Below are 288,358 nucleotides of genomic sequence, written 5' to 3'. Positions count from 1 at the left end.
ATAATCAAACCGCAATTATAGCGTAGTGAAGACGCGGGTCACATTCCAGCCCGCAAAGCTGGTGTATGTGGCCCGTTGTTCGCTTAAAGGAAAAGGTCAGAAGGTAGAATTAGTTCCAGTGTCATAAAGTTGGAGACGAATATTCAGACATTGGATTCTGAAGAACATGCATTTAATATAAGATAGGCATTTAGTAGTTGATAACAATAATTTATTATAACTTTCTTTCTTTTTCCATATTTTTCCATGTTATTCAAAAAAGAAGAAAATAATTTGAAATTTTATCTTTGTCATGCGAGAATGATTTTAATGTGAAATGCACGGACAATGACAGAGAAAGTAAGTAGAAAAATAATATTTAAATTATAATTAAAAATAGACAAAAACTCAACTTAATCTGACACCCAAATTAATGTTTTGTTAGTCAAAAAAAAAAAAAAAAAGTTCACAATTAGCCACAAATAGTGCTGAATACGGGCTCAATGCGCGCGGCCCACTACTGCGACTGACATATCCTCTCCTAGATCTTAACACATTGAAAATTATTCAAACACTTTACAAAACAAAAAAAATAATAATTCCTAAAAACCAGCAAACTTATCAAAAAGAAAATATTACTTATTGACTCATCTGGATACTGTTAAAGAGGAAATTTCACGCTGTCGGCTATTTTTCGAGCGTATTTTTTCCGATTTAGACACGGCAATAATCTTTCCTTTTAGCAAAATATCACCGGGAAGAGCCATTAATTCTACACTTCTATTGCAACATGACTAGCAAGACAATGAGGATTTATTGTATGTTTCTGTGAAAAAGTTGTGCATGTTAATTTTTTTTTCCTGAGTTATTGTTTTACAAAAGGCAATGCGTAAACGCAGAAGGGAAAAAAAAACAAGTATTTTAAGTGTAGCTTTTAATTTAATAAGTTCTATAAAATATTCTTCTATTAGACAATGTAGTAGTGTTTCGCATTATTTACACATTGACGTTTGAACGATATCCACAAAAAACTTACGGTTGCAATATTGTGTTGTTCTTCTGCAGAGACAGCGAATAAATTTATGCATTTAAAAAATTCATAGACGTAACTCTAATGTAGAAAAACCACGTTATAATTGGTTTTCTTATTTTGTTGAACAATTTTTTTTTATGTTTTTACGAAGAAACGAACTTTCATAATTTCTGTTTTAAAAAAGTATACGCTCCCCTAAAGTGGGAAAAAATGAATTTTTAAGCATAGCGCAAAACTACTGAATATTTTGTTCTCAAATTTTGGATTCCTACATAAAAGCTCTTCTAGATTGTTTTTCTGTTAAAATTTAATATGGTTTCAGATCACATTTTCTTCAAAACATATTAAAATAATTCATAAAAAAACTAAAATTACATTTTAGGTGATGTAAATTATGTTTTTATTATTGGGTCAATTCCCATTTTGATATAAAAAACAATCTTTGCCGTGCCTAATCTAGTTTTTGTGTTATGAGTAAAAATATCAAAATACGTTTTAACATTACGAGAGGAATTTTTCAAAACTCGATTCTAAAGTAACGGCTGAATCGAATTAAACAAAACTTTGTATACAAAGTTAAAAAAGGATTTTGATCACAAATATGTAATAAAAAAGGGGGGTTCTCATTGAAAAATTTGAAGTTGATGCTCGTTTTAATATGAAGACGACCCCTTAACAACAATTTTTTAACATAATTATTTAGAACCTTTTATTCCTAAAACAATAACACCTTACACGTGTCTCTAGTGTCAATAGTCTTTGAATACGATCGAGTGTTTCGTTTTTTTTTTTTCTATGACTGTACCCAATTTCTAGCAGTAACATATCTTGCAAAAAACCGGAATGTCCCGTGCTAAAAGTTAGTAACCTTTATGAAATTAGTTTAGAATATTTCGGAAAAATTCAGAAACCTTCCAGTGAAAGTCAAGTATGTTTCTGGACTAACTCGGTAACTCCTGTAACATCTTATTTATGTATACGGTAATAGCTTGTCACCTTCCTGCTTTAACAGGAAAGCTTCTACATGGTAAAAAAAAATCCAAAATGTTACTAAGTATTTCCGTGTAACGTTCCGGGATTTCAGTGGTTTTTATCCACTTCTTGGAAAAATCAAGTATCATTGTCAAAATGTTTCCTGAATTGCTATAAGTCGTACAAATTCAGTATTCTCATTGCTGTAAAAAATATTTTTAGCTCCCAGTTTAAATATTAACTAAGCGTATTTATAAAGTGTATCGGCTTAGGTTCAATTACGGTCGGTACAGAGTGGTAAAACGCCCGAAGGGCGCAAATCAGACCGTGGACTACGCGCCGTTGCAAGAATCGCGAGCGAGTAAAATTTAAAGTACTTGTTTGCAGTTTTATCTTAGCCGTTGACCATGTGCACGATAGAGCTTTCCTGAAAACGCAGGAAAGTACCAGTCTATTATATTATATGTACTTAAATTTACTTATAAGTTCCAGAGACACAACTGGCTTTAAACAGAAAGATTTCTGAATATTTCAGGAGGTTTTCAGTATAGTTTCGGGAAGGTTACTGAATTTTATCGGAAATTTTCCCTGGGTTTTGCAAGGTACGTAACTGGAAGAAATTGTGCACACCAGTTGCCCATTATTTATTTTCCAGGAACGTTTCTGAATCTTCTTTACAGCGTAAAGCAAATATGGTCGAAGCTAATACGGAATTGCTAGCAATCCATTCAAAGCTACAATATCCGGAGACAACGTTTCGCCCTTGAGTGGGACTTAGTCAACATAGAGAGCACAAGGGAAACACCTAATAAAGAAATCTAATATATTTTTACACTGGCAGTTAATTTTTTTCACCACAGTATAGGATCGACATTCATGGAACATGCTGCGATTTAGGAATCTGTTTCGCTACAAAACTTGTCTTGCACACGAAACTGGTGTAAACCTTTGAAATCCCGAAACATCGCCGGAAAACAATCAAATTCCGGTTTCGGATTTTTTTTTTTTTTTTTACAGTTTTTGATTCAGTGTTAAAGAAAAATTTGGAAATGATACCCCACTTTTTTAAACAACAAAGATAAAACTTCCTTCCTTCTTCCCCCTAAAAAAAAGGGCAACAAAACCTCGGAGACATTTGAGATGTTGTTAAGGAAGGAATAACAAAGCTTCTTCTGAAGAGAAATCTTGAGTTCTAATTTTTGCTAAGTGAAATGCTAATTTTAATGAACTATATATAAAATGCAAAGATCTTCATGCGCTCTCTAAAAACATGGAAGCCTTTTCTGGTAATATTACTTGCTGTACACGGAAAAAAATTTAAAAGAAGTTCTTTTTGTCGTTAATTACTTCTAATTCCAAGTTGTTGTGTTTGTCGTGTGCTAGCCAGTCTGGCAATTTGGGGTGCGCTACTTTACTTTTCCAACAGTACCGTAATTTGGTGTTAAGTCCGACTTCCACAATAGACACATGCCACAAGGACCCGTTTATAAGTTGGACCACAACTCACAACACCACATTCACACAATGAAATTACAAGAACAGGAGAGAGAAAGCACATCCATGCACGAGCCGGGATTCGAACCTAGGACCTCCTCATCGGAGTCAGACTGCTCTGACCACTAGACAAGGCGGCCGGCTCAATTTCCAAGAAGAATAGCAAATTGAAAAATCATGAAACAAAATAAGAAATTTAATTAATTTCTTTAAAAACATAATTTTCAATTAACCTGTTGTGTTAATTACCTCATCTTTCATTTTCATTCTACTAAGAAACGCTTCAGCGGTAAAATCCCATTTAAACATAGTACAATCCAGATTTCCCAATTAAATATCCCTCATGCCCCATTTTTCTATACATTTCTTCTTAAAATACATCTAGAAATGACAAAATTAAAATTCAGCAAGTGTGCTTAAAATTTTACAGCAAACAAAGTGACTCTAACATCTATCTCTAAAAACGCCAAAGTGATCAAATTTTGATACACTATTTCAAAAAAAAAAAAAAAAAGAAATAAAATAACTAAATCATGTCTGTTAAAACGAAAGGGTAAAATGAATTTAAATGTATGAACACAGACTCGGGAATCTACTGCCTTTGTTTGACTTTTGAGTGGATTTTGGGAACACGAGTTGATGAAAAACGTCCACTCTATTACACTCATCCTTAACGCTCTAAAATGCTGTAAAAGACAAGAAAAGACGAATCTTACAACGGCGTGCAAAAGAGGAGATTTGCAATCAAGTGAGGAAAAGTAAACTTTCTATAAAGAAAGAGAAAAATGGGAAGTTACTGTTAAGGACATATTCAAATATTTATCCTCACAAAAATGGGAAATACTTCAGAAATGTGCAGCTTTTCTTTTACACACCTTTTACCTGCATTTTTGAAGCTTCGCAACTTACATAAGCAAGATCAACAGACAAGTTTGTGAAGCATAAATCGAATGAAACATCGGATATTCATGTAACTATAGTTACCAGATGAAAAGCGGAAAACAGAGTTGTCAACATCAAGAGCTAGACTTAAAGAAAGTACGTTGATTCGTTTAAAGAATGTTGAATGTCGCACAAGGTAAAGTAAGGAAGGTATATTTAAGTAAGTAAATCTATTAAGCAAACATTGTAATAATATTTATTATGTAAAAGGTGTTGTTTTGTATAAACACCAAACATTACATCGTATGTAAAATAAAGTATTTTTACTTTACTTAATCAAAAATATGTACAATAATGATTTTAGTTGATTTTTAAGAAAAAAATCTTCAAATTAATCTTCACTAAATTTTGCTCCTTTATGACATAAATCTTTGTTCTGAAATAATGTGATTTATGGATTAAAAAACGGTTGCACAATTTAAATACTGTGGTAAACATGATGAATAAGCGTATGTTCATAATACAGTGAAAACTGTATATAAAAATACTGTCTATAACAATGAACCTGTCTGTAACGATACGTTGCTTGGTCTCAGCAAAATGTCAGCATAAATAATCAAACTATCTATAACGATAAACTATCTAGCCAACCGTGTCGTTTTAGACAGGTTTAACTGTACTGCAAAAAATGGAATACTGTTATATTTCCGTTTCGCATTGATAGTTTTACATTTATATACGAGTACATTTATGATGTGCTTATGATATTCTCTTGTCAAATCTGCATAGAAACTCGGGTAGAAATTTTTACATATGTATAGATTTTTCATTTTTTAAAAATGTTCATATATTTCATTTTTCATTAATTTATTATTTGAGAAAATTAGATTTTGCCTTCTTTAGTGTCTTCATTCGTTACATTTTACTCTACTGAGGAAGTACGCAATATACAGTTATGGACAATCGCTAAGCACGGATGTCAATGGAAGGCAAGGAAATATGGAAATTAACATCAGTTCGGAACACAGTAAGACGTGTTGTGAGTATGCAAATTTTAGGCTCACAACGTTGCTGGGCACGTGAAAGCGCTGATAAGCGATATGAAGGGTTGGGCGCGTGATAACCATTGTTGTTCAGAAGAAAAGTTTAACGGACAATAATCAAGTGACGAATTAGCATTTTTCGGTATGTCTTCCCGACATCCCTTAGAAGATTTTATGAGTGGCCATGTGGTTGGCAACATCAAAAAAGAGGAAAAAATTTAGATGTTTCCAGGGAGTTCGATCTCAGCCGAAGGGTTGGTTCTATAGTTTGAAAATAGTTTCTAACAAATGGAATATGTAGCAAATATCATGAAGGAGGTCGTGTACGCAATACGACGTCAGCAGAAGATTGGTACTAAGTGCTAGCAATGAAAAGGAACCATCGTAACACAGCTCACTGAGTTAGCAAAGCAGTTTCCTGCTACTACTAGCAAGCAAATATTCCGAAAAACTGTATCCAAAGGTTTGAATGCTGTAAGACTATACGCCCGTCAGCTTGTTTTGTACATCCCATTTTCTACAAGTCAGTGTTTTGCTCGTTTGTTATGATGTCTTCAGCATCGCATTTGGAGAGAAGTCAAGTGGGCTTGTGTACTATTTTCAGATGAAAGCAGGTTAAGTCTGTCGTCTTATTGTTGACGATAACTAACCTGGCATGAGATTGGTACAGCACACAAGCCGGCAAACATAAAAGAAAACGACTAGTATCTTACAAATATTTCATGGTACGCCTAGTTATTCCTAGGCGTACCATGAAATATTGAATCATTATTACAGTTAGATCAATGGCAGTACGTCGCTTGTGTGCTTCCAAACAAGACTATGAAGACTAATAATACATTAACGTTTTTCTACTGCCTCATGTTCACGTGTTCTGTAGTGCTGTGAGTGATAAATTGGTTTTCATGGATGGCAACATAACATGTCATTAACAATCGCCATCCAGGAATCTCTACCTCACTCAAAATATTCAACCCATCGGATGGCCAGTACGTTCTATAGATCTGAAACATATTGAAAATGTTTGGGATGCTTTGGGAAGCAGTCTTGCTGGTCGACAACGCCCTCCAATAAGCAAGGACACCCTTATCCGTGACTGAGAGAAGAATAGGATAAATTACCCTAACAGATATTGGATAATGTTGCGTGAAGCATCACATGACATGCTGAAGCTTGCATAACTCTCCATGGTAACTATATCCCATATTGACATCTTATGCCTAAACGCCTTGGGGTGGTAATTACATTTATTCACTTGAACGTATTCAGCCCAAATTGATCGTTTCGTCCTACGGACACTTTTCAACGCCTTCTGGATTTCAGGGCACAATAAATTATCGTCATTGCAATCTTCTAGAGTTCTGGCATTAGTTTATTTCACTTGGCATCGATTTACACTTCCTTTTTTAAGCGCTACATAGCCAATTGGTATTCGTCCTTAGCAATTGTCCGCCATTGTATTAGAATGGCAATCACGAACTCGATTTTTTTTACCTTGATCAGTAAGAAATAGTTACTTAGATTTAAAAATGTGTTTAATGCTGTATGAAATATTGCTTTAAAGTTAAATAAGAAATTCGGTCAAGCACATGCAGTTTAATCTCAACATTTAAATGTTGATGTAAAATAAAGGTAATCATATTTGTTTAAAGAGTCGGCTATATAATATCACTATTCTGTTCAAAAAATGGTGGTAAAATATTTTATGCCTGTACTCAACCTTTGCAGATATATTCTGGCATTTCTTTCCAACTATTCAATCATAAAAAATAACAGAAAGCTCTTACTTGAGTCATTTCTTGAGATCAGCAATATTAATGTTTTTTCGTGACATTAATTTTCCGCTAATCTCGAAAACCAGGAAACATGCAAGCGATAAATATCGAGATTATTTCTTGAAAGTAACTCGTTTATCTTTTAAGTTAGCAATTTATGCCATAGATTAATTCTTCTTTGAATTTCAATTTCAGTTTCATCAAGTAAAAGATTATCTGTATAACGCATAACGTACCATCAATTCCAACAGATTTAAATTATTTTACACGATTTGAAATTCTTATCAATTTAACTTATGCAAATATAGAGCTAATTTATTTATTTATTTATTTTTATTATTTTTTTTTTTTTGCCACTGGCATTATAATGCAATCAATCAAACAGAAAAAGTAAAGAAGTGTCACAAACAGTTGTTCTGAAAGCCAGTTAATACCTCATATAAATTAAATGACTATTAAATGTTTATATATATTTTTTTTCACATCAAGAGTTGATATTAATAAATGTATTTGGCTACAAATATGCTATTGATTATTAATTAAATGTATATAGTATATTCTGGTAGTTACCTAAATGGAGTTTTCACTGTTTTAAAGGCTATATTTTTTATTTAAAAAAAGACATATATCATAGTTGCTACACACAACCGCAAATCAATACATGTTATGCCGAAAGAATTGGGCGTAATGGTGCGTATATTTCCTTTGCTCAACTGAAACAAAAAAGAAGAAAAGTAACATGCAAATCGTTCTGCCCATTTGGAAAAACAACCCCACCTAAGTGCGGTTTTCGGTACAGTGAAAACAAATCAAATCTAGAATCAGAGGAAAAGAAATCAGTTGGAGGGAGTAATGAATATAAGAAAACACGTAATCGGCGGGAAATTTTATTTCGTTTTTTAGCCTTGCTTCTTATGCCGGAGACCATTAATCAGAATATGAGAGGGGACTTTGTCATCAATCAAGATTTAGAAAAAATGAGCCTATTATTATATTCTGGATTTTACGAAAACCTGCTTCCGAAATGTTGAATCATTTTTAAAATGTGAGATTTAACTGACGGTGGAGAAAATAAAATGGATTAAAATAAAAAAAAATAGGGATAGCGTCGTTTTTGATTGCATTGGTTTACTGTTTTGCCATGTTTTATGCTTAACTTCTTTACTAATAATAAAGCTGAAAGTCTCTCTGTCCGGAGGATGTCTGGATGTCTGGATGTCTGTAGGATGTCTGTAGGATGTCTGTGACGCGCATAGCGCGTAGACCGTTTGGCCGATTTTCATGAAATTTGGCACAAAGTTAGTATGTAGCATGGGGGTGTGCACCTCGAAGCGATTTTTCGAAAATTCGATGTGGTTCCTTTTCTATTCCAATTTTAAGAAAAAAATATCATAAGATGGACGAATAAATTACGAAATTATCATAACGTGGAACCGTAACATGGGTACAAGCCAATTGGCGAGATACGAAATTATCATAACGTGGAACCGTAACGTGGGCACAAGCCAATTGGCGAGAAAATTCACTACACATCATTTGTAAATATACAGGCAAACCAAAAGACCTTTTAATTTGCTATTACGGGCGAAGCCGTGCGGGTACCACTAGTAAAGACATAAAACTAAAATAAGACCGACTTATTCTACATTGTTTGAAAATATAGTTTGGTTTTCTAGTATTTTATTTTTAACTAGTGGTACCCGCACGGCTTCGCCCGTAATAGAAAAATTAAAAGGTCTTTTGGTTCGCCTGTATTTACAAATAATGTATTGTGAATTTTCTCGTCAATTGGCTTGTACTCATGTTACGGTTACACGTTATGATAATTTCGTATCTCGCCAATTGGCTTGTGCCCATGTTACGGTTACACGTTATGATAATTTCGTAATTTATGATAGTTTTTTTTCTTAAAATTGGAATAAAAAAAGAACCACATCGAATTTTCGAAAAATCGCTTCGAGGTGCACACCCCCATGCTACATACTAACTTCGTGCCAAATTTCATGAAAATCGGCCGAACGGTTTAGGCGCTATGCGCGTCACAGACATCCTACAGACATCCTACAGATATCCTACAGACATCCAGACATCCTCCGGACAGAGAGACATTCAGCTTTATTATTAGTAAAGATTCTCGCAGTAATACTTGATTGAATTTTCTTTTCAATGTGATATTTGATGTAAAACGTGATATTTCGGCTTCACATGTAATATTTGATATAAAACAAATTATCTAAATTCTGTGTTTTTTTTATTTAATCAAGTATATGTGTTTTGTTTTGCCATTTTTTTAAAAATTAAAATTTAATTCTTATGGTATTTGATTTTTTATTTTTTCAAATTGGTTTCATGTGGTAATTTACTAAATATTTGTTTCATGTTTTCAGTTGGTAGTTAAACTGGTTTTATCATTTCACATCAAAACTTTTTTCGACGTTTTTAAAATTGTTATACCGTATTGATAAAATTTGATTATTTCTGTGTTGATTTTTTGATTCTTCTGTTCTTAATTTTATTTTTCTTCATGTTTCGTTAACTTTGTATTGAAATTGCTGTTGACATGCGTCACAGTTCTTAAACCGACAGTCAATGATCCAATGTTTCTTGTGTGTGTATTCAGATAAATCTTTCTCTTTCAATGGTAAACATACTTTAACGCATAGCCTTAAGCTGTCGCAAAATTTTAACAGATGGTCATTCAGCACCAAAATAAGCATTAACATTTATTTGTGTAAAAAAAGAACTGTTGACTGAAAGATGACTTCACATTCCTGCATGGTTTCTAAATTTTAGATAGCCAAAGGTCTATCTCGTCTTTCTTGGAGGTGGACACAATGTTTTTGTCCTGTCTCTAAAGCTCCAGATCCCGCCACTCCATATCGTTTATTCTGCACGCGGACATCCCGTTCTTGTACTGCCTCTAAAGATCTATGTCGCAGAACTCCAGTACGTTGTCGCAAGACGTCTATTGTTTTCTCCTCGGGACATTCATCCTTTAAATTTAGGGTCATTTTTTAGCCTTTGGATGAACTTAACTGCTTTCCGTTTCTCTTGAGGCATTTTTACAACTAAAAAAGGTAGTGAAAAAATTAGGAGAACTAACTAAGCAGTTGCAGTACTTTTACTAAGCAGTAAAATCTATCATAGGTTGAAAATTTATGAACACTCCTAAAACTTTGCTCATCTATAACATATTTTAGATTTACAGCTCGCGTACCAAAAATGCCTCCAGACCTACGCCAAGGTAATGTAAAATTAACTTTTAATCATATTCATTTCTGCAATGACGGTTAAAATGCTTAGTAAGAGCTATAAACTACGAACATTTTCTGATTGTTTGCTATTAAAGTCGTCAAATTGATCCTGTTAATCGGGAATGAACGCGTATATATATATATACTTCAACTTGTATATATATATACTTCAACTCGTTTCACAAAAAAGACTAGAAAGAAAAAATTTCCGTGGTTGACACAATATTTCATCATGCCCATTTTAGAAGTAGTCCGCGTGTGGCGAAATATTGCGTCAAGCTCATTTTAATAGCATGGGCGCCCATAGGTCGGGGGGGGGGCAGGAAGTGGGGGCTCATGCCTCCCCCCTTATAAATTATTTATTCCTTGACTTTAATACTTTTTTTCTTTGCAGAAATGTGAAAACATTTCTTCTCCAGCCATTAATGAGTAAGTTATTTAAAATGTCAAATTTTATCTCTTCTATACTGAAATCGGGTTCCATGGGGAAAATATCTGAGCTCCGCCCCCCCCCCCTCATCTCGAACGTTTGTATATGGGTGACCATGTTTAGTAGCATTCCACTTTTGACGAAATACTGCTTCATATATGGTTAACAGAATAACATTTATCGCCAGACAGTAAATGAATTCGTCAGGTGTAGCGTTGTTTGGGCTTTACGATGGCATTAAATTTGAAACAGTTTGTTTTTGCTCTACGAGAGTTTTGCTCCGGTAAGAAATATTACAATTTTATGCAGTTTCAAGGAATTTAAATTTAAGTTAGTGTTTCTTTGCATTTTTTCAAACTTTTGATTATTAGTCTCTAACACTATATGGATACCGTCGTACTGAATTCACGTGGGGTTTTAAGGCTCAAATGTCCTTCAGACTTTTATTTCATCACGTATTGGCAATTCTAGTATGGTAGTTTATATACATGTAATAAGAGTCATAAGATAATAAATAATTGACTTTAATTTTATATCGAAGCTGATGAAAAGATGACTAAAACCTACTTTCAGCAACTATAACAAGGTAACTAATTTTCTTAAATAAATACTAGCTCTTCTAAAAATATTTCCCATTGAGGCCATCGTATTTACCCAACTGCTTTTATATGTCCTAAAACGAAATACTCTCCTTTTATTAACTGAAACAGTCAAACATCGCAACTTTTCAATATGTATAATTTGATTTATCGCAAAATTAAAATTCACATTATATATGTAAACACTAGATTCCTTCAACGCGGTTTTCATGCACATACTAACACCATACAGCGCAATCGGGCTGGCAATCACAGATGTTCATTTGGCAGAATGCTAAGCTTAGAGCCGGTCCCACATGTTTCAGGCATTTTTAGAGCAAAATTTTATAATTTAAAGAAGAAAAAATATTACAGGGAACGAGAAACTAAACAATACTACAAGTTCGTTTTTTCACTTTAGCATTAAAACTACCAGTATGATGTATAAGTTGAAAAATATAAATAATTGACTCAAACTTAGTGAAGGCGAGCGGGCAAAATGCATGGTTCGGAATCTAGAGCTGTGCTACAAAATAGCGTTTGCGTAGCTACGCCGCGCTGCCAGTGGTAGTTATTAAACTACATTTGTAACTGAATAATGTTCAAAACTGGATCATACTTAAAACCAGCAACGCCCGTTATAGCTTCGTTCGTGCAAAAACGAATAAAAAAGCTACTTGCAAGATTGATTTCGCCACTGTCAGTTCCAAGGGTAGAAAATGATTTCATTGTTTTACAAACAAAAACAAGTGCGTCAATCAAGACACTTAATAGAATTGAAACTTCTGTATTACAAGAAAGTTCTTAAATGAGCAAGGGCCTGTGAATTTGACTTAATGAATCAGGGAGTCTCTTTCAAGAATCCACCTAGAAGACTGGCTGACCTTACTTCCATTTTGGTTTCAAGAGCGCTTTGGATCTAGACGTGTTTCAGTAACTTGAAAATGCCCTGTAGTCGTTGGTTACTATGCCGTAAAACTAACTAATGAATAGTTGAATAAAGCGCACTTCAAACAAAAATAGCAAGGTAATTAGTTTCTTAAAAGAAATAATTGTTCTTTTTGAAATATTTACCCCTATGAACACTATTTTAATACACAATTTGCTTTAATGTGAACAAATAGAATCTTTTGTTTTTATTAACTGAAATAATTAAGTATCAGTCACACTACAGGTCTGAAGTTTAGATACCAGTTTTCTTCAACGCGGTTTCCGTACAGATGCAAATATTGCCGTTCAACGCGGACGCACTGACCGTCACTTTGGCTCATTTGACAGAAAACTAAGCTTTGAACTCATCCTGGATCGAACCCCAACTAAGGCGTTTGCTTCATATTCGCCAAAAAAATGTGCATTCGAATGAATAAAATCAGTCGTAAACAACGAGGACAGTAAACAATATTTGAATTGTGTTACTGGTTATACAGACGTGTTTTAATGGATGTTCTGTTGATAACCAACAGCTTTGCTTAATAGGGTGGAGTGGATATGGTCGAAATATTGTTCTTTTTTTTAAATTTCAAATAGCTTTATACGTCAAAATGTGCTATTTAATCACTAAAACAGAGTGAAATTTTCATGACTATCGCAAAATATTTTGATATTCCATCGCAACCTTTTATTTTACAATATTTAGTGACGTTACATAAAAAAAATGACTATACATCGGGCAAACTGTTTTTCAGTTTAGCCACCTTTAACCACAACAAAAAAAGATCACAAATATAAAACTAAATGCAGTAAACTATCACAAATGCTAAATATAATAAAATATCACAAATGCAAAATACAGAAAAATATCAAATATTTACAAAGTGAAATGCGAATATTCACGTTTTCTCTCTAACTTGGACATGAGCTCTCGCGAAGCGATGAGTGCATGGACGAAGCTATATCGTGCTTTCTGACAAACAGCTTTTGCCGCCTCTAGGTCATCATCTTTACATGTCTTTCCAGTGTGTCGTTTGGAAATTTTCCGAAGATGATGTTTGGAGTCACTTCCGTTGTGACGAGATAACCGAGTTCAGCGTCTGTCATATCTTTGATTGGAGGTGATGAGATATGGCATACATCCCAAACAATCATACCAAAATATTTGAGAACGTCAAAGTTAAGCTATTATAATAATCTTTAAACTCCGTATTGGTCAACTGGGGTTGGTAGATGCTTTAGCTTTCATAACCCGTCGCAGGCTAAGTTCACATACGTGTGATCGATGATCTATCATCATCGTTTTGAGAATATTCTCAGGGTGAGCAAAGAAGACACCGCAATAAATGAGAGATTCAACGATTTTTTTTTTTTTTTTTTTTTTTTTTTTTTTTTTTTTTTTTTTTTTTTTTTTTTTTTTTTTTTTTGGATAAGGTATCGGGACCTGACAAGCATCTGGTGAAGGTGAGTAGCTCCATATTTGCACGACCTGTGGGCTTTTACGGCAAACCGTTTTGGGGCATACACACGAATGATGAATTTAACAAGCGTCTTTAAAATTTCCGACGGTTCCTGGTTACAAACATGTACTATAAGAATTCGATTTGCTGTAGTAAGTCATTGCGAGGATTTAAGCAACCAGGCTTCGATTTGCTATAGTAAGGCTACATTCACATTTGTTGATGCTATTCCACATTTTCAGAAGATTGCGTTGATCCGTACTTAACTTCCTCGGGTCCACATTAAACAGTTCCTCAGTTAACTGTATGGGTTCAAAAAAAAAAAAAAAAAACAGGCTGGTTGGAACACGTAGCTACCTGCTTGCCGATATCTCCAGAAATCCTCCGTGGTCCTGTAGTTCTGACCATCTAGTGCATGGAATAGATGGCGCAAGGACACCTCATTAGCGTGGAGCTGACATACTAGCCACTGCAGAGGTAACTTTTTTGTTTCTTCCAGTCGTCGTATAACGCCTGCTCTGTGACCTATGTTCACATTTGCACCCCCCCCCCTTTCACACCCTATAACTTTAATGTTCTCCGTCTGAACATTCTGCTCTGTGGAACTAGAAACTACAGCCTCTGCTTTGTTGGAATTTGATATTAGAGTACTGTGGCAGAAGTAAGAAGAACCTGGTTCTGCGATGATGCTTATATGTTCTTTGGTAAGGGATTTTCTGTGGTACTTGCTGTCGTTTCCGACTACTTGCCTGAAAGTTTCATCATTTTGACTATCATAATATTTTGCCTCTATGTTACAATCAGCATGATCAATCTGAGCATCATTTTGCTGGAGTTCCTGACAAGTTTTGCTTCGTTTTCTGCGGATATTGTTTCAATTGATTACTTTACATCTGTCGATTGGCGACAAGAGACAAACATCATGCAGAACTGATGTTGCAAATTTAGAAGCATATCTATCTGAGACTGTGATCCGATCGCAAGCTTTAGCAAGTGAAAATAGAGAGATTGTCATTTTCTTACTTTTCATATTTTTCTTTTTGACTTAGTATCAGTCGGTTTTTCATGAGGTATGTACGCATCAACTACCACACTGTCCAACGAGTGAGAGTCATCTTCAACACTGTCGGTATCTGCAAAATTGTGTTGATTTTTCTTTGTTTGATACTTAGTTATTTACTCGACTGAGAATGGCTTCCTCTGTTTTAACTTTTCTCCACAATTTCGCCGTCTCCTTCTTTTCCATATTACCGATTCTCATCTCTCTTGATCCTCGTTGATCTTGTAGAAAAATGCGTTCCTTTGCTTGAACTTTGAATTCTTTTGAGCATTTGCAATTTGAAATCATGTCGAAGCACTTACATTTGTTGATATCAAATAGGCTGTGTTACGAAAGTCAGTTAGCCTCCGTTTGTAGTTGAGATTATATTTTTTCCTTTGTAAACCTTCAGGATTGTACTGTATTTGTGGTGGAATGATTTGGGTTTTTCACTCGCATGGGCGTGACTTATCATTAGAAGGGACGCCTTTGTCCAGATATCTTCTACTTTATAACAAAGTTTGTGCGATCTGTCCAAAAATGATGGGTATGTTCCATTTCCCGTCTTAAGCTCTTGCCGTGTTAGCATATACGTGGTTGCTTCCCAACATCGGTGTAAGTTGGGAGAGTGTTGGCCGAAAGGTTTCGTGGAGTGCCAAATATCACGCATGATACATTTTGTCTCCTTGTAACTACCATCAATTTGATTTATATAATAAATATACTGTAATATATAGATTTAATATCCTTACATATTATTTCTGTAGCCTGTTTTTGTTCCTACGCGAGATCTTCCTCAATTCTTGATCGATTTCTTTAAATTACATCTCATTTTAAAGCTTATCTTGCAGACTAATGACGAAAAATAGACCCACGTTCTAAAGATTGTTTTTTTTTTCTGTCAAAAAAATATGTGTTAAAGCACCAGGCTGAAGTTTTCGGTTAAATTTATAAGTTTAACTCCCGCTGTGACCGAGAGAGCTGAATAGCTCGATCGGCAGAGCGTTCGAATAGTAATTAAAAGAAGGAGTGTTCGGGCCCGGCCCGGCCGATCAGCATCAACAATCAGACAAATATCACGCTTAACATGAACACGAAAAAATCAGTAAAAAATATAAGTGAGGAAATAAAACATGAGATTGATACGCTCCTTGCTTTTACGAAAACTTCATGCAACATGTATCTATATTGATTCTATGTAGTAGATTTTTTTTTGCTTTTAAAGCTTTGGCTTCTGTCAGAAAGCTGAAGCATAATGTAAGCAAAAATATAAGTATCAGGTTTAAGATTTCAGTTTACAATGGAATAGGTTTTTGCTCAAATAAAAAAAATGTAGATGATTCTAATGACAGTTTTTGACACTTCTTAAAAAATAAAAATATTCTACCACAAATTTAAATTACACTTTTCATTTAATTAAACTATGAATATTTATAAGAATTCGAAGTAAAACATTGAAATGATTATCAACTTGATGGGTAATGTTGCGTCATTACGCTACAGACAAGCCTTGATTGTTTAACGGACTCTAGAAATCGTTTGCGAGCCTCCGAAGAACAACTCAACGCAGCATGCGCGCCTAGCTCTGTTTTTGGGTTTAGCTTGTTCGCCGACTTGCTCGAATATGGTTGTGCTTTTGTAGAGCTCCCGCAACGGAGCATAGCTTTCTTTTACAACAGGGTATTCGTCCCTAAAACTTGAACAGCTATATTGGTTAGCTGGAAGTGATTATTGAAATCATGTTGTAAATATGTGTAAATAGTTTATAAAGTCTTTTTATAAAAGCAATTAGTCATCACTGAAAACAAAACTTACAGTCCACTTAGAATATCGCCGAATCAGGTAAAATATAATTTTTTCTTCTTTCGGCAAAAAACAAATAGGTAGTCACATTTTTACTATTTGAAAAGCTACACTGAAAAAACGAACTTAGTTCAACTGATTTTGTATTTTAACCGTTCGGTTAAATGACAAACACGTGTTGCCTTCTGAGCCATAACGGTTCAAGCAGCCTGCGATAACAAATTGTATAAATTTTCAAAATAAAAACACTTTTCTTCAATATCTTATCTTATATATATTATTTCTGTGGATTATTTTTCTCTCGGTATGCAAGATCTTTCTTATTTCTTGAAGACTCCCCCCCCCCTATCATTTTAAAGGTTATCGCGCCGGCTAATGATGAAAAATAGACTTACGCTCTAAAAATCAATTTTTCTAAAACGCCCCTTGCAGCTGCAAAACCTTCATGCAGCCTGTAGTTCTAATGAATTTTTTTAAAGCTAAATTTGAATACAATTTTCCAATTTTTTGCGTCGCTTTCGGCGAAAAAAATTACAATTAAACTGTTCTCTTTCTTTTTTTTTTATTAAAGCTTAAAAGCACTTGACTTAGTTGTTCGGTAAAATTGATAAGTTTTTTTCGGTAGAGCGTTCAACTATAAACTAGCTGAACTTCGGCCCGTTTGGGCTGTCCGACATTATTTAGAATTATATTACGCATTACATGTACTCATAACATACAACAGATAACACACGTAAGGAAATAAAATAAATACGACGGGAATGCTACTTGGTGTTTCGACTCCTTTATGCAGGATACAAGTTATTATTCAGATAAGTTGATTATTAATCGAAGGGTTTTCTTTCTTTATTTTTTTAAGCTTTGACTCAGTGGCGTAGCTACAGTGTTTGCCGCCTGGGGCGGTCCCTCAATTTGCCGCCCTTTCGTTGTGAAATAGCTTATACACAAAACTCTCAAACGTGTTTAAATTAAAACTAGCAATTTAATTGAAGAAAAAATAAGACCTTATTATTCTCTATATACTTTCAAAAGAAAAAAGCGGGGAGGGGGAGATAAAGGCCCACATTTGGAGAAAATTGCTAAATTTAAGTCAAAAACCGCAATTTTAGTAAAGTTTTTAGAAAGGTGCGTTGTGTGTGTGTGGATTTGCTAAAGATTTTTTTTTTTTTTTTTTTTTTTCAAAATTAGTCTCTTTTAGTGTTTCTTTGTTGACGTTAGAGAATCGGTAGGCAACGAAAGGAAATTTTAAGAAATTTTAAAATGCAGCTTAGCCTACTTGGAAAAAGTCAAGGAAATCGGGAAGGGTCGGATACTCAATGTGAAAATTTTAAGCTCCTAAACATGCAATTTTAGGCGATCTTTGGCAACGCAATTGCGTGCGTATTCTAACGCAGTTGTAGGAGTTAGGAGATAGGGGCGCGGAGGTTTCTTACTGAATGTTTTTTGAATTGAAATCAATTTTAAGGGCACCTTTGGTGGTTTGGTTGAAAGGGGAAGATTCGGGTTCTTTCTTTGGAAATTTTTCGGCAGCAAAGTCTACAAAAAAAAAATAAATCGATATATTTTTTCTCGTTATTATGCAGTATTATTACACAGAAAAACTAAGTTTTATGTTCCGTACGGTCGCAATTGAAAAATTTGATTTCTAGCCACATATTTTAGCTGAATCACAACCTGATTTCGGAGACTTATTTGCTCTCAATCATGAGAGTTAAATGGATCTGGACGGACCACAACTAATCTGAAGCCAATACAATAAATAAATACTCCCAGATAATCTTTAAACTAGTAGCTAAAAATATTTTTCAAAACAGTGATTCGTAGAACATTTTCTCAGGAAATTGATAAAAACCAATGAATTCCCAAAACATTCCACGGAAAGCAATTTTTTTTTTTTACATTGTGAGGTTAGTGTTCAGTATTTAATGTATGTCTATTTTTCTTGCTTTGATGATCATGTCCTGTAAACCCGACAAAGACATTCATTTAAACTATATGATTAGTTGTTCTCTGAGACTGATCATTTTCCTTTTAAATTTCGTGACGGCTGCGTCACAAATTATGACATCTACATTAAAAAAAAAACTCTTCCAGTTCAAATTAAAATTTAGAACCTGCTATCAATTACGTACTTCGCTTATAGATATAGATTTTGTCATTATTCATTTTTTGTAACAAAAAGTGAATTATAGAAAATTACGAAACTTCCAATAGAAATCTTTTAAAATTGCAATGACTAATAAAATGCTTGCAATTTAAAAAAAGTATTTCTTGATTCTTAAGTTTTATCTTTTTTTTCTAAGACTTTGATTACCATTCATAATTTTTCGGCTTAGCTGAACGGGTTAAAAAATTCAAAATATTCTTAATATTTCGAAAATTTTCTCGCGATATAAGTGAGCGAATTACAGAATATTTGTGCATTAATATATGGACTTTTCCCAATGAAAGTGCATATTTACTAACACTTTTCCCGTTAAATACTTCCTTAGAACATCATTACACGGATTCGCTCCTTTCTAACTGCACTAGCCCAACCCTTATCCTCTTCCTTGGTTCCTTACCCCCTTTTATCTCTTCCGTCAATTTCAAACTACATTAAAGGTAGAAAGTGTCGATTAAAACCTCGCGATTTCAACGTTTTCGTTACTCTTTTATGTTTAACACGTGAAGCGACTATATTATTTGTTTAGTTCAAAACTTTGGCAGGAATTATCTTTTATGATAATACAATAAAGAGAGCGTCGTGGAAAAAATAATTTGCAGCTGCGTTTTACCTGCTACAATTCAAACCCGAGTCTTTCCAATCGATTCTACTTTTTCCTTTAATCGTGTTATCAGCACAGCTTTCGGTCTTAAACCGCTTACGATCCGTTCTTTTGTCGTAAAAATTTTAAGGCAGATTTTGGATAAAATTCTAGATGGCTCTTTTTTTCGCATAATGTTCCAGACTATGGCTCTTTTCTAGAGCAGTATTCTTTCGATTCAAATTCGCGTTCAATATTTTAATTCATAGTAGCTTTCTATGTTTAAATGAAGAGATATTACTTTTTAAAGCATCTTAACTAAAGAATAATGAAATCTTAAGCCCTGTCTTAAGAAAGAATTTTTTGTTATAATGCATAGTAGAAATACCTCGTTTGAGATTTTTAAATATTATCAGTGATGAAGGGAAGATTTATAGTGAGAACAAAAGATCTGAATTTTCGTTTCCATTTTCTTGTCATGGTTTATCATGAAAAATCCCGCCAGCTCTTTGAAAGAGTCATCAGCTTTTGACGATTGCATCGCCGCTTATTTTATTTTACTTTATGGAAATAGTTTCATTTCAATTTCAGATTACGTTTTCAAGGAACTTAAATAATAGCTTTTCATTTTGCCAGAAAGAAAGAGAAAATCTTCTGGGAAAATTAACTTTTGTGGGAACTTTTGAAATATATCAGGGGACGGATTTTTAAATAAGATGACTAAGTGGAAATTCGCAGAAAAAAATGGTTTTGCTCTGCAGTTTAAAAAGAAAAGATCTATAGTACAATGGGATAAGGATGTCAAAATAAAAATCAGTACAATATTGTTGCATTAAATCTTGCACTTTCCAAAAATATTCACGTATAGTTGAACAACGTTTTATATGATGCATTGCTTTACGTTTTAGTAGTCTATAAAAATGATGAGACTAAACTTATCCCACTCTTGTCAGTCTTCTTTTTTGGAAAAAAATGAAATTTTTGCAATTCCTTCAGTAATTATCGCAAACTTTATTCAATATTTTTTTTCATGATTAGAATTTGGTAATTACTACAGCATTTTGACATCGTTGATTAAAGATAACGTGAAGTGATCCCTGTTACGTAAGTACACCTACTATCTCATTGCTCAATTAGGAGGGATGGCAGTACAATGCTATATGGTCAATCCCACCGGTACACTAAAAAAATTCCGAAACGTTACTGGTTATTTCGGTGAAACGTTTCGGGATTTCAGAGGTTTTCACTTTTTTCCCCGCAAAATCAAATATCTTCTTAAAAAAGTTTCCTGAATTTCTAAAAGATACACGAATGCAGACTTTTCACTGCTGTGAAAAATATTTTTCGCTACCAGTTTAAAAATTGATTGACCGTGTTTATTAAGTGTATTGGCTTTCTTTTGATCATGGTCCGTTCGGATTGACTAAGCTCCCAATGGGAGAGCTAATAAGCCATTGGACTGCTGCAGCCTTGCGAGGTGGGAAATGATCTTTCATGGTTCATGCCTGCTATGGTTGCTCTAATGTTCCCGGAGATTTCTTGATAAATCTGGAAAGTTCTAATTAATTGCATTAAACCTGCTAAATATTTATAGACGCTTCCCGAGATATGACTGGCTTTCTGAACATTTGAAGGATAATTTCAGGAAGATTGCTGACTTTTATCAGAAAACGTTCCTGGTTTTTGCAAGATATGTTACTGGCTGAAATTGGGCACATCAGCTGCGGATTATTTTCCAGCAACATTTCTGAATCGTTTTTACAGTATAACTGACTGACATTTTTGAAGCAAAACAATACATTGATGTCCAACGCAAAATATGCATTGTAAAAACAATCTTTTCTTGTAGAGTATTGTATTTTTGAGGCTGAAATCACAGTGGTGTGATTAAGTTTATAACATACATTTTGGGCGATTTAGAAAAAAATATTAAAAGCATGGTAACTGACTGGGATCCTTGTTTTAAAAATATCACAGTTATTTACCACTTTTTACTAAATATTCAAAAATCAGTCAAAATGTATTTCGGGAATTCGATCATATCAATAAATTCAGCTTAAAAATACAATATTCCAGGGCAAAAGATCGTTTACACATCATATATATTTGCGTTGAATGTTACAAAACACGTATTGTTTTACTTCAAAAATGTCAGTCAATTACCCGTGGAATTGCCCATACTTACATTACTTTCCAAAGATGGGAAGCGAAACACCAAATATACAAATTGTAAAAAAAATAATGTCAAAAAACAGCGAAGAACTTGTTTTTTTTCAAGGTCCAAAACGGTCGGGAAGTAAAAACTACCACGAAATTAACCATGCGTGAAGAGGGGTTGGTGAGTAAACATCCCCGTCTATTACGTCAGGTCACCAGTGGCACACAGAAGGGGAGGGCCCAGGGGGTCTGGATATCGCCCATGAGTTTCTTTGATGGATTATAATCCAATAAATGTAGTATGAAAAATAATTCCCAAGCAAAGGTAACAATGATTTCAGATTGAATAAATGAAAAAAAAAATTTCTTTCTTTCTTCCCACGCAAAATTGAACTGTATATGAACAAAATTTGCTCTAAAATGATGATTTCATATCGCTGTTTTTATTTTCAATTATGAGAAAAGTAAATATATTCATCCTTGTGCTGTCTATTTCATTAATTTCCTGTGAAAATCAAGTATATTTGTCAAAAAGTTTCCTGAATCGCAACAAGTTGCAAGAATGTTATGCAATGTTACGTATATAAAATAGTATAGCTACTAGTTTAAAGATTAACTGAGCGCATTTAGTAAGTGTATCTATCGACTTCAAGTCGTTTATGGCCTGTCTAGATTGACTATGCTCACAATGAAAGGAAATAAATTTCAGTTGTCCGCTGCGTTGCAAGATTTTGAGGCATGTGAGTTTCTTGGTGTTTAGAGTTGTGATTCCGTCTTTGCTTAGAGCGTGGTTGCAACGATGCTGTTTGGAGCTTTATTATTAAATGAGATACATGCCAAGCTACTATTTTAATCGGACTTAAGTTTACTCTGAATGTTCTGGAGACATGACTGGCTTTAGCATATTTAGTTGTTGTATACTAACTGCACTTTGGTCCGACATGACAAAGCTCATATGCTGAAAAGTCTCACCAGCCACACTGTAAACACAATTCAAAAACGTTCCTGGATAATGATGGGCAGTTTATGTGCCCACTTTCTGCAGTAACATATCTTGCAAAAACCAGGAACGTGTTCCGCTAAACGCTATTAACTTCTGAAATTATCTTTGAAACTTTCTAAAGAATATGGAAATCCTTCGGTTAAAGTCTGACACGTACTGGGAATCTTCAAGAAAATTTGGTACGTTTTAATGAAAATTATTAGAACCTTCTTGATTTACCAAGAAAGCACCAGAAGTATTAATGTATCCATGACTTAAAACTAAAAGAGAACGACACGTTAGAATCCAGCATATTCTTCGCTTGCAAAGAACTCTCATTGGGAATTTAGTCAATCTGAACGAGCCGTAATCGGACTAAAGCCCACAAACTTGATAAATACGCTCAGTCAAACTTAAAACCGGTAACTAAAATTATTTTTCCTGTCAGTGAAAAAGCCTGCATTTGAGCAGCTTGTAGCAATTCAGGAAAATGTTTTGCAAAGGTACTTGATTTTACGGGGAAATAGATCAAAACCTCTGAAATCACCAAACGTTCCACGGAAATAATCTGCAACGTTTCGTTATTGTTTTAGTGCAGGCAAGATCGTTTACTTTAGAACCAGTTTAAGAGAAAAGACGAATAGAAAAAAAAAAACTATTTCATTACTAACTGCAACTCTAATTTCTTTCAGAATTGTAGAATGTAAAAATTAAGTTTCCGCTAAAGGAAAATTAAAAGTGCAAAGGAATTTGAAATACCGATACAGTCTATTGAGAAAATCGATATTAATGTTAAAAATTTACAATAATTGAATAACAGAAGTAAAACAGCTTCATTGAACTAACAGAAAATTTCGCGATAGTTTCGTTTCAATGAAAAAAAAATTATGTCGAAAATCTCCTTTTAAAACAAATGAATTTGTTTTTAAAAAGAAGTCTTTTCTGCAGTTTTGATTTAAATGCAAAAGTTTCTTTTTATTTGATTAAACTTTCAAATGTTTTTTTTTTACTTTTAATCAAATATTAATTGAGTTAATCTTTTTTAATCGCATTTACATTGAAATATAAAGTTTGATAAAAATAATTGATGAACGATAACGTCCCACATATTTTTACTCGCCGTGTAATGTTTATTGATTTATGGCACGTGCTTAGATTCTTACTAAATGATAAATAGTTTTTACAATTTATTCTATATTTCTCTCAGTAAAGGGTCTCGAAAAATAAAAATAGAAATGAATTGTTATCCCAGGTGGTTTTGCGATAGTTCATAACAAAAAGTATAACTATTCAAAAAGAGTTTAATTTAACGGAATAACAGTCTTTTCTACTCTTTATCATACGTTTAAATCCGGTCGAAGTAAGTTGTTTTGATGTCAGTTAGGATAAAAAGAAACAGTATTTTAGACATTTAACATTAAAATACTTTTCTTTTTCTGGATAAAATGATTAATAAAGTTATGTGCGTTGTGTCCACGACCACACTGTAAGAACAATTCAGAAACGTTCCTGGAAAATAAAGGGCATCTAATATGTCCAATTTCTGCCAGTAACATATAGTGTAAAAAAAAGGTATATTTTTCGCTGAAATTTTGTTACCTTCCTGAAATTATCCTGGAAGCCACATGAAAAATTAGGAAATCTTCCCGTTTAACGCCAGTCGTTTCTCAGGAACTTTTAAAGGAAACTTAGGGAGGTATAATAGCTTGGTACAGTCATAGAAAAAAAACGAAACACTCGATCGTATTCAAAGACTATTGACACTAGAGACACGTGTGAGGTGTCATTGTTTCAGGAATAAAAAGTTCTACATAATTATGTTAAAAAATTGTCGTTAAGGGGTCGTCTTCATATTAAAACGAGCATCAACTTCAAATTTTTCAATGAGAACCCCCTTTTTTTATCACATATTTGTGATCAGCACCCTTTTTTTACTTTGTACGCAAAGTTTTGTTTAATTCGATTCAGCCGTTACTTCAGAATCAAGTTTTGAAAAATTCCTCTCGTAATGTTAAAACGTATTTTGATATTTTTACTCATAACACAAAAACTAGATTGGGCACGGCAAAGATTGTTTTTTTATATCAAAATATGAATCGACCCAATAATAAAAACGCCCTTTACAACACCTAGAATGTAATTTTAGTTTTTTTATGAATTATTTTAATATTTTTTGAAAAAAATATGATCTGAAACCATATTAAATTTTAACAGAAAAACAATCTAGACGAGCTTTTATGCGGGAATCCAAAATTTGAGCTCAAAATATTCAAAAGTTTTTGCACTATGCTTAAAACTTCATTTTTTCTCACTTTAGGGGACCGTATACTATTTTAAAACAGAAATTATAAAAGTTGGTTTCCTCGTAAAAAATGAAAAAAAAAAAATGTTCAACAAAATAAGCAAACCAATTATAACGTGGATTTTCTACATAAGAGTTACGTCTATGAATTTTTTAAATGCATAAATTTATTCGTTGTCTCTGCAGAAGAACAACACAATATTGCAATCGTCAGTTTTTTGTGGATATCATTCAAACGTCAATGTGTAAATAATGCGAAACACTACTTCATTGTTGATTAAAGAATATTTTATAGAACTTTTTTATTTAAAAGCTACACTAAAATACTTCTGTTTTTTTTTTTTTTTATTATTATTTATTTATTTATTTATTTTTTTTTTTTTTTTTTGAGCAATCACGATTGCTTATTGCTTTCGTTTGACTGTATTTTTCGTTCCTTTGATTTTTCCATCAGCAACCTCCACAGCATCACAGTCGACCGGGTCCTCACGATACTGCACCTCTAGCGAAAACCGTCTCCAGTTTTCGTCAATATCCTACACTTACACGCATACATACACGCACCTACACATATATACATATATACACCTACACACATACACAAACACATACACACAACTACCCACACACTAATGACTGCACACAGACACAAACACATATGCCTATACACGCATGCACATACCTCCCCTCCCCCACACACACAACTACCCACACACTCATGCCTGCACACAGACACAAACACACGTGCTAATACACACACACATACCCCCCACACACAAACACACACGCCTACATACACACTCTCGTGATTGCAAAAAACATAATTTGAATTCAAGATGACAAAATTCAAATTATTATTATTTTTTTTTTTTTGCAATAGACAGTGTAGAATTAATGGCTCTTCCCGGTAATAATTTGCTAAAAGGAAAAATTATTGCCTTGTCTAAATCGGGAAAAAGCACTCGAAAAATAGCCGACAGTGTTAAGTTTCGCCTTTAACAGTATCCAGATGAGTCAATAGGTAATATTTGCTCTTAGATAAGTTTACTGGTTTTTAGGAATTATTATTATTACTAGTCGACCCGTGCGGAACTCCGCACTGTGCTTCGAATAGTTTCATAAGGTATTTCGCTCTTTAAGAATTTCAAAGGAAGAACATTATGAAGAAGAACCGAAAAAAAAAGTAAGCGCAGAAGAGAAGGCATGTAATTTAAAGACATCAGTAACAAAACCTCGCTAAATACAACGTTGTGATAATTTGATCATAGCTCCCCTTTTAATCGTACATATTTTCAATGCAAACATAAATGTCATTAAAAGTGTGGCTGAGTGGTGACTCGTGAAAAAGCAATAATTGTGCATGTGAAAAAACAGGTTGTGGCAAATACAGTCCTGCACATGTCAGCATCTGACGGGAAAAAAAGAAACATTAAAGAGATATTTATTGGCACGTATTCGAATTGGCGCCATTCTGACTAACAGCCCGACACCCCAACAAACCTAGCAATTGCGCCTTCCTTTTCGAAAGCTATTCATTGAAGGAATGCGTAGTAAAAAACAGCAAAAAAGCTTTTTGCCAAAAAAAAAATAATAATAATAATAAGATCATGCATCTGTGTTTTGTCATTAACCAGCATGATACGATTTAAAATTATTCGCAAAGCATGGAATTTGATTAAAGAATGACGAAGATCTCACGTAGCGATTAAAACAAACATTCTAGAGAAGTAATAAATTTGATTGAAAATAAGTGTTTTTGTCTTTGAATATTGAACTATTTCACATAGAAGGTTGCTTTAACCGTTACGGCTTAAATGCCCTCACATGTTTTTTTTTTAATCGAACACTTAAAATTCAAAACCAAAACCAGTTGAACTGAGTCCGTTCTTAAGTGTAATTTTTCAAACGTAGACAAAATGTATTTTTTTTCAGCAGAAAGCAGAGGAGTAGAAAATAATTTCTTGCTAATGAAGTTGATAATACTTTTAATGTTTTACATCGTATTCGAATAAATAATTAAAGGTTTACTGGGTGAAACTCGTAGTTTTAATCGGGCGTAGTATTTTTTCATTTGTACAAAAGGTCGAACACTGCTATTAGAAACATCTACATTTTAGCATATAATAAAAATGTTTTTCTGCACAAAAAGGATTTCTTTAGGTAAATCTAATACTTTTTTATGCTTACATTATGTTGAGTGGTCTGGATGTAGTCAAAGAACACAGTTCGATTAACAATCAACTTATCCGAATGATAACTGTAGCCTGCATAAAGGAGTCGAAACACCAAGTAGCATTCCCACTGCATTTATTTTATTAGGTGTGTATGTTACGAGCACATGTAATGCGTAATACTAATATAAATTTGATATTATGTCGGACAGCCCAAGCTTGCCCGAAGTTCAGATAGTTTATAGCCGAACGCTCTACCGAAAAAAACTTATCAATTAAACCGAACAACTAAGTCCAGTGCTGTTAAGCTTTATAAAATATAAACACACACACAGGCTATTTTTTTTTTTTTTTTTTGCCGAAAGCGACGTAAAAAATGGAAAACTGCATTAGAACTTTGCTTTAAAAAATGCATAAGAACTACAGGCAGCATCAAGGTTTTGAAACAGCAAGAGGCGATTTCGAAAACTGGAATTTTCGACCGAAGTCTTTTTTTCGTCATTGGCCAGCCTGATAAGTTTTAAAATGAGAGGGGATTAATATATAAGATAAGATATTGAAGAAAAATGTTTTTATTTTTGAAAATTTTTACAATTTGTTATCGCAGGCTGCTTAAACCGTTATAACTTAGATGGCAGCACGTGTTCATCATTTAACAGCACGGTTAAAATACAAAATAAATTGACCTATGCTTTCGGATGTAGTAAAAATGTGATAAGCTATTTGTTTTTTAGCAAAAAGAAGAAAAAAATATATATTTTACCCTTCAAATTGAGGTAGTATTTTATTTATTTGTACAAAGAGTCAAAAACTCATTAGAAGAATATATATTTCAATATACGATTTATTATTTTTTTTCTGAACAAAAAACAATTCTATTGTAGTCTGAAATCTTAAACCTGTTACTTATATTTTCGCTCACATTATGCTTTAATTTTCTTTCCAGAGCCAAAGCTTCAAAAAAAAAAAAAAACACGTGCAATTTCGAAGTAATTTAGCACAAAAACACGGAATGTTTTCAAATCAGCAAGGAGCATTTCCTTCTCACTTATTCTATTCCCTCATCGTTGATATTCATTTAATTCAGTGTTCATGTAATGCGCGATATTTCGCTAATTGTTTGTTGCAGATTGTCCGGACGTGGGCCCGAACACGTAATCTCCTGGTTACGAAGAGAACGCTCTGCCGATCAAGCTACTCAGCTCTGCCGGTCATAGCGCAAATTAAAGTTATAAGTTTGACCGAAAACCTTATTCTGGTTCTTTAAAACAGGTTTTTCGGCTAAAAGAAACAATTTTCAGACCTTGGGTCTATTTTTCGTCAGTAGCCAGCACCATAAGCTATAAAATAAGCCGTAAATCAAAGAAATCGATCAAGAATTGAGGGAAATTTGGTGTAGAAACCAAAAACAGGCTACAGAAATAATATATAAGGATTATTTGTAAAGTGTTTGAATAATTTTCAGTGTGGTAGGAGAGGAAATTTTAGTAGCAGTAGAGGGTCGCGTGCTTTGAGCCTCATTCTGCACGAAAGTAGTAGTTGTAGCTAATTGTGAACTTTTTTTTTGACTTCGTCAAAAATTTAACAAAACATTAATTTGCGTGTTAGATTAAGTTGAGTTTTTGTCTATTCTTAATTATAATTTAAATACTTTTTTTTCTATTTATTTTCTCGATCATTGTCTGTGCATTTCACATTAAAACTATTCTTGCAAGACAAAGATAAAATTTCATTTTTTTTTAATAACGTGGAAAAATATCGACAAAAAATAGATTTGTAAAAAATTATTGCTATCCACTACTATATGTCTATCTTATTAAATGCATGTTTTTCAGAATTTAATATCTGAATATTCGTCTCCAACTTTATGACACTGGCACTCGAATTCAACTTTCTGGTCTTACTCTTTAAGCAAACAACGGGCCACACGGACCAGCTGCGAGGGCTAAATGTGGCCCGCGTCTCCACTAAGGATTGGTTATCCCATTCGATGGCTGCAGTGGGTCCTAATAATGAGCACAACAGCCCTTCACCGAACACCTGGTTTAACCGAGCAATGAAGCAGGTGTCATGCAGGTGTCATTGAAGCCGAGAGTGCCTAAAAACTGGTGGATGAATAAAATTTATCTCACCAGTGAGATGCCGTAAACATACAACAAATAAATTTACTTTACATACCAGTTTATTCGCACTGTCAGCTTCAATGAGGTGACTTCTGCATCCCGCCCGATTAGTTTCGATTCCAGTCTGCGAAATCCGTAGCAAGGATGAAATTGTAGTCTCTGGATAGATTAAACTCACATGTCGGGTATGCTTCGGGTAAAATTGCTATAGGTGCGATAGCCTCAGGCTATAGGAAATGTTCATTTGCAAGTATATAGTACGCGAAACAATACCAAATAATAATAAGCTTTACATGAAATACACCACCATGTATTTTTGCTTTAGCCCTAGCTAATGGGCGGTAATTTAATGAAAATACTAAGCTTTGTTTTCATGTGTTAAGTTACAAAATCGGAGAAATGACAAGAAGTCTGATTTCGGTTCATCTTTGTTTAAGCTAAAATAACTTTTGTCTTTTTAAATTACGGGTTGGACCATCTCGAATCCCGTTACTAGAAACAGCATTGGGACATTACTTTCCTTAATTGCTTTTAACATCCATTACATGTTTAACTAAAACCGTCAATTGTGTTATGCTTTTTTAATATTACCACGCATTATGATCTTTCGCATCAAATTTGGATTTGAAACAAATTCTCTTTTTTTTATTACAAAAAAGCCGCTAGAACAATTACCGTGTTTGTTCACAGTGTTAATTCATATAACCAAATTTTTACCAAATAAAGTTCGAGTATGAACAGTTTGCTCATTAACGGGTATTTATATTCTCCTGTTTCTGTTTTATTTTTCAGATTGATACTTCGTTCATTTTATGTATATAGAGCAAATTTTCACGGAATAAATAAACCTTGCTTCGCTCGTGTCTCCAATCTATTTAATACTGCGTCTTCCCACGTTGTGCGGTATATTTTTTATATTTTTGTGTGCGATGGCCCAAACTTCTGTCGATGTTCTGCGAAATTAAAAACGCGCAATTCCATTTGACATCAAAAGACTTTCTATTCATTCCAAAATAAACCTGTAACATAGGTGTAATACATTTATCAAACATATTCACATGATGATTCTAGGTATAAGGTTTGATATTTACATTTCTTTGAGGCTAATTTGCTGAAAGATTATATAAGCAATCCAATAGGTTCATATTAGAAAAGGCAAAAAGTTCCATTAATTTTAATTTGTCCTTATTCGATTTACTAAACAACGATCTATACGATGGACCAGTCAAACCCGGTCCGACATTCTTAGGTTAATCCTGATAGACAAAAATCTGTAAATATTTTAACCCTTTTTTTCAAAAAAAAAAAATTTTTTTGACCGTAAATCGCTTTTTGGCGCAACATTATCGTCCCAAAAAGTATCGAATTACGGAAAAAAGAGAGAATTTCAAAAAATCATGAATTGAGCTGGATAATCTCGTTCTTTTCTTTGTTTACATTCCGTTACTTGATAAGCCGTGACCTTGAAAGAAGCGTTTTCAATGTGGTGACGGTCCCTAAAACGTTTTTCGTTAATAACTCCTGTTCTACTACACGGAATGCAGTGAAATTTCGTACCCTGGCTGTTTTTTGCGGTCTAAACATAATTATGTAGCAAAAAATAGGGGTTCTGATTTAAAAATCAAGAGTTGGTGCTCGTTTTGCTTTGTATATGGTCCCTTATCAAAATTTTACCTACATAGTTTTAAAGAAGACTTTAAACCAAGTCGGATGACACCTTTGTTTCCTTTCTAGCATGTATAATGGCCGAATAATTAAAAGTGTTTCGTTTTTTTTTTCTATGACTGTACCTTCCAGATCTATCAAGAAAGTTCCAGAAGGACTAAAACCAAAGCAAAGACAGAATTGCAAGCAAGTATCAAGAAAGTAGCTCGTTTGCAATTCTTGCAAGTTACGAAATCTAGAAAGATATACACTTATTCGCTAACTTTGGAAGCTTCATCGGTTTTGACAGCCAGCAAGGCACACGCGACGTGCTGAATTATCCAAATGTAACCTGATATCATTTTGAATGAAAACTCATACAAAAAATGTAACTATGTGCAGAACTCAGGGAAATTACACGTAAAGTCGTAGTTTGTATCAAAATTTAATCTTTCAAAGCATTGGAAGAATTAAAAACTTATTTGCCATCTTCAAACTATGATGACGCATTAACCGATTGTTTGGAGACACGCCAAACTTTTTCAATGTCTTCTATAAGTTATCTAGTCTTTACTCAACATCAGTTTAGTTTCATAAATTACCACAAGAGTGGTATTATGATTTGTTTCCATCTACTCTATTATTTTCTTTTCCATGAACATGAAATAATGTTTTCTGTTACCCCAATGACTGTGGGGTAAATGGAAACAACTGATTTATTTCTTCACAAACTTTATGTAGGTAGATAATCGCAACATACACCAACCAACAGGTGTCCCTTCTCCCCCGTGTTCACGCACCTGCAGTCAGTAGGGTCTGGTGGGGGAAAGTGGTCAATGGGGTAAAGTGGTCATAATTCAAATAAATGGCTATACCTTAAAAATAAATGTTCGAATGAATGTGAAAATTTTATTTTAGAGTAGTGCAGTTAGAAACTACATTTTGAATACAAAATTTTACAACTGGCAAAATTTTATTTGGTAAAAAAAAATATTTTGAGTGATTATGAATTTTTTAAAAATATAAACACCTTTTTTAACTTCCTTTGGAAATTTTGTTTGTTAGAATTATGAACAGATTGACTGCACAGGAAGCTTCCTACATGTCTCAAAAATTCATACTCATTAGCAGTTAGCTGAATCTATTTTGAATAATTTTTTAGAACAATTTTAGTAATATGGGGTAAAGTGGTCATAATATTAGGCTTAACGAATATTGTTCTTTTAAAATCACTTAATCTTTAAGTATAAGGCAGGTATAAATTAAATATTAATTTCACTTAATATGTATTGTTTTTACAGTAAACAAGGTTAAATATATGAGTATATGCGCATGCATACGCATATACTCGTGTAGGCACGTATATATACGTATTCACATAAATGCACCAATAAACAGGTATTTGGGTATCTCGTAGTATTTTTTATCTATACAGATATACATTCGACTATACACGTATGTACCCGCTTATACTCGTACATATACGAACACTTATATACTCAGGTAGACACGACGTATATACACGTACATACTCGAGCTGACACTTACATACTAGCATATGATATACATGCATGCAGGGTGAGTTTAAACTCTTGGGCAAATTTTTAAAAGGTGTTAGAGAGAATCATAAGAAACATATGGCCACAAACTCAACGCTGACGCGCTACATGCACGCAAAGCCAGAAACTAATGAATGCAAAACAGGTCACAAATTTATTACAAAAAAGACAATTTTACACAACGACTTAAGAAAGTTTTAAAGTCATTGATGAAACTTGCGGCCGGCATCTGTAATACATGCGTCGTAATCACTCTGTTGCAATTACGAGACTCTTGAAAAACTTTCATCAGTCGCTGCGCCTTTGTTGCGATGCGTGTATTAGAGCTACTACAGGCCTTACTTTTTAACAACTGTCTAAATATTTCTTAAGAACTAAAATGTCGGGTAAAATCATCTTTATGTAACACATTTGACACCTGTTTTCATTCCATCGATTTCTAGCTTTGTGTGCATGTAGCGCGTCAACGACCGTAAGTTCCTTGTGATTCTTTACTTCTTATCCTCCCCTTTCACACCACTTAGATTTTGCCCAAGATCTTGGATTCACTATGTAAGCATCCTTATATATTATTTCTGTAGCCTGTTTTTGGTTTCTACGCCAAATTTCCCTCAATTCTTGATCGATTTCTTTGATTTACGGCTAATTTTATAGCTTATGGTGCTGGCTACTGACGAAAAATAGACCCAAGGTCTAAAAATTGTTTCTTTTAACCGAAAAACCTGTTTTAAAGAACCAGAATAAGGTTTTCGGTCAGACTTATAACTTTAATTTGCGCCATGACCGACAGAGCTGAGTAGCTTGATCGGCAGAGCGTTCTCTTCATAACCAGGAGATTACGTGTTCGGACCCACGTCCGTACAATCTGCACCAAAAAAATTAGAGAAATATCGCGCATTACACTGAATTAAATGAATAACTACTATGAGGGAATAGAATAAATGAGAAGAAAATGCTCCTCGCTGATATGAAAACATTCAGTGATTTTGTGCTAAATTACTTCGAAATTGCACGTGTTTTTTTTTTTTTTTTTTTGAAGCTTTGGCTCTGGAAAGAAAATTAAAGCATAATGTAAGCGAAAATATAAGTAACAGGTTTAAGATTTCAGACTACAATAGAATTGTTTTTTGTTCAGAAAAAAAATAATAAATCGTATATTGAAATATATATTCTTCTAATGAGTTTTTGACTCTTTGTACAAATAAATAAAATACTACCTCAATTTGAAGGGTAAAATATATATTTTTTCTTCTTTTTGCTAAGAAACAAATAGCTTATCACATTTTTACTACATTCGAAAAGCTACGCTTAAAAAAGAGCATAGTTCAATTTATTTTGTATTTTAACCGTGCTGTTAAATGATGAACACGTGTTTAAGGCCGTATCCAGAAATTTTTTTCGGGAGGGGCCCGGATTAGCACATTGCCCGACACACACACCATATAGTATATATAGACACACCAAACGCATAAAAATGTTAACATAGAAGACTTTTTGTCTCGATTTTTTATGATTCCACTGTTTGGACTGTTGTTATTTTATTTTAATTTCTTATTATTTTTCTTATTCACCTTGTAGTGGTAAGGATAACACGAGGGGTGTCCTTTTAAGTCGGATGTAGAACATCCATAATTTCAGGGGGTCCGGGGGTTTCTCCCCCCGAGAAATTTTTGAAAAAAAAAAAAAATCTGTATTTTGAGGCCTTATATTAGGTAATTGAAACAACGAAAATATGAAAAAAAATAGGCAAACAAAGTTTTTTAAAAGTTATACATTCTTTCTCCAATCAAGATCAAACAAAATAAAAATTGCTTGCTCGACAAATCATGGAAATTAATGGACAGAGAGGAGAAAAGAGAAGCACCCCGTCATCTGCTCATATCGACTTTTAGTGAAGTTTGTTTTTGATCACTCCCCCTACCCCCACTTTTTTTCATTAACTGCAATACAGTATGAAAATTGTACAAAATAGTTTAAAAGAAGTAGTGCAGACATGCAGAAAATAAGAACGGAAGGGTAATATTCTGGTCATTTGGACAATTCATACTTTATTTTCTTGATGAGATACAAAATTGAAGAACTTTTCTAGGAATTTCAAAAACTTAAATAATTTTCAGACTCTCGAACAGTTGAAATTATTTGAAGCTCTTATAACTTTGTAAGACACACCCGTTTTAAGTTAATAAATGCAACGAAATATTTCTCGAAACAAACTTTTTTTTTCAATCACAAGTAGTGCAGAAAATGAAAAAGAGTAGAGTAAGTGTTATTTTTTTTTCTCATACTTAAGGTATTAACAGTATGCCGTAGAAGTAAGAAAAAAAATAATAAACAAGCAATAACAAAAGAACTTCCATGATACTGAATTCGGCATTAAATAAATGCAAGACATGAAACATATCAGTAACAAAAATGATCTTGAAAATTATGCTACAAAAACGCGATAATCGTGATTTTTGCATTTTTTACGCAGGATGTATCAAGGAGCTGAATTTGGCACATCTTGGTAACAAGATACTCGCCTAAATGGAAACTAAGGGCCCAGACTTTGGGGAGTCGCCGACTCGATATCAGTACAGTGTAAGTTTTATAAGAGTTTTAGGGGGAGGAGGGCAGGGTCGTGTATAGAGGGGAGAAGGGACACCTGTTAGTCCGGGCCCGAGCTTAAATGGGGGCCAATATCTTTAAACCTAGGGTTCAAAATATAGGTGAACAATATGGAGGGGGCCCAAAAAAGGTATTTGTAACAGCCCCAAAATTTCTGTGCACGCCCCTGGAGGAGGAAGTGCACGAAGCAGACTTTACCAAAACTGACAAAGGGCCTGCCTTGACCCTGGACTGCCCTGAATTGAATTAAGAAAGAGAGCAGGAAGTCCTAATTAAAGGTCTAAATTTCAAGTGTGCCTTGCGGCTAATGAGAAATAGAATTGCTTTTTCTGTATTTCTTCAAAATATTATAAATCTTGAATAGTAGCAAAATTAAGAATAAAAAAAACTTCGTTATTCTCCTTTTCTGACATTAGGAATTAAAAAAAAAGCCTTCTTCTGTTTTACGGTACAAAACATTTCGGGTTTCGGGGGGGGGGGGCGCGGGCCCGTCAGGCCCCCCCCTCTGGATACGGCCCTGCGTGCTGCCATCTAAGTTATAACGGCTTAAGCAGTCTGCGATAACAAATTGTAAAAATTTTCAAAAATAAAAACATTTTTCATCAATATCTTATCTTATATATTAATCCCCTCTCATTTTAAAACTTATCAGGCTGGCCAATGACGAAAAAAAGACTTCGGTCGAAAATTCAAGTTTTCGAAATCGCCTCTTGCTGTTTCAAAACCTTGATGCTGCCTGTAGTTCTTATGCATTTTTTAAAGCAAAGTTCTAATGCAGTTTTCCATTTTTTTACGTCGCTTTCGGCAAAAAAAATAAAAATAAAAAATAGCCTGAGTGTGTGTTCATATTTTAATAAAGCTTAACAGCACTGGACTTAGTTGTTCGGTTTAATTGATAAGTTTTTTTCGGTAGAGCGTTCGGCTATAAACTATCTGAACTTCGGGCAAGCTTGGGCTGTCCGACATAATATCAAATTTATATTAGTATTACTCATTACATGTGCTCATAACATACACACCTAATAAAATAAATGCAGTGGGAATGCTACTTGGTGTTTCGACTCCTTTATGCAGGCTACAGTTATCATTCGGATAAGTTGATTGTTAATCGAACTGTGTTCTTTGACTACATCCAGACCACTCAACATAATGTAGGCATAAAAAAGTATTAGATTTACCTAAAGAAATCCTTTTTGTTCAGAAAAACATTTTTATTGTATGCTAAAATGTAGATGTTTCTAATAGCAGTGTTCGACCTTTTGTACAAATGAAAAAATACTACGCCTGATTATAACTACGAGTTTCACTCAGTAAACCTTTAATTTTTTATTCGCGCGAATACGATATAAAGCATTAAAAGTATTATCAACTTCATTAGCAAGAAATTATTTTCTACTCCTCTGCGTTCTGCTGAAAAAAAAATACATTTTGTCTACGTTCGAAAAATTACACTTAAGAACGGACTCAGTTCAACTGGTTTTGGTTTTGAATTTTAAGTGTTCGATTAAAAGAGAAACATGTGAGGGCATTTAAACCGTAACGGTTAAAGCAACCTTCTGTGTGAAATAGTTCAATATTCAAAGATAAAAACACTTATTTTCAATCAAATTTATTACTTCTCTAGAATGTTTGTTTCAATCGCTACGTGAGATCTTCGTCATTCTTTAATCAAATTCCATGCTTTGTGAATAATTTTAAATCGTATCATGCTGGTTAATGACAAAACACAGATGCATGATCTTATTATTATTATTATTTTTTTTTTTTTGGAAAAAAGCTTTTTTGCTGTTTTTTACTACGCATTCCTTCAATGAATAGCTTTCGAAAAGGAAGGCGCAATTGCTAAGTTTGTTGGGGTGTCGGGCTGTTAGTTAGAATGGCGCCAATTCGAATACGTGCCAATAAATATCTCTTTAATGTTTCTTTTTTTCCCGTCAGATGCTGACATGTGCAGGACTGTATTTAAACAAATGTTTTTTCACATGCACAATTATTGCTTTTTCACGAGTCACCACTCAGCCACACTTTTAATGACATTTATGTTTGCATTGAAAATATGTACGATTAAAAGGGGAGCTATGATCAAATTATCACAACGTTGTATTTAACGAGGTTTTGTTACTGGTGTCTTCAAATTACATGCCTTCTCTTGTGCGCTTACTTTTTTCCGTTCTTCTGCACAATGTTCTTTGAAATTTTTTAAGAGCAAAATGCCTGATGAAACGATTCGAAGCACAGTGCGGAGTTCCGCACGGGTCGACTAGTTCATGTATATTAGCGGATATACTCGTAGATATACGTGTATACATGTACTGGTGTTTACACGTAAATGTACGTATATACGTCTAACAAGTATAGAATCGTGTTTACACGTAAGCATACGTATATACTCTTGCTTCCACATATATATATACGTGAGTAGACACGTACCAAACACGTACTGGATATATCCACGAATTAACTCGTGTATACCCGTATATGTATGTAAGTACACTACTGGCCGTTGAAATTGCTACACCAAGAAGGAATAATCTGAATGAAACAAAATTTTGCACACGTGATGGCAACATTGACACTAGAAAACGATTACAAAATGAAAGCAAAATGATCATTTATTGCTGGAAAAATCTCACATGAATGGAGGTTTAAGTACCCTGTTGCGCCACCTCTAGTTGGAATTTAAGAACCGATACGGTCGAGCATTGAGGTACCGCAGTTTCGTACGATGTCTTACGTCTTCTCGTACCACAGTTGCTGTAAACGCACCACTAATTTGATCAAACTTACAGGCTGTCCAATTTACCGTCTCAAGTGATCCCAGATATGCTCAATTTGTGACAAGTCACAAATCGCAGACCAGAGCATCACGCAGACTTGAGAAAGTGATAATGCGGAAGAGGAAATCCCTTTACACCCTTGCTGTGTTTGACCGAGCATTGTCATCTTAAAAAATGGTTCCTGGGCGCCCCGTCGTGAGTGCTAACACGTATGAGTTTGATCGAATTAGTGGCACGTTTACAGCAACTGTGGTACGAGATGATGCAGGATATCGTAGGATACTGTTATGTCTCAACGTCCGATTGTTTCGCTTCAAGTACATCGTACATTCACGCTAGAGGTGACTTAACAGGGTACTTAAACCTCCATTTATTCGAGATTTTTCCAACCATAAATGATCAATTTGCTTTAATTTTGTAATCACTTTCTAATGTCAATTTTATTATCACGTGTGTAAAATTTAGCCTCATTCTGGCAATTTCTGCTTGGTGTAGTAATTTTAATGGCCAGTAGTGTATCTATGTACACTTATATATGCGTATATACGTCGACCATACACGTATATACCCAGAAACTCAGGTATGCACATATATACTCGAGATACATGTGCAAACATGCAAATGATGTTCGTTTTGCACGTATATACTCGCATATACTCGTGTAGACACGTATACACTCCTGTAGGCAATCACGTATACATGCTTATACGCTCGTGTATACGCGAATCTACTTGAGTAGGCACATGCATGCATGTATCTGATGTATACATGTATTTATTCATATATGAACTTGTTTCCTCTTGTTTACACGACACGTATATACTCGTGCATACCCGCATATACTCGTACATATACTTGTAACTATAAAAATAACCGAAATATACAAATAATAGGGTTATTTGTAACAGTTTTGCTGCTGTTTTTAACTATGACCACTTTACCCCATGCTATGACCACTTTCCCCCACCCCATGGGGTAAAGTGGTCATAAATACAAAGGGAAATGAAAATGTTATAAAACTACTTAAATCAATATTTTTTTCCTGAAATTCAATGTACGTGTTCTTTAATAATGCAATGTAAAATAATCACAAAAAAAGTTGAAGTATTTAAAGAATTTATTGTATGTATTATCCACCTAAGTTGAAAACCTACGAATTTATGACCACTTTACCCCACCAGACCCTATTAAAGCTTAAAAAGTTCTACACTAGCAATAATCAAAGTGTGGGTTGCAAGGCACACGCGACTTGCTGAATCATCCAAATGTAACCTGACATCATTTTGCAAGAAAATTCATACATATTGAGTTTCTGATATTTTAAAAAATATCCCCCCCCCCATTATTAATTACTTTTTTTTTAGCTATATTTTGTTCAACTCATGTTTCATGTCAAAAAATAAGTGTTAAAACTCAACGCATAAAAAAGCATTTTTACTAGAAAAATGTTTTAATGTAAATTGGAGTACAACTATACAATTAGAAACTTGAACAAAAAAAAAAAAAAAACATACAAAAATAACTTTAAAAAAAAACAAACCTCTTTCTACAATTATTGATCGAACGGTTAAAAATATTTTGGAACTTACTAGTGTAAAATAACCTACTCGAGTACAGATTTTAAACATTATATGGTATAAGTATAAAAACTTCCTTTAATCAAAGAAATCAACTGTCATTATTATATTTCATGGCAAATCAGCAAATCCGTTCAAAATGACACTATAAAAATAGTTATATTAATAACTTAATATCCTACAACATGATATTGAAGAACCTTTCGAAACAATTTAAACAAGTAGTTCGTAAATATGTTGTAACATATCTCTAGCACTAAATAAGACAACATAAATTTTTAGTATTTAAATTCTTTAAAAAAACCGTAAAAATATTTTTATTTATTTATTTATTTTTATTTTGGAAAATATGAACGAGAACTCGATCAAATTTATTCACATAAAAACAAATGATTTTAAAATGATCTTAAGGTGAACTGAAAGTAATTAGAAAAAAAAAGAAGTACATTTTAGAAATAAAAAAAATTTAGAAAAAAGGAAACTCATTGAAAAAGCAATCATCAGAAAAAAAAAGTCCCGCTGAAAAAATTGTAATGCATCTTTCCGAAGAATAAGGGAAAAATGATGCACTCTTAATGGGACATGCATTTTTATGCTTGGATGAAAACATATGGATAAAAGTTAAGCTCAAAAAAAAAATAAAAGATAAAAATTGAATTTCTTAAAAAAGGTCTTAAACAAGAATGTTTTGCAAAAAGTGACATTAGTAATTATATGCAAAATAAGCTACACAAGAAATAGATGACTTTTAACGTAGAAGTTAATCAACAGTCTGTAAATTTCTGCATTATCTTTAGCAAAGTAAGGGTTGTTTATATAGAACTAGAATCAAACGTAATTCCAATAATCAGAGTATAATGTGGGGTAATGCACAAAAAAACTCCTTAAATACTTTAAACGTTTATTATATTTTTAAAGGGTACGTTTAAAACAAATAGAACTGTTTCCAATGCATTGAAAAAAAAATAATCGCATCGTTTCTTAAAAAAGAACTAGTTCAATGCCATTGGTTTCAAGCACATGTGGAATTTGAAATAAGTAGGGTTACCAAAACACTTTGTCATTTAGTATGAAAATTAAAAGCGCATGTTTGACGAACTTAAAATTCAATTCTTGCTATCATAACAAAATTATAATGTTCGTTGACATATTATTTTTAGCTTCAAATTTCATCCAAACTATCCAGAGATATGGATCAAAAAAGGTCCATAAAAGTATCCATTAAATCCAATTACAGAAATAAACGACACTTTTCTGTAATTGGATTTAATGGATACTTCTCGGTGTGTAGTGGAAATGACTAGCTCCTGTGCTTCAAGTTATCTTTGTAACTTACCAAAAAAAAGCAATTAAAAACTGCAATTTGAGGAAACCAACGTCGTTTAAACGAGGCTTCAGGTTCTAAACTTTTAGTTAATCGAGGCTCTTCTGCACACGTTTTTAACAGTATATCTCATTTACTATTATAACATCACTGATTTCATAATGATCACTTGTTTTTTGATAACTGGTTAATGTTTTATGGTATGACATTTAAAATATTTCGATTTCTTTTCTTTTGTATGATATTTAGCATGGGAAAAAATTCTGAAAAGATAGACTGAAATCTACGCAAAGTTATGACTTCGGGAAAACGAAGTAATCCTCCAGCGGCAGTACTTGATTGTGAAAGCTTTTATCAGCCATAAACTATTTCTTAGAGCAGTTCCAATTGTATTAACCTTCCTACACACAAAACAAGCTAGTTAGCACTACCACCGAACCTCCTTACAATGCTGATCAGATCGTATTTTAAACTGCATCGCTCGCTCGAACAGCTGAGCGTGCGTACAAGAACGTATAACATGATTGATGTTTTCGCAGTTGAGATGCAGTTTAGGTACTTTATTTAACTTGAACTACAAATCCTATTGGTGGTTATGTGTAATTGGTTTGTTTATGATTTGTTTTAATGTTTTAAATTAAGTTTCAAATTTTTGAATTTTCCATCGTTGTACTTTTACTAATTTCAATTAGGCAAAAAAAAGGGGGGGGGGCGCACCATTTAATTTGTTGTTCATTAAGTTATACTCCATTTAGCCGATGAAGGTGAAATCTATACTAATATTCTAAACAGAGGGCGGATTTTGTATGTTTATATGTTCCGGGAAATCTCCAAATCTGCTGCAACTATTAAAAATAAATATTTCCTTGTATAAAAGGCACATTCTTGCAGAGTGACATAAGCCATATATTATGCATATCAGTCAGTTTTTTTAATTCAGAATTTGTCTAGTCTAGCAGATTAAGTTTTGTATTTTTATGTTCCTATACACATAAAATAATAAGCTAAACTAAATCGGATCGAAATCCATTATGAAAATCTCCAACTTCGTAAACGTACTTCGACGAAACTAATACAAGTGGATGAATGTCAAGAAGATAGCAAAGTCGTTTAACACAAATGTCGACAATTCTTCATCAAGAACATCCGACGAGTTAACTTGACTGCGTTCAAAGGGACTTGCAAATATGAGTGAACGCATGAGTGTATCCAGATTAAGAGAATTTGTGTCTGAGCGGTCGTAGAGACTCGTTAAACAAAGAGATGTTATCCGTGAAGTAAAATCGACGACACGATATCAAAATGTTCCAAATGAACAAGAAATCAAACTGTTTTCCACTATAATCCAGGTAATGACTATATTGGTCACATCCAAATAAGAAGCATTGACAAAGTATGTGATAAATGCAAAGCCAAGAAATGAAAGGACGAAGTTCAAGGGCTTTTTTGTGCAACTGGAAAAGTGTATTTAAAAGACAGACGTGAGTCGCTGTAACTAATTCAAGACCTGATAATGAGAAATCATCTACTTTCGACAGATTTTTTTTACCAAATGCAACACGCTACAATACGAGTTTTCAAATGATATTCTTCGGGACGAATGAGGTTTGAGAAGGTATCCTTATGCCACCCTTGAAAGTTTATGGACAAATGTACCACTTAATTGGACGTCTACTTCCCTTGAAGGAAATCATACGTAACTGTAAAAAAATATATTTATTGTCGGAACAACATCAAGTGCACGCGCGAACACGCTTTGTCCCTAACTTAAACGTAGAGCTTATAGCACAATTTCGGCAAACCTTGCACGAACATAATAGTTAGATTCCATCTATTAAGTACAAATTGGAAAATAGATTTAGAAGAACACAGACATCCACACAGATCGTCGTTCAGCTAGTACACATAAAGGAAGGTTTTTATAGTATCCCTATCACCGATGAAATAGTTGTTCTTTTATTAAACGAAGACAAAAGACCAAGAGATATCGTATTACAGGGTCGGGGTGGACAGTTGTTTCAGAGTTGCATAGATCATAGGACCCTTTGCAACACCACTTTCCTTTCCCAATAGGTGAAGATGGTTATTGTCTAAATACACCACAATAAAATTCTACTCGAAATAGGACTGTCGCTATCATGCGAAAGACTTGATTTAATCCAGTTTCCAATAAAAATGTATTTTCCATCACCATCAACCAATCCCAAAGTCAAACATACAAATATATTGAACTGCATTTACGGAAGGATTGCTTTACTCATGGGCAGTGTTATATGTTGGTCAGTATGTGCAGAAAATCAATTTATTTTAAAATCTCATAAAAATGAAACAAAAAATGTGGTATAACATGAACTTTTAAAATAGATAATACCTACATAATTTACACTAAAATCTTAACAGAGAGAGGGCAAATCGTGTATGTTTATATGTTTCGCGTAATCTCCGGAACTACTGCACTTCCTTGAAAAAATTATTCCTCTATCAGGAAAAGTACATTTTTGTAGAGTAACATAGTCAATTAATTATGCACAGATGTATGTATACTATTTTTTTTATGTTACAAAATAAATTCAAATAAATTATACTAAATATTCGTTTCGATTAAAATAAAATGTCATAAAAAGTCGAAAATGATGTCCGCTAAGTGCGCGGAATTCGTGTACTACACGAAGCTAATTTTGCCTCTCTAGTTTTTTTTTTTTTTTTTTTTCTTTTTTGCTTTTCCACAAAAAAAAGTTGCTTAGTCAACTGATCTACTCACGTGGAAATTTTCAGTTGCACCGATATTTTTTGTTCTTAAAAAAATATTATTATACGCAGAGAAAAAAAAAAAAACTTGCATATATATAGAGACAGACGAACCAAATATTATTTAAATTTTCCTTCTCGGGCAACACTGTGTGGTTCCGTTGGTAAATAAACTGATTTATTTTTTTTTTGTCTGCGATCCTTTTTTAGTATTTATTAGGATTGTTTTCGAAATTTAGGAGCCATTTTTTTAAGAATCAGGTTGGCTAAATAGGTTGATTTTTGTTTTTGTTAAAATTTTCTGGATATTTTCTAAAGTACAATTATTATACTTATTTATTTTGTAATTTTTTTTCTTGAAAGTTTTGGGAGGTCAAAAGTTAAACTTTGTTTTTAGTTTCAGAAAAACATTGAAATTTACAATCGCCAATACTTATTGCCCAAAGAGTGAACCACTGTTACGTCAAAACAATCTATGGTTCACTCGTAATCCGAAGGTCAAAGATCACTCAAAGCCGCCGAAGAAAAGCGTTTTAATCCATTGTGGACCGTCGAAATCTACTTGCTAAAACTATAAACCACTAAAGTACTTAATTTTCCCCAATTTTTGTCACATCACATGCAGTCCTACATGAAGAAATCGGATCCTAAAGTTTTGGATAGGACTGCTAAAGTCCTGTATTTAAATTTGTTGGCACTAAATGGCATAAAACCTGCTACCAAGAAAAAATATTCGGGAAAGTATTATAAGCCATGAAATAAATCAGGAGGTCACTCAGAAGTTGACATCCCCATTGCCATAAATGACCATACACATTGGACAGCTCTTCCTGCAGCTCGTGGATGATTAAATAAATATTGAAGTGATTATCGTGATTACGCACACTTCTGAATATATGTATTTTGGCTTCAGTTATCTGGAATTCTTATTGACTACAGCATTGCCGGGACTTTATTGCTTTATTTCACGTTCTCCTAATTATTGCATTTTTCACCTTTTTTTTCTCTCTCTTTTTTTTTTTTTTTTGTAGAAACTGACAGTAGTTAGTAACTTAATCCCAACAAAATAGGATTGATATTAAGTCTACAACAGTATTTTATCGAAGACATATAACAAGCATGCATAAACCATACACATTAAAAACACTTTTTTGCACACTTTAGCACTTTTTCTTTTAAAATAAGTTCTTTTTGGAGAAACCTAGAGCAACAATTTTCGATTTTGAAATCCCCTACCAAAAAAACATTTCTGGCTGCGCCACTGCTCGGAAATGATGCTGTTTCTTCTGTGGCTGGAGGGGGGATGGGGAAAAAAATTTCCGTGCTGGGAATTAGCACCTCATATTCCATTATGACATTATCCCGCAGACCAGTGACCGGTTAACCATGTCACAAATGTCGCGATTGCGAGGGGCCCACACATATAAGGAATTCAAAGAGATCGAAAATGCATAAATCGGTAAAAATATTTGCATTAGAAAAGATAGCCTCCAAAAATGCATAATACCGGTCCCCAAATGTATGATTCAACCACTGCTGCGAATGTTGTTCATAGCGGCCTTTGGGTACTTTGTCCACCTCCTTTTTAGACAAGCCCGCCATTTTAAAATTTTCCTGGTAAGGGGGTGGGGTTTCAAAGGGTATCCAATGTAAATTACACCAAAAAAAAAAAAAAAAAGCAAACCACGCCAACTTACTAATACCATTTCTCAAAGTTAGGAAAGCAACTGATCCCCTTTGGCACCCCTGCATGACAGGGCTACTTTTAAATGGGGTCCCAGTCCGTCTCTGCTTATATTTTCTCAACTAAAGCTTTCCACCTTTTTCGATTAACGGCATCTTTCAGTTTCTCCTTGACCTTCAAAACATAGCATCATAACAAGTGCACACAATCGACACTTGACCTCGCTTTGACCTGGATGAGAGCTAGCGTCTTTCTCCAATTGAACTTCCGTGTCAATAAAAAAGCAAAACAAACGAATACACACGTTTTTATTTTATTTATTTATTTTCAGTCACCACTGTAAGAATTTCGGTATGACAGAAAATTGTTACAAATGGGAAACAAAAGGTTGCAGTGAATCGCATTTGGCGACTTTTCGCCTGGTTGCTCTTTTTTATTAGCGACAAAAAAAAATTTATAAGTAAAGTGATATTGAAGAATTCGATCACTTTTATTCAAACAATTTCTATAAAGTCGTCTCAGTTCTGAAAACAGAAATAATTACTCTTTTGCATGTATTTTTGTGTTATTTTTAAAAAGAAATATAGAAAAAAACCCGAATAAATCATTTAGTCTTTGTAATCCATTTAGAATAGGGCATGTAATACAAATCTAATTAAAACAGGTAAGCAATTTCCCTTTCGCACTGAACGGGTTGAGGGAAACAATTACAGCAAGACATTTGTGTGATGCAATATATACAGTGTTGGTAAAAAAAAATTACCCTCGCACTTTTACAACAATGGGATTATGTGAGAAGTATTGGTCGACCGATTAACGATGAATGTATGTGAAATTCTGCAAAACTTATGAAATAAACATTTAATAACAGAAATCCGAAAATTGTTTACGTAGATCGGCGCTGTTTCCGGGCCAAGCAAACTGCTGAACCCATGCTCATTTTTTTTCCATTTCTGAACCTGTGTGTGAGTTTAGAGAAAAGAAATTACTTAACTCCATGTCAATTTGAGTCTAATAGTAGGATAAAGGTTTTTAAATTGTAACTTACCAGTTCTTCCCTATGGCACGGAGCAGAATCATCCTAGAAAATAACGTTTGGAACTGAAGTAAAGTGGTAACGGACAGTAGGAATCAATTTCTCCTCCAAAATGCCAATAAACACCTGAGCGTTTACTGTTCCTTGCACAAAGTGAAGCTCACCAACTCCTTGATCAGAAATGACTCCCCAAATCATCTGGTATACGGGATGCTTGACTGTGTGTTGAATGCAGTTGAGATGATATTTATCTCCTTTGCGGTGCGGGTGATGCAATTTTTTTTTTTTACCACCACTAAACAATTCAAAGTATATAGGAAAAGGCAATGATTTTTAAATTAAATTTTTCAACAGAATCAGAGTAATGTAATATTTTGAGAAAATTTTTGACCAAGATGATTCTCATCAAGATCAACCCGGTCTGAAAATAACTGGGTATTAGGTTTTAAAATAGAAATATAATATTGTTGTCTGCCTTTTTCTTCCTTATTTCCGTGGTTCCAACTCTTCTTTTTCTGGAAGCACTGCTTTTGTGTCTAATGAACGATGTTCAAGTGGGAAGCAGAGAATTTTCGGAATAGTTTGATCGTGATAAGGATAGATCAGGTTGTTATGAAATATATTTTGGAGCGTATAGGTCATCTTTTTACATTCATTCGGAAAACGATCGTATCTATTCTTTTTGGGAAAAAGAAACTGCTAGCAAACTAGAACATTCCAGTCAGGAAACTGTCATGGTTTGGTTCATTTCCATTAATAAGAATTATCAAATTGATGCATTGTTTTCTGAAGATGCCTTTAAAAATAAACTAATGGGATATTTATTTTTAAACCTTATCTTGGAGGGAAACGTTTAATTTCTGATATACGTATGGTAAAACTTTAAAAAGGTGGTCTTGCTGATTAATTGACGGGCTAAAGAAGCAAAAATAACGAAGATATAGATTTTTAAAAATATGTAAGGCTAACCAACACAGCTATGGCTGCTTTACTATCAGTGTTAAACCGTGGTTAGCTGTTAAAAATCAGGGAGGTTTTTTCTTGTTTTTTGACCTGAAACGTGCACCCCCACACCCCAGCTAGTTTTAGGTTCACTACGTATTTTGTTTTTTATTTTGAGCACACTTAACCTGTTGAAAATATTAAATATCGCAACTTAGTTCGACATCATGTAACATCCGTAATACCAATTAACAAGATGGATCTATCATACCTAAGGATTGAAAATCATCGTTCAGTGTGTCATAGCTAGTTGTTTCGTATTCTGAAGACTGAACTAGCATGGCCTAGCGAAAATATAATTTATATGATATTGATTTCATTCATTTTAATGGTTGAGCTGGCAATAATTTTGTAGAAATACTAACTAAATAAATGCTGTAAATAAATAGAAATTTATAGAAAGCGAATTCCTATTTAACTCACAATGCGAATATAACTAAAGAAAGGTATTTAAGAGTTCATGAATTTGTCCCTTTTACAGTTCTCTTAGTATCTTTTTCCTTCAAATTATAGTTAAGAATTTGCATTAAACTTAAGTTAGTTCTTTTCAGTTTACTAACTTTCGAAAACAAAAAAAAATATTTTCCTGTCTTTGTTTCAAACACAATTTTTTAACATATTTACTCTTTTAAAAAAAGTGAACTAAAGAACGAAAGTAAGCAAAAAATACAGGTGTAGTGATTTTTTTTTTTTTTTTTTGGTAATCAAAAACGCCTTGCCTCTGAAATTAATTTCATCTTTCTCTAATTTTATGTTTGCAACTTGAGGTTTAATATAATTTATACCATGGGGGAATAATGCCTTGTCATACTGCTGATTGATCTAAAATCCCGTTTAAGAGCTTTCCAAATCTGAAAAAAAGTACGAACGCTGATATATTTTACTTGTTTACTGAAATTATTTCTTCCAGCAACCATGGTTTCAGTTTTAGAACATTCAGTTTATTTTAAAACAAAACAGAAATAATTATTACCCTAGTTATTAGATTCTTATAGCTTTTAAAGGTTTCTTATTGCTTTATCATTTTTTACAGTTTACGGCAAAAACTGATCCATAGAAAAAGATTAATAAAATATCCTCTCAATTTTACGGAAAAATTCCTTATCTTTTAAAATGGCTTTGTCTGTCTGCTATTTTACTTTTTGTCTTGCGTTTCAGTCAAATTAATTTCAGTGATAAGACCTTATTTCAGCGAAAATAAACACATTGTTTATGAACTTGGTTTTTTTTTTTTTTTTCTTGGAGCTTATCAACGAAGGCGCACAATTTCTTCCAATCAGCCATTGAGAGAAGTTATTTTCTGAAAGTATACTATATTTTCGTAGTTAATGAAAAACATATCTTTGCAAAAAGCTAAGAGTGTTATTATAGCGTTAGTTACCGAAACTTTGCTTCTTTGACATTTTAAAATGTTAGACATTTTATTCATTTTAATGCCAAAAAGACTTTAAATGATCTACTTAATCTGAAGGATTTTTCTTTTACTTAGCTCACATTCAGCTTGCTTTTTTCTTTTTTTGGACTGATGCCTACCATGGGACTCAAAAAGTTTAGTATTAATTTTCATTATTGGTCTTTGGATTTGTTCATGTGCTGAAGTGTATAGAACAATAACAAGCTGTTTGACTAAATATTAATTTTATTGAATAAATGTTCAATTTATTGCAGCAGTGTGAAAAAAGAACATTTATAAAGTTTTTGCACTCACTGATTCATATGTAACCTAACACTCCAACATGAAAGAATCAGAACTGCTTCATTCGTAAATATACGATGTACTTAAAATATTCATTAGCTTAAACACACCACTTTCCAAATTCTGTTTTCTAACCACTAAGTGACATTTGGAAGCCTCACCTGCCAAATCGACTAACTCCATAAAACAAAATGTTGAGAAAAGTTATGAAGAAGATGGTGTTATCCATAGGAATAAATAGGCCCTCGTGTTACATGTTTTGCCATCAAGTGGTCAGAAATTTACTGAACCAAAACTTTAATATAAGTTCACTTGTTAGGCATTGATAAAGCAGTACTAAAGGAGAAATGAGGATTTTTTCAAAAAGTTGGGTTAATCGGTTTGGCGATTGAGGCATCCATTTATTTCTGGTAGTGATACGTAAAAGCAGGGGTGCCCTAACCTAAGTACAAGGCCGCAACCCCCTCTCAAATAACACGAAGAACCTCCAAGAGAGAGCCCCCCCCCCAAAAAAAATGTCTTCTGGTAATGTAAGTAAGAGCAGAGGTGCCCTCACCTAAGAGCAAGGGCACACTCCCCCTCCCCCTTAAATAACACGAAGAACCCCGCCAAGAGAGAGAACCCTCCCCCCCCCAAAACAGAGAAAAATACCTCTCAACCTCCCCCCCACCTAAAACTTTCAATGGCGCAGCCTGTGCCCTGACCCCCTTCTCTCGAGGTGGGCACCCCTGGTAAACGGATGGGAGAAAATATTTCGAACGAATTGAAGAGCAAGCACTCAAATTATATCTTTCCACAAGGCCACTGCAGTAACTCAGTTGTTTCATAGGTCATAAAAAACCTGAAGGCTAAGCGGAAGAAGTAAAAAAAAGAACTGTCCTTCATTTCATTCTTTGGCGAAAATTGCGGTGAATTTACCGTTGGACGGACAAACCTGTTCGTCTTCTCATTTTGGAGGTATTTGAACAGAGGAGATCAAGTGCAGCCGGCAGCCAACACGTTTATTTCAAAACGTGGTTGTTTTATGAGTAAACTTTCGTTGGGAAAAGTTATAGTGCTCGGAAGAACAAGTATATTTTTTTTAAGTTTGTGAAATTTGTGTCAAAATACGTTACTTTCGTTGCAGTTTGTTCTGTGTGGAGAATTTAAATAAAAGAGTCATCTGCTGGTATTGGATAACTTAGCAAGGTATGTTGAAGTATTGAGGGGAGCCGGTACCCGGTTACGCGTAATGTTAAATTGCTGAACTTTATGCACCATTTTCTCAAAATGTCTTAAAGGTAGAAACTTATAATTTTCAGTGTTTACAAGACATATCTAAGAGTCTACTGAAATGAGATATTAAGGAAATTATGTTTACTTCGTAACTTATAAAATTTTCATCAGTAGTCACTTTTTGAATGAAAAAAAAAAGACCGTTTTTAACCATAAATACAGCTGCTTAGGAAAAAGCGTGAGTCTTAAAGAAAATTTTTTACCTTATTATAATTATGAACGTATAAATAAAATGTGGTGAAAATTTTAATGTAACATACAAAATATTTTTCTAGAAAAAAAGAACATGTGTGTTTTTAAAATTGATGTTTTGAGAAAATTGCTAATTTTTTTATTGCATTCCTGCCATATTTAAGTTGAGATACTTTTAATCTATACATGATAAATATCTATACATGATTTTTTTAAAGGTTTTAGGCTACCAACTCCCCTAAATTCCATATTTATGTATCTGGAAGTTAAAGGCCACTGTAATTCACTGAAACAGAACATTACATTTTTTTCTTTTGTGATTATACTATTGCCATTCATGGACTTCTATGATAAAAGAACAAATTTTTATCATGCTCTAAATGGTTTTTGGGAATTTTTGTTCTACGTCTGAATAGAGTATAAGAAGGTGCATAAGATGGTGTTTAAATTTTGATTTTGAAAGGAAATAGTATATTTTTCCTCTTAGGTACAGTCATAGAAAAAAAAAACGAAACACTCGATCGTATTCAAAGACTATTAACACTAGAGTCACGTGTAAGGTGTCATTGTTTCAGAAATAAAAAGTTCTACATAATTATATTAAAAAATTGTTGTTAAGGGGTCGTCTTCATATTAAAACGAGCATCAACTTCAAATTTTTTAATGAGAACCCCATTTTTTTATCACATATTTGTGATCAGCATCCTTTTTTAACTTTGTATGCAAAGTTTTGTTTGATTCGATCCAGCCGTTACTTCAGAATCGAATTTTGAAAAATTCCTCTCGTAATGTTAAAACGTATTTTGATATTTTTACTCATAACACAAAAACTAGATTAGGCACGGCAAAGATTGTTTTTTTATATCAAAATATGAATCGACCCAATAATAAATACATAATTTACAACACCTAAAATGTAATTTTAGTTTTTTTATGAATTATTTTAATATTTTTTGAAAAAAATATGATCTGAAACCATATTAAATTTTAACAGAAAAACAATCTGGAAGAGCTTTTATGCGGAAATCCAAAATTGGAGCTCAAAATATTCAGTAGTTTTTGCGCTATGCTTAAAAATTCATTTTTTCCTACTTTAGGGGACCGTATACTTTTTTAAAACAGAAATTATGAAAGTTGGTTTCTTCGTGAAAAAAGAAAAAAATTGTTCAACAAAATAAGCAAACCAATTATAACGCGGTTTTTCTATATTAGAGGTTGCCGTCTATGAATTTTTTAAATGCATAAATTTTTTCGCTGTCTCTGCAGAAGAACAACACAATATTGCAACCGTCAGTTTTTTGTGGATATCGTTCAGACATCAATGTTTAAATAATGAGAAACACTACTTCATTGTCTAATAAAAGAATATTTTATAGAACTTTTTAAATTAAAACCGACACTTAAAATACTTTTTTTTTTCTTTTTTTTCGAGCAATCACGATTGCATATTGTTCTCATTTGACTGTTTTTGATGTTCCGTGCCTTTTTTAGCTTGAACCAGAAGCCTCTGCAGCACCACCGCCCACCGTCCTCTGCAGGTGGCGCGGCGCGGCTGCTCCGATCCTGAGCTATCTGCTTCTCCTGGCCGGTGGGCGGTGGTGCTGGTCAAGCTGAAAAAAGAACCACAACATCAAGGACGGTGAAATGAAAGCAATAAGCAATCGTGATTGATCAAAAAAATTAACATGCACAACTTTTTCACAGAAACATACAACAAAACCTCATTGTCTTGCTAGTCATGTTGCAATAGACAGTGTAGAATTAATGGCTCTTTCCGGTGATAATTTACTAAAAGGAAAAATTATTGCCTTGCCAAAATCGGGAAAAAGCACTCGAAAAATAGCCAACGGTGTGAAGTTTCGACTTTAACAGTATTCAGATGGGTGAAAAATATTTGCTCTTAGATAAGTTTACTGTTTTTTAGAAATTATTATTATTATTATTATTTTTTGTATAGTGTTTGAATAATTTTCAATGTGTTAAGATGTAAGAAGGGAAATGTCAGTCGCATTAGTAGGCAACGTGCTTTGAGCTGTATTCTGCACAAAAGTAGTAGTTGTAGCTAATTGTGAACTTCTTTTTTTGACTTCGTCAAAGATTTAACAAAACATTAATTTGCGTGTTAGATTAAGTTGAGTTTTTGTCTATTCTTAACTGTAATTAAAATACTTATTTTTCTTTTTACTTTCTCGGTCATTTTGTCCGTGTATTTCCATTAAAATCATCCTCGCAAGAAAAAGATAAAATTTCAAATTATTTTCATTTTTGAATAACATGGAAAAATATCGACGAAAAAAGAGTTATAATAAATTATTGTTATTAACTACTAGATGCCTATCTTATTAAATGCATGTTTTTCAGAATCCAATATCTGAATATTTGGCTCCAACTTTATGACACTGGAATTAATCCTACTTTCTGATCTTAATCATAAAGCAAACAACTGGCCACACGCACCAGCTTCAAAGGCTGAATGCGGCCCGCGTCTTCACTACGACATAATTGCGGTTTAGTTATCCCCTTCGATGGCCTGCTGTGGGTCTTAATAATGAGCACAACTGCCCTGAACTAGATTTAACCAAACATTGAAGCAGGTGTCATGTCATTGAAGCTGAGAGTGCCTACAAACTGGTGGATGAAGAAAATTTATCTCACCAGTGAGATGCCTTAAACATACAGCAGATAAATTTACTTTACCTACCAGTTTATTCGAACTCTCAGCTTCAATAAGGTGACTTCTGCTTCTCGCACGATTAGTTTCGATTCCAGTCTGAGAAATCTACAGCAAGGACGAAATTGTAGTCTCGACTGGATAGATCAATCCACCTGTCGGGTATGCTGCGTATAGTATTGCTATAGGTGCGCCAGCCTGATATTACAAAAAAATGTTAGTATGCAGGTATATAGTGCGCGAAACAAAATCAAATAATGCTAAGTTTTGTTTGTAATGTTGCAAAATCGAAGAAATGACAAGAATTTAGATTTCGGTTCACCTTGGTTTAAGCTAAAATAACTTTGGTCTTTTTAAATTACGGATTGGACCATCTCGAATCTCGTTGCTAGAAACAGCATTGGGAAATTACTTTCCTAAATTGCTTTTAAGAGACATTACATGTTTAACTAAAACCGCCGATTGTGTTATGCTTTTTAAATAATACCACGCATTATGATCTTTATCATCAAATTTGGATTTGAAACAAAGTCTCTTTTTTTAATTACAAAAAAGCCGCTAGAACTATTACTGTGTTTGTCCACTGTGTTAATTCAAATAACCAAATTTTTCCCAAATAAAGTTCGAGTATGAACGGTTTGCTTATTAACGGGTAATTATATTCTGTTTCTGTTTTATTTTTTAGATTGATACTTCGTTCATTTTATGTATTTAGAGCAAATTTTCACGGAATAAATTGACCTTGCTTCTCTCGAATCTCCAATCTATTTAATGCTGCGTCTTACCACGTAGTGCGGTACATTTTTTATATTTTTGTGTTCGATGACCCAAACTTCTGCCGATGTTCTGCGAAATTCCATTTTACATCAAAAGACTTTCTGTTCATTCCAAAATAAACCTGTAACATAGGTGCAATACATTTATCAAACATATTCACATCATATTTCTAGTTATAAGGTTGCATATTTACATTTCTATGAGGCTAATTTGCTGAATGATTATATAAGCAATCCAATAGGTTCATATTACAAAAGGCAAAAAGTTCCATTACTTTTAATTTGTCATTATTCGATTTACTAAACAACGGTCTATACGATGGACCCGCCAAACCCCATAAATCTTTCTTAGGTTAATCCAGATAGACAAAAATCAATAAATATTTAAATATTTTAACTTTTTTTTTCAAAAAAAAAAAAAAGTTTTCGACTGTAAATCGCTTTTTGCCGCTACATAATCGGCTGAAAAGTATCGAATTACGGAAAAAAAAGAGAACTTCAAAAAATCATGAATTGAGCTGGATAATCTCGATTTTTTAAGTGCTTACATTCCGTTGAAGCCGTGACCTTGAAAGAAGCGTTTTCAATGTGGTGACGGTCCCTAAAACGTTTTTCGTTAATAACTCCTGTTCTACTGCACGGAATGCAGTGAAATTTCGTACCCTGGCTGTATTTTGCGGTCTAAACATAATTATGTAGCAAAAATTAGGGGTTCCTATTCGAAAATCAAGAGTTGGTGCTCATTTTGCTTTGTATATGGTCCCTTATCAAAATTTTACCAACGTAAATTTAAAGAAGACTTTAAACCAAGTCGGATGACACCTTTCTTTCCTTCCTAGCATGTATAATGGCTGAATAATTAAAAGTGTTTCGTTTTTTTTTTCTATGACTGTACAGGCATATATGCAGAGCTACATAAGAATATCATTACAGATCTTTACAGGTACAGCTATTAATATTATTATCGTTTCATACGTACTTTAAAATGTTTTTAAGAAACGTTTGAAAGCTTAAATTCATAAATTAATTTTTTTATATTGTGTCATATAAGTACACGAAGTTCATGGCTATAAGTTAAAAAGTAGAATAAATAATACGTCACATAGTACCATGATGTATCACTTTTATCGTCCGAATAAGAACTATATCCGGATAATCAGACGTTTTGATTTATTTATTTATTTTGCCTTTAATTTTAAGTGCAATGTATTTTAATTGAATTTTGAACTGTTTACCAAGCATATCGTCTCCTCAGAGCAACAGTAAGATATCTAATCCTATAAATAACACTACGATATCTTACTGTTGCTCTGAGGCGACAATACCTACCTATCCGCAGTTTGGGAGATACCTTGGTGTTAATATTACAAAAAGGGGCCGACAACTGCTTAAATGTGTTTCAGTCACTAAAAACATTTTTTTTTTCTTTCAATATTTAAAAAGACTATTCCTTGCATAGAGATTACAATAAAATTTATCCGTCAATTTTTAACTTTCGAAAATGCAGATAAAATGAATCGGGTTTTCGTAATATTTTTTGCTGTTTTCACAATGTAGGTAATGTTTTACCTTTTCTTATATATTTTTTAATTTTTTTTAATTTTTTTCAAACATGTGTTGAACGTAAGCAGATGTCTAAAAGACGCTAATGATAACATGATTCAGAACAAAAACTTTACCGTAACTGATGCAGTTTTTCCTTTGTTTCTCTTATGCTTCAATTATTAGTTCAGATTAATGAACTTAGCTTGTATATGTTAGGTCTATATCATATCTGACTGTTATGACATGACACACGATGTTTTTGTCAAACATTTAATGAACTATTGTCTTATTTGAAAAATAGGTTAGTGTGTAAATCAAATACTTCAGATTCAAAATCGAATAGTTTCCGGGTTATTAAAAGCTCAGTAAGCCGGTCTACACTAACCCAAAGCGCCGTCTCACATCGGATGGAGGTACTTTCAAACCACGGGTAAGGAAATGCTCTCGGTCGGTCTAGAGGGCAAAATAGCAGATAAGGTTAAATTTTCGACCTGAGGAAGAAAGCGGGTTAGTTGAAAGATTTATTGATGATTTATAATTTGCTATATATGCGAGTGTTATCACAAATAACTAAATAGGCTTCAAGCTGATTCATTGCACTTCCTTTGTAAAAGCTCCAAGAACTTCAAACTAAATGCGTTAGCTTCGCCGTTTATCGAACATTAATGCAAAATTCTACTGCTGCAATAAGAGTATTGCGTGTGGCCACAAATAGGGGGTAAAGTAAGTCCCTACTTTGATGAGATTCCTTAGCTTAACTTTCCGGCCAAAACATTTGCGTTAGCTTAAAGAAAGTTTTAGAAAATATCCTTTAATCGTACTCCATAGCTGTCTTCATTTAATATTCAATTGTCATAAAGGAATGATAAAGCACTCAATTAGCTATTTTAGGGTAGAGTTCCTTGAAAAGTACAGGCTGACTTATCCGACATTTTGGTTCCCAGACAGAATTGGATCCAACCTCGTTTCTAGTATTTATAAATACGTTATAATATTCGCTGGTTGCTAAGTCGTAAAATAATTGATGATAAGTTGAGTAAAATGTCACTTAAGGTGAATCTAAAAAGATAACTTTGTTCACAAATTCAACAAAAATGTATCGGGAAATGTTTACAGTAATAAACCTCATTTTCACACCTTATTTGTTTTTAATTTGTATTTAAAAAAAATCGTCTTCATCCACAGAGTAAAATAATCAAACATCGATCAGGCAACACAGCTAAATTTTGGACACCAGTTTACTGCACAATGAGGTTTTTGTGCAAATAATATTTTTTTCGCCAGACAATCTTGGAACCAAAATGTCGGATAAGTCAGCTCCCCTTATATAGGAGCATTATTTTGGGGTTAATAGGCAACACAGATTTTTTAAAAATCCTCTTTTTATTGTATTTGGGCTCCACAGATAGTTTTAGGTATAATACGATGATTATATATCATTTTTTAAATGATATTTACAAAATTTACTGCTTTAATATTTTACAATATTTTTAATACTTAACAATGTTTTTTTAACTTTTAAACTACAATGCTGAGAAAAAATGGTGCACAAGTCGCAAAAATCGAAAGGTTTGCAGCAAAAAGGAGGTAGCTCCAAATATCAGTTCTCAAAAGCTCTGCAATAAAGCTTAAAATAAAAATGTTCCCCTTTTGTATATTTGTGTGCTTCAAAAATTCCCCTTGTATACTTCTCAGTTACAATGCATTATACAAAGGGAGCTATAAAAGGTTAAATTTTTAGAAAATGTGGTATAGTGTTTTAATTTTTATGCGGACCTTTCGAAAGTTTAAATTTTGAGATACCTCCGTTTTGCTGCAAGCGCGTCAACTGTTATTCTCTCCCGGGAACCATACAAACTTTGCAATAATGCAAAATGTTCAAAAAGGTAGATTCCTAAAAAGTATATTGAGTCAGTTTTGACGCAATATTTATTTGCTCTCGTGCCCCCATTATTGAAAAATGCTCTTAAAGTATGCTGAAAATTTAAAAGAAGCGCAACATTTAAAGGCTTGGTGAGAAGTTCAAGCTACCGCACGATATCACCGCCTGCATGCACAGTAAAAAACATCCGAAACGTGTCTATAAGCCTTGAGTATTTGTTTGACTGTGAATACTCTTGACAAAATCCAATTCCTAGAGGAATGTCGCATCTAAAAGGCCCAAGTGCCCCATTTGTTTGAAATCGGCATTCCGAAACGCCACCGATTATTTCCGGTGAACATTTCGGGATTTCAAAAGTTTTTTTTATGAATTTTCTGAGATAATCAAGTATATTTTCAAACAATTATCCTGAATCACTTCAAGTTGCACGAATGCAGACTTCTTACTGCAGTAAGAAATATTTTTAGCTACCAGTTTCAATTTTGATCCGTCCTTTTTGACTAAGCTTCTAAAGAAAGCTATTAAATGTCTGGATTCCTTTGCTTTGTTGGACAGTCGGGCAAGTGAGGTGTTTTTCCCCTCTTAGCACCTCTGCATTGGCTATGATAGCCGTAATGCTTTTTTGGTAAATCAGAATGGTGCTAAGATAATGTTTTAAATCCTAGCTTTCTCTAAAGGGTCCAGAGACACACGACTAGCTTTACTCAGACATATTTCTGAATTCTACAGCAATATTGCAGGATGGAATAAGAAAGGTTACTGATTATATGTTTAATACGTTCCTGTTTTTGCAAGATATGTTTTTTTGCACAAATTGGGCACATCAGCGGCCCATCATTTTACAAGAACGTTTCTGAATTATTTTTACAATGTATGGCAGAACATTTATAAAACTCGTTAAATTTGGCAACTTTTCTTGGAATTTCGGCAGACATTTAGATTTTACACTGCAAAAACAATTCAGAAACGTTCTTGAAAAATAATAAGCAGCTGATGTGCCCAATTTCTGCCAGGAACTTATCTTGCAAAATCCAGGAACTTTTTTCGCTAAAATTCAGTAACCTTCCTGACGTTATCCTGGAAGCCTCCTGAAAATTCAGAAATCGTGCCGTTAAAAGGCAGTCGTCTCTATAGAAAATTAGTGTAAACTTAGGAAGGTATTATATAATAGCTTGGAACATTCCTGTTATCAAGGAAGTTCCAAGAGCATTATTGCAAAGAAGACCAAAGCTAAGCCAGAATTGCTGGTAAGTAACGAGAACTTTACTCGCCTGCAATTCTTGCAAAGCAACGTAGTCCACACTTACTCGCTCCCTTTGGGAGCTAAATTAGCATGGATAGGTCTTGCTTGATTTGAAGCCGATACGCTTTATAAATACACTCAATAATTTTTTAAACTGGGAGCTAACTTAATTTTTCATAACAGTGAATGGTCTGCATTCGTGCAACTTCTAGCAATTCAGGAAATGTTTTGACAATGATACTTGATTTTTCCAGGAAGTAAGTAAAAACCATTAAAATCCCGAAACGTAACACGAAAATACCCAGTAACGTTTCGGAATTATTTTACAGTGTATATTTCGAAAGAGAGGAAATGAGAATAAATAATTTTCGAGCCCTGAAAACATGTTTTGCCTCTCTTTTTCGAATATTTTTCATTAATGCACTTTAGTATGGTTTCCTTGTCAGAAGACATTATATATCTGTTGTATTGATTCCATCTTTTAAGTTACAGTACACAAGTCTCAGTGCAGTTGAAAATTTACTAATATACTCAAAGTGCTGACTTATCTCATATTCAGCTTCGAGAACGGATGGCTCATCGTTTTGACTTAAACTAAACGCAAAAAATCTGCGTCAAGTGTGTAAAATACTCGTAGCTAAAGGGAAAAAATGTTTTTAATTTTAGATGTACAGTACTGAGAAAAAGCGAAACGCTCCTAATTTCTTGAATACAAGCGACGAGTGCCAAATAATTTTAGATAAAATACACTATAAAGTCACCATTTGGGTATTTGGGCTGTTCTAACTCTTCTTTTTCCCAAGACAAAAACTACAGCACATGGTACAGGCTAGAAAAGTATTTCCAGTCGTTTTACTTTTGACCTAGTAGCTAAATGTCAGGTCATCCCCAGAAAATAAATCGTTTTCAACTTTATCAAGTCATTAGTGCGTGTCATTCCAATTTCCATTTCCCGTTCAGTTTCTTCCGAAGTGCCCCCCTTTTTCTGCCAGATTAAGGACATCTTACCTTAAAAGATGACCATATCTTTCATTAAAAATGCGATCACATCACCTTTTTTAGCAACAGCAGGATTCTTAATATTTTTATATGCTACTTTTCTAATATTGCTCCTTTCTACTGAAGTAGATGCAATAGCGGTCTGCTAGTTCGCACCCAGTAACTTTTTTATACGTTATCATTACATTTAGTGGGTGATTTAAATATTCGTGCATGTTCCTTCGATTATCCTATGTTCATTTAATCACTAGGCTATTCAGGATGCCCACAAAAGTGCGAAAGGTTTGAAAAATCATATCGAATTAAAGGCATGAGTTACGTCAGTTCAGTACTGTAAACTACACCCAAAACTTCACTGATTGTTTCCAAGTAACGTTTTGAGATTTCAAGGGTTTACACCATTTTCCAGTGAAAAAAAGTTTTTTTGCGTAAAAGTTTAATGAATGCCAATTTTATTATGTGAAAAATGTTTTGGATACCGGTGTAAAATTATATCACGATTCTTTATTAAGTGTTTCCCTTTCCACTTAGCTACGGCTTCTCCGGATTGGTTGAGTCCCTTACTAATGGCTAGATGCATTCTCCGGATGATGTAGCTTCATAGGAAATGGTTGCAATTTCGTGGTCGCTTCGTCAATAGGTGCGTTAAGAACTTTCCTAGCTAATTAAGAAGGTGCTATTACTGTGTACGTAGATAAGTTTTCACAGAAAGATTATGAGTTATTAGAGAAAAATGATTGAATTTGATTGTAAAGGTTTCTAAATTTTTCAGAAATTATTCACGTTAATTTCAGGAGGGTTAATGACTTTTAGCGAGAATCTCTTTGTTTTTTGCTAGATACGTAATGGTCCGAAATTAAGCTTATAAGCAACCTATTATTTTCCAGGAACTCTCAGCGCTTTTTTTTTTTTATTTTTTTTTACAATGATTAAATCAACAGCTCATCAAACTTGATGCATACCAGTTCCAATTTGTTTTTTTCAACACTGGGTTTTGAGGAATCATTGATTGAACCCTTGATTCGGCATCAAGTGGATTGGACGACCAGGATTTGTTTCTTAATCTCCATATAAGCCCTTATATGCCAATATGAAACTTTTTTGGGGGGGGCACACTTTAGGAGTAATGTTTAAAACGGAAAATTTCAGGACATAATATATCTCAGGCAAAATGATTAATCACTTGTGCAGCAAACACTCCAAACATGATAACCATAGCGTGAGAAAGTGTGCATTCTCATTTTGATGAATACACAATGCCACAAATGAACACACATTGAAATGTTCTAAATATTTATAAAACTTGATAAAATTTCACCTTAAAGTATATGTATATAACATGAACTTAATTTTATGACTGTGTTCAAATTCTGCTTCAAAACCTTTATAGCTCTTCTATAGAAATTCTGAATTTTCAATTTGAACCAGTATGCGTACAAATATGACCTATCACTCGGTCATACATATTTTCAGAATATCAATGGCCTTACCCTAACATAAACTTTCGAGTTTTTACATAGTGTGCAGTCATATCTGTTAAAATTTTAATTCAATGAGCTTTTATATAACAACTTTATGACACAATGAATATTAAAGGGTTATTGATATTCATGATTTTATTGCTACACTTTAAGTTGTACATTCACTATTTTAAGCCACAACGGATTCATTTTGTTTCGATTGGTGCTCGGTTGTTTCGCTGATATTTTACTCATCTCTTTAAAAGTATAAGAAAAAGGTTTTCTAATGATTACGTCAAAACGGAGATGCAGAAACCATAACAATAATCGAGGGTGTATCAAACTGTTACCTTTCTTTACGCGGGCAAAAGAAACTTCTTAAAAGTTGAAAGCAGAATGTTAAGTATTTTGAATCGTAGCTAAGTAAGAAAATCAGAATCTACCAAATCGCATTTCAGTGTGTAGAAGATTTAACAACTTTATAAAATTTTAATTATCCAAAGATGGAGTCATTTCATTTCGTAAAAACTGTTAATAGAGTATGTCCGGCGATCTCGCCCCACCAAAGCAGAAACTTTATTTTTAAAAAAATATAATGACGTAAAGTAAAAAATAGTACATCCGGACTCTTTTAATATAGGTCCAGATGCTGTGTAAAATCTATCATAACCAAACACGACGAATCAATTCTTTTCTTGCAAAACAAAACAAGATTCAAATTTTGGGGCAGATTACCTTGACAATCAGAAAATTCTCCCAGCTTACATCAGGTTAAATGCCCCACTTGAGGTAGCATTACCAAACTTCGTATAGTAAGCAAAAAGTATTAACAGTTAACTTAATTGATGCAAATCAATACGAATCATAATAACGACCAACGCAAAAATTGCTTATTTACGCAAATAAAAAATTCTTATAGCATTTTATGTATGCTTACTTAAGTTTGTAACACATAATAAATTTAGAAATTTGAAAAAGATAGCTACTGTGATTTTTAACATATAGTTCGAGACTCTCAAAATTATTTTACCTAGATTTTTTTTTTTCAATATACTATCTATTTGTTGTAAACGCGAGCCATACAAAATCAAATTTCATTAAGTAGCAAAAAGTAACGTAATACAATTAGCTGTTGATAAAATAAAAGCTTAGTAACAACTTCTAAGAAATAAATTTAAATAATACACTTTTAGAAATAAAATCAACTGCGGGTAGCATCGCTGCGAAGGAAAATGAAAATGATGCTAAATTTTTTACTTCTTTAAAATTTTTTAATCTGTGTGTACAGAAATCCACCGACGGAAAACGATCCCGAATCACACCAACTCGGAGTTACGAGGTCTCTTAATTTTTATCACATGGCAAAGTAGCAAAGCATTACAGTGCTTTCAGTACTTCAAAATGAAAATTAAAAACTTAAAATTTTTAATCATCGGACAAGAGAAAGCAAAACAATTCACGCAATTTTTTCTTATGCCACAGAATTTAACGTATAGAGGTATTTTTACATATAACGCTTTCAAAACCATTTCTTCATCGATCTGTATTTTCGCTGAAGTTTCAAAAGTTATACCAGTTTTCTCAACATTAGTTTAATTATCACCCATCCACTTAAATTACGCTCATTTTAATGACGGCATCAAAATAAAGTAACACTTACAAAGCACATTTAAATATCCGTTGAAATTCTCATTCAAATCAACATGAATTTACCTCTTATTATGCAAGAAACGCTAGAAATCAGCGAGTAACGTGTTAACTCTTATAAAGGCAAAGAGGATATTTATGTCAAATGACAGATGAAAACGTTGAAATGGTAATGTTTAGAGACTGCAACAGCGAAGTTTAACGGAGGGTAACAAATACCTGACATAAAAGGGAGAAAATCTTTGCTTCTGCAGAGTGGAAACGGTTTCACTTAAGTGCGAAAGACATTTAAAAAAAGCAATACTGCAGTTTTTAGAAAGTTATAAAAGTAGAGTAGTATTTTGCAGACTGTAAGAAAAATATTTTGAGAAAGCTCTTGGATTTGGGAGCTTTCTTATTTAATTGAGCTTTGAATGAAAAAGGAATGGCTCGCATGCTACTCCGTTGGTAAAAAAAATGTAAAATAAAATAATACCTTTGTGCAAAAAACAAATGGACCTGAACAACGTTAATGAAAAAAATTAAAAAAATATATTTGTGCAGAGAAGTAAATAGCATTCAACAACGTTTTAAGACGTGTATGCAGTAAGCTGCTAATTTTGTGCTTTAAAAGGTTTTAGATAACTATCAACGCTGATGAAGTTTAACTGTTACCAATTCACGTGTTTCAGATTTACAAGAAATCTCTTTTTAACTGTAGAAGATGCCGGATTATGTACCAGTTAATAAACGAATTTAAAGAGCATCCGACTTCAGACTTGTTTGACTTTGAATTTTCAGGTTTTGTCGGATCTTTCATCCAACCTCATTTCTTCTCCACTGAAAAAAGGATCCCTATAAATCCAAAATAAGTGAAATTTTTAATTTTCGTTAATGTTACCTGTATCGATTTTGTGTATATTCCTAAATATGGTTAGATAGGTTTGTTGTATTTATTGTATTTTGTTGTTTGTTGTATTCATAAACGACTTGAAAAGCATCCGACTTCAGACTTAATGGACTTTGAATTTTCAGGTTTTGTCAGATCTTTTATCCATCATCATTTCTTCTCCACTGAAAAGGGGGACCCTATAAACCCAAAACAAGCGATTTTTTTTTTTAATTTTCTTTAATGTTGCTTGTATCAGTTTTGTCTATATTCATAAATATGGTTAGTGTTGTCCGTTCGATAGCTGAGAAATCATTTCACATAAAGGATGAAGACTGTATTCACAAACACAATAACTTTAATAACAATTAACAAACACACATTGCATATCAGTCGGTGGTTGTTGCACCGAGCTCTTACACAAGCTGCTCTGCCAACACAAACGTTCGATTTAGATACAAGAGTTAGGTATGTTGTATTTATTACGTTATCGTGTTTATTCTAATTTATGTATATGAGTAAAATTTGTAACAAATTTTTTGAAAAATGCATGGTAAATCAAAACTTGGTGCGGAATACATAATGAGCAAAGAAAGTATGTTGTTATAAAGAGGGGTTCTTAAGAGGAGGTGATGACAAAGTTTTTTCCCGTTTTCATTCAAATATTTTGATTTTTCAAAATTCTAATTACCCGAAAATGGTTCATATTTCCTTGTTAGTTTAGGTATGATTTTTGCGACTTTTATAAATATTATTTAAGGAGTCTCTTTGCATTTCGTGACTTAGATTTGTGGTTATAGTTGGATGAAATGAATCCATGTCCGTGAGCAAAGCGGGTAAGTCTTTATTTGTGCAAATTAGCTTAAGGCTTATCAGCTCAGCTTTATTTGTAAGTGGTCAGTAACTGCAAAAAAAAAAAAAAAAATCTGGAAATGTAAGAGTCCAATTTCATTTCGCCAAGTCTAGCTGTCACAAATACAAAGGCACTTTGGGATGATGGTAACTGAGCTTGAAGCAACTGCACGAAAACTGAGCTTCCTGCAATTGAGCATGGGTTCACTGATTTGCATAGCATTGTCTGTCAAAGTTGTGTGTTACATTAACGTTTACGATGGTTTAATTTAACTAATTAATTTAACTGATTTGATTATCCGCGTTGCCAAGATCCCCTACCTGCTTTGGGCCTACCCCACAAGCAAAAAAGTGGGTTTTAAATAGGTTAAGTTCTTTGACGAGTTTTATATTGAAAACAAGTACTTCCCTGAATTTGCATAATAATAACTTAGTAAAACTTAAATACAAAAATTGATAACTACAGAAAATTATGAAGGCCAAAAAAGTACCTGCTGTAAACATGAATTATTTATTTTTACTAGCAAAGTTACCCGCTTTGGGCGTACTTCCCCTACCTATTCAGTTATAGAAATTATTAGAGGAAATTAAAATGTACGATTCGGTAAATGCCTTTACCCAAATTAAAGATCGTTGAACGTACTAATTGTAAAACTTATGAAAAATTACGGGGTGGTCGAAAAATGTTTTAGCACGTGCAATGAAATATCGAGCATCCGCATTGATGCGAATAAAGTACTTTCTGGGAAATTTTTAAACGATTTTTTTAAAACAGATTTATTTCGTTAAAAATCCATTACAGATACAAGCTTAAAATTTAGATGGTTTCCGGTTGTATTTCATCAAATGGGAGCCAAACATGGGTGTACACTGTAAACAAAAGTTAGCGCAATGTTCCCACTAATTACTTTCTGAGAATTTTTTAAATGTTATGTATGATTTATAAAAACGTCACAATCAAGTTCATTAAGATACTGTTTCTACAGGGTGAGCAGCGAATAAGCCCTGATTTAAAAATTAAATATGTCAACAACAAAGATCAATAGAAATATGCGGTAAACTGTAACTTTATTAGCAAAACAGTAAAAATCGTTCACAAAAGTTTAGAAATTTTAGTTGTGAAAATCATCAACAGATAGCGCTGTAACCGCAATGACCTTAAATTAGCCTTTAAAATGGACTTCGAAGTATAAAAAGATCAGAGCAACTGTAGGACAGCAAAAATAAGCTGGCGTAGAAAGTGAAATAATGTGTTCCACTGAAGAGCGAATATTTTTGGTACTACAAATTCCACCGATTACAACTTAGTCCTACGGCAACGCGTCGCAGTTTTCAAAACCGATTCAATGTTCTACTGAACGTTACGTTAAACCTTTGGAATAATTTTCCAGCAATCAACTAGCGCTGGAGGAATGACCAGGTATCGACTGGTTTTACTGACACAGGAATAGTAAGCCTCCATATTCCCCCGATCTGACTCCTTGTGACTTCTTTCTATGGGGCGTAATGAAACACAGTGTCTATGGAAACAATCGCGCTACACTAGATGATCTTAAATCGTTAATTGGCGTTGCATGTGATTCCATTCCCGTTGAGACGTTGCAAGACGTCATGTCAAACTTCATTGTTCGTTTACGACACGTAATTGCTTCGAACGGTGAACACTTTGTAAACATTGTATTCTGATTGCAAAGACTGCTTTTCTTGACTGTTTTTTTTTTCAGACTCCTTTCAAAGAAAGAGTTTTTGGTGCAGAGCGCCATCTGTTGATGACTTTCGTAATTAAACTTTCTAAACTTTTGCACACCATTTTTACTGTTTTAAAATTTTTACTCTTTGCTGTATCTTCTCCAATATTTGTGCTTTATTTACGTTGTTTTTCACTTTAATCATATTGTAGCACGAAACTTATATGACAATTTTTCATATAACTTGATATTATATTTTTAAATAACATACTGTAATTTTATTAACCGTTATATAAAAATTTGCTTATAGAAATTCATTGAAATTTCAAAATATTATTTTGGAAAAAAAAACGGCACTAGAGAAATTTTAGTACTTAAAATTATCATGATAATAAATGAGCCCTGTTGATTGATCGGTAATCCGTAATCGGCAAAACTGATTTTCGGCGCATCCCTGATGAGTGCTGTAAAAGGTGTCACGAAATTGTGCTACTAAGTGTTTTGGATGAAGAGACATGCGATGGTGTCCTTAAATTCTCATTCAAAAGAGTTACAAAAGTGTACAGAACGAAATAAAAGTTTTGAAAAGTGTTCATAGAAGTGATCTGAAAACTGTTCAAAAAAATCGTTACGAAGTTTTATAATGAAGCGTACAAGTGCCCATGTTCAGGAAGTGTCGAAAGATTTGTAGCACAGTGTCATTCTGAGCAGATTGGGACAGAAACTGCATTATCGTAGCCTTTGTGCGTCGTGAACAAGTGCTGGATATTAAAGGGAAGTTAGTACCCGATAAATCACTTTTCAATTTTCATATACTCAAAATGTACAAATCAAGAGCTTTCACACAGCGACAAATTCATGTTTCTATAAAGATTAAAGGTAACTCAATATTAACAGTAATGGGAAAGGAGTGTATTAAAACGTTGTACAGTTTAACTTTAAAAGCGCTGTGAAAGTTGTAAATTTTGTATCAGAATCGTTTTGAGGCAAAGGTATATAAAATTTAACAATTTACTATTACGTGTATGCGGGGTACCCACTCCCCTTAAAAGAACTTGAATTAGTTCTGTATTCTCTCTTTTTCTCTTTTGCTTTAGAGAGAACGATACATTTGTCTTGAAATCAATTGCGTAAAAATCCAAACCGAATTCTTCAATTTCTCACTTAATTTCATGCCTTAGAAACGTGTAAGAATTACAAACTGTTGCGGTTATTTCGAGATGAATTTTAAATTGGTTATTGTTTAGTATAATACGATACGAACTGATTGCAATAAAACAATACTTTCGTCATTTTTATGTTTCAAGATTTATCAGACATAGGATGAAATTTACTAAATAAATTCAATGGTCTGCTTAACTTAGACTATACTTTGATCGAGGCATCCTGTCTACGTATGTAAGCAACAGCGAAAATAGAATAAATATGTTTTATTAGTTTTCTCCTTCACATTATAGGGCTCAGCCATTGAAAGAGAAAAACGTTTTATATGATTAATGAATTGTCTTTTCTTTGTTTTCAAAACTGTGAAGAATGAATTGTTTTTGATTATAAATTGGGTATTACATAAAAGCATATTTATGTTACCAATTTCAGTAGCGTCTAGTACACGCAGTGGATAGTGATGATTCAAGGTCAAAAAGATATAAAAGCTCAGTTTCCGATGGCGACATTTAGCGTAAAGCGTGTTTTCTTCCCTGTAGTTTTTTCCCCTAGTTCAACGTGCGTTTCGTTTAAACTTGAATGGTCATCCTTTATGAAGGAAAAGCATCCTACCATTGTAAATGATCGGATGTTGTGCAAAGGGGAAAATAAGGGGCGGTTAGCATTCACTGTTACCTTTCCTATTTTAAGTGATGCAAAACGTACTGAATGAGTTGTATTAAACTGAAATGAGCATCCACATTCATGAGATATGACGAAACGTTGAATCGCAGTTACGTGATGGCCGTTTCTCGTACTCCTTTAACAAAATATTTTATACATTTTTTATCTTTATAATGCAACTTGCAGCAAGGCTCAGATAGCGACACGTACATTTTTGAATGAAAGTCTGGTCCGTTTTCGGTGTGTTGAACGGAAAATTTTGAGTGTTTCAAGCGAGAGTCGTTGGGTAGCGAGGTTTAAACATTTTCATCACAGTAAATTCAATTTTAATTAGCATATTTATTGAACGTTTTATGTTTTCCGGTCTTAATGCATCAGCAAAATGGGTATTTTTGCTTAGAAATAATTTGTGAAAAAAGCACAATTGTAAATCGTGGTTCTTACAGCAATGCGGATTGTGCAAGTAAATTGGGTGAAATAATGCCAAGAATGTTATTCTTAATTAAAATCGGCACCAAAGGTCCTCACACTTCTGCTTTAAAAATATAACGCTGCATCAAAAATGGATTGGAAATTGCTAGGAAATTTTCGATTTCTAGCAACAGTTTGATCTCAAAAAACACCCGAACTCTGAACAAAGAGTATATTTCTACCCACCCTTTCATGTTTCTATTGACTCCACACTGCGAAACCAATTCCGAAAAGTTTCTGGAAAATAAAGAGCAGCTAACGTGCCTCATTCCGGCGCGCAACATATCTAACAAAAAACATAAACTGTTTCGGCATAAGTCAGCAACATCCTCGGTTAAAACGTCTCTTTCACCGGGAGCTTCAACATTCCGGACGGACCGTAAAAAAGCTGAAGTCGATACCCATAATAAATACGCTTAGTTATATCGTTATACTGGCAGCTAAAAACAATTTCACAACAGTGAGAAGTTCATTCGTGAAACTGGTAGCAATTCTTGAAACGTTTTGACAAAGATACTTGATTTTCAAAAAGTATTGATGAAAAACTGAAAAGCCCGTAACCGTCACAAACGGACTGATCAGTCATTGTATAAAAGAAATCCAATACAGTATTGCGGAATAATGAACAGCTTATGTGCCTAATTTCTTCAAATAACATACATGGCAAAACAACAGGAAAGTTTCTTGCTAAAAGTTAGTGACTTCCCTGAAATTAACCTAAAATCTTTCTGAAGACCTAAAAAAAACTTCCCAATTAAAGCCAGCCCCTCCCCCCCCCCTTCCGTGACTTTAAAATAATTTAGGATCCCTCAGTGAAATCTTATATACGTACATAGTAATACCTTGGCAACATCCCAAGAAAGCTCCTAAAGCAAATATGACCCCAAACTACGACGGCAATATGACGCAACCCCTTCAAAGCATTAGTATTCATAGACTTTACTTTGGCCACGAGAGGCACTCACAGTGAATTTAAACGAAGCCGTACTCATACTGAAGGAGACACATCTAATTAACTATCTGAATACATTTTCACACTGGTAGCTAAAAGTGTTTTTTCACCACAATATGAAATTGACGTTTACGGAACTTGTTGACATTTAGGAAACTTTTTCCCAATAAAATCTTGTTTTTCACAGGAAACTGGTGTGAACAATTGAAATCCTGGAACGTTAGCCAAAAAAGTCAGTGATCATTTAGATTTTTTTACAGTGTTCTATTGTTGCGAAACACTACACTAAGTATTTTGGCAGCTTAACAACCGAAATATCAGATTCATAAAACTTAAATACTTCTTCCTCCATATGGAGATTTTTTTTTTGTGAACGTTTTTCTAGTTATAAAGAGAAAAAAAAAAGCTCTTTTTGTCGATAAAAGTTACAACGTTCCTCATACAAAACGCTGCAAAGCATAATGTTTCACTTTGAATTTGTTAGAGATGTAAGTTCCCTGCAAATAAATAAAGCATAAAACGAGCAACAGTTACTAAACATTGCAGGTTATGTGTTTTGCTATTCCCCCCTCGCCCTTGCTTATTTCCTTATCACAGGAATTGTGTCTACTATACGTGCGACGGAAGTAGGGAAAAATGAAGAATCAACAGTACATTTGCAGGAACGAAGAAAGCTTTGAATTATCGCAGCCTTCCGGATGAAAAAAGCAACATTGAAAACAAAAACATCAACTTTTCTGAGATTTTGTTTGGGTTCTGGTTTTTCTCGTTCCTTTTTCATAAATACACCCTTGCCTCTTTCTGCGCTGAATGTAAAGATGCTTAAAACTAACATTCCGGAAATTATAAAATTAAGATTGATAAATGAATGAAGTAGCAATTGTATAACTGAACTACATTAACCTTTCGTCACATTGTGCTATTCATTTGTTTCCCGAAGAGATATATATATTTTTTTTTAATGTTGCTTTACGTTCGACATCACAGGAAATATGTATATTTCTCAGGAAAAGAATTTCTTTCTTTTCCAATCCATAAGCAAGCTGGTACATTTTCATTCATCTACGTTTGTACCAGTTAAAGCAGAAACATTCGATTTGTATTCCATGCACCGTAAGAAAAAATTAAAAACATTTTAATTAATATTTTTATTTTTAACGAACAACTAGATAGCTGACTTTATTTTGCTTATTTTAAGAAAATAACCACAATATGATGTAACCCAATATTTTTATTAGTTCTCATATCATTATTTTGAAGGATAATTAAACCGGTGCTTTTATGACTTTTGATGATCAATCGCATGATTAGATCTTTGTTGTTTTCTGATAAGAGCAATATAACTAGGGATTACTGTAATTGCAGATAGTTAAAGTTATTTTATTTTTTTTCACTTATGTGAGTCATAACTAAACATAGACCTTGAATTGTTATGACTAAATCGCCCTGCAGCATCATCAGTCGAGGAAAATAAATAATTGAGTTAAGCATTTACTAAAGTTCTTCTTTAGTTACTACATGAGTTGTACCAATTGTGCATATTAATACTAGAATATATTCTACACTAACCGAAACTGCTATTCAGGTAAGAAACAAGTTATAAAACATTTTTCATAAAAATTGATGCATCACGAATCAAATATATCAATGCTTCGATAAAAATCCTTTTTTAAAATAAAAATTCACGCAGTTCTGATTTGTGCAGGTATTTTTGCAAAACTTTCAATTATTTGAATCTGTATTGAGATGACCTACGCCAACTTTATTCCGGCTACGACATTTGAGGCAGTGAAAAGTAAAGGGAGATAAGTGACAAAATTAAAAATTTGGAGATAACCAGTACAAATGATAGGTGAAACTTTCAGCTGTCTTGGGGAAAGATATAGTAATCGTAGCTCTAGTAGGTGCTGCTATACATCATGATTTTAAAAAAAAATTAATGAAAGCCTACCTAGGACGTTAACTTTAAACGCGTTTTACTAAACTTGAAAGTGTCCACTTACATCTCTTTGCTTCTCACTGTCTCATTTGTCATTGAAAAAGTCATAGGAGGTGCATTAAAGAACATACACTTTTTTGAGAAACTTTTTTAATAATAATTAGAAAAAAATATATATATATTAAAACAAAAAGTCGTTTTTCACAAAAGCCAACAGTAAATACATTTGTGAAACATAAAATTGGGTGGTTAATATTCGTAGGTAACGTGTTTGCATTTTTCTTCGCACCGTATAGTTCCTGTATCAAACTTTATCAAGAACATCAAAAACGTACGTACTGCGCAATTTATTTTAGACTAGGGAAAGATATCTAAGGATTTAAACTTGAACATTTACTTTTATCTAAAGTAGTTTCAATGGATCACTTGCATTTAAAAATGTATTTCTGAAGTAAAGCAATGTTACGACGTGCACGTCACACCCTGAAACGTCACTGTTTATTTCCGTTCAAGATAGATTTGTACCAGTTTTTTTTTTTTTTTTTTTAATGAGAGAAATTCAATAACACGCGACAAACTATACATGAAGTATCAATTGTGAAATGGTTCCTGAATCACTGCAATTTACATCACTGGAGACTTCTCAATCACATAAAAATTTTTATTACCTACCAGTATATAGATGTCCTCAACTTCTTTATCAGTTGTTTGATCTTCAGCTCAGTTAGCGGTTTATGAGATCGACGAAGCCTCAAACAAAAGCGAAATATTATCGTTGACGATGGCTAGATAGGCTGAAAAATTGGGGTGCGCTGCTTCATTTTTCCAACTGTCCCATATTTTAGGGTGAAGCCTAACTTCAAAAGCACGCATAAGGACCCGTTAACCGTAAGGCTCCTATATAAGGTAGAGCCCCTTGAAAAGGACAGGCTGATTTTTCCGACATTTTGGTTCCAAGACTAAATTAAATTCAACCTCGTTTCTACAGTGGTGGACAAAATTATAGACGCATTTTTTTTTTCTTTTGTTTCAATTACAACATGACTCAGTTTAAATTATTTTCATTAAAGTAAAGATGAATCGTTGAAGAAATAGTTCTAAAATTAGTACATCTTATCAATTAAATTAAAAAAATCATAAAATTAGAAAATTTGCAAATTTAATATTTTATCATTACGTGAAACCTGGACAAAAGTATAAACTCAAAGGTAAAAAATCAAGGATTACGAGAAAGTTTCGTTCGAAAATGTTAATTTAACGCCATAGAATGAATAAATGTTGCCATCAGTGGTTGCTAAAAGTTTTGTTTTTGGAAATTAATGAGAAACATATAATTGCACCGCTGGACAAAATTATAAACTCATTTTTTTTTTTCATTTTTTCAATCATAATTTAACTCAGTAAAAAAACTTTTTGTTCCAGTAAAGATAAATAACTGACTAAATAGTCCAAAATTCAGTATAACTCATAAACTTCATAAAATAAATAACTTAATTTAAAAAAAATCTCAACTTTAATATCTTTATAATGCATGAAACCTGGACAAAAGTATCAACTCAAAAGTAAGAAACTCTGAAGTTTGGTAGAATTTTATTCAAATACTTAATCATTTAATATCCAAAAATGAACCAATGCTGAATTACAAAATTACAAGCTTACAATACTGCATAAACACAATTATAAGCTGACAAAATTTTATTTTATTTATTTATTTATTTTTATTTATTTATTTATTCATTTATTTTTTTGAGTTTAAGTTACATTTGCAATAACTTCAGTAAAACAAAAGCATAGATTTAGGAAAATGTAATTTTGCTATTAACATGGATAAATTGGAAAAAAAAATCAATATTTGAAGTGTTTTAAAAATTAACACTGCATTAAATCTAGCCATTAGTGTAAACTGCAAACTTTTAAAAACGAAATGGGCCCCCAGTTTTCTGAATTAACTCGAATATGCGGCTGGGCATGTAGATTTCACAAGAGTTTCTTACAGCTGCAGTGGCATATGGTTCCATGCTGAAAGTATTGCCCTTTTTAATTCCTCTGTGGTTTGGTACTGGTGCCGATCATGATCAACTTTGCGAACCGTGATCCCCCAAAGATTTTCAATCGGATAAGGATCCGGACTACGAGCTGGCCATTTGATAACTTTGATACCCCACCGCTTGAACCATTCTTTTGTACTTTTCGCTGTGTGTACACTCGCGTTATCTTGCTCAAATAACCAGTTACCTCTAGGAATCAGATGAGCAAAAGGTAAGAGATGATCTTCCAGTATTAATTGGTAATCTTCAGCGTTCTATCTTCCTTTAAGAAATGCCAATCCTGCTTTACCATGCTGAGAGAGTTATTTATCTTTACTGGAACAAAATTTTTTTTAACTGAAATAAATTATGATGAAATATTTAAAAAAAAAAGAGATTGGAACCTAAATGTCCGATAAGTCAGCGCCCCTTAATTTAAGACTCCTATATAAGAGGAGCTAACTTATCTGACATTTTGGTTCCAAAATTGTCGGCTGAAAAAAGAAGTATTTGTACAAAAGCCTCATTGCAAAATCTGGTGTCCAAGCTTTAGATGTGTTTTCAGATTGATGTTTGATTATTTTATTCTGCAGATAAAGACGATTTAATTAATACAAATGAAAAACAAATCAGGTGTGAAAATGAGGTTCATTCCAGTAAACATTTCCCGATACATTTTTGCTGAATTTGTGAACTAAGTTTTCTTTCTAGATTCACCTTAAGTGACATTTTACTCAACTTATCAGTAATTGCTTTATGACATATTAACCAGCGAATATTATAACGTATTTATAAATACTAGAAACGAGGTTGGATCCAATTCTGTTCTGGAACCAAAATGTCGGATAAGTTAGCCTGTCCTTTTTAAGGGACTCTAGTTAATAGGGAAGGCAACCATTTACAACACCTCAACACAAAGAAATGACAGGAAAGAGAAACTACATCCATTCCCGAACCGGGATTCGAACCCGGGACCACTCCATCGCAGTCAGACTCCTCTTACCAGGAGACAGGGCGGCAGGCATATATTGTCTATGGATATTGATGTTCTGCAGGAGGTACAGGCAAATAAGTTGCCCGGTAGTTACTTTGCAGTTGCTGCCATTGTTTAGACAAAATCAGAAGCATAGAAGGCATTTCGTGGGAAAGTTTCAATAAGGCCACCTAACATCGGAATTGAGTCATCCGGCGTATTGGTTCCAAATTTGTACGCCTGAAAACATTAGTATGTGTACAGAAACCCCGTTTCAGAAAATTAGTTGATAAGCAATAGATTTATCAGTTAAAATTTTTTTTATTTTTTTTACTGTCTTAATGGAGAAGATATACAGGGTGATTATAATTAAAGTTCCACTTTCAAAACGCTGTAAAAATAAAACCACTGGTCAGAATGTGACGTCAAACTTCAACGGAATATTATCGAAGAAGGGGGGAATTTGATGAAAGAAGAAAAGTAAATAGTTGGAATTTTTAGCAATAGATGGCGCTGTAAGCATCATAATTTAACAGTGGTCGACTACAAATGACAAATAAATCATAAAATATTACCTAAGGTGTAAATTATACGTTAAAACACCGTACTACTCAGCGTGCAAAAGGCTATTGGTGCGATACTGTTAGTTAAGTAAGCCCATCCAACACGGACAGGTCATATCACATTGGATGGGAAAAATAGGTTTTTAATTGTCCTGAGGCCAAAAACCACATAAAAAGCATCAGTTAAAATGAAATCGGTCTTTAATTTCCGTGAAACTGGTGCAAAAGATATTCAATATAATGTACCCCGTTTTCTGTAACAAGTTGAAATCGAGAAACAGCATGTTCCATAACTGATTGAAGTTTTTCCGGGGTCACGTTTAGAATGTGTTGCGCAATGCATGCCTTCAACTCAGCAAAGTTTGCAATCGGAGCACTGAGCACAACAGCTTTCAGGTAGCCCCATATCCAGAAGTCACACGGGTTAAGCTCGGGTGATTGGGACGGCCAGGTCTTTCATTGAGACTGTCATGGTGAACGTCTCAGAAGCGGAATGGGGGAAAAACGTGTATTTGGCGTTTTTATAACAACTTCAATGAGTCGGGAGCATGACAAGTGTTTTGATTTACATATTTTGACACTTGCAGCGCCATCTATTGCTAAAAATTCCAACTATTCATTTTTCTTTTGTCATACGTTTTCCCCCTTCTTCGATAATATTCCGTTGAAATTTGGTTTTATTTTTACAGCGTTTTGAAAGTGGAACTTTAATTATAATCACCCTGTACTTATTTCATATTTGGAACTAAGTTGGGTATAAAAACGGGGTCCATTTCAGAAACAAAATGCTGATAAACTGTTATTTCATTTAAGAAAAAACGTTCCTTCTAAATTTAAATAAAATAGTCTTAAAATTGGAATGTCGGACAGGTCGGTCTATCCTTTAAAGATGTTCTAGGTTTCAGAATTTTTCAGAAAGATATCAGGTTAATTTTGAGGAAGATCAATAACTTTTAGCAAGGAACCTTCCCGCGTTTGCCAGATAAGCTGTAGGACAAAAATAGTAACCATAACTGCCTATTATTCTCTAACGTTCCTGATGTTTTTTAAGATAAAAAATAGATTTTTCAAAACAATAGTTGCAAAACATGGTGATAATTAAAATCGAAAGAATACTTTTTATTATCGACAAATTTCTATAAAACTGGACGTAAAGAAAACACATTTTAAGCAATCTCTTCCATGAAAAGAATTGGGAAATTAATGAAGAATGACTTGAACATTCGTAATTTGTCACTTAGATTGGAATTTGATTTCACTTGGAATGCATGAAATGCTTTAAGTGTGTAAAAAACGTATTTTATTCTTTTACTTATCAGTTTTCTCAAATAAATGCATTCTCTTGGAATTAAAATTGAATAAAACAGTCGATGAATTGAAAAAGGAGCTCGCTTTTTGTTTATACATTTCAACACCAATTTACATCAGTTATATAATTACACATCTCAAATGACTTCTGATAAAATTTCTAAAATCACAATTGCTTCAATTTATATAGCATAGTATGATCATTAAAATGCTATAACATAATTTAATTGATTTAATTTAGTTGTATAAACGAAGCTACTGATCTGATTTTTATAATCTGCATTATTTTGATATTAACTATTTAACTGGTAAGTCATATGTTAGGAGAAATAAGTAGGACTTTTTTTACTAATAATAAAACTGTCTGTCAGGATCTCTCTCTGTCTGGATGTCTGGAACTTTCTCTGTCTGGATGTCTGGATCTTTCTCTGTCTGGATGTCTGGATCTTTCTCTGTCTGGATGTCTGGATCTCTCTCTGTCAGGATCTCTGTGACGTGCATAGCGCCGAGACCGTTCGACTGATTTTCATGATATTTGGTACAAAATTAGTTTGTAGCTCGGGGGTGTGCACATCGAAACGATTTTTTGAAAATTCGATTTTGTACTTTTTCTATTCCAATTTTAAGAAAAATTTACAGAGCAAATTATCACAACGTGGACGAATAAATTACGAAATTATCATAACGTGGAACCGTAACATGGGCAAACAGATGAATATATAGCAAATTGCCGAGAAATTCATCATCCATTATTTGTAAATATACAGACGAACCAAATGACCTTTTAATTTTCTACTACGGGCAAAGCCGTGCGGGTACCACTAGTGCATAATAAATCATTAGTGATTTTGGAACGCTTACAATTTTCATTATTACTGTTTTAAACACTTATTGTTACGTATAAAAGTGAATATCCATTATTCCAACTACCAATATTAGATTTTTTTTCCTTGATGTCAGTTTCTAAGATAATCATGGCAAGTACTCGCCATCATAAAGTAATTTAAGGATGAGACATAATTGGTAATCCTTTTGAATGAAACTATAAAGTTCAAGAAATGCACTACTTTTTTTGTTTTTGTTTTTACTGTACCGACTGGAATGAAGGACACTATTTTATGTTCAAAAATTGTTGAATTTGAGAAGTTAAAAATCAGTTACAGTTGCCTACATTGGATTTCGTACAAACTGATCTTTATATACAAGATTGGAAAACAAGTTTCACAACAAATTAATTACAATGCATTGCTAACTTGAAAAACCTATTATTCTAAGTGAATGCTATGTCTGCTGGATAGAGTGCTGTAGTGGTGTTCAACCTTCATGTTCTACAGTCTTAGGCCATCTTTCAGCCAGTTCTTTGTTACAGTCATAGAGAAAAAAAACGAAACTCTTAATTATTCGTCAGTTATACGTGTTAGGAAAGAAAGAAAATTGTCAACCAACATTGAATAAAGTCCTTTTTAAGAATACATGAATTTAATATATATATATATATATATATATATATATATATATATATATATATATATATATATATATATATATATATATATATATGCGTGCGTGTGTAAAAATTTCAGTTTATGAGATCGAAAGATGTGTGCTTGATCAAGTTAGAAACCATTTTCAAAAACATATTGTAAAATATACAAAATGTGTGCCAAAACAAGTTTTGAAATACTTCTCTAAAACGTGAGGTTTTCAAATTGTACTAAGAATAACATATCCTCCCCGACAGCGTCTTTTAGCAACAAAGCGTCTGATGAATAAACTTGCCTACATGATGCTTTTCCTTTACAAAACGAAAAGTTGAGGAGAAAAATCTGTAAATAAATAAAAATGCAACTCGAAGTGAATTTCTAACAGCTCCTCTTGTGACAAAAATTTATTTTTTGAGACTTCTGTGCTAAAGAATGGATTTCAACCATAGCTGTAAGGTTTCTATAAATATTGCGTAAAACTCGAAAAATAAATATCTACATTTCAGCGTGTTTTCATAAGCATCAGTATATTTCTTTTTCCTTTTGTATTAAATGCTTTTCCTTTAGTTACAAAACTGCAAGCTGTTGGCACTGAGATGTATCAGATGTGTAAAAAAAAAGTTTTCAAGATAGAATTTAGTTGAATTTGTTAAATTGGTCCTGCTGAGAAGGTTCGCCATGATTTTGAATAATTTTCTAGAAGAAGCATAAATATGTTTTTGCCGTTTGAAGTCCAACAAATAGCAGAATTTAAAATGCAGATGTAATGTTCTACATAATTCATGGATAGACTCGCAAACTTTTTTTCCCTATTAGTATAATAAGTAAAGTGTAATTACGTTTGTAAATTCTTGATTCGAAAATGTAGGCATTCGTAACGCAACTTTTCACAAATTACTATTAAAATTTGGAACGTGTAATGCTTTTTTTTTTCAAGAGCATTGTTCGTTTAAAGATGATTAAACCTTGCTTTATAGTAATTGAGTTATTAAACGCTTTTTTTTTTTTTTTGGCTTGGTCAAGAAAAGGAAACACGTTTCTCATTTAGTGGAAATACTTTACCTTAAGTGACATTTTACTCAACTTGTTTTACGACATAGCAACCAGCAGATACCATAACGTATTTACAAATGCTAGAAAATACGCTGGATCTAAAGCAGTATGGGACCCAAAATTTCGGTTAGGTCGGCTTTTCCTTTGCAAGGGGTTCTGCGTAAAATTTGTTGCGCTACAGAAAACTTTTTCGCGAAGCAACTTGTTTTTCACAAGAAATTGGCGTAAACCCTTGAAATCGCGAAACATTATTCGGAAGCAATCATTGACTTATTTGATTTTTTACAGCGCATATAGAACGGCTATAATGGTAACACAGAATTGACTTGCAAATTTTGAGTGTTGAAATCCCCTATTCCATATTAAAATAATTTGAAATCAATTGGTGTAAAAGGGAACAAAATTTCAGTGGTTTAACTTTAGATTCTTTTCTTTCTTTTGGATAAATTGAGACATAAAAATGTGCGAATTGTACCCAAGACTACACTTTCTGAGAGCAACTGGGTATGAAACCTTTTTCATTCTTCTAGTAGCTGATTAGCTGTATGATAAAGCAGGTTGAAAACCTGCTTCTTAAGATACAAAAGTGTAAACAAGTTAAGACGTCCTGTAAAATGTTTGACACTTTTTAACTACTTCAAATTTTATAAATTGCTTTGAATATTATTCAAAGTACAATTTCATTTCATAAAAATATGATCGAACTATAAAATATAGAAAAAAATTAGCTAGGCAGATAACAATGGCTTGGAATTGATGAGAGCGCATTTTATATGTTTATATGTTCTAGGTAATCTCGGCAACCAGTGCAACTCTATGAGAAATTCTTTCTCTATATGAAAGATGCATTCTTACAGTGACATAGGCTTTAAATTATGCATACAGATGGAAGACAAAATAATATGAACACCTGTAAAATATGGTAGAAGTTTAAATACTAGGAGATTAGACTATCCTTTGTCTTAATTAAGGATTGTAGTTGACGTGGGATGAATTCATAGAAGCCATGAACAGCGTTTAAAATGATATGTAGCAATTCCTCCGGGAGAGCAGTCTGCAATTCGAAATAGTAGATGATGGACGAATTCGAGCAAAGTTTTAACTCCAAATATCCCCACAAATATCTAATAATGATCAGGTCAGGAAACTGAGAGGGTCACGTGAGGAACCTACTTTCTCCGCAAGCTCTTTAAATAATTTTATACGATTTTAGCAGTGTGGATCACCGTTAGCAGCGTGGATTGATTCGACAAGCAATCCCTTACCTTCAGGGGGTGCTCAATGCAATGTTTCAGCAGGATAGCACCTGACCACTGAGTGCTCGCACTTACAACTGCTCTTCAAAGTGTATATATGCTTCCGTGGCTACTGTACTCTCTTGATATGTCACCAATCGAACTCGTGTGGAATGTGATTTGACGCTATTTGCAAGTTCCCCCTGTCACGTTCAGAGGACGAATTTTAGCAAATGATTGGCAGGGAATAGACAGCCATCCCACACTGTAAAAAAATTCCGAAACGTTACTGGGTATTTCCGTGTCGCGTTTCGGGATTTTAATGGTTTTTATCCACTTCCTGGAAAAATTAAGTATTCTTGACTAAAAGTTTCCTGAATTGCCACAAGTTGCAAGAATGCACACTTTTCACTGTTGTGAAAAATATTTTTAGCTCCCAGTTTAAAGATTAATTGAGCGTATTTATAAAGTGTGTCGGCTGTACTTCACGTGCGGCTCGTCCATGCTAGGTAAACTCCCAAAGGGAGCGAAAAAGTGTGAACTGCATTGCTTTGCAAGATTTGCAGGCAAGTAAAATTCTCGTTACTTGCAATTCTGGCATAGCTTTGGCCATGTTTGCAATAATACTCATTTAACTTCCTTGATAAATCAGAATGATGCCAAGATATTATTCCTACGGACACGACTGGTTTTAAACGGGAAGATTTCTGAATTTTTCAGGAGGCTTCCAGGATAATATTAGGAAGGTTACTGAATTTTAGCGGAGAAAGTTCCTGGAATTTGCAAGATATATTACTAGCAGATATTGAGCACATCAGCTGCCCATTATTTTCCAGGAACGTTTTTGAATCGTTTTTACAGTGCACAGGACACCATCCGTGCTCTTGTTGACTTTGTACCTAGACAGCATCAATCGTGCATCGCCGTTCGCGGTGGTTCTACATTAGGGCTTCCAGTCCCGCGTCGAATTCAGTCATGCGTGATTTCGGGATTGTAAAGTGCCAATCCCGCGGGATTGACTCTATTCTTCAAAAAATTACATTTTTATGACAAAGAGAAAAAGTTGTGCTTTTTAGGATGGACTGGTTTTATTACTTGAATTAGTAGTCTTCTTGAATTCCGTACAACAGTTGTAAATCACTCCAAAGTCAGATCCTAATTAGCGATAATCTTTTAGTAAGCAATAGTGTGCCGGTCGTATGGGGTGATGAAGGGTTTTTGCTCTAAAATAATACGTTTAATGAAAACACGTGCTATGGTTCCGCTGCAATTGGTTTTACTAAAATTAAGGAATTGTGGACAGCGAGAAGAAGATCCGCATTAACTTCACTTTTTGAAATAGATTTCTCTTTCCTTATGCTGGGTTTTTGCTGAAGAACTGCGTTTTTCGGACAAAAATGATGTCTATTGGATAACTTCGGTAATTTTACCTATTACTTTTAAGAGGAATTCAAAAACATGAGCAGCTTCAGCTGCTTGCACAGGGAGGAGGGAGCGGGGAAGGGACACCTGTTGACCCGGGCTCGAGGTTGAAGAAGGCCTAAAATGTTTTAAATGATCGGTGAAATATAGGGTTTACCAATATGAAGGAGGGGGCGTAAAAGTTATTTGTGACGGGCCTCAAAATTTCTGTGCACGCCCCTGAACAGCTTAACTTACTGCACTGTCATGAGAGTCAACCTGTGTTTCATACAAGTTTCTGTCACCACTTTTAAAGTCGTGCCGAATTTATAAAGTCAGATTTTTTATTACTTTCTTCTTTGGAGTGCACTTTTAGGTTTTGAGTGCGTTACTAAAGCTTACAGAAGTGCTCCAACATTGATTCAGGCTACTCAGCGGGTTTCAGAATATGTAATGCACTTTCTCTATTTTTTTAAGGGTAATTTACAGGGTTTTAAATTTTAGTGAGGATTTTAAAATGCTTATAAGTTTTACTCATTTTCTCAATTGCTGAACGTATGAAAATTGAAACTTCCGAATGAGAATACGAATTCATTCTCAGAAAATGCTCTATTTTTGTTGTGTTCTGAAATGGTAAAGCCATTGTTAGTCATATGAGACACACTGTTTTACTTGCTCGTCCTGCAGATTTACGAGGAAGAAGATTCAAACTTCACTGCTTGTGAAAATAATCGTTTTATGAGCGGCAAAAGCTGGAAAACACTTGAATGGAAAAAAAATAGCGGATTTGAAAATCTCGCGGGATTGCGAACAAAATCCCACGGAACCACTCCCGCTAAAAATCCTGCGGGATCCCGCGGGATTCGGGATCGGGATTTCTTGGTTGGAAACCCTATCCTATAACCTACTGAGTCGACAACGTTCCCATTCAATAATCTGAATAACGGTTCGAAATAAACATCACTTATTGTTACATGCTGTCTCTGTCTTTTGCCGAATTTCATACCTTCCTGACCATTCTTGATTTCGCATTTTCAATGTCGAGCAGTGTACCTATACGCGAAACTCTCCTTCTGTGCTCCAGATAAAGGTGGTAAAGTTCAAACTTTTATCAAGAATCACAACAAAGAAACTTTTAAAGTACAAATTACGCACTACTGGAAAACGTGCAAGGCCCTTATTAATAGTTTAAGATACATCACTCACTCTGCCCTTTTAGAGGGAGCGCACCTAACTAGACTACTAATTGAATCATTTACTACTTCTTGCACATAACTTTTAGTTATTTAGTTAATACAGGTTGTATAAATTGTGCACTCTGGTATTTTTAATGCTTGTTTAGAATTAAGAAGTAGAGTGTTTTGAAAAAAGATACCCGAAATTCAAATTGATTGGGGTCTATTTATTAAAATACTAGCCTCAGAGAATCTTTGGGCTCTAACACAGCCTTAAAAAAAGAACAAAAATGTAAAAAATTGCAATATTTTAATTTTTTAAATAGAAAGTAAATATTTCAATACCTTTGTGTCGGTGTAAATATGAAGTCTAAGTAAAATTACTTGCTAATATTTTTTTCAGTAAAAAAGTGTCATTTTTTAAGGAAGCGAAAAAGTCCTTTTTTTTCAAATTATTAAAATACACCTTGAAAGTTTCAAATTAATCATTTTACTTAATGTTGTGTTATAAACGAGACAGAAAATGAGGTATATTATAATGTTTTAGAAATAAACCAACATAATATCCATTTAAGATAGATACCTGTTAAACCTGGGCGAGATTTGGGGGGGGGAGGAGAAGCTAGTAAAGTATGGAGCTGTCATTTTCATTGCCAAACAACAGTGTAATCTAATTACTGAATCACTACAAAATGTTTTCGAAACTGCAAAGCAAGCACCTATAACATGCATAACTGCATCTCAGAGTACTTTTTTTGCAAGCAACAGGAGGCATCAACTCTTGGATAACTAGCTCCAACATTCTCCACAAATGTTGTAAGTATTTAAAAAAGATACAGGTATTGCATTATCAGAGACACCTTAATGGTACTTAACTGGACTAATTAACTGGTGCGTACTAGTAAATAAAATATTATGTTAAATTGTAGTACTCCTCAAAAAAAAAAAAGTTTGCCAACAAAATAAATCATTAAACAAGTATGAGAAACTTAGCAGTTAGTGTAGCAGTTCATCAAAAAGTGTTTCACTGTTGGCGATATCAATCTGGTGATTGGTCTTAAAATTGCATACATATTAATCAGATACGGCAGCTAATGAGACTTTTCCAAAAAAGTGTTGGTAGCTCAAGTTTCTGTGACTCCAATGACAGAATTGTATTAGTTCAGTTTTCGTTAGGAGGTTGTCTAGCTTATATTTACAGGCGAAAAAGTTTGCGCTGTAATTTCTTGGTATATGCTCAGCGGAAATAAAAATGGGAGATGTTGGTGCCATGTTTGGGACAACAATAGTTCTTTTCAGCCGTATGTTAGCTGTTACTAGCCCACACATGTACTACTTTTAATAGAAATACATTTGAAATATAGTTAACAAGAAACCTGTATTCACCGGTTTTTTCACCTGTTTTGGAGAAAAATATTAAGTTGAGGGAATTTTGTGTGAATTTTTTATCCATTGCTAATCAGAAAACAGGACAAGAATATTAAAATGTCTCGTATTAAGCACTTGACTTTTGTAAAAGCGTTTTTTTCAGTCGGTGCAGGGGAGAAGTGAACCGTTTAGAAATATCAAGATCAAGACATCGCATGTTGTCTGAAGCTCCACAAGGCACTCGCAGTTAGCAAAAGACCTGCTAAATTGTAATTTAAAATTATTGTCTGGACCCCGCACGTTTTCCTTTTGAGCTTATTAAAAAATCGATACTTTTCACTAATTTAGATGAAGGGGTGCAACTTACCATGTACGCAATACTTTTCATATGCGTAAAATTTTAGGCGCTTTACTTCACCTAAAAAAGACGTAGATGTACAGAATGATACTTTCAAAAGTAAAGAAATGTGACGTTTTTATAAGCATCTGATATCTGAAATTGCTCACATATTGCGATACGTTACTGAGTATTTCCGTGTAACGTTTCGGAATTTCAATGGTTTTTATCCACTTCCTGGAGAAATCAAGTATCATTGTCAAAATGTTTCCTGAATTGCTACAAGTTGCATGAATGCAGACTTCTCTCTGTTGTGAAAAATATCTTTAGCTACCAGTTTAAAGATTAATTGCGCGTATTTATAAAGTGTATCGGTTTCATGGGAATTGCGACCCGTAGCCTAATTAAGCTCACTAAGAGAGAGGATTAGTCCACAGACTACGCATCTTTGCAAGAATTGCCGGCTTGTAAAGTCTTGAATTTTACTTGCAATTCTGTCTTAACTTTGGCCATACTCGCAATGCTGGTTACGGAACGTCCTTGACAAATTAGGAAGGTGTCAAGCTATTATATTATACCTATTTAAGTTCACTCTAAAGTTACAGAGACACGACAGGCTTTATGCGGAACATTTTCTGAATTTTTCATTGGGTTTCAAGGATAATTTCAAGAAGGTTCTTGAATTTTAGCGGAAAATACGTTCCTGTTTTTTGCAAGATATGTTACAGGCAGATATTGGGCACATCAGCTGCCCACTGTTTTCCTGGGACGTTTCTGAATCGTTTTTACAGTGTAAATGAAATGTTTAAGAGTAACAAGCATACAATATAAAAATAGTGCCTTGCAGCAGGTGTTCTTACCTTTTTTCAAACCGCGTGGCTTCAGTTGTGGAATCACGTTTCAATGCAAAATACCCTTAAAACCCTACACTGTAAAAACGATTCAGAAACGTTCCTGGAAAATAATGGGCAGCTGATGTGCCTAATTTTTGCCAGTAACAGAACTTGCATAAACCAGGAACGTTTTCTGCTAAAGTTCAGTAACCTTCCTGAAAAATTCAGAAATCTTCTCGTTAGAAGCCAGTCGTGTCTTTGAAACTTTAGATTAAACTTAGGAATGTATAATATAATAGCCCGGCATCTTCCGGATTTACCAAGGTAGTTCCAAGAGCATTATGGGAAACATGGCCAAAGCTAAACCAGAATTGCAAGTAAATGACGAGAATTTTACCCGCCAGCAATTCTTGCAAAGCAAAGCAAAGTAGTCCACACTTATACGCTCCCTTTGGAAGTTTAATTAGCATGGACGGCCCGTACTTAAACGGAAGCCGATGCACTTTATAAATACGTTCAGTTAATCTTTAAACTGGGAGTTAAAAATATTTTTGACAACAGTGAAAAGTCTGCATTCGTGCGACGTGTAGCATTTCAGGAAACTTTTTGACACGGATACTTGATTTTTCCAGGAAGTGGGTAAAAACCACTTAAATCCCGAAACGTAACTCGGAAATACTCAGTAACGTTTCGGAATTTTTTTACAGTGTAGCTTAATGGCGGGAACTTACTGCTTATATTTTCAAAGACTTAACTTTAGACCGTCCTTTCTTTCCTTTTAAATGAAATGTGAGATAAAAATTTTGCGCTTTGTGCCCAAGGCTACATTTTTTGGAGATTTACTGATTATGAAAAATTTGACCTTATGACTGTTTCTAACAATAAAAACCATGTTTCCTCCTACCCCAGGGACTAGGGAGTAAATGAAAAACCGTTATGTTTTCCCCATTAGGTAGGTGTAGGTAGGTAATCCCACTATACGCAAAGCAGTTTAGAATTTTAAGGAGTTCAATACCAACAATACTCAAATTATGGCCTGTAGGTTACGTGCGATTCACTGAACTTTATTACTCTGAAATCATTTAAACCGATAAATCATACAAAAATATAAATGTAATTTCTGTAAATTGCACACAAAAGTGTAATTTATATCTTGATTTAATCTTACAAAAAAATAGGAGGAATAAAAAGATTCTTTATTTCCGTTTATCCCACAGTACAGTTTTTATGGGAAAAATTAAAAGACTTAAATTGTTTGTCGAAAGCAGTGCGGGAGGAGTAATCTTCCACCATGACTTAAAAACTATCCCAAATCAGTTAGTTCGAAATTGTAAAAAGTATTGGTAAACAAAAGTCCCCAAAATGCAGTTTTGGGGTATATTTGTAGAATTAAGAGCGGGCCATAGGGCAGTCATGACCAGCATGACTGCCCTATGGATCAACGGAGCTATCAACTTATGTTGCTTTGAAATAACTATTATTTGCATTGAAATCGGTTGATTGTTTTTTGTGTTGATTGATTATGGGTAACATTTGAAATAAAACCCATTGAAATTGGTTGATTTTAAAAGGGAAAAATTCCTTATGGAAAGGAATAGTAATTTCTTTTATTCTGTGAAGAATGATTAACGTCCACTGTTGGTTCATCAAGCAAGAACATTCTGAACGAAAATATAAATAAAAAAGGTAACGAATTTGCTTGCGTAATTAACTTAAAATGTGATGATCTGTGTAAAATGTATATTACAAATAAACTGCGTGTATACTAACATTTTAATGCGTAATCATTATAGCTGATTTTGTAATTGTATATTAACACATATTCTCCATTCGAAAAAAGTAAGATTCAAGTAAAATGTTTAACATTACAGGGTGACAAGAAACAACTTGGACACACAAAATAACTTTAATGAAAATGAAAATAATACAATTAAACTTAGAAATTAATATAAAAACATTTTTTAGTCTAACATATTTAAAAATTTTCAAAGTGGCTACCTTCAGCCTTAACACAGAGCTCTAAACGTGTAACAATATTTGCGGCTATGGGCCGCAACTAACTTACTGATATTTTATCCCACGCCTTGAATAAGAACTCCTTTAGGGATGCCAAAAATTTATCAGGTTTAGCACACGCTCTTGTCTCCAAAATAGACCAAACAGAATAATCCATTGGACTCAAATCTAGGGAATACGGTGGTCATTCTTGAGCTCCAACGAATTCCGGAAAATGTGTCTTACACCAGTGTTGAGTGCGTTTAGCTCTGTGTGCAGGTGCGGAATCCTGTTGGAAAGTCCATCTTTTGTTTCCACACTGTAAAAACGATTCAGAAACGTTCCCGGAAAATAATGGGCAGCTGATGTGCCCAATTTCTGCAGGTAAAATACCTTACAAAAACCAGGAATGTTTTCCGCTAAAATTTACTACACTCCCTGAAAAGTTCAGAAATGATCCTGTTTTAAGACAGTCGTGTCTCTGAAACTTTAAAGTAAACGTATGTAGGTATAGTATAATACCTTGGCACCTTTCTGACTTCTTAACCCTTTCAGGGGCGCGTCATTAATTTTTGAGAAGTCTTAAGAAAAAACACCACAAATGGGTTTAATTGATCATCTAGACATAGATTTTTCAGTTAAAAAAAATTTTTTCAGAATTTTTTTCATTGGGGGTGGTGTTCCCATTTATTCACACACCCCACCTGGGGAAGGACAAAAACAAGTTTATGAATGTAAAAATCAATTTGAATATTTTCGAACAATATGATTGACTACCTCAGGAAAAAAGAAGAAAAATTATTCACTCTTTCAGCGCTAATTAAAAATTTTAAAATCTGAAAAAAATTCCAATTTTAGGAGTAAATGAAAAATAAAAAATTTGATGATTTAAACAAGAAATTGAGTCTACAAAAAAAATTTTTTTTTGCTATTCTGCCATCTAATGTTGTTCATTGAACTTAAAAGAAGAGGACTCAAGCAATTTTGATTCAAAAAATTCGGAAAAAAGAGAGGAAGAAATTCATAAATTAGTGGTTTCACAGCGCAACCACCGCCCCTGAAGGTTTAAGAAAGTTTCATAAGCAGTATTGCACACATGGCCAAAGCTAAGCCAAAATAGCAAGCAAGTATCGAGCATTTTACTCGCCTGCAATTCTGGCAAAGCAACGTAGTCCATGATTTTTCTCTCCCTATAGGAACTTAACCAGTATGGACTTGCCGTAATCCAAACGAAGCCGATACACTTTATGAATGCGCTCAGTTAATCTTTAAACTTGGAGCTAAAAATATTTTTCACAACAGTGAGAAGTCTGCATTCGTGCAAGTTGTAACAATTCAGGAAACTTTTTGACAATGATACTGGATTTTTTCCAGGAAGTGGGTAAAAACCATTGAAGTCCCGAAACGTTACACAGGAATACTCAGTAACGTTTCGGAATTTTTTTACAGTGCAAAGAACTTTTGCAACAAAGGTAATACAACATCTCTCAAAATGCGTTTGAGATATGTTTCTTAATTAATCTGAATCCCTTGATCAACAAAAACAAGAGATATTTTCTTAATAGCACATACCCCACCCTAAACCATTAGATTGGGGTCGTTGACGCCGTTTAACAATGCAAGAAGGTCTTGGAGACAAAGATACGCGCTAAACTCCATAAAACTTTGGCATCCCATAAAGAAATCCTTATGCAAGGAATAGGATAAAATATCAGTAAGTGAGTTGCGGCCCTTAACTGAAAATTTTGCGACACATTTAAAGCTATGTATTAAGGTTAAAAGTAGCTACTTTGAAAATTTGTAACTATAGTAGACAAAATAATGTATTCACATTAATTTTGAAGTGTGGTCTTATTATTTTCATTAGCATTAAAATTACAATGTAGTAAGTGTGTCCAAGTTATTTCTTGTCACAATGTACTTCTATGTACTCTATTGTATGCACTGTAAAAAAAAATATCAAAACTTTTCTCGAAAAAAATGGGCAACCTATTTTTTGCCAAAAACATGTATGACAAAAACCATGAAAGTTTACCGCTAAAGGATAGTAACTTTCTAGATATATACCTTAAAAAAAAACCTTCTCAATAAATTCCAGTTATGTTTCGGAATTAAATCAATAACATTCAAGCGAAACTTATATGCATTTGTAATCAACTGAACACCTTCCTGAGTTCCGAGGAAGGCGTAATGCAAATACGGCCGAAGTTGAGATGGAATTGCAAGCAGTTTTTTTACAGCTACATTATTTGGAAACTGCAATTTCCCCTTGAATACTGCACAGCCTCGCCGTAGGAGCCTTAACTAACTTTAAGGAGAAACACCAAGTATATAAGGCAAGTATATTTTTAGTGATAGTTAAAATGATTTTCACTTTAGTGTAAAATCAGCATTTTTAGAACTTTCTGTGATTCGAGAAACATTTTCCCAAAACTACCTATTTTTCACTGAAATCTGGGGTAAACTTTTGAAATACCGAAAAGTTATCCGGAAGTAATCAGAGACGTTTCGGATTTTTTTTACAGTGTGTGAGTGTTATTAACTAAAATATTAATTGATCTTTAAAAAAAATAAAAGTCAATTTTTGTTTATCATTTTATTTTAGTCATTTAGTAAAAATTTAAAATCAACAAAGCTGCTCTTTTTCACATTTTTTTTTCTGTCTGAGGCAGAAAAAACAAAACCATTGGCATGCATTAAAACGTCTTGCACCATTTATGAACTCAACTCCGCGTTTCTTTACACACACCGTTAAGATCTTTTAGGTTATTTTTCTCAGCGTTTTCGTACAATAATACGAAAGTTATGACTTCGTGACTGTAGCTTCACGTGTTCCAATCTTAATACGTTGATTTTTATAGTCCCGCATTTTTAGTGCAATCCTTATACCTACGAATATAAAACAAAAATACATTTAGACGCTGCAACTCTTTTGAGTTGTCACTTTTATGTTTTGTGCTTTATAGCACATTCATGATGACGACCATGTCAATTCCTTTTACGCGTGTTACTGTAACTTCACACATAGTTCGTTATGTAATGTTATGTTATAAAGTTAAATGTTGAAGCAGATGTCTTAACATGCAATAAATGCAGGTTAAAACGCTGTTTAGTTTCAGTTCGAAGTGATAGAACTGCAATTATGTGTAGAAAGTGGACTGACACTGAACAAACAACCATGGCTTTTTTTAGCTTATTGTTTTCACTTGACTGTTAAATGGTGTCCTATCCTTTTTGAGGTCTACTGTCCTCCACGGCCATGGTTGCTGCAATCAGCTTTATTTATACTTTCTTGACTTTACAGAATCCTCTTTAGGCAAAACAACATCCAGCATCCAGTACACGACATTTAGAAGCCAGTCCCTTGCATTCACTTGAGTTTCTACGCCTCGAATTCAAATTAGGAATCTTGCAATTATGATTGCGATGGGTAAAAGTAAGAAACCCCACGACCAGAGTATTATCAAATTTCGAGATTTTCAAAAACACAATTTGAATTTTAGACTCAAAATCTAAATTAATGCCCGGGGCTGGATGCTAGATTGGGTACTGGATGTTTTTTTTTTTTTTGAAGATATTTTTCTAAAATGAATTGGCAGTAGTAATTTCCTTGTACACATTTCCACGAAGAAAACGATTAGCTTGTAGTTCCTTGGATTCGTGCACTGTAAAAACGATTCAGAAACATTCTTGGGAAATAATAGGCAGCTGGATATGCCCAATATCTGCCGGTATTATATCTTGGAAAAACCAGGAATGTTTTCCGCTAAAAGTGAGTAACCTTTCTGAAATTATCCCTGGAACTTACTGAAGGATCGGGAAATCTCCCCTGTTAAAGCCAGTTATGTCTAGGGAACCTACTAAAATACTTAATTAGGTTTAATGTAATTTAGTAGAACTTTCCTCATTTACCAAGAGAGCTCCAGAAGATTTAGAGCAGCCACGGCCAAAGCGAGGCGACAATGGCAAATAAGAATCAAACGTAACCTTTGGCTGCAATTCCAAAGCTGCAGGTTTCCAGTGACTTATCTGTTCCCACTGGAAGCTTAGTCAATCGTCTTGATTTTACGGGAAAATAGGTGAAAATCTGTGAAATCCCGAAATGTTTCACGAAAATAACCAGGAACGTTTCGTAATTTTTTTTATAGTGTGGGTTAATTATCTGGGTTGGTGCACATTCTCTCATTTCAACCCTAAATAAATCCGACGCAGAACCGTAAAAGTTCTCAATTATATTTGAAAAATAATAACAATTTCATGCATAAATTAAACTGCTTATACCCTCATTTACCAAATAGTATAATTTTGAATGTTGTTTCTAATTTTTGAAAATGGAACTACGCTTAAATGCTTCCTAATCTATCGGTCTACCTTACATTAGCAATATTGAAGTAAAGATGCTGTTAAAATCACCAAAAGAATATAGCCTTATTGAACTGGTCGTAAGATAATGAAAAACATTTCTTATATGGATGCCTTAGTTGCCAAATCAATTACTTCCACTTTTTACATAAATCATCATTTCTGTTTTAATAATGCTTAATCAATACTTAGCATGTGAATTTATGTTAAAGTTTTGGTTCAATACATTTCTGACCATGTGATGGCAGAAAATGTAACACGAGGGCCTATTCACTCCTATGGATAACACCATCATCTTCATTATTTTCTCGACTTTTTGTTTTATGGAGGCAAGGCATCCATGTATCAAAATAAAAATAAGAATAAAATTTTTGTGTTTAAATATATTGATCACATAATTATTATTGCATGTAAGGTTCGTATGTTTATGCATGTATTTATGAAAGTGAAATTTCTTAATATTTTTAAAGTAAGACCTGTAATTTTACACAATATGTAGAACAATATTTAGTATTTAAGGTAGGGTCACTTTCTCGCTAAAAAGAGATGAAAGCATTAAATGAGCTGGAAAATTGAGTTGTAAATAGCAAAAACGCAATGAAACCAAAAATTGCACTAGCTGACCCGTGCGAAACATTCGCTGTTTATAGCGGTAATTTAAAAATCCGATTTTTTAACGGCAATGTTTCAAAAAACAGCAACAATGTGAATTTGTTGTTTCACTGATTATTTATTTTTCGCTGATGGCGTTGTTGTCGTGTGCCAGCGATGCTGGCAATTTGGGGTGCGCTGCTTCACTTTTCCAACTGTACCGTAATTTGGTGTGAAGTCCGACTTCTACAGTACACACATGACGTAAGGACCCGTTTATAGGGCAGGCAACCATTCACAGCATAACAATACATTCACACAAAGAAAGGACAAGGACCAGGAGAGAGAAAGTACGTCCATGCCCGAGCCGGGATTCGAACCCGGACCTTCCTGTCACAAGCAGACTTCTCTGACCACTAGACAAGGCAGGTGGCTTCGCTGACGGCGTAGGAAAAGAAAATGAAATGATTCATTATGCTTTTGTATATCTCTGAAGTATTAAGACCCCCCACCCCCCCCCCCCACTGAAAAAAACCCTTAAAAGTCTTCATGATACCGCGATGTATCATGCTAAAATCAATTGTATTTTGTCTTATTTTAATGCAACAGTACAACCGCGGTTCAGAATTCTGCAATAACTTTAACTTGTATATTCTTGAAAATTTGGATCAAAATTATACCGATGAGAAAAAGTCATTCCAAAAAAAACATCCACATGCGCGGATCGAACACATAACCTTCGCGTTTTAACACGACGCTCCAACCGAGTGAGCTATTGTGCGTCACACGAACGGGAGTTAACATTGAAGAAACGCGTATTAAAAATAAAAAAAAAAGAGAAAAGAAAAGAAAAAATAATTTTTTTTCGAAAAAACAATGGAATTTTTTGTTTATATTTGGCCGGAAGCGGGAAATTTTTTTTTTCAAACTGATGTTATACTTTGGAAATGTAATGAGCTATTCATGAACTAATGGCGTTGTCATAGAAAAACGTTTTGAGAAATAATAAATTTCATCACCTCAGAGCAAAAAGATGGGGAGCAGATGACTTACAGTTGCTCTGAGACGACTATATATAGCTGAGCTGAGTGCACCATTCGCATTTGATAACGATAATTTAAAAAATACGATTTTTACTGCCAACTTTTCGAGAATCAGTAACAATATGAATTGTTTGCTTATTTTTTGCCGATGGGGAAGCAAAAGAAAGTAAAATAATTTCTTATACTTTTGTATTTCTATGAAGTATTAAGAGTAACCCCTCCCCCACCCCAAGAAACATATTTTTTTTTAAGTTACACTGCGATTTACCGTGCAAAAACCAAAGTTTTGTATCCTGATTTTAACAACACCAGAACTGTAGTTCAAAATCCTGCAATGAGTTAGTATTACATACCAATAGTAACTTTGATTAGAATTCTGCTAAAGAAACAAAACGTTAAGACGATATTTTTCGGCCCAGATTCAAACTAAGGCCCATCTCATTATCAGCATGATGCGCCATCCAAAAGCGCAAATGTGTCTTCGTTTTCGAATATTATTCATTAAATAAATGTGTAATTAAAAAAACAGAAAAAATGCTTTGTTGATTAATAAAACAACAACCAATTTTTAGACTTTCGGTCTGTATTTAGCCAGCGCCATAATTATTAAAATTCGGGGTAAATCATGGAGTTAGACTAAAGAATAAAAAACATCTCGCGCAGAGATAGAAAAATAGAAAAGATAAATGATCTATCATCATTTAACCGAACAATTAAATTACGAAATCAGTTGAACTGAGTCTATTTTTAAAACGAACTTTATCGATTGTAGGCAAAATGTGACAGGCTGTTTATTTTCTGCCGAAAACAGAAGAAAAATATAAAAAAAAATATCTTACTTATGAAGCTGGTAGTAATTTTTATTATTTCTTGCGTATTCTAAAAAATATTCATAGGTTAACTAAGTGAAAAGCGTAATTTTAATTTGTTGTAATAATGTTGTTTTACAAAAGGTCAAAAACCAGATGCTTCTTTCTATGCTTACATTATGCTTATTTTCTGAGCGAAAGTTAAAAAAAAAAAAAAAAAAAAACTTTCGATGGATAGTCAACTTCACTGCATAAAATCTACAGGGTGCATCAAGGTTTGAAACAGCAAGGAGCGTTTCCGCCTCATTAATTTTATTGCCTTACGTGTGTTATTTATTGTACGGTAAGTGTAATGAATGATATTGGTTTTACTTTTCCGATACTGGCAGATTATCAGGGAAGGGCCCGAACTCTGGGCTAAACAATTAAGCTATATACTTAACTCTTCCAGTCTCAACGCAAGGCAAACTTCATAATTTAACCGAGCAACTGAGTCCGGTGCTTTTAAACCTTTTTTTTTTTTTTTGACTGAAAAAGCAGTTTTGAGACCATGAATCTAATTTTCGACATTAGCCGACAAGATAAGCTTTAAAATTGGGTAAAACATGGAATTTGAACAAGAAATAAGGAAGTTGTCACGTAGCGACAGAAAAACAGGCTACAAAAATAATATATAAGATATGTTTCACTGACACACTTATTAAAAATCATGAAAAAATTCAAAGTATATAGACAAGGGAACAAGAGAACGTAGTGTTGTACGACTAGGCAGCCCTACGCTCATAGTCAATATAAAAAAGTTTAACCATTTTTTATTAATCATATTTTTAACCAAGTTTTGGTCTTAAACCTTTGAACTATAAAAATATCATTAGCATGCTCGTCTGGTTCTTTATTTCTTTTTGATTGTTTAGTTTCAACTTTATATGGTTGCAGATTACAACATTAAAACGTCAGGCATTATTATGATGCTGCTTAAAAGATACCAGTTTTTAAAAAATTATACCGCGCATAAACGTTATTTTGCGTAGCATGAATGACTGCGCATCCCTATGGTACATTCGTAGGAATCCGTGATCGAGGATAATACTTAAATATTAATAACTTTTTTTTTTTAAATTGCTGACGTACTGAGAGGGCGAGTAGGGAAGAGCGGGGGGATATGATCCCTCAGGAGACTAGTTCCCTTCCCGAGTCAAAGCGTTACCGTTAGATTGAACTAGAGCCCCTTGAATAGGCCAGGCTGACTTATCCGACATTTTGGTTCCAAGACAAAATTGGATCCAACCTCGTTTCTAGTGTTTATAAATACGTTATAATATTCGCTGGTTGATATGTCGTAAAACAATTGATATTGAGTTGAGTAAAACGTCACTTAAGGTGAATCTAGAAATATAACTTAGTTCAAAAATTCAGCAAAAAAGGATCGGAAAATGTTTACTGTAATAAACTTCATTTTCACACCTTATTTGTTTTTAATTTGTATTAATTAAATAGCCTTCATCTACAGAATAAAATAATCAAGCATACATCAGGGAACACATCGAAAGCTTGGACACCAGTTTTCTGCAATGAGGCTTTTGTACAAATACTATTTTTTTCGCCCAACAATTTTGGAACCAAAATGTCGGATAAGTCAGCTTTTCTTATATAGGAGCCTTAGATTGAACTATGTAGTAATGACAGACTTATGTACCCAATTGTCAAGCGACTCACTTTGAGTTTGCACTTGCGGTTTTGTGTCATTATTAGTAAAGAGATTATTTTGTTGGATTGTATACAAGAGGTGGTAAGCCTTTTTGAAGATGCTAAGCAGTACTACATCAGTACAGAAATGCATTGTTTTATGACATGGCAGAAGATTCAAAAACATGCTAAAAGTGTTCGAAATACAATTTTTTGCTTTTTTTTTTTTTGTAACTTTGAAATATGTCTGAAAAGTACATAACTGGATACTTGATATTTCAGAATCAAGAGGACTTCTTTCGGGATCAAGTGTCCTTTAATAGGAGTAAAACATAAATATATGCTGAGTAAACATATGACAACGTGTAAATATGTACAGATAAAAGCATTTAAAAAGAGTTTAAAAACTTGGAAAATAGCTGTTTCGGGGTTATAAAATCAAACCCCTTCTTCAGCGCATAAAAAGAGCGATAAAACAACGACAGCGGACAAGTGAACCGGTGGTTCATTTGGTGTTGATGAACCGGTTGAGCTGGAAGTCAATAGAAATTTAACGAGTCACAAAAATATTATATATATCGTTAAAAGCGAGTAACTCTCCCATAGAGTTAACGTTGTACAGTCATAGGGGGAAAAAAAACGAAACAAGTTTAATTATTCGACAATAATACATGATAGAAAGAAAAAAAAAAAGGTGTCATCCGACATGGTTTAATGTCTTCTTTTAAACAACGTAGGTAGAATTTTGATAAAGGACCATATACAAAGTAAAACTAGCACTAAATCTTGATTTTTAAATAGGAACTCCTATTTTTTGCTACATAATTAAGTTTAGACCGTAAAATACAGCCTGGATAAGAAATTTCATTGCATTTGAAACGCCACTTTCAAGGTCACGGTTTATAAAGTAACGGAATGTAAACAAAGAAAAGATCGAGATTATCCACCTCAATTCATGATTTTTTTAAGTTCTATCTCTCTCTCTTTTTCTTTTTTCTTTTTTTTTTTTTTTTTTTTTGTAATTCGATCTTTTTTTGGCCGATAATAATGCGCCACAAAGCAGTTAGTGAAATTATTTATTAAGCAAAAATATTTACTGATTTTTGTCCATCTGGATTAACCTTCGAAAGACGGATGTGTTCTGGCTGGTCCCTAGCATAGATCGTAGTTAAATTAATCGAATAATGACTAATTGAAAGTAATGGAAATTTTTGACTTTTCATAATATGAACCTATTGGATTGCTTATTTAATCATTCAGTCATTAGCTTCATAGAAATGTAAATATTGAACCTTAACACCTAGAAAAATGATGTAAATATGTTTGATAAGAAAATTTGCACTTATGTTACTAGTTTATTTTGGAAGGAATAGAAGGTCTTTTCACTGTAAAAACGATTCAGAAACGTTCCTGGAAAATAATGGGCAGCTGATGTGCCCAAGTTCTGCCAGTAACATACCTTGCAAAATCCAAGAACTTTTTTCACTAATGTTCTGTAACTTTCCTGAAACTATTCCGGAAGCTTCCTGAAAAATTCAGAATTCTTTCCGTTTGAACCCAGTCGTGTCTCTGGAACTTTAGAGTAAACGTAGGTAGGTAAAATATAATAGCTTAGCACCTTCCTGAATTATAAGGAAAGTTCTATAAGCAGTATTGCAAACACGGCCAAAGCTAAGCAAGAATTGCTAGTAAAAGACGAGTATTTTACTCGCCCTGCATTTCTTGCAAAGCAACGAAGTCCATACTTATTCGCTCCCTTTGTGAGCTTAACCAGCATGGACAGACCGCAAGAGAGCTGATGCCGATACACTTTATAAATACGCTCAGTTAATCTTTAAACTGGGAGCTAAAAATATTTTTCACAACAGTGAGAAGTCTGCTTTCGGGAAACTTGTAGCAATTCGGGAACGTTTTTGACAATGATACTTGATTTTTTCCAGGAAGTGGGTAAAAACCATTGAAATCCCGAAACGTTACACGGAAATACTCAGTAACGTTTCGGAATTTTTTTAGTGTTGAAGTAAAATGGAATTCGCTTTTGTAATTAGGCAGAACATTGGAAGAAGTTTGGGACATCGCATAAAAAAATATAAAAAATATACTCCACAACGTGGTAAGACTCAGCATTAAATAGATTGGTGACTCGAACGAAGCAAGGTTCTTTTATTCCATGAAAATTTGCTTCAAAAACATAAAATAAACAAAGTATCAATCTAAAAAATAAAACACAAACAGGAGAATTTAATACCTGGTAATGAGTAAATCTTTCACACTCGAACTTTATTTGGTAACATTTGGTTATTTAAATTAACACAGTGGACAAACATAGTAGTTGTTCTAGCGGCTTTTTTGTAATCAAAAAACGAGAATTTGTTTCAAATCCAAATTTGATGCGAAGGATCACAATGCGTGGTGTTATTAAAAAAACATAACACAATCGGCGACCTTAGTTAAACATAAAATTAATTAAAATGGCTCTCAAAAGCAATTTACGTAAGTAATTTCCCAATCTTCTCAACGAAATTCGAGATGGATCCAACCTGTAATTTGAAAAGACAAAATTTATTTTTGCTTAAACCAAGGTATACCAAAATCAGACTTCTTGTCATTTCTGGGATTTCTTAACTTTGTTCTTTCAAACAAAGCTTAGCATTACTTGATTTTTATTTGCGCACCATATACTTGCAAACGAACATTTTCTATAGTATCAGGCAATAGGCTGTCGCATCTTACACTGTAAAAAAAATCCGAAAGGTTACTGGATATTTCCATGTTACGTTACGGGATTTTAATGGTTTTTATCCACTTCCATGAAAAATCAAGTATCATTGTCAAAAAGCTTCCTGAATTGCTACAAGATGCACGAATGCAGACTTTTCACTGTTGGGTCACTACCTGAGTCCGTTTTTTAAGTGTAATTTTTCGAACGTAGAAAAAATGTTTTTTTTTTTTTTTTTTTTTTTCAGCCGAAAGCAGAGGAATAGAAAATAATTTCCTACTAATGAAGTTGACAATAATTTCAATGTTTTGTATGGTATTCGAATAAATAATTAAAGGTTTACTGGGTGAAACTCGTAGATTCAATTTGGCGTAGTATTTTTTCATTTGTACAAAAGGTCGAACATTGCCATTAGAAAAATCTACATTTCAGCGTACAATGAAAATGTTTTTCTGCACAAAAAGGATTCCCTTGAGGTAAATCTAGTACTTTTTCTATGTTTATATTATGCTTAGTGGTCTGGACGTAGTCATAGCTTTAAAAAAAAGGAAGAACACCCTTCGATTAACAGTCAACTTATCTGAATTATAACCGTAGCCTGCATAAAGGAGTCGAAACACCAAGTAGCGTTCTCGCGACATTGATTTTATTACGTGCGTTATCTGTTGTATGTTATGAGTACATGTAATGCGTAATATTAATGTAAATTTAATATTACTTTGGACAGCCCGAGATTTCCCGAAGTTCTGATAGTTTATAGCCGAAAGCTCTAACAAAAAAAACCTTATCAATTTAACCGAACAACTAAGTCCAGTGCTTTTAAGCTGTTAAAAAAAATAAAAAAAAAACACGCAGGTTAATTTTATTTATTTTTTTGTATTCCATTGCGGTCTGAAATCTTAAACCTGAGACTTATATTTTCGTTAACATTATGCTTTGATTTTCTGACCGGAGCCAAATCTTTAAAAATAAACATAAAAAAAGCCTTATAATTAAGAAACACCATGTTGCAAATTAACACCATGTTGCATCAAGCTTTCATATCAGCAAGGAGCTTTATTCAATTATCGCACATTTGTTGTTTATTGTTTTTACGTAATCATGTAATGTGGGATATTTCTCAAAGTTTTTGATGCCGATTTTCCGGAATTGGGCTTGAACAGTCGTTTTTCTGGTTAAAAGTCGAACGCTCTGCCAATTGAGGTATTCAGCTCTGTCGGTAACAGTGCAAGTTAAAGTTATAAATTTAACCGAAAACCTCATTCTAGTGCTTTAAAACAGGTTTTTTTTTTTTTTGCTGAAACAAACAACTTTTATACCGTGGGTGTATTTTTCATCATTAGCCAGCACGATAAGCTTTAAACTTAGGTGTAAATCAAAGAAATCGATCAAGAGTTGAGGAAGATCTCGCGTAGGAACATAAAACATACTACCGAAATATTATATAAGGATGTAAAATTTTCATTAATTTTCAACTACCACTGTGATTTCAAACCTGAATTAAATAAACAAGAGAGACGGTTGGTAGCATATGGTCAGTGTGTTATCGTCTGCATCGTTCCGGTGCGCCCACTCTGAACAGTCAGAGTGAGCGAAGTAGTTGAAATTATAGTCAGGTAGGTGCGTTTTTATGGTAGCGCGTTAACTATAAGAAGTGCGTAACATACAGTACTACTCGTGTGTATGTGTAAATATAAAATACTAGCGGCACGTCCCGACCTTGATCGGGTTGAAAAAACATCTAGTGCAAATAAAAATTAGTGCAAGATAGCTTTTATTTTAAAATATCATGGTATACAATATGTTTTGTTTCATGTTAATGAGGTTTTGACGCAAATCTACTCACCCCATTGCCTAATCAATAGAAATAGTCGACCCGTGCGGAACTCCGCACTGTGCTTCGAATCGTTTCATAAGGCATTTCGCTATTTAGAAATTTCAAAGAAAGATCATAATGAAGAAGAACCGAAAAAAGTAAGCGCAAAAGAGAAGGCATGTAATTTGAAGACATCAGTAACAAAACCTCGTTAAAAACAACGTTGTGATAATTTGATCAACGCTCACCTTTTGATTGTACGTACTTTTAATGCAAACATAAATATCATTAAAAGTGTGGCGGAGTGACTCGAGAAAAAGCAGTAATTTTGTATGTGAAAAACCGGGTTATGACAAATACAGTCCTGCCCATGTGAGCATCTGACGAAAAAAAAAGAAACATTAAAGAGATATTTATTGGCACGGTTTCGAACTGGCACCATTCTGATTAACAGCACTACACTCCAACGAACTTAGTAATTGCGAATTCGTTTTGGAATGCTAGTCATTTAAGAAATGTATGATTTAAAAAAAAAAGGTTTTGCACAAAAAAAAAAAAAAAAAAAGAAGATCGTGCGTCTATGTTTTGTCATCAGCCAACATGATACGCTTTAAAATTATTCCTAAAACATGGAATTTGATCAGAGAATGAGGAAGATCTCGCGTAGCAATTGAGACAAACATTCTTGAGAAATAATAAATTAGATTGAAAATAAGAGTTTTTATTTTTTTAAATTGATACGATATCCCATAGCAGGCTGTTTTAACGTTACGGGTTGAATGTCAGCACATGTTTTTTTCATTTAATAGAGCACTTAAAATTCAAAACCAAAACCAGTTGAACTGAGTTCGTTTTTTAAATTTTTCGAACGTAGACAAAATGTATTTTTTTTCAGCCGAAAGCAGAGGAGTAGAAAATGAGTTCTTACTAATGAAGTTGATAATAATTTGAATGTTTTATATCATATTCGAATAAATGATTAAAGATTTACCGGGTGAATCTCGCAATTTCAATTTGGCTTAGTATTTTGTTCATTTATACAAAAGGTAGAACACTGCTATTTGAAAAATCTACATTTCAGCATACAATTAAAAAGTTTTTCTGCACAACAAGGATTCCCTTGAAGTCTGAATTTTTAAAACTAATACCTTTTTAAGCTTACATTATGCTTAGTGGTCTGAACGGAGTCAAAGCTTTGCAAAAAAGGGAAGAACACCCTTCGATTAACAGTAAAATTTTATGAATGATAACTGTAGCCTGCATAAAGGAGTCGAAACATCAAATAGCATTCCCATCGCATACATTTTTTTGGCTTACGTGTGTTATATGTTGTATGTAATGAATATATGTAATGCGTAATAATTATCTAAATTTGCTATTATGTCGTTTTTTTGCCGAAAGCGACTCAAAAAATTGGAAAATTGTATTAGAATTTTGCTTTAAAAAAAATCAGCATAAGAACTACAGGGTGCATCAAGGTTTTGCAACAGCGAAGGTCGTTTTTGAAAACTTGATTTTTAGACCGTAAATCTATTTTTCTTCATTAACCGGCCTAATAAGTTTTAAAATGAGGGAGGAATTTCTTCAAGATATAAGAAAGATCTCGCATACTGAGAGAAAAATTATCCACAGAAATAATATAATATATTGAAGAGAAGTGTTTTTATTTTTGAAAATGTATACAATTTGTTATCGCAGGCTGCTTGAACCTTTATGACTTAGATGGCAGCACGTTTTCACCATATAACCGCACGGTTAAAATACAAAATAATTTGAACTTAGTTGTTTTTTAAAGCGTAGCTTTTCGAATGTAGTAAGAATGTGACAGGCTATTTGTTTTTTGCAGAAAGAAGAAAAAAAAATATATAGTTTTAAATGAAAAGCGTTATTTCAATTTGGGGTAGTAGTTTTTTTATTTGTACAAAGGGTCAAAAACTCATAAGAAGAATCTGTATTTCAATATACGATTTATTTTTTTCTTTCTGAACAAAAAAATATTCCATTCTGGTCTGAAATCTTAAACCTTATACTTATATTTTCAATAACATTATGCTTTAATTTTCTGACCGGAGCCAAATCTTTAAAAACAAACGTAAAAAAAAAAAGATCACAATTAAGAATCAAATTAGCATCATGTTGCATCAAGCTTTCATATCCGCAAGGAGCTTTATTCTATTACCGCACATTTTTTGTTTATTGTTTTTAAGTGATCATGTAATGTGATATTTCTCTAAGTTTTTGACGCAGATTGTCCATACATACGCCCAAACACTCATTTTCCTGGTTACCAGTCGAACGCTCTGCCGATCGAGCTATTCAGCTCTGTCGAACACAATTCAAATTAAAGTTATAAATTTAACCGAAAACCTCATTCTGGTTCTTTAAAACAGGTTTTTTTGACAGAAAAAATTTTTTAGACCGTGGATCTATTTTTCGTCAGTAGCCTGCACGATAAGCTTTAAAATTAGGTGTAAATCAAAGAAATCGATCAAGAATTGAGGAAGATCTCGCGTAGAAAAAAAAAACAGGCTATAGAAATAATATATAAGGATAAAAATTTTAGCAAACTGATCTAAGCGCAAATAGTACCTTTTGATCGATCTGGATACTGTTAAAGGAGAAATTTCACATTGTTGGCTAGTTTTCGAGTGCTTTTTCCCAATTTAGATAGAGCAATAATTTTCCTTTTTAGCAAATTATCACTGAGACCAGCCATTCATTTCTACACTACTCCGCTACAACGCGATCCGACTTACGCGAAATGGCTATAACGCGAATTTTTTCTCCAGTAAAGAATTTTAGACATAACACGAATTTCTCGTCCGCAACACGAAAATTTTCGGAAGAGAATCGCTGTCTGTAAATATCCGCTTTGTTATTGACTATTTTTTTTTTTCGTGAATGGACCTTTATCCCATTTTAGCATGAATATATAATGATACGTAAGATTTTGACACCTAAGTGTTATAGAATGGACCTTCCTCCCCTTGGCGTCACTGAGAGTGAAAGTTCCCACACCATACTAGTCTGAACATTGCTTATACAAATAACTATTCCTCATTTTCCATTTATTTTTTTCATTCTAAATGTAAAAGTTGTTGAAATATAATGACACCTAAGAGCGATGTTTCATCTTGTGAAGATCGAAAGGAAAAGAGGAAGTTTCTGACAATTAAAGAAAAGCTAAAGATTATGTGCTTGAACAACTAGAAAATTCGTCGAAGTTAGCACGACAATTAGGTATGAGTGAATCGTCCATATGTACAATTGTAAGTCAAGAAAAAGGAAATCCGTAAAATTTCACCAAAAATTATGAAAATGGAAGCTGCTCTTGTATTGTGAATCTTATGAAACCAGGAAGAGGGGTGTTGCCATGTAGAAACGTAATAAAAGAACTAGTGAAGCAACTGCATTGTGTATTTAAAAATAAATACTAACAGTTTGGATCACGCAGCATAAATCATCATCATCTTCATTTTTTTAAGTTAAAAATATCATTACTGGATCTTCTGTCCAGTAAAACCAGCGAGCTTTTGTTTTTCTTACTACAAACTGTATGTACCGTACTGGTTTATTTTATGTTTTTCTTTCCCATTGATTATTTTGTTTGTGCATCGTAGCAGTATTTTATGTTGAATAAAACAGGTTTTTTTTAAATTTAAAATATGAATAAAAGTTCAGTTTTTTATGTAAGAAACTGTAATGTATAGTTAAGAAATAGTTTTTATTAGTTTGAGTTGGCATTTACAAGTGTATTAAATAATTGAGTGTGTTTATAAAAAATTTTACCTATACCCTTTTCCACAACGCGAAATTTCGACTTACGCAAGGTGTCTTTGAACGCATCCCTCGCGTAAGTCGAGACTCGACTGTACGTTTTAACACTACAAGAGGCATTTTTCAAAACTCAATTATGAAGTAACGGCTGGCTCACATTAAACAAAATTTTGTATACAAAGCTAAAAAAGGAAGTTGATCACAAATATGTGATAAAAAAGGAGGGTTCTCATTGAAAATTTTGAAGTTGATGCTCGTTTTAATAGTAAGACGACCTCTTAACAACAATTTTTTAACATAATTCTGTAGAACTTTTTATTCCTGAAAAAATAACACCTTACACGTGTCTCTAGTGTCAAAAGTCTTTGAATACAAACGGGTGTTTTTTTTTTTTTTTTCTATGACTGTACGTAACAAGTATTTCTGATTTCCTTGCTAAATTCGGGTTATCGTTATATCAGGGCTTGCTATATGCGAGTTCGACTGTATATAAGACCTTTTCGGGGGGAATGGGGATAGCTCTCAAGCTCATGATAAACGCTTCAATAATCATTCAAATACATGTCATGTTTAAGTATCAAGACCTTTAAATCAATGTCAATCGAAGCAGAAGTCTTTGAAATTATTTTAATCCAAACCTAAATAGTTAACATAAAGAGAAGCTAACTTGTCGTCTCGAAGATTTCAAGCATCAAGTTTAATTAAAAGTATATTATTAAGAAAACATTTTTTTTTAACTTTCTCTTCCGCTCTTCGACTTTTTGGTACCCCGAAATTTTAAGTCACTTCTTTGTTAGACAAAGCTGATGTCTTATTAACCAACACAAAATTCCAGGATTAATCTGCTTTAATTAAAGTGCTTATAATGAAGGTTCTAATTGGAACTACATACAAGAAACGACTTAATGAATTTGGAGGATTTTTAGGTCAGCCATGATTGAAATTTAATGGCCATTGAGGTCTACCAATTAAAAGTGCATTGTCATTAAAAAATATTTCTATTCAAGAGTCAAACTGTAGTTGTGCCGTAAATAAAAAACTTTGCTGAATAATGCAATTTTCCCTTAGGTTTAATTTAATGCTGACACTTGCTGGTCTTCAATCTTTCACAGAAAATGATAAATTCAACAAATAAATTATCACTTGTTTAGGCAAGGGACACATAAGAGAGCTTAAAAGAGACCGACATATTTCCTTTACTTTATGCAAATTAAGTTGCTCTAAAGAGAAACTTTGCTCATGTTAGTTTTAATGAAATCTACCGTGTTCATGCGTTTTAAACTACTTTTTTCAAAAAGAATATTTTAAACTAATGAAATATTTTAAAACTAAACCGGAAAATTACAAACATTCTTCTTTGAATATTTTGTTGTGTGTTTTTTATTTGTTAAGTGTTTTTATATACTGCTACCTTTGAAAATAGAAATGATTTTTAATTATTATAGAAAAAATATTTAAGGAAAAACTGAGCTCATTAAAAAGTGAATGATTGAGTGTTTTGGTTCTAATAATATTTCATTATTTATTTTGATCAATGGAATGACCTTGTAACTATTAAAATCAGCGTTTGTTCTTAAGTCTTAAGTTTTGTAATGACAACTTGAAATTTTACTTGGAATGCCAAAAGGACTAAACTGTATTTTTAAAACAATTTCACATTCTTTGTTACACTGTATAAACGATTCAGAAACGTTCCTGGAAAATAATGGGCAGCTGATGTGCTCAATTTCTGCTGGTAAAAATACCTTATAAAAATCAGGAATGTTTTCCGCTAAAACTCAGTAAACTACCAGTCGTGTTTCTGTAACTTCAGAATAAACGTAGCTATGTATAGTATAATACCTTCGCACTCTTATGATTTATTAAGAAAGTTCTTTACGCAGTATTGCTAACGCGGCCAAAGCTAAGCCAGAATTACAAGCACGTATCGAGAATTTTACTCGCCTGCAATTCTTGCGAAGCAACGTAGTCCATACGTCTTTGCTCCCTTTCGGAGCTTAAATAGCAAGGACAGGCCGCAAGTGAACTGATGCCGATACACTTTATAAATACGCTCAGTTAATCTTTAAACTGGGAGCCAAAAATACTTTTGACTACAGTGAAAAGTCTGCAATCGTGCAACTCGTACCAATTCAGGAAACGTTTTGACAATGATATCGATCTTTGTAGTAGAGATATTTAATTTTGAAATTAGGGCTACTTTGCTGATCAACCTGTACATTGTGAAGTGCCTAGAAAATAAGCGGTGAAGGAGCTGTAGTTCGTAGACAACTGTTACATACACTGTAAAAACGATTCAGAAACGTTCCTGGAAAACAATGGGCAGCTGATGTGCCCAAAATCTGCCAGTAACATATCTTGCAAATTCCAGGAACTTTTTCCGCAAAAATTCAGTTACCTTCCTGATATTATCCTGGAAGCTGCCTGAAAAATTCAGAAATCTTCCCGTTCAAAACCAGCCGTATCTGTGGAAGTAATATCTTGTCATCATAAGCAAGTAAGTAACGAGAATTTTACTTGCCTGCAAATCTTGCAAAGCGATGCAGTCCACACTTTTTCGCTCCCTTTGGGAGCTTAATTAGCACAGACGGGCCGAACATAAACAAAGCCGATACACTTTATAAACACGCTCAGTTAATCTTTAAACTGGGAGATAAAATTATTTTTCACAACAGTGAAAAGTATGCATTCTTGCGACTTGTAGCAATTCAGGAAACTTTTTGTCAAGAATACTTAATTTTTCCAGAAGTGGATAAAACCATTAAAATCCCGAAACGTGACACGGAAATACCCAGTAACGTTTCGGAATTTTTTTACAGTGAACGTTGACGATCAAATCATTTAGACAGAATTTCGTAAAGCATATATTTTAATAAGGTATATTTCTCCAGGCATTTTCCCATTACTTACTTGTAATGAAAGACTCTAGTAAGGTTAACCACCATCTACTAAACGAACTCTTTTAGTTGTTCTTCAGGCCAGAGATTGTGAAGGACTCCTAAAAGGAACCGACTTTAATCAGAATTGAAGTATATCTGCACGCGTTCCTCTATGGCACCACATTATGAGTTTGATGAAGTCACTGTCAAATACGAAGGTGACGCCTCTCATATATTGTTTTCTGAACCTTTTATACTTTTAAGGTTCTAACTACGCCATCTAGAGCCAAACGGGGGCTCATCGAAAATTCGTCATTATGAGACATCCTCTTGAAGAAGTTCTTCCAATTACCAGTTTTTCTCGGGAACATACGGAGTCTTTCTGGAGGAGATATTCAAAGTAGTGCAAATGTGGAATAGTCATTTTTTGAACCACCAAGTAAAGTCCTGGCAGTTCCGTATAAACCTATTGCAAAAGCCAGTCTGCCTGTTGATCGAATTTTGGCTAATGTTGATTTTATTCAGCTTTCCAGTTCCCCGGGGTATACCAAAAAACATTAATTTGCATTCCTGGTTTTCGTGGACTAATCTTGTTTTTATATAATTGTTTTCGTTGATTATCTATGGCAGTGGCAAACTCAAGTCGCCTATTAAGTTTCCTCTTAATTGACAATTTTTTATTTGTTTTTTAAAATCATAGACTTTGGTTTATATCGTTTGATATTTAACGACAATCTTAGTATTTTTGCTGACGCTCTCCTTGCAATATGTTGTCACAGAGATCCTTTATTCTTAAGTAAATTAATTCTTAAGTAACAAAATTCCGAATGGCTAGTAGGATCAATATTGTATATTCTACTAAGAGGCTTGTCTTTATCAAACCCCCGAGATGAAGTTCAACCTCTTTTACTCGTTTTCTTTGGAAAACTTGCTTTTTTCACATGCCTTTACTTTTTTTTCATGAAAATTCCTTTTTCATATTTTCTGATAATATACTTGTGATCAAAATAATTTAACCATACCGTTTTAAGTGCTTAAATACGATCATCATAAAGAATATTTCTCCAAATAATTTTTTTTTTCATCTTTGTCAATTTCTTTCATATCAAATGTTCTTTGTTCGTCATTGTTTTATCTCTAAACTTTGAAAATACGGTACTTATGTGTAATTACTCTTTGAGTTGAAAATTTACTCAACTAAATGTACTTAAGTGAATTCCTTTGCAATTTTTTTTTTTGATTTTAGGATGAATAAAACACCTTACTGGACAGCCCAAAATACATGCAAAATTACGACAATTAAAAACACGGAAAAATATCGCTTATCTGCACTACTTCAATTCAAAAATTAAATTTTATGAAGATAATTTCAGTTTTAATTCGTTTAAACAAAAATCAACAAATTCGCAGAAACATTCGGTGACTCCAAATGATTTGCAATGTCCAAGGTTTATAAAACTCAATACATCGTATTCTCTGCAGTCTCAAGCTTTAAAGTTGCCAAGATAGATATTCATAACAAACAAAACGCAATGTGTAACATTAAAGAAAAAAAAACGTGGTATGACTGTAGTGTTGCAAGAGAGTGAAATTATAATTTGGGATAAGTGTACTATGGCTCATGAGTAAAAGCATTCATTCGAAGCACATCCTAGGATTGTGCAAGATTTGAACGGCAACGATAAAATTTTAGGCGAAATCATCTGAATACTGTCTGGGGACTTCCGGCAGACATTACCAATTATTCCGATGAAATCAACGCATGTTTAAAACAATCGTATTTATAGCGTAATGTCAAGATAATGCGATTGGCCATGAACATGCGAGTATAAACACAAAATAATCTAATCGCACAAGTATTTTCTAAGCAATTGCTGAGTATTGGAAACGGTGTAATTGAACTGTATCAACATATACAGTACAACAAATAGCGAGACAATTTCTACACTGCCGTTGAGTCGAAAAGTGAACTAATTGAGAGTCTATTCCCAGATAACTTTATTTTTTTTTAAATCATAATTGCCTCTGTAATCGCGCTGGTTTTGTAGCAGTTTTGTTTTCGGTAAACATTCCCGAACAGACAGGAATATTTGTGGATCGTCAATTCTCGAATGTCAAATACATATCCTGATGCATGTCGCAAATTGTATTTATTGATCGCACAAAGTCATTGGGAGTTGACACTTTCTAATGCAGGTTTGACATAAGGAGAAACTGTATTCGTCAACTGTTTAAAACAATTTTGACGACATACTATCCAACACAATCATTATTTTTTAAGGAGAAACTATAAAACTTTCACGTTTGAATTATTTCATCAAGTTTAACAAACACACAAATGTCCAAATCCAGATTTTACACCAGAGATGAATATGAAGCTTAAGTTTTAACTGAAGGTTTTTGCGTTTCAATTTCAAATTTGCCACTTAGTTATTATGATATGCCCTCACTTGATAGTTGGGCCACTGACTTAGTTTACACTGATTTGCAACGTATAACAACAGAGCAATGACGCTGTCTTAGCTACAATTATTGCGAATAATGAGCCATTACTGACAGCTGGAAAAAAAAGGTCCCCATTGATGCTGAACAAGCCCATACAGTTGTCGATGAAAACAAAGCAGTAAACATTTCAACTGAATTTTTAAATTCCCTGGATACACCAGGAATGCGACTACACGATTTCCGGTTGAAAATTGGCTCAACAATTTATTCTTTTTTGCGATTTAAACTCACCTAAATTACGCAACGGTACAAATTTCTTCATCAAAAGTCAACAATTTTGTCGGGAAAGTTTAAAGGAGAAATGTTTGTGTTGCCACGTAATCCATTAATAGCGTCATAATTTTCAAACACATTTGAAAGACTTCAATTTCTGATTCGTTTAGCTTTTGCAAAGACCATAAATAGATTTCAAGAACAAACAGTGTCTTCCTTCAGTTTGGACATGAAACATAAATATTTCTTTTATGGGCAACCATATATCGCCTACTCACACGTGGAAAGTTATCATACTTTTCGTATTACAAAAAGACTGGTTAAGCAAGAACATTATGCACAACTGAGTGCTTAGACAGTTTTCAGTTTTCAAATAATAGAAACAATAGTTCGAAGTCAATGTTATCTACTTCATTGAAAAAATTTAATTTTTATATGTTTTTAATTTAGTTTGTGTATTTTGTAAAGAAGTTTTTGATTACAAACTATAGAGAAAGCTGAGGTGAATAAAATGAAGTGTAGAATCTAAAAGTGTATGATGGTTTACGCTTAGTTTCTACATTTGGTTATTTTACAATCAGTTTCGATATCTACTATCACTTTCAAGTTATTTTCTTTTTTTTTTTTTTTTTGCGGAAGTCATACTTACAAAATTTACTAAGCGTAAGTATAGTGCTTTTTCCATAAAAAATTTAGTTAGTACTTACTGAATTCAATTAGTACTTTCTTCAGCCTGCACTGTAAAAAAAAAAAAAAAAAAAAAAAAAAATCCGAAACGTTACTCAGTAAAAATTTTCGTAACTTGCTTGCAGTTCTGGCTTAGCTTTGGCTATGTTTGCATTACTGCTTATAGAAGTTCCTTAGTAAATCAGAAAGGAGCTAAGCTTTTTTTTTTTTGTATCCCTTTCTAAGTTTACACTAATGTTCCAGAAACACGACTAACTTCAAACGGGAAGATCTTCGAATTTTTCAAGAGGCTTCCGAGATGATTTCAGGGAGGTTATCAACTTTTATCGGAAAACTTTCCCGGTTTTGGCATGACCCGGTTTTGCCACATCAGCTGCCCATAATTTTCTAGGAACATTTAGGAATCCTTTTTACATTGAATCACGCCCATTATCAATCTCATATGTTTTAAAATCGGCTATACTATTTTAAGCTCTATTAAAAATATTTATTTGATTCTATCAAAATAATGAGTAAAAGTTTATTTTAATCCAACTTCTTTGCCACAGCAACACTGTCTGGGTCAGCTAGTCTATATATATAAAAATCTCGTGTCACGATGTTTGTTCAGGGTAAACTCCGAAACTACTCAACCGATTTATCTCAAATTTCATATCTATGTGTCATTTGGTCCAACTTAAAAGATAGGATAGTTTTTATAATTTTTTATTGCAAATTTCATATTAATTATGCATTAATAGTGTGAATTAATTGTTTAGTTCTAAAAATTCTTAATAGATGGCGGTGTAAGTTAATTAATCGCTATAACTCTAACATCGTATGACTTACTGCTAAAAACACCATGACAAAAAATTTAGAAATAATGCTTAGAATTTCCATATAACGTTTCGGGATATAACAGGTTATTATTCACTTCCTGAGAAAATCAACTATATTTTTCAAAACGTTTCCTTGAATTGCTACAAATTTCAGATTTCACACCGTTGTGAAAAATATTTTTCTCCACCAGTATCAAGATTAACTAAACGTATTTAATAGGTGTATCGGTTTCAGAGCGATTGTGGTTCGCCCAGATTGACTCAACACCCAATGAGTGCGAAAAGATATCTGGATCACGAAGTTTTGCAGGAATTGCAGAGGAGTTACATTCCAGATATCTGCTTGAGAGTCTGTCTTCGCGTTGGCCATGCGTGCATTAATGCTTTGAGAGCTTTCTCAGAAAAACAGGAAGGTTCCAGGCTATTATACTAAACCTGCGTTAGGCTTCTCTGAAGGTGCTAGAATCATAACTGCCTTTAACGAAGAAGACTACTGAATTCTTCAAAAATATTCAAGGTTATTTTCAGGAAGGTTAATGAATTTAAGCGGAAAACAATTATTTTCTTTATTTTGTTCCATAAGAGATTTTTAATATCATTCATTCTTGCAAAGATACGTTCGCAAAAGAAAATTGCAGTGACAATTGCATCGTCAGGCATTGCTGCTACTTTTTTTAGATGGTAGACGAACAGCACATTCAGTTTTAAAGATGTCTATTAGATTTTCATAACAAACAAAACGCAATGTGTAACCGTAAAGGAAAAAAAAACGTGGAATGGCTATATTGTTGCAAGAGAGTGAAATTAAATTTTGGGATAAGTGTACTATGGCTCATGAGTAAAAGCATTCATTCGAAGCACATCATAGGATTGTGCAAGATTTGAACAGCAACGATAAACTTTTTGGCGAAATTGTCTGAATACTGTCTGGGGGCTTCCGGCAGACATTACCAGTTATTCCGATGTAATCAACGGATGTTTAAAACAATCGTTTTTATAGAGTAATGTCTAGATAATGCGATTGACCATGAACATGCGAGTATAAACGCAAAATAATCAAATCGCACAAGTATTTTCTAAGCAACTGCTGAGTATTGGAAACGGTGAAATTGAACTGTATCAAAATATACCGTACAACAAATAGCAAGACAATTTCTACACTGCCGTTGAGACGAAAAGTGAACGTATTGAGAGTCTATTTCCAGATAAATTTAATCCTTATATATTATTTCTGTAGCCTGTTTTTGGTTTCTACGCCAAATTTCCCTCAATTCTTGATCGATTTCTTTGATTTACGGCTTATTTTATAGCTTATGGTGCTGGCTACTGACGAAAAATAGACCCAAGGTCTGAAAATTGTTTCTTTTAGCCGAAAAACCTGTTTTAAAGAACCAGAATGAGGTTTTCGGTCAAACTTATAACTTTAATTTGCGCTGTGACCGACAGAGCTGAGTAGCTTGATCGGCAGAGCGTTCTCTTCGTAACCAGGAGATTACGTGTTCGGGCCCACGTCCGAACAATCTGCAACAAAAAAATTAGAGAAATATCGCGCATTACATGAACACTGAATTAAATGAATAACAACTATGAGGGAATAGAATAAATGAGAAGGAAATGCTCCTTGCTGATATGAAAATATTCAGTGATTTTGTGCTAAATTACTTCGAAATTGCACGTGTTTTTTTTTTTTTTTTTTTGAAGCTTTGGCTCTGGAAAGAAAATTAAAGCATAATGTAAGCGAAAATATAAGTAACAGGTTTAAGATTTCAGACTACAATAGAATTGTTTTTTGTTCAGAAAAAAAATAATAAATCGTATATTGAAATATATATTCTTCTAATGAGTTTTTGACTCTTTGTACAAATAAATAAAATACTACCTCAATTTGAAGGGTAAAATATATATTTTTTCTTCTTTTTGCTAAAAAACAAATAGCTTATCACATTTTTACTACATTCGAAAGCATAGTTCAATTTATTTTGTATTTTAACCGTGCTGTTAAATGATGAACACGTGCTGCCATCTAAGTTATAACGGTTTAAGCAGCCTGCGATAACAAATTGTAAAAATTTTCAGAAATAAAAACATTTTTCTTCAATATATTATCTTATATATTAATCCCCTCTCATTTTAAAACTTATCAGGCTGGCCAATGACGAAAAAAAGACTTACGGTCGAAAATTCAAGTTTTCGAAATCGCCTCTTGCTGTTTCAAAACCTTGATGCTGCCTGTAGTTCTTATGCATTTTTTAAAGCAAGGTTCTAATGCAGTTTCAAAATTTTTACGTCGCTTTCGGCAAAAAAAAAAAAAAAGCCTGTGTGTGTGTTTATATTTTAATAAAGCTTAACAGCACTGGACTTAGTTGTTCGTTTTAATTGATAAGTTTTTTTCGGTAGAGCGCTCGGCTATAAACTATCTGAACTTCGGGCAAGCTTGGGCTGTCCGACATAATATCAAATTTATATTAGTATTACGCATTACATGTGCTCATAACATACACACCTAATAAAATAAATGCAGTGGGAATGCTACTTGGTGTTTCGACTCCTTTATGCAGGCTACAGTTATCATTCGGATAAGTTGATTGTTAATCGAACTGTGTTCTTTGACTACACCCAGACCACTCAACATAATGTAAGCATAAAAAAGTATTAGATTTACCTAAAGAAATCCTTTTTGTGCAGAAAAACATTTTTATTGTATGCTGAAATGTAGATGTTTCTATTAGCAGTATTCGACCTTTTGTACAAATGAAAAAATACTACGCCCGATTATAACTACGAGTTTCACTCAGTAAACCTTTAATTTTTTATTCGCGCGAATACGATATAAAGCATTAAAAGTATTATCAACTTCATTAGCAAGAAATTATTTTCTACTCCTCTGCTTTCTGCTGAAAAAAAAATACATTTTGTCTACGTTCGAAAAATTACACTTAAGAACGGACTCAGTTCAACTGGTTTTGGTTTTGAATTTTAAGTGTTCGATTAAAAGAGAAACATGTGAGGGCATTTAAGCCGTAACGGTTAAAGCAACCTTCTATGTGAAATAGTTCAATATTGAAAGATAAAAACACTTATTTTCAATCAAATTTATTACTTCTCTAGAATGTTTGTTTCAATCGCTACGTGAGATCTTCGTCTTTCTTTAATCAAATTCCATGCTTTGCGAATAATTTTAAATCGTATCATGCTGGTTAATGACAAAACACAGATGCATGATCTCATTATTATTATTATTATTTTTTTTTTTTTTTGGCAAAAAGCTTTTTTGCTGTTTTTTATTATGTATTCCTTCAATGAATAGCTTTCGAAAAGGAAGGCGCAATTGCTAGGTTCGTTGGGGTGTCGGGCTAATAGTTAGAATGGCGCCAATTCGAATCGGTGCCAATAAATATCTCTTTAATGTTTCTTTTTTTCTCGTCAGATGCTCACATTGGCAGGATTGTATTTGCCACAACCTGTTTTTTCACATGCACAATTATTGCTTTTTCACGAGTCACCACTCAGCCACACTTTTAATGACATTTATGTTTGCAATGAAACGATTAAAAGGGGAGCTATGATCAAATTATCACAACGTTGTATTTAACGAGGTTTTGTTACTGATGTATTTAAATTACATGCCTTCTCTTCTGCGCTTACTTTTTTTTCGGTTCTTCTTCATAATGTTCTTCCTTTGAAATTCTTAAAGAGCGAAATGCCTTATGAAACGATTTGAAACACAGTGCGGAGTTCCGCACGGGTCGACTAGTTTTTTTTAAATCATAATTGCCTCTGTAATCGCACTGGTTTTGTAGCAGTGTTGTTTTCGGTAAACATTCCCGAACAGACAGGAATATTTGTGGATCGTCTATTGTCGACTGTCAAATACATATACTGATGCATGTCGCAAATTGTATTTATTGGTCGCACAAAGTCATTGGGAGTTGACACTTTCTAATGCAGGTTTGACATAAGGAGAAACAGTATTCGTCAACTGTTAAAAACAATTTTGACGACATACTATCCAACACAATCATTAGTTTTTAAGGAGAAACTATATAACTTTCACGTTTGAAGACGTATTTCATAAAGTTTAACAAACACACAAATGTCCAAATCCAGATTTTACACCAGAGATGAATATGAAGCTTTAGTTTTAACTGAAGGTTTTTGCGTTTCAATTTCAAATTTGCTACTTAGTTATTATGATATGCCGTCACTTGATAGTTGGGCCACCGACTTAGTTAACACTGATTTGCAACGTATAACAACAGAGCAGTGACGCTGTCTTAGCTACAATTATTGCGAATAATGAGCCATTACTGACGGCTGGGAAAAAAAAGCTCCCCATTGATGCTGAACAAGCCTATACAGTTGTCGAGGAAAACAAAGCAGTAAACATTCCAACTGGATTTTTAAATTCCCTGAATACACCAGAAATACGACTACACGATTTCCGGTTAAAAATTGGCTCATTAATTTATTCCTTTTCGCGATTTAAACCCACCTAAATTACGCAACGGTACACGTTTCTTCATCAAAAGTCAACAATTTTGACGGGAAAGTTTAAAGGAGAAATGTTTTTGTTGCCACGTAATCAATTAATAGCGTCATAATTTTCAAACACATTTAAAAGGCTTCAATTTTTGATTTGTTTAGCTTTTGCAAAGACCATAAATAGATCTCAAGAAGAAACAATGTCTTCTTTCGGTTTGGACTTTAAGCATAAATATTTCTCTCATGTGCAACCATATATCGCCTACTCACAAGTGGAAAGTTATCATACTTTTCGTATCAGCAAAAGACTGGTTAAGCAAGAACATTGTGCACAACTTAGTGCTTAGACAGTTTTCAGTTTTCAAATAATAGAAACAATAATTCGAAGTCAATGTTATCTACTTCATTGAAAAAATTTAATTTTTATATGTTTTTAATTTAGTTAGTGTATTTTATAAAGAAGTTATTGATTACAAACTATAGAGAAAGCTGAGGTAAATAAAATGTAGTGTAGAATCTAAAAGTGTATGGTGGTTTACGCTTAGTTTCTACATTCGGTTATTTTACAATCAGTTTCGATATTTACAATCACTTTCAAGTTATTTTTGCTTTTTTTTTGGCAGAAGTCATACTTACAAAATATACTAAGCGTAAGTACAGTGTTTTTTCCATAGAAAATTTAGTTAATACTTACTGAATTCAATAAGTACTTTCTTCAGCCTGCACTGTAAAAAAAAAAATCCGAAACTTTACTAAGTAAAAACTAGTCGACCCGTGCGGAGCTCCGCACTGTGCATCGAATCGTTTCATAAGGCATTTCGCTCTTTAAAAATGTCAAAGGAAGAACATTATGAAGAAGAACCGAAAAAAAGTAAGCGCAGAAGAGAAGGCATGTAATTTAAAGACATCAGTAACAAAACCTCGTTAAATACAACGTTGTGATAATTTGATCATCGCTCACCTTTTGGTCGTACATATTTTCAATTCAAACATAAATATCATTAAAATTGTGGCTGAGTAGTGACTCGTGACAAAGCAATAGTTGTGCATGTGAAAAAACAGGTTGTGGCAAATACAGTCCTGCCCATGTGAGCATCTGACGGGAAAAAAAGAAACATTAAATAGATATTTATTGACACGGATTCGAACTGGCGCCATTCTAATTAACAGCCCGACACCCCAACTAACCTAGCAATTGCGCCTTCTTTTTCGAAAGCTATTCATTGAAGGAATGCGTAGTAAAAAACAGCAAAAAAGCTTTTTGCCAAAAAAATAATAATAAGACCATGCTTCTATGTTTTGTCATTAACCAGCATGATACGATTTAAAATTATTCGTAAAGCATGCAATTTGATTAAAGTATAACGAAGATCTCACGTAGCGATTGAAACAAACATTCTAGAGAAGTAATAAATTAGATTGAAAATAAGTGTTTTTATCTTTGAATATTGAACTATTTCACATAGAAGGTTGCTTTAACCGTTACGGCTTAAATGCCCGCACATGTTTCGCTTTTAATCGAACACTTAAAATTCAAAGCCAAAACCAGCTCAAAACCAGTCCGTTTTATAAGTGTAATTTTTCGAACGTAGACAAAATGTGTTTTTTTTTTTTTTCAGCAGAAAGCAGAGGAGTAGAAAATGATTTCTTGCTAATGAAGTTGATAATAATTTTAATGAAGTTGATAATTATATCGTATTCGCTTGAATAAAAAATTAAAGGTTTACTGGGTGAAACTCGTAGTTTTAATCGGCGTAGTATTTTTTCATTTGTACAAAAGGTCGAACACTGCTATTAGAAACATCTAAATTTCAGCATAAAATGAAAATGTTTTTCTTCCCAAAAAAGATTTCCTCTAGGTAAATCTAATACTTTTTTATGCTCACATTATGCTGAGTGGTCAGGATGTAGTCAAATCTTTAAAAAAAGGAAGAACACCTTTCGATTAACAATCAACTTATCCGAATGATAACTCTAGCCTGCATAAAGGAGTCGAAACACTAAGTAGCATTCCCACTGCATTTATTTTATAACTTGTGTATGTTATGAGTACATGTAATGCGTAATACTAATATAAATTTTATATTATGTCGGACAGCCCAAGCTTGCCCGAAGTTCAGATAGTTTATAGCCGAACGCTCTACCGAAAAAAACTTATCAATTTAACCGAACAACTAAGTCCAGTGCTTTTAAGCTTTATTAAAATATGAACACACACACACAGGCTATTTTTTTTTTTTTTTTTTTTTGCCGTAAGCGACGTAAAAAATTGTAAAACTGCATTAGAACTTTGCTTTAAAAAAATGCATAAGACCTACAGGCTGTATCAAGGTTTTAAAACAGCAAGGGGCGCTTTCGAAAACTTGATTTTTCGACCGTAAGTCTATTTTTCATCATTAGCCAGCCTGATAAGTTTTAAAATGAGAGGGGAATAATATATAAGATATTGAAGAAAAATGTTTTTATTCTTGAAAATTTTTACAATTTGTTACCGCAGGCTGCTTGAACCGTTATAACTTAGATGGCAGCACGTGTTCATCATTTAACAGCACAGTTAAAATACAAAATAAATTGAAGTATGCTCTTTTTTAAGCGTAGTTTTTCGAATGTAGTAAAAATGTGATAAGCTATTTGTTTTTTTGCAAAAAGAAGAAAAAATATATTTTTTCTCCTTCAAATTGAGGTAGTAATTTTTTTATTTGTTCAAAGAGTCAAAAACTCATTAGAAGAATATATATTTCAATGTACGATTTATTATTTTTTTCTGAACAAAAAACAATTCTATTGTAGTCTGAAGTCTTAAACCTGCTACTTATATTTTCGCTTACATTATGCTTTAATTTTCTTACCAGAGTCAAAGCTTAAACAAAAAAAAACGTACAATTCAGAAGTAATTTAGCACAAAAGTCACATCAAGTTTTCATATCAGCAAGGGGAGCGTGTCCTTCTCGTTTATTCTATTCCCTCATATTTGTAATTCACTTAATTAAGTGATCATGTAATGCGCGATATTGCTCTATTTTTATGATGCAGATTGTCCGGACGTGGATCCGAAAACTCATTCTCCTGGCTACGAGGAGAACGCTCTGCCGATCAAGCTATTCAGCCCTGTCGGTCATAGTGCAAATTAAAGTTATAAGTTTAACCGAAAACCTTATTCTGGGTCTTTAAAACTGGTTTTTTGGCTGAAAAAAAAAATTTTCAGACCGTGGGTCTATTTTTCGTCAGTAGCCAGCACCATAAGCTTTAAAGTAAGGTGTAAATCAAAGAAATCGATCAAGAATTGAGGAAAATCTGGCGTAGAAACCAAAAACAGGCTACAGAAATAATATATAAGGATTTTCGATACTTGCTTGCAGTTCTGGCTAAGCTTTGGTTATGTTTGCATTACTGCTTATAGAAGTTACTTAATAAATCAGAAAGGTGCTAAGCTTTTTTTTTTTTTTAATCCCTTCCTAAGTTTACACGAAAGTTCCAGAAATACGAATAGCTTCAAACGGGAAGATCTTCGAATTTTTTAAGAGGCTTCCAAGATAACTTCAGGAAGGTTTTTAACTTTTATCGGAAAACTTTCCGGGTTTTGGCATGACATCTTACTAGCAGAAATTGGCCACATCAGCTGCCAATAATTTTCCAGGAACATTTATGAATCGTTTTTACTTTGAATCACGCCCATTATCAATCTCATATGTTTTAAAATCGGCTATACTATTTTAAGCTCTATTAAAAATATTTATTTGATTCTATCAAAATAATGAGTAAAAGTTTATTTTAATCCAACTTCTTTGCCACAGCAACGCGTGGCTGGGTCAGCTAGTATTAGTATAGATTTTGCATTAAACTGAAAGAAAAAAATCATCTTTGTAATCTTGTTCTGTGTAGGGCCTGATTAATTTTTTAGGCCTCCGAGACCAAATAATTTGCGCCCCCTGTTTTAAACCGTCTTTAACACTTTTATAGTTGACGGCTCCCGAATAGTGGGGGCCATTGGCCATGACCTAGTCTGCCTATTCTGTAATCAGTCCCTAGTTTTGGATTTTGTAAAAAGTTTCAGTATTTTTTCAATCATGTTTCTCTTTTTTAATTACACTACATTACTGTGATTTGCACACACTAAATGAAAAGTTTTTTTTTTTCAAAACTTTACAATGTTTTTCTCTAAATTGAAGTTTGTAAAAACGTTGTGAATAATGCGATCCGCTAACACTTCCATAGAAAAATATTACCCTGTATTAAAATATGGCTGAAGATCACTCATTTAAATAATGTTTCTGAAAGTCTTCAAAATTTAATCATGTTGTAAGAGCATAGGGTCTATGTACATTTTTGGAATATTTGTAGGATGGTTTTGTGCAACGAGTCATGTATCTATTAAAATGGAACAAACCAAAATTATACTTACATCTCTTTTCTTCTTATTGTCTCGCTCGTTTTCATTGAACTAAAATGCATTGAATAACATCTCTAAAAATAGTTTTCTTTGGATCGTGGACAGAGACAAGTAAACTGTTTCTCTGTCACGCCTTTTGTCGCCAACTCTAAGACACCAGTCAGCCTACTCTTCTTTTCACCTTATTTTCTTCTTTTCACTATCGAATAACTAAAAAAGCTGATTTTTTTTTTCATTAAGGGTTCTTGAAACTAAGGTAGAAGGAAACTAAGAAATTTCCAGAAATTTATTCTGAACTTCTATAGAGAAGTGAAAATGACATTGCACTTCTAGACATAAACAATTTTTGTTCTTCAGAGAGGGAAATCCAAAGCTAACCAGTGAAAAGCAACAATCGTTTTTAATAACGAATAAATACCTTTGTGCTTGAAAATTAAATGAATGAATTATCCAACCTTTTGAAGCACAAGAATTGCAAATTACTGCTGACACGTGTTTCGATGTTACAAGGAACACCTTTTTCAAAGTAAATAAGTGTGAGCATCTAGATGAAAAGTCATCCGAGGAAAGATAAAAATATAATTCATTCATTTAATTAACAATCTTGTTTAGTCGTTCATTAGAAATACAACTGACATTCCAATTCCGTTGAAATTTTTATATTCAGTAGTGGTAAAAACTATTGATGTACTATGTTTCATAACACAGATTAAGAATTTCTGAAAATTACATATATAGCGCAATGAAAGTAAAACGATTAAAAAAAAAAACAGCATTGGAGAAGGTGGAGGTATTACGGTGATATGATTACATCGGTTTTACGCCATCCGCGCTTTTCTGCTGTCTCCCAAACACACCAGTGTATTTACGCACATCATACTTTGTACAGCCTATATGTATAATTCGTGATTTTTTTTTTTTTTAACCTAGTTAATATCGTTAAAGAAATACCTCTTTTACTTTTAACTTGTCACTACGTGGTCTATCTCATCCTGCTTACTCCGGTTGAGATGAACCAAATGATTGCGAACGACAGGCCACAATGAGTCCTGCAAATGATAACACATTCGTAAAATTTTCAACCTCCCAGGCAGATGTCTAATGCACTAGTTTTTCATATGAAAGAACTTTGATCTTAGAAAAACAATCATAATTTTCTGCAGAAATCATTGTTCAGATTAAAAAAAAAAAAACTCAGGCAATTACTTTTTTTAATATAAAAGTCATCATTAAAAAACTGAACACTCTTGCGAAAACTCGCTTCACACGTGGGGTAGGCTAAAAGCGAGTAAAGGATCTGGGCAGAGTTGGCCAGATTAGTCAAATTAATTAAAGTAATTAGTGAATTTAAACCAACTTGGAGTGTAACGAAGCTCGCAGCTTTGGTAGACAATGATATCCAAATCGGTAAACTCAGGTTCAATAGTATGAAGCTCAGTTGCTCCTTGCTCGATTACCATCACAACTGTATTGGTTAAACCACAGTTAGAATCAGGTTTGTAAATTAGACTCGGACACATGTAAACATAGTTTGATGTAGTCTGAAGTGTTTTTCTTTTTTTATTTACTAATCTCTAACCAAATATGCTGAACTGGTTAGTCTTTAGCTAATCTCCACAAATAAAGGCCTACCCTCTTCGTCTATACCTGCTTTGGCCAAGCATATGAGTTTATTTTATCCACTAAGAACCTTAAATCGCAAATTGTATTAAATATTATGTAATAAAAACTTCAATCTAACAAGGACATATAATGAACCATTTCAGAGTACTCAGAATTAAAGGAAGTCGAAAAATTTAAATTAAACCAGCAAAAAAATTTGTTAGCGTCTTAACTCTTACAAACGGATACGCTAGAGAGTTGTGGTTGTTTCCTGTAGGAAGTCGACAAGTAACTCGTATTCTTACTAGGGTTCAACTAGAGCCCCTTGAAAAAGACAGGCTGACTTATCCGACATTTTGGTTCCAAGACAGAATTGGATCCAACCTCGTTTCTAGTATTTATAAATACGTCATAATATTCGCTGGTTGCTAAGTCGTAAAATAATTGATGATAAGTTGAGTAAAATGTCACTTTAGGTAAATTTTGAAAGATAACTTCGTTTACAAATTCAGCTAAAATGTATCGGGAAATGTTTACGGTAATAAACCTCATTTTCATACCTTATTTGTTTTTAATTTGTATTAATTAAATTGTATTCATCCACAGAATAAAATAATCAAACATCAATCGGGCAACACACCTAAAGTTTGGACACCAGTTTTCTGCAATGAGGCTTTTGTACAAATGTTTATTTTTTTCGCCCGATAATTTTGGAACCAAAATGTCGGATAAGTCAGCTCCCCTTATATAGGAGCCTTAGGTTCAACAAGTGAAAACTCAAAGACCTACCAGTTTGGACTTTTCGTACTCTTAGTACAACAGCAATATCGATCACAAACTTTCAATTTCATTCCTCAATCGAGGAATCACCAGAGTTTTTGAAGCAATCCGCCGGGAAGGTACACACGATTAAACCGTTTTTTGAAATTTATGCTCAGTGCGATTTTGTACGAACTGGTATCTTTCATAACAATGCTTTGCGTTTATAATGTTCAAATCTGCCTCTATATGAAGTTTAAACTACAATTTCTGAATTCTGAAAATTAATTTGAATTTCTAAAAAAAAAAAGTCTCTACGAAGAAACATCAGTAAGGCAGCAAATATGTCTTTTTTCGATCATGCTCATGCAGGATGGTACACCATCTATCATTGGACTTAAGGTACAGTCATAGAAAAAAAACGAAACACTCGTTCTTATTCGAAGACTATTGACACTAGAGACACGTGTAAGGTGTTATTTTTTTCAGGAATAATGTGTTCTACATAATTATGTTAATAAATTGTTGTTAAACGGGTCGTCTTCATATCAAAACGAGCATCAACTTTGAATTTTTCAATGAGAACCCCCCTTTTTTATCACATATTTGTAATTAACATCCTTTTTTAGCTTTGTATACAAAATTTGGTTTAATTCGATCCAGCCGTTACTTCAGAATTGAGTTTTAAAAATCCCTCTCGTAATGTTAAAACGTATTTTGATATTTCTACACATAACACAAAAACTAGATTAGGTATGGAAAAGATCGCTTTTTTATATTAAAATATGAATCGGCCCAATACTAAAAACATCATTTACAAACAGCTAAAATGTAAATTTCAATTTTTTTTTGAATTATGATAATATTTTTTGAAAAAAATATGATCTGAAACCATATTAAATTTTAATAGAAAAACAATTTAGAAGAGCTTTTTTGTGGGAATCCAAAATTTGAGCTCAAAATATTCAGTAGTTTTCGCGCTATGCTTAAAAATTCATTTTTTTCCACTTTAGGGGGCCGTATACCTTTTTAAAACTAAAATTATAAAAGTTGGTTTCTTCGTAAAAAAAAAAAAAGAACAAAATTGTTCAAAAAAATAAGCAAGCCAATTATAACATGGTTTTTCTATATTAGAATTACGTCTATGAATGTTTTTATTGTATAAATTTATTCGCCGTCTCTACAGAAGAATAACACAGTATTGCAATCGTCAGTTTTTTGTGGATAACGTTTAAACGTCAATATGTAAACAATGCGAAACACTACTTCATTGCCTAATAGAGAATTATTTTACAGAATATTTTAAATTAAAAGCTACACTTAAAATACTTCTTTTTTTTTTTTTTTTCGTTGACCAACGCTTTTTGTAAAAAAAAATAATTTTGAAAAAAAATTAACACACAAAACTCTTTCACAGAAACCTACAATAAAACCTCATTGTCTTGCTTGTCATGTTGCAATAGGCAGTGTAGAATGGCTCGTCTCAATGATAATTTGCTAAAAGGAAAAATTATTGCCTTGTCTAAATCGGGGAAAAATAGACGACAGAATGAAATTTCACCCTTAAACCTATCCATATGGGTCAGTAAATAATATTTGCTCTTAGATATGTTTGCTGATTTGTACGGATTATTATTATTATTTTTTTTTTGTAAAGTGTTTGAATTCTTTTCAATGTGTTAAGATCTAGGAGAGGACATGTTAATCGCTAGAATGGCAGTGGTGAGCCGCATGTTTTGAGCCCGAATTCTGCACACAAAGTAGTTGTTGTGGCTAATTGTGAACTTTTTATTTATTTTTTTACTTCGTCAAAGATTTAACAATACATTACTTTGTATGTAAGGTTAAGTAGAGTTTTTGTCCATTTTTAATTGTAATTTAAAAACTATTTTTATCTATTTTCTTCCTGTGTCGTTGTCGGTGCATTTCACATTAATATAATTCTCGCAAGCCAAAGATAAATTTTTAAAATATTTTCTTCTTTTTTAAATAACATGGAAAAATATGGAAAAAGGAAGTTAGAATAAAAAAAAATGTTATCAACTACTAGACACGTATTTTTATTAAATGCATGTTTTTCAGAAACCAATTTCTGAATATTGGGCTCTCTCATCTTTTACTTTAAGCAAATAACGGTCCACATGGACCAGCTGAACGCGGTACTATTCCTTCACTGCCATATACTACAGCTTCGGTTAACCCATCCGAAGCTTCTCTGACACATCCTATCAATAAGCAGGTCACTCCTGATCTGAATCAACCGAGCAAGGAAGCAGATGTCATCTCATTGAGGTTGAGAGTTCCAACAAACTGGTAAATAAAGAAAATTTATCTCAACATTTAAACGCCGTAAATAATACAGCAGATAAATGACTTTATCTACCAGTATATTCGCACTCTCAGCTTCAATGACATTACTTCTGCCTCGAACTTGGTTAGTTCTGAACCCAGACTCACAAGTCCACAACAAGGACGAAATAGCGGCCTCTGGTTCGACAAACCCGATTGTAGGTACGCTGCGCGTAGTTTTACGATACCTACGCTTGCCTGATGCTATGGGAAACGCTTGCATGCGAGTATATGGTGTGGAAAACAGATTCAAATAATGCTAAGCATTGTTTGCAAGTGCAAAGTTACAAAATCCGAGAAAAGACAAGAAGTCTAATTTCGGTTCATCTTGATTTAAGCTAAAGTAACTTTTGTCTTTTTAAAATACGGGTTGTATCCATCTCGAATCTCGTTGCTACAAACAGCATTGAGAAATTACTTATCTAAACTGCTTTTAAAAGACATTACATGTTTAACCAAAACCGCCGATTGTGTTATGCTTTTTTAATAACACCACGCAATGTGATCTTTCGCATCAAATTTGTATTTAAAACAAATTGTCGTTTTTTGATTAAAATAAAACCGCTAGAACAACTACTGTGTTTGTCACTGTGTTAATTCAAATAGCCAAAAGTTCCCAAATAAAGTTCGAGTATGAAAGGTTTGCTCATTAACGGGCATTTATATTCTCCTGTTTCTGTTTTATTTTTTAGATTGACAATTGGATCATTTTATGTATTGAAAGCAAATTTTGACGGAATAAATGGGCCCTGCTTCTTTCGAGTCACCAATCTATTTAATGCTGCGTTTTCCCACGTTGTGCGGAATATATTTTTTATATTACTGTATGCGATGTAATAAACTTCTTCCGATGTTCTGCGAAATTAAAAACGCGAATTCCATTTTACATCAAAAGACCTTCTATTCATTCCGAAATAAACCAATAACATAGTGAACCTCTCCTCCGTCTTGGGGCAAGAAATAGTACTAGTAGCCCTGGTAGGTGCTGTTATACAGCAGTAAAACTTTTCAATGAAAGCCTACCTAGAACCTAATCTTGAAATGCGTTTTACTCAACATCTTCAACTCAAAAGTTGAAGATGTCCACTTACATCCATTTGCTTTGCACTGCCTCATATGTCTTTGTTGTTTTTAAATATTAATTTTGTGACATTTATGAATATTATTTAAGAATTGTTTTTCTATTTTGCGACTGAGATTTAGCGCTATTGTTGGATAAAATGAATTCATGTGCTTGGGCAAAGCGGGTATGGACAAAGCGGGTTGGCCTTTAATTGTGAACATTATCAGCTCGATTTATTTTGTAAGTGGTCCGTAACTGTAAAAGAAAACGCCTCTGACATCTTTACATTCCAACTACATGTCGCCCATGTGTAACTGACATGTATGCAAAGGCATAACCTGTTTCAGCTGATGGCAACTGCAGGAAAACTGAGCTTCCAATTGATAAATGGATCAATTGATAAATGGTTGCAATTGATAAATGGTTCACTGATTTGGATAGCATTATCTATGAAAGCTGCGAGCTGCGTTACCGTCCAACATGGTTTAATTTGACTAATTCATTTTATTCATTTGACAACCCGCTTTGCCCAGCTCTTCTACCGGCTTAAAAAAAAAATAGTTATCATTTTGAACTGTAAACAAGAAAGATCTGGAATTCGTAATGTATGCTTGTTAATTATAAAATGCTGTGTGATAAGTCGATTGTAAACATCAACTATGTTTGGCCACAAGAATTGATAATCCGCTGTTAAAAATGTAAAAGAGCATGGAATAATTAAATGTTAGTTAATTATGAGTGTAATACACACATTTTTGGTCATCTTTGTTACTACCTTAATGAAAAGCTCTGTACTCTTACCTCTGTTGAAGACAATGCTTCTCCAGAAATAAAAAGGAAAATCTTCCAGAATAAAAAGGAAAAAAGGATGATTTAAAAACAGAAGGATATAATAAAACGCCAGAACGGAATCCTAGTAGATCCAGAAGCAGTTTCAAAAAAAGTCTACATGACTTAAAATCAAATAACCCTAACAACATAGGTTATTTAAAAATTTGAGCATACCTTTAGACTTTTTTTTTCCTAAGTGACGGAAAGGGGACGAATCTGTGTAAGTGTGCTCATCAAACGGGGGCTAAGGGGTCAATACCCTAATTGCGTCTTTGAAATTTTTAGAAAACAAAGTTTAGGGGAGTTTTTTCCTCCTCTTTTGGAGGGAGAGGTTCTCGCTCTTTTAGTAACTGTAGCTTCTTGTGGGAGGGATCTTCTCTGAGTAAGAGTCATAAATATTATAGCAAAGCATAGATTGACAGTAATGGAGGACTTAACTAAATTAAATACAAGGCAAAGAATAGAAAATATACCTGTTGCTGCTAGTGAGGTATTTTAGATGTAAATATCCGTATTTGCATTTTCGTTGTCCTAAAATATAATCTGCGCTGTAATTCGTTTCTGAAATTCTGTTTATTCAATGTGTATTATGGCTTCATAGACATGAATAAATTGAAATTGAATGAACTGCCGAAAAATAGAATTTTCACTAAAGTAAGATAATTTCACATTTTTCCGAGAAATTTCAATTTCTTCATCTCTGGCAGGGACCTTTAAAATATAGTATATAAAAAAGGTAGGAAATTACCAGTAAGTATTTATTTTGTACTAGATGGGATCCATGGACTTAAGGACCAAAAAGAGCCCCCCATTGAAAATTTACAAAAATTCTTTAAAATCTTCACATAAGGAGTATCCTAGTATATATATACAGGGTTTCGCAGTTAAACGCGTCAATGGGGCAACCCGTGATTTTGATCTAGTCTATAAAAAAAGAATTACTGCAATTGTTTGAGATTTTTACGATAAATTTTAAAGGTCTCTACCACATCTGGTAATTTTTGTATTTCAGGGAAAAAAAAGAATTTATCTGACCTCAATGAAAATTACCTTCATTATGACTTTCGTAAATTGATCTATAATGCCATAAAACACATTAAATTTACATAATTTGAAAATGAGTAAGATAATTACTTTTTAGGAAAATTAAACGCAGTAACGGATAGTTAGTACTTATAATTTGCTTCCCAAGCAGCAGCAAGTATTATTTTGTTCCTCGTCTTTTGTAAGAAGTTTACTGCACTCTTCTGTCTCTGCCAATTCATGCTTTGATATATTAATTGCATCCTCTAATTAGAGATGCCCACCCCTCCCCCCAAGAGTTAAAGCGCATCTTTCCTCAAACATGCTGAAAAATTCCCCGAGATTGAGACCCCTGCCCCCTAAAAAATGAAAAAAAATCCCGTGAATACAGTTCTCCCTAAATTTTCACTGTCACAGTTTGACTCATGACCTCCCCCTCCCCCTCACCCCTCTCCTTCGTTGGTGAGCATACCAGTCTTAATGAACTAGCACTAGCATTAATTTTGATGTAAGATTCCTCGCCTTTCCATTTTATTTATTTATTTATTTCATTTATTTATTTATTTGAAACTCTAGCTTTATGCTCAAGATTTTAAATAACCTCACTATGTTATTTGATTTAAAATCGTGCAGCAAATCTAAACTTTTATCAAGCTCTAATAGGGTTTCCTTCAAGGAGGGGGGGGGGGGGTATTTTCTCCTTTTGTTTTTAAAGCGTCCAAGGTTTTTCTTTTCGTTTTTGAGAAATATTGTCACTAAAAAAAATCGTGATGGCAAAGAGTTCCCCTGAAAAACAGTATTATTAATGTTCACCAAACTCGTTTGCTACACACTTGTAAACCTCATGATCAATTACTTCATACCGCATGATCAATCACACTTTTCAAAAGTTGATTTTCATTTCATGATGCATAACAAGCAGTTGATGCCTGAAACCAACTCATCAGATAATTCTTTTCAATAAATAAAAATACACTACGAAGTTCAAATCTCTTGTTTGGCCGTTCAAAATGATTTTTAAATTTATGTTTTTTGAGAGAGTAAATTTCCTTTCCCTTCCATCGAGCTCGATGTAATCCCCTGAGAGCTCTGAAGCGTATTTTACGATTAGAAATTCCTTTTAGAAATATGATGGTGATATTAAAAAAAAAAAAAAAAACTTTTCATAGTCGTCTCGACCCTATATCTCTTCGTGTTGATTTTTGTTGAAATCAACAATATCTGAAGCACTTGTCATCACTTTCTCATAAACTGAAATATCATATATGGCAGTATGAAAATTACTGTGATTGATGGAGATTTACAAGTACCTAAAATTGCTTAGCATCGGAACTTCACTGTAAAAACGATTCAGAAACATTTCTGGAAAATAATGAGCAGCTAATGTTCCCAATCTCAGCCAGTAACATATCTTGCAAAAACCAAGGAACGTTTTCCTTTAAAAGACAGTAACTTTCCGGGAACTACCCTTGAATCTTTCTGAAGAATTTTGAATTTTCCCGGCTAAAGCCATTCTGAAATCTTCAGGGGAAATTAGGAACGTTTAAGGTAATTTAATAACACATTCCTGATATACCAAGGAAGCTCTGGAAGCATGAGTATACAACCACGGCCAAAGGTAAGGCAGTATTGCAATTAAGAACTAGGCATCTCCCTTGAAAAGCTGTTGCTAGAGACTTATTCGTTCCCATTGGGAGCTTAGTCAATCCTGACGATCCGTATTCGTATTAAAACAGATATACTTATTAAACACGCTCTGTTTGTCTTTAAACCGGTACTAAAAAATATTTTTCACAGCAGTGAAAAATCTGCATTTGTGCAACTTGTAGCAAATTCAGGAAACCTTTTCGCAGAAATGCTTGATTTTACTGAAAAATAGATGAAAACCCGTGAAATGACGAAACGTTACAAGGAAGTAATAAGTGACGTTTCGGAATTTTTTTTATAGTGTTGGTTATGAACATTTCCTACTGATAACAAAGTTTATTCAAATACCATTTACTTGGCCATTAGTTTACGATCTGGTTCTTATAAGACTCCCGATCTTCTGAGGCTTAAATGATTCTACTTGGTAAATAAGGGTGTGAAAAGCCAGTTTGAATTGCGGAAACCAATATCGCCTTTGTTCCAATTTAAGAATTTCTTCTCTTTCCACCTAAACTTAAATGAGCTGTTCCAAGGTTAAGCATCAAATTTTCAGAGCCACACAAGGATTGCAATTATTTCGTAAACTATTGAGGAGATTTCATTTCATGTTCCCGGTTGAAGTTTTTGTAAATTACTTTTAAGGTTTGTTTAAAAGCAATTATTCACTATACTTTCCGGCTACAATGATTGGATACCGGTAATAGTTTCATCACCTATCCCAGAATGTCTTCCAAAAATTTGCAATCCCAATTAAGTTAGAGGAACATCCACTGCTAACTCGTGATTTCAATATTGAGCAGTAATTTTACTGCTTTTCAATCGTAGACACTACATAGAGGATTTGCTTGCATTGGACTCGGATCACAAGCTATGTTTCACGTGCTGTCAACTGATTGCGCTCTAAGTTTATCATCATAAAAATTCCCGTTTCAATATTTAAGCTGACTATGAGAATACCATCCGAAAGGGGAAATGTAAGCTTCTTGTATTCAGTAGTTACTTTTTCTTTCATTATGCATTAATCAAGTTGATGTAAAAAATATTTAAGTTATAGAAAAATTGTTGAATAATGAAAACTATACAAATTTACCTATTAAAGATATAGTTTACCTGTTAAATATATAAATTTAACGATATAGCAATTATTTGTTAATCCACCAGTAATATTTAAAATAAAGTGTAGATATATATATTAATGGAGGATGAATCTTCATTTGATAATCAGGAATGGATGGTTCATGTCATGGAAGTCTCTCTCACAGGAACTATACCAGTAGTCATTTTCATTGATTTTGTATGAACTGTGCATTGGAATGAAAAATGCGGATTTTTGATGCTTCGAATAAGATGTAATTTGCTGATCTGTACCAATATTATAAAGAGCGATGTCGGATTTTTGTGTGTTTATAGCTTCCGGGTAAAGTCCGGTACCATTGGCACTATTTGAAACATTCTTGCACTATATGAAAAATACATTCACACAGAGTGACATAGGCTATAAATTTTGCATAAATATGTACTTCGATTTCGATTCCGAGTCACAACTGACTACAACTGTATTTATGTCGAGGACTGCATACTAAGTGCCTTGCCTCCATTATTTTTTATACCGATAGATGGCAGCACCATCACCGGCTCGAACAGTTAATAAGAATTTAGAACTAGACCAGGAGCTAATAGCTACCTGGTGCTGTAACCCCCAGAGGTATCGTTTCACTTGGAGGACATTGAGACCACGAGCATATTTAACGTCGCCCAGTCCCCTTTAATGACGACGATGGATCGACCATCCAGGTTCGAACTCAGGACCCTCCGGCCCCGAATCCGACACTCTACCGATCGGACTACCACGGCCCCAAATATGTACTTATACTATTTTTTTGAAACAATGGTTTGTCTTCGCTACACGCTTTCAGTTTTATTCTTATACAAGTAAAAACTAACACCGATTGTCCCGCAATTGCAACGATGGTTGAAGGTTCTCTTCGAACCGAATCCTGAGGGATGGAAATGCGTGAATGAACACAAGAACGCTGTCAGTATAAGAATTGCCAAGAGCGTTACATGTAAATGATATCATTCTACTATATCATGCCTTAGACATTGGAAACCAGTTTGAATCACAGAATCTTTATTCTTTAAAATTTATTTATATGAATTACAACTGACATTTTCTTCGGGCAAATTAGTTTTTGAGTTCAAGCAATGCAAATTATATTAATCCGTGTTTTTAAAAGTTGTAATTTTGCGTCCATTTCGGGCTATTCTTTAAAGTTTTTTATTCATACCAAAATCGAAATGAAAGACATCTGCTAATGAATTAACTTAAGTACATTTAAGTTAGAATATTATCAACGCTAAGAGCAATTGCAAATAGTTACCGTACATTCAAAGTTAAGATGTAAAAATGTAAATAACAAAGAACATTCGATAGGAAAGAATCAGAGAAATAAAAGGAAACCATAAATAAAAATTATTTCAAAAAATAAATACGTGGAAAAATTCCTGAATGACAAACTAAATTTCAAAATGCTATACTGTTCTTTACATTATTTTACACATACGTCAAATCATGTCCACAAAGTCAAACCATGTAGTTCAAAATTAATTTCGAAAATGCTGATGATTGAAAACTCTGCCTTTTTTATGCGTAAATAATATTTCTCGAGTAAATTATCATTTTTAAGTTTTGGTTAAAAAAAAACAATAAAATACTCAAGAGCAAATTATATTTGTAAAGAACTTTTTTTTCTCTTATTTCTGAAAGAAATGGTTGCCAATATTTATGTACAGATATACAGAAGAGTCCAGCAAACTCGGCAGAATGGAGACCGATTTTCAAATTTCCTTTTAGCGAGATTATTTAGTAGTATTAAATTTAATAGTTGAATTGAATTCCCAACATATGTTTTTTATAAATCTTTTAAGAAATTGTTGAACGCTTGATAGCTAATATGTTATATTAACATTACATTACTGACAGTCAATTACCCTGCTTTTATTTATTAGTTTTTAAATTATCCTAAATGCATATGGGGACATTACTTATACCATTAAATTCAGCGACAAAATAAAATAATATCTGCGAAAAATTCGCCTACATGATGTATATTCTGCGAAATATATTACAAAATACTTACTGGTTAATTTTAAAATGGCAATAAGTTACCCCGTTAAATTACCCACATAAGGTGAATCTTGGGCCGTGGTAGGCCTGATCGGTAGGGCATTGGACTCGGGGCCGGAGGGGCTCGGGTTCGATCCCCGCTGGTCGAAGACCCACTGTCGTCATTAAAGGGGACTGGGCGACGTTAAATATGCTCGTGGTCTCAATGTCCTCCAAGTGAAACGATACCTCTGGGGGTGCTAGTACCAGGTAGCTATTAGCTCTTGGACTAGTTCTAAATTCTCATTAACTGTTCGATCCGGTGATGGTGCTGCCATCTATCGGTATATAAAATAATGGAGGCAAGGCACTAGTATGCAGACCTCGACATAAATACAGTTGTAGTCAGTTGTGACTCTTGAATAGAAATAGAAAAGGTGAATCTTTTTTTTTTATTGCTAAACAACCATACTTCGTATACTTGCAACGAAATATTGAACAAAATCAAGACTAAAACTAAGGATTCGACAAAAAAAAAAGTAACCCTACATACCACTAAGCGAAGGAATTTGGAATAGGAGATCGTGATCGTACTCTGTAAAAACAATTTAGAAACATACCAGGAAAATTACAGGCAGCTGAAGTGCACAATTTCCGCCGTTAACATACCTTGCAGTAAACAGGAACATTCTCAGCTGAAAATCAGTAACCTTCCTGAAATCGTTCTGCAACCATTATGAAGAATGAGGAAGTATATCCGGCTAAAGTCAGTCATGTTTCTGGAACATTTCACCAAAAAGAAATTAGGTTGGGTTAATGTACTTGTTAAGAACTAAGGCTCCTATATAAGGGGAGCTGACTTATCCGACATTTTGGTTCCAAAATTGTTGGGCGAAAAAAATAGTATTTGTACAAAAGCCTCATTGCAGAAAACTGGTGTCCAAGCTTTCGATGTGTTCCCTGATGTATGCTTGATTATTTGATTCTGTAGATGAAGGCTATTTAATTAATACAAATTAAAAACAAATAAGGTGTGAAAATGAAGTTTATTACAGTAAACATTTTCCGATCCTTTTTTGCTGAATTTTTGAACTAAGTTATATTTCTAGATTCACCTTAAGTGACGTTTTACTCAACTCAATATCAATTGTTTTACGACATATCAACCAGCGAATATTATAACGTATTTATAAACACTAGAAACGAGGTTGGATCCAATTTTGTCTTGGAACCAAAATGTCGGATAAGTCAGCCTGGCCTATTCAAGGGGCTCTGTTAAGAACCATCTTGATTTTCCAGGAAAGCTCCAGAAGCATTATTGAAACCATAGCGAAGACAGACTTACAAGTAAACACCAAGGACCATACTCGTCTGCTGCTTGCGCAACGCCATGGAATCCAGACATTTACGCACTCATGTTGATGAGTTGGTTAATCTGGTCGTACAGCAGTCGTTCGGAAGCATATAAACTTAATAACTACGCTCACTTAATCATTAAACTGGTAGCTAAAAATATTTTTCACAACCACGAGAAATCTGCATTCATACAACTTGTAGCAATTCAGGACATTTTTTGTCTATGATACTTGATTTTCAGTGGAAATTGATGAAAGAGTGCGAAATCCCGAAACGTTCCACGGAAGTAATCTTTGACGCTAAAGAATGTTTTTACAGTGTATACTAAGAAAATTTGAAAACGTCAGGGGTTATTACCGAGCAATGTTTTGGGATTCCAAGGGTTACCACAAGTATGTTTTGTGAGTAAGTTTTATGAATGCAGATTCCTCAGTGTTGAGAAAAGCGTTTTTAGCTACATGTCTGAAAGCATATTTAGCTTCTTTATTAATTGTTTCACATTTACGCAGTAAGAGCCTTCAAGATTGACTGAACGTAAAGCAAGGGCAAAGGAAGTCTCTGGATAGGAAGCTTTGCCGTTCAGTTAACTCTTCGGTGTTTTTTTTTTTTTTTTTTTGAGCAATCATGATTGCTTATTTTTCTCACTTGACTTTTTTGATGTGCTATCATTTTATTTTCCCGCCAGCACCCTCTGCAGCGTCACCGTCGACCGGCTTCTCACGATGCTGCTCCTAAAGCGAAAACCGTCTCCAGGTTGCGTTCATATTCTATGCACACGCGCATAGATACACAACTACACACACGCGCGCACACACAAATGCATACACCTACACACACATATATAAACACATACACAATCACAAACACACACTCAAACTCATACATACACACGCGCATACATACAGACACCTACACATACACACACAACTACCCACACACTCATGCCTACACACAACTACCCACACACTCATCACACTCATGCCTGCACACAGACACAAACACATATGCCTACACACATACACATTCCCCACCACACACAAACACTCATACACACAACTACCCACACACTCATACCTGCACACAGACACAAACACACATGCCTACACACACATACAATACCCCCCTACACACAAACACATACACCCCACACACACATAAACACACATGCCTACATAGACACACACTCACACACTCGTGATTGCGAAAAACATAATTTGAATTCAAGAGGTCAAAATTCAAATTATTTTTTTTTCTTTTTTTCTTTTCTTTTTACATTTCTGCTTCAATTTCTGCCAAGGAGATTTTCCGGTAAATCAGGACGATCCCAAGCTATATTTATAAAAGTATCTAATTTTTTTCAGAACGTTTTCTTCTAGAAACCTTTCGAAGGTTTGTGCATTCCTCAGAAAGATTCTCATGTTAATTTCTGGAATGTTACTGACTTTACTGTTTGGGGGCATTTTTTTTTTGGCACATTTGCTGTCGATTGTTTTTCCAGGAATTTATTTATATCATGTACTTTATTCAATGCTGAGTAAGGTTTTGAAATAAAAAGAGCACCTATTTTCACGGATCCTGTTTTTTATAAAGTACAGTTTTAACTGGGTTTTAAAAATAAATTAAACGAATAAGTTTGAGAAAAAATGATGATTTGATGCAATATTGAACCTTTTTTTATTGGTCCTTGATGTACTTCAGATGCAAGATTATCCATTAATATAATATGTGCTCAAAGATACAGGTCTGAGATGCATGTGTTTAACAGGTGTCAATAGTTATTTGGTTATCAATAATTTAGAATTGGTACTTATATTTTAAAATAAAACTGTCGGTTAATTTAAAGTAAAATTGCAATCGAAATTTCAAGGAAAAAACCTCATAGTGGGTAAAGATGGACAGGAGTTCGATTTCCTTTTATGACGGCTTTCTCGTAACTATGTAATACAGAGTGTCCTGAAAAAGACTGAATGTTTTTAAAAAATTATAGCAGGGAAGCGGTAAATGATAAAAAAAAATAATTCGTGCAGAAAATTCATGTGGTGGGCAGTAAATATTTTCCCCCTGAGTTTCAAATTTTAGTTGAAACTTTTTGCAATAGATGGCGCTGTAGGTGGTAAGCCCGTAAATCAAAAATAAGATGCAAAATTACACCATAATTTTTAGAAGAAAAAAAAGAACAAAAGAACAAAACAATATTTTCAAACAATCGTCTGCTTTGTTCCCATGTCGCAATCGGAGGAAAAATCGGTGAATTTAAATTCCTCTTTTTTGACTTACCGGCCTGCTATGTGCAGCGTCATCTATTGAAACATTTTTGAACTAAAATTTGGAACTCTGAGGGAAGAAATTTAGCGCCCACCACATAAATTTTCTGCAAGAATTTCTTTTTTATCATTAACCGTTCTCCTGTTATCAATTTTTGAGAACAGTCAGTCTTTTTCAGAACACCCTATACCTCACTTTATATTTATTTATTCATAACGTACGATTTATTTTATTTCATACACTTGAATAATTGTTCATGTTTATTTTTTAAAAAGTTATTCGGTTAAAAACTTAATATTATAATGTATGTAATCAGTTAAATGTAGGGAATTTACGGACAAGTGAAATAGTTAAGGTGTCTAACATTTTTCGAAATAAGCAAACTGGAAATTTGTTTAGAAAATAGCAGTATAGAAAAAAAAATTCATTTCATTTGATAATACAACTTGCAATGAAATAATACTTTTCAGTTGTGGAAGAAAATTTTTACTTTCCATTAAAAGTGGAAAATTATCACTTTTCCCAACTACCAAAAATATTGACTGATAAATTGTTCATGTTGAAAATATTGTGCATATCTAATTCAAAATGTATTTTCTGTTAGTTAACTTTTATATTAGTTTGATTCTGCGTTTGCTGTACCACTTTCTGGAACTATTATTATATTACTGTGACGTAATAGTAAATGCACAATGCACACTATTAAAAGTATCGAATTATTTGTATTATAACATTTTGTCAGATACATGGCAAATGAGTCATAATTAAAATTATTAAATGATTAAATCGGTATCAGTAAGAATATCTTGCAGTTTTCTGTGATTGTTATTTCTAAATGTTTATTTAGTTTTGAATTATCTTTGTTAGGGAGAATGAAGATATCCTTTTGGCTCTAAACCCTTCCCCTTGAATCAAAGTTCAAAGATAAAATGATTAGAATTAATGAACTTCCGATGGATTTGGAAGAAAATCGATTTACTTAATCGATAATGTGAAGGGACGGATGTAAAAACACTTGTAAGTATTGATTTTTATCTCTTTAGCTACAAAAGAATGATATTTTTTATTAAGTGCTTTAAGCGCACGATTAGTTTTGATGTTTTTTTTATATACTTAGTAAAATTATTCTAGTTAATAACAAGAATTCATACTACTGTAGTAGTTGAACAATAATCTATATTTTAGTAATAAAATTAAAACTGTGATAAACAAGTAAAAATATCTATCGGTGTTGAGAACATTATATACTTAAAAAAAACTGGTTTCATTCAAAACTTTAAGCCTGAATAAAAGAATGAAAACCATCCAGAATCGAAGATTAAATAGGAATGTGTGTATGTATTTTTTTTTTTTTGGAATTGTGTCTCAGATTTTAATTTACAAATCAACTGCCTTTTGACAACTTTGTTGCTTATATGCTATTATTGTTTAAATTTTTAATAAAAGTAGAAACTTTTTATTATCCAAACCCTAAACATGCAACGCTGAAAGTATTAAAATAGTCAAATATTGCTGAATGATTTGTATAATGGCGTTTGAAGTAAACAATAGGTACCCTTTTTTAGTTGAAAATTTGAAAATCATACGTAATCTTACAAACATCAAAGCATGTCTAATAGTTTATGGAAAGTCAGCGAATTTTTAAAAATTTGTTTTTCTCTTGAACTTGAGCCAGTTTTACTGTGTGTAACTTCAATATTAAATCAGAAAATAAAATAGTTTTTTACACAATACTTTTTTTATGTCTTCGTTCTGCATACGTGTTATTCCATGTCAAATTATCCAAAGTTTTTTCCCTCACCTTTTTGTATTTCTTTGAAATTTGGCTCATCAATTGTACCCTTTGAGTTAATCAAAAGTCCAAATTTTTAGATTTTTATCTCTATTATTTTTTAATTTATTAGACTTTGATTTTTCGAAAAACCCTCTATTTTTTCATGTATGCTTGAACATAAAATGAACGATAACTCAGCACCAAACATAGATAGAAAGGTTTGGTAAAAAGCATTTTAAAGTACATTAGTTACTGTTTAATAGATTATGCAACATGACTAATTTCAGAAAAAATTTCATTTTAAAAAATGAAAATTAAAGTTTAAATTTAAATTTCTCAGAAAACGTATAATGAATTTCTTTTTTAAAAAAATTTCAAAAATTTGTGTGTATTTTATCTTTATTTGTGCAAAGTTTCAAGTTGGGATTTGAATAAGATCATATTTTTGTGAATTTTTAAATAAATTTTGACTTATGAAATAATGACATTTTTCGGATTCTAACTAGACAAATGTATGGTTCTCTTACTGGGGATGGTCTAGTAAGTAGTAATTGATCATGACTATGCTTGGAATGAGCTGACATGAATTCGTAGATTGGTACCCCCCCCCCCCCTTCCACCACACAACCACTTTTTATCTTTTTTTTTTTCAAAACTGTATTCAGAAAAAAAAGAAAGGAAAAATCTGGCACGTAATCATAATAAACTGGGACGCACGCTGCTAAACATCAGTAGTGACTAATGCTCATAAATGGGGGGGGTCATAAAAACTAAAAGTCAGAAAAACTTTAACAGACGGGGAGCGGGGGGGGGGGCAATCTGGAATGAAGCTTAACAACATGGAAGGTCATGCTTGAACTAGCAAAATTTGTTTGATCTATAACTGCTTTTAATATATGTAAAAATAGATCTCGTTGCATTACTCTCATTTACAACTGATATTAAAAAGAAAACTAACATAAAAGATAAGAAAAAAACAGCTGCACTCCAAATGTTGTAGAAAGACAGTTTTTTTGCGGACAGACATATGATCTGATACTTAGATTAATTTTTGTTTAATGTGAAAAGAATGGAAAAACACTGAAACAACATGGGGGGAAACACTACTACTTTGCAGTGATCTTGAGGTAAACTATTTCTTTCCTCCCTCCAAAATTGAAGGTTGGTGCAGGAGTAGGGGATGAATGAATCATACCTTTCCTTATAAGATAGTGAATTAATCAAGTACACTTTGTGAAGTTCGGATCGAAAAAGAAACACATTTTCTGAAAAAAAAAAAAGCATCAGGTGAGGCGTGATGCTAGTAGAGTGTTAATCGTATGTTTGGGTGGGGCGGGAGGGGGGAGTGAATGTACTTCGTCTTGCTTTAAAGAAGAACATTTATCAACTTTTAATACGCTTTCTATTCATTTTGTTTTACTTTATTTGTCTATTTATTTTTTTACATTTTGAAAACAGTTTTGAAAAAATAAATAAATAAAAAAAAAGAATTGGTGGTGCGGTGGGGGGGGGGATGTATCTTGCTTTAAAGAAGAAAATTTACCAACTTTTAATAAGTTTACTATTCATTTTTTTAATTTGTTTTTTTATTATTATTTTTATTTATTTTTTAACTTTTTTATTTTTTTTTTCATTTTAAAAACAGTTTTGAAAAAAAATTAAAGTGGTAGTGCGAGGGGAGCTTACCAATCTACAAATTCATGTCAACTCATTTAAAGCATAGTCATGATCAATTACTACTTACTAGACCATCCCCAGTAAGAAAACCCCATATTTAACTAGTTAGGATTCGAAAAATGTCATTATTTCATAAGTCAAAGTTTATTTAAAAACTCATAAAAATATGATTCCTATGAGATCCCAACTTGACATTTTGCACAAATAAAGACAAAATGCACACAAATTTTTGAGAATTTTTTAAAAAAAAATTCATTACACGTTTTCTGAGAAATTTAAACTCAAAATTTAAATTTCATTTTTTAAAAATGAATTTTTTTTGAAGTTAGTCATGTTGTTTATCCTATTAAACAGCAACTAATGTATTTTAAAATGTTTTTTACCAAATCTTTCTACCTATATTTGGTGCTGAGTTATCTTCCATTTTATGTTCAAACATCTATGAAAAAAAGAGGATTTTTGGAAAAATCAAAGTCTCATAAATAAAAATATAAAAAAGAGAAAAATCTAAAAATTTCGGATTTTCATGACCTCAAAGAGTGCAACCGATGAGCCGAATTTCAAAGAAATACAAAAAGGTGAGAAAATTTTTTTTCCAAATTTTGATCACACTTGACATGGAATGACCCATATACAAGTAGCATTTATAGGAAGCAGTAAAGAAATACATTTCCTGGCTTATTTGCTTCAGATTACATTACATACGCAAAGCAAGTGTATTGCTCCCAAATTATGTTTTCTTCTTGAAACTATTGACCAATTGACAACCAATTGATTTTGTGTAAGTAGTTAAGTATCTTTGACTTTTTCAACTACGAACTTTGTAAATTGCCAAAACATATTAAAAAAAAAAATATTGGCATGTTTTCACTCCCTTTTCAAACTATCTGATGCAATTATTTATTTATTTTTTTAAGTATGTACAGTTGAAATATCAACGAATGTTGACGCTGATTTATCAAAATTTGTTATGCACCTGGCGTGTATGCTACTCTGCAAAATATAATGTGTTTCACGATGTCCCTGTTTAAAGAAAAATATTCAGATTATTATTTACTTAAATTTTACTTCTGCAATATTGGTTGGGTAGCGGTACTTGAATTAACAATTGAATAACTTACTCAAATATTTAGGACATGTGAACAAAAATTAGAACAATAAATATAAAGTTAATATATTTTTTAGGTTTACTTGAGCGTACAATTTAATTAAGCTTTACGTTTTATTTTCTGTACGACAGTTTTTATCAAAAAGACAATCTATTAGAGTATTGGAGATAAATGACGAAAAAACATGAAGCTGGAAAATATAAAGATAAATGTTTTTTTTTCAGACTTATTAGATTTCAAGATATAAGCTTAACTTTATGTTTTTACAATTATGCGTTTTGTAATAGTTCTGTTGCACATTTCAATTACTTATAGCACTTGAAGATAATAAACAAAAATTTAAAGCTGTAAACTATGAAGAGGAATTTTGTATCAAATTAATCACGTAAAGACAAATGAATCAAACTACATCAGATTTGGCTCTTTTAACTCATCAAAATTTCATACCTGCAATCTTTTCGAGTGCTATATTTTCAGTCGATCGATACATTTCTTATATTTTTAGTTTGCTACGCTACTAAAAGAACTAAAACTGGAAACACTCAATATATAAGGGAGAGGAGCAATAATAAGGATATGAGGTTAAATGATAATCTAGACGTTTGTCTAAATGCCCCTCTTTTTTTTGGGGGGGGGGTGAATAAATAAACTCAATTATCTGAATATATTAACGTTTTTTATTTTCAGTTTAGTCATTTTCTCAATCTTGCAAACAATTTGCGTGAAAATTTTTTTTCAATTTTCTCTTCAAGACATAGTTATTGTTCTCTCCTAGCCTAGCACTCTCATTGGTTAACGAACACCTGATATTTCTAAAAATCGCTTTTAGTAATATCGTGATCTTTTTTATTGTTACACACACCCACATTTTTTACTTTTTTTACTTTTTTTCTTTTGCTAAGTAACCTTTAATCAGTTGCTTGTAGTAATTCATTTATTAGAGTGAACTCTGACTGGTGTAAACTATTTATATTCTGGCACAAAAGGATTATTTTTTAAAGTATTAAATACATTTGGCTCTCTGTTTAACGACTTTCATGGGACCACAAAAAATCTTCCTTAAGTAGAAAGCGTCCTTAAAAAGAATGCTTTTAACACTACAGTGGACCATTTGGGACCGTGAAAAGCCGTCGTTAAATAGAGAAAGTCGTTAAATAGAGCGTCGTTAAACAGAGAGCCAACTGTATTTTGAATGTTTTGGGACAGATTGTGGCATTAACATATACATCTTATCTATGTATGTTATGAACCAAGCTCGTATTGTAGCATCTTTTGTTCGATCTTATCAATGTAGTTTATTGACTCTCAACCTGTGAGACTTGGCATCTACGGTTTGGAGATAGCGATATATTCAAAAAGAATGCGCGGCATCAGCGAAATCAAAATTACACCGAACTAAAATATTAGTGACACCGGAAATTAATGTTATTTTTTTCAAGAAAATATTTTTTTTCTTTTAATCTGTGATGTAACCACACTAAAAAAACGAAACTTCACCGATTATTTCCGTGGAACGTTTCAGGATTGCACGTTTTCATATATGTCTCCACAAAATCAAGTATATCTGCAAAAAAGTTTAATGAATTGCACGAATGCAGACTTTTCAAAGTTGTGAAAAATGCTTTTAGCTACCGGTTTAAAGATTGACTGAGCGTGTTCAATGTGCATGTCAGATACGAAGACATTACAGTTTCTCCAGATTGACTATGCTCACAATGAGAGAGAAAGAGTGTCCGGAATAGCTGCAGCTTTGCGAGGTTAGAGTCAAGCTTGGTACTTACTAGCAATGGCTGCATTTAAGCCTTCCAAGGAAAGCACGAGTGCTCTCGTCGGTAACAATGAACTTACGTTTGCATTGAAGGTTCCAGAGGTATGACTGGGATCGGACCGAGAAGATTTCCAAATTCTTCAGAAATATTCAAAGTTAATTTCAGGAAGGTAACTGACTTCTAGTGGAAAACATTCCTGTGTTTTGAAAGATATCTTACAGGCAGAAACTGAATTCATTAGCAGCCCATTGTTTTTCAGGAACGCTTCTGAATTATTTTTACAGTGTACACTCGATATCAAGAGCCATTTGCCTCCTAGTATGAAAGTTTTAAATCCCCGATACATAAACATCAATTGATTTTTGGAGCAAAATATCTGAAAATGCATCTTGGATATGAATCAAACATTCAAGTTTTCGTCTCAGCGAAAGTGTTTTACGATCGGAAGAAAGGGAAATCAGATGTTGCAATTTGTGGCGAGAATATTGCCAGTATTAATAGCAAAAAAGGAATAATCCTGAAGTAATAAATAAAAACACTGCTTAGGACGAAACCCTTAAGAAATTAATGAGATTTGGTTAGCTGCTTCTCCCACCATACTCACCTGACATTGCACCATCTTATTTCCATTTATTCCAATATACATGTGACAAAAAATTAGAAAATTTGTGCACTGCATCTCCTGATTTTTTTTGCTCAAAAGCCGAATACTTTCTATCTATCTGGGATTGGAAATCTGTGCACTGTGCCACAAAAAGTTGTTGGTAACGAAGATAATTACAAAATTGATTAAAAATAAAACCTTTAAAATTTTTTTTTTTTTTTTTTTTTTGAAGAAACGACATTACTTTCCGGTCCTCCTAATAATACATATTAATAAAAATTGAAAATTCATTTTTTAAGCAAAAATAAAATTCTTAGTTTTAATGCAAGGTTTTAGTTAAACGCCAAAATACTTACAATACATTATTAGTTATTTCGTGTTTTTATAAGAAAGGGTCGAGGAAATTTAAGATCATAAAATGGTTTACAAGTTCTAAAAGGTTGAGGGAAGCCAAACTAAGCATTGATCGCAGCTATGGTTTTAATATCATTCATATGCGTACTTTGATCTTGGTTATGCTTGCTGCGTCATATTTTTTAAGGTTCAGTTAGAAATCCCGATAATTTGAACTTGACAACTGACTAAAACATGATGGAAGAGCTATTTATTAAAATTGATAAAATAATAATTTTGGAAATGTGTGTGTGTGTGTGTCTAAGCATTGACACAATAAATAATACCTGCTGAAAACACCCACTGACGACAATCCATTTTATCGGAAGAAAGTTCCTGAATTTAACAGTAGAAAACGAATAAGTAAACAAACAGATACGGTAAACTAAAAATAAAAATGCTTCCGAAACACAGAGATAAACTCTATGCAAATATCTTTGTTATGATCTCGTATCGTTTTACGAGTGTTGTGTCAAACTACTGATAGAAGCACTTACGTTTGTTTGACACAAATAAACAAAGAGCTTTATGCCTCACATAATAATATCAGAAAAGCCGATGTATACCTAAAATGTTGTAAAAAAGATTTACAAATGATAAGCAAATTTTCATTTGCTTAACATCTTTTTGACATTCAAAAACTCAAACAGCTGTTTAAGCTTACGAGTGGAGTACTGATAGTAGATAACTAAATATTATTATCTATATATTTTGAGAAAATTGTTTTTATACATTTCTCCCTCATACACGAGCGCAAATTTATTATCATATCTACGTATCTTGTGAGAAAATGTTGTGTAAAAGAAACACATTAAAAAATTCCGAAGCATCGCTGATTATTTCCGTGGAGGGTTTCGGGATGTCACAGGTTTTCAGCAAATTGGAATGAAATAATGCATTTTTGTCAAACAATTTCTTGATTTGCTACAAGTTGCACCAATGCAGACTTCTCACGATCGTGGAAAAATTTTTAGCTACCAGTTTAAATATTGACTGAGCGTATTCATTATGATTCAATACTATCTATTAAGAATGAAGAAGATGATATGCAATGAAACGCATGTATGTACCTTCATGAAATTAAATGAATGACAAACGATGTTAATGCTATTCAAAAGTGATTGCTGTGATATTAACATGTGTCTATGTGTATATAAGTTTTACGTCTATCGTGAGTCTTTACGACGAAAAAATGTATATATTTTTTATTACTAATTTATTACTATTTTTATTATTTTTTATTACTTTTTATTCTATTACTATTTATTATTACACTTCAAATCACGTTGCTTACAATAAATTCGAAAAATGTACCTATTTGAGTAATGAACTCGAAGAATCAATTTTAATTTCCAAATAAAATTCAAATTAAAAACAAAAGCGAGTAGTTCATATAGAATACTTTCCTGTGAGCCAAAACTAAAATATGTCTCTCGATTATAAAAAAAAAGACTATTTTAGTTTAATATCAAAATCGCACCGAATTCAGTTTTTCAAACAGCTAGGCGTTATTTAGAATAAATTCTAATTAGAAAAGAATTTTCGACCTGGAACGTTTTTAATTCACTCACTTACTTTAAATATAGTAAAACCTGTCTACAACGATACTGTTGGGACCTAAAAAAATATTGTTATAGACAGGTTATCGTTATAGACAGTTTGATTATTCATGCAGACATTTTCCTGGGACCAAGGAAAATATCGTTATAGACAGGTTTATTGTTATAGTCAGTATTATTATACACAGGTTTCACTGTACGTCATCACACAAACGTATAAGAAGCAAATTACGAAAGAAAATCACAGCACAAGTTTCTCACATGAAAGATCTGAATCGAAAAATTTAGGAACTCTAAAAACAAATTACCGCATAAAGTAAAATTGATCAAAATAAATCATAAATATAGACCAGAAAACTTATTTGGTATCATCAATTTTTGCTGCTCCCTAAAATGCAGGGGAATTTAATGCTTACTGCAAAATATCAACTGAAGCATACGTTTTAAATTACAAAAGTTACAGAACAATAAGTCTCTTATTTCTCGAAACAATTGTTAAAATGTGATTTTTTTACAAGTGATGCATTTTTATTGTCCACTACTATATGTATATAAATACACATGCACTGCGATATCAGTTGCACAACGAGCTTTCGTTCTGTTTATGAGGGTTCCAATAAATACTTGGAATAGCAACGCTCATTCTTCCGAAAACGCGGCTTTTAGCTCATGAAGGGTATTAGAAGTGGGGTTACGCTCCGTAATAGCTCTTCCTAGACGGTCCCAAACATATTCAATAGATATGAGATTCGGTCCATTAGTGGAATATTCTCTTTCTCAACATCTTTGTGACCTTAACTTTGGATGTTGGGTGTAATTGGAAATTCCACCTCTATTTTGAAGCCAGGGCGTCAACCTCGAAATTTAAAAAACTTCAAATCAAAGTAATTTATAAGTGAAACTACTCGCTATTGGAGAATTGTGCATGAACTAGAACCACTTAAAAAGCCAGGACGACTTATTCGACATTTTGGTTCTATGACAAATTCTCACCCCTTACATAGTGCCCTTACTGTTTTCTAGATCAGGAAGGCAAAGCTCGAAATTTTAAAGATTCAAAATAGAGTGATATTTTAAAGTATAATTATGCCGTACTGGGAGCTGCGCAGGCTCCAAATTGATACTTTTGATTACATTCCTCACCCTTAACTTTTAGAGCGAGTGCGATGGAGTTGTTCTAAGTCACATCACATTCATTCCTGCCTCAGAGCAGTTTTAGTTATTTACTTAATTCAGGTTATAAATCATACTGGTATTTTTAATGATTGTTCAGAAATGAGTAGTAGGTAAAGCGAAAAAAATGAATTTCCAACTGCATTGAATCTCAATAGTAGTTGCCTTTTAGTTTGAAGGGATTGCCATTAATATTTCACCCTCCGAGGATCTTTGGGTTCCCAAAGGGCCTCAAAAAAGAACAAAAATGTAAAAAAAAAATCAACATCTTTAAAAACTTTTCCTTTTATAAAATGTAAATACTGCAAAATAGTGCAAGTAATGAAATTATTGCAAATTATAAGAGCAAAAAATTAATATTTTATTTTTTCTTATATGAAATGGAAAGGAAATAATTTTGAGTGCGCGTATGGACTTAAATATTAATTCTTGGAAACAGTACTCTCTCCTAAAGTTTTCAATAAAATAGTATTATTTTTTAAGGATCCCAAGAAGTCTTAGTTTCTTTCAATGCATGAAAATACTCCTTGACGTTTTATGTAATTATACTAAGGCAATTCTTGAGCTGGTAAAAAATGTTCAAAAATATTATCAAGTCATTACCAAATGATTTCCAATCTGAGATGTCACTTGAGCTTCGTTGTTTTCGTTTGTTTGTTATAATTTTACTTTCGTCGCATCTCATTTAAAACCAAAAATGGGGGAAGGGATACATCGTCATAATAAAAATTACAAAAGATTTATTCTGGCACTAAACTGGTTGTGGAGAGATTTACGAAATTTTAAAGCAAAAGCCGTTCTAAAACTTCCACTAAAATGTGAATTTGAATTGAAACTAGAACTGAAGAAAACCTTTCCCCCTTGAATTAAAACGATTATTACTCTTAGTCTATTTGAGATTAAAACTTCCCTTTAAATGATTGAATTCCATCTCGAGGAAAAATAAGGTTTCGTTTATAGAATTTTGAAAAATTCCCTTCTTACTTAGAAAAATCTGTTCTTTTGCACGATAATATTAATATGTAAATTAAAATTACAACATTTAACTAATTTTTCACCCCCACATGTTGGAAAAGTGTGTCCTAAACAAATGAGAATAAAAAGAAGCTAATTATTTAAACTTTTTCAAAGTTGTCTTTAAACCTTCCCAAACGCTTACAAATTGGGAATAATGTAAGAGTGAAGGCTTTCATGGCCGGTATCAATAATATTAAAAGATTCCGGGCTGTTGTGCCGTGGTTTCCAAAGAGTAGGAACACCAATCGTTTCGACTGCATCTTCGGCTATCTTCAGTAACAGCGCGGACGAAACTTCTTGGGAAGCGACTTCTTAGCAACTGATGCAAGTATCGAAATGTTGTCTGTATGTATGACGAAATCTAGTTCCCTCTTGATTCTGGTCCGAGATTGACTGATGAACGTTCGTCCTCGTTTCAGGTTGGATGGAGCGGGAGCTCTCTTCGTTGTGGTCGCGGATTGGCTGCTGGACATTTACCATTGTTTCTGTTTGGCTGAAGATTTCTGTCGAGATATTCCGTCTAAATAAAGAATGGGAAAGCTTGTTGATGAATATTCCTTCGTTATTCTTATTAAAATTAAAATACTTTCAAGGACTTCCCTCTATTACGCTAGATTAAACAGAGGAACAATCGAGATTTTCAAACATCCCAACAATTTTAACAAGAAGAAAGAAGGAATAAAAATCAACAACCTCCGGCAGTCTGTACTTGGATTATCCCGAGAGGAACCTTCTGGAAACAACGGCGAATGTCCAGCAGCCAATCTCCAACCAGAACGAAGTGGGCTCTTGGTCCAGTCAACCTGGAACGAGGACGGACATTCGTCAGCCAATCTCGAACCAGAACCAAGAGGGCACTGGCTCCTTCATCACAAAAACATACAACACTTCGATACTTGCCTCAGTTGCTAAGAAGTCGCTTCCCTGGAAGCTTTGTCCTCACTGCCACTGAAGATGACCACCGCAGATACGGTCGAAACGTTTACAATTACTACTCAAACCACGGCACAACAGCTCGAAATCATTTGATATTGATTTGCGAATATTTCAGAGAAATTGTTCCTGTAGTTCGTGAGCTTACCCCGGACACACATAATATAGATTTTCAAGATGTATTGAAGCATAAACATCCTGTAACCAGGCCCGACAAGAGCCCATGTCAGCCTAGTCGGAAGCTAGGTGCCCGGGCATGGGAGGGGAGGGAGGCAGCGACATTGACGCAATAGAAAAAAGAAAGAAAGAAGAGAAGGAAGGGAAAAAAACAAAAAGGGGGGGGAAGACTCCGAATAAGAAAAGACGTCAAGATTAAGTAAACTTTACTCTTCTAGTATTTACTGTTATGGCACTAAAAAAAAGAGTTAGTTGTTTTCTAGTCCGCAGTTTCTTTTTTTCTTTTCCTTTTTTTCTTCTCCCCCCCTTTTTTTTCTTCCTTTCCCTATTTTTTTCTTCCCCTTTTTTTCTTCTTTCCCCCTTTTCTTTTCTTTTTTTGGGGGGCGAGAGGGACCCGGCGACATAACTGACAAGGGGCCTGCCTTGGCTCTCTGAGACCCTGCCTGTAACTCTAAATGGTTTACTACGTATAAAGCTACTTTTCGATAACCAGGTCTATCCTAATATGGAGAAAACAAACATACATATTATAGCCTATATCACTCTGATGAAAATTTTCAAATATGCAGTGGTGGTAAAAAAAAATTGCATCACCCGCGCCGCAAAGGAGAGGAATATCATCCCGACTGCATTCAACATACAGTCAAGCATCTCGTATCCCAGATGATTTGGGGATGTATTTCTGATCAAGGAGTTGGTGGGCTTCACTTTGTGTTAGGAACAATAAACACTCAGGTGTGTATTGGCCTTTTGGAGGAGAAATTCCTTCCTACTATCCGGGATCACTTTACTTCATTTCCAAACGTCATTTTCCAGGATGATTCTGTTCCTTGCCATAGAGCAAAACTGGTAAGTACCAATTTTAAAACCTTTATCATGTCATTAGACTTAAATTGACATGGGGTAACGAATTTTTTTTTTCTCTAAACTCACACGCAGGTTCAGAAATGGAAAGATGAGCATGTGGTCAGCAGTTTGCCTTGGCCCGGAAACAGCCTCGATCTACGTAAACAACTATCGGATTTCTGCTGTTAAATGTTTATTTCATAAGTTTTGCAGAATTTCACATGCATTCATCGTTAATCGGTTGACCAAAACTTCTCACATATTCCCATTGTTGTGAAAATGCGAGGGAGATGCAATTTTTTTACCAGCACTGTATCCCGTGAGTTTGGAGATTGCTCTCCACATATAACCAAGCTCCTTCAAAATCCGATCTCTCTCTACAATATTTATAGATAAAGTAGGTTATCACTTTCAATGATACACATATCTATAAAAATATGCAAATAAGAGTTCAAACAGTATAACAATTTAACAGCTCGAGCAAAACTCATAATAAGCAAGTGCAACTTTTAACCACAGCGCTCACTCTACGAAGCGAGTGCGCGTGCGAGAGCGGAATCAAAAGACTTTTCAGTTCAGCAGTTGAAGTTCACTTTCAGTAATTTATTTGGCGTAAATTACAAATTCTACTGGTGGTTACGTGCGTGTTAAAAATTCCTTTGGAAGTTATACCTCGAAAAAAATGTAAAACCGATATTTAAATACTATCATACCGTGGGGGGGGGGGATGTGTTCACCATTTTGTTTGAAATTAGTCATTAGTTTTAGGTATGTACTGCAAAATCTTAAAAACAAAGTGGGTCAAAATGTTAGTAATATTTGTAAAAACTCTTGGTAAAAATGTTTTGAGGAAACATTTCAGAACACTTTATTTTTCAGCAGTGCTTTATGTAGCGGCTTTGTCGCTAGAACTTTAGCTAGCTTTTTAGGCCTAATGTCGGCAAGCCCGAATAGATTCGGGTTGGTCTATGCAGTGCAACACTGAGAGGGTATGGTTCAACTATTAAGAACAAAATCAATCACGAACATGTCTCGGTAGCTGTAAGTGACACCAAAACTGGAAATGGGTGCATTGATTCAATTATTGTTTTCAAAAAAGTAACTGAACTCAAGTGTTTGAAAGGGGTGTGAAATCTGCATTGGAAATGCCATAGTCTATCAATTTATGACGCTTAGTGCGAAGAAGACCATCAATTACAACAAATGCAGAGTTATGGATCACTTATCTATATTGAAAAGCTGGTCGTGCACTTAAGGGAACCGGGACGTTTTATACGTTCAAAAAATTGATTTTTCAATTTTAGCTGCATAAAATAAGGCACACTTCCCCAATTCCAAAAATGTATGTATTGTGTGAATATCAAATTCCGAAAGCTAATTAATTTACTATTTAAAATGTAAACAAAAAAGCCACGCCCCTTTTTAAGGGATGGTATCTGAATTGAATGTTGACACAAACTAATGTTTTCTTTCATCAAATATTTCATGGTTCAGTTACTTTTACTCTTTTTTTCTATTTACATAACGTAAACTTAGAAAATGCCTCGGCGCAAGCAGTTTGGGAAGCGTATCGCATGCTTGCCAGCATTGTAAAGGTCAACACGTTTTCCCTTTTTTTAGAAAACACATTTTTTTTAACTTTAGGTACGCTTACATAAACTTCATATCAATGTATGATTATGAAACTTTGTATTATAACATATACAAGCAATTTGCATGTGTTAAACGTATTTTTACTTTTGTTTAGGTACTATTGTATTTTTAGGAGGCTTTTTTAGCAAAATATATCGTACTTTTTCGGGATTTTATGAAATACTATATTTTAACATTTTTTCTGGTTTTTTAATTTGAAAGTAACTGAAAACTAATAGGCTCACTGTAATTTGTGACCTTTTGCCTGTATAGTATTGAAGTTTAGAGTGATTTAATTCAGAATTTTATTTGCTAAGCGTACCTATTTGAAGTCATAAATTTTCAAATTATCGTGCAACTATATATTTTCTATTTACTATTCAAAAATATATTCTTAAAGGAAAAAACTATTTTTACTGGTTTATGATGAGAAGATTACATTCTTTCTACACAAAATAGTTTTTAAGTCACACTTGATTTTAAAACGAATAAACACCTTGTGATCTGCAACTAAAAATTTGACTCCTTTTGTTGCCGAGAACGTCCCGGTTCCCTTAATGACTGCTATGCTTTCGGTTCAACGAATATTTAGTTTTCAAAGTCAGAATATATATCACCCCACTTACATGAGGGGCTTACATGCTTACTTATATGCCACTTACATGAGGCATATCTTGACTATAACCTTGGATATAACCTAATAGTGCCTCCTTGGGAGATCTTTGTTAACAGCTTGATAAAATATTAAGTAAAAGAGGTGATTTCGTCAAATTATATTATATATAATTAATTTCCTTTGATAAATTAAATTATGATTACATTATATCGTGCATAAGAACTTAGGTCAATTTATTCAAAAAATGTTTCTGCTTTGCGTTGGTTCGAAAAATCATAAACAATTAATTAAATGTTTCTTGACTTTAATCTTTGGTCTAAGGTAAAGGCTAAAATTTCAAAAATTACTAATTCAAAACCTACTACTATTTCAAAGTACCTGAGGTTGAAATTCTGGAGTTAGACTGATTCAGACAAGATTACTTTTCTTAAGCATATTTTGACAAAGTCCTTAACACTGAGAACGATATAATTTTTAACTGTCTTTATTTTCTTTAAAAGTGAAGCTAACTTTTTGATTTGCTCTTATTTTAATCTTGTACGGCAATCATTTTATTATTTTCTTATCATTCATTATTTTTACAACAAAGCCAGATATAAAACCAGGAAATTGAAGATATATATTTTTACTGAACCTATGAACTCTATTTTTACAAAAGTTTTTTTACAGAAAATGTCATTTCGTTTCCATTGTTCCCATAGGTGTGAATTTTTTATTAGAAAGTTATCAGATAAAATGCTTTGAGGAAGGAAGAGAGGACAGTTTGATAAGCGGTTTAATTTGACATTTTATCTTGCAGGCTTCAGATTTAAAGAGAGGGTAGCTTTCCGGAGCATTGGTATGAACGAGCCACATGGTGTAGCAAGGAGTCGACTTTGAATCGAATGATAGCTTGGGAAAGAAAGCAGTTGCTTTAGTTTTCTAAGTAATGATGCCAAGTTTATGGATAATTTGTCATGCAGCTTTGCTAGTTACTAAGGTAATAAATATTCATATTATTTCATATTGAAAAACAATCTTTTCAACATTTTGACTAATTTTACTCTATATATGCAATTCGAACATGTTTTTAACAAACATTTTTAGCTTGTGGTCGTTTGTCTTTCTTTTTTGAGTGATTAATGTTTTTATGCTTGTGCAGAACATAATAGTTGGAGTTAACAAATTTACATTGTATTTTTTTTTAATCTCATGTGTCCCCAGTTTTATTTAGTCCAATGCTTCATGGTACTTAAATTTATATTTTCGCGCTTTAGAACTTTTATGGAAAAAATCGGGAATAGTTTGTCAATATTTTAATCTCTCGTCGTATAAGAAAGATAATAATGGAATAGCTCGTGATCTCTTTTAAAAAAAACTAAAAAAAAAAGTGCAAGTATTCAAAAAGAAAAAAAAACAAAACAGAGTGTGCCATAAACACACATGATGAAAGGGAAACTTCTGTAATAAAGGGGAACATTTTAATTATTCATCAATCACTTTTGAATTTCATAGATTGTATTTATCATTCATTTATTTACATCAAACTATATTCGTACGTGCTACTGTGCGTCATCTTTGTTCAGAAGAAGAGATATTATCGGTTTATGATAACTAAATAAAGTACTGAAAACTCTGGATTCTAAATTTTCAAAGAACCGTGAGAAACTGGATTAGTTGTTGTTGAATGACGTGCGATTTTTCACATCCTGAACTGTCCTGAGCACATTTTTTCTCACGTCAAGATCTTGTTCTTTCTGCGTCTGAGTAAGGTATATTCAATACAAAGTTGTATATTTTAACGAAGAAAATATGTAATAAACTACGAGAGCACTAAACAATATTTTAAATGCGTTGGTTAAACACACGAGTCCCAGCGGATGCTCTGCTGATGAACTCAGTTTATTAAAAACTAAAATAAGAAGCCTACATTGTAAGAGAGTGTTTCCTATAGTCAGCAATATGTATGAAGATATGCATCCATATAATCTGTAGTACCAGAAAAAAGACTAAAAATATTTTGTTGAACAAGCATTTGTAAACCAAAAACACTTGTAAATGTTTAAATTAATTAATTACGTATGTATATATACAGTGAAATTCTGTTACAACGAAAACCAATACAAAGGAATTTCTGTTTTAACGAAATAAAGTTTCAGTCCCGTTTACTTTCCAATACATTGCTTGGTATCCATTACAACGAACAAAATTTGAGGCACCTTGAAGTTCGTTGTAACGGGATTTCACTGTTTCAAAAAAAATGAACTTAGTGGAAAGGACGGTAAGCAGCCTATCTCAAGCTACTAAAAAGAATCCGAAAGTTAGTGTCTACAATAAACCTATCATTTAGGGTTTCCAAGCCCAAGCCGAATTCAGTCCCGCGGGATTTCTGGATTGTAAGGAGCCAATCCCGCGGGATTGACTTCATTCTTCTAAAAATTTGATTTTAATGTCAAATAGAAAAAGTTTTGGTTCTTATAAGAATGACTGCTTTTTTTACTTGCATCAGTAGTCTTATCGAATTCCGCAACATTAATTCTAGAGCACTACAAAGTCAGATCCCAATTTGAAATTATCATTTGTTGCGCAAAAGTGTGCCCTAAAAAAGTTGCTTCAAGCAATGATAAAGGATTTTTGCTCAAAAAATACTACGCTTGATGAAAATACATGCTGTGGCTCCAGTGCAGTTGGTTTTACTGAGATTAAATAAGTGTCGACATTTAGCAAAGGATCCTCATTAACTTCTAAAAAGTGCACAATATTTTTCTTATCAAATGTACAGATACAATGACAAATCTTAACGAAATCACAAGGGTACTTTCAATGAAGTTAAATTGGATACAGCAAAACACATACCCAATAGGCATCGTTTATATCCGAAATTTGCAGTTCTTGAACAAAAACCATCCATAAGAAAAGCAAAATCTCAGAAGGTGATGAAGTTAAAGGTTTTAAGTGGATTCCTTAAAGCTGAAACAGGAAGTGTTCCAACGTTTGCATTCTAGTTACTCCAGCGGGTTTCGCAATCACTAATACACTTTTTCTATTTTGTCGAAAGCGTTATGTTCTGGATTTTAAATTTTAGTGATGGTTTTCAAAAATGCTTTCAAACTGAACGCATTTTCTCAATTGCTGACAGAATGAAAATGAAACTTCGAATAAGAATATCAATTTATTCTGAGAAAAATATGTTCTATTTTTATTGTGTTCTTAAATTGTAAATAACAGTTCATCATATGAGACTCTCAATCCCGCTATTTCTCTATTTATCTATTTCTCTCAATCCCGCGGGATTGAGAACAAATATCATGCGGGATTCCGGATCGGGATTTCGGGATTGGAAATCCTACTCTTATTAGTACACTGTAAAAACGATTCAGAAACGTTCCAGGAAAATAATGGGCAGCTGATGTGCCTAATATCTGCCAGTAACAGAACGTGCAAAAACCAGGAACGTTTTCTGCTAAAATTCAGTAACCTTCCTGAAAAATTCAGAAACCTTCCCGTTAGAAGCCAGTCGTGTCTCTGAAACTTTGGATTAAACTTAGGAATGTATAATATAATAGCTCGGCATCTTCCTGATTTACCAAGGTAGTTCCAAGAGCATTATAGGAAACATGGCCAAAGCTAAGCCAGAATTGCAAGTAAATGACGAGAATTTTACCCGCCTGCAATTCTTGCAAAGCAGTCCCCACTTACTCGCTCCTAGAGCCCCTTGAAAAAGACAGGCTGACTTATCCGACATTTTGGTTCCAAGACAGAATTGGATCCAACCTCGTTTCTAGTATTTATAAATACGTGATAATATTCGCTGGTTGCTAAGTCGTAAAATAATTGATGATAAGTTGAGTAAAATGTCAATTTAGGTAAATTTTGAAAGATAACTTCGTTTACAAATTCAGCCAAAATGTATCGGGAAATGTTTACGGTAATAAACCTCATTTTCATACCTTATTTGTTTTTAATTTGTATTAATTAAATTGTATTCATCCACAGAATAAAATAATCAAACATCAATCGGGCAACACACCTAAAGTTTGGACACCAGTTTTCTGCAATGAGGCTTTTGTACAAATGTTTATTTTTTTTCGCCCGATAATTTTGGAACCAAAATGTCGGATAAGTCAGCTCCCCTTATATAGGAGCCTTACTCGCTCCCTTTGGAAGCGTAATTAGCATGGATTAGCCGTAGATGAACTGAAGCTGATGCACTTTATAAATACGTTCAGTTAATCTTTAAACTGGGAGCTAAAAATATTTTTGACAACAGTTATAAGTCTGCATTCGTGCGACTTGCAGCAATTCAGGAAACTTTTTGACACGAATACTTGATTTTTCCAAGAAGTGGGTAAAAACCATTAAAATCCCGAAACGTAACTCGGAAATACTCAGTAACGTTTTGGAATTTTTTTACAGTGTACGACTTGACTTATTCGCCATTTAATGACACCTGTTTCTTGAATTATTTGTTGGTTGCTTTTTTTTTTTCATGTTCCGCCAAAATTCGCACTGTAAAGCGCGAGACTCGGACCTGAATATTTTTGTTCTTACAAATGAAGAGACGATAGCTGGCAATAAAGTCAGCTGCAAGTGGTTTACTGTAAAACAATTTCGAAACGTAATTAGTTATTTCTGTGGAACATTTCCGGATTTCATAGGGTTTTACCTATTTCCCAGTAAAATCAAGTATCTTCGCAAAAAATTTTCCTGAATTGCTACAAGTCAAGTTAAAATTCGATATTTGTAGCTTGGTAAAAATTTCTGTTGAAAAATGTTTGAAGACGTTTGGCAAAATTCCAAAAATTGTTGCACTGTTTTCGCGAAGAAAAGAAAAGAAAAGTCTCGAAATAAAAGTTTTTTTTTCCGAGTTTAAATGCTTTTAATCTTTTCTTCTAGTTCATTTTAAAAGCGAAATGATTGAGTTAAATTCAAACTTTAGAAACCCCGTTTTTTCCCCACACTCACTTCGCTGTTGCATAGTGACAAATTTTAGTTCTCACAATTTAATACACTCCAGATTTCTCAGCCCAGGTTTCTATTAAACAAAAGTACAAATTACTTAATGGAAAGTATACAGAAAGCGTGTTTTTATGGACGTTGAAAGAATTCAAATGAACTTTATTAGTGAAAAAAATTCTTTTGATTTGGGTATCAAGGTAGATGGAAATAAAGCGGATTTGTAAATTAGAGGAAAAAGTGAAAGTAACCTTTCATTTGAAAACTATGCAAAAACAGAATTAACTTTCTGTCATTTCAGTAAAACACAGAAGAAAGACTGTTTTCAATCGTATGTTGTGTGACTCATTATTAAAATTAGATTCAAAATCAAACTTTAGCCTACAAAATGCATACACACTTCGTCTTCTTCGCTTGGGTCTAACATTTTGTGCCCAACTAGTTGCTACATTTGAATATGTTTGTACTAAGTAGTAAATCTGATGGTTTTATAAATTTATTTAACCTTCCTGCGGGTGCGGCATCTATACTAACATGAAAGGTCACGCGTGCTCTCAGATAAACTAGTCCATACACATAAATTTTTGGCAAATCTCACAGCTGAACCTCTTAAGTTTTGTGAGTTCGTCCTTTTTACTCTGATATGAGATATGTCTTATTTTAATTTAAGTTGAGTGTTAGAATAAAAGTGGTGTATTTGAGAGATAACGTGAGGTCGTTTAAGTAAGCTTTTGCTGCATTCCATTTCTTTTGTTTTCACACGAACTTTTTACTGTAGCACACCATCGGTTAAAAGCAATTCTAAGAGTTATTCCTATAAAACTGCATAATTTTTAAGTTAAAATAATGAAATAAATAGAAAATTGAGTGTAACAGAACTTACACGAACAGGCGCGCGTATCTTTTAGATAAAACAGCAGATGTGTGGAGGCTAGGGGGGAGGCTATAGTCATATGTTCATAGCGCCATGTCAGCTAAACACTATGACATAAAATCGAAATCTCGCAATGGTAAGAGGCGTTTTCTTCTGTATGTATTGACCATTAAACAAAATTAGCTGAACTGATAAACCTTTGACTTATTTCCACAAATAAAGGCCTACCCACTTTGCCAATTCCCACTTTCCTATAAGGACATGAATTAATTTCATCCAACTACACCGTCAAATCTTGGTCGCGAAATGCAAAAAGATTTCCTAAACAATATCCATGAATATAAATACTTAAAATTAACAAGGACGTATTATGAACCATTTTTGAGTAATCAGAATTTAAAAAAGTCAAACCGGGGAAATAAGGGAAAACCTGTGAAATTCCGAAACGCTTCACGGAAATAACCAGTAACGTTTCTGATTTTTTTTAATGACAATAAGTTAGTCAGGTAGTATCAAGAAACAAAAACTTCTAACTGTAGAGATAAACTAAGCTTTTTTTTTTTCTTTTTTTTTTTAATTTATTTTTTAAAGCATTTTGCCTCAATGGATTTTGCAGTTTTGGTAAGACAAATAATAGAGTATAATAATGGCAAAAAATAATTTCAATTTGTCGTTGGCGCAAGATATTTCTATTTTTGAATAACAGTAAAATTTGACAATGTCCCTATTTTGGCCTAAAAAGCGGACTGAACTTGCCACAGTAATTTATACATTTTTTAAGTCCTTATATTTGCCTTTCAAACAAAACTACTTTTACCGTGGCAACTGAAAGATGCAATTTCTCAAAAGCTGTTATTTCTCAAAAATGCTAAAAGAGTCAAAAATGCCTCTTTTTTGTAACCTTCAATGAACTTGGAGAAACGAGTTGCCCCAAATTTATCAATCATCATTTTAAGTTCGAACCTTCTATGCTTCATACATAAAAAGAATTTCCCGGCAAACTGTTTGCGGAAAGATTTGAGACTCATAGAAGTTTCCATGTATTAAAAAGTCGATCAGTTTTTGATGCCTCACATTAACCTTTAGGGGTCCATAGAAACGAAACAACTGAACTTAAAAACAAAAAATCTAGATTTGATTTTTTAATAAATTAATAACAGTTGGTAATTTTTTGGTGGAAATCTGAGATAGCTCGAATGCACAGAATGCGAAGCAGGAGAGTCTCTCGGGTTGTTGCTGTTATCGTTGTTGCGACAAAAAAAAAAAAAGCATGCTTTTAACAGTATCAAGCCCAGTGGCTCAGTGATAGATCTTTGCGTTTTCACGCCGAAGGCGCGGGTGCGATTTGCGTGTAGGACATGGTCAACTCAGCCGTTCATCCCTTCCGTCGGTCGATAACAGGAGTACCAAGCGAGCTTGGGAACTAAATCCTGGGGGTTCCATGTCCTATTGGCCTCTTAGTCGGATCATCTACCATGCATCCCAGTGCCCTTGGTCAGGATAACTGAGATGGGCGCAGTTAGCCTTGGCCAGCATGGGCTGCCGTGTCACTGTTTTCTTTTTCTGGCAATAGTTTTGCTAATTATCAGAAATTCCTTGGCATATACTCAAAATATAGCATTATTTCTATTAAAAAATATATGTACACAACCTTTGAAAGGTAAGGGATAAAACAACTATAGTGGATTCAGGGAGAATTGATAGCGGAAGTAAACAAAGAGGGTTACTGTTAGTCGCTAACATTTGCCACTTTCAGGAGTTACTTATTGGATTGGCGAGGCTTCTCAGGAGCATTTCACTGATCTGATTGTCGCTGTTTTTACCATCCTTCCCCAATTAGATAACGGTATCGCCAAGTGTCATACAGGGTTTGTATAAAAAGTAACCGGACTGAGTTTGTGACGCCCAGGTAAAACGTTTGTAAACCGGTTGTTGGGGTTGAGGGAAGGGGAGCGGATCCGAGTCAGTTGCCTCCAAACGCTTGGAGGGTTAGCATCGTGCGAGAGAGCAGTACGTGTTCAGTGATCTCGTCGGAGTGAAAATGGAGCGTGCCATCGAGCAATGTGTTAACATCAAATTTTGTGCCAACCTCAAGAAAACGCCTACAGAAACTTTTCAAATGATCAATGAGGTTTACGGTGAGGAAGCTAGATCCAGAACACAAGTCTTTCAGTGACATAAGAATTTCCGAGAGGGCCGCGATATCGTCCTTGACGAACAGCGTGCTGGACGTCCATCAATCAGTCACACGGACCCAAATGTACAAAAAGTGCGTGGAAAGGTCTGGATCGATAAGATGAACGTTCACGACATTGCTAAGAACGAACTGGGCATTAGGAAGATCTATGAAAAGTTGGTACCGAAACACCTGACGGACGAGCAAAAGGAGCGTCGTGTGCTGGATACGGCACCAGCGGACTCTTTTCTATTCCCCAAGGTCAAGAGTACTAAAGGGGACGTGGTTCAGGACTCTGGAAGCTGTTCAACTCGCTATGACGAGGGCTCTAGAAGCTTTGCGGGTTGCCGACTATCAGGGGGCGTTCAGGGACTGGAGAATCCGGTACCAAAGGGTTATCGACTTCCATGGGGACTACTTCGAAGGTTTCTAGAGAAAAAAAGTAGAAATTTTGACAATAAATATGTTTTCTAAGCTCAGTCCGGTTACTTTTTATACAAACCCTGCATTGCTTTGTTTGTGTCACTATAAGCCAATATTACTTTTCTATGTGTATATCGCTGATTTACACATAGAAAAGTAATATTGGCTTGGAATAACCGACTTCCGGAACAAATAGAGAGCTTTATCTCAGACTCGAACTCATATAAAGATTCATAATAATGTTATATTTAAAACCGAATAAAAAAATTGGGAGAACCGGATTGCGATTTTTAACCACATCGCTCGCTCTGACAGTTTCCAGCGAGTGTACAAGAACATCAATTTACTTTACCGATAAAGAAGCAATGCGGGGAGCGGTTTTAGTTGTTTATTCAATTTAGGTTATAAATCATACCGGTAGTTTTAATGCTTTTATGCAATAAGCAGTAGGGGTAAGTGAAGAAATGAATTTCCGAATTTTAAATTTTCTAGGGTCTCAGTAGTAGTTGTCATTTAGTATCAATAGATTGCCATAAAGCTAGCCTCCAATACTCCAACAATCTTTAGGTTACCAAAGAGCCTCCAAAAATGCAAAAATTTGATCTTTTAAAAACATTTGCAAAATCGAAAATTACAGTACGAAAAGAAAGAACATTTTATTTTATTATAAAACTTGCGTTGAAACAGTATTTTTTATTCTTGGCAGTAAATTTGCGTCTTCAAACATAGTGGACATTTGTCACTTTTTTTTCATGGAGGCAAAGTGAAAAATGAAATATTTTTCTAATGAAATATTTTCTATTAGAGTAAAAAACATATTTTTGATAAAAAGAATAAGTAAATAAAAGGTTGAATGAATAAATGAAAAAATAATGAAGCAACAAACGAATAATTAAATGAATAAATCAATTATTAGTTGAAAAAAATAAATGAGCGAGTAAAAGAATGAATGAGTAAGAAAATAAGAGAATGAATAAGTGAATTACTAAATGAAGGAATGTAAATGAATTTATTAATAAATGAAAACATAAGTGATTTATATTAAATGTTTGAGTGAGTTAATGAAACAAACTATTTTGCTTTGCTCCATCCACTAATGCCCCTAATGTACTTGACTAAATGTACAATTTATTAAAAATACAAATACTCTTAATATTAATTAAATTAATACTTCTTTGAATATTAGGAGGTCTCAATTAATACTTAAAGTGTTAAAAACAAGAACTTTATAATTTTATAGTATTAAAAATAATTTTTGACTTACCTACTACACAATATTAAAATATGAGCATCAATTTTTTAAAATCGCCTGTATTACCAAATGCTTTAACCTGCGGCGGTATTTTTTCCCTGACTGGAATAGACTACCTATGGTACTACATAGTCAAAATAATACCTTATAGGTGGAGCTAAAAGCAGAGTAAATATTTCACCGTTTCACTTTGCCCCATGTTCCCCTATATAATTTTTAACACGCTTGGGGGTGTAAGTAATAACTATATATAACTTTAGTCTTTCCAAAAATTAAAAAAAAAAGAGTCCTTTTTTTGGGATCGCAAGATTCCTCCGTTTTTTCAAAGCATGAAAATACTGCTTGACATATTTCGTGCGCATAAATTTACTAATGATCTAATGAAAAGGAGACAAAAAATGTATTACAACATAAAGTTCTCGAGTTAAACCTGTATAATATCTACTTAAGACAAATAGTTGTTCAATCCGGACAAGGGGGAATTTGACTCTAATAACTTATAAAGTGGTATTTTTCAACGTGCAATCTGATTACGGCATCCCTGCAAATCGTTTTCCGAACTGCGAAACAACTCCACCCATAAACTCCAGATCTGAAGCTCATTTTCCGGTAACAACATAAAGCATAAGCTCTTAGGCAACAACCCCGATATTCTCCACAGACGATGGATGCATGCTTAAAAAATACACAGGTATCAAATATTAGGATACTAGTGTAAAGGTAATCTTTATCCTCTAACATGACATAGCCCCTCCTACATCCTATACTGTAAAAAAATCCGGAAACGTTACTGATTATTTCAGTGGAACGTTTCGGGATTTCACAGGTTTTCATCTATTTCGCCGTAAAATCAAGTATCATTGCAAGAAAAGTTTCTTGAGTTGATACAAGTACACTTTTCATTGTTTTGTAAAATATTTTTATCTACCAGTTTAAATATTGACTGAGCGTGTTTGTTAAAGGCACCGGGTTTAGTTTGGTTGCTGTCCGTCTAGATTAATTAAGCTTCCAGTGAGAGTGAATGAAGTCTCTGAATGACTGCAGGATTACAAGGCGAGGGGACTGGCAATTTTGTGTTGGCTGTGGTTGCGTTAATACTTACGGAGCTTTCTTGGTAAATCAGGAAGGGTGTAATCAATTACATTAAACCTGATTTGCGTGTAATACATTGCAGAGCCAGCCCAATGCAAAAACGAACGCAATGTCTCACACGTGACCATTGAGCTCTAATACTAAGAAAAGAGCAAACTGGGAGGTCCGTTTTTTGCCCAAGTACATACGCAAAATAATTACTCTTTTCGTGTTTAAACTCAAGTTTTATTCTATAAAATGTTTTGCAATGCATTTTACGAGTCCTTGACCTGCTCAGGTAGGGATGTCTAAAGAAGTATTTTCCTACTAAACAAGATATTTCATTATGCGAAACGTTTTGCCACACTCGCTGTAAATTCAAACCCCGAGCTTCAATGCAGAAGAATGGGAAGTTCTTTCTACTCTTAGTAGTAGCTCAATATACGTGACAGATAGTATATTTCAATGAATATAATAACTTAGAAAGGTCATAGCATAACACAGAAAGCAATATTTTGCAGCTAAAGAAATCATGAACGTATGCGTGATTTCTTAGGCGAAAACTTTTCTACATTACCTTGCAAAAGTATTATTTCTAAAATAAAAAGCTGGCTCTTAAATTCCTAATAAGTAAACGTTTTGAAAAGAACTATGTACATCAAAAAAGTACATTAATCTCAATTTAAAATTTAGGAAAATATGCTCTACGCGACATATTTCATTGGTAAAAACTATCAAACGAATATGATATGGTTTAAAGAACGATTTATTTCGGAATTAGAAATAATATCTTAGGATACATTTTCAACTTCAAAGTGGAGTAACTTAGTCAAAAACATCAGTTGATCATTTTTAAAACCAATCATATAGATTATACTACAGTCGAACTCGCTATCAAAGAGCATGAAGGGACAGCGATATTTACTCGTTATAACGGAGTTCTCGTAAAAAACAAGTTCGAGCAAAAAAAAATCACAAATGCATACATACAGTATTTGCTTCTTTTTTTTTCCAGTTCTCTTGAAGTTGATTAATTTGCTTTTAGCTGTCTTCTTTGTCTCTTTCTTGTCTTGCGAGTATTCCAGGATTAATCAGGGCCTAAACCAAACAGCAAAAACTATTGAGCATGTTGCGGGTTATTCAGCTTTAAATTCTTCACATTTGTCGTTATCGTTCGTCGCTTTCCTTACTTTTTTCATCTTCATTGGCTTGAATTTGAACTACAATGTCCTCGATAGTATATCTCGGAAGTTGGTGTCACTAAATTTATATTTTTCAAATACAGTCGGACCCCGATTTAACGAACCTCTATTTAACAAATTTCGCGATTTAGAGAATTTTTCTTTTTCTTCGACTAAAATGAAGGCAAAAACAGCTATGTACCGAATAATAAACCCCGAATTAACAAATATTTTACCAGCCGATAGTTTTTTTTTTTTTTTTTTTTTTGTTAATTTAAGTTAGGAAACCTCGGATTGTTTTCCAAATGATACACCCTTCTTGTCCGAAGCAAAAAAAGACGTTTCTTGGAATCAGCAATTTTTGACGGGCGAGAATTCAACCAATGAATAATAACTTTGATACAGAAAAGCAATAATGAAACTCCCATTAAAACTGATCCCTTTTTTTTTTTTTTTTTGCTTTTACACGGAATGGAAACTGTAAAAACATATCTTATACAGCAGTCTGTAAATGACACAGTATTTTCTTCTCTCCATAAAGTCGATAGAACTATTTCGAGTCAAGTATCAATTAAATTGTCAAACATCTATTACTCAGTACTTTAAAATTTCAAACTAACTAGTGTGTAATAATTCGCGGAATGCTGAATAAAAAGTGTACACTTTCTAATTATGGATATTTTTGTGTAGTTACTTATTAGGATTTTTAGATATGGATAGTTTCTTTTTTTTTATTCTCACCCCGATATTACGAATTACCCCGATATAGCGTATAAAAGTTTCAGTTCCGATGAATTCGTTAAATCTGGGTCCGACTGTATTTCTTTTCTTTACAAAATTAAAAAAAATCCATTATCACTTGTTCTCAGGATTTATAATCCGTCACTAACTTCCACATGACTTCAGAATGCTAAAGAAATAGTTTGAAGGTTGAATAAGTTGAGCTGGAAATCAATATAAAGTCTATGTATCACAAATATTGCTAACTTTAAACCTGGTTTACTCTTTAAAAGCGAGGTATGCTTCCATATAGATTTAACATTATACCTACCAAATTCTTCTGATTTCCTGGCTAAATTTGGGTTTTCGTTAAATCACGGCTTGCTATAAGCGAGTTCGACTGTACGTAAAACAAATGCAATAACATCTTTGACATATGTGGTCAAAGCAGTTTTTTGGTCAGTCCTATTTTTTAGACTCGAAATGGTCTTTCGCATGACACTGAATTCTTATGCAATAAATATGACCTTTTAGAACTTGGAATAGAAAATAGAATACGTGATCAAAATATGATCCTGAATACTTTATAGCTCTTCTAAAATCCTTTCTTTCACCCTGGAACAGAAGAACTTCTTAAAGATTTTGTTTGCTTCCCAAGACCAAGAGAAAAGCCTGCTCTTTTTCCCATGCATTTTTATCCTTTTAAACTCTATGATTTATTAATATTTTGGTTTGAAGCTGGCTCTCTTTTGCTTTGAAAAGAAAGTAACTACTTGGCAGTCAGTGAAATTTTAGGAATGAAACATAAAAAGATTTTGGGGCAAAAAGGATTCGAACATTTTTGCATTTTCATATCCATCACGCAAGGGATGGGAGAGTAATGAGATCGAACAAAGTTAAATTTCAGAAAAAATGCAAACCAGCAAAAATTTCATTTAAATTTCTTGGGAATTTCGGTGGTCTTTCTACTCGATGATTTACACATACATATCCTGTCCTTAAAAAAAATGTTAATTGTGCCAGATATATGCCAAAGAGTTATTGTTCATTTTTAATTATATAAATTCATTAATACGCTATGCTGTAGTTAATAAGAAGTTGGAAGAGCGCACCTTTTATACACTGTAAGAAAACTCCGAAACGTTACAGGTCGGCAGCGTTACGAGATTTCACAGGTTTTCATCAATTTCCTGAACTAACCTGCTAAAAGTTGCATGAATGCAGAATTATTACTCCTGTAAAAAATACTTTTAGCTACCAGTTTAAAGATTAACTCAGCTTATTTATTAATTGTTTCGATCCCCGTTTAGCGTTAATAACTAAACTGCTAATTGAAGCGAATTGCATGTTCTTGCGGTCTGCACATTGGCAAGAATTGAAACTAAGTCACTTGCTGTAAAAAATATATTCTTTTTCACTTTTATGGTTTTATAATTATTCCTTATAATTTACTTTCTAAGGATGATGTTGTGGGAAAGCATCTGTAACACACACATCTGCATATTTAATTAAATATTAATATAACTTCAATAAAACCAGAATTTTCTTCCCGTGACTATCAGTAAATTAGCTGAGATAAATGTGGGTTAATTTTTTCCGGAGAAAAAGGAAAGAGTAAAATAAAGGTTGCATGTACACACGGGCTGTGTACTGTACGAAACATCGCTTTGACTTCCAATTCAACGAGATATCTCCAAATTGTCCTAAGTAGAGCCCCTTGAAAAGAACAGTCTGACTTATCCGACATTTTAATTCCAAGATAAATTGAATCCAAACTCGTTTCTAGTATTTATAAATACGTTATAATACTCATTGGTTGCAATGTCGTAATACAATTGATGATAAATTGAGTAAAATGTCACTTAAGGTGAATATAAAAAGATAACTTAGTTCACAAATTCACCAAAAATGTATCGAGAAATGTTTACTGTAATAAACTTCATTTTCACACCTTATTTATTTTTAATTTATATTAATAAAATTACCTTCATCAACAGAAAAAAAATCAAACATCAATAAGGCAATACATCTAAAGCTTGGACACCAGTTTTCTGCAATGAAACTTTTGTACAAATACTATTTTTTTCGCCCGAGAATTATGGAAGCAAAATGTCGGATAAGTCAGCTCTCCTTTTACAGTAGCCTTAGGCCTAAGATGCTGAAAATGTGTGACGTCCCTTCCTGCTGCTTCCATTCTCAGTTGGAATCTAGCCTAAATCGGGTTTGATGGAGTATAACTGCGAGAATGATAGATAGAATAGGCAGCTTGTTTTATTATTTTATTTCAAGTATTAATAGTACGATCCAAACAATTGATGTATTGAAATTCAATTTAAATCATTAATTATATACTAATAATATGAATAAGGCGGTGGGGATTTTATCTCTGCTTGAATGTGGAGGTTAACCTATAAAACTACTGCATCTATTCGAAATTTTATTTCACTATTTCAAAGGTATACTATTCCAAAGTGGCCTAGAGTATACATTATATATAACGTTGCAATCAAGAGTTATGTAGGTTATTTAGAGTCGCCTTCAGCAGAAATCCATTAAGCCTGAAAGAAAATCCCAGCATAGTAAAGATACTTTTAAGGCTGGGTCTGGAAAGAAAGGCGGGAAAACTAGTGTTAGGAAGAGAGGTAAATTCATATATCACAAAGGTCAATAAATTCTACAGCAAGAATAGCTAACGAATCGGCATCCTGACGTTTGCAGAGACTTGCACATATGAATGAACGTATGAGAATATCCTAAATCCGAGAATCTATCTCTGAACTATCACAGAGAATCATCAGCTAGAATGTACATGCGAATCGAGAGCGAATAGGGAAAGCGGATCTGGACATAAATATAAAACGATGATACAAACAACTCGTATACCTGAAATAAGGTCAACGGCAAAACATCCAAATGCTCAAAGTGTCACAACAGCATGATATTCATCAAATGGTTTACCGTCATGGCAGAGAATCAACGAAAACGGTAAGGAGAACATTGGGACTACCTAATTGCAACTAAATGATAAGCACGCTTCTAATCATCTCGATGAAACTGAAAAAACATAGTTGATAAATTTGATACTGGTCAAATTCGAACAACTTACAGGCTGGCTTTCGAATAGTTTTTTCTGGAGCTACTGCGAATTTACTTAGGAGTGTAAAATCTGTATGTTGAAAATTTAAACTGCCTATGAACGTCTTTCTTCGCAGAGAATTCGTAAGGTCCAAACGAAAACGCACCGATAGGCAAACTTCTTCAATAGGTCCATCTCATGTCACAATGAGCCACCGCCCGCTACTCCCACATAAAAACCATTGACAGAACTCAAAAAGATTTACAAAATTCAAAATAATAATAATAATAGTAATAATAATAATAATAATTATGGGAGGAGTTTTGTTTTCGGCGGTGTCCTTCGTCAAACTCTTCCTCTGGTACAGTCATAGGAAGGAAAAAAAAAACTAAATACTCTTAATTATTCAGCTATTACAGGAAAAAAAGGAATGAAATAAAGGTGTCATCCGACATGGACTCAAGTCTTCTAAAAGACTACATAAATTAAATTTTGATAAGGGATCATATACAAAGTAAAATAAACACAGACTCAAAATTTTCAAATAGGGACCCTCCCCCCCCCTTTTTTTTTTGTTACATAAAATGTTTTTTTAATTTTAAATGTCAATTTTATTGGGACGCTTTCAAGAACTCACATTTTGTTGGATTTCTCGAGAAATAAGAGACCAATTGTTCCGTAACTATTGTCACATAAAAGGTGCGCTCCAGCTGTCATTTTCCAATAAAAATGAAATCAGTCATGCATTAAGGGAACCAGCAACTAATTAAGAAAATGAAAAAAGTTTTTTGATCATCCTTCATTGTAAATAGCTGGAAATAAGCTATAAATTTCAGAAGTAAAGATACTTACTATGTAGAATTTATATTTATATTTTCGTGAAAGTGTCACTTATATTCACGAAGACATATGCATTTCTATTCAAAAATACATTTTTTAAAGGTTTTTGGCCCATAATAAGCAGAGTTTTCAATCAAACCTTTAAAAAATTTCTGAATAATTGGCAGCATACAAAAGAAACGTAATACTAAAATTTTAAATAGAAATAGTGAAAATTGATTTAAAAAAAATATTTAAAACAAGTCAATTTTCAATGTTCATGTGCGAAAGATGGCAATTTTTAACCTTCAAAATTTAAAACCCAAAAAGATTTCCCAGATCATAATTAAATTCCAGTTCAATGTCTTGCAAATTTAAAAATATATCTGCGATCCTGTGAGCCGAATTTCAATAATTCTTTGATAGGAGACAAATCGTGAGGGATCATCTCAAATAACCTGTTTTTGTCATGAATCAACTCAACGATTGCAGGCAAATGTTGTAAATTTGCGAAAAACCTCTTACGATTCGTTGCCTATCCAAGAATTATTGAAGTTCGGCTTATTAAATCGCTGATATATTTCTAATTTGTTAAGATCAGAATCTCACGGTAATCGGAATCTCACGACGTCACAGGCATATTCTTTTATATTTGCTGACAACTTGCAAAATTAGTTGAACGTATAAATCCTGTAGCTGATTTGCAAAAATAAAGGCCTCCCCACTTCGCCTATACCCGTTTTCCCCAAGAACATGAGTTCATTTCATCCATCTATAACCTCAAATCAAGGTCACGAAATGCAATGACATTTTTTATGTAACCCTCATAAATGTCACAAAATTAATGCTTAAAATTAACGAGGACTTATTGTGAACCATTTTAGAGTAATCAGAATTTTAAAAGTCGAAAATATTTAATGAAATCAGCAAAAAAAAAAAAAACACTATTTACGTCTTGAATTCTGTGTTCGCAAGACAGCTGTGGTTACCACCCGTTTAATCGATAAGATTCTCACAATTTCCTCCGATTCTTAATAGTGTTCAAGGGACGCCAATGCAAAGGCCTATCTGCTTTGAGCTTATTAACCCTACTTCCTATTAAAAAAAAAAAAAACACTACACACTAAGCGTTTTCATAATGTCCTTTAAATGTTCATTAATTAAAAATCACCTCTTATTAAGTTTATCTTATTGTGAGTAAGCTAAAATTCTGGAGCCTTGTTTTAAATAATGCTGGTTATAAAACCGAGAAAGAATGCAGAAGGAAGAAAAAAAAAATCTGAACGCAAATTTTAACTATCTATCATTTATTTTTTATATTACATACAGTTTCATAAAAACCTAAGATGAAAACAGAAAATGTACTGAGATAGATGAAATACTGCACTCACTTGAACAAAAACCAACGTTTGAGAAAATCCATTATTTCCTTGCTCTTACACGGCGAGTCTATTTATATCCTGTTGTGTGATAACAGTCCTCGCATGCAAACTTCCTGGAGAACGCATACGAAGAAGAAACCTCTTTATAAAAGGTATAAAAAAAAAGTCTTAAATAAATGGAACTGTGCGGTAAAAGTCAAAAATCATTTATTATATGCCTCTTGAGAGTTGGGATTTTTTTCGAACTCTTAGAAACTTCGTGCACTTTCCCCATCGATCTCTTTTTTCCACGAGGGTTTTCCTGTGGAGAAGACCACAGAGGATGAAGACAATATCAAAAGGTAGGGGGGTAGAGGAATTCCCCCTGAGGGTTTGCATAATCTTTCAGATGATACGTGAAGGGAAATACTCAAAAGTAGCTATGGACTTACCAAATGTATGTTACGCAGCGAGAATGCGAAAATGCTCAGAAATTGAAAATATTGCGTTCGATGGAGGTCTGATTTTTGATGTATCGCTTTTGGGGCTCAGTTAAAGAATTGTCTTTGGTTGAGGAAGGGTTTTTGTGTAGTACCAATGTTAAATTTAGCTCTATGGTAAGTCATTTATTAAAAATTCCGTATTGGTAAATCTACCCTTAAAAAACATACTTGTTAATATCGATATTGCTTATTTATAGTGTTATTTTGAATTGTGCTAAGCTACGGACTTACCAAATATATGTAACACTGCGAGAATGTGAAAATTCTCAGATTTAATAAAGCGATAGCAGATTTAATAGCAAGATAAAAATATTGCGTTTAATGGAAGTTTGAATTTTGATGTATCGCTTTTGGAGCTCAGTTAAAGAATTTGCTTTTGTTGAGGAAGATTTTTTGTGTAGTACCAATGTTGAATTTAACTCTCTGGTAAGTCATTTATTACAATTTCCGTATTGGTAAATCTACCCTTAAGTAACATACATATTAATATCGACATTGCTTATTTATACTGTTATTTTGAATCGTGCTGAGCTACGGACTTACCAAATATATGTAACGCCGCGAGAATGTGAAAATTTTCAGAAGATGAAAATATTGCGTGTAATGAAAGTTTGATTTAAATGAATCTTTTTTGGAGTTCTGTTAAAGAATTTTCTTTGGTTGAGGAAAAGTGTTAGTGTAGCATTATCGTTAAATTTTATTGCTTGCTGTTATATTATTACTACTATTAGTGTTATTATTTCCGTACCTTGAAGTAAGAACAACCAACGTAAGATTTTGATAAAATTTAGTTTATGATACCAAGCTGTACTAAAAGAACTTTTGTATTAAACCATGCTGATCCTTAAGTTTTGTAAGTAAGGGTAGTAAAAACCAAAGCTCGTTGAAGTACTAGCTAACCCGTGGCAAATCAACAAAATAAAGGAAATGAGGAATTAGTGATTCATTCAGTTAGCGCCGTAAATTACAAGGCCGCTAGCATCAATATCCAAATTTTATTACCGCTTGTGAAACTTTCGGTCAAGAATTATGTTAGGTTAATTAGTTGATTATTCGGATGATCAACTGTGTTGCAATTACTAACTATTGTTTTTGCTGTTACTGCTTACCGTTACATTATCATTAATACTGGTATTATTATTTCTGTACTTTGGCGCAAGAACAACCAATGTAAGACTTGGGCCAAATTTAGTTTACAATAGAAATCTTTCCACGAAATAGTAAACATTTCGGTGCAACAACAACAGATGCAAGGCAACACCCTAGTTTTGATTTGATATTTCCATTAATCTTAGTCCTATAATCTTGATTTTTCAACTATCTGATAAGTAATTTATAAAAATTTATGCAGTTATAAGTCTACCCTTCACAAAATTTGCTGGTATTACATTGCTTGTTTTTAGTATTGCTTTCGATCATGCAAACACATATTACCTCGACTAATGAGGTGACTTTTTTGAAACATAAGTGGTGAGTGATGCAGGGGAAATGCATGTTGTATACATCTAGAAAATAAATTGAATTGAAAAGTATTTTAACTAATTTGCACGAATGAGGACAAAACGGGGACCACCCGCTTTGCCCAGACACATGAATTTATTTCATCTACCTTATACCTCAAAGCAGGAGTCAGAAAGCAACTCCGCTACACAAATAATATTAATAAATATCGCAAAAAAAAAGATATAATATGAAACATTTTAAAGTAATTGGAATTTAAAAAAGTGGAAACATTTCAGCAAAAATAGCAAAAAACTTCGTTAGTGTCTTACCTTGGAAACACCCACACTAATGAACTGAAGTTGTGGCCTGTAGTTGTTCGATGTGTGAAGATTCTTACAAATCCTTCGAATTATTCCTGCTGTTAAAAAGGTACAAATTCAAAAGCCTACACGCTTAAGACTTGCTTCAATGCTTTCGTAGTTTGAAAGATTATCTTGTTATTCTACTAGCCCGCATAAGTCTTCATTTTTACGCGCATTTCTGCTTTGTTTTAAGTTTTGTCCACCAGTGTAGTAAAAACCGAAAGTATTTGAAACATTCAACTTACATTTATTTATTCTGTAAACTCTTACTTTCATCTTCAAACTAGTAAACTAGTGTTAAACAATGCAGGGCAGCTAGCGAAACGCGCAAGTTGAATTGCCGGTGGAAGAATTTTTGGTATGCTGAAGCCATATTAGATTTTAAAGGAAAAACAATATAGAGGAGATTTCATACGAGTATCCAAAATGTAATGCTCATGTAATATTGCACTATTGCCAGAGATGAATTTTTTAATCATACGTTTCTGGTCGGGGGGGGGGGAGGGGTAGGGGTGTGACCTGGTCGTCGAGAATAATGACATGAAATTCAAAGGTCCAGTAACGCATCAGACTTAGATCGTTTGTAAAATGTATTGGTATTATCAAAGACGCCAACAACTCTCCTCCCCCCCCCCCGGTAGTTCCCAGGAAGTCCTGACGAAGATAAACTTAATGTAGCTGCTTCTGTTTTTTGGAAAAAAACTAAACGAATGATCCAGTTGCAACACTAAAGGGCCCTCGACATTTCATGCTGAGGAAGTTGCAAAAAGTTACACTCCGTGGTGGCAGTGGCACAAATTTGGGAGCCAAAACCTCTTCCAAAGGCCTTGGTTTTAACATCATTGCCGATCTTCATACAGTAGTTTATATACATGCAAGGACTTTTGAACCCCTTCCAGATATTCTGGCTGCACTAGAATGTGGAAGTAAATATACTTCGAACTAAGTTTTAAGCAAAATGCTAGAATATTGATTGTTTTTCCAATTTTAACTGTTATATTTTGTTTTCCCAAACTGGTTGAAGATAGATATCTCCAACAAAATCCGAAAATTGTTAGTTAATTGATTAAAATTAATGCATTATAGTAAGTAGCTTTAGTTATTTCCTCTAAAAAAAATTGTAATTCAGTAAACTCGATTGCATTGATCATTAGACTTTGACCTTGAAAGTTCAATTTTAACGGCACTGGAGATTCCTGATTTTTTTTTCTCACTAATATGTCTTGTTCTACTTGTCAGAATCCAATAAAATTTTGTACCTTGGTTGCTTTTAGTTTCATAAAATCATTGATGTAGTGAGAAATAGGGGTTCTTATTTAAAAACTGAAATTTCTTGTTCATTTTACTTTACTTATTCTCCCTTATCAAATTTTAATTTACGTAGCTTTAAAGAACACTTCAATCCATGTCGGGTGACACCTTACTTTCTTTCATAGCACGTATAATAGTCGAATAAATTAAGAGTGCTTCGATTTTTTTTTCTATGATTGTACTAGTTTAAATTTATTGAAAATATTTAAAAACTAAAAAATGGTTTTTCAAAATATTAACGCTGATCAAAATTTCCCCTAAATGAGTTCATAAACGGATCATGAATACTGAATGTGACTCCAAGTTACGATGAAAACCGAAAAATCCAAATTAATTTAACGTATAATGTATTTCGAAGGATTGGAACCTTTCGAATGCCAACGCCAAGTACGTTTTAAAGTATGGGACGTTAAAGGGATTTTTCAGGTTTTGAGAAAGACAACATGACATGTTTCGTGATCAAGGATATTCACAAGAGTTATGATTGAAAAACTAAAAGCATTCCCAGACGTTATTGTTTTTTTTTTTTTTTTTTTTTTTCAATTTCAGCAAGATAATAGAGCACAGACATTGCCGGTGTGTTCACGAAAGCTATTAAAAGGTGGAAATGGGCCATTTAAAAAAGAAAGAGCGATAGGACTTTTGGTGAACTTACGACAGAATCAGTGAATACCTGTGTCAAAAAGTACTTTGTCCAGACTAGTCAGGAGTTTTAAGTTACTGAAGTTCAAGATAAGAAAACTCTAACCACTTTTTTTGTAAAAACGATTCAGAAACGTTTCTGTAAAAAAAAATGGGCAGCTGATGTACCCAATTTCTTCCAGTAACATATCTTGCAAAAATTAGAAACGTTTTCCGCAAAAAGTCAGTAACCTTCCTAAAATTAACCTTGAACCTTTCTGATAAATTTGGAAATATCTCCGGTTAAAGTCAGTCCGGAACTTTCAGAGGAAATTCGGTAGGTTTAATGTATTTGATTAGCATCTTTCTGAGATACTAAGAAAGTTCCAGAAGCATCAATGCAACCATGGGTAGAGCTAAGACAAAACGATAAAGGAAAAACCTAGCATCTCCTTTGTCTAGCAAAACTGCAGCTATCCAAAGACTTTTTCGCTCTTATTAGGAACTTAGTCGACCTGGACGGGTTGTACAGGAATGAAAGCCGAAATACTTATTTAACGCGCTCAGTTAATCTTTGAACAAGTAGTTAAAATATTTTTCACAACAGTGCAAAGTTTGCATTTATGCAACTTGTAACAATTCAGGAAACTTTTTGCAAAAATACTTGATTTTGTGCAGAAATGGATGAAAAGTGTGAAATCCCGAATCATTCCCCGGAAATTATCTCTATTTTTTTTTTTTTTAATTAGTGTTTGACTACAACATACCGGCAGAACCACCAGAAATCGATGGAAGAGCATATGTACTCAAAGTTAGGTGTGCAATACTAATATTTTCCATTGGGAAAAAAGTTTGATTTATATGGTTCTGACGGTTTTTTTCTTGTTTGCATGATCTGTACAAAGAACCTTAATCATTTTCAAAATGGTAGGCAGATGGTAAGTCATTCAGGGTTTTCGCTGTGTTTGGATTTCTTGGTAAAGTTGAGGCTAGGTTTCTTTCTGTCACAATCAGTGCAATAATCTGTCAAGATTTACTTGAAGAAACTTGTTGCCTGTTGCCCAGGAAATAATCGGATCTTTCCATATGATCCAACAGTATACTGCATTCATCCACATGGCAAATAGCACTTGGAAATGACTAAAGTAATGGTTTACAAGCAATTTTATGGCCAATTGTTTCTCCTGGTTTAAATCCAAAGGGAAACATTTAGAACATACTGGTTAGAGCAAATCATGAAAATGGAAAGAAATGTGCCAGTTTCCGAATCGAAAAAACCTCAGTGCTCTCCCACTAGAAAAAAAATCGACCCAGACACCTAGTCCGCTCCATGCCTGATCCCTTTTATTGCTGTTAAAAATTCCTAATTATACATCTTGTTCTCCATATTCATATCATTATTCAACACCTCGGGAAAGAAAAAGGCAGTTTTCTTGACATAAACTGTCTGTTTTAAATATATACTGCCAGATAACAAAAATAATTGTTATATTTCCAATGTTGATAAGTTTTCAATATTGTAGCATTATTTCTTTTTTTATGCATGAGAAACTTGGCGTTCATGTCATCCTGAAAATCAGTGTGCAATTACTAACTATTGTTTCTTGCTGCTATACTGCGTTCTGTTATATTATTATTACTAGTCGACCCGTGCGGAACTCCGCACTGTGCTTCGAATCGTTTCATAAGACATTTCGCTCTTTATAAATTTCAAAGAAAGAACACTATGAAGAAGAATAGAAAAAAATTAAGCGCAGAAGAGAAGGCATGTAATTTAAAGACATCAGTAACAAAACCTCGTTAAATACTACGTTGTGATAATTTGATCATCGCTCACCTTTTGGTCGTACATATTTTCAATGCAAACATAAATATCATTAAAAGTGGCTGAGTAGTGACTCGTGAAAAAGCAATAATTGTGCATGTGAAAAAAACAGGCTGTGGCAAATACAGTCTTGCCCATGTGAGCATCTGACAGGAAAAAAAGAAACATTAAAGAGATATTTATTGGCACGGATTCGAATTGGCGCCATTCTGATTAACAACCCGACACCCCAACAAACCTAGCAATTGCGCCTTCCTTTTCGAAAGCTATTCATTGAAGCAATGCGTAGTAAAAAAACAGCAAAAAAGCTTTTTGAAAAAAAAATAATAATAAGATCATGCTTCTATGTTTTGTCATTAACCAGCATGATACGATTTAAAATTATTCGTAAAGCATGAAATTTGATTAAAGAATGAAGAATATCTCACGTAGCGATTGAAATAAACATTCTAGAGAAGTAATAAATTAGATTGAAAATAAGTGTTTTTATCTTTGAATATTGAACTATTTCACATAGAAGATTGCTTTAACCGTTACGGCTTAAATGTCCGCACATGTTTCTCTTTTAATCGAACACTTAAAATTCAAAACCAAAACCAGTTGAACTGAGTCCGTTTTTTAAGTGTAATTTTTCGAACGTAGACAAAATGTTTTTTTTTTTCAGCTGAAAGCAGAGGAGTAGAAAGTGATTTCTTGTTAGTGAAGTTGATAATAATTTTAATGCTTTATATCGTATTCGCGCGAATAAAAAATTAAAGGTTAACTGGGTGAAACTCGTAGTTTTAATTTGGCGTACTATTTTTTTTTTCATTTGTACAAAAGGTCGAACACTGCTAATAGAAACATCTACATTTCAGCATACAATGAAAATGCTTTTCTGCACAAAAAGGATTTCCTGTATTAGGTAAATCTAATACTTTCTTATGCTTACATTATGCATAGTGGTCTGGATGTAGTCAAAGCTTTAAAAAAAAGGAAGAACACCCTTCGATTAACAGTCAACTTATCCGAATGATAACTGTAGCCTTCATAAAGGAATCGAAACACCAAGTAGCATTCCCACTGCATTTATTTTATTACGTGTGTATGTTGTGAGTACATGTAATGCGTAATACTAATATAAATTTGATATTATGTCGGACAGCCCAAGCTTGCCCGAAGTTTAGATAGTTTATAGCCGAACGCTCTACCGAAAAAAACTTATCAATTTAACCGAACAACTAAGTCCAGTGCTTTTAAGCTTTATTAAAATATAAACACACACACAGGCTATTTTTTTGCCGAAAGCGACGTAAAAAAATGGAAAACTGCATTAGAACTTTGCTTTAAAAAAAATGCATAAGAACTACAGGCTGCATCAAGGTTTTGAAACAGCAAGGGGCGTTTTCGAAAACTTGATTTTTCGACCGTAAGTCTATTTTTCGTTGTTAGCCAGCCTGATAAGTTTAAAAATGAGAGGGGAATAATGTATAAGATAAGATATTAAAGAGAAATGTTTTTGTTTTTTTGAAACTTTTTACAATTTGTTACCGCAGGCTGCTTGAACCGTTATGACTTAGATGGCAGCACGTGTTCATCATTTAACAGCACGGTTAAAATACAAAATAAATTGAACTATGCTCTTTTTTAAGCGTAGCTTTTCGAATGTAGTAAAAATGTGATAAGCTTTTTTTTTTTTTTTTTTTTTTTCAAAAAGAAGAAAAAATATGTATTTTACCCATCAAATTAAGGTAGTAATTTTTTCATTTGTACAAAAAGCCAAAAACTCATTAGAAGAATATATATTTCAATATACGATTTATTATTTTTTTCTGAACAAAAAACAATTATATTGTAGTCTGAAATCTTAAACCTGTTACTTATATTTTCACTTGCATTATGCTTTAATTTTCTTACCAGAGCCAAAGCTTAAAAAAAGAAAATGTACAATTCAGAGGTACTTTAGCACAAAACCACACCAAGTTTTCATAACGGTAAAGTGCGTTCCTACTCATTTATTCTATACCCTCATATTTGTTATTCATTTAATTAAGTATTCATGTAATGCACGATATTTCTCTAATTTTTTGATGCAGATCGTCCGGACGTGGGCCCGAACACGGATTCCCCTGGTTACGAGGAGAATGCTCTGCCGATCAAGCTATTCAGCCCTGTCGGTCATAGTGCAAGTTAAGGTTATAAGTTTAACCGAAAACCTCATTCTGGTTCTTTAAAACAGGTTCTTCGGCTGAAAAAAACAATTTTTAGACCGTGGGTCTATTTTTCGTCAGTAGCCAGTACCATAAGCTTTAAAATAAGGCGTAAATGAAAGAAATCGATCAAGAATTGAGGAAAATCTGGCGTAGAAACCAAAAACAGGCTACAGAAATAATATATAAGGATTTTTTTTTTTTTTTTGCATTTTATTTCTCTTCCTTGGAGCAAGAACAACTAATGTAACATTTTGACCAAATTCAGTCTATTATAGAAAACTGTTCATGTAGTAGTATAATTTTCGGTCCACCAACAACGATGCGATGCAGCGCAATTGATTGAAACCCAACAAACGAAATTTGAAGCAACCAATTGTAATTCAAGTGTAATTTAAAAAATTTAACATTGCAAGTACATCCCTAATATAGCATGAGACAATTTGTTCCCTACTTTTTTCTTTTTTTTTAATTCTCCCCCCCCCCCCCCTCTCTTTTCTCCTTTTCTTTCTTTCCTTTTTTTTCTCTTCTTTCTATTTATTTTTTATTTTATTTTTGTGATTGTGCTGTCAAGATAGGAATGTCAAGCATTTATCGGGATCCAAGTAACGGATCCATCCTACAATAATATTTTGAAGTTTTTAAATTTTTATTGGAGTTGGGCTCAAAAGATAGAAAAGAAATTAAGAGACTTTTTGATCACTTTTCCCAAAACTGATATATAAGTCACTGTCTGTTATTTTTTCAAAGTATAGCTTTATAATTTTTATAATTACTGTAACTTTCAATATTGTATTTCCTTTAGATAGTATGCAGTGCTGATACAGTTATAGAAATTGATGAAGATCTAAGACGACCTATTTGGAATGTAGCTCATATGGTAAACGCTCTATATCAGGCAGATTACTACTTAGACATGGGAGCCAACGCTTTAGAATTTGACATCGCATTTGATTGGGAAGGAACAGCTAAGTATACTTTCCATGGCATACCTTGCGACTGCTTCAGAAGCTGCATTAGATACGAACATTTCATCACCTACATCGATTACATGAGGAAGCTAACTACACCTGGTAAGAACATCAGCGCAGAAATTTCGCTTCATAATGAATGTATCGGATGCAAAGGAACATTTCATTTGAAAATTCGGTATAATTAAATTCAGTTCATAACTAGCATTCACATAAATGTGAAGAGTAAAATTTCTAAATTCGCCAGATGAAACTTTCTCGTTTTTTTTACGCAAGTTTCTATTAACCGTTTCAGAACTTTGGAAGGGATTAAGGCTCCTTATATAGGAGAGCTGACTTACCCAACATTTTGTTTCCAAAACTGTAGAGCGAAAAAATAATATTTGTACAAAAGCCTCATTGCAGAAAACTGGTGCCCAAGCTTTAGATGTGTTGCCTGATTGATGTTTAATTATTTTATTCTGTAAATGAAGACGATTTAATTAATACAAATTAAAAACAAATAAGGTGTGAAAATGAGGTTTATTACAGTAAACATTTGCCAATACATTTTTGTTGAATTTGTAAACTAAGTTACCTTTCTAGATTCACCTTAAGTGACATTTTACTTATCATGAATTGTTTTACGACACAGCAACCAACGAATATTATAACGTATTTATAAATACTAGAACTTGTCTTGGCAGCGAAATGTCGGATAGCTAAGCCTGTCCTATTCAAGAGGCTCTAGGAGGGATAGAGTGAGTCCCAACGACTTAAAATCGTACAGCCTTGCAAGGTCGGAAATACTTTCCTGATAATGGGGTTTACACATAAATAATAGAAATAAAAAGGCACGACCTCACACTGCAAAAACGATTCGGAAACGTTCCTGAAAGTGATGATCAGCTAATGTGCCCAATTTCTGCCAGTAATATATTTTGCAAAAACTAGAAATGTTTTCGGCTAAAAGACAGTAATCTTTCTGAAGAGTTAGGAAATTTAACCCGTTAGTTCCAGTCTGGAATCTTTAAGGAAAATTCGGAAAGTGTACTGTAACTGATTCGATAGTTCCCGATTTAGTAAGTGAGCATCAGTGCTACCATGGCCAAACGTAAGCCAGAATTGCAAGTAAGAACCAAGCATATCCGTTGAAAAGCTGCAGATATCCAAGACTTAATTCGCGCTCACTGGGAACTTAGTCAATCTGGACGAGCCGTATTCGAACTAAACCGATAAGCTTATTAAACACACTTAGTCAATCTTTAAACCAGAAGCTAAATTTCTTTCACAACAGTGAAAGATCTGCATTTATGCAACTTGTTGGAATTCAGGAAACTTTTTTGCACAGATTCTTGATTTTACGAGGAGATGAAAACCAGTGAAATCCAGAAAACGTTCCATGGGAAGAATCAGTAACGGTTCGGAATGTTTTCATAGTGCATTTAATACTCATTTGAAAGATAAATTTACTTCAATGCACGAAACATAAGTCAAACATTAGTAAGTTTCATCCGCAGACTTCATCTATGGGTCCACGAATTTCCGTGTGCTTTAGAGTAAGCGCAACGTCATCTATTGCGTCACAAAATCATTTCCAATCTTGTCACTGATACATGATTCCGAATCATTGGTGCTCACCCTACTCCTCCCCAAAGATCTGAAACGGTTGACTGAAACATCCTGTACAATTTCGATCCTGATGTCAGGAACCCGCTGTTAAAGTAACTCGTAACTAACAATTTATATGATTTTTTTAAGCATTTCTTTTTAGCCGTTTTTCGTGAGATTGCAAGAGTAATTTACAAAAAATTCAATTCACAAAAGAATGAGATTTGTAGTCTTCTATTATCCTACTTCTATCAAATGAAACATTTATGATCTCATGCAGTGGCGTACCTAGCATGGGGGACAACCGAAGCGGTAATTTGTGGGGATACCCCTCTCCCCCCCCAGGGAAAAATATTATATTTGTAGTCTTAAGAATGCATTTTAGCTTTATATATTTCAAAAACTTGCAATTTCACTTTGTCTGTTACTCCACTGATCTCAGGGATGTTTTTTATTTCATCAATTACCTGAAAATCTCTTTTGTGTTTAAGAATTTTTTTTTCTTATTTGTAACAAAAATTTATAGATGTATATAATGTTATAAAACTTTTTTGTTACATTATTTAGGAGATCTTGGAAAAAACCACGTCTAGAAATTTCGCACCACAAAGTAATTACGATTTTTCTTACAATCCTTCTATGAAGTTAACGTCTCATGCACCCTGAAGAAAAAATTAATATTTCTTGGCATAACTTACAGAAAGTCTTTAAAATAATCTACGGAATTTCATTATTTGATCTTATCTGTAAACGTAACATACTTGTACTAACGCGAATAAATCTTAACGGTTTTTTAAATACTCCTAGGTGTCTGAGTTGTTGTAGTTTTATATGCTTTATCAGCAACTGCTTCAAAGTAAAATTATAAATGATAAAATCTATTTAAACCAGTTTTTACATTTTTCAGCACAACAGTAGATGATATTTTTGGCGCAAATTAGTTTATTTTATTTATGATTTTACTCTATAGCTTTACAACACTTTTCATTTTTAAATCATATTTTCTGGGTGACTAGCATGTAAAAAACCACTAGAATCTACGAGATAAGAATTGCTCAAAACTTATCGTTACATTTCTCTTTTAAAGGAACTTCTCTTGAAATTTGGAATGTGCAAAATTTTAAATTTAACAAATCGAAGTGATCAATTTAATAACTTGTGAGAAATAATGTGAAAACTGTTATTTACGCTTGAAAAAAAAGTTAATTTTATGCGAATGACTATGGAAATTAAGAAAATAACAATGAAAATCAGAAAAGGGGATGAAATAAATGCTAAGGAGTGTGGAAAAATGTTCGATTAGTTCTGAAGGAACTTTTGACTTATTTCTGAAATTAGCGTTACTGGGATGAGTTTCAACTCAAAGTGGCAATACCCTAGTGCGAACAAAATGCATGAAACAACCAAAATACATATTTCAGTTTATCACCGGTGAAGCGAATAATTTACTAATTTGTCTTTCAAATTCAGCAAAAATGTCACATTTCAGTCGAAATGTTAGTCGAAAACAACTTTTAGCCTGTATAAATCTGTATTACATGCAGCTGAACATTTTTAAACTATTTGTTGTGCTTTAGTTTGATGCTTCTAAAATATTTAAATCCTTATTACCGTCGAATTCATTAATTATCAAAAATTACCTAACGGCATGGCTCGCAATGGTTGGGCGCTCTTGCGTGCATAACTGTCGGTAAAAGATAGGATTTTTATATTAAATCTGTAAACTTCTCCTTCCCCACTGTTCAACTTTGTTTAACGATTATGTGATTTAGGTCGGAGGAAACCTAGTCCGAACACCCGTACTATATTAGTCACTATATTAGTTAAGCCAACTTATCCGACATTTTGGTTCCAGGAGAGATCGCGGCTTGCAACGAGTATACAGTGAAACCCTGGTAGATAGGTAGATTTAAAAAAATGTATTAAAAAGTTCAATCAAAATTACACTATAAAGCCCTCATTTTAAAGGTAGGTTAGTCAATTGAGTCCCAATTTGTGTGAAATTTTCGTATACCGTACCAAAAAAAAAAAAAATCGCATAAAAAAAAACCACACAAAAACAGGTTTGAGTGATTGTATAACAAAACCGCGTTGAAGAAAACTAGTGCCTGCTTGATATAAGTTACGTGATTGATTATTTTAGCTTATAAAAGAAGATTTCATTGATTCATATTTAAAACAAGTGAGGTATGAAAATGCAATGTTTATAAGAAAAAATTCCTGCTAAGCTATTATTTAATGTATAAAATCAATTACCTTCCTAGATTTGCTCAAAGCAGCGTTTTCTTCAGGTTGTTTACGAAGTAGCTACCTGTGACTATGATAATATTTTTAGTAATACATGCGAGAGCACACCCATGGGTGGTCGCGTGACCACTCAAAAAATACCTTATTCGGCAAACTTTGTCTGAAAATAAGGCACAATCGATCATTCGACAAAACTTTGGCGTTCTATTCGGCAAAATTATCATATTCGGCGAAATTTGTAGTTTCACTCGGCAAATTGAGAAGTTCTGCCTGGAAATTTAAGTTCGTGCGCCCCTGAATACATGATACACTGTAAAAAAAAACTGTAAATTTTGAAGAAGTTATCCGTATTTCTTACAGAAAAAAACTGTTCGTAATAAAATACAGGATTTCTCTGTTTTTTTGAATCTGTAACCGGTTATACTTTGGTTTTCTTCGAATCTTCGAAATTTCGCCCGCGTGTTTGGATTTTGGTTCTCGTGCTCGAGTTTTTGATCTTATATTTATTTAAAGCGAGTAAGTCTTAAATCGTTTGCAACTTCCATTTCATTGCATTCTAATCAATATTTTATTATTATGTTTTTTGTCATCTGTTACAGAGGCATATTCGGAAATTTACCTTTGTATACATGTATTTCGTAGCAGTATAGTAAATATTGAAATGGATTTATGAAAGTATAGTTTTATTTTTTAATCTTCATAAAATAATAAATCAGCTTGAATAAATAATAAAAATACGGAAGATTTCTGTAAAATAAACGGAAGAAAACTGGCGTCCTGGCTGACAGTTTTTTTCTGTAAATTTTACGGATTTTTTTTACAGTGTACAAGGCTGGAACCAAAGCTCCTCTTGAGCTAAAATGTCAGGGTAGGTCTACCTGAAGGCATTAGGTAGTTTCTAGATTTTCTCAAAGGTACGTTGACTCAACTCTTCATCTGATATTTTTGCAACGTATCAACCAGCGACTAAAACAATTTCCTTAAAAATACTTGAAACAAGGCTGGATCTTAAGCTTTCTTTAAACCAAAATGTCGGTGTTAGTAGACCCGTATTTTAAAGGGGCTCTAGTACCCACGTATGAAGGGATGCCTTTTAACTTGTGCATTAGGTAGGGTAATGGGCCTGATGGTGCGATAAAACTGGGTTGTCTCCATTAGACGATGGCTTCATCTATAAGTTCTTTTTCGAAGAAGTTAATAAAAGGGCTTTTACTTCGGGTGCTAAAGGCATTAATTTTAGTGTTTCCCATTATTAAGCGGTTGGTGGAGCTACGTTTTAGTAAATAATTATTTAAGAGGAAATTCGATTATTTTTCAAGCCTTTGACTTCCTGAGTTTAATTTATTTGTACATGATTGAATATACAAAGAAAAAGAAGTATGTTTTTAAAGTCAGTAGAAACGATGCAATACATCACAGTACTATATAAAATGCAGAAAATCCTGAAAATGTAAAGAGATAGAAAAACTCTCAGTACGAAGTTGTTCTTGAATTATACGATTTACAATACATAATTTCTTGTAAAAAAAAAAGTACATAAACGCACCGTTTATACAAGCAAAGAACAAATATCGAAAAATTATTTATGAAATTAAATGTTTGCAACGCAAACTGAATGACTGAGTTTAGACATCACAACAGTAATCGCTCTCATTACTTTGTTACAATTACATCCAATTAGTTTTTATTATTCATGAGACAATTATATTACAGTAAACCCCTGATTATCCACTCACTCTAATCGGAGAATACGGTAATAAGCGAATTCGTAGATAATCCGCAAAATAGATAAAACCGATACTAGTGAATGCACTAGCTCAACAAAATAAGTAACACTTGCATACATTTTAACTATACCTAAAATGATACAATGTACGCAAAAATATGTGTTAAATCTAAAAATGATCGTTCATTATTGTCAATGGCAAGCAGTACATACGCGAGCAAATGGTGCCATCAGATTAACTGAAACATATCAAATTAGGTTGTACCAAAATGCCTGGAAAAAGTGAGGGGAATTTTTTTCCAACAAGACTGATCAGTCATTCGTTTATGCGTGTAAGTAGTGTTGATCTAAAAATTAGTAAGTGGCGTTGATTTAAAATCAGTAAGTAGTGTGGATGTAAAAGTCAATAAGTAGTGTAGATGTAAAAATCAGTAAGTAGTGTTAGATCTAAACTCAGTAAGTGGTGTAGATTAAAAATCAGTAAGTATTGTAGATCCAAAGTAGTAAGTAGAGTAGATTTAAAAATCAGATTTCAACTACTCAGGCGTCAGGGACTATGGAAGGTTTGATGTCAGTGTAAGGGAGGGAGGAAAAAAGAAATGGGAATGTCTGAAAACATATTTTGAGTTTGTTGAGTTAAAATGTTTGCATTTATCTGCATTCAGTTAATCATCAGACTTTTTTTCATTTTTTTCAAGTGTGAAAGGAAGCGAATAATCCACACCATTGAGAAGCCGCTTGCGTATAATCGAGAGTTTACTGTTCAACATATGTCTCAATAGTTGCATAAGACACCCTAAAAAGATATCAAATATGTTCGACCTTTGTTTCTCAGCCCAAACTTTACGAACAGCATGGGTCTAACTATGTTATAAAGCTAGATGCGTCGCCCAGCTTTGCACGGTCTGCCTCGGAAATAAAAGTAATGTCCAGTGGCACGTATTCAACAACCAGGCTTGAACAAGAAAAATCAGTAGAATTTCCCGACAGATCCCGAAAAAATAACCATAAAGGAAAAATTTTAAGTCTTCCGATTACAGAAAATTATTCAAAACAAAACCAAGAATTTTATTCGTTCACAGTCAAGAGAAAAGTTGCAACAGATCTTTCTTATCAGTGATTTTATTCACGCTAAATAAAACTGAGTTTATGGTAGACGATAAATTTCCGATTTAATATTTATATTCCTTTACTTAAATATGCTTATAACTTTTCTCCTGGTGATTTTACAGCATTGGTAGTTTTGAAATCCGAAGGAAGTAAATCTACTTGAAGGGTATTTTTCGTGGGCTTTCGAATGAGACTGAAATCAAGACAATCGAATAATTATTTTGGATAGAAAGAACTATTTGATGCCATTTTCGTAATGTGCGTATCTTATGAGATTACATCGCACTAAACTTGAACTTCAGAAGGTATTAACACTTTTGCAGATTATCTGGTTTAGTAAGGTACTAAAATAGATAATTTTGCTAAGACGTCACTGAGCTGCTTTGCAGCATATTTTCAGAACATTCCAAGGATTATGTACGACTTTGCATTAACAGTTTTGTAAACTTTCACTAAAAGGTGTAATGCAGTTATTCATTTTTAAATAAAAAAATATACTGGCCAATAAAAATAATGTCCTTTTTAACAATAATGATTTTTCTACCTTAAAGTTAAATTTAAAAAAACTATGGTTGGCAAAACAACAGCGTAAGAGCCTAGTGGTAGCATATCGAAAAAGTGACACAACTCAAAATTTTGGAAAAATGTACTAACTATCGACTTTTAATCTGAATTTTTATGTTTTTTCTTGCTATAAACTTCGTGCAAATTTATCTTACATACCTGGTGGGTAGTTGCGTAAAAACGATATAACCAATAGTGTCACCTATTTAAAATTTCAAAATTTAGAAGAAAACATTTCGAACTTTAGTATGCGTTGTCAATTAAGACGGTTGTAAAAACCATTTGACATCCCCCCCCCCCATTTTCTTCTATTTATCTTTCTTTTTCCTTTTTTTCGAATATTTTTGTTTCTGTTTATTTTATTTCGTGGGTTTTTCGGTGAGTTTTTTTTCCCCTTCCATTCAGCTTTTCCTTTCTTGCGGTTCACGGTTACCGACATTTTCTTTTTCTTTAAGCTTCGGCTTAATCTGTGTCCAATTGAATTCTTTCTTTCTGGGCTCCGTACCTAAGAGAAAGCTCTTGGCCTTTGCTTGCTTTCCTATTGGTTCCTAATCGAATTGTAATTTTTTCATTGGTGTTTGGCTAATCCGCTATTTTTATCTTTTAAGCTGCATGCTTATCTGCTTTTGGCTTTTGTCGGATCTTTTCATCCATAAGCTCATTACTTTTTACATTGAAAAAGGCGTTCCCTGTAACGCCGAAACACTTGTCTGCTGTAATTGGCAAATTTGTTCTTTTTTTAACGTTTTTCTTACTTTACAATAAATCCGTTTTTTTTTTTTTTTTTTTTTTTTTTTTTTTACTCGTGTTGGATTATTGAAAGCTAAATCACTAAAAACTACTATTGTGCAAAGCCTTGATTTTCTCCAATGCTGTGTTTTTGAGTTGTGTGCCACTTTCTTTTCCGAGGTGCGATAACATTAAAATATTAAAAACATTACTTAATTCCATTCCTAATTCTAAAAGACCTGATTATAAATGCATTTAAAATGTTTTAGACTATTGAATTACATTTAGTTGTTTTGAAAACGTCCTAATGACTTAAAATGACAATTATCTTCATCCTGTTTTCAAAACTATAATGGTAGTTAATAAGAAAATGAAATGCCTTTTTTTTTTCCTTCCGATTTTTTTTTTTTTTTTTTGGTTTTGTTTTGTTATCTGTTCATTATTCCTGTAAGGCAATCATTAAAATATCCCCTAATGTGCACTGAACATAAGTTCCGTCAAAACCATGTTAGTCAAAATCATTTATTTTCTTTTATGTAAAAACGTGTAAAACAAAAACAAACAAAAAAAGCATTAAATTGAATACTTCAGTCATTTTTTAATAGAAAATTAAGTAAAACATCTTGAAAAGCATAAAATTACACCTTATTCAGGTAATTTAAGTACATACTTAACCGTACTGAAGTAAAAGCAAAAAGATATTTCCGCTTCAGCGATGGTGTGATTTATCATTTTGCCATTTTCTAATACTCTAGTGCTTGTTTCTGCCTCCAGATATGTTATCAGTTTTACTTTTATTCTTTTGTTAATTTCTTTTGAACAGCCCTCGGGCCTTAAAGCATTTCTCTCTAGAAATCTGCGGGAGTATGATTTCATGCGATTTTTCTTCTTTCTTTTTAGTTAGAAGAGTATTTAAATAGTGTATCTAATTTCCCTTTAACTCCTGAAAAAATTAAATCTAGATTAAATGTTTCTAGCTTGATGGGCATTGACGGAAAACATTGTTGCCTAAGGAATGAGATTTAAAACTAACTTCAAATAAATTCATATTTCTCAATCTATTAGCCAGGTGCGATATTGTACTCATATAGTTCCCTTTTATTCCCGTATTTTTAAACTGTCTTTTAGTTTTCAGATATTCAAATAAAACTAACCATTATGCATGTGACATGTTATGTATTATAATTTGAAGTGTCAACTTAAAAAAAAATACATACTCAAATTATTTATTTGTACATGTTACAGGTGTGACCGTACACCCGCAAAGTGTACAAATAATTATTTTTTAAAAGAAAAAAAATATTTTAGAAAGTTAATACTACATACTGTTGTACAATGCATAATCATTCCTAAAAATCGAATGTATAAAAATTAAGAGACAAAGTTTAAAATTCTTGGATAAAAATGCATTTATGAGTGTAAAAATATTCCTTTTGTGCAAATGGATAGAGCAATACATTGTAAAAACGATTCAGAAACGTTCCTGGAAAACAATGGGCAGCTGGTGTGCCCAATTTCTGCCAGTAACATATCTTGCAAAATCCAGGAACGTTTTCCGTTAAAATTCAGTCATCTTCCTGATATTATCGTAGAAGCTTCCTGAAACAATCAGAAACTATCCCGTTAAAAGCCTGCCGTGTCTCTGGAAATATAGAGTAAACATATGAAGGTATAATTAATTAGCTTGGCATTTTCCTGATTTATCAAGGACGTTTTAATAGTATTATTGCAAACATAGCCAAAGCTACGCCAGAATTGCAAGTAAGTAACGAGAAGCTTACTCGCCTGCAATTCTTGCAAAGCTACGTAGTCCAAACTTATTTCCTACCTTTGGGTGCTTAACTAGCATGGGCGAGCCGTAAGTGAACTGAAGTCGATACACTTTATGAATACTCTCAGTTAATCTTTAAACTGGGAGCTAAAAATATTTTTCACCTCAGTGCAAAGTCTGCATTCGTGCAACGTGTAGCAATTCAGGAAACTTTTTGACGATGAAACTTTATTTTTCCAGGAAGTATATAAAAACTATTAAAATCCCAAAACGTAACACGGAAATACCCAGTAACGTTTCAGAATTCTTTACAGTGTATATGTGGACGAATCAATATATAGATGTACAGATATATTTAAATTTATAAACCTCGTATACTCAAAAATTTGGGAACAAGTGTAGCTGACAAGTTTACTGCATTCTTTCATCAAGATTAGTTCTTACAAACACTTCATTAAGTGAAGCAAACAATCGACTTAATAGCATCAGTGCAGAATTATTCCAAATAAACGAAGACTTGTACGAATAGCAAAAATATTAGAACTCATACCAGGATAATTGAAACTGATTATTATATAGATAAAATCCCACTTATTCCATCTCGTCCAATATAATCGGACCTTTACCTATACATCTATGAACAATGGTAACCGTCATCGGAAGATATTATCCCTAGATAATCGAACGTCTTAAGAAAAGAATTTCCTTTTTGCCCACCATAGATGTAAACATATCCCTCTCATTAGGATCTGATGGAGATAACAAGAAATTGGAAATCTCGTGAGAACAAGACTATTTGGGGGACATTGTGAAAGCTTCGCAAAACCCTTGCGATTAATTTATCTCCAGAAATTGTCTGGTGTAGCCATCCATAGTTGTTCCCTCCGTCTCTACGACAGGAACAGATCTTGGTCTTTGATTATATTAGTTGCCCTCTATGCTATATTGCTTTGCTTAATCAAAATGAATGCGTTCTCGATTTGTTCTTTACAATTACTGTAGGTATACATATAAACAGTATTAACTGTAAGGAATTTATGCTCTAATTCAGTAAGGGAACATAATAAACATTGATTTGTCGGATTAACGAAGAATTTTTCCGTATAAGATTGTTTATAGATTAACGACTTATGCAATATAAAATGATATTTAGAAATTATCATATTCTATTTAATTTGAAGCAGGAGCTAGTTCGTTGCACAAGTTATGGAAATATAGTTTTATTTTTCACTAGGGCAGTTGATATCTATGTTGTTCACGGCATTTAATTAAGTAGTACGTTTTTTTTTTTCTTTCTCAACACATTTGTACAAATGAGATATTTATACGCATATATTAGCACAAGAAAATAAAGCTCAAGTCGCAAGTAAAAATGATACATTTTTGAGTATATATTTGCGAAAAAATGTCTCATTTCAAATTTTCGTACTCTCAGAATTTTAAATTTTGACTTTTAGTTGTGATATATAAACATATAAGAAAATATTATGCATCAGAATATGAATTATAAAGTTTAAAAAAATATTTGAGCTTGAAATATAGTGATTTATGTATATTTCGGGTGTGACCGTACGGTCACGTTCGCAACACGTACAAATCATTATTTTTTCAACACAAGAAAACCTATTTTTTGAAAAATGATACTTCATTCTATGATACATAATGGTTCTTTATATTCTATCTCAGCTAAAAGCCAAATTTTATAGTTCTGGGAATACAGAAATTTCAAATGAAAAGTTTTTACGCAAATATTTGCGTAAAAATGTATAATTTTTATTATTGAATTTTTCAGTACCATAGTCGTAAAGAATTAGTGTACATTTAATGCAATCACAGGGAATTTAGTCTCAAATTCACTAAATGAAGAAAAAATAAGCATTAAGACGCTCAATAACCAGATTTTCTTTTTCTAAAATAAATATATATATTGATTATTTAGTTGAGCAAGTAATACGTTTGACTTTTATTACTATTATTTATGTATTGTAATGCTTTGGGAAACATGAGTTTAAAATTTAATTACTCAACTATTTTTTATGACATTAATTCACACTGATGTTCTTTAATTTTTGTAGGTAATATAATGATTTCTCTACTTCTCACTACTAACTCCGAAGCGTCATAAATTATTTTCGGACAAAGTTTTGGAGTTCACGAGTTTCCACCAGTCTCTTGTAAAAATGATGTATTGTTGCGAAAACGTTTCCTTAATTTCAACACTGTAAAAACGATTCAGAAACATTCCTGGGAAAAATTGGGAAGCTGACGTCCCCAATTTCTGCCAGTAACATACCTTGCGAAAACCAGGACAGTTTTCGCTAATATTCAGTAATCTTTCTGAAATTATTCCGGAAGCTTCCTGAAACATTCAGAAATCTTCCTGTTTGAAGTCAGTCGTGTCTCTGGAACTTTAGAGTGAACTTAGGTAGGCATAATATGATAGCTTGGCATCTTCTTCTCTTAGTAAGAAAGTTCCATAAGCAGTATCTCTATAATGGCTATAGCGAAGCCAGAATTGCAAGTGAGTAACGAGATTTTAACTAGCCTGCGATTCGTGCAAAGCAACGTAGTTCATACTTATTCACTCCCTTTGGGAGCTTAATCCGCATTAAGGCTCCTATATAAGGGGAGCTGACTTATCCGACATTTTGGTTCCAAAATTGTCGGGGGAAAAAAATAAACATTTGTACAAAAGCCTCATTGCAGAAAACTGGTGTCAAAGCTTTAAGTGTGTTGCCCGATTGACGTTTGGTTATTTTATTCTGTAGATGAAGACAATTTAATTAATACAAATTAAAAACAAATAAGGTGTGAAAATGAGGTTTATTACCGTAAACATTTCTCGATACATTTTTGCTGAATTTGCGAACGAAATTATCTTTCTAAATTTACCTTAAGGCACATTTTACTCAACTTATCATCAATTAATTTACGACTTAGCAACCAGCGAATATTATAACGTATTTATAAATACTAGAAACGAGGTTGGATCCAATTCTGCCTTGGAACCAAAATGTCGGATAAGTCAGCCTGTCTTTTTCAAGGAGCTCTAATCCGCATGGACGACCAGGAGTTAACACTAAATTCGATACACTTATAAATACGCTGAGTTTATCTTTAAACTGGGAGATAAACATATTTTTTAAAATAGTAAGAAGTCTGCATTCGTGCAACTTGTAGCAATTTAGGAAACTTTTTCACAATGATACTTCATTTTTCCAGGAATTGGATAAAAACCATTGAACTCCGGAAATTTCGGATTTTTTTTTACAGTGTACAAGTTGCATGAATGCAGACTTCTCACTGCTGTGAAAAATGCTTTGAGTTTCCAGTTTCAAAGTGTGCTTAGCGTTTTCACTAAGCAATTCGCGTTCAGCTTAATCATGGTCCGTCCGGATTTATTTGGCCTCTAATGAGCTCGAACCGCAGTCTCTGGATACGGTATTAGATGTATGTTTGAAATTCTGCGTTAACGCTGGCCACATTTTTCGAAAATGCTTTTGAAGGTAATACTATAAACATAATGTGAAATATGAATTGCATATGTGCCATGAGTACTACGAATGAAAATTATGCCTTTAAAAACTTTAAGAATAAAACATTGGGATTTGTTTAGGGAGAGGATAGGGAATAGTTGCCGTTACCGGAAAAATTTCTGATCCACAAATTGTTAGTCGAAAACTTTATCTGAACATTTGGTGAATACCACTCAACTAATACTACCCCCCCCCACCCACACACATATACATACATAAATGTCATTATTTTCCTCGAGGTACTTAAAGTTGACCATGAACAATGTCATGGTCAACTTTTATATAATATATATATATTTTTTTTTTTTTTTGGTTTTTTTTGAGCAATCACGATAGCTAATTGTTTTTATTTGATCATCCTTGATGCCCGGTTCCTTTTTCAACCCCACCTTCCTCTGCAGGCGCGGCTCCTCCCGGTAGCCGCTGCTCCTGGTCGGTGGCGTTCATGTCCTACACACACGCTCGCTCATACACACACATGCGTCTTTACACACATACACACACGCCAGCGTGCATACACACAGGTCTACGCACACACACAAGCTTACACTTACACAACTATACACACGTAACCGCCCAAGAGCAGGGAAAAGAACCGTTTCTAGAATCAAGCAAATGGGGTAGTAACCAATGAGTAGGGTACTGTCGCAACTCGTGATTGTGAAAAACATAATTTGAATTCAAATTTCAGAATTCAAATTAATTTTGAAAATTCGAAAAGGGTTTTTTTTTCACTCTGAAATGAGCATGGGCCCATTGAGGAGGGGGGGGGGAGGGATAATTTCCGTCGCCCCGCAGTCGTTCGACCGACAGATGGTTCGTCGAAAATTTTATTCGAACATTTGAGGGTACCACTCAACAAAAATCCTCTCCCCCCCCCCACACACACCGAAGCATTTTCTCAGGGATGAAATCATAATTTTTAATTTTAACAGTAACCTGTAAAAACCGACTTATTTTCTGTCATGTAATTTAGATAGCCGTATTTGATTACCTTCATTTTGTGATTTTTTTTTTCTGTTTTAGGTCATCCACAGTATAATCGGAATTTAATTTTATTATTCATGGACCTAAAACTAAAAGGGCTATCACCAGCCGCAAAAGCACGAGCGGGAGAAGATATTGCTAAAAAGTTGCTGGATTACTACTGGATCCAAGGTGAGGAATGAGTTTGATTCTAATAAAATCACTGTGAATGAACTATTTCGTTGAAATATCAAGAAGAAAAGAAAAAATATAACACTTTATGTGTGTAGACGAAACGATATTCACTAATAATGACTTAAAGCTCTTCGGCTGTTACAGCAGTCGCTGATTCCGTTTCAAAAATTGTAAGGATTCATATGAAGTTACTATGATGATATTATCGGAGATGGAAGAGGGTGAAAAGAATGAAACTTTGAAGCTTACCTTAGAAAATTCCCCAAATTTTTTCCAAAACAAATTTGCATGTTTTATATTTCACTCTCAAGATTTCGAGACTAAATTTGACACATATTTTTACCAAAAAAAAAAAGAGAGAAGAAGGAAGAAATGGAAATTATTTTTCATAATACCCCAATTTTTCTCCCTTATCTGAGTCTGTTGTTCATGTAGTTTCAATATAGAATGCTTTGTATGTCGTCATAATTGTTCGGTTTTTGCCCCTCTTATGCTGATTGATTCTTTAGAAAATTGTCTGGAATTAATTATAATTGTTATAATTTCCTCTCTGTCTATCAGTGTCTCTTTCGTCTGATTTTTCTCTCCGTCTCTTCTACTTCTTTGGTTTCCACCATAAAAAATTCTTGATTTTTCTATGAGATCTAACCCCGATTGATAGAATTTATTCAATTTTTCATTAAATTCTGCACTTATAACACAATGCAACATGAAAAAATGTCATTTGGATGAACATATGAGATTCTTGTAAATTTTTGTCTGAAAGTAACGAATCTATTGATATTTTCGTTTGTAAAAGTGGCCTTGCATCCCAGAAATAAATTCAAAAATATTTACGAGGGGAACTTAAAATATGAGTTTTCATTGGCCTGCAAACTAAATCCTCTAACGAAGAAGAGTTTGAGAATAAACTCAAAAACGAAAAGGAAAACCTGTCTGTCCAATCAATTCAAGGTGCATTCCTCTTATGAGAAGTGGGTCTACTTCAAAAGCAGTGCATGATGAACTGTTTTCGTTTACATTAATCATACCCCAGCAAACAGAAGCGATACAACTCAAAACGAGCTGATGTGAGCATCACATGACTTCCTTTTACGCTACTTTAATGATAATAGTGCTTTAGACTTGGAGTAAGCCAAGAAACACTTTAAATATTTTCACTCCAAGTTTGTTGCGAATCGAAATAACGAGCTGATGTGAGCATCACATGACTTCCTTTTACGCTACTTTAATGATAATAGTGCTTTAGACTTGGAGTAAGCCAAGAAACACTTTAAATATTTTCACTCCAAGTTTGTTGCTAATCGAAATTTAAAAAAAAAAAAAGTTTTATACAAATTAATTTTTAAAATATTCAACGGTTAACTCTCTAAATAACACCAATATTGGCCAAATTGAAACCAGATTAAAATTGAAAAGTACGCCAAATTTGCTGCCAAGTTGGCAACAAAACTTGGCGACCAAAGGCTTGGCGATATATCAAGAAGTGTTTACCAAATTATAGCACCACTTGAGTTTGCATCGAAATTAATAATGATTTCCCCGCAAAAACGTGTAAAAGACCCCTTTTGGATCATCCGAATGCAACCAAAAAGAGAGGTGCACAACTAGACCCCACTGGGAGTCTACGCACCAAATTTCAACTTTCTAGGACATACCCCGTTCTTGAGTTATGCGAGATACATACGCACATATGCATATCCACACATACATACATACTTACATACGGACGTCACGAAAAAATTCGTTGTAATTAACTCGGGGATCGTCAAAATGAATATTTCGGTTGTCTATACGTTTTTAGGCATGTATCCACGTTTGGTCGGGATGAAAAAAAAACTCAATTTTCATTCGGGGACGAGCAAAATGGAAATTAAGGCCGATTTCTGAGAGATTTTTTCGCAAATTCAATACTTACAACACGTGAAAAACACTTATGATACTGTACTTACTGCTTGGTTTCTGGTGGTCTAAATTACTAGTGGATGCTAAAAGTTCGAAAATTTTCTTCTAAATTACTAAATTTTTATATTTTATCGATATTTATTATGTCGTTCATGCAATTCCACATGCACCCGTTATGTGAACTAACTTTGCGAATTTTGTGGCAAGAAAGAGAAATACATTTATTTTATCAATAATAATTAGTATGTTTTTCTAAATTTTGATTTGGGTCTCTTTCGTTGCGGTGGTGCAGGTGAATCAAGTTCGTTTCGTTTAAATAGAATGCAATAGTTTTCGCTTACAGAACGGAGGAAAACTTTAAATTGTTTGTACTTATTATAATTTTTCGCAATCAACTGCAGAACATTTCACATAAATTCTAAAAATAATTGGAAAACTCTGGCTTTATTGTTGCTCGTACGATACGTCAAATAATGAAAAACAAATTTCGAAATTTTTTGTACTGCATGTAAACTAGTATATTATAATTTTTTACAATCAATTGCAGAAAATTGCATACAATTTCTGAAAATAATTGAAAAATGCAGTCCTCATTGCTACTTGTACGATATGTCAAATAATGAAAAACGAACCAGGATAGAAATAGATGACATGGAAACTATGAGGAACACTTTTTTCGTTTTCTAAAAGTATTCTTTGTCACGCAAGCTAACACTCAACATCAAAACTTTCTAAAGAGAAGAATATATGCGGAATCTTATTTCTAAAATGATGAATTTTCACTAAAACTTCTTATAAAACTTTTGTCATAAATCTGATCCTTTCACTAAGTGATTGGAACAGAAATAAAAATATTTTTCCTTAAGTGAAAAGGTCGACTAAAAGATAAAAAAAAAATAAACCGCTCGCAGCGTTAAATCTAATTAGGATCAACAACCATCTAATACCAATATTTCACAAGAACGATTATTTTTGTAATGAAGTACAAAGACTTTTGACAACTATTTATAATCTTTCAGAGCTCTTAAATGCTTTAGAGTCCTGGAACAAAGCTTCGCTTTTCTTTTTCCTTGTTTAAAGTTGTAAAGCATTCTTTTTATTAAATCATTTTATGATCTCCTTTAAATGTTTATGTTAACGATAATTTCATTTGCGTTTCAGGCAAAGTCTGATTTTCTTTTTGGTACTTAACTTTAAAGGGGCAGATTTTTAATGGTCGCTTTTCCCTCTTTTGTGAATGCTTTATACATTTTTTTCTTTGTTTAAAGCTGTATATTTTTTCAAAATTTTAGAAATGCGTTCAAGTTTGAATTAATCTTTAAATGTTCATTTGTGAGATATTTTGTAAAAACTATTTACAAAAAGTAGTTAGTGTGAACTTTGAATTGATTAAGAAAATACATGGCAAGAACATGTTCTAGGGCCAACTCGGGGAGGGGGGGGGGTTAGAAGAATTTCAAGGAAGGCATGAATTTAAAATGAAAGTAAACATACAGCTAAATGTAATATATCTGTCACATACAAATGTTTAGAATTAGGGTAACGGCACCAGTAGCAGACAAGGGTCCAGTTACAGACAGTCTTAAGTTTGGATTTAAACAATAAGAAATTTTGGCGAGTAAAACTTATGTTGCTGTGACCCATGACATCTAGGGTTATCAAAGTTAATTTTATGAGACAGTTCGTATTTACAAAGCAGTGGTGAACGGTTATGAACAGACACCACGAGGTCAGCTGGTGTTTCATGTTCATTTAAATTAAATAAGGCTTTAATTCTAAAAATAAAGAACTTCGGTACATTTTGAAGAGAAAAAGGGAATTTTGTCCATTTCTCATCCTATGTGTTACTGGATATCATCAGATTTTTTGGTGTCTGTTACTGGGGGTCGGACCTTTTTTTAGAAATTTAGCAAATAAAAATTGAATTAATTAATTCAGAGGATCCGGAAGCAGCCAAACGTTAGATGACATGTTGCTGCATAAGAGAAAAATAGTTCAAAAATTCTAAATACATTAAAAAGATCAGAAAACCACGAGTTAACCCGAGAGTGATATCTTAAGCATGTCTGTGACTGGTGCCTTTACCCTACGCCATTCACTGTAAAAAGTAATTCAGAAATGTTTGTGTAAAGTGATGGCAGTTAGAGGTCCTAACTTCTGCTAGTAACGTATATGACAAAACACTGTAAAGTTTCTCTATACAGGTCTAACCTTACTGAAATTAATCAAGAAGTTTTCAAAACAATTCAGAATCTTAACCAACAATATACAATTCCGTTTCTGGAAGAAGTTCGACACCTTTAAAAGAAACTCAAACTATGCGTATTGTAATAGCTCGACACCTTCCAACTTCACTGAAGAGCTTCCTAAAGCATTTTGAAGCTCACAGCTTCAGTTAAACCAGGATAGCTCGCAAAGCCAGCTCCTTTCCTTAACTGTAATATGCTGTACATGTACATCTACATCGTACAACCTCTAAATATTGCCCCTCATAAAATGTAAGTTAGTATATTTTTACACTGGTAGCTAAAAATATTTTATCGCATTTTAAATACTTCACATTGTAGTCTAATCACTTAACGACCGCATAAAGCCCAATTAAATTTTTGGAAATCTACGAAATTGATAAGGTTTAGTATTTTGGTAGCGATTTTAAAGCTTTTTTTTATGTGTGATTATTGAGAGAAAAAAACTCTAAGAACTTTGATGGTTCTTGTTGAAACTTTTTAGGGCAGTTGAAATGAAAAAAGGGCGGCAAACTAGTCAATGAATATACCCTACCAATGAATATACCCCCAATACGTTTAACCAGGGGACAATTATAGCATTTTATTGCCTTTTTTTAGAATTGCATGGAAAGAAGTTACTTTTGCGAATTCTTCAAAGAAAACTTCTTTTTTTTTTAAAAACAAATTACAAGTTCTTTATTTGTTGCAGTGCGTTCATTCACTTGTCAACTTACCCTTATTTCAGATTGTCAATTTGGGAATCGGAGCGAAATATGTGCTAATGCAAAGAGCTGGTACGTTAATACTCGAGAGATAAAAACACTTACAGTTAATAAGCTTAGGAAATTTTTTCGAAAACTACTCGTATTTCACAGGTAATTTTGGAAACAATCGAAATCACAGATCGTTGTTAACTATAGTTGATGTTCTAAATTTAAAGTTAGCTATAAAGGTGTGAAGATGATCATAGGTGCTATGAGAAGTTAACTACCTCAAGCACTGTTATGGTTATTCCAGACGGATGATTCCTTACAATGATGGAACTGCAGTCTTTGGAGGCCGCAACAAGCTGTTCGGTATTTACTTGCAGCTGTTCTGATTAAGATACTTACAGGCAATCTTACTGCTTATTTACTTTATTCTTTAACATGACTTCTTATTTCCTAATGAAAGAGTTGTATTAAAATATGAATTATGATGCGAAATTAACCAAACTATCTTTTCAGGAACTTCTGGTGCCAGAGCATATATTTTAATTTCAATACCATCAATCAGTCACATCGACTTTCTTAGGAGTTTTCGACGAGCCATGGCAAAAGTAGAAAACGCATCTTTCTACGATGATAAAATAGGTACGTTTTTCAGGAGACATCTCTAACGAAAGTTTTCAGTACTTCTTAGTCAAACTTGAAATTGAGTTTTACTGATTAAGTTAGTAATCTCTAAGATACTAACTTAACAACTTTGTCAATATCAGTTTTCATGTCCAAGGGCTCCAGCGTGCAAAGGCAGATGCTCCGGTTAGGTGGCTAACCGAACGTGGAGCCCCCAATGTTGTTTCTACGCAGGCTTGGTACTCATTTTATCGACCCACTGAAGGGAGAAGGCTGAGTCGACCGAGTCCAACCCGGTAGTCGACCACGGCTCTGCGGTATGGAAGCGCAAAGCTCTACCACAAAGCCACTGGGCTTTGAAGATCTAAGATATTCTTGTTATATTTGCAATCACATCGGATGCGCTCTAACGAGCAACAACTGCAAAGAACTATGGGTTAAATGTTCATTTTCTAACGAGGATATATCGTATAAAGCATCATTTGCAATAAATCATAAAGATTCAAAAAGCAGAGTTTCATATGTCACCAAACAAAACTTTCAAAATCTTACAAAACTTTCCATCTGACTCACTTTGCTTATCCTTGCCAAAACTGAGTAGCAGAAAGCTATCTATAACCAACACTTTGAAATCAAATATGTGAGTAGTGGAGAATTAGCTACTGCTTTCCAGGAGTTTTAAAAATCATCATGTACAAGTATCCCGCGGGATTTCTACACAGATAAACAAATAAGGCGTTCTACGGAAATGAATTGTAGAGTGCTTTCTAAAAATATAATTAACTCGTTTTCACTAACTTGTACACGGTAAATAAATTTAAGCAGATGAAGCTGGGAACTATATATATTAGGGATTGAAGGGATGAAATATTTTGCTATCTGTACATGGGACTAAATATACTCCGTTTTTTTTCAAAAATCTATCAAAAAAGTTATAAATTGTTTCATCTAATCACTATGAGATTCACAGACTCATTTTTTATAACTCATAGGGACAGAAATCAGTCTTAAATGGAATTTTTCGGAATTTCATTCAGTACTTATGGATAATTCTTCCTCTTCGATCACTCATATTATTCAACAGTTCCTCTGGAAATAAATCCACATCGTGCGAGTTGAACTATAACTGGAATTCCGAAACGTTCCTAGAAAATAATGGTCAGAAAATGTGTTTAAATGTATGCCAGTACCATATCTGGCAAGAACAAGAAAGTTTTTCCCTAAAAGTCTATAAACTTCCTGAAATTAATGTAATTTGTTTCTGGGGATTTCAGAAACCTTCCCAAAAAAACCAATCAATCTTTTGGACTATGCCAGGAGTCTTCCAAGAAAACTTACTAATGCTTATGATTATAGCTTGGCACCATTCTGATTTACCAGGAAAGCTCATAAAGCATTTTATCATATATTTCCAAACCTAATGCTGAATTGTAAGTAAATATCTAACACCTTCTTTGCTTTCAATTCTACTGTTAAAAAAAAAATCTGAAATTTTACGGTTAAAGTCACTGGCATCCATGTTGCTAGTAACTTTAACCATAAGATTCTATTTACTGTCAAATTTTACAGTAGAATAAACAAGAGTTTAAAAACGCAAATTGAGAGCACCAGATTCGCATCCTTCGGATTGGCAGGCGGCTATGCTGACCACCATATGAGTTGGGACACATGGAGAGAATGGGAAAATGCTGTTGTCTGCTTTACACTGTAAATCACGTGGTGTATCAATTGGTACTGCAATTGTTTTTTGCTTTTTTTTTCGGTGCAATATAATGCAATTTTTTCTGTGTTGTAAACACTCAATTTTACAGTAATATTTACCGCAAAGTTTCCAGAATTTTTTTAGTGCAGCTACTGGATGCAATTCAGGAATTTTTTTTTTTGCACCAAAAATACTTAATTTTCATAAGAAACTGGTGGAAACCCTTGAAATCCCGAAACAGTTCCCGAAAATAGTTGAGGACATTTCGAAATTTTCTCACAATGTATGTTTCTGCCCTCAGCCCACACTGCCCTTAGAAAGCAGCTGATTCTATAGTGTTTTTCTAAACTAAAGTGCAACTTTGAGGATTGACCAACTATCCCACTAAAAAGGCTTTATTTTGTGTCTTAAAATGTTATCATTAAGACTCATAAAATTTGCAACAAATTCTCAGAAACTTTGCTTAATTGAAGAAAAAAAAATATTTGCAGCTATTAAATGAAGGCTAGATCGTCGCCTTTATTTTCGAGATTATACATCTAATAATTGTATTATGTAATGCACATATTCTTCTAATCAAATTCCTGTTTATTTTACAGGTTTCGACTTTTCCGGCATCGAAGAATTAAACAGCATTCGCAATGTATATGAAGACTTGTCTATAACTAGTCACATCTGGCAAGGAGATGGAATAACCAATTGTCTTCCAAGAGGAATAGCGAGATTGAGAGATGCGTTGTTCAGAAGAGATCAGCCAGGCCTAACGTATATAGAAAAAGTATATTGGTGGACTGTAGATAAAATGTCTACTATGAGAACTACTTTGAGGTATTAAATTTTAAGCTTATCTTCCCAAAATTTAGACCAGCTAAGTGAATAACTAAGCTGCTTATAGTATTAAATATTTCAACTACTAACGGTATTTTTATTGAATAATCTTATGTGTTATTTCTATAGCCTGTTTTTCTTTTGTTACGTGATATCTTCCTTATTCTTCTATCAAATTCCTTGATTTACCATTCATTTTAAAGTTTATTTTGCCGGCTAATGCCAAAAAAAAAAAAAAACACGGTATTAAAAAAAAATTCAAAAAATAGGGATTTTTCTGTTTTTTACTACCCATAACTTCAATTAATAGCATCCCAAAACGCAGACACATTTACTTGGTTTGAAATAGCACCGGGCTAGTAATTAGAAGAGCATGAGTTCAAATCCGGGCCGTAAAATATCGTTTAAATGAGGTTTTTTTCCTCAGCAGAATTCTAATACAAGTTTCTATTATTATGAAAAAATAAACTCATACAGTAAAACCTGTAAAGTTGACCACCTTTGTAAGTTGACCACCTGTCTATGTTGACCGCTTTTGTCAGGAACGGAATTAATCCTATCTTGTATAATGAAGGAAAACCTCTGTAACTTGACCACCTGTCTATCTTGACCACTAATGTACCCCAAATTTGGTTTGGAGTATTGTAAAAAACCCTTTGTAAGTTAACCACTTGGTTTATTTTTTAAAACTTCATTTAGCAAATTATTTTATTTTATTATTATTTTTTTATAGCTTTCCAAAAATATTTTTGATGCGAGACCAGCATTTTACCAACTAAAAAAAAAAAAAAAACAGCAGCATAACTAAACCTCCTTGTAAGTTTAACCACATTGGAAAACTACTAAGAACCCTTTTATTCTCCAAACTGGGAGATTACCTTTTGTACTCTTTGTTCAATGAAAACATGTGTCAATAGAAAAGTACAAAGTATTTTTTTCCAGTTGCAATATTTTGTTGCAACACTGGAATTGTGCTAGAGTAAAAGTTACTTGCATTGCAGTATTTCTGGTGCAAGAGATTAAGAAATAAGACATTTTCAATTGCCTTTTTAACCATGAGAGTCCAGCTTGTTGCTCTTTGTGCTATAGTTTTACCTAAAAGGGCTTCAAAAAGAAAGTTATTTTAACTTGAGATTGATAAAAAGTATGAAGTATGAAAATTAATTGAAAAGGGAGAAATCCAGAGAAAATTAGCTGACACATATGGAATTTTCAAAACTAGTGTCTAATAAGTGCGCCAAACTTCAATATTTTGTTGAAAAGTAGATCATCATGGTTATAAATGTATCAAATGTATATGAGAGAAAAAAAAAAGCGTCAAATTTGTTATTTTTGATTAGCTATGAATTTTTAGGAACTATTAATATCAAATAACTTTTTATAAACAATGATTTTTTTTTGATCAATTTACTGAATTTTAAATTTACATGACACATTATACGTCATTCTGAGAAAATAACCTCTAAAAATATTTAAATAACATTTTAAATTATTGTTTCAAAGTAATGTTAAACAATGAAAGTGAGTTGAACGGAAAGAGTAAGTCAATCAGTCAAAAAATGAATACATGGTACAAGAAATGACAAAAAAAAAAAAAATAAATAAAATAAAATAAATAAATAAAACATTACTCCCTTTATAAGTTGACCACCTGTCTAAGTTGACCACCAAAGTACTGCACCGCAAGTGGTCAACTTACACAGGTTTCACTGTAGCAGGATTCTAAGCTACAGTTTTGCTGTTGTTAAAATCAGGAAACAAAGCAGTGATTTTAACACGGTAAATCGCAGTTCAATTTTTTAAAAATAATTTAACACAGTAGATGCGTAAGTTTCAATTTATTTTGCTGCTTTACTACGCATTGTTTTAATCTTTGGTATCCCGAGATGCATTGCAATCAGATAATTCTTCCTTCATGCGCGTATTCTTCAAACGGGTCAGTTAGTTTTACTTCATTAAGTTACATCACGCTATGCCATTTAATAATAAAGAAACAAAATCAAACAGTGCTACTCTTTAACTGCAGATAAACGAAATAATTAATTACTAGACTATTAAAGCTGAAGTTCATAATAAAATAGTTACATATCAATAAAGATTTCTGTGCTTTAGGTCCAGACTAACAGAGACCCAGAAATGGTGTTTTTCTGGTCATTACTGCATTGTATGAGAAATCATATTCTGCGATGAGCCATAACAGCGTAATTCTATTTCTTTTTTTAATGCTTTATAATTATGACTTGTGTTATGAGAAGGCGACTTCCAAACTTTGTATGCACCAGACAAATGTGTTTATGCGTTCCTTCAAGGTAGTGATAATGTGTCTTACGCTAGTCTGGCCTTGACGTACGGACCAGTACACTGTAAAAGCGATTCAGAAACGTTCCTGAAAAATGATGGGTAGTGGATGTGCCCAATTTCTGCCAGAAACACATCTTGCTAAAACCACCAACGTTTTCCGCTAAAAAACAGTAACCTTCCTGATATTGTTCTTGAATCTTTCTGCAGAATTTAAAAATCTACCAGGTTTAAAACCAGTCTTGAATCTTCTGGGGAAATTAGGCAGATTTAACATAATTAGTTCGAACCTTTCTGGCTCACTAAGAAAGCGCCATAATTATCAATGATTATCACGGCCAAGGCAGAATTCAAAGTAAGACCCGGTAATCTCCCTTGGCTGCAATTCTTGCCTTGCAAAGCTGCAGCTTGCCAATGACTTATTCGCTCTCACTGAGAGTTTAGTCAGTCTTGACAAACCCCAACCAACCGAATGCCGATATACTTATTAAAATCGCTCAGTCCATCTTAAAACCGGTAGTTAAAAATATTTTTCACGACCATGAACAGTCTGCATTCATGCAACTTGTCGCAATTCAGGAAACTTTTTAACGAGGATACTTGAATTTACGTTTGAATAGATGAAAACCCGTGAAATCCCGAAACACAGAGGCACCTTTAAGAAAAAAGACCGTAAGTGAAAAATATGTTTAATAATTAAAAAAGTAAAAGGTACTAGATCCAAAAGTAAGTGTTCAATATTTTTTTCTACCGGCTACAATGCACAATACACATCTTTGGCGCATGGAACTCTGAACAGTCTGAAATACTCCTAACCTATATGAAATTTCTCGGGTTGGGAAAGCGTTTCCGAAACCGCATTGCTATATGATTTCAAGTCGTTGGGATGTATTCTACTCCTCTTAGGAGTTGTAAAACATTTAACTGAGAAAACCTGTATTTCTAAAAAAAATTGTAGCTCATTTTTCTGTATGCAATATAAAGCGGCTCAAACATACTAAAGGTAAACTGTTCAATCATTCGACATCTTACCCTCATAAATTTATTGAACCAAAAGCTAACCAACTTCACATATATCAGAGAACAGCGAGCGTCTTACGTACGTAAAACGCACATAAGCGATTTGCATCTTTAAGAGAATTAAAATACATCCCGGCGGAGAGCGGTAATTGAACCCGCCACCTTTTGTAAATAAACTAAATGAAAGGTCTGGATATGAGCCGTAGAAAAGTTTCTTTTCGTCATGAACAAATAAATATTGTTTCATTTTATCTCATTTTGTGGGAAATTCAATCTGTTTTCTAAGTGCAAGACAAGCTTTTCATATTTCGTTCCTGGTTTCAAACTCTTAGAAGACGGAAATACTAGATGGCATGAATAAAATAAATTGTCGATAATTTTGTTAAATACTGCAGCAAAAATTATATTAATAACGCTCTGTATAAGTGGCATCCATTGCATACAAGTTTAAATTATAGCTTAAACACCAGTTTGGTTGATATAAGAAGAAGGTTTATTTCATTTTCTACTTCTTGTTTGCATGATTCTTTTTTTTTTTTTTTTTTTTTTTAATTTTAACTGATTGTTCTAGGATGAGAGGAAAAGATCGAGAGAAGGGGAGGGATTTTCGAAAAATTCCCATTATTAAGCAACATTATTACAATTTTGATTGACTTTTATGCTGAAAATTATCAAAAGGTTATTTTTTTGGTGTTTTTAGCCTTATTGACGATTGAGGCAGTGAGAAGCAAAGGGATGTAAGTGGAAATTTTCAAGTTTTGAGTAAAACGCATATAAAGATAACTTCCTAGGCAAGCTTTCATTCATTTTTTTTTCCTAAATCATGCTAGACAGAAGCACCTACCAGGGCTACCAGTACCATCTCTTGCCCCAAGACACAGGATAGCTTCACCTACCATTCGCACTGGTTATCTCCAAATTTTTAATTTTGGCACTTACATCCCTTTGCTTCTCACTGCCTCAATTGGTCTTATTTAACAAATGAATTACTTCTCACGTGATTATGATACGATAGAAGTTTGAATTTTTAGAATAAATGTAATGTAATATTTTCACTACAAGTTAGAAAAAGACACAGAGCCTGTTTGTTATACATATATTATGTGTCATCGGAAACATTCATTCCTCTACATAAATATTTCATGCATTAAAAATAATAAAATACCCCTTAAAAATACCCAAGCGCATTTTACTCGCCTTATCGTGTATCAAACATCGTGGAAATTAAGGAAGAAAAAGCAATTTGAATTTTAAAAAGATTACACTTGAATGCATTTTTTTTCCTTTTTAAATCCAAAATGTCAAACATTCTAAAGGTTAATAAATCAAAATTGTACACATCTTTTATTTCCCTCGCTTTTTTTTTTATCTCATCCTTAGAAAGCTTGTTTTACGGAGCTTATAACTTTTACTGTCCTTTACGGTTTTCGAATAATTTCACTGATCTGAAATTGTCAAAGAGTATTTTTAAGCCTTGAAAAAAAATCTCTAGCAATGTTTCGGAAAGCAGTTAATGTTTTTCGTGTGATAATATTGTGTTGAAACCGGGTGGAAATTGTCAGTGTTTAGTCAGTTATTAAGGTTTCTTGGATCCTTATGAAATGATTCAATTGAAATGAAAATTTTTGGAGTAATGTTACCTAAAGGGCTAATATTTACACCCCTAAGCGTATTGAAAATTTTATTTTTTTAGTTTTATTAAAAAATCAAAAAATGACGATTTTTACACATTTGGGGTAATTTTAAGCCGTTTTGGGGGAGGCCAACAATTTTGATGGTAATCGATTTATACTAAGAGTCAACTACTATGAAATCCCCATGCGGTTCGAAAATTCGTTATTTTGCTTCACCTCCAGCTTATTTCTAACAAGCGTTAAAACTACCAGTATGATTTATAACTTGAATTAAGTAAATTACTAAAACTGAGTCAATAGCGGGGCCTTAGCTTCAATTGTTGTAGAATTCTAGTGTTCGCTTTGCACAATCAGAGTGAGCTGTGTTTTAGAATAAGGCTCTTTCGGTAGTGACTTAAATGCGTATAAATTTTTTTTCGCATCTTTAAAACAATCCAAACTTTACCTACTAGTACCAAAACACAGAACGGCACTTTCGTAAGTACTAGCCTGTACGTTTGGGTGGAGCGAAAAAAACGAAAGTTTAAATCTTGTTTTGGAGAACTCGAAAAAGTGACGTACTTATAAGTACAATACACGTATAAAATATTATCAATTACTGAATAATTCCTTGAAACCCATACCGAAGCTTAATTTTCTCCGAAAATAAGGAAAAATTTTACTTTTTTGAATGAAATACAAAATTGTTAGTTTTTTTCATTATTTCATTGCATAAAGTTTTTCTGTTAGCGAATTGTCATTATTATTATTACTACATTTCAACAATTCATCAATTATTAGTTTTAATTTATTATATAACACTGATATCAAGAAACATTTTCTTGGGAATTTTAAACTAAATTATGAAGCACTACCTGTGGAACATAATTTAGGTACATAATAATGTGGTAATAAAGAAATTATTCGTAAAAAAAAGTGAGTATGATACTCATCTCTGAGTTATCCTCGTTTAAATGTATCGATAAACCTATCATTTTGGACCTCAAATGCTTTGTTCTTGCAGAAAAACGACCTTGAAAGAGAGTGATATTTGGAATTTAGATGAGTCTCTTATTTTATCACAAAGTAATTTTAATCGTGCACTTGAAAGAAACAACCTAACGGTCCCATACCGTTTTAAAATATACATACATGAGACAGTGAGAAGCAAAGAGATGTAAGCGACAAAATTTAGTATTTGGAGATAACCAGTACAACTGGGAGAGATGAACCTCTCCTTTGTCTCGGGGCAGGAGATGGAACTAGTAGCTCTGTTAGGTGCTGCTATACAGCATAATTTAGAAAAAAATTTCAAAGGAACCTGGGACCTTAGTTTTAAACGCGTTTTACTCAAAACTTTTAAATATCCACTTACATCCTTTTGCTTCTCACTGCTTCATATGTGAGGCGGATTTGTGAGCACTCATTAACGAAATAGGCTACCGTTTGCAGGTAAAGGGCAGTAACTTCCCCGCAGTAGTAAAAGTAGAGGGTCATTCCTTTCCACTATTCAAAATTCATGATGTTTTGCATTTTTTTTATTTAATATATTAATTTATTTTTTATTATTATTTTTTTACAGCGAAATTCATTTTATAGTTATGACATAAAAAACAATACACATCGAAGCATTTTTTTTTTTTTGGTAAAGGTAAGTTTAAGGTCAATAAATGAATTAAAGGTCAGATTTTCGCACTTTTGAGTTCCTTTGGGAAACCCAAAGATTTCCCCTACAGACGGCACAAATTTTAATGGTAATTTATCGATATTAAAAGGCTACTTTACAGACCCTCGCATTTCGAAAATGTCTTATTTTTTTCACTACACTCGAATGCTACTTCCCTTTTTCTACAGTATCGCCAAAAAGAGAGCGGAAAACATGGTTTGAATGTGTCCAAATTTTGACCTTAACGTTGAGAGACATAAACGGCAACTTTTTAACCATATCCCATTAGTGGTTGGAGAAAATATTTTTCTCTCCGTTTCACTCCACCCTCATATTAATGGCTCATTTGCAGAAAAATCCTCCTTTGTAGTTTTTTTCTGTGCTGGAATTGCTGTAATAATTTTCTGTTGTTGTTCTTTTGTCGATGGAAGTGCAACAAGGTCTAAATATTCACTGTGAAAATGATTCAGAAACGTTCCTGGAAAATAATGGATAGGTAATATGCCCAATTTCTATCATTACCATATCTTGCAAAAACAAGGAACGTTCCTGGAAAATAATGGATAGGTAATATGCCCAATTTCTATCAGTACCATATCTTGCAAAAACAAGGAACGTTTTCGCTAAATATCAGTAACCTTCCTGAAATTATCCTTGAATCTTTCTGGAGAATTTGGAAATCTCCTTCATTGTAGCCATTCTGGAACCATAAGGAATGTTCGGTACGTTTACTGTAATTGTTAAGAACCTTCTTGAGTTATTGAAAAAGCTCCAGGAACATCAATGCAGCCGTGGTCGAAGCTAAGGCAGAATTGCAAGGGATAACTACGCATCTTGTTAACCAGAGTCCCAGTAATCCAGAGACGTATTCACTCTAGTTGGGAGCTTAATCAACCTGGACGAACCGTAATTTATCCAAGGCCGATATACTTTTTAAACAAGTTCAATCAATCTTTAAGCCGGTAGCTTTTTTTTTTCTTTACACTATCGTTAAAAGTCTGTATTCGTGCAACTCGTTGCAAATCAGGAATCTTTTTTGCAAAGATGCTTGATTCTTGATTGTACTCCTTAATAACCTGAAATCCCAAGACGTTCCACAAAAATAATCAGTGACGTTTCGGAATTTTTTAACAGTGTTTTTAAAAATCTTTTTAATGGATTTTGCGAGTTCTTTTGACATGGCCAGCGCGGAGTCTTTTATTTTTTGATCTTGCTATTATGGATGAGAGATCCTTATGGCAGTTGAGTTCTGGAATAGAAGTTTCCCTGAAAGGTTTTTGAAACAGTTTGCACTTTGCAACTGCATTTGGCACAATTAATCGAAAATGTTTGCCATTGCCTCACAGAGATTGTGCTTCTACTTGTTGGTCAGCGGGATGCATTTTGTTTTTTTTTTCTTTCACTTGAAAGGATATATGATGGAGGCATTCCCCTATCTACCACCTGCGGAGGCGCTCTCAAGGAATTACAGGATTTATTATTGGATTCGAATGTCATTACTGATTAATGACCTTCGCTAAAACAAAGTAGGAAAAGGTCAGTCAGTGGAACTGTGAAAATTTTGAATGTAAGAATGAAGGCTTTCACGGCCGGTGTTAATCATGTTGTAAGATTCCGGGCTGTTGGGCCGTGGTCTGAGTGTTGCTGACCCAAACGTTTCGACCGCATCTGCGACGGCCATCTTCAGTGTTAATGTGGTCGAAGCTTCCAGGGAAGCGACTTCCTAGCAATCGATGCAGATACCGAAGTTCACTTTCAAGTCAAATACTTTCAAGGACTTCCCACTATTACGCCAGATTAAACAGAGAAGCGATCGAAATTTTCAAACATCCCAACAATTTTTACAAAAAGAAAGAAGGAATTAAGATCAATAAACTCTGGCATGCTGCACTTACACGGATTATCCTGAGCTTAGCCAACCAGACCTTTATCAACCAACCAACCTTATACCTTTAGCTAACCAGAAACAGCGACGGATGCCCAGCAGCCAATCCTCAACCGGAATGAAGAGAGTTGTAGTTTCCGCCAACCAGAAACAAAGACGAACGTTCATCAGCCAATCCTGGTCCAAAACGAAGGGAGAGCTAGCTCTTCTCGCATAAATGAGGACAACCCTTCGGTATCTTCATCAGTTACTAGGAAGTCGCTTCTCTGGAAGCTTCGACCACGTTAACACTAAAGATGGCCGCCGCAGATGCGGTGGAAACGTTTGGGGCAACAGCACTCAGACCATTTCACAAAATCCCGGAATTTTACAACATGATGCGTGAAATTTTTGTTTTTAATTTCGCAAAACAAATAAATGCACACTGTAAAAAAAAAATCATTTTTTGATAGGTCGTTAATTATGAATTTTGAATAGCAAATGGGCTTGACCCTGCTTCCTCTTGAAGTGAGGCGAAAGTTGCCACCCAACTTTCGGACAAGCCACCTACGACTTTCTGCTATATTGATGGGGCTAATAACCATTTTTCTTGTTAATCTCTGAGCTCAAAAGAAAGGCATATTTATTTGGCGCCTTATACCACTTATAGCAAGTGCGAGAAAGAAATATTTGGATTCAATCATATAATGAATTAAAATTCATATTTGATGAGTAATCAAAATATTCACATGCAGTGATAATGATACTGATTAGCATGCAACAAAATTTTATGCATATCAAACAATGATAAATTAAAAATTCCGTGTTTTCTTTTTTAAAAAAAGAACCTTTTCTTCCTAATTTTGGATACAATCAGACCTTGGTAGATGCCCCAAGGAGTTGTTCAAACTTGATATAGTATGTTACATGTGCATTGTACTTACGAATACGCCACTTTTGGCGGGTATTCCAAAACAAGATTTCATTTTTTTTTGCCCCACCCTATTGTACACATACTATATTCTATATACCCCCGCCTCCCCACCCCCATATATACCCCTACTGTGTACACCCTTTTGCAGGAAAGTGGTAAACATTGGGAAAATTCTGTATGCTCAAATCAGTATTGTTCTGTAATCAAGCCAGTTAATGACGAACGCACTCAAATGAATGAACGGTTCAGAATTTATTTATTTTTAGAAATATTATTCTGTTAGAAAAATTATTTTTCTGATTTTTTTTTATTATATATATATACTAGATGACCCAGCCACGCGTTGCTGTGGCAAAGATGTTGAATAAAAATAAACTTTCTGCTAACTAAAATTTCTATGGAAAAAGCACTATACTTACGCTTAGTAAATTTTGTAAGTATGACTTCGGCCAAAAAATAAATAAATAAATAAACCTTGAAAGTGATAGTAAATATCGAAACTGATTGTAAAATAACCGAATTTAAAAACTAAGCGTAAACCACCATACATTTCTAGATTCTACACTACATTTTATTCACCTCTGCTTTCTCTATAGTTTGTAATCAATAACTTCTTTACAAAATACACGAACAAAATGAAAAACATGTAAAAATTAAATTTTTTAAATAAAGTAGATAACATTGACTTCGAACTATAGTTTCTATTATTTGAAAACTGAAAACTGTCTAAGCACTAAGTTGTGCACAATGTTCTTGTTTAATGTCTTTTGCTAATACGAAAAGTATGATAACTTTCCACTTGTGAGTAGGCAATATATGGTTGCTCATGAGATAAATATTTATGTTTCAAGTCCAAACCGAAAGAAGACATAGTTTGTTCTTGAAATCTATTTATGGTCTTTGCAAAAGCTAAACGAATCAAAAATTAAAGCCTTTCAAATGTGTTTGAAAATTATGACGCTATTAATGGATTACGTGGCAACACAAACATTTCTCCTTTAAACTTTCCCGTCAAAATTGTTGACTTTTGATGAAGAAACGTGTACCGTTGCGTAATTTAGGTGGCTTTAAATCGCGAAAAAGAATAAATTGTTGAGCGAATTTTCAACCGGAAACCTTAGTCGCATTCCTGGTGTATCCAGGGAATTTAAAAATTCAGTTGGAATGTTTACTGCTTTGTTTTCATCGACAACTGTATAGGCTTGTTCAGCATCAATGGGAGCTTTTTTTTCCAGCCAACAGTAATGGCTCATTATTCCCAATAATTGTAGCTAAGACAGCGTCATTGCTCTGTTGTTATACGTTGCAAATCAGTGTTAACTAAGTCGGTCGCCCAACTATCAAGTGACGGCATATCATAATATCTAAGTGGCAAATTTGAAATTGAAACGCAAAAACCTTCAGTTAAAACTAAAGCTTCATATTCATCTCTGGTGTAAAATCTGGATTTGGATATTTGTGTAATTGTTAAACTTTATGAAATACGTCTTCAAACGTGAAAGTTATATAGTTTCTCCTTAGAAATGAAGATTGTGTTAGATATTATGTCGTCAAAATTGTTTTAAACAGTTGACGAATACTGTTTCTCCTTGTGTCGAACCTGCATTAGAAAGTGTCTATTCCCAATGACTTTTAGCGACCAATAAATACAGTTTGCGACATGCATCGGGATATGTATTTGACAGTCAACAATTGACGATCCACAAATATTGCTGTCTGTTCGGGAATGTTTACCGAAAACAAAACTGCAACACAACCAGCGCGATTACAGAGGCAATTATGATTTTAAAAAAATTAAATTTATCTGGGAATAGACTCTTAATTAGTTCACTTTTCGTCCCAACGGCAGTGTAGAAATTGTCTGGCTATTTGTTGTACTGTATATTTTGATACAGTTCAGTTTCACCGTTTCCAATACCCAGCGATTGCTTAGAAAATACTTGTGGGATTAGATTATTTTGCGTTTATACTCGCATGTTCATGGCCAATCGCATTATCTTGAGATTACGCTATAAAAACGATTGTTTCAAACATGCGTTGATTTCATCGGAATAACTGGTAAAGTCTCCCGGAAGTCCCCAATAAGTATTCAGACAATTTCACTGAAAATTTATCGTTGCCGTTCAAATCTTGCATCCTCTGATGTGCTTCGAATGCTCATCGCCACAAATGAGATGTTTTAGAACTAAACAATAAATTCACACTATTAGTGTATAATTAATATTTAATTTGCAATAAAAAATTATTAAATTATCCTATCTTTTAAGTTGGCTATAAAAACGATTGTTTTAAACATGTGTTGATTTCATCAGAATAACCGGTAATGTCTGCCGGAAGTCCCCAGAGAGTGTTCAGACAATTTCGCCTAAAAGTTTATCGTTGCCGTTCAAATCTTGCACAATCCTATGATGTGCTTCGAATGAATGCTTTTACTCATGAGTCATAGTACACTTATCCCAAATTATAATTTTACTCTCTTGCAACACTACAGCCATTCCACGTTTTTTTTCTTCAATATTACACATTGCGTTTAGTTTGTTATGAATATCTAATAGGTAACTTTAAAGCTGAATGTGCTGTTCGTCTACCATCTAAAAAAAGTAGCAGCAATGCCTGACGATGCAACTGTCACTGCAATTTTCTGTTGCGAACGTATCTTTGCAAGAATTAATGATATTAAAAATTTCTTGGGGAACAAAATAAAGAAAATAATTGTTTTCCGTTTAAATTCATTAACCTTCCCGAAATTAACCTGGACTATTTTTGAAGAATTCAGTAGTCTTCTTGGTTAAAGGCAGTTATGATTCTGGCCCCTTCAGAGCAGCCTAACGCAGGTTTAATATTATAGCCTGGAAACTTCCTGCTTTTCTAAGAAAGCTCTCAAAGCATTAATGCACGCATTGCCAACGCGAAGACAGACTCTCAAGCACGTTGCTCGAATGTAACTCCTCGTGATTCAGATATCTTTTCGCACTCATTGGGTGTTGAGTCAATCTGGACGAACCGTAATCGCTCTGAAACCGATACACCTATTAAATACGTTTAGTTAATCTTGATACTGGTGGAGAAAAATATTTTTCACAACGGTGTGAAATCTGCAATTTGTAGCAATTCAAGGAAACGTTTTGAAAAATATAGTTGTTTTTCTCAGGAAGTGAATAATAACCTGTAATATCCCGAAACGTTATATGGAAATTCTGAACAACATTTCTGAGTTTTTTTATCATGGTGTTTTTAGCAGTAAGTCATACGATGTTAGAGTTATATCGATTAATTAACTTACACCGCCATCTTTTAAGAATTTTTAGAACTAAACAATTCATTCACACTATTATTGGATAATTAATATGAAATGTGCAATAAAAAATTATGAAAACCATCCTATCTTTTAAGTTGGACCAAATGACACATAGATATGAAATTTGAGAAAAATCGGTTGAGTAGTTTCGGAGTTAACCCCGAACAAACATCGTGACACGAGATTTTTATATATATATATATATATATATATATATATATATATATACTAGCTGACCCAGCCACGCGTTGCTGTGGCAAAAAATTTGGATTAAAATAAACATTTACTCATTATTTTCATAGAATCAAATAAATATTTTTAATAGAGCTTAAAATAGTATAGCCGATTTTAAAACATATGAGATTGATAATGGGCGTGATTCAATGTAAAAACGATTCATAAATGTTGCTGCAAAATTATGGGCAGCTGATGTGGCCAATTTCTGCCAGTAACATGTCATGCCAAAACCCGGAAAGTTTTCTGATAAAAGTTAATAACCTTCCTGAAATTATCTGGGAAGCCACTTGAAAAATTCGAAGATCTTCCCGTTTGGAGCTAGTCGTGTTTCTGGAACTTTAGTGTAAACTTAGGAAGGGATAAAAAAAAAAAGCTTCGCACCTTTCTGATTTATTAAGGAACTTCTATAATCAGTAGTACAAACATAGCCAAAGCTTAGCCAGAACTGCAAGCAAGAATCGAAAATTTTTACTCAGTAACGTTTCGGATTTTTTTTTTTTTTTTTTTTTTTTTTTTTTTTTTACAGTGCAGGCTGAAGAAAGAACTTATTGAATTCAGTAAGTACTAACTAAATTTTCTATAGAAAAGCACTATACTTACGCTTAGTAAATTTTGTGAGTATGATTTTGGCCAAAAAAAAGCAAAAATAACTTGAAAGTGATAGTAAATATCGAAACTGATTGTAAAATAACCGAATGTAGAAACTAAGCGTAAACCACCATACACTTTTAGATTCTACACTGCATTTTATTCACCTCTGCTCTCTCTATAGTTTATAATAAATAACTTCTTTACAAAATAAACGAACTAAATTAAAAACATATAAAAGTTAAATTTTTTCAACGAAGTAGATAACATTGACTTCGAACTATTGTTTCTATTATTTGAAAACTGAAAACTGTCTAATCACTAAAAAGTGCACAATGTTCTTGCTTAACCAGTCTTTTTCTAATACGAAAAGTATGATAACTTTCCATTTGTGAGAAAGCGATATATGGTTGCCCATGAGTGAAATATTTATGTTTCAAGTCCAAACCGAAAGAAGACATTGTTTGTTTTTGAGATCTATTTATGGTCTTTGCAAAAGCTAAACGAATCAAAAATTGAAGCCTTTCAAATGTGTTTGAAAATTATGACGCTATTAATGGATTACGTGGCAACACAAACATTTCTCCTTTAAACTTTCCCGTCAAAATTGTTGATTTTTGATGAAGAAACGTGTACCGTTGCGTAATTTAGGTGAGTTTAAATCGCGAAAAAGAATAAATTGTTGAGCCAATTTTCAACCGGAAATCGTGTAGTCGCATTCCTGGTGTATCCAGGGAATTAAAAAATTCAGTTGGAATGTTTACTGCTTTGTTTTCATCGACAACTGTATAGGCTTGTTCAGCATCAATGGGAAGCTTTTTTTTCCAGTCGTCAGTAATGGCTTATTATTCGCAATAATTGTAGCTAAGACAGCGTCATTGCTCTGTTGTTATACGTTGCAAATCAGTGTTAACTAAGTCGGTGGCCCAACTATCAAGTGACGGCATATCATAATAACTAAGAGGCAAATTTGAAATTGAAACGCAAAAACCTTCAGTTAAAACTAAAGCTTCATATTCATCTCTGGTGTAAAATCTGGGTTTGGAGATTTGTGTGTTTGTTAAACTTTTTGAAATACGTCTTCAAACGTGAAAGTTATATAGTTTCTCCTTAAAAAATGATGATTGTGTTGGATAGTATGTCGTCAAAATTGTTTTAAACAGTTGACGAATACTGTTTCAAACCTGCATTAGAAAGTGTCAACTCCCAATGACTTTGTGCGACCAATAAACACAATTTGCGACATGCTTCGGGATATGTATTTGAGAGTCGACAATTGACGATCCACAAATATTCCTGTCTGTTCGGGAATGTTAACCGAAAACAAAACTGCTACAAAACCAGCGCGATTACAGAGGCAATTATGATTTAAAAAAAATTAATTTTATCTGGGAATAGACTCTCAGTTAGTTTACTTTTTGTCACAACGGCAGTGTAGAATTTGTCTGGCTATTTGTTGTACTGTATATTTTGATACAGTTCAATTTCACCGGTTCCAATACCCAGCAATTGCTTAGAAAATACTTGTGGGATTAGATTATTTTGCGTTTATACTCGCATAGTAATGGTCAATCGCATTATCTAGACATTACTCTATAAAAACGATTGTTTTAAACATGCGTTGATTACATCGGAATAACTGGTAATGTCTGCCGGAAGTCCCCAGACAGTATTCAGACAACTTCGCCAAAAAGTTTATCGTTGCCATTCAAATCTTGCACAATCCTATGATGTGCTTCGAATGAATGCTTTTACTCATGAGCCATAGTACACTTATCCCAAAATTTAATTTCACTCTCTTGCAACAATATAGCCATTCCACGTTTTTTTTTCCCTTTAAGGTTACACATTGCGTTTTGTTTGTTATGAAAATCTAATAGACAACTTTAAAACTGAATGTGCTGTTCGTCTACCATCTAAAAAAAGTAGCAGCAATGCCTGACGATGCAATTGTCACTGCAATTTTCTTTTGCGAGCGTATCTTTGCAAGAATGAATGATATTAAAATTCTCTTGGGGAACAAAATAAAGAAAATAATTGTTTTCCGCTTAAATTCATTAACCTTCCTGAAATTAACCTAGAATGTTTTTGAAGAATTCAGTAGTCTTCTTGGTGAAAGGCAGTTATGATTCTGGCACCTTCAGAGAAGCCTAACGCAGGTTTAGTATTATGGGCTGGAACCTTCCTGCTTTTCTGAGAAAGCTCTCAAAGCATCAATGCACGCATTGCCAACGCGAAGACAGACTCTCAAGCAGGTATCTGGAATAAAACTCCTCTGCAATTCTCACATAACTTCTTGATCCAGATATTTTTTCGCACTCATTGGGTGTTGAGTCAATCTGGGCGAACCATAATCGCTCTGAAACCGATACACCTATTAAATACGTTTAATTAATCTTGATACTGGTGGAGAAAAATATTTTTCACAACGGTGTGAATTCTGCAATTTGTAGCAATTCAAGGCTACGTTTTGAAAAATATAGTTGATTTTCTCAGGAAGTGAATAATAACCTGTAATATCCCGAAACGTTATATGGAAATTCTAAGCAACATTTCTAAATTTTTTGTCATGGTGTTTTTAGTAGTAAGTCATACGATGTCGGAGTTATATCGATTAATTAACTTACACCGCCATCTATTAGGAATTTTTAGAACTAAACAATTAATTCACACTATTATTGCATAATTAATATGAAATTTGCAATAAAAAATTATGAAAACTATCCTATCTTTTAAGTTGGACCAAATGACACATAGATATGAAATTTGAGAAAAATCGGTTGAGTAGTTTCGGAGTTTACCCCGAACAAACATCGTGACACGAGATTTTTATATATATAGACTAGCGGACCCAGCCACGCGTTGCTGTGGCTGAGAATGGAAATAATTTTTTGTTCATTATTTTTAAACGATTAAATTAATATTTTTAACAAAGCTGGAAAAAGATCATTTGATTTTAAATCACAGGGAATTGAGAATGCTCGAGTTTGGCCGAAGTACAAACTTTTTTAATTTGGTAAGTATTAACTAAATTTCCTATAGTAAAAGCATTACTTTACCATACTTACCTTTAGTAAATTTAGTAAGTACGTACTTCGGCCAAACGTGCAAAATAACTTAAAAGTGATAGGTAAAGTACCGGAATGTTGAACTTGAGCATTAACCAAAATACAAATTTTTGTATGTACATTTTATTCATCTAAGCTTTAACTATAGTTTTTAATCAATGACTTCTCACAAAATACACCAAATAAATTGATAAGTTATAAAAATTTAACTTTATAAATAAAGTAAATAACATTGATCTCAAAATATTGTTTCGATTGTTTGAAATTATTAAAATTGAAAATTGTCTTTTTACTAATTTTTTCACAATATTTTTGTTAATCTGTATTTTGCTTACACGAATAGATATGACGGTTTTTCCTTTAAAATTTCCCGTGAAAATTGTTGCTTCAAGAACATTTCCGGTGATGCTTTTGATAACTATAAATGTATATTTTCAAAATTTAGATGGAATTAAATTATGCAGAAGATTAATCGGTGAACAGATTTTCAGCTGGAGATTGTGTGGTGTCATTCCTGGAATTCCAGAGAATTTAAAGTTCAGTTGGAAACTTTTCGGATTCGTTCTCGTCTACAATTGCATCGATTGATTTAAATGACTTCAAATTACCGGGCAACAAATGTTGCATTTCAAAATTAATTGCGTTTGTACAAACGTTTCTTGCTGCCCAAATAGCGCGATCAAAGAGGCAATTATGATTTAAAAAAAAATTGATGTATCCGGGAATACGCTCTTAATTAGTTCACTTTTCGTCTCAACAGCAAAGCAGAAATTGTGTCCCGCTATTTTATGTACTGTGTATTTTGATACAGTTCGATTTCACCGTTTCCAATACTCAGCAATTGCTTAGAAAATACTTAAGCGAATAGATAATTGTGCATTTGTACTTGCATGTTTACGGTCAATCGCATTATATCGGCATTACGCTATAAAAACGATTGTTTTAAACATGCGTTGATTTAATCGGAATAACTGGTAATGTTTACCGAAAGTCCCCAAACAGTATACAGACAATACCATCTAAAAGTTTATCGTTGCCTTTCAAATCTTGCCTACTCCTATTCTCTGCTTCAAATAAATGCTTTTGCTCATGGGCCATAGTACACTTACCCAAAATTATAATTGCACTCTTTTGCAACACTACAGCCATTCCGCGTTTTTTCTTTAATATTACACATTGCGTTTGGCTTGTTATATATCTAATAGGCAACTTTAAAGCTAAATTTGCTGTTCGTCTACCATCTAAACAATATCTAGCAGCAATGCCTGACAATGCAATTTTCTGTTGCGACCGTATCTTGCCAAGAACTTATGATATCAAATATGTCTTTAATAAAAAGAAAGAAAGAAAAGGTTTCCGCTCAACTTCAGTAACCTTCCAGAGATTATCCTGCATTCTTTTTCAAGAATTCGGTAGTTTTCTTGGTTTAAACCGGTTATGTGTCTGGCACCTTCAGAGACGCCAAACGTACGCTTAATATAAAAGCTTGGCGCATCCAAGAAAGCGCTGCTAGCGTTACTGCAATGTTTGCCAAAGCTAAGACAGAGACTACCAAGCGAGTAGGTCGAATGCAACTCGTGCAAAGCTTCGTGCTCCAGACATTTTTTCTCTTTCAACGGGAGCAACGTTTATCTGGACGAACCGTTATCGAACACAAACCGACACATTTATTAAATAGGTTTAGTTAATCTTGATACTGGTAGGAAAAAATATTTTTTTACATAAGTGAGAAACCCTGCAATTTGTAGCAATTCAGGAAACGTTTTGACAAAGATAGTTTATTTTACTCAAGAAGTTAATAAAAACCTGTAAAATCCCGAAACGTTCTACGAAATCGATAAGTAACGTTTTTTTATCATAGTGTTTTAGCAGTAAAATATACAACGTTAGAGTTATATCGATTAATTAACTTACACCGCCATCTATTAAAATTTTTTACAACTAAACAATTGATTCACCTATTCTTGTATAATTAATATTGAATTTGCAATAAAAAATTATAAAAACTATCCTATCTTTTAAGTTGGACCAAATGACACATAGGTATGGAATTTGATAAAAATCGGTTAAATAGTTTCGGAGTTTAGCCCGAACAAACATCGTGACACGAGATTTTTATATATATAGATATATATAAACCCTCAAAAAGTTGACGCAGAGTCACAACAGATCTCCGAGTTTTTTCTCTATAATTACACACACTTATGAATGAAAAAATAATAATAAAAATCTTATACCAAGTGCTACAGTTTTTAAAGATGTTATGAATTTTGGAACATGAAATTGTACATAAGTATCCCTTTACTGCCCTGGTACAATTTAAGACTACACTTTCTTTTGAAAAAACAATGACACCCCTTTTGCGAATTAGTTCCTAAATAATCGGCAATGATCCTTTAGAAGCATATGGAGACATATGATCATCTTTGAACTCAGTGCTGCCCATCCACCTCCCCCCCCCCCCCAAATATCGTGAGGATTTCGCAAGAGCAAACCAACAAAAAAAGGAGAAAAAAAATGCCCTTAAAAGTACCCTCCTAAAAAATTTTATGGTGCAGTTTGCATCATAACTTCCTGCTTAGTAAGCACTTCAGTTGAATTAGTTGCAACGAAAATCTCCAACCTGTTGAGTTTTTCTAGTTGCATTTATGTTTTCGAACAGAAATGAAATAGAGGGAATTAATTTATTGCAATCCGTGATTTAATTATTGCGCAAGGCGACTTTTCCTCTTTTGTGTGTAACATGAAATGTTAACTTTTACAGAGATATTGTTTTACTTTCGATATCTTGCTTTAAGGTGTATTTACTTCAGATATGCCTTACTGAAATTTCGGAGCAGCATATCTTGCTTATTCATCTTTGCGAAAAATTTAACTCTTTTTGCAGTTCCAAAACCCACATGTTCATCTTAAAAGATAATCTCACAACCGAAAGTAATGAAAGAGTTTATTCTAGGGAACACACCTGTAGAAAAAGAACTTCAATCGATTTTTGGGTTCATCGATGTTAGTATCGCCATCTGGTGTTCTTGGAACACACCACAAACATTTCAAATTGTTTCACCTTTTCACAGTAAGTTTTTCCCCCCCAAATAGTAAAGTGATAACACTATTTCATAGAAGCAAAAAACTCGGGCAGATTACATTTATTGCAATTCCTGTTCTAAAGTACTAATTTTATGTCCTGCTAGGAGTATATTTTGATGACTATTGCATCCTGACCTCATAAAGCTTAATATGGAGCTAAAGTTCAAAAATTATTAATGGCTCCACTCTTAACTTTTTCCAGATTCCAGTACCAGAACGCCAACTAATTGAGTCTCAACTACAGGATGCGATTATCCAAATGGCGGCTTAGGAAGCTTGCACCAATTTCCTAATCCCTCCCCCCCCCCCCAAAGAAATTCTAGTCTTCGCTTTTAAATGCATTTCTGAAGAGATTGCAAACATTAGAACTACATGAAATACACCGCCAACTCAGTTATTCCATCCGAGGATTGCATTTTCATGCTTTTTAGCACTCATCAGCCCAGAATAGGAGGAAACTAAACGGGAGACGGAAAACCTCTTAAAGCAGCCAAGAGAGTGAAACAAACTGGTAGCTGATGTAGAATTAGCACACCAGACTGGGGGGTGACCGCATCAATGGTGCGGTTCAACTCAAAGAATGAAGGCAAAGCTAAATATTTTGCAGGAAGTTAACGCCCTAAGCCAGGGCTAAGACAGAAGTACATTGAAACCTTTGTACGTTGACAACTTGCGGTGCAGTACTTTAGTGGTCAAGTTAGGCGGTCAACAGATATGTGGTCAACTTACAACGGGCTTGTTATATGATTCTCTGCCAAATTTGGTGCATACCGGTGTCAAGATAGACAGGTGATCAACTTACAAGGATGGTCAACTTTACAGGTTTTACTGTACATGTAGTTCTGCCTTGCCCCTGGCTTAGGGCGGTAACTTATTACATTAGAACTAGTTCAAGTGTTTTCTTTTGGGGAGAGGGGAGGAGGGTTGATAATTTTAGAAAGCGCGGATATATTTTATAAAATGTGGTGACATGTAAGGCTCCTATATCAGGGAGCTGACTTATCCGACATTTTGACTCCAAAATTGTCGGGCAAAAAAAAAAAAAAAAAAGTATTTGTACAAAAGTCTCATTGAAGAAAAATGGTGTCCAATCTTTAAATGTGTTGCCTGATTGATGATTGATTATTTTTTTCTGTAGATGAAGGCGATTTAATTAATATTAATTAATAACAAATAAGGTGAAAATGAGGTATAATCTAGTAAACATTTCCAGATTCACTTTCGTTGAATTTGTGAACTAAGTTATCTTTCTAGACTCACCTTAAATGATATTTTACTCAACTTATCATCAATTGCTTTAAGACATAGCAACCAATGAATATTATAACGTATTTATAAATACTAGAAACGAGGTTGGATCCAAAATGTTGGATAAGTCAGCCTGTCTTTTTCAAGGTACTCTAGTCACATGCTGTTTTTAAATGTGAGATTTTATCCTTCTCAGGTGCCCTCTTCACACTTCGTGCCCTCCCCCCCCCCCTTGAGCCGAAAATAACAATTTATTAGTGAACTATTTTGATAAATATTAGTAATCAGCTGTTTGGTAAAGACGTCGGGATCGAAGACTCTAAAATTCTTGAAGTTGGAGTCGGTTATTTTTCCTCTGATTCTGACTTGCGATAAATATACTTCATACGCAGGCCCGGATTTGCGCATCCGCTGACAATGCAGCGCGGCGGAGGGGAGGGGGCTCGTCCTTAAAGGATCCAACGACATACGGAAATTGAGAAAAAACTAGCACTGAGACCATTGCAAATATACACTGCTGGCCTTTGGGGGGGGGGGCTCCTATTGTTGCAGGGGGGGCAAAATGTATAGATCCAAGCCTGTTCATAACATGGGGCGTTTTCATAATTTTGCCTAGCAAGACAAATATCAAAGGTGTATATTATACAACATATAAAATGTAATAAAATTAATGTTAAGCTTAGCGTGGCTTTGTGATTTGTGAAAGAGAAAAATTTTAAAAAGAAAATTTTTCTTACACTTATTATATGCATGTTGCTATTAGTTCAATTTGAAATTTGTCAAATTGTTTAAAACTTTAGCTCCACATTAGGAAGCATTAAATATTGTCGCCGTTGGCATTTGTTATGCCTCCTTTTGAAAAAGAATTACTATTACAATCACTTATTATGCTATCATATAGCTGTGCATACCACATACCATGGCTCTTAAACCTGTAATAATTATAAACTTATCATGTGCGTAACCCGACGTAATTTGAGATGCATGTAGGTAGCTCTTATTGATCTAAAAGAAGAAAGTTAATTACCATTCTCGAAGAGCCTGGAGACACAGACCTATCCGACATTACGGGTTTCAGAGAGCTTTGGATTCAGCCTTGTTTTAAATATTTGGAAATACGTTATTGTACCTGGTTGCAATTTCTTAAAGAAACTGATGATAAGTTGAGTCAAACGCAATATTCAACAAATCTAGCAAGGTACAGGATGTCCTGAGAAAGAATGACTGTTTTTAAAAATTTATAGCAGAGAAACGGTAAATGATAAAAAAATAATTCTTGCAGAAAATTCATGTGGTGGGCCGTAAAATTTTTCCCCCCTGAGTTTCAAATTTTAGTTGAAAATTCTTGCAATAGATGGCGCTGCAGATAGTAAACCGGTAAATCAAAAATAAGATGGAAAATTATACCATAATTTTTCGAAAAAAATGAACGAAAGATCTAAACAATATTTTCAAACAATCGTCAGCTGTGTTCCCATGTCGCAATCGGAGGAAACATTGGTGAACTTCAATTCATCTTTTTTGACTTGGCGGCTTGCTATGTGCAGCACCATCTATTGAAACATTTTTGAACTAAAATTTGGAACTCTGAGGGGGAAAAATTTAGCTCCCACCGCATGAATTTTCGGCAAGGATTTCTTTTTTGTCATTAACCGTTCTCTTGTTATCAATTTTTGAAAACAGTCAGCCTTTTTCAGGATACCCTGTATTTAATTTCTTAAATTAAACGCTAGAATGCCGAAAAATGTTTTGGAACACTTTTGGGAACAAAATCCCGGATGAGGCAGCGCCGCTAATGTAGTGGACTTACATCAGCCTAGAATCTCTTGAAAACAAAAGGCTGACTTATCCGCCATTTTGATTCCGAGGCAACTTTTAGTCCAACCTTGTTTCTAGTATTTATAGATACGTTACAATATTCATTGGTTGCTATGTCGTAAAACAACTGATGATAAGTTGAGCAAAATAACGCTCAAGGAAAATCTAGGAATATAATTTAGTTCATAAATCAACAAAAAGTTGTCGGGAAATTTTTACTGTAATAAACCTCATTTTCACACTTTATTTTTTTTTAATTTGTATTAATTAAATCTTCTTAATTTACAGAATAAAATAAGCAAACATGTATCAGGCAACACATCTGAAGCTTAGTCACCAGTTTTCTGCAACGAGGCTTTTGTACAAATACTAACTTTGAACCCTTGCGAATTTGGAACCAAATCAGTGGATGAATCGGTTCCCCTTATGTAGTGGTCTTTCCCCAGCTTAAACAAAAACAGCTGTGTAACAGCTTATATCGTTTTAGAAGTGATACACAAAAATTTCTCTTTTTATTTAAAACATTTTTTTTTATTTTTTTTTTTTTTTAGAATTGCTCTACATGATTTTTAATGAAAAATTATTTACAGAAAAATAAAACTACAAAACTATTTGTTACCAAACGAATGCTAATGCCCGTGGAAAATCATGCAAGTAATCAGTTGATGGCTTGCATCTGTTTCTCTCGAAACTTGCTTATAGTTGCTACTTGCGAGCCATAGTTTGTGTTTAAGACGTCTGTTTTTTCCAACAAGGGAAAAACAAGTTAAGAGACGCTGCTTTTACAATTTTAACGCAACTATATTAGCACATGAACATATATTTTTATTCTTTCATAAAACATAGGTGTATATGGAAAGTTATGTGAACCACAACACATGGTTAAAGCAAAAGGCGTGCTCACAAACACAATAAATGAACGTATAACTATTCTCAAAGATATAAATATTCTGTTACGAAACAATAAATGCATGAGCAATGTTTGACGAATGATACGTGAATATCTGTGACTCCTCGAAAACACTTATTTCTGTTGTTAGCATCTAATTGTTTTCCGTTTTACTTTAAAGCAAAACAAACTACGCAGCATTTTTAAGTATCACATAATATTTTTCAAACGACATATGTGTTACAAACTCAGAGAGTGCACTAGTTAGAACTATTCTATTGTTACGATAAATTTCGAAATTACGTTAACGTTTACTGAGTGTTTAACATAGTCAGTTAAACTTTAAATGTAATTTGCTTGGAAAATATCGCCGCAAACCAACTTTATCAATCAGAAATAAATAAATATCTTTGTTCAGAAAACTAAAAAAAGGGATAACAATGTTAAATCGTACAAATGTTCAGATAACTATAGACTCGTGTTTCAGGGCTTAACGGAACCTCTATTTCAAGACGAAAAATTAGCTTATAGATGTAAAAGCATCTAATAGGATATCTTTAAATATGTACATTTTACATCCGTAACGACAGACATCCTTAAGGATGTCTTTACCTCCAAAAGTTCACTTTTTGCATTGGAACAGGGGTTCCTTGGCGCCTCGGAATACGTGTCTGTAGTTATCTGCAAATTTGTGCGATTTAAAGTTGCTATAGTTCCTTTTACTTTCAAATTTATTATTATTATTATTATTATTGTTATTATTATTACTAGAAAAATGGCGCGTCAAGATATGACGTATGAAAATTGTTTCTACATTTTTGAATGAAGCAATTGCCTGTTTGATGATTTGATTGTTATGATTGAAATTTTAACCCTAACTCCATTGGATTAACCCTAAACTCCAGTAGATAGTGTTCATTGTTGACCACTTTTTTGTTTCTTTACTCTCCTGAAATTATACAGTCTTACCAGTAAAGCAGTTAAGTTACCGGATCCAGTTCAGCCTTGTCACGCTAAAGCCTTTCCCTGCATGCAAATCATTACCAAAACATGTTATCAAATTATCATGCGGTGGCGCTAGTTTCATTTTTGATGACATCAGGAGTGTTACTCGATCATTGGCCATTGTATATATGAGGATTATTCTTTCCTTTTCGCAAAAACTTTTAAAAAAAAAAGAAAAAGGAACAAAATTCGGAAGTTTGTTTGATGCCTTAATACAATAAGTTTGCAATAATTTCAAATGTATGCTGCGAAAAGTTTAAAAATGACTTAATTTTACAAATGTTTCTGGAAAGAATTATCGCTTTAAAAGTGGAGCTACAAAGAGACATAGAAATCTTGTTCAATGCAGGGTGTTTTGAAAACGACTGACTGTTTTCAAAAATTTATAACAGGAAAACAGTTAATGATAAAAACGAATTCTTGCACAAAATTCATGTGGTTGGCCGTAAATTTTTTCTCTCAGAGTTCCAAATTTTAGTTCAAAAATGTTTCAATATATGGCGCTGCACATAGCCGGAAAGTCAAAATAGAATAATTAAAATTCAAGGATATTTTTTCTCCGATTGGGACATGGGATTGCAGCCGACGATTGTTTGAAAATATTGTTTTGTTCTTTTGTTCATTATTTTTGAAAAATTATGATGTAATTTTCTATATAATTTTTAGATTTACGGGCTTACCATCCGCAGCGCCATCTATTGGAAAAATTTTCCACTAAAATTTGGGCCCTGGGGGGGGGGATTTTTGACCCACCACATGAATTTTCTGCAAGAATTTTTTTTTTTATCATTTACCGTTTTCCTGTTATAAATTTTTAAAAACAGTCAGTCTTTTTCAGGACACCTTGCAGCATCTTATAACAACATCATTTCTTTACAGTGATTAAATTTTTGTTTAAATTAATGATTTCCTCAACTTTTATTTTTGTAGGTTAGGTGTTGATGGAATGATTACAAATTATCCAGATCGCTTGGTAAGCGTTTTAGAAGAAGATGAATTCGCTGGAAAACTGAGATTAGCCACTTATGAAGATGTCCCTTGGTCTAAATACTCCAGACGTACAGAAGATCTCATTACTGGTAGCCATCAAGCTCGGGGTGGGAATTTAACTCATGAAGATTTCATGCGAGAGGATGACGACGAGTTGTTGTACAATTGTGAATGATTTTTTGCTTCACTCCTTTTATCATCTCTCTGACAACATTATCAAACATTTGGTCTCGGAATTTCTTCAGACTGAATGTTTCACATGGTTTCATTCATTTAAGAGAGAAATTGAAATTCAGCTGGCCCCGATGAGGGAACTAATTTAAAGCATTTAGTTGCTTCGATACAACGTAGTCCTTTGTTATTCTTAGGGATAAAACCCCTAAAAGAGGACAGGCCGACTTAACCGACATTTTGGCTCCGAAGCGGTTTTGGACCCACCCTGTTTCCAGTATTTATAAATGCGTTATAACATTTACTGGTTGCTATGTCGTAAAACAATTAATGTGCAGTTAAGTAAAATGTCACTTAACGTCAATCTAAAATGATAACAATTCACAAATTCAACAAAAATGTTTCGGGAAATGTTTCCTATAATGAATGTGACTTCCACACCTAATTTGTTTTCTAACTTGTATTAATTAAATCTTTTTATTTATAGAAAAAAATAAGCAGACATCAGTCAGGCAACTCAGCTAAAGCTGGGCACCAGTTTTCTGCAACGTGGCTTTTTTTTTATATAAAAACTAATTTTGTGCCCCTGCAATTTTGGAATCAAAATGTCGGATTTGTCAGCTCCCTTTATATAGTGGTCTTAGGAGAAAAGCGTGAAGTACGAAAGAAGGGCCGTGTTGAAATTCGGAAAGTATTCAGTTACAGTGTTTTTAAGGCAAGTAAACACTACTGTTTGTTTCATTTTGTGATGCAAAACTGTACTTTTAATAAAGAATAGAGTACGGTTTACACAACAATTCCTCCAATGTTTTCTTTTTTTAAAACTCATCTAAAATAAAGTACTTTTGGGGCAGGGCTGTAAGTTTCTTTTATTTTCTTATTTTAAAATTTTATTTAGCTATTTATTTATTTCAACTCATTCAAAATGTAATACCAATTTTCCTGTTTGCAGATGTTTGTGACGTATGTCAAGCTACACTGTAAAAAAGGGCTCAATATTCTATTCATAAAATATAAACCTTCCTATTTTTAATTACATTTTCAACTACATAGTCAATTATACTGACTGAAAATAATATCAAAATGTACCATACCCACAAACAACAATTCAGGTATGGATGTGGGACAAAGTGCATGAGCGGGGCAAAGTGAAATGTTGAAATATTTACCCTGCTTTTAGCACCACTTATCTGGTAATATTTTAAATATACAGGCTGCTTCAGTTACATGATTCTGAACTCTTAAGAGGGATAAGATGCATCCTGACGACTCTAAATCATATAGCAATTGACGGTCGGAAATGATTTCCCGACTAAGAAATTTTTGATTTGGCCGGGGGTATTCCAGACTGTTCGGAGTCTCATGCGCCGAAGATGTGAGGTGTGAATTATTGCGTGTGGAAAAAACTTCAAACATTTACTTGGATCCATGCAGCTTTTGCTTTTTTATATGTAAAATTGCAAAGATTTTTCACTTACGGTCTCTTTTTTATGATGCTTACTGTAACTTTTTCTCCAGTAACAAATGCTTTAATTTTAAAAGAGACTGAACTGTCTCCATAGCCCTACTCAGCAGGTAAACCACATCTGTGTTAGGTCCGGGGGACCCTGGGGTGCAAAGTAATGTGTACATCACCGCTTCAGGAAAGCATTTCAAGCCCCCACGCTATATGGTTTCTAGAGCCCCTTGAAAAGGACAGGCTGACCTATCTGACATTTTGGTTGCAAGGCAGATTTAAATCCAACCTCGTTTCTAGTATTTATAAATACGTTATAATATTCGCTGGTTGCTATGTCGTAAAATAGTTGATGATAAGTTGAGTAAAATGTCACTTAAGGTGAATCTAAAAAGATTCACCTTAAAGTTCATAAATTCAAGAAAAATGTATCGGGAAATGTTTACTGTAATAAACCTCATTTTCACACCTTATTATTTTTTTTTTTTTGAGCAATAACAATTGCTTATTGCTTTCATTTGACTGTCCTTGACGTTACGGTTCCTTTTTCAGCTTGGACCAGGGCTGCAGCACCGCCGTCCACCGGTGGCGGCGCGGCTGGTCCTGAGCACTGTTCACCGGAATCCCCTTTTGCTGGGCGGTGGCGTCCATGTCCTACACACGCATGCTCATATACACTCCCCTACGTGCGCACGCCTTTACACACATACACACGCCTACGTGCACACACGTAAGCCTACACACACACAACTATACACACGTAACCACCCAGGAGGAGGGACATGCTTGGGGGGGAGCCGTTTCTAGAAACAATAACTCTAATCAGTAGGGTCTTGTCGCAACTCGTGATTGCGAAAAACATAATTTGAATTCAAAGTTTCGGAATTCAAATTAGAATTAATTGGGGGAAGTAGGTCACAGATTTTAAGTTTTTTTTTTTTTTTTTAATTTGTATTAAATAAATCGTCTTCATCTACAGAATAAAATAGTCAAACATCCATCTTGGATACCAGTTTTCTGCAATGAAGCTTTTGCACTTATACCATTTTTTTCGCCCGACAATTCTGGAACCAAAATGTCGGATAAGTCAGCTCCTCTTGTATATTTTGAGTAGTCAGGATGCCCCTACCCCTCTTGGAAGTTCTGAAACACCCTGAATAGTTACACGTAGACTACTCCAGTTGGAAAAGCAACACCACCGAAGATTAAAGCATATAATAATACAGACAATTTTCAAAAATTGATACTCATATTTTAATATTTCGTTTTAAGTTAAAAAGTGTTTTTGTTATTATAAAATGAAAAAGTTCTTGTCATATTACAATCTAAAATTTTCACTGAGACCTTCTAATATTCGTTAATATTTATTAATTCGTTATAATTTATTTAGTTAATTTTCAGCGTATTTGTATTTCAATGCTTTGTAAAATTAGTCAAGTACACTCGGAGCAAAGTGAAATAGTTTATTTTGTTTACTCACTCAATATTTTGCTAAATAACTTACGTATTCATTTATCAATGAATCCAATTACCTTCCTTCATTTAGTAACTCACTTACTTATTCATTCATTCACTTATTTATTTATTAATTCATTATACTCACTTCTCATACTCACTTATTTATTTTTCATTATACATTAATTAATTTGTTTATTTAATTTTTCGTTCATTGTTTCAGAACATTTTCATTTCTTCATTAAACCTTTTATTTACTCATTTATTTGATCAAAAATACTTTTTATAATTGAATGGAAACAATTTCATCATCGGAAAGATGCTTTATTTTTCACTTTACCCCATGAAAGCACAAATTTACTGCCAAATAATAATAATAATAATAATAATAATAATAATAATGTTTCAATGCAAGTTCTATTATAAACTGCGATGTTCATTCTTTATGTACCGTAATTTTCAAAACAATTTTCCAACTTGTTCGTTTTGAAAAATCTCACTCATCTTAACTATTTCACTTTGCCTCCACAATCCCCTACTTAGAAGCAAAGGGGTGTAAGAGACAAAAAGTAGAAAATTGCAGATAACTTCCGCAAGTGCTAGAAGAAACACTGGAAATCTTTATACACTTTTTGAACACGAAAACTTGTTTGTACAATCTCTTTTTAGAATACTTGAAGCATACTTGTAGTTGTGTGATACATTTTTACAAGTTTCTGCTGCTACTTTTACAGCAATATCACGTGGTAAACGTTAGCCGCCGAACCACTCGCTCCCCTGACTCAAAGAAACAAAATTTCCAGTAGTATCATATTGAGAGATTTTATAACCAGGTAATTAAAAAAAAAGATGTTGAAATTATATTTGTAAAAGAAAGCGATGATTTCACAAGTGTGCCCGAATATGTTTCCAATCTGTTCTCAAATATTTTGTCGAGTTTAAATTTAACAAATATTCTGAATGGGACACAAAAAGCACTCTTTCGGAACATATGTTTCGTAATAATATTTCTAAAAGAAAGAGATGACTTCAGAAGCGTGCCCGAATGTGTTTCCAATATGTTCTCAAATGTGTTCCGGAATTTAATTTTAACAAATATTCTGGGTGGGACACATAAAGTACTCTTTCAAAACATGCTCTGAAATAACAATTGTTAAAAGAAAGCGATGATTTCACAAGCGTACCCGAATGTGCTTCCAATATGTTTTAAAATGTGTTCCGGAATTTAATTTTAACAAAATTCTGGGTGGGACACATAAGGTAATCTTTCGGAACAAATTCTTAACAATATTTCGGTATACTTTATTTTAGCGGAGCATACTCGGAAAACATTTTAGTGCATATTAAGGCGGCTGAAATACTTTTAAAGATAGAAAATGTTCCAAACATGTTTCCAATGTGTACTAGGAACTTTCAGTGATCACTCATGACCAGAGACCGACAAAAGATGCAAAATTTTCGGAGCGTGGAAAACAATAACACAGTGATTCTCAACCTGTGGGAGGCACACTCGAGGAGGGGTTCGAAAACATCCAAGAGAAAATAATATTTAAAAGAATTGATTAACTGACTGAAAGGGAAAGCAGACATACAAATAGAAAAGAAAATGCATTTCAACATATTTAATAATTATCTTATTAAAGTAAACAACTTCTGAATCAAAACTTACTTAATAAAACCTATCAAATTAAATAGAAATTTCGTAATTATTAAGGAATTAGTTCGGCCTGACTTGAAGAACAAAGTTTTTCGAAGGAAGGCTTAATATTAGAAATAGCCACTCTCAGTTCTGTTTCTATATTTAGCAGAGTTCTATATTTTGTCTTCGAAGAAGCCACAGCGGGAAATCCAGTTTCACAAAGGTATTAGGATGTTGAAAATGGCAAAAGAATGCGAAATGCCCTTGTTTTTAGTGTGGAAAAAGAATCCTCTACTCCTAACCAAAATTCAAATAACGATTTTTTTTTTTTTTTTTTTTTTTTTTTTTTGCGTGTAGCCATTACAGTATAATCCTTTTGTAAAACAATAATTTTGAAAAAAGAAATTCACATACACAACTTTTGCACTGGAACATACAATAAAACCTCATTGTCTGGCTAGTCATGTTGCAATAGGCAGTGTAGAACTAATTGCTCGTCTCAGTGATAATTTGCTTAAAGGAAAAACTATTGCCCTGTCTAAATCAGGAAAAAGCACCCGAAAAAGAGCCGACAGTGAGAAATTTCTCCTTTAACAGCATCCAGATGAGTCAAAAGAAAATATTAGCTCTTATATCAGTTTGTTGATTTTTACAAATTATTATTATTATTATTATTTTTTTTTTTTTTTTTTTTTTTGTAAAGTGTTTGGAAAAATTTTCAATGTGTTAAGATCTAGGAGAGGAAATGTCAATAAGCTTTGAGGCCGAATTATGCACGCAAAGTAGTTGTTGTGGCTAGTTGTGAACTTTTTTTTCTTGACTTCATCAAAGATTGGACAGAACATTAATTTGGATGTAAGATTAAGTTGAGTTCTTGTCTATTTTTAATTATATAATTTAAATACTATCTTTTATTTACTTTCTCTGTCATTGCCTGTATTTCACATTTAAATCGTTTTCGCAAGCCAAAGATAAAGTTTCAAAATGTTTTCTTCTCTTTTAAATAACATTGAAAAATATAGAGAAAAAGAAAGTTTCCTAAAAAATTGTTATCAACTACTTGATGCCTATTTTATTAAGGTGTTTCCGAAACCAATTTCTGCATATTCGGCTCCAACTTGATGCCATTGAAACTAATTGCGCTTTCTGCTTTTTAACCGACTTCAAAAAGGAGGCGGTTATCAATTCATACAGTATGTATGTTTTTTTTTTTTTTTTTTTTTTTTTTGTCCACTCATAGCGTCTCACCTAGTGAACCGATTTTGATGATTCTTTTTTTAATGGATAGGAGATGGCTCAACTTAGGTCCCATTACTTTGTTTGACCATATTTGTTCTTTAGAAAAAAAAGTTATGGGCAAAAAAGAGTAAATTTTGCGCAATTTCCCTATTAAATGATTAAAATGATATTGTAGCGAAGTTCGCACTTTACATCCGTGGATAACGGTGGCTCAGTGGTAGAATTATCACCTCCCACAAGAGCGACCCGGGTTCAAATCCCGACTAGGACAAAGTGAATTTTACTAAAATTTCGTTTCTACTGTTTCCCGTATTTTCTCGAATGTTCTATTAATTTCTGTATCTTTCCAAGTCTGGAAAGTTCCAGCACTTTCTCAAGTTGTATATAAGGAGATGTAACGTTCATTCGTGGTTCTGAATAAAGATATCGAGTTGAGACTAACGAGTATTCGCTTCATTTGGCTTTCACATTGTCTTCGCTATCTTCATCTACGCGACAATATGAAACTCATTGTTATAAAAGTTTGGTGCCATATAACAGTAACATTAATAGTAATTGTAATGATAATTTTGAATAAAGGCTTTTCTAAAGCAATACAGTGATATAGAGCCGAACTTCTTACTAGGTAATTTCTTACTTTTACTGAAATATCTACATTTACACTAAAAAGAATGAAATAAAAAAATTTTGAAAAAAAAAATAGAATCGACTTCAAAATTGCTCTAAATAGTGAAAAATAATTTTATTCTTGAAACACTATCGATAATACATTTAAACATAATTTTTGAAGTTGGCGCAGAAACAAAAAGTAAAATCCATTGTAACCATGCTTCGTTCATATTTTTATCAAAAAATCATCTGAAGTTAAGAACGAAACATTTATATCGTTACTCAAATATGCTGTCATCAATGCGTAATGCATGTGGTAGTGAAGAAACTAGACCTGCTTAAATTTATAATTGTAGTTGAGTTATGGCTGTGAATGATTTTATCGATCGTTTTTGCGCCAACTTCAAAAATTACGTTTAAAAGTATTATCGATGGTGTTTAAAGAATAAAATTATTTTTCACTTTTTAGAGCAATTTTTATACTTTCAGATGTCAACGAGCCACTCGGTTTAGCATCGTGGTCTGAATATAGCCCGCGTATTAATTGCGATACACTCCAAGTTCAACTATCTCATCCGTTAATTGTTCTGATACATCCTAACAAAAGGCATAATAGCCCTGCACTGAGACCAAGAGCGAACTGGAGCAGATCTCATGTCGTTGAAGCTGAGAATGGCAACAAACTGGTGGGTAAAAAAATTATCTAGCAAGCGGGTCATTCCATGCGAAATGAGCAAATCAACTGTGGCTGACATGTCACAGATTTCAATGAAAGTTTTTATTTGTGTAAACCATGCATATCTATAAAGAAATGCAAAGTATGGAAGTTTAAAAACTGTTTGTTGCTTTGTTATTGACATTAGAAGTTGATGCTTACGCTAAGCCTAAATTTTCGGAGTTCATTGCTGCCAGTTTGTGACTCAATAACTCCATAAGTTATAAACGTACAATTAAAAAATAAACATTTCCGCATTCTATAAACAAATCTCTATTGGGAAAAAGCAAAGTAAAATTTATTTGGATCTTTTTTTGAGTCTGAGATATTAACAAATATTGAAATTTTGCCAATTTACTTCAGATTTCAAATCACTCTTCTAACTCTTTTAATGAAAATATAAGAGTAAAAATGATTCAGATTGAAAAACTATCTATAACTAACTATCTGCTCTAACTTAGTTATTGTTTATGAATTTCTTGATGAGGAAATCGTACTTTAAAAAATCGAAAATTTCATTTTTTCCTCTATTTCAGATGTTTTTTTGAAGATGAGGGAATGCTCTAAATTTACTCAAGTTTTTTTTATGTAACATATTGAAGTGTCTTTTAGATGCTATTAAATTTTAATCATTGGTCTCAGCGTATTTTTGTTACTAGAGTAATTTGAACTTAGACAAAATTTCATTAGTTAGTTCCTTTTATTGTAAGTTTAGCAAAACTAACCATTTCTTTCGTGTTTCATTTTCTCAAAAGCATGTTTATGAAGTATTTACTAAATGTACATTTTTTTAAAATCAAAATAAATGTTAGATATACTTGCTTTTGCATCATTGAGTCGTTTATCTAGTGTTTTGGATTCTCGTAATTTCACATAAGAGTCAATCCATACAGGTTCCATACAGTATAAACTATTCATTCATGTTCAAATAGTTCTAAGTTATAAAATTGAAATAATTATTTTGAAAATTACAATATGTTTTTTCAGTATAATGTATTATATAGGGCACAATATACGTAATTTAAGAAGGTGCAATGAAGTTTTGACCCTTTTTATTTCTGTTTTAGTGTGTGAATTGACTAGCAAAATTGCTCAATTTCAAAGACCTGTATCTTTTTTACAAACCAAATACAAAAAACAATATGTATAACATGCATAGTACTTGAATGGAATATTCAATTGGCCACGAAATTTTATTTTTAATTCCATCCCCTTTTGGTTTACAGGGGTCTAAAAATGTCATTTTTTGTCATTTTTCCGATTTTTGAGGGGCGTTTGTGCATCTATAAAGGGTGCACAAACACACAGCAACAGTTACATATTCTTTTTAGCATGGTTCCAGTGATTAGTTTTTGCTGTATTTCATTTTGTGTTCCCGTCCTCTACGCGAGTTATCTCCCTTTGAAATGAGTAAAATTTTTACATTTGACCCTGAACTTTAACCTGTTGCCGTTATTTTAATTATTAACTTACAGCTACGTAACTCAGCATGCAAGACTATCAATTTATGCATTTTAACATCAAAGCGTTAAAGTAATTGTCATAAATGTAATTCAAATAGATTTTGGCCAAAATGCAAAGATCTAAAAGTACCATTTTTGACTACGACAAATCACTTTTGATGACCTCTAAAAAATCAAAGGTCCAGTTGAGAGAAAAAATAAAAGTGGTTGTAAACATTTTTCATATTCAGCTTTTAGGGATATGAATTTCAAAAAAATTAAACATGGTTGAGCGCACAAATCCACCGAACCTGTATGGATTGAAACATAAAACACAAAGAAAATGCTATTTTTCTGAATTTTATTTTACGTTTTGAAATCAAAAACCAATTTCGAGTTTCTTCAGGCAAATAGTAGAAACACAGCTAAATATTCTTGTAAAATTTTGAAGTTGTCTGAATTTTCCCTCATTTGAATTTTTGTGAGTATGTAAAGGGGAAAATCATGATTTTACAAAATGGCACTAAGTTTAAAACTGATTTTGAAGACAAAGGAGTTAAAATACAACTTCAAAAGTAAGGTATTTCTTTTATGATACTTATGGTATTAATTTCATCAAAGCTAATGCATTCCTTAAAGATTGAGATTAAAAAATAAAATGCTTAATTATGAGAAAATTGAAATATTTTCAGTTTTTGAAACTCGGTTAAAAGTTAACTATAATAACTTTGAAAATTTTACTCCATAGATTGCAACAACATATAACTTTTATGTTTTCTTTAAATAGTTAATAAGATACAAGCCTTCAAAAATGCAACATTTAGCATTTATGAGAATGCTGTTCAATTTGACCAATTTTCAATCGCATGTAACTATTCAAATAAAAAATTTTAAGCAAAAATATTTTAGATATTTTTATATAGGCATAAAAGGAACCTGTATACCAAATTTCATAAAAATCTGTTACCATGCGGCCATCACTTTTTTGCGAATTTTGCTTATTTCGTATGGAATGACCCAAGCGAAAGACCGTAAATTCAACAGCAAATAATTATACTTTACCTACCAGTTTGTTCGCACTCTCAGTTTCACAATGAGATGACTTCAGTCTCCAGATAAATGTTGTTCTTCTGCATATACAGCGAATAAATTTATACATTCAAAAAAGTCGCAGACGTAACGCTAATGCAGAAAAACCACGTTATAATTGGTTTGCTTATTTTGTTGAACAATTTTGTGCCTTTTTTACGAAAAAACCAACTTTTAAAATTTCAGTTTTAAAAAGGTATACAGTCCCCTAGATGGGGAAAAAATGAATTTTTAAGCATAGCGCAAAAACTACTGAATAATTTGAGCTCAAATTTTGTATTCTTGCACAAAATCTCTTCTAGATTGTTTTTTTTTTAATTCAAATATAATAAATATGGTTTCAGATCATATTTTTTTCAAAAAATCCTTATATATTATTTCTGTAGCCTGTTTGTTGTATCTACGTGAGATCTTTCTCAATTCTTGATCGATTTCATTAATTTACAGCTTATTTTAAAGCTTATCGTGCAGGCTACTAACGAAAAATAGACCCACTGTCTAAAAATTGTTTTTTTTTTCTGTCCAAAAAAACCTGTTTTAAAGAACCAGAATGAGGTTTTCGGTTAAATTTATAAGTTTTACTTGCACTGTGACCGTCAGAGCTGAATAGCTCTATCGGCAGAGTGTTCGACTGGCAACCAGGAGAATAAGTGTTCGGGCTCATTTCCGGACAATCTGCATCAAAAAATTAGAGCAATATCGCGCATTACATGAACACTTAATAGCAGTAAATAACCAACATAAAGGAATAGAATAAAATAGTCGCGCATTACATGAACACTTAATAACAGTAAAAAAAAAATTAAATAAAAACAAAAAACCTGACTGCGTAAAAACTAAAAAGAAAAATGTATAGGCCCAGTAGTTTAGAATGTTATTAAGTACTACTGAATAACTACACCGTTGAAATAGTTTTATAACCGTACACAGATAAGACAAATCATAAATTCAAAAACAGAATAGAAGGAGCAACAATCGGGACTCATTCAAATTTAACGGGGTTCCTTGAATCTGAAAGGAATGGGCTCCGACTATTGATCCTTCTATTCTGCTTTTGAATTTATGATTTGTCTTATCTGCGTACGGTTATAAAACTATTTCAACGGTGTAATTATTCAGTAGTACTTAATAACATTCTAAACTACAGGGTTTATACGTTATTCTTTTTAGTTTTTTCGGTTTTTACGCAGTCGGGTTTTTTGTTTTTATTTAATAATTTTTTGTTTGCACTTTTTAGTTAATTTTCATTGACTTAGTTATTATGAATATTATATAGTACATTTCGCAATCTTGTCATTTCATTGAGAGAGTTTGTTTGTATCGTGAGGTCTATTGTAACTTGCGGTGGTCTAAACTACTGATAATTAGTCCCTCTAGGGACCTAACTCCGCTTAAAGCTACATGTGATTGACCTTCGGCAAAATTGCGCGAACTTAAGTCAACCACAGCACAGCTTTATAAACAACCTGTATAACTCATGATGACGCGAAATCGGAAACGTCGCCAATCAAATCTTTCTCGCAAAACTAAAAAAAGCCTGTCAAGAAAGTACGCGTCGCGAAACCCAGTCCCTTGAATCAAGGCAAAAACAAATGTAACATGTTAGAGAAGAAAATCGAATTAGTAGACTTTCTTTCTTTTAGTGCTTATTGCACTGGTTTATTTTGATGAGGAGTACAATCTGAATGTCTCGCCTTTGTTACGCGTAATATACTTTTTATTACAGTACAGAATACAAATAAAGAACACATGAAAGATTTTACATTAAAAAAAGGGGAAGTACATCCGGAGCGGGTCTTGATCCACCGCTTCAAGTGGGAGAAGCAATCGTTTAGACCACTCGGCCACTGAGATCCCAATTAGTATACTTAGTAAACAATAAAACTCAGGCAGCGAAAACTACCTGCATTTGTCGCACGCAGGTAGCGTGAGACACAGTGAACACCAAACGTGCGCTGTTCCGAACTGACAAAATATGGCAACTAGTTGTTGATATGGTGAATTTTGATTACTGTCATGTGTTTAGTGACACTCCCAAGATTAAGACAAATCGACTGACGTAAGAATTACCAAAATTGACCATGGCGTTTAGCCTCTAGAAGTTACATAGGAAGAGACATACATACATAGACTGATAAACACATTACCGTACCTTTCGTCGCGCATGCGCAGTCGAATATTAAAAAACCAACATTAGAGAATAGAATAGAATAGAAGAGATGGAACCGCTCCTTGCTATCGTGAAAACTTGATGCAACATGGAGCTAAATTGATTCTTAGTTAAAAGGATTTCTTTTTTTTTTTTTTCAAGCTTTGGCTTCGGTAAGAAAATTAAAGCATAATTTAAGCGAAAATATAGGTTTCACGTTTAAGATTTCAGACTACAATTGAATTGTTTTTGTTCAGAAAAAAATAATAATTCGTACATTAAAATATAGATTCTTCTAATGAGTTTTTGACTCTTTGTACAAATAAAAAAAATTACTACCTCAATTTGAAGGGTAAAATATATATTTTTTCTTCTTTTTGCAAAAAAAAAAAAAAATAGCCTATCACATTTTTACTGCATTAGAAAAGCTACGCTTTAAAAAAAAAACTTAGTTCAAATTATTTTGTATTTTAACCGTGCTGTTAAATGTTGAACACGTACTGCCATCTAAGCCATAACGGTTTAAGCAGTCTGAGATAACAAATTGCAAAAATTATCAAAAATAAAAACACTTCTCTTCAATATCGTATCTTACATATTATTTCTGTGGATCATATTCCTGTCAGTATGCGAGATCTTTCTTATTTCTTGAAGAAACTCCCCCCTCATTTTAAAACTTATCAGGCCGGCTAATGACGAAAAACAGGGGTGCCCACAGGGGGGGGGGGGGGATTATGGCGCAAGTTGCGCCATCAAAATTTTTGGGGGGGATTTTTTCTCCAGAAGTTTTGTTTTTCTTTAGAACACGTAACTTTTGATTTTTTGAAGGAAAATATATCCTTATATATTATTTCTGTAGCCTGTTTTTGGTTTCTACGCCAAATTTCCCTCAATTCTTGATCGATTTCTTTGATTTACGGCTAATTTTATAGCTTATGGTGCTGGCTACTGACGAAAAATAGACCCAAGGTCTAAAAATTGTTTCTTTTAACCGAAAAACCTGTTTTAAAGAACCAGAATAAGGTTTTCGGTCAAACTTATAACTTTAATTTGCGCCATGACCGACAGAGCTGAGTAGCTTGATCGGCAGAGCGTTCTCTTCCTAACCAGGAGATTACGTGTTCGGGCCCACGTCTGGACAATCTGCAACAAAAAATTAAGAGAAATATCCCGCATTACATGAACACTTAATTAAGTGAATAACGACTATGAAGGAATAAAATAAATGAGAAGGAAACGCTCCTTGCTGTTATGAAAACCTGATGCTTAATTGTAAGGCTTCTTTTTTTTTTTTTTAAGATTTGGCTCCGGTAAGAAAATTAAAGCATAATAAGCGAAAATATAAGTAACAGGTTTATGATTTCAGACTACAATAGAATTGATTTTTGTTCAGAAAAAAAATAATAAATCGTATATTGAAATATATATTCTTCTAATGAGTTTTTGACTCTTTGTACAAATTAATAAAATACTACCTCAATTTGAAGGGTAAAATATATATTTTTTCTTCTTTTTGCTAAAAAACAAATAGCTTATCACATTTTTACTACATTCGAAAAGCTACGCTTAAAAAAGAGCATAGTTCAATTAATTTTGTATTTCAACCGTGCTGTTAAATGATGAACACGTGTTTAAGGCCGTATCCAGAAATTTTTTTCGGGGGGGGGCCCGGATTAGCACATTGCCCGACACACACACCATATAGTATATATAGACACACCAAACGCATAAAAATGTTAACATAGAAGACTTTTTGTCTCGATTTTTAATGATTCCACTGTTTGGACTGTTGTTATTTTATTTTAATTTCTTATTATTTTTCTTATTCACCTTGTAGTGGTAAGGATAACACGAGGGGTGTCCTTTTAAGTCGGATGTAGAACATCCATAATTTCAGGGGGTCCGGGGGTTTCTCCCCCCGAGAAATTTTTGAAAAAAAAAATCTGTATTTTGAGGCCTTATATTAGGTAATTGAAACAACGAAAATATGAAAAAAAAATAGGCAAACAAAGTTTTTTAAAAGTTATACATTCTTTCTCCAATCAAGATCAAACAAAATAAAAATTGCTTGCTCGACAAATCATGGAAATTAATGGACAGAGAGGAGAAAAGAGAAGCACCCCGTCATCTGCTCATATCGACTTTTAGTGATGTTTGTTTTTGATCACTCCCCCTACCCCCACTTTTTTTCATTAACTGCAATACAGTATGAAAATTGTACAAAATAGTTTAAAAGAAGTAGTGCAGACATGCAGAAAATAAGAACGGAAGGGTAATATTCTGGTCATTTGGACAATTCATACTTTATTTTCTTGATGAGATACAAAATTGAAGAACTTTTCTAGGAATTTCAAAAACTTAAATAATTTTCAGCCTCTCGAACAGTTGAAATTATTTGAAGCTCTTATAACTTTGTAAGACACACCCGTTTTAAGTTAATAAATGCAACGAAATATTTCTCGAAACAAACTTTTTTTTTTCAGTCACAAGTAGTGCAGAAAATGAAAAAGAGTAGAGTAAGTGTTATTTTTTTTTCTCATACTTAAGGTATTAACAGTATGCCGTAGAAGTAAGAAAAAAAATAATAAACAAGCAATAACAAAAGAACTTCCATGATACTGAATTCGGCATTAAATAAATGCAAGACATGAAACATATCAGTAACAAAAATGATCTTGAAAATTATGCTATAAAAACGCGAGAATCGTGATTTTTGCATTTTTTACGCAGGATGTATCAAGGAGCTGAATTTGGCACATCTTGGTAACAAGATACTCGCCTAAATGGAAACTAAGGGCCCAGACTTTGGGGAGTCCCCGACTCGATATCAGTACAGTGTAAGTTTTATAAGAGTTTTAGGGGGAGTATCTTTAAACCTAGGGTTCAAAATATAGGTGAACAATATGGAGGGGGCCCAAAAAAGGTATTTGTAACAGCCCCAAAATTTCTGTGCACGCCCCTGGAGGAGGAAGTGCACGAACCAGACTTTACCAAAACTGACAAAGGGCCTGCCTTGACCCTGGACTGCCCTGAATTGAATTAAGAAAGAGAGCAGGAAGTCCTAATTAAAGGTCTAAATTTCAAGTGTGCCTTGCGGCTAATGAGAAATAGAATTGCTTTTTCTGTATTTCTTCAAAATATTATAAATCTTGAATAGTAGCAAAATTAAGAATAAAAAAAACTTCGTTATTCTCCTTTTCTGACATTAGGAATTAAAAAAAAATCCTTCTTCTGTTTTACGGTACAAAACATTTCGGGTTTCGGGGGGGGGGGCCGGACCCGTCAGGCCCCCCCTCTGGATACGGCCCTGCGTGCTGCCATCTAAGTTATAACGGCTTAAGCAGTCTGCGATAACAAATTGTAAAAATTTTCAAAAATAAAAACATTTTTCATCAATATCTTATCTTATATATTAATCCCCTCTCATTTTAAAACTTATCAGGCTGGCCAATGACGAAAAAAAGACTTCGGTCGAAAATTCAAGTTTTCGAAATCGCCTCTTGCTGTTTCAAAACCTTGATGCTGCCTGTAGTTCTTATGCATTTTTTAAAGCAAAGTTCTAATGCAGTTTTCCATTTTTTTACGTCGCTTTCGGCAAAAAAAATAAAAATAAAAAATAGCCTGTGTGTGTGTTCATATTTTAATAAAGCTTAACAGCACTGGACTTAGATGTTCGGTTTAATTGATAAGTTTTTTTTGGTAGAGCGTTCGGCTATAAACTATCTGAACTTCGGGCAAGCTTGGGCTGTCCGACATAATATCAAATTTATATTAGTATTACTCATTACATGTGCTCATAACATACACACCTAATAAAATAAATGCAGTGGGAATGCTACTTGGTGTTTCGACTCCTTTATGCAGGCTACAGTTATCATTCGGATAAGTTGATTGTTAATCGAACTGTGTTCTTTGACTACATCCAGACCACTCAACATAATGTAGGCATAAAAAAGTATTAGATTTGCCTAAAGAAATCCTTTTTGTGCAGAAAAACATTTTTATTGTATGCTAAAATGTAGATGTTTCTAATAGCAGTGTTCGACCTTTTGTACAAATGAAAAAATACTACGCCTGATTATAACTACGAGTTTCACTCAGTAAACCTTTAATTTTTTATTCGCGCGAATACGATATAAAACATTAAAAGTATTATCAACTTCATTAGCAAGAAATTATTTTCTACTCCTCTGCGTTCTGCTGAAAAAAAAAATACATTTTGTCTACGTTCGAAAAATTACACTTAAGAACGGACTCAGTTCAACTGGTTTTGGTTTTGAATTTTAAGTGTTCGATTAAAAGAGAAACATGTGAGGGCATTTAAGCCGTAACGGTTAAAGCAACCTTCTGTGTGAAATAGTTCAATATTCAAAGATAAAAACACTTATTTTCAATCAAATTTATTACTTCTCTAGAATGTTTGTTTCAATCGCTACGTGAGATCTTCGTCATTCTTTAATCAAATTCCATGCTTTGCGAATAATTTTAAATCGTATCATGCTGGTTAATGACAAAACACAGATGCATGATCTTATTATTATTATTTTTTTTTTTTTTTTTGGCAAAAAGCTTTTTTGCTGTTTTTTACTACGCATTCCTTCAATGAATAGCTTTCGAAAAGGAAGGCGCAATTGCTAAGTTTGTTGGGGTGTCGGACTGTTAGTTAGAATGGCGCCAATTCGAATACGTGCCAATAAATATCTCTTTAATGTTTCTTTTTTTCCCGTCAGATGCTGACATGTGCAGGACTGTATTTAAACAAATGTTTTTTCACATGCACAATTATTGCTTTTTCACGAGTCACCACTCAGCCACACTTTTAGTGACATTTATGTTTGCATTGAAAATATGTACGATTAAAAGGGGAGCTATGATCAAATTATCACAACGTTGTATTTAACGAGGTTTTGTTACTGATGTCTTCAAATTACATGCCTTCTCTTGTGCGCTTACTTTTTTCCGTTCTTCTTCACAATGTTCTTTGAAATTTTTTAAGAGCAAAATGCCTGATGAAACGATTCGAAGCACAGTGCGGAGTTCCGCACGGGTCGACTAGTTTTAACTTATTCAACAAGAAATAGATGCATAAATAATACTCTTTCCACGTAATCTTTCCAAAATTTAATGACTGTGTCTCTTTTTCAATAAAGGGAACATCAGAGACGGAATGGCGCTAGTGTCCGTTTCAAAGTTGGATCAGACTATTTGCTTTCTTCTTAATTTATTGTAAATTTTCTGGCAGTAGCAATTCTGCAAGATGAATACGTGTGACAGTAATGAGAGGGAGAGAGATCAAAAATAAATATGAAATAAAAAGTTTTTCCCTATTCTTTATCTATTGTTTGTAATAATTCTGACCACTATGCTCTAGTCTTTCATTGATTCATTTGCACCTTGTCAATCGTTAAGAACTAGTTTTGAAAAGTTTGCGAATAACGTATTTTAAATCCCTCCAATCGACAATCACTACATTTTCTTCATGAACTAGCTTAAGTTTATGTAGAATTTTTCATTTCACTTTACTATCACCTTCTCTACCATTTTTAAACTGATTGTTTCAATTTATCATTAGATGATTTTCATTAAAACTTTCAGTGATGTTGGTTTTCGCTGATGGAAGCAGAACAATCTTTTCTTAAGGTGTTTTAATTACTTTTCGTAAATCATTTTTACTTTCTTCTTCATCTTCACAGAAGGATATTTAATTCGTTAAAATCAGTGGCGTATATATATTAAAATTTTGGAGGGGTCGATATGACCAGAGACTTAGCCCCCCCCCCCTTTTCCCCTTTTTTACAATCTAAAATTATTGGAATGCTGTTGTGCCAGCTCTACAATTTTCCGGAGGTGGATAAATTTTTCCGAGGTCATAAAGAAAGGAAGAAAGGGGAGGTTTTAACTCTCCCCGGAACGTTTTTTAAAATTGAAGTTACCATCCGAAATTTCAAATTGAAGTCAATTCTATGCCATCTCAGGAAAGGAAGGGTTCGAGGACAGGCGACCCACTCCTCAGAGGTATTCGATTTCTCAGTTTAAAAACGTAAGTTCTGGTTCAAATTTTCTTAACTGGAAACATAAAGGCGCTTTCAGCCCATCTTTGGTGTAAAGTTAGAGCAATGGTGTTGGTTTGTAAACCTTCCTCTGGAATTGCTTTGGAATTGATGTCCTAAAAATGTATTTTAGGCTCTTTTAATGGCGTTAAGAAAAGGAATCAGGCGCTGCCTCCCGTAAATGTGATTACATTGAAGTTTTAAAAAACGCAAATGTTATGACTCGTTGAAAGGGTAGGGTCTCTCTCTCGGAACTTTTTCGAAATTAAAGGCCTGAAAATTAATTTTTAGTCTATGTTTGGTAATGTTAGGGGAAGGGAAAAGATTTAAGAGCTCTCTTGAAAATAAAATTTATTGGCGTTGAGGCTAAAAAATGCTATTTTAAATTGTATTAAATGATGTTAGGGAAAAGGGGGGGAATTCGGGATATATGCATAATATATATATAAAGACATATTTGGAAATTATCTTTGAATGCGTTGGAAACAGGTGACGGCAGGGGAGTAATCTCTACCAGAAATTGCTTGAATTTTAAATTCCTTAAATGTGATTTTAGACTACTGACTAAATTATTGAAGAAGACGCGGGTAGATGAGCTCTCTCTCCTTAAATTTTTCGGAAATTGAAGTTGTAAAAATGAAATTTCTAGTTATCTTTGGTGACATTGGGGATCATGCAGGTGCTCTCACATGGAAATTTTCCATAACTAAAAATCTAAAAGTGAATTTTAAGATCTCTTTGGTCTCTTGAAGGGGGTCAATGACCCATTTTTGCTTTCTTGCTTGGAGCCGCACTTAAATTTGTTGCCCTCTAAAATTTCCACCCGAGGTACTGGCCCCGAATTTCTGCCACAAAACCGACGCAAGTGCAGAGCATCTTTTTTTTTTTTTTTTTTTGATTTCGCCACTGATGAAGAAATAAAAAGTTGCGGACTACCTTTATCTCGGCTGCTCTCTCCTCTTGCAAATTTCTGTTCTTTTATCACATTTTTTTTTTAGCTAAATGCTGGGAATTTATTTGAATAATCACCAACAAAATTATGTTTATTTTTGAAAAATTCTTGATTTTGGGAGGGACCCGGGCCCCCTGAGCCCACCCCTTACATAAGCCCTTGGTTAAAATTCTCGAGTTCTAATTTTTCATGTGTGCTGAAAAGCTGAATCCATTTTTGAGGATTTCCGAAAAATATCTGTCACAGAGTATTTGTGTGTGATCCATCTTCTTCGGCTTTGCGATTTCAATTTTGGAAAACTTCCAGGAGAGCTCCACCACTCTAACGCCCGAATAACACCCTCTTTATCATCAAGAGTAATCTAAAACTGCCATTCTAGAACTGAAATTCTGAAAAATGTATAGGAGAAAGCCTCTGATTCTCCCCCCTCTCTCCTTAACATAATGAAAGATAATCTTAGAATTGCGTTTTTGGAGTATCAATTTCGAAAAACTGCCGGGGGAATGGCACCAAAATTCACCTTCTACTAACATTATCAAGATCTATCAAAACTGCGTTTTTTAAACTACATGCTCGCAAATTTACACTCTTAATTCAAAAGAACGAAAAAATAACTCTTAAAAAGAGTGAAATCTATTGCGGGTGCATTCATTCTTTCTGAGTGCTAGCTTTATCGAAAAAAGACGCTTTACGAAAAAAACCAAGACTAAAACTTTTCTTTACTGGCGTGAAATTCGGAAACACTCCTTTTGAAGAGCGAAAAATAAAAACATTCTTTAAAAGAAGGACTCAAAAACATTTTCATTGGTTCGATTCTGTCACGTGATTTTGTTTAGGGTGAATCTTCTATACCTCCACGTTAAGCTTAACTAACGTTGGTCGCGAATACCAAGTGGATGTCGCTATCTAAATGTCTTCATTTAATGAATTAAAACACTATTTGTTGCCGAATGAGGTTTCTGAAGGAAATACACAAAAACTTAATGGTAAGTGCGAAGAATTTTCTTTTTTATTAAAACTTGTAACTGTTAATATTTTTTGAACTGCTATATCGTTACAAATCACCCACGTGAAATGTTACGGCGAACTTTTTGTAACTTTTTCTTCCAAATTAATGAAACTGTTATCAACAATTTTATTTCGGTCATCGAATCAAAAATATGACATTTGAAACAGTCGTTACCATCTTTGGTGTGTGTGTACTGTATATATATTTTAGGCAGGTGTTACAGACCCGACCATGCGCAAATCTATAGGTCGGATACCGTATCCTCTCCCGATGGTCGGAGCTCCAACCACTGCGTATATTTTAAATTAATCAAACATTGTTTTTGTGTATAATAAACTTTAAAGAGTATCATAAACTTTGTATAATACACTCATTCATATGTGTAACGGGCCATTCATTAATTCAGGGTCCTGAGGGGAAGAGGGGGGGGGGAATTCTCTATATACCCTTGCTTGGAGAGGGGGGTTGGTAGATCCATTCTTACGTAATCTTTTCCAAGCCGATATTTTATATTAGAAATCCGCGGTCAAGTGGTTTGGCAAATATTGTATTTCATTTGCTTCAGGAAGGTAAAAGTATGTATTATAGGATGAGCTGTTTTTTACTTGTGTTTCAAAGAATGAAACGTGTAAAATATAATAAAAGAATCGCACTGTGTTTTGCATGTCTTATTTTTAATTATTATCGCATCATATACAAAAATTATTTGTCGAAAAACATTCGGTCTAGATTCCTTACAGTAAACATTTCTTTAATCAAAAATGTTTTTAAAAAATTAAAAAAAAAAATGATAGTTAACTTAAGAACGATCCCAGTGATGTAATATTGGTTATTTTATTATTGTGAAGAAAAAAAAGAATCTTACGTAAGATGGGGGGGGGAGTCTAACATACCCTTACATAGGGGGAAGGGAAGGTCAAAAATTGCCAAAATTGTCCTTACGTAATTAATGAATGGCCTCGAAGAAACAAAATTGAATTCAAACGTATCTTGTCACAATTTATGAGTGACTTTTTAAATTAATTTGAACTGATGTAACTTTTAAAACATTATTAATGTTAAAAGGCATATCGAGAATATCAATATAGAGTTTCAAAATTTTAAATTTATTTATTTGGAACTGTGTGGGGTTTTTTTAGTTTTATTTCAATCTTTAGATTCGGAAATGTACGAATATTGCACGTTGGTGATTTGTAACGATATACGAGTAGTTCAAGAAATATTACCAGTTAATGTTTTAATAAAAAAGAAAATTCTTCGTACTTACCATACAGTTCTTGTGCATCCTCTTCGGAAACACTAAAAACATTTTTTTTTTAATTTTTTAAATTAAAAAACTAATTTTTTTTTCAAATGAAATAAGTTTTAAAAACAGTTTTAAATTCAAATACACAGCATAAGCACATGAAAACACGTTTAAAAAACAATTTCACCAAAGGAGAGTGAAATGATTTTACCTATTTTATTCTAAAAAAAGAGTGAAATAGCGGCTTTCCAAAACGGAAAGCAACCACTCATTTAGGATATTAATTTAGTCTTAAAAAGAGTGAAAAACACTTATCAAAAGGGAGTGAAATTAGCTTATCCAAAAAGAGTGAAAATAACCGCTCCGCAAAAGGAATGAAATTCACTCCTATAAGGAAAGTGCGTTTTCGACACTGGAAAGGAGTGAAAATTTACTCAGTCTGAGTTAAAATCGCTGGAATTTTTTAAGAGAGTAAGTGGAGCGCATAGGCGGATTTAGAACCTAGTTCCTGGGGGGGGAGGGGGCGAGGGGGCAAGGTTTTTTTTTTTTTTTTGTATCGATTACAACTGGCTGGATTTAGACTCTACGTGTCCCTAAGCCATTTCAGGTTTTGGGTCTCTTTAGTAGACCGGACAACTTTTCTGTCGGTGACAAAAAAAGGCCATTTTTTAAAGCCTCCTATTCCCCACTATACTTGAAACATAAGGTCTAATGTGGAATAGAATATCCCCAATTTTAAGGGGTCCGGGGGTTTCTCCCCCAGAGGAATTTTTGTAAAACAGATATAAAATTCTGCTTTTTGAAGCCTTATAAGGGGTAATTGGAAGTACAAAAATATCGGAAACAAATAGCAAATTATTCTTTTGCAAATTACAATAATACACAATAAAAATTGTTTTCGGGTTGACAAATCAATGACAGCAATCCTCGGAGAGAAAAAGCGAGAAAGAAGAGAAGATTATGCATTGTTATTTGCTTACATTGGTTGTCGGTTCAATTTAATTGGTTTTTGATCTTGCCTCCAACCCACCCACAAATACAACAATGAATTAAATACAAAATAATAAAAGTAAAAAATGCTTTAAAAGAAATGATGTATACATATAGGTAACAAGAGAGCAATATGCTACCCATTTGGACAATTCATAATTTATACACTTGATAAGAAATAAAATTGAAGCACACTTTGCATAGGAATTTCAAAGACTCACCTACGAGGCGTATCCGGAAAGTAAGTACCGTTTCGTTCCAATGCCGCTGCAGCGCTGCTGTCGGCGCTCAGTGCATGCGTACTTGTTTCCTCTGTTCATCGGCTACAAACTCGCGCCATTACGGTTGATTTGTCTTGTGTTTTGCGTTTACTGTGGCCGTATATAATGTTTAAAAAAATCCATGATCCCGCCGACTGTGAAATTCGTTCTGTGATCCGGTTTTTGAATGCAAACGTAGAGGAATGCTCAGTGAAGAAATTGTGTGGCTGCATGACAATGCTCGGCCCCATACTGCTCGTGACACTCAAAGACTAATTGAACAGTTCGGTTGGAAGCAGTTTAATCACCCGCCGTACAGCCCAGACTTGGCACCGTCGGATTTCCACTTGTTCCTGCACATGAAACGAGAACTTGGAGGTAGGCGCTTTGCTTGTGATGACGACGCAAAAAACGCTGTAAATTTATGGCTCTCTTCATTGGCGGCAAGTTTCTTTGAGGCAGGTATAAATAAGCTGGTGAGCCGCTACGACATGTGCCTCAATAATGGTGGAAACTATGTTGAAAAATAATTTAAGGTATGATCTTTCATGTAAACTTTAAATAATCTTTTTAAAAAAAATTTTATAGTTTTTTTTTCAAAACGGTACTTACTTTCCGGATACGCCTCGTATAATCCGTTTCAAGGACTCGAGAACAATTAAAATTATTAAAGGCACTTCATTTGCCCTTTCCAGTCCCTAAAATTTAGTATTAGATTGTACAGTTTTCTATTTTAAATTTAAAAAGAAAAAAAAAACTAGATTTCTCATTACAACAACTTTTTTTTTCAATTAAAAACAGTGCAAAAAACGAAAAAAAAAATAAAAAAAATAGAGGTAGTGTTTTTCTCCCCCTGCGCTGATCAGATTAACAGTATGCAGTAGACGCAAAGCAATACAAAAGAATTTCCAAAATTACTGCATTTGGGAAACAGCAATATATGAAACATGTGAGTCACGAAAATTTATCTCAAGTAATGTGTTGCAGAAATGTGAGAACCATGAGTTTTACATTTTTGATGCAGAATGTGGCAAGGAGCTAAATTTGACACATATCGACATTTCTCCCCTTACTCCCTCCCATATGTTATAAATTAAGTTTATGGTTTGCAGACACACTTTTTCAAATTTTCAAGGTTTTCAAGCACTTTAAAAAGAAATTTACTTTTTCAAGTACTTTTTTTTAAGAACAAATGATGAAATTTTCGGGAGTTGGGGGCCTTCAACAAAACGGTTGCCCTAAGCTATAGCTGGTTTAGATTATAGGTAAATCCGTTTTTTTTTTAAATCTTTGTTTCAGTTTCTAATTTGTTGAAACAATAGTTGATTATTTTAAGTATTTTCAGCTGATTACATAGCTTGTTCAGCCGATATTTTTACTCATGTACTTGCCCTAATAGTTTTCAATTCAATGTAGTCGTTTTCAACACATTTCAGCAACCCGGTGACAGCTTTACTCTTTTACTAGTCGACCCGTGCGGAACTCCGCACTGTACTTCGAATCGTTTCGTAAGGCATTTCGCTCTTTAAAAATTTCAAAGAAAGAATATTATGAAGAACAACCGAAAAAAGTAAACGGAAAAAGTAAGCGCACAAGAGAAGGCATGTAATTTGAAGACATCAGTAACAAAACCTCGTTAAATGCAACGTTGTGATAATTTGATCATCGCTCCCCTTTTGGTTGTACGTATTTTCAATGCAAATATAAATATCATTAAAAGTGTGGCTGAGTGACACGTGAAAAATCAGTAATTTTGCAAGTGAAAAAACAGGTTGTGGCAAATGCAGTCCGCCCATGTGAGCATCTGACGGAAAAAAAAGAAACATTAAAGAGATATTTATTGGCACGGATTCGAACTGGCGCCATTCTGATTAACAGTACGACGCTCCAACAAACCTAGCAACTGTGTCTTCCTTTTCGAATGCTATTCATTGAAGGAATGCGTAATAAAACAAATCGAACACTTAAAATTCAAAACCAAAACCAGTTGAACTGAGTCCGTTTTTTAAGTGTAATTTTTCGAACGTAGACAAAATGTTTTTTTTTTTTTTTCAGCCGAAAGCAGAGGAGTAGAAAATGATTTCTTACTAATAAAGTTGATAATAATTTTAATGTTTTATATCGTATTCGAATAAATAATTAAAGATTTACTGGTTGAAACTCGTAGTTTTAATTTGGCGTAGTATTTTTTCATTTGTACAAAAGTTGGAACACTGCTATTAGAAAAATTTACATTTGAGCATACAATGAAAATGTTTTTCTGCACAAAAAGGATTCCCTTGAGGTATAACTAATACTTTTTTATGCTTACATTATGCTCAGTTGTCTGGACGGAGTCAAAGCTAAAAAAAAGGGAAGAAAACCTTTCAATTAGCAGTCAACTTATCTGAATGAGAACTGTAGCCTGCATAAAGGAGTCGAAACACCAAATAGCATTCCCACTGCATTTATTTTATTATGTGTGTTATCTGTTGTATGTTATGAGCACATATAATGCGTAATATTACTGTAAATTTGCTATTATGTCGAACAGTCCGAGCTGGCCCGAAGTTCAGACATTTTATAGCCGAACGCTCTACCAAAAAAAAAAAAAAAAATCACAGGTAATTTGATTTTTTTTCCTGCCGAGAAGTGTTTTTATTTAAAATTTTTTTTACAATTTGTTATCGCAGGCTGTTTGAACCGTTATAACTTAGATGGCAGCACATGTTCATCATTTAACAGCACGGTTAAAATACGAAATAAGTTGAACTAAGTTCTTTTTTAAGCGTACTTTTTCAAATGTAGTAAAAATGTGCTACGCTATTTGTTTTTTTGCAAAACGAAGAAAAATATATATATTACCCTTTAAATTGAGGTAGTATTTTTTTATTTGTACAAAGAGTCAAAAACTCATTAGAATATATTTCAACACACGATTTATTATATTTTACTGAACAAAAGACAATTCCAATGTAGTCTGAAATCTCAAACCTGATACTTATATTTTCGCTTACATTATGCTTTAATTTCTTCCCGGAGCCAAAGCTTAAAAAAAAAATCTTACAATTGAGTATCAATTTAACTCCGTGTTGCATCAAGTTTTCATAACAGCTAGGAGCGTTTCTACCTCATGTATTCCCTCATATTTGTTATTCATTGTTCATGTAATGCGCGATATTTTTCTAATTTTTTGATGCAGATTGTCCGGAAGTGGGGCCGAACATGCATTCTCCTGGTTACCAGTCGAACGCTCTGCCGATCAAGCTATTCAGCTCTGTCGGTAACAGTGGAAGTTAAAGTTATAAATTTAACCGAAAACCTCATTCTGGTTCTTTAAAACAGGTTTTTCTGCCCGAAAAAACAATTTTTAGACCGTGGGTCTATTTTTCGTCAGTAGCCTGCACGATAAGCTTTAAAATAAAGTGTAAATCAAAGAAAACGATCAAGAATTGAGGAAAATCTCGCGTAGAAACTAAAAACAGGCTACAGAAATAATATATAGAATGTCGGACAGCCCAAACCTGCCCGAAGTTCAGATAGTTTATAGCTGAACGCTCTACCGAAAAAAACTTATCAATTTAACCGAACAACTAAGTCCAGTGCTTTTAAGCTTCATTAAAATATGAACACACACACATGCTATTTCTTTTTTTTTTTTTTTTTTTTTTGCCGAAAGCGACGTAAAAAATGGAAAACTGCATTAGAACTTTGCTTTAAAAAATGCATAAGAACTACAGGCAGCATCAAGATTTTGAAACAGCAAAGGGCGTTTTCGAAAACTTGATTTTTCGACCGTAAGTCTTTTTTTCGTCATTCTCCTCGTAACCAGGAGAATACGTGTTCGGGCCCACGTCCGGACAATCTGCAACAAAAAATTAGAGAAATATCGCCCACTACATGAACACTTAATTGAGTGAATAACAATTATGAGGGAATAGAATAAATGAGTAGGAAACGCTCCTTGCTGATATGAAAATCTGAAGTGACTTTGTATTAAATTACTTCTGAATTGTACGATATTTTTTTTTAAAGCTTTGGCTCTGGTAAGAAAATTAACGCATAATGTAAGCGCAAATATAAGTAACAGGTTTATGATTTCAGACTACAACAGAATTGTTTTTTGTTCAGAAAAAAATAATAAATCGTATATTGAAATATTTATTCTTCTAATGAGTTTTTGACTCTTTGTACAATTAAAAAATTACTACCTAAATTTGAAGGGTAAAATATATATTTTTTCTTCTTTTTGCAAAAAAAACAAATAGCTTATCACATTTTTACTACATTCGAAAAGCTACGCTTAAAAAAGAGCATAATTCAATATTTTTTGTATTTTCACTGTGCTGTTAAATGATGAACACGTGCTGCCATCTAAGTTATAACGGTTCAAGCAGCCTGCGGTAACAAATTGTAAAAATTTTCAAAAATAAAAACATTTTTCTTCAATATCTTATCTTATATATTATTCCCCTCTCATTTTAAAACTTATCTGGCTGGCTAATGACGAAAAATAGACTTACGGTCGAAAAATCAAGTTTTCGAAAACGCCCTTTGCTGTTTTAAAATCTTGATGCTACCTGTAGTTCTTATGCATTTTTTAAAGCAAAGTTCTAATGCAGTTTTCCATTTTTTACGTCGCTTTCGGCAAAAAAAAAAAAAAATAGCATGTGTGTGTGTTCATATTTTAATGAAGCTTAAAAGCACTGGACTTAGTTGTTCGGTTAAATTGATAAGTTTTTTTCGGTAGAGCGTTCGGCTATAAACTATCTGAACTTCGGGCAGGTTTGGACTGTCCGACAACCTATATATTATTTCTGTAGCCTGTTTTTAGTTTCTACGCGAGATTTTCCTCAATTCTTGATCGATTTCTTTGATTTACACTTTATTTTAAAGCTTATCGTGCAGGCTACTGACGAAAAATAGACCCACGGTCTAAAAATTGTTTTTTCGGGCAGAAAAACCTGTTTTAAAGAACCAGAATGAGGTTTTCGGTTAAATTTATAACTTTAACTTCCACTGTTACCGACAGAGCTGAATAGCTTGATCGGCAGAGCGTTCGACTGGTAACCAGGAGAATGCATGTTCGGCCCCACTTCCGGACAATCTGCATCAAAAAATTAGAAAAATATCGCGCATTACATGAACAATGAATAACAAATATGAGGGAATACATGAGGTAGAAACGCTCCTAGCTGTTATGAAAACTTGATGCAACACGGAGTTAAATTGATACTCAATTGTAAGATTTTTTTTTTTAAGCTTTGGCTCCGGGAAGAAATTAAAGCATAATGTAAGCGAAAATATAAGTATCAGGTTTGAGATTTCAGACTACATTGGAATTGTCTTTTGTTCAGTAAAATATAATAAATCGTATGTTGAAATATATTCTAATGAGTTTTTGACTCTTTGTACAAATAAAAAAATACTACCTCAATTTAAAGGGTAATATATATATTTTTCTTCGTTTTGCAAAAAAACAAATAGCGTAGCACATTTTTACTACATTTGAAAAAGTATGCTTAAAAAAGAACTTAGTTCAACTTATTTCGTATTTTAACCGTGCTGTTAAATGATGAACATGTGCTGCCATCTAAGTTATAACGGTTCAAACAGCCTGCGATAACAAATTGTAAAAAATTTTTTAAATAAAAACACTTCTCGGCAGGAAAAAAAATCAAATTACCTGTGGTTTTTTTTTTCGGTAGAGCGTTCGGCTATAAAATGTCTGAACTTCGGGCCAGCTCGGACTGTCCGACATAATAGCAAATTTACAGTAATATTACGCATTATATGTGCTCATAACATACAACAGATAACACACATAATAAAATAAATGCAGTGGGAATGCTATTTGGTGTTTAGACTCCTTTATGCAGGCTACAGTTCTCATTCAGATAAGTTGACTGCTAATTGAAAGGTTTTCTTCCCTTTTTTTTAGCTTTGACTCCGTCCAGACAACTGAGCATAATGTAAGCATAAAAAAGTATTAGTTATACCTCAAGGGAATCCTTTTTGTGCAGAAAAACATTTTCATTGTATGCTCAAATGTAAATTTTTCTAATAGCAGTGTTCCAACTTTTGTACAAATGAAAAAATACTACGCCAAATTAAAACTACGAGTTTCAACCAGTAAATCTTTAATTATTTATTCGAATACGATATAAAACATTAAAATTATTATCAACTTCATTAGTAAGAAATCATTTTCTACTCCTCTGCTTTCGGCTGAAAAAAAAAAACATTTTGTCTACGTTCGAAAAATTACACTTAAAAAACGGACTCAGTTCAACTGGTTTTGGTTTTGAATTTTAAGTGTTCGATTTGTTTTATTACGCATTCCTTCAATGAATAGCATTCGAAAAGGAAGACACAGTTGCTAGGTTTGTTGGAGCCTCGTACTGTTAATCAGAATGGCGCCAGTTCGAATCCGTGCCAATAAATATCTCTTTAATGTTTCTTTTTTTTTTTCCGTCAGATGCTCACATGGGCGGACTGTATTTGCCACAACCTGTTTTTTCACTTGCAAAATTACTGATTTTTCACGTGTCACTCAGCCACACTTTTAATGATATTTATATTTGCATTGAAAATACGTACAACCAAAAGGGGAGCGATGATCAAATTATCACAACGTTGCATTTAACGAGGTTTTGTTACTGATGTCTTCAAATTACATGCTTTCTCTTGTGCGCTTACTTTTTCCGTTTACTTTTTTCGGTTTTTCTTCATAATATTCTTTCTTTGAAATTTTTAAAGAGCGAAATGCCTTATGAAACGATTCGAAGTACAGTGCGGAGTTCCGCACGGGTCGACTAGTTTATTCTATTCCCTCATAATTGTTATTCACTCAATTAAGTGTTCATGTAGTGGGCGATATTTCTCTAATTTTTTGTTGCAGATTGTCCGGACGTGGGCCCGAACACGTATTCTCCTGGTTACGAGGAGAACGCTCTGCCGATCGAGCTATTCAGCTCTGTCGGTCATAGCGCAAATTAAAGTTATAAGTTTAACCGAAAACCTCATTCTGATTCTTTAAAACAGGTTTTTCGGCTGAAAAAAACAATTTTTAGACCGTGGGTCTATTTTTCGTCAGTAGCCAGCACCATAAGCTTTAAAATAAGACGTAAATCAAAGAAATCGATCAAGAATTGAGGAAAATCTGGCGTGGAAACCAAAAACAGGTTACAGAAATAATATATAAGGATAATACCAGTGTACGGTGCCCCCCCCCCCCCCCCCATCAGAGAAGGACAGTCGCTATTCTCTACATCTTCACTTCTGAACTATTCAAAAAAAAAGAAAATAAATCATGATTTTTTCTTTTATGATTTTGGAAGATGTGTTGTTACCATGTATCGAGTCCTCCCAAGACTGGGGGAGGGGGCATTGCCCCCTCTCCCCCCCCCCATAAATCCGCCCATTGTGGAGCGCCCATCTGAATTCCTCCACTCTCGTCGACATTGTTAAAGATCGTCTGAAATTTTACTTTCAGGGCTTCAATTTCGAGAAAATTCCGGGAGAGCTTCCGAAAACTCTTTTTCTTAACGTCACAAAGGTCGGATACAATTGCAATTTTAGAGGATCAATTTCAGAAAACTGCCTGTCTCCTAACCATAGATAGCGTAAAACAGTGTTTTTAAAACTTAAAGCGCGAAAATTTTCCCGGGGCGAGTCCCCGAATCGCTTTTTTCCCTAACTTTACCAGATAGTCTAAAACTGCGTTTTTAGAAATAAATTTTTAAAAACTTATCGAAGGAGAGTCCCGAACCCGTCCCCTCTCCCTAACACAACGGTAGACTATCTACAATTGCGTTTTTGAAGTTTCAATATTGAAAAATTACCGGGAAGGGGCCACCGAACCTTTTATCCCTCTAACATCACCGGAGATCACCTAAAATTGTGATTTTAAAACTACAATTTCGAAAATTTTCAGGGGGAGAAACCCCCGGACCCCCTAGCTAAGAGACTATTATATTTCCGTTTCAAGGTTCATATTCAATACATCTAGTAATGGCTCCATCCGAAACCAGAAAGTTGAATCCACTCTCCTTGTAATTATTCATGCATTTTCTAAATAAATAAATAAGGTGTAGCGAAACTCAGGGGTATCCAAAACTTGTTTACTCAAGGTCCACGTTGTAAATGCGAGGCGGAACAATCCAACAATATTTCAGTTCAAATGGTATTTGTTAGCGCTACCCTTCGCCCCCCCCCCCCCAAAAAAAAAACCTATGGATTTGACTGGAAATATAGACACTCTAAAAACTGTCATGTTTAACCAGATTCGAAAGCGAGATTATTTTGGTGGGGGGGGGGGGGGAATTTGCGCCATTGAGCTTGGGGGGGATGGGCACCCCTGACGAAAAATAGACTTACGATCTAAAAATTAAGTTTTCAGAAACGTCTCTTGCTGTTGCAAAACCTTAACCTGTAGTTCTTATGCAATTTTCCAATTTTTTGCATCACTTTCGGCAAGAAAAAAAAAATTTAAATTAACCAGCATTTTTTTTTTAATAAAGCTTCAAAAGCACGGGACTTAGTTGTTCGGTTACATTGCTAAGTTTTTTTCGGTAGAGCGTTCGGCTTTAAACTATCTGAACTTCGGGCAAGCTCGAACTGTCCGACACAATAGCAAATTTACATTAATATTACGCATTACATGTACTCATAACATACACCAGATAACAAACGTAATAAAATAAATGCAGTGGGAATGCTACTTGTTGTTTCGACTCCTTTGTGCAGGCTACAGTTATCATTCAGATAAGTTGACTGTTAATCGAAAGGTGTTCTTCCTTTTTTTTAAAGCTTTGACTTCGTCAAAACCACTAAGCAAAATGTAAGCATAAAAAAGTATTACATTTACCTCAAGGGAATCTTTTTTGTGCAGAAAAATATTTTCATTTTATGCTGAAATGTAGATTAGTGTAATATCAGTGTTCGTCTTTTGTATAAATGAAAAACTATTACGCCAAATTGATACTACGAGTTCCACCCAATAAACCTTTAATTATTTATTCTATTACGATATAAAACATTAAAATTATTATCAACTTCATTAGTAAGAAATTATTTTCTACTCCTCTGCTTGCGGCTGAAAAAAAAATATATTTTGTCTACGTTTGAAAAATTACACTTAAAAAATGGTCTCAGTTTAACTGGTTTTGGTTTTGAATTTTAAGTGATCGCTTAAAAGAAAAACATCTGCGAGCATTTAAGCCGTAACGGTTAAAGCTGCCTGCTATGGGAAATTCTTCAATATTCAAAAATAAAAACACTAAATTTCAATCGAATTTATTACTTCTCTAGAATGTTTGTTTCTATCGCTACGTGAGATCTTCCTCATACTTTAATCAAATTCCATGTTTTACGAATAATTTTAAAACGTATCACTTGGCTAATGACAAAACATAGACGCATGATCTTATTTTTTTCTCGGCAAAGAGCTTTTTTACTGTTTTTTACTACGCATTCCTTCAATGAATAGCATTCGAAAAGGAAAGCGCAATTGCAATGTTTCTTAGAGTGTCGTGCTGTTAATCAGAACGGCGCCAGTTCGAATTCGTGCCAATAAATATCTCTTTAATGTTTCTTTTTTTTTTCTTCAGATGTTCACATGGGCAGGACTGTATGCCACAACCTGTTTTTCACATGCAAAATTACTGCTTTTTCGTCAGCGATGATGAAATTATCCCAACGTTATATTTAACGATGTTTTGTTACTGATGTCTTCAACATGCATCTTACATGCCTTCTCTTATGCGCTTACATTTTCCGTTTACTTTTTTTCGGTTCTTCTTCATAATGTTCTTCCTTTGAAATTTTTAAAGAGCGAAATGCCTTATGAAACGATTCGAAGCACAGTGCGGAGTTCCGCGCGGGTCGACTAGTACTTAGTTTAAAGTTTAAAATTGTGTAGCCGATTTTAAAACGTATGACGTGTATAATGGGCGTGTTAGGCTGATGTAAGTACTTATTAAACTACTTACTAAACTTACACTTAGTAAATTTTGTAAATACGACTTTGGCCAAACATACACAATTAATTGAAATTAATAGTAAATATCGAAACTGATTGTAAAATATCGGAACGCAGAAATTAAGCATAAACCAACATACAGTTTTAGAACGTATTCTACATTTTATCCATCTCAGCTTTATCTATAGTTTGTAATCAATGGCTTCTTTACAAAATACAATAACTAAATTAAAAACATATAAAAATTATATTTTAAAAATGAGGTAGATAACATTTATTTCGAATTATTGTTTTTATTATTTGAAAACTGAAAAATATATAAGCACTGATATTCTTGCTTTACCTGTCTTTTGCCAACACGAACAGGTGTGATAACTTTCCCACTCGTGATTAGGCTATAGATAGTTTTCCCAGGAGAGAAATATGTATATTTCAAGTACAAACCGCACATAGACATTGCTTTGTCTTAAGATATTTTAAGGATGATTGCAAAAGCTAAACGCTTCGGAAGTTGAAGCCTTCTAAATGTGTATGAAAATTATGACGCTATTAATGGAAGTATGTGGCAATACGAAACATTCTCTTTAAAACTTTCCCGTCAAAATTGTTGACTTTTGATGAATAAACGTGTACCGTTGCATACTCTAAGTGTTTTGAAATTCGGAAAAAGAATAATTGAAGGGTCAGGGGAAAATGATCATAGTTCATCACGCTCAAATTTCCCTCATTACGTTTTTGAGCTTGAAATCTCGAATTGTTTCCAAGTTAGCCTCATTCTTCCCTGTTAAAACTTAGTCACTATGATAATTCTTGACTGAATAATATTCTGTAATAATCTACATATTGCCATAGGTAAACCAGAGTTTTTTAGAAAAATGGACTTTGATCGTTCTTCCCCGTAGCCCTTCAATTGGTGAACCAATTTTTAACCAGAACTCATACATTGGCATTCTTGGTATATCCCGAGAATTTAAAAATTCAGTTGGAATGCATACCGTTTTGTTTTCATCAACAACTGTATTGCCTTGTTCAGTATCAACGGACAGCACAATCTGATTATGAATATTTTTTATTCAGCTGTCAGTTGGCTCATTTTTTGCAATGATTGTAGCTAAGACAGCGTCACTGCACTTTCCTCGTTGGAAATAAGTGTTAACTATATCGGTCGCCAATCGATCAGGTGACAGCAAACCATAATGACTTAATAACAAATTTGAAATTAAAAGGCATAAGTCTTCAATCAGCACTAAAGCTTCATTATACATCTCTGGTGTAAAATCTAGATTTGGACATCGGTGCGTTTGTTTAACTCTATGGAGTACGTCTTCATGAATAAAATTTATATAGTTTCCCCACAGAATTTATGATTTGGTTAGATATTATGTCGTCAAAATTACTTGAAACAATTGACGAATACTGTTTGTCATTATGTCAAAGCTGCATTAGAAAGTGTCTACTCCTAATGATTGTGTGCCACCAATAATTACAATTCGCAACATGCATCGTGATATGTATGAAACACGCGACTACTAACGGTCCACAATTAGTCCTGACTGTCTGGGAATGTTTACCGAAAACAAATGCAAAAAAAAAAAAAAAATATTTCAGATGCAGTTTTGCAGGTTTCAATATCTTGGCTCTAATTATGTCTGGTATTGATGAATGTTGTGTTCTTTGTTTATGTGGCTTCCAGAATTCCTGATTTTATTCAACACTAAAAACAATTAAGAATCATCCTGAAAAACTATTGGCAGCTAATACGCCCAATGTCTTGCAGTAACATGTCTTGCAAAAAATAGAAACGTTTTCCACTAAAAGTCAGAAACCTTCCTAAAACTATCCTGAAATCTTTCTGAAGAATTTAGAAACCTCTCCGATTCGAAACAATCATTTCACTGAAACCTTCAGAGATAACCTATGTAAGTTTAAAATTAAACTATTTCTTGACTCACTAAGAAAGTAACAAAAACTTTATCGCAACCATAGTGGCTATAGCCACTGCTAAGCTGGGCTTGCAAGCATGCACAAAGAATTCTACTTGCTTCTTACTCTAGGGGAATAGCGGAATACACGGTCATTTTGGACGGGCCACAGCAACGGTAGTGACGTTAATTCATGATTAAAATTCACTAATCTTCCTAAAATAATCCATGAATTTTTTTTAAGAATTCAGCAATCTCTCCGGTTAAAGCCAGTCGTGTCTCTGGACCTTCAGAGAAAACCCCCTCCTTAGAAAAGTTTAATATACCAGCTTAAAATCTTCCTACTTTTGCAAGAAAGATTCAAAAGCACTTCTGCAAGTATGGCAAAAGCTAAGACAGAATTGCAAGTAATTTACGATGAACTTAATGTACAGTCATAGAAAAAAAAACGAAACACTCGATCTTATTCAAATACTATTGACACTAGAGACACGTGTGAGGTGTCATTGTTTCAGGAATAAAAAGTTCTACATAATTATGTTAAAAAATTGTAGTTAAGGGGTCGTCTTCATATTAAAACGAGCATCAACTTCAAATTTTTCAATGAGAACCCCCTTTTTTTATCACATATTTGTGATCAGCACCCTTTTTTTACATTGTACGCAAAGTTTTGTTTAATTCGATTCAGCCGTTACTTCAGAATCGAGTTTTGAAAAATTCCTCTCGTAATGTTAAAACGTATTTTGATATTTTTACTCATAACACAAAAACTAGATTGGGCACGGCAAATATTGTTTTTTTATATCAAAATATGAATCGACCCAATAATAAAAACGCCCTTTACAACACCTAGAATGTAATTTTAGTTTTTTTATGAATTATTTTAATATTTTTTGAAAAAAATATGATCTGAAACCATATTAAATTTTAACAGAAAAACAATCTAGACGAGCTTTTATGCGGGAATCCAAAATTTGAGCTCAAAATATTCAATAGTTTTTGCACTATGCTTAAAACTTCATTTTTTCTAACTTTAGGGAACCGTATACTATTTTAAAACAGAAATTTTAAAAGTTGGTTTCCTCGTAAAAAATGAAAAAAAAAATGTTCAACAAAATAAGCAAACCAATTATAACGTGGATTTTCTACATAAGAGTTACGTCTATGAATTTTTTAAATGCATAAATTTATTCGTTGTCTCTGCAGAAGAACAACATAATATTGCAATCGTCAGTTTTTTGTGGATATCATTCAAACGTCATTGTGTAAATAATGCGAAACACTACTTCATTGTTGATTAAAGAATATTTTATAGAACTTTTTTATTTAAAAGCTACACTAAAATACTTCTGTTTTTTTTTTTTTTTTTTTTTTTTTTTTTTTTTTTTTTGAGCAATCACGATTGCTTATTGCTTTCATTTGACTGTATTTTTCGTTCCTTTGATTTTTCCCACCAGCAACCTCCACAGCATCACCGTCGACCGGGTCCTCACGATACTGCACCTCTAGCGAAAACCGTCTCCAGGTTTCGTCAATATCCTACACTTACACGCATACATACACGCACCTACACATATATACATATATACACCTACACACATACACAAACACATACACACAACTACCCACACACTAATGACTGCACATAGACACAAACACATATGCCTATACACGCATACACATCCCCCCCCACACACACAACTACCCACACACTCATGCCTGCACACAGACACAAACACACGTGCTGATACACACACACATACCCCAGACACACAAACACACACGCCTACATACACACTCTCGTGTTTGCAAAAAACATAATTTGAATTCAAGATGACAAAATTCAAATTATTATTATTATTTTTTTTTTTTTTTGCAATAGACAGTGTAGAATTAATGGCTCTTCCCGGTAATAATTTGCTAAAAGGAAAAATTATTGCCTTGTCTAAATCGGGAAAAAGCACTCGAAAAATAGCCGACAGTGTTAAGTTTCGCCTTTAACAGTATCCAGATGAGTCAATAGGTAATATTTGCTCTTAGATAAGTTTACTGGTTTTTAGGAATTATTATTATTATTATTTGTAAAGTGTTTGAATAATTTTCAGTGTGGTAGGAGAGGAAATTTTAGTAGCAGTAGAGGGCCGCGTGCTTTAAGCCTCATTCTGCACGAAAGTAGTAGTTGTAGCTAATTGTGAACTTTTTTTTTTTGACTTCGTCAAAAATTTAACAAAACATTAATTTGCGTGTTAGATTAAGTTGAGTTTTTGTCTATTCTTAATTATAATTTAAATACTTTTTTTTTCTATTTATTTTCTCGGTCATTGTCTGTGCATTTCAAATTAAAACTATTCTTGCAAGACAGAGATAAAATTTCAATTTTTTTTTTAATAACGTGGAAAAATATCGACCAAAAAAAAAGAGTTGTAAAAAATTATTGTTATCAACTACTAGATGCCTATCTTATTAAATGCATGTTTTTCAGAATTTAATATCTGAATATTCGTCTCCAACTTTATGACACTGGCACTCTAATTCAACTTTCTGGTCTTACTCTTTAAGCAAACAACGGGCCACACGGACCAACTGCGAGGGCTAAATGTGGCCCGCGTCTCCACTAATGTTTGGTTATCCCATTCGATGGCTGCAGTGGGTCCTAATAATGAGCACAACAGCCCTTCACCGAACACCTGGTTTAACCGAGCAATGAAGCAGGTGTCATGTCATTGAAGCCGAGAGTGCCTAAAAACTGGTGGATGAAGAAAATTTATCTCACCAGTGAGATGCCGTAAACATACAACTAATAAATTTACTTTACCTACCAGTTTATTCGCACTATTAGCTTCAATGAGGTGACTTCTGCATCCCGCCCAATTAGTTTCGATTCCAATCTGCGAAATCCGTTGCAAGGATGAAATTGTAGTGTCTGGATGGATTAAACTCACCTGTCGGGTATGCTTCGTGTAATATTGCTATAGGTGCGATAGCCTCAGGCTATAGGAAATGTTCATCTGCAAGTATATAGTACGCGAAACAATACCAAATAATAATAAGCTTTACATGAAATACACCACCATGTATTTTTGCTTTAGCCCTGGCTAATGGGCGGTAATTTAATGAAAATACTAAGATTTGTTTTCATGTGTTAAGTTACAAAATCGGAGAAATGACAAGAAGTCTGATTTCGGTTCATCTTTGTTTAAGCTAAAATAACTTTTGTCTTTTTAAATTAAGGGTTGGACCATCTCGAATCCCGTTGCTAGAAACAGCATTGGGACATTACTTTCCTAAATTGCTTTTAAGAGCCATTACATGTTTAACTGAAACCGTCAATTGTGTTATGTTTTTTTTAATATTACCACGCATTATGATCTTTCGCGTCAAATTTGGATTTGAAACAAATTCTCTTTTTTTTTTTATTACAAAAAAGCCGCTAGAACAATTACCGTGTTTGTTCACAGTGTTAATTCATATAACCAAATTTTTACCAAATAAAGTTCGAGTATGAACAGTTTGCTCATTAACGGGTATTTATATTCTCCTGTTTCTGTTTTATTTTTCAGATTGATACTTCGTTCATTTTATGTATATAGAGCAAATTTTCACGGAATAAATAAACCTTGCTTCGCTCGTGTCTCCAATCTATTTAATGCTGCGTCTTCCCACGTTGTGCGGTATATTTTTTATATTTTTGTGTGCGATGGCCCAAACTTCTGTCGATGTTCTGCGAAATTAAAAACGCGCAATTCCATTTGACATCAAAAGACTTTCTATTCATTCCAAAATAAACCTGTGACATAGGTGCAATACATTTATCAAACATATTCACATGATGATTCTAGGTATGAGGTTTGATATTTACATTTCTTTGAGGCTAATTTGCTGAAAGATTATATAAGCAATCCAATTGGTTCATATTAGAAAAGGCAAAAAGTTCCATTAATTTTAATTTGTCCTTATTCGATTTACTAAACAACGATCTATACGATGGACCAGTCAAACCCGGTCCGTCATTCTTAGGTTAATTATGATATGCAAAAATCTGTAAATATTTTAACTTTTTTTTCAAAAAAAAAAGGTTTTGACCGTAAATCGCTTTTTGGCGCAACATTATCGTCCCAAAAAGTATCGAATTACGGAAAAAAGAGAGAATTTCAAAAAATCATGAATTGAGCTGGATAATCTCGTTCTTTTCTTTGTTTACATTCCGTTACATGATAAGCCGTGACATTGAAAGAAACGTTTTCAATGTGGTGACGGTCCCTAAAACGTTTTTCGTTAATAACTCCTGTTCTACTGCACGGAAAGCAGTGAAATTTTGTACCATGGCTGTTTTTTGCGGTCTAAACATAATTATGTAGCAAAAAATAGGGGTTCCCATTTAAAAATCAAGAGTTGGTGCTCGTTTTGCTAGTTGTTCCTTTCTAGCATGTATAATGGCCGAATAATTAAAAGTGTTTCGTTTTTTTTTTTCTATGACTGTACCTGATGTTAAGGTATCAAACCCCGAGTCTCGTTCACTCTCCCTAAAAACTTATCCCATTCAAACGAAACGTAATCAACCTGAGGTTGATACACCTAATAAATACGCTCAGTAAATCTTTAAACTGGGAGTTAAAATATTTTTCACAAAACTGAGAAGTCTGTATTCATGACACTTATAGCAATTCAGTGAACGTTTTGACACATATACTTGATTTTTGCAGGAAATTTTTGAGAACCTATGAAAACCGACATATTTCGCGGAAATAATCAATTACATTTCGTATTTTTTTACAGTGCATTTAAAATAGCATGGAACATTGGTATACAACTTTATTTTTGCGAATCGGCTGACCACATAAAATTTTTGACACTATGTAAAAAGATCAGTGTCGTTTTTCGTGGCTCAATTGCTCTGTGTAGAAGATTTTTTTGGAAAAATATACTTTTTGACCGTTTTCGAGATACACTGCACGATGCTGGGCAGATACTCTTCCGTGGATAGGGAAACTAATTTATGCCCGATAGTTTCTCGTTGCTGCTTATATATCTTCTCATTTCTTATCTTGTTACTTCGTCATTTTAGCCTTTTTTTCGTATTTCAAATGCGACCTAATAAGGAACTTTAATAACGTATTTGAAAAAGTGATTAGTTGATTTCAGGGAACTGCAAATTTCGACATTAACATGAGCCCCAGACATTTTTAAAAGCAGTGGTGTGTATGAAACTACCCACCGCTTATCAATTTCAACTTGATTCGTAGAATTTGACATTTACATTGAAAAATGTAGTCTTTATTATCATCGTTTCTACGTCGATACAATGGATAACCAACCTTATCCCGTAACATAGTATTATTTGCAAATTTTAATCAACTCAAGAATAAAACTTTAGAGGATGATTTAACTTACATGATACTTAATGATGTAAAAATTATCTAGCAAAAAAAAAAGGAATTTTTTCCGCTTAAATGCAGTAATCTTCTAGAAATTATCCTGAAATACTTCTGAATTATTCAATGATCTTCCCGTTCAATGCCAGTCGTGCCTCTGGCTCCTTCACATAAAACTCAAGCGGGTTTATAATAACTACTTGGCACCTTCCTGCTACGCCAAGAAAACTTCTTAAAGTATTAACACATTGCCCCATCTTAGGCAACAGCACGGAAGTACCATGAATCTAACTTGCCTACAACTCTGGCAAAGCAACGGAACCCAAAAACATACTCGCCCGCATTGGGAGTTTGGCCACAATGGGCGGATCGTTGTCAAGACGAAGCCGATACATTTATTAAATACGCCCAGCAAATCCTTATACTGGTAGTGAAAAATATTTTTCACAACAGTGAGAAGTCTGAAATTTGTGAAACTTGTAGCAATTCAGGAAACTTTTGACGAATATACTTGATTCTCTCAGGATGTGGATAAAACTCTGTAAAATCCAGAAACATTTTTGGAAATAATCAGTAACGTTTCGGCATTTTTTTAGTGTAGATGTCAAACGCTGATAACGTTGCATCGATTAATTAACTTACACAGCCATCTATTAGGAATTTTTAGAACTAAACAATTAATTCACACTATTATTGCATAATTAATATGGAATTTGCAGTAAAAAATTATAAAAACTATCCTATCTTTTAAGTTGGACCAAATGACACATAGATATGAAATTTGAGAAAAATCGGTTGAGTAGTTTCGGAGTTTACCCCGAACAAACATCGTGACACGAGATTTTTATATATATAGACTAGCTGACCCAGCCACGCGTTGCTGTGGCAAAGAAGTTAGATTAAAATAAACGTTTACTCATTATTTTGATAGAATCAAATAAATATTTTTAATAGAGCTTAAAATGGTATAGCCTATTTTAAAACATATGAGATTGATAATGGGCGTGATTCAATGTAAAAACGATTCATAAATGTTCCTGGAAAATTATGGACAGCTTATGTGGCCAATTTCGCCAGTAACATGTCATGCCAAAACCCGGAAAGTTTTCCGATAAAAGTTAATAACCTTCCTGAAATTATCTCGGAAGCCTCTTGAAAAATTCAAAGATCTTTCTGTTTGAAGCTAGTCGTGTTTCTGGAACTTTAGTGTAAACTTAGGAAGGGATTTAGCACCTTTCTGATTTATTAAGGAACTTCTATAAGCAGTAATGCAAACATAGCCAAAGCTTAGCCAGAACTGCAAGCAAGTATCGAAAATTTTTACTCAATAACGTTTCGGATTTTTTTTTTTTTTTTTAACAGTGCAGGCTGAAGAAAGTACTTATTGAATTCAGTAAGTACTAACTAAATTTTTTATGGAAAAAGCACTGTACTTACGCTTAGTAAATTTTTTAAGTATGACTTCGGCCAAAAAAAAAAGCAAAAATAACTTGAAAGTGATAGTAAATATCGAAACTGATTGTAAAATAACCGAATATATAAACTAAGCATAAACCACCATACACTTTTAGACTCTACACTACATTTTATTCCCCTCAGCTTTCTCTATAGTTCGTAATCAATAACTTCTTTACAAAAAACACTAACTAAATTAAAAACATGTAAAAATTAATTTTTTTCAATGAAGTAGATAACATTGACTTCGAACTATTGTTTCTATTATTTGAAAACTGAAAACTGTCTAAGCACTAAGTTGTGCTTAATGTTCTTGCTTAACCAGTCTTTTTCTAATACGCAAAGTATGATAACTTTCCACTTGTGAGTAGGCGATATATGGTTGCCCATGAGAGAAATATTTATGTTTCAAGTCCAAACCGAAGGAAGACTTGTTTATTCTTGAGATGTATTTATGAACTTTGCGAAAGCTAAGCGAAGCAAAAATTGAAGCCTTTCAAATGTGTTTGAAAATTATGACGCTATTAATGGATTACGTTGCAAGCACAAACATTTCTCCTTTAAACTTTCCCGTCAATATTGTTGACTTTTGATGAAGAAATGTGTACCTTTGCGGAATTTAGGTAGGTTTAAATCGCGAAAAAGAATAAATTGTTGAGCCAATTTTCAACCGGAAATCGTGAAGTCCCATTCCTAGTGTATCGAGGGAATTTAAAAATTCAGTTGGAATGTTTACTGCTTTGTTTTCATCGACAACTGTATAGGCTTGTTCAGCATCAATGGGGAGCTTTTTTTTCCAGCCGTCAGTAATGGCTCATTATTCGCAATAATTGTAGCTAAGACAGCGTCATTGCTCTGTTGTTATACGTTGCAAATCAGTGTTAACTAAGTCGGTGGCCCAACTATCAAGTGACGGCATATCATAATAACTAAGTGGAAAATTTGAAATTGAAAAGCAAAAACCTTCAGTTAAAACTAAAGCTTCATATTCATCTCTGGTGTAAAATCTGGATTTGGACATTTGTGTGTTTGTTAAACTTTATGAAATACGTCTTCAAACGTGAAATTTATATAGTTTCTCCTTAAAAAATGATGATTGTGTTGGATAGTATGTCGTCAAAATTATTTTAAACAGTTGGCGAATACTGTTTCTCCCTAAGTCAAACCAGCATTAGAAAGTGTCAACTCCCAATGACTTTGTGCGACCAATAAATACAATTTGCGACATGCAACGGGATATGTATTTGACAGTCGACAATTGACGATCCACAAAAATTCCTGTCTGTTCGGGAATGTTTACCGAAATTAAAACTGCTACAAAACCAGCGCGATTACAGAGGCAATTATGGTTTTAAAAAAATTAAATTTATCTGGGAATGGACTTTCAATTAGTTCACTTTTCGTCTCAACGGCAGTGTAAAAATTGTCTGGCTCTTTGTTGTACTGTATATTTTGATGGAGTTCAATTTCACCGTTTCCAATACCCAGCAGTTGCTTCGAAAATACTTGTGCGATTAGATTATTTTGCGTTTATACTCGCATGTTCATGGCCAATCGCATTATCTCGACATTACGCTATAAAAACGATTGTTTTAAACATGCGTTGATTTCATGGGAATAACTGGTAATGTCTGCCGTAAGTCCCCAGACAGTATTCAGATGATTTCGCCTAAAAGTTTATCGTTGCCGTTCAAATCTTGCACAATCCTAGGATGTGCTTCGAATGAATGCTTTTACTCATGAGCCATAGTACACTTATCCCAAATTGTAATTTCACTCTCTTGCAACACTACAGCCATACTACGTTTCTTTTTTCTTTAATGTTACTCATTGCGTTTTGTTTGTTATGAATATTTAATTGGCAGCTTTAAACTGAATGTGCTGTTCGTCTACCATCTAAAAAAAGTAGCAGCAATGCCTGACGATGCAATTGTCACTGCAATTTTCTGTTGCGAACGTATCTTTGCAAGAATTAATGATATTAAAAATTTCTTGGGGAACAAAATAAAGAAAATAATTGTTTTCCGGTTAAATTCATTAACCTTCCTGAAACAAACCTGGAATATTTTTAACGAATTCAGTAGTCTTCTTGGTTAAAGGCAGTTATGATTCAAGCACCTTCAGCTAAGTCTAACGCAGGCTTAATATAATAGCCTGGAACCTTCCTGCTTTTCTAAGAAAGCTCTCAAAGCATTAATACACGCGTTGTCAACGCGAAGCCAGACTCTCAAGCAAGTAGCTCGAGTGTAACTCCTCGGCAACTCTTGCAAAGTTTCGTGATCCAGATATCTTTCGCACTCATTGGGTGTTGAGTCAATCTGGACGATTCGTAATCGCTCCGAAACCAAAACACCTATTAAATACGTTTGGTTAATCTTGATACTGGTGGAGAAAAATACTTTTCACAACGGTGTGAAATCTGCAATTTGTAGCTATTCAAGGAAACGTTTTGAAAAATATAGTTGATTTTCTCAGGAAGTAAATAATAACCTGTAATATCCCGAAACGTTATATGGAAATTCTAAGCAGTATTTCTGAGTTTTTTTATCATGGTGTTTCTAGCAGTAAGTCATACGATGTTAGAGTTTTATCGATTAATTAACTTATACCGCCATCTATTAAGAATTTTTAGAACTAAACAATTAAATCAGACTATTATTGCATAATTAATATTAAATTTGCAATAAAAAATTATAAAAACTATCCTATCTTTTAAGTTGGACCAAATGACACATAGATATGAAATTTGAGAAAAATCGGTTGAGTAGTTTCGGAGTTTACCCCGAACAAACATCGTGACACGAGATTTTTATATATATAGATTTTTCAATAAAGTAGATAACATTGACTTTGAACTATTGTTTCTATTATTTGAAAACTGAAAACTGTCTAAGCGCTAAGTTGTGCACAATGTTCTTACTTAACCAGTATTTTGCTAATACGAAAAGTATGATAACTTTCCACTTGTGAGTAGGCGATATATGGTTGCCCATGAGAGAAATATTTATGTTTCAAGTCCAAACCGAAAGAAGACATTGTTTGTTCTTGAGATCTATTTATGGTCTTTGCAAAAGCTAAACGAATCAAAAAGTGAAGCCTTTCAAATGTGTTTAAAAATTATGACGCTATTAATGGATTACGTGGCAACACAAACATTTCTCCTTTAAACTTTCCAGTCAAATTTGTTGACTTTTGATGAAGAAACGTGTACCGTTGCGTAATTTAGGTGGGTTTAAATCGCGAAAAAGAATAAATTGTTGCGCCAATTTTCAACCAGAAATCGTGTAGTCGCATTCCTGGTGTATCCAGGGAATTTAAAAATTCAGTTGGAATGTTTACTGCTTTGTTTTCATCAACAACTGTATAGGCTTGTTCAGCATCAATGTGGAGCTTTTTTTCCAGCCGTCAGTAATGGCTCATTATTCGCAAAAAATGTAGCTAAGACAGCGTCATTGCTCTGTTGTTATACGTTGCAAATCAGTGTTAACTAAGTCTGTGGCCCAACAATCAAGTGACGGCATATCATAATAACTAAGTGGCAAATTTGAAATTGAAATGCAAAAACCTTCAGTCAAAAATAAAGCTTCATATTCATCTCTGGTGTAAAATCTGGATTTGGACATTTGTGTGTTTGTTAAACTTTATGAAATACGTCTTCAAACGTGAAAGTTATATAGTTTCTTCTTTAAAAAATGATGATTGTGTTGGATAGTATGTCGTCAAAATTGTTTTAAACAGTTGACGAATACTGTTTCTCCTTATGTCAAACCTGCATTAGAAAGTGTCAACTCCCAATGATTTTGTGCGACCAATAAATACAATTTGCGACATGCATCGGGATATGTATTTGACAGTCGACCATTGACGATCCACAAATATTCCTGTCTGTTCGGGAATGTTTACCGAAAACAAAACTGCTACAAAACCAGCGCGATTACGGAGGCAATTACGATTTAAAAAAAAAAAATAAATAAATTTATCTGGAAATACACTCTCAATTAGTTCACTTTTCGTCTCAATGGCAGTGTAAAAATTGTCTGGCTATTTGTTGTACTGTATGTTTTGATACAATTGAGTTGAATTTCATCGTTTCCAATACCCAGCATCTACTTAGAAAATACTTGTAGGATTAGATTATTTTGCGTTTATACTCGCATGTTCATGGCCGATCGCATTATCTCGACTTTACGCTATAAAAACGATTGTTTTAAACATGCGTTGAATTCATCAGAATAACTGGTAATGTCTGCCGGAAGTCCCCAGACAGTATTCAGACAATTTCGCCTGAAAGTTTATCGTTGCCATTCAAATCTTGCACAATCCTATGACGTGCTTCGAATGAATGCTTTTACTCATGAGCCGTAGTACACTTATCCCAAATTTTAATTTCACTCTCTTGCAACACTACAGCCATTCCACGTTTTTTTATTCTTTAATGTTACAGATTGCGTTTTGTTGAATATCTAATAGGCAACTTTAAAGCTGAATGTACTGTTCGTCTACCATCTAAAAAAAGTAGCAGCAATGCCTGACGATGCAATTGTCACTGCAATTGTCTGTTGCGAACGTATCTTTGCAAGAATTATTGTTATTAAAAATTTCTTGGGGAACAAAATAAAGAAAATAATTGTTTTCCGCTTAAATTCATTAACCTTCCTGAAATTAACCTGGAATATTTTTGAAGAATTCAGTAGTCTTCTTGGTTAAAGGCAATTATGGTTCTTGCACCTTCAGAGAAGCCTAACGCATGTTTAATATAATAGCCTGGAACCTTCCTGCTTTTGTAAGAAAGCTCTCAATGCACGCATTGCTAAAGCAAACACAGACTCTCAAGCAAGAATCGCGAATGTAACTCCTCTGCAAGTCTGGCAAAGCTTCATGATCCAGATATCTTTTCGCACTCATTGAGTGTTGAGTCAATCTGGACGAATCGTAATCGCTCCGAAACCGATACACCTGTTAAATGCGTTTAGTTAATCTTGATACTGGTGGCGAAAAATATTTTTCACAACGGTGTGAAATCTGCAATTTGTAGCAATTCAAGAAAACGTTTTGAAAAATATAGTAATTTTCTCAGGAAGTGAATAATAACCTGTAATGTCCCGAAACACTATATGGAAATTCTAAGCAACGTTTCTGAGTTTTTTATCATGGTGTTTTTAGCAGTAAGTCATACGATGTTAGAGTTATATCGATTAATTTAACTTACACCGCCATCTATTAAGAATTTTTGGAACTAAACAATTAATTAACACTATTATTGCATAATTAATATGAAATTTGCAATAAAAATTATAAAAACTATCCTATCTTTTAAGTTGGACCACATGACACATAGATATGAAATTTCAGAAAAATCGGTTGAGTAGTTTCGGAGTTTACCCCGAACAAACATCGTGACACCAGATTTTTATATATATAGACTAGCTGACCCAGCCACGCGTTGCTGTGGCTGAGAATGGAAATAATTTTTTACTCATTGCTTTTATAGGATCAAATTAATATTTTTAACAAAGCTGTAAAAATTTCCGTTGATTTTGAATCACATTGAATGGATAATGGTCGTGTTTGCCCGAAGCAACGTCGTCCATACCTATTCACTCTCTTTCAGCACTTAATTAGCACGGCCGGACCGTACTCAACTGGAAGCCCATTCACTTTATAAATACGCCCAGTTAATCTTTAAACTGGAAGATAGAAATGTTTTTCACAACAGTGAGAAAACTGCATTCGTGCAACGTGTAGCAATTCAGAGAACTTTTTGACAATTATACTTGATTTTTCCAGGAAGTGGATAAAAACCACTGAAATCCTGAAACGTTATACTTAAATACTCAGAAACGTTTCGGAAATTTTTTGCAGTGTACTTACTTCGTCAAATAGTGCAAAATAACTTGAAAGTGGTAGGTTCAGTATTAGAATGTTGAAATTAAGCATTAACCAATATACAGATTTTGCAAGCACAGTTTATTCATGTCAGCCTTAACTATAGTTTTTAATTAATGACTTCTCACAAAATATACTACATAATTTGATAAGCTATAAAAGAGGGATTTTATGAATAAGGTTGATAACATTAATTTCGAACTATTGTTTCGAGTATTTTAGATTATTAAAATTGAAAATTATCTAACTAATTTGTTCACAATATTTTTGGTTAATCTGTCTTTGCTTACATGAACAGATTTGATGGTTTTTCCACACATGAGCAGGTTACATGTAGTTGTGCTCATTGGAGAAACACCTATTTTTCTAGATCAAACCGCCATTGTTTGGCCTTGAGATCTATTTATGTTTATCGCGAAGGCTAAGCGAAGCGGAAAATGAAGCCTTCTAAGCTGTATTGGAGATTCTGACGATATTAATGGAATGCATGGTAGCAGGATAATTTCTCCTTTAAACTTTTCCAATAAAATTGCTGCTTCAAGAAAATTTCCGGTGACCCTTCTGATACTATACGTGTATATTTGTAAAAAACCTAGATGGGTTTAAATTATGGAGAAGATTAATTGCTGAATTAATTTTCAACTGAAAATTGTCTAGTGTCATTCCTGGTATATCCAGATAATTTAAAATTCAATTGGAAACTTCACTGATTTGTTCTAATCAGCAATTGTATCGATTGATTTAAATGATTTCAAATTACCGGGCAACAACTGTTGCATTTAAAAGATAATTGCGTCTGCATCAACGTTTTTTCCTGCCAAAATGGCGCGATTACAGAGGCAGTCATAGTAAAAAAAAATAAACTTATTCGGGAATACACTCTCAATTAGTTCACTTTTCGTCTCAATTGCAGTGCAGAAAGTGTCGGGCTAATTGATATATTGTGTATTTTGATTCATTTCAGTTTCACTGTTTCCAATAAACAGCAGTTGCTTAGAAAATACTTGTGCGAACACATCATTTTGCGTTTGTACTCGCATGTTCGTGGTCAATCGCATCATCTCGACATTACGCGATTAATACGATGGTTTTAAACATGCGTTGATTTCATCGGAATAACTGGTAATGTCTACCGGAAGTCCCCAGACAGTATTCAAACAATTTCGCCTAAAAGTTTATCGTTGCCGTTCAAATCTTGCATAATCCTCTGATGTGCTTCGAATGAATGCTTTTACTCATTGCCATAGTACACTAATCCCAAATTATAATTTCACTCTCTTGCAACACTACAGCCATTCCGCGGTTTTTTTTCTTTAATGTTACACATTGCGTTTTGTTTGTTACCAATATCTAATTGGCAACTTTAAAGCTGAATGTGCTGTCCGTCTACCATCTAAAAAAGGTTGCAGCGATGCCTGACGATGCAATTGTCACTGCAATTTTCTGTTGTGAAAGTATCTTTGCAAGAATTAATGATATTAAAAATTTCTTGGCGGAAAAAAAGAAAGAAAATAAATGTTTTCTGTTTTAATTCAGTAACCCTCCAGAAATTATCCTGGAATATTTTTGAAAAATTCAGTAGTCTTCTTGGTTAAAGCCAGTTATGATTCTGCTACCTTCAGAGCAGATTAACGTAGGTTTAACATAACAACCTGGAACCTTCTTGCTCTTTTAAGAAAGCCAGCTCTCAGAGCATTATTGCAAACTTTAAGCCAAACTCCCCGGCAAGTAGCTCGAATTCAACTTGTCTGCAACTACTTGCATTGCTTCGTGATCCAGATATCTTTCCGCTCGCATTGGGAGCAGAGTCAATCTGGACTACCCGTCATCGAGCTTTAACCCATACACCAAATAATTACGTTCAGTTAATCTTGATACCGGTGGAGAAAAATATTTTTCACAACGGTGTGAAATCTGCAATTTGTAGCAATTCAGGAAACTTTTTGACAAATATAATTGACTTTCTCAGAAAGTGAATAAAGACCTGTTAAATCCTAAAACATTATATGGAAATAAAAGCAACGTTTGGAATTTTTTTTATTATAGTGTTTTCAGCAGTAGGTCAAAAGGATGTTAAAGGTCTATCGATAACTTACACCGCCATCTATTAAGAATTTTTATAACTAAACAATTAATACACACTCTTAATGTGCAATAAACATTTTATTTGCAATTAAAAATTATAAAAACCATCCTATCTTTTAAGTTGGACCAAATTACAGATAGGTATGAAATTTGATAAAAATCGGTCCAGTAGTTTCGGAGTTTACCCCGAACAAACATCGTGACACGAGATTTTTATATATATAGGCTAGCTGACCCAGCCACGCGTTCCTGTGGCTGATAATGATAAATTTTTTTACTCATTATTTTCATACGATCAAATTATATTTTAAACAAAGCTGGAAAATATTCGGTCGATTTTAAATCACAATGAATTGAGAATGGTCCTGTTTGGCCGAAGTAGGAACTTGTTAAATTTAATAAGTACTAACTAAACTTTAAACATTTTTAAAAATTAAGTTCAAACTTGTTTAGCCGATTTTAAAACATGTGAGGTTGATAATAGGCGTATTAGTCCGAAAGAAGTACTTATTAAATTACTTACTAAACTTACCATTAGTAAATTTTGTAAGTACAACTTCGACCAAACATACACAATTACTTGAAATTAATAGTAAATATCGAAACTGGTTGTAAAATATCGGAACGTAGAAATTTAGTATATACCAACATACAGTTTTAGAACGTATTCTACATTTTATCCATTTCAGCTTTATCTAAAGTTTGTAATCAATGGCTTCTTTACAAAATACAATAAGTAAATTAAAAATATATAAAAATTAAATTTTAAAAATGAGGTAGATAACATTTATTTCGAATTGTTTTTTCTATTACTTGAAAACTGAAACAGTCTAAGCACTAAGTTGTGCACAATAGTCTTGCTTAACCTGTCTTTTGCTAACACGAATAGGTATGATGACTTTCCCACTCGTGAGTAGGCGATAGATAGTTTTCCCAGGAGATAAATGTGTATATTTCAAGTATCAACCGAAAATAGACATTGTTTTGTCTTAAGATATTTATAGGGTGATTGAAAAAGCTAAACGCTTTGAAAGTTGAAGCCTTCTAAATGTGTTTCAAAATTATGACGCTATTAATGGAAGTACGTGGCAACACAAAAAATTCTCTTTAAAACTTTCCTGTCAAAATTGTTGACTTTTCATGAATAAATGTGTATCGTTGCATACTCTAGGTGGGTTTAAAGTGTGAAAAAGAATAATTGGCGAACCAATTTTTAACCAGAACTCATATATTGGCATTCTTCGTATATCCAGGAATTTAAAAATTCCAATGGAATGCACACCACTTTGCTTTCATCAACAACTGTATTACTTTGTTGATGAAAGTTGTTCAGTATCAAAGGACAGCATAATTTGATTATGAATATTTTTTATTCAGCTGTCAGTTGGCTCATTTTTTGCAATGATTGTAGCTAAGACAGCGTCATTGCACTTTTCTCGTTGCAAATAAGTGTTAACTAAGTCGGTTGCCAATCGATCAGGTGGTAGCACACCATAATGACTTAATAACAAATTTGAAATTGAAATGCGTAAGTCTTCAATCAGCACTAAAGCTTCATTATACATCTCTGGTGTAAAATCCAGATTTGGACATCGTTGTGTTCGTTTAACTCTATGGAGTACGTCTTCATACAAAAAATTTATATAGTTTCCCCACAGAAATGATGATTGTGTTGGATAAAATGTCGTCAAAATTACTTGAAACAGTTGACGAATACTGTTTGTCGTTATATCAAAGCTGCATTAAAAAGTGTCTACTCCCAATGATTGTGTGCCACCAATAATTACAATTCGCGACATGCATCGTGATGTTTATTAAACACTCGACAATTAACGGTCCACAATTATTCCTGAATGTTAAACGAAAACGAATGCAAAAAAAAAAAAAAATATTTACTTTTTTCAGATGCACAGTTTTGTTTTGGATACAGTTTTGGTGTTAATGTCTTGGCCCTATTTACACCTGGTATTGATGAATGTTGCGTTCTTTGTTTACTTGGCTTCCAGAATTCCTGATTTTATTCAACACTGTAAAAACAATTAAGAATCATCCTGAAAAATTATGGGCAGGAAATACGCCCAATGTCTGTCAATAACATGTCTTGCCAAAAATAAGAACGTTTTCCACTAAAAGTCAGAAACCTTCCTAAAACTATTCTGAAGTCTCTGTGAAGAATTTAGAAACCTCTCCGATTAGAGACAATTTTTTCACTGAAACCTTCAGAGAGAACCTAAGTAAGTTTAAAAGATATAGCTTGGCACATTTCTTGATTTATCAAGAAAGTACCAAAAGCTTTATCGCAACCATAGCCACTGTTAAGACGGGCTTGCAAGCATGCACCAAGAATTCTACTTGCTTCTTACTCCTAAGAAAATACGAAGTACAGAAACACATTTGCTGACATTGGGAGTTAAGCCATTCTCGACGGGCCACGAGCACGTTAGTGAAGTTAATTATGATAAAAATTCACTAACCTTCCTGGACATATCCTGGAATCTTTTTCAAGAATTTAGTAGTCTCTCCGGTTATTTAGTCGTAAGTTTAATGTAACAGCTTAGCACTTGCCTACTTTCGCAAGTAAGATTCAAAAGCATTTCTGCAACCATGGCTAAGGCTCCTATATAAGGGGAGCTGACTTATCCGACATTTTGGGTCCAAAATTGTTGGGCGAAAAAAATAGTATTTGTACAAAAACCTCATTGCAGAGAACTGGTGTCCAAGCTTTCGATGTGTTCCCTGATGCATGCTTGATTATTTTATTCTGTAGATGAAAGCTATTTAATTAATACAAATTAAAAACAAATAAGGTGTGAAAATGAAGTTTATTACAGTAAACATTTTCCGATCCTTTTTTGCTGAATTTTTGAACTAAGTTATATTTCTAGATTCACCTTAAGTGACGTTTTACTCAACTCAATATCAATTGTTTTACGACATATCAACCAGCGAATATTATAACGTATTTATAAACACTAGAAACGAGGTTGGATCCAATTTTGTCTTGGAACCAAAATGTCGGATAAGTCAGCCTGGCCTATTCAAGGGGCTCTAACCATGGCAAAAGCTACGACAGAATTTCAAGCACATACTATGAACTTAACTGCAAAGCTAAAAAGCGCTAACTCATTCACTGGCACTGAGAGTTTATCCCATGCGGACGAAACATACTAATGATGAAGTCGATACACTTAATAAATACGCTCAGTAAATCTTTAAACTGGGAATTAAAATATTTTTCACAATAGTGAAAAGTCTGCATTCATGATACTTGTAGTAATTCAGTAAACGTTTTGACACATATACTTGATTTTTACAGGAAATTGTTGAGAACCTATGAAAAAAGACATGTTACGCGGAAATAATCAGTGACATTTCGTATTTTTTTACAGTGCATTTAAAATAGCATGGAATATTGGTATAGTAAAACCTGTAAAGTTGATCACCCTTGTAAGTTGACCACCTGTCTAACTTAACCGCTATTTTCAGGCACAGAATTAGATCTATTTCATATAATTCAACCTCTATAAGTTGACCACCTGTTTAAGTTGACCGCAAAAGTAGTGCACCGCAAGTGGTCAACTTACACAGGTTTCACTGTATATAACTTCATTTTTGCGAATCGGCTGACCACATAAGATTTTTGACTCTATGTAAAAAGATCAGTGTCGTTTTTGGTGCCTCAAGGGCTCTGTGTAGAAGATTTATTTGGAAAAATATACTCCTTGACCGTTTCCGCGATGTACTGCAAGATGCTGCAAGATGCTCTTTCGTGGATAAGGAAACTAAATTATGCCCGATAGTTTCTCGTTGCTGCTTAAAAATCGTCTCATTTCTTATCTTGTTATTTCGTCATTTTAGTCTATTTTTCGACCTAATAAGGAACTTCAATAACGTATTTGAAAAACGTATTTCATTTCAGTTAAAAACAGTGGTAAATATGGAACTACCCGCCGCTTATCAATTTTAACTTGATTTGTAGAATTTGACATTTACATTGAAAAATGTAGCCTTTATTATCATCGTTTCTACGTCGATACAATTGATAACCAACCTTATCCCGTAACATAGTATTATTTGCAAATTTTAATCAACTCAAGAGTAAAACTTTTTGAGGATGGTTTAACTTACATGATGCATAATCATGTAAAAAAATCTAAACAAAAAAAATTCTAAATAAATAAATTTTTTTAAAAAAAACGAAATCCTTTCCGCTTTAATTCAGGAATCTTCGAGAAATTATCCTGGAATATTTCTGAATTCTTTAATGATCTTTCCGCAGAAGGCCAGTCGTGTCTCTAGCCCTTTCACAGAAAACTTAAGCGTGTTTACAACAACTGCTTAGCACCTTCCTGCTATGCCAAGAAAGCTTCTAAAAGCATTAACACGTGGATAAATCTAAGTCAGAAAAGTAAGAAAGTACCAGGTATCCAACGCGCCGCCAAAACTGGCCAAACAACGGAACACAACAACACTCTCCCGCATTGGGAGTTTAGTCAGTATGAACGGACCATGATCGAGGTGAAGCCGATATATTTATTAAATTCGCCCAGCTAATCTTTATACTGGTGGCGAAAAAAAATTTTAACAACAGTGAGAAGTCTGCATTTCTGAACTTGTAGCAATTCTGGAAAATTTTGACAAATATACTTGATTTTCTCAGGAAGTGGATAAAAACCTGTAAAATCCCACAATATTCTTTGGAAATAATCAGCAACGTTTTTACAATTAATTTTTTGACAGTGTAGATATCAAACGATGATAACGTTGTATCGATTAATTATCTTACACCGCCATCTATTAAGAATTTTTAGAACTAAACAATTAATTCATACTATTATTGTATAATGAACATCTAATTTGCAATAAAAAATTATAAAAACTATCCTATCTTTTAAGTTGGACCAAATGACACATAGGTATGAAATTTGATAAAAATCGGTTGAGTAGTTTCTGAGTTTACCCCGAACAAACATCGTGACACGAGATTTTTATATATATAGACTAACTGACCCAGCCACGCGTTGCTGTGGCGAAGAAGTTGGATTTAAATAAACGTTTACTCATTACTTTGATAGAATCAAATAAATATTTTTAATAGAGCTTAAAATAGTATAGCCGATTTTAAAACATATGAGATTGACTAGCTGACCCAGCCACGCGTTGCTGTGGCGAAGTAGTTGGATTAAATATTCTTTTACTCAGTATTTTGATAGAATCTAATTAATATTTTTAGTGAAGCTTAAAATAGTCTAGCCAATTTTAAAACATATCATATGAAATTGATAATGGGCGTGTTAGGCTGCATTAAGTACTCATTGAATTTACTAAGTACTAACTAAATTTTCAATGGCAAAAGAACTATACTTACGCTTAGTAAATTTTGCAAGTATGACTTTGGCCATAAATCAAACAAAATAACTTGATAGTGATAGTAAATATCGAAACTGATTGTAAATAATCGGAACGTAGAAAATAAGCATAAACCAACATACACTTTTAGAATGCAAACTACATTTTATTTGTCTCAGATTTCTCTATAGTTTGTAATCAATACCTTCTTTACAAAATATATTAACTAAATTAAAAACATATAAAAATTAAATTTATAAGTGAGGTAGATAACATTGACTTCGATCAGTGTTTCGATTATTTGAAAACTGATAATTATCTAAGCACTAAGTTATGCACAATATTCTTGTTTAACCTCTGTTTTGCTAACACGAATATGTATGATAACTTTCCCTATTGTGAGCAAGCGATAGATAGTTTCCCGTGAGAGAAACATGTATGTTTCTAGTCCGAACCGAAAGTAGACATTGTTTGGTCTTGAGATCTATTTATGGTCTTTTTAAAAGCTAAACAAATCGGAAATTGAAGCCTTCGAAATGTGTTTGACAATTACGACGCTGTAAATGGTTTACGTGACAACACAAAAATTTCCCCTTTAAACTTTTCCGTCAAAATTGTTGAAATTTTGATGAAGAAACGTGTACCGTTGCATAATCTAGGTGGGTTTTAACGGTGAAAAAAAATAATTCGTGAACCAATTTTCAACCGGAAACCGTCTAGTATATCCAGAGAATTTAAAAATTCAGTTGGAATGTTTACGACTTTGTTTTTATCGAAAACTGTAGAGCCTTGTTTAACATCAACGGTTAGCATAATCTGATTATGATGTTTTTTCCAGCTGTCAGTAATGGCTCATTATTTACAATAATTGTAGCTAAGACAGCGTCATTCCACTTTTTTTTCTCATTGTAAATCAGTGTTAACAAACAGGTGACCAATCGATCAGGAAATATCATACCATAATGACTAAACAACAAAACTGAAATTGGAATGCATAAATCTTAAATCAACACTAAAGCTTCATCATATATATTTGGTGTAAAATCTTGATTTGAACATCGGTGTGTTTGTTTAACTCTATGGAGTACATCTTCAAGCATAAAATTTATATAGTTTCCCCGCAGAAAGGATGATTGTGTTGGATATTATATCGTCAAAAATTATTGGATATTATATCGTCATCTTAAATAGTTGACGAATACTGTTTCTCGTTATGCAAAACCTGCATTAGAAAATGCAACACCCAATGATTGTGTGCTACTAACTATTACAATTTACGAAATACATCGTGATATGTACTAAGCACTCGACAAATAACGGTCTGCAAATATTCCCGTCTGTTCGGGAATGTTCAACGAAAACAAATGCAAAAACAACATTCACTTTGTTTTGGATGAACAGTTTTGTTTTGGATAAAGTTTTGGTCCCAATATCTTGGCTTTAATTTTTAATTATGCCGGAGATTGATGAATGTTGTGTTCTTTGTTTGCGTTGCTTCCATGATTTTTTTTATTTTTTTCAACTCTGTAAAATTAATTAAGAAATGTCCTGGAAAAAAAAGGACAGCGAATACGGCGAATTTCTTCCAGTAACGTATCATGCAAAGAAATAGGAAAGTATTCCACTTGCTTGTTACTCTTTGAAATTTATGGAATCCAGAGACTCACTTCCTCCTATTGGAAGTTACGTTCATCTGGACGGACCATGACAACGGTAGTGAAGTCAGTTCTTTACTACAATTCATTAACCTTACTGAAATTATCCTGGAATCTTTTTCAAGAATTCAGTACTATCCTAGGCTAAGGGCCAGTCGTGTCGCTGGACCGTCAGAAAAACTTAGGTAAGTTCGAATACAAAGCTTGACACCTCTCTATTTTTCCAAGAAAGCGCCAACAGTAATGCTAATAGCATGGCGAAAAGTAAGACAGACTTGCAACCAAGTACCATAAGTCTAACTCGCCTACTATTTCTGCAAATCTCCGGAACCCAGAGGCTCATTTACTCCATCTGGGAGCTTTTAGAAAATGCAGACGGAACGTAGTTGATCTGAAGCCGATACACTAAATAAATACGCTCAGTTAATCTTTAAACTGGGAGCAAAACATATTTTTCGCAACAGTGAGAAGTCTGCAATCATGACGTTTATAGCAATTCAGGAAACTTTTTGACGCAGATACTTGATTTCCAAATAAAATTGTTAAGGACCCGTGAAATCCCAAGATGTTCCACGAAAATAATCAGGGACATTTCGGGTTTTTTTACAGTGCATGTAAAATAGAGTGGAACATTAGTAAATAATTGTGTTTATTAGAATCGGGTCAAACGCATTACGTTTTTGACAACGTAAAAAAAAAAAAAATCAGGGTCGTTTTTGGTGTTCAAGTGCTTTTCGTAGAAAATATCTTCGGTAAAAAATACTCGTGGACCGTTTCCAAGATGTACTGCAAGATGCTGTACAGAAAAGTCTCTTTCGTACATGGGGAAACTAAACTGTACCAGATAGCTTCGTTGCTGCTTATATATCCACTCTTCGCTCACAGTGCTTTATTTCGTCAATTTTGTCCATATCTCGTACCTCAAACGCGACCTAATAAGGCTTAAATAACGTATTTGACAATGTATTTAGTGGGATTCGCAGAACTGCAAAACTTGAAATTTATATGAGCCTCATACGTTTTAAAAACAGTGGTGAGTATTTAACTACCCGCTGCTTATCAATTTCAACTGGATTTGTAGAATTTGACATTTACATTGAAAAATGTGGTCACTATTCTCATCGTTTCTACGGCGATACAATTGCCATCGATATCCGCAACATAGTATATTTTGCAAATTTTAATAAACTTAAGAATAAAAAGTTTTGAGGATAAATTAACTTAGAGCGCCATCTATTAAGAATTCATGCAACTAAACACTCAATACACACGATAATTGCATAATTAGCTTTTAATTTGCAATAATAAATAATAAAAAGTAGCCTATCTTTTAAGTTGGACCAAGTTACATATAGTTGTGAAATTTCATTAAAATCGGTTCAGTAGTTTCGGAGTTTACCCCGAACAAACATCGTGACACGAGATTTTTATATATATAGATAATGGGCGTGATTAGTAGGGAGATAATGTATGTTTACCGACAGCAGGCGCAATGCGCAATGCATTGCGCCTGTGACCTCCGGGTTGCGCCTGTGACCTCGCCTGGTTGCGCCTCCCCACCGCCTCTGACCTCCGCCTGTGACCTCCGCATCTGACCTTGGGTTGAGCCGCCTCCCCGGGGCGGCCGCGTTTTCGCACGACCGCGTTTTCGCGCTTTGTCATGAAAGATTAAGAGGGTTTAGTTTCGGTTTCGGAATAAGTTATTGGACTTTGTCGTTTTTTACTTTTAGAGAATGGCAACACTTTGTAGAAGATTAGGAGGTTTTTACTTTTTGGATGGCAACTCCAAAGTTTTTAGTTTTCGAGTGGCAACACTTGTTGCTATGTTTTTACTTTTCGATTTTCACTTTTAAGAACGTTCGTGGCGCCATCTATTCGGACTTTGAATATTTTTTTTCTGGACTTAGAATATTTCCATGAATTTAATTATTTTTATTTTTACAGAGTGTCGGAGTTGGGAATCGAACCAGCAACCACCAAAAGATCTCAGTGGCTGTCAGATTTTTGACGCACGCAAACTGACCAAGCCACTGAGATCTTGTTTAGCAAGCGTAAATTATCATCTCAATATAATTTTCAGAAGAAGTAAATGCTCGTGTCGCCATATGTTGGAGAAGAAATTTGTTGATTTTTTTCAAGTATACTGGACTTTATAATTTTTTCCTGACTTTAACTATTTTTATATATTTAGGTGTTCAATTGTTTTTATGCATATTTACATTTGAAATATTTTTCGAACTTTATCATTCTTTCATATATTTTGAACTTTAATGTGTTTCCCGTCATATAGCACTTTGATTATTTTTCGCGATTTTCACACTTTGATTATATTTATGAGTTTCATTATTTTCAAGTACTCTTGGCGTTTAACATTTTTTCGGATCTATAAAGTTTTTTTTTTTTTTCAATCAAGTTAGAATGTAAGAGACTTTATCTTATTCATATATTTCAAACTTTATCATTTTTACATTTAAAATTATTTTCGCGCCTTTTGAATTCCATAGTTTTTCTGACTTAGTTTATTTTCAATCATTTTCGAGCTTAGATTCTATTCGTTTGGTTGATTTATTTTCTTGCTTTGATAGAATATTTTTCACGTTTTTGCAAATTTTCAAGCATTTTAGAGCTCGAAGATTATTTTTACCGTTTTAGTCTTACACTATTTTAGCGTCTTTCAATCTTTGATTATTTTCTCAAATTTTTAGCCTTTCACTATTTTTTTCCCCATTGTATCAATCAGCTTTAATATGCAACACGATTTATACATTTTTCATGAGTTAGATTTTAATCACGTTTATTAATCGTTTACAATGTCATTTTACTATTTTCATGCATTTATTATACTTGTAAAAATAAATCGCAACTCTGTTATATTTATCATTCTTTCGATGATTCTTTTTTTTTTCATTTGATTCTTATAATTTAATGCCAAACATTTTAATTAACATTTGTCATAATCACGATTTTACGATTTTTTTACACTAGTAGGTCACTTAACACGCTTTCATTTCTTCAAAAATACTTCATCAGTTATTTTTCTTAACACAAGTAACTTTAACGTCTACAAACAACAGCAATCGAATTTAAAACTCATACCATTTTTTTTTACAACTTTGATTCTTTGCACGAATTTCAAAACTCGCAATCAATTTACTCTTAGCATTAATAATCACTTATTAAGAAATTTTCACGGATTTTTTAAAAATCATCTTAAATAATTTTTTCATGTATGCAAATTTCACACTCAAGTTACATTTTATCACTTCATATGCTTTTTAAGAGTTTTATTTAATTTATCACATTTTATTTAATTAACTCTAATAATTGTTTTTTTTCATTAGTATTTAACTTAATTATTTTATCGCTTAGTATTTAACTTAATCATTTTATCGCACATATTTTTACTTTATTTTTTTTTTCATACAAGCACTCTTGTTAGAATTAAACAAAATTTTCAACTTTCATAAATTAGATTCACTTTGACTATTTCATTTTCACAAAAATATTTTATTTTACTTTACATACTTTACTATTTTACTTACCGCGGTTTACGTTATTTTTGAAGACGAGAGTTTATAGCTTTTCCAAAATATTACTTTACAACCAACTAATTTCATTAACAGAGTTTTCATTACAATTTACAAATTTCAGGTTTATTTAATTATTTTTACCTGTGGTAAAATTAAGCACATCACATAAAAATTTTGAACATCAGTGATGGACCTTAGAAATGTTAAAATTATAAGTCGAGTATCAAAACTTCATATCTACAATTCTATAAATTTTAAAAATAGACTAACCGAAAAATAACTTCTACTGAAATTCATTTCAAAACTTGGAATCAATTTACTCTTAGCATTAATAAACACGTATCATTAAGAAATTTTCACGGATTTTAAAAATCATCTTAAATAATTTTTTCATGTAAGCAAATTTCGCACTCAAGTTACCATTTCATCACTTTATATGCTTTTCAAGAATTTTATTTAATTTATCATATTTTATTTAATTAACACTAATAATTATTTTTTTAATTAGTACTTAACTTAATCATTTTATCGCTTAATATTAAACTTAATCATTTTATTGCACATATTTTTACTTTATTTTTTTTTTTTTTTTTTTCATACAAGCACTCTTGTTAGAATAAAACAAAAATTTTCAACTTTCATGAATTAGATTCACTTTGTCTATTTCATTTTCCCGATAATATTTTACTTTAACAAACTAATTTCTTTAACAAAATCGATATCATTTATTTTAGTCTTCATCCTTTTCGAACGAAACATTCAAATGGTCAGCTATACGTTAAATTAAGAAACTTAACCTAAAATTTAACAAAATTAAGTTATAACTAAATACTGAGTAAAATTAAGTACAAAAGACTAACCTGATTGATACAATGGGGAAAAAATAGTGAAAGGCTAAAAATGTGAGAAAATAATCAAAGATTGAAAGACGCTAAAATAGTGTAAGACTAAAACGGTAAAAATAATCTTCGAACTCTAAAATGCTTGAAAATTTGCAAAAACGTGAAAAATATTCTATCAAAGCAAGAAAATAAATCAACCTAACGAATAGAATCTAAGTTCGAAAATGATTGAAAATAAACTAAGTCAGAAAAACTATGAAATTCAAAAGGCGCGAAAATAATTTTAAATGTAAAAATGATAAAGTTTGAAATCTATATATATAAAAATCTCGTGTCACGATGTTTGTTCGGGGTAAACTCCGAAACTACTCAACCGATTTTTCTCAAATTTCATATCTATGTGTCATTTGGTCCAACTTAAAAGATAGGATAGTTTTTATAATTTTTTACTTCAAATTCCATATTAATTATGCAATAATAGTGTGAATTAATTGTTTAGTTCTAAAAATTCTTAATAGATGGCGGTGTAAGTTAATTAATCGATATAACTCTAACATCGTATGACTTGCTGCTAAAAACACAATGACAAAAAATTTAGAAATGTTGCTTAGAATTTCCATATAACGTTTCGGGATATTACAGGTTATTATTCACTTCCTGAGAAAATCACCTATATTTTTCAAAACGTTTCCTTGAATTGCTACAAATTGCAGATTTCACACCGTTGAGAAAAATATTTTTCTCCACCAGTATCAAGATTAACTAAACGTATTTAATAGGTGTATCGGTTTCAGAGCGAGTACGGTTCGTCCAGATTGACTCAACACCCAATGAGTGCGAAAAGATATCTGGATCACGAAACAGTTGCAGAGGAGTTACATTCCAGATACCTGCTTGAGAGTCTGTCTTCGCGTTGGCAATGCGTGCATTAATGCTTTGAGAGCTTTCTTAGAAAAGCAGGAAGGTTCCAGGCTATTATACTAAACCTAAGTTAGGCTTCTCTGAAGGTGCCAGAATCATAACTGCCTTTAACCAAGAAGACTACTGAATTCTTCAGAAACATTCAAGGTTAATTTCAGGAAGGTTAATGAATTTAAGCGGAAAACAATTATTTTCTTTACTTTGTTCCCCAAGAGATTTTCAAAAACAATAATTCTTGCAAAGATACGTTCGCAAAAGAAAATTGCAGTGACAATTGCATCGTCAGGCATTGCTGCTACTTTTTTTAGATGGTAGACGAACAGCACATTCAGCTTTAAAGTTGTCGATTAGATATTCATAACAAACAAAACGCGATGTGTAACCTTAAAGGAAAAAAAAAACACGTGGAATGGCTATAGTGTTGCAAGAGAGTGAAATTAAAATTTGGGATAAGTGTACTATGGCTCATGAGTAAAAGCATTCATTCGAAGCACATCATAGGATTGTGCAAGATTTGAACGGCAACAATAAACTTTTAGGCGAAATTGTCTGAATATTGTCTGAGGACTTCCGGCAGACATTACCAGTTATTCCGATGTAATCAACGCATGTTTAAAACAATCGTTTTTATAAGGTAATGTCGAGATAATGCAATTGACCATGAATATGCGAGTATAAACACAAAATAATCTAATCCCACAAATATTTTCTAAGCAATTGCTGGGTATTGGAAACGGTGAAATTGAACTGTATCAAAATATACAGTACAACAAATAGCCAGACAAATTCTACACTGCCGTTGAGACAAAAAGTAAACTAATTGAGAGTCTATTCCCAG

The 288,358-nt window shown here is 33.4% G+C and overlaps 1 protein-coding gene across 2 annotated transcripts; it reads left to right on the top strand.

Moving 5' to 3' along the window:
- The first annotated feature begins 49,798 nt into the window (after positions 1-49,798).
- On the top strand, positions 49,799-227,086 carry LOC129231760 (dermonecrotic toxin StSicTox-betaIB1i-like). Of its 2 annotated transcripts, XM_054866128.1 has the most exons (8): positions 49,799-49,996; positions 136,493-136,642; positions 151,704-151,883; positions 177,852-178,119; positions 192,317-192,448; positions 197,811-197,936; positions 200,220-200,448; positions 226,012-227,086. In XM_054866128.1, the coding sequence occupies exons 3-8, from the start codon at positions 151,833-151,835 to the stop codon at positions 226,244-226,246; spliced, it is 1,041 nt and encodes a 346-aa protein (XP_054722103.1). In that variant the 5' UTR covers positions 49,799-49,996; positions 136,493-136,642; positions 151,704-151,832; the 3' UTR covers positions 226,247-227,086. The 2 variants fall into 2 exon arrangements, with proteins under 2 accessions (XP_054722103.1, XP_054722104.1); XM_054866129.1 differs by lacking the exon at positions 136,493-136,642.
- Positions 227,087-288,358: the final 61,272 nt, after the last annotated feature.

Source organism: Uloborus diversus, chromosome 10 (assembly GCF_026930045.1).
Source record: "Uloborus diversus isolate 005 chromosome 10, Udiv.v.3.1, whole genome shotgun sequence".
Lineage (NCBI taxonomy): Eukaryota > Metazoa > Arthropoda > Arachnida > Araneae > Uloboridae > Uloborus > Uloborus diversus.
This window is presented reverse-complemented; position numbering and strand designations above follow the sequence as displayed.

What these genes read in the sequence shown, in the direction of transcription:
- LOC129231760 (XM_054866129.1), top strand. Translation starts at nt 151,833, where the DNA reads ATGATGCCAAGTTTATGGATAATTTGTCATGCAGCTTTGCTAGTTACT. An exon ending in TTTCTACGATGATAAAATAG is followed by an intron (nt 197,937 to 200,219) that starts GTACGTTTTTCA and finishes TTTATTTTACAG; the next exon opens with GTTTCGACTTTTCCGGCATC. An exon ending in ACTATGAGAACTACTTTGAG is followed by an intron (nt 200,449 to 226,011) that starts GTATTAAATTTT and finishes TTATTTTTGTAG; the next exon opens with GTTAGGTGTTGATGGAATGA.